General features: G+C 40.2%; 3 protein-coding genes across 4 annotated transcripts; 2 read left to right on the top strand and 1 right to left on the bottom strand.

The window, feature by feature from the left end:
• Nucleotides 1-63,641: 63,641 nt before the first annotated feature.
• AFDN (afadin, adherens junction formation factor) lies at nucleotides 63,642-175,555 on the top strand (the record flags this gene model as incomplete). 2 transcript variants are annotated; one of them, XM_079532742.1, is made up of 33 exons in its annotated part: nucleotides 63,642-63,749; nucleotides 97,631-97,826; nucleotides 99,572-99,687; nucleotides 101,235-101,398; nucleotides 102,682-102,842; nucleotides 103,824-103,981; nucleotides 109,671-109,782; nucleotides 110,190-110,357; nucleotides 117,463-117,557; nucleotides 117,761-118,023; nucleotides 119,818-119,887; nucleotides 122,012-122,130; nucleotides 123,346-123,407; nucleotides 124,259-124,464; nucleotides 128,287-128,307; nucleotides 129,050-129,195; nucleotides 130,587-130,681; nucleotides 133,180-133,445; nucleotides 133,951-134,094; nucleotides 136,571-136,769; nucleotides 137,250-137,353; nucleotides 138,443-138,529; nucleotides 155,094-155,159; nucleotides 155,317-155,390; nucleotides 156,352-156,470; nucleotides 157,452-157,646; nucleotides 157,947-158,038; nucleotides 158,450-158,638; nucleotides 161,311-162,333; nucleotides 168,098-168,232; nucleotides 169,706-169,994; nucleotides 174,201-174,285; nucleotides 175,411-175,555. In XM_079532742.1, 33 exons carry the CDS (start codon nucleotides 63,642-63,644, stop codon nucleotides 175,553-175,555), a joined length of 5,472 nt encoding a protein of 1,823 aa, XP_079388868.1. The 2 variants fall into 2 exon arrangements, with proteins under 2 accessions (XP_079388868.1, XP_079388869.1); XM_079532743.1 differs by lacking the exons at nucleotides 63,642-63,749; nucleotides 128,287-128,307 and adding an exon at nucleotides 112,114-112,158 and having other exon boundaries at nucleotides 97,652-97,826; nucleotides 168,104-168,232.
• Nucleotides 175,556-181,571: 6,016 nt separating this feature from the next.
• On the top strand, nucleotides 181,572-215,298 carry KIF25 (kinesin family member 25; the record flags this gene model as incomplete). Its single annotated transcript, XM_079550111.1, has 15 exons — nucleotides 181,572-181,646; nucleotides 182,569-182,634; nucleotides 185,674-185,787; nucleotides 187,883-188,021; nucleotides 189,708-189,811; nucleotides 191,095-191,186; nucleotides 192,786-192,828; nucleotides 197,036-197,103; nucleotides 200,677-200,751; nucleotides 204,274-204,423; nucleotides 205,383-205,559; nucleotides 209,456-209,607; nucleotides 211,677-211,871; nucleotides 213,854-214,009; nucleotides 215,141-215,298. 15 exons carry the CDS (start codon nucleotides 181,572-181,574, stop codon nucleotides 215,296-215,298), a joined length of 1,764 nt encoding a protein of 587 aa, XP_079406237.1.
• Nucleotides 215,299-226,945: 11,647 nt separating this feature from the next.
• Nucleotides 226,946-252,187, bottom strand: FRMD1 (FERM domain containing 1; the record flags this gene model as incomplete). Its single annotated transcript, XM_079550814.1, has 13 exons — nucleotides 226,946-227,233; nucleotides 229,149-229,228; nucleotides 229,966-230,094; nucleotides 230,227-230,562; nucleotides 231,319-231,493; nucleotides 231,670-231,738; nucleotides 231,946-232,011; nucleotides 234,180-234,335; nucleotides 236,616-236,802; nucleotides 238,414-238,490; nucleotides 239,514-239,593; nucleotides 247,142-247,232; nucleotides 252,092-252,187. 13 exons carry the CDS (start codon nucleotides 252,185-252,187, stop codon nucleotides 226,946-226,948), a joined length of 1,830 nt encoding a protein of 609 aa, XP_079406940.1.
• Nucleotides 252,188-288,358: the final 36,171 nt, after the last annotated feature.

Here is a 288,358-nt window from a genome sequence, read left to right as displayed (position 1 = left end):
TTCTAGCAGTTCAGGTGAAGTTGAAGTGAATCCAAGGCTGCTGCATGCTCTGCTGGTGGCTCCCATGCAAATCTGCTCACCAGCCTCTATTAAATTGTTACACTTGCCTCTGCCTTCTGTAGACATCCTTCCTTAGGGCATCACTGTAGGAAGAACATGGTCTTTCCTCAAACAAGCAAAGTTTCAGCCTTAAATCTCACATGTGTGTAGATATATATAGTGCTTTCTGTTGGGGAAGCATGTTGCTGGCCTCTGGCACCTGGGGGTGCTGAGGAGCTGATGGGCTGACTCAGCTTGTGAGATACTCAACTAGGAGGACCAGCTGGGCCCAGCACATTTGATAAAGTATGCAGGATTCCTGCCTGTCACAGTGGTATTTCTTTTGGATTGCTTTCTTTGCTCTCAGTCTGGGAAAAGCGCTAAAGAAATAGGCCTCAAGCAGAGTCCAGCTTGCACGAGGGCTGGCAGCTCTGGTAACCATGCTTATTGACACACAGAAAGACTGTCTCTGCATGTTGTGCATTTGTTTCCACTAAAGCCACAACAGAGTAAACTTTCTACCATGTTAGCCGGATGATGTTTGATAGGCACCTGGTGCTGAAGGAAATGTCCATGTGATGTGTGAAGGTGTTGATAAGCGATGGGACTGAGAAAGCTGGAAGGCATTCTGAGGAAACCCCGTGTCTATGACTCTTGATGGGATTGGACTTGCAAGGGTATGGTGGTGTTGCTACAGCTTCTGTGGTGGCTGCATTGCTCCCAGCATCCAGGCTGCTGTCTGCTCCTGCTCTTTGCACTCATATGCAGGCATGCTCTGGATGAGGTAAAATCAAGAAGACTCAGTCAGCTCTAACATCCTAAGAAGTCTCAGCTTATCATAATGAAAACAAAAAATGGTGCAGTGTTCACCTGTCCATCCTCTTATCTCTAGTGATAACAGCTCTTTCAAAACATGCATGAAATTTCAGGCTGATGGCTGTATTAGCCCCTTTCCTACGCTCCCACCTCCCTAGGTTTTAAATATGCTCATGACTGAGACTATTCTGTGTGAATATCTAGGCACCCTGGCAGCTTGCTAACAAGTGAAAGGCTGTAGCGTCCCACAGTATATTGGTGTTTGGAGAGGGGTGGAAGCGTGGCTGGCAAAATAAGTAAAAATTTGTTCTTCACCAATGAAATATTTTTGGAGTCTGTAGGATGCTCAGGAAAATCAAGAGGAGGTTCTGATTCATATGGTGCCTGTGTAAGGTTCTTAGTGCTCCCTAACATTGTAAGACTTTGTCATTCAGTATGTAAGTCCAAAATCAACTGGAAAGAAAACTGGGGGAAAAGATTAATGGAGGAACTCAAATTCATTGAAATTACTTTCTGGGAAGTCCAGAACCCACAGCTCTGCTTGAGAGAATATGCATGGAATATATCTCTGCTTGTCTTGTCCCTATCCAGGTATCTGCACTTGCTGAGTAAGATACAAGATGAATTGAGGTTTGGCTGTTCTAATGATGAATTTTTACATAAACAGAGCAGGCTGTCTTTCAGTGGCAAAATCCACAAGTAGAAGGTGACAGCTTTAATACACTGAGTTGTTCCTATTTTCCTGAGGTACTGAGAATCTATACCAGAGGAAAGAGAAAAGCTGACCTTCCTTTGTCTTACATCTTTGGTTGTTGGGTATAGTGACGTAATGAAAGGGTCAGGACTTTAAAAGGGTTGGAAATTTCAAATCTCACTTAGACTGAACCACAAAATGCTGAAAACTCTGCACAATCTCACCAGTACAGCATGTTTCTGGCTCTTCTGGAGGAAATCTCCTGACCTGTCTGAGAGCAAATCTTGGAAACTCTTTTGTGCTTAATAAACAGGTCTGTTCACAGCGTGCCATCCTGCTTGTTCAGAGGGTGTTGGAGATAGGGAGTGGTAGATACCAAAATTGTTAGGGTGAAATAATGCATCTGGTATTCACAGGGTCTGGTGCTGCAGCTGCTCTCCTTTGCTTAAGCTCCCAGGAGAGATGCAAGCTGCACTTCAGCCCTGTTTATCAGGGGCCTCCTCTGAGGGATTCCCAGATGCACCATGCAAGCTGTCTGGCATGCTGTGCTGGTGGACTTCTCTGTTCTTGACACAGCTGCCAGGCTCGCACCTAGGGCCCAGGAAAGTCACAGCTGCGTGGCTGAAGCAGTGATATAGTCATGGAATCGTTTGGGTTGGAAGGATCCTTTAAGATCATCTGGTTCCAACCCTTCTGCTAATGGCAGTGAAACCTCCCTTTAGACCAGGTTGCTCAAAGCCCCATCCAGCCTGGCCTAGAATGCCTCCAGGGAGGGGTTATCTACAACCTCTCTAAGCAGCCTATTCCAGTGTCTCACCACCCTCATAGTAAAGAATTTCTTCCTAGAAATTCTATGTCTAGTATAAATGTACCTTCTTCCAGTCTAAAACCATTTCCCCTCATCCTGTCACTACACACCCTTCTAAGAAGTCCCTTCCCATCTTTTCTGTAGGCCCCCTTCAGGTACAGAAATACTACTGTGAGGTCCCCTTGGAGCTTTCTCTTCTCTAAGCTTAAAAGCCCCATCTCTCTCAGCCTGTCCCCATAGGGGAGGTGCTCCAGCCCTCTGATCATCTTTGTGGCCCTCCTCTGGACCCGCTCCAACAGCTCCACGTTCTTCTTCTATAGGGGGTCACAGAACTGAGCACAGTACTCCAGGTGGAGTGTCATGAGAGCAGAGCAGAGGGGCAGAAGCACTCCCTCGACCTGCTGATCATGTTTCTCGTGATACAACCCAGGATACAATTGGCCTTCTGGGTTGTAAGTGCACATTGCTGGCTCATGTTGAATCTTTCATCAGTCAACATGGTTAGTGGGCATAGTGGTGATGGACTGATGATTGGACTAAATGATTTTAGAAGTCTTTTCCAACCCAAATGATTCTGTGACTCACCTCCGATAAACACCAAACCAGCAGCTATTTTCAATTAATACCAATGGCCTGATGCTTTCAAAGCTGTATCACACCTGAGTGGCTAGGTAACAAGTCTGAGATTTGCGAGTGCTCAGTCCTGAAGATATAAGGCTGTGCCTGTCACCTGCCTTCTGCTGCTCTGGGGGCTTTTGGCTGAGTTTACACATGGAGCTGGATCTGTCCTCTCTAATACTACACCTCCTGTCACTCATGCCATCCAAAACTCAAACAACAGGGAATGCCCACCTTGTTTGCTGCGTTTAGTGCTTTGTAGAGCCCTGCTGCAGTTGTAGTTAATTAGTTTCAGGGATGAACCATACCTGAAGATGCCCAGCTTTCTGGACCATGGGTTTGTGTTGGGCTGGGCACACATAAAACTGAGCTATCATGTAAGGCTGATTTATCCCTCCCTGTTTGTTGTAACTCTATTGCTTTTAAAGGATGGAGAAGTAGATTGGCGGAAGCCCTCCAGGTTGAAAGAAATAAGAGTTTAAAATGGAGTCATGGAAACAAGAAGTCACTTTATCTGTACTGTGCTTGTAATCTCCAGGTAATCCCATCACTGCCTACACAAAAGCAGCAGGCTGACATGCTCTCTTACCACCACAGAGGTGTGGGAGCTGCAGTATCAGCTGTCATAGCAGAATTATTCTGTGGTTTCTCTGAGACCACAGGCTCTTATGTGCTCCCTCTGGTTGTTTCTGGAGTCTGAATAACAAGCCCCAGTACAGCCTCAGGTGAAGTGAGGAGATGGAGGATGGGGAACAAGATGATGAGAAAAGCAAAGATGAAAACCAGCTCTGAAACTTGCCCCCTGCTGCAAAGAGAAGACCAATTATCCAGCTGAGCAGTGCATGTCCTCGGGAGGCTGGAGAAGAGGTCACAGCCCCTCACAGCTGGAGCCTGGGTCATCTTAGAAGCAAGTCCTTCATCTGTTAGTTGCATTATCTGTAAATGAGGTATCTCGAGTGAGGCTTGTACAACACGCCTGGGTCTGTGGTATTCAGCTTGGGGCATATCTCTTGCTGCATAGAAAGACTAATTTTAAGAATAATGTGACTCATTAAAGCATTTGGCATATTCTGTGATTTGTGGGACATGTTTGCTGCAGTAATTATACAGTCATAATATATTTATCAGAAGAAAACATACTGCGTGTGTATTATCTTGTCTTATACACTAAAGTACTACTCCTGACACTTAGTGCCGATCATGAATACATCAAAATTTTCAGTGAATATTTTCTCTGCAGCTCCTAAAGGATCTGAGACATAAAGCACCGTCTGTGGAGGCTGCTGAAACAGCTGCTCGAGAAGAGCTCCTGCAGCAGTGTTCCTTCAGGGTTTTTCCTTGGACTTCAGACTGGAGGAAGAGGAGTTGAACGCTTTGCTTATTCTCTCCTGACTACATACTGTGAAGTCAAGCCCTTTCTCATAGGGCTGTTTGAAGACCAGTTTTTAATCTTTAGAAAAAGCTGTATGATGTCTTTTGACTAAATGTACTAGAGGTATAAAGTATTATTATGATGCTATGTAGTCATAGAGAAGATATTTAACAGCAGAGGTTGTAAAACAATTTGGATTATGCTTGACCTTCTCTTTTGAATAATACTTTTAGACAGATTAATAAGATAGGTAATTCTTAAATTATTTGTGCCTTTCCTCAGTGTTTCTCCAATACATTTAATGGGTTTTTCACAATGTAACCAGATTGGCAAGTATAAGGAATTCTAGTAATTATGTCCCTTATATTCCTTGTGTTTCTGTCCAACTGAGTATCTCTAGGATAAAAGTAAACTTGATAAAAACTATCTGAATATGGTCATCTCTGATCTAGTATTAAATGTGGAGGTTGGCAGCCCTGCCTGCAGCAGAAGGGTTGGAGCTTGATGATCCTTGAGGTCCCTTCCAACACAAGCCTTTCTATGACTCTGTTATTCTATGGTTCTATGAATGAAGTGCAGAAAAATTGACCTGAAAAAAAAAAAAAAAAACAAGCAAAAAAACAACAACAACAACAACAACAAAAAACCAACAGTGAAGAATAAATGGTTTTCCTAGTAAATCAGGGCTGGACAGAGTCCCAGTAAACTCTTACTGGCAAAATCCTGTGTGTGTCTGCTTACATGCTGCTTACTCAGTTACGCTTATAGAAATTGATGTGGTCTCACAACTTAAGAATTAATAACAGGCCAACCAAAGAGGCTTGTTAACTTAGTCTAGATGCTAATCTGAACTTCACTTGAACCTGCTTGCTGAAGTAATCTACTCAGCAATCTCTAGGAGAAGAGATTTTTTTCATGTGGAGCCAGCCTAACAAAATTGTAAGCTAACCTCTAACTGAGATTGTTATGAAGTTTTCCCTATGGGCAATTTATGTGGGCACTTGAGGAGGAGCAAGCAGACACCTAAACAGTCCTGTTTTGTTATGGGAGCTCTTTCTTCAGTCACCTGTGTCATGAGATGGACACTTCCCTGGCGGAGAACAAATTACACTGATAATGGAGGTGCCGGGTGGCCCAGGTCAATAACTAGTGTGTATGCACCAGCCCTTCCTTTCCTGCTGGTCACAGTGCTCTCCTCGAGTAGGAGGTGAGAGCCTGGAAGAGTTTTCTGCAGCAATGTGGTGCAGGAAATGTGGGCACTGCCAGTGTCAAACCGGACTCCTAGCCCGTGTCTCCCATGAGTGCATTACTCCTTTGCTATATAGGTAACAAGCCATGTACTTGCAGTGTAGTCCTGCAGGTCACAGGTGAAACTCCCAGTGATAGCAGGGTAACATCTGCTTGACTTCTGAGGATTTTTCGCAGGCTGTATGACAGATATTACCCTTCCCCGGTGTTAAGGGTTGTAAAGCAACTTACTGACACATTCTTGGAATAGCTGTGATGAATTTCGGAAAAAAAAACCTATTTAAAAATATTAGACAAGTTTTTTTTTAGGTTTGGCAGAGGGGTTGTGATTATTTTTACTCTAAGATGTGTTTCTAAGAATAATCCCTTACTCTGTCATCCTCTGCAGGAAGGGAAGCAATAGACTGAGTTCAGAGGCTGGAAAGTTACCTGTTTATTTTGAAATAAATGTTTATCTGTGCTATTCCTGATGGAGAATCAGCTTTCCTGTTCCACCCTTGCCATTTAATATAGGAGGGCCATGCACTTTTGTCCTAGTTAACTCAAGTCCTGCAACCATGTAAATGTGTGACATTTTATTTCATAGCTTTTTAGGTCAGACCAACCTGAAATTGTTTCTGTAAATACCAGTCAAGTAAAAGCCACTCATCTTCCCTTACAAGCAGGCAAGCAAGGGAGCCATTCATTTGTTTGCCCAATATTTCTCGTGAAGTCATCACTGTGTTTCTCAGCCATCTGTACCCTAGGCCAAACATTGCCTGGTTCCTGACTTGCAGAACCTGAGGAAAATGAGCACAATATGGGCAGGGAGTCTTTCCTCATTCCTGTGGCATGGAGCCACAGTACAGGCTTTTTGGATGCACCAGAAAGAAGATGGGAATCAGCTTTGTCCCATACCCTGCCACCTGTTTTGGGGAGATAACTCTGGCTGCATGGAAACCCTTAGGTTCACTGTCACTTTCCTCTAGTGGAAGCAGCAATGTTAACATCCCCAGGTGTCATTTCACTGTGTGCTCAATGTGACGGATGTCCCCATGAAATAAAGGCTCCATCCATTGCTGGCACATCACATTTGCAGCGCACAGCCTGTGGGCTGTGTGTCCAGTTAGAGCCCCTTGCATATTTCAGTGTCTGGCTCCACTGGTATCTTCTCGTATTCTCTGCTAGAGAGGACTCTAACAAAACTATGGATAGAATTTGTGCAAATTATACCTTAAATGTTCTTGAGCGGAGAGAAAACAGGCAGGAAAGGCTAAACTACTTAATGTCAACTTGGTGACTTGTAAATTTTGCTCCCCTTGAGAAGGTTAATTGGGACAGTCTAAGTGTTTCTTTCATCCTTAACTTTTTCTGCCTGAGGCTTTTTCTCTGCTCTGGCAACTCATTGCTGAGCCCCATGCACTTTCCAAGCAACTAGTGAGTGTTTCCCCAGCACGGCAGTGTTTCTGCTTCTGCCCTGCTTTGTGCGTGCTTTTGGCACCTCAGCATATAAGCTGCTGCACTCACACTCTCCTGTCTGCTGGGAAAACAAATGTAAGGTGCTCTGTGGGCTCTGCACAAGCGAGGGGCTTGCCCAGAGTCACTGCACAACTGTGCAAGAGCCAGGGAAGAAACACTTCACTTCAATAGAAGCGCAAGAGCTCAGAAGTGTGCTCTGCTTCTGCTGGGGATTAAGTGAAAAGCTCTGCAGATATCTTCCCTTGCCAGGATGAGGCAGGAGCCTGCTGGCTGGGGCATTAGCTGGGGACACGGGAGATGCTCGTGTGAGGCATCTGCTTACATGATTCAGTTCAGGGCTGGAGCTTGGCTTTCCCACATCTAAGGTAAGTGTCCTAAACATTGCACCTCTTCTGACATAGCCAGATTTTGTTTTGACCTTCTTTCATGTTACTTAACACAGCCTTAGTGGAGTTCTCTTGCTTTGATGCAGTTTGAATTTCCTGCTTGAGGCTTTGTACTCTCTCAGCTTTGCTCCAGGTATGTTTGTTCAGGTGGGCAGTTTCATCCCATCACCAGCATACATGAGGTTACTTAGAGCACTAGTATTTGCTAGGCTCTTTACAGCATTTTGTGCTAGCTTAGAGTATCACACCGAGGAGTTTAAACATTTGATCTTCCCTTCTGCTGGTAATGGCCAGAAGGCCCACTCTCTTCATCCTTTGTCTCTTTCAACATATCACACTGCGCAATGACTTAGACACTCAGGTGACACTCAAGCATTTGAGTTTTATGTCTCTAATCTTTGCAATAGGCTTCCATAGCTGCCCCTTCTGCTCAGCGCACCGAAGTCTGCTATTGGTTAGCTCACAAGAAATAGGGATCGATGGTCCTATCACAGACTGTCACCTACCACATTTTTGCTTGTTCCTTTTCAGCCCTTTAAAATAAAAGGCAGCAAGACATAGCCTCTTTCCCAAAGGTATAAAACAATAATAAGGGCCAAACCTGTTCGTATTTGACAAACTGGGGAATGCAATGAGAAATCTTCCTTCCTTCCTTCCTTCCTTCCTTCCTTCCTTCCTTCCTTCCTTCCTTCCTTCCTTCCTTCCTTCCTTCCTTCCTTCCTTCCTTCCTTCCTTCCTTCCTTCCTTCCTTCCTTCCTTCCTTCCTTCCTTCCTTCCTTCCTTCCTTCCTTCCTTCCTTCCTTCCTTCCTTCCTTTTTTTTTTAATAAAAAGAACTTAAATCTCTCCTACACCTGTGACTGAACTTCAAATGTATGTACCAGGTCAGCAGCTTTCCTGGAAACTATTACCCAAAACAGTGTTTGTGCTAGCTTTAGCTGAATTGCCTGGAATAGCCCTTCCATCATCTAAATTTAGACTTCAAAATGGAGCTAGAGAGTGTTTGGAGGCCTAATGAATAGCTAGCTAGTCTTCCTACAGGATTCTCTCTTTGGAAAGTAAATTGTGGACAAGCAGTAATAGGGCACCTCAAATACTCATTCAGCTTCAAACATAGACACCTTTAATCTGGTTTAAATTGACGTTAGCTATTTTGTTGCTTCAGACTACTTGTCTCTTAGATCTTTTTAATGCAGTAAAAGATAACAAAATATTTTGTTACAAGGTGATTTTTAGGGTAAGCTTATGTAATGATAGCTATACATTCTGATGGATGATAGTATTATGTGAGAGTGAGCATATGAATTATTTGGCAAGGAAAAAATATATATATATTTAACCATCTTTCTGTCTCTTCCTTCACAATTTAAATTCTAATATGTGTCCTCCACATAAGTTTCATTACAACAGTAAAGATCTAGATACAGAAAAGGGAGGCATATGTTAACATATACAGTAAGATTTATTTCTTTCCCTGATGACTGTGGGAATACACTTAAGCACAGAACGGAAATCAGAGGTGTATATTGGAAGCAATGTGACACTTGCCTCTGCAAAAATTCAACAGCCAAAAGCAAAATGAAAGAGAATAGACCCACCAGCTGCTTACATTCAGTTTCTTTGTTCCTTACGTGCTCTACAGTAAGCTTCCAAAGAATTGTGAGCTTGGATTTCTGTGAAATTTATCTTGCTAAGATTGTGCAGGAAGTCGGAAAAAAAAGGACGGATGAAAATCAGAGTTTGCCCAGAACATAACTCTCTTCCCCCCCCCCCCCCCCCCCCCCCCCCACAAACCACACAGCAACATGAGATATCAGTGGCAGAAGGTCATACAGATAATTGCAATAATATTATCTGCTGTGCCTCAGGAACTTGGCTCCTCTCAGAGCAAGAGTGATAAATTAGAACTTGTGAAAATTCTGTTCAAGGAAAACTCCAACATTTCTAAATCTGGATGCAGGGCAGTAAACTCCACAGTTTCCCACAGAAAGTAAGCTCTGGAATTTCAGATTTTCCAGCATGAAATAAATGTTTATCCTGGACTGAATTTTGCATGTTGTCTTTTTTTTTTTTTTTTAATTCAAAAACCTGAACAACCACTTTTGCCCAGTTCCTGCATGCCTGGGAACTTGAAACTCTGAAACCTCTGACCTGAGCTGGCTCTGCAAGTTTACAGGCTCCCTAAAATGCAGCTGTGAGCCTGGCAATCCTGAGTCAGTCATTTCTGTGGTGGGTTCACTGGGCAAACAGGTACTCCAGAAGCACAGCTTCTCCATTAACCTGCCGGATGAACTAGCAGGCAGCCTATCTAAGCTTGGTTTTGCTAATGGGACTTCCACAATTCTGAGCAACTATTACAAAACCATCTTAGTTTTCATTGGTCAGAATGGATAATTCCAGACCAGGTGTCATTTAGAACTTTTTATGACATTTGCTCAGTCCATCAGGGTCAGGCTCAATTCACGTGAGCAGAACTTACGTGTCTTTTGGGTTCTTGATTTTGTTCTTAGTGGATATTGCTTCTTTCATGAATTAGATCCTACTTCACGCATTCTACCATGCTAAAAATGTGGACTAACAGCTTAAATCCATTCTTTTTAGCAGGCTTTGGTTGCCATTATCTAAGTAACAATGATAGAACCGTAAGCTAATAGAACCCTAATAGTTCTTTGTGTCTACATTCACAACTTTCTCTGAGACAAATGGACCTCTTCATTCTTCTGAGTATTTGCAGATTCCTGGAGTCCGGGTTGCGTTGTTCCTGCTGCATCACTTTGGAAAGTTTAATTTGCAGTCAAAGTACAGCTGCTAAGGTATCATGAACCTGGGAGTAAAAGTTCATGCCTCACTCAAGCCTCTCTGAAGACATTCCCTGTCAGTAACAGCTAGTGGTTCTGATCTTTGCAGTCAAAGGCAGACAGACACAGTACCAGAAGCCTCGGTCTTCTGGGTGACTGGCTATAGGAACTTGCATGCTTTAGCCAAGCCAAAAAGTTAGACAGGTCCCTCCAGCCTCAGTGGGTTAGCAACTGTGGCATAGTTTGCAACAAAGTACATTTGTTTTGAATTAAAGATCTTGGTTTAATTAAGCGTGGACACTAGTCCAGGCATATCTAGAGGAACTAGTGTTTTGGAGGTTTGTCTATTAGTTTGAGGAATATAAACTGTGTCCTATTCCCCAGACAAATGAGTGCTGGTTTTCATTGGTGAAAAGACTGATAAACACATTTATCATAAAAACATGAAGCTGGGAATGCAGTGACATTCCTCGCTGGGGTATAGCTTCTCCTGTTTGGCATTATCTGAGAAAATGAGACTTGTGATGCCTGAGAGGGATAATGTGCCTATTTCGGTTGGGTGTTGTACAGGCTTAAGATCAACAGTGCCTTAGATTAGGTGAAGCACAAATGTCAGTACCATTGACAATTCTTGCTTGTTCCAGAAAGTCAGCTATTCCTTCTCCATTTATTTTCAAGGTCTATACCAAGCACTGCCCAACATTGTGACTGCTCCAAAGCACTGTGCCTTGATGTATCCTTCTTGAAATGCCAATAAACAAGAGAATACTATTTGTGCTAAATAACTTTCGTTTTCTCAATCAACTGGCAAGGTAGTACCATAGAAGAAAAATGATACTGCATGTCTTGGACTAGAGTCCAAATACTTTTTGTGATGGTAAATCATTTCAAATGGTGAAATTACAGTGGAAAACATCTCTAAATTCTTTGTGTCACACCAATTCGTAATTTCATAGATGAATGCTGTTAATAGCCATTTCCCAATTTGGTTTTAAAGATCAGAATCAGATGTTGCACTAGGTGGTGATATTTGAAAAACAGGATCCATGGAAGCAGATATTTTAGACATATTCAACAAATAAGCGAGCAATGGTTTCTAGATGCATATGAACACAGAGGGGCCTTTTCTCACAAAAAAGCTTTCCTGTTTAAACGTGGCACAGTGGCATGGAAAGTAGTGTGACATTGGCTGCCCCAGAAAGAGAGAGGGAATTGCAGCCTTCCCCTCAGAACCCCTAAAGAAATGCAGGGATGTTGTCCAGCCTCATGGTGCAGAGGGGTGGTGCTGGGCCTCATGGCACCAGGGGTGGCAGGGACTTAGCTGTTGCTCCCCATGCTTCAACAGAAGATGGAGGACTCACGTGCTGCCTCCTCACAGAGCGTATGAGCGGTTCATCCCCAGGCAGGTCTCTCTAGGACCCACCTGCATCTGCCCTGTCAAGGCCAAATCCCCAGGAGCACTCACAGTCTCCTCCTGGTCACTGCAGCTTTGCATGCTCAGCCCTCACTCTCTCTCTCAACAAAAGGCAGTATTTACCCCTACTGCTCCCATCTGGCCATCAGCAATTAATCTCTGTGCACTGAACTGCAGAGCATTGTGTGATAACTCTTCATGTTAATCCAATGTGTCAGGGAGCCACTTAAAGGCTTCCTTGGATACAATTCCCTGCTTCTCTTTTGAATAAAACCCAGGTTTTCCAGTGATGCATTTTAAGAAGCAACCAAATTCTCTAGCTTTCATATTTAAACCTTAGTTGCTTCTGTGCCTGTATCTCTGTGTTCTTACCTAATTTCATATTTAGAATAATAAATTAAGGGGAACCTGACTACATGTTTGAATCCACAAGCTCCCCTTCCTCTTTTAAATGCAAATCTCTAGGGCAGAGGCACTAAGGAATTAAACACATTTACACTATTTCAAGCCATTCTGTAACCAGCAGAACCAACAGAGCTTTGTTTTGTCCCATCTCTTCCCAGCTGCTTATCCTTATGATTGTTTTAGGAACACCTTTGAGATCATTACTGCCTTCAGTGGTGTTTAAAATGATCCAGTAAGCTAAAATGTTGTTGGGGATGGGATAGATGATAGAAAGACAGACAGAAGAGGAAGCAGTGAAATCAATTATGCATCCTTTTTGCCTGGAACCAAGGTTGCTAGGTGAAAATTCAGTCCCCTTGTATTAACCAACTTGGATTAATCTCCTGTTCCCCCTTTTTTTTGCTACTTAATGGGATTGTAGCAAGGATAAAGGCAGTTTATGAGATGGTGTGTTGTGGGGGTCAGAGAGAGACAAGATGTGTAAACCAGTATGGTCTGAAATATGGCTGTGTTCTTCTGGCACTGATGGAGAGATCTCGAAAAGCTTGTTGCTGCTCTTGGCACACTTCCCAAGCAGGCAATACCTCAGCCTCCTGCTGAGTCACAGCAGGTGAGGAGAGCATGCAGGTGCTGACCCACCTTGTAAGCATGCATTCTGGATTTAAGGAAGAAGGGAAGGGGCCCTGAAAACAGAGAATTGCTTATGCTCTATCCCTGAATCTAGTCTTTCCAGGCTGGAGATATGTGGCCCAAGGGGGAAGTAGCTTGAGGTGCCACTGACTTTGTTGTTCTACAGCCACTGGGATCTGCTGTAGGTCCTTGGATAACTCTAAGCACTCAGTCCCTTGGATGTGCTCAGATAGGCTTCAACAACTCTTATTTGACTGAGTAGCGCTGGGGGGGTGGAGTGAAAAACACAAAGCACCTCTCCTAGAGATAAAACATGCTCTCCAGAGGCCTGCACCAAGTCACAGATGTTACTTCATTGGATTGTAGTGGCTGCAGGTCACATCTAACAGTGATTTTCTTTGCTTCCTAGGTAGCTGAATACCATAGCCCTTGGGTTCAGAACTGAATGAAAAAAAAAAATAGAGGAAGTTGAAGCTAATCTCTTTGCTTTCAAAAATTCAACTTAGCTACAATTCAGGTTAAAATAAATGGGGAGCTTTTGAGTGCCAAAATGACAGCTCAATTATTCTCTTTTTCTTTTGACTAGATTAGCTGGGACAATTCTATCTGCAGTGACAAATGTTTTCTAGTGCCCCAGACTTGCTCTTTTTCTTCTTTTTAACTGAATGTAACATTTTTTTGGTGTAGTGTTATCTGAGTGTAGCTCAGCAATGCAGCACTTCATTTCACTTGCTTCAGTTAGCCATCGGCAGAAAGACACAGTTAAAGATCTCTGTGAAACTACCTCTGTGTTTTTGTTTTTTAAATTAAGGTTTTCTCCTTAGGGCTATTGCAACATTGATATTCCACAGACAGAGAGTTGCATGCAAGACTAGAAAAAACAGAAATTATGGGAGGAGCCATGGGCTGAATAATATGCTCCACATATACTCAATAATATCATGAGAATAGCATGTTTCTGACCTAAAATGAGGAATAGGTTTTCCAAAAGCTCTAAGCTCCGAACTAAGAATTGAACTCCAGACAAAATTAAACTAATGAGGTTCTAAGCAATCCTGCAATCAGCCAGCAGCTTTAACTCTTTGTTGCTTTTAGCTTTATGTCAGGCTTCCCCACCAACTGTTCACCTGTGACTGTGCTAATCAGAAAAGCACAGAGCCTGCAAATGAAAGAGATGCATCCTTGTTATCGGTGCCTAGCACAGCAGATCAGGTTTGTCCACTCCACGTTGTTCTAGGTCTGCTTTTCCAGCCTTTCTACCTGCCTCATTCCTCCTACTTCTCAGCCTTAATGCAAAAGCAATAACGGCCTATTACTTAATGCATGCTTCCTTAGGATATCATCCCTCCTAACTAAAACACCACTTCCCTGGCTTTGTTTTTTAAACCAACAATAGATGAGAGAACACATGGACTCTTTAACCCCAGGGAGAGGCTGCATGCCCAGCAGGGACACACAGTGAGCTTGGTGGCTCCCCAGCCATCCTTGCCAATAGGCATCAAAGATCAAGAGTCTACCGGCACAAGCTGGGGGCCTTCTACTCCCTGGAGTCAGAAGGAGACAATGCTTGAAGGCCTTGACAGCTCACAGGGCTCAGCTGCCTGCAACAGCTGAGGGAAAGAAGTTGAAAGAGAAGCTTGCTTGGGGCTACTGAAGCACAAGGTGCAAGCAGGCTTCATGAAACACTGTGCTCCCTCTGAGTTCTTTCATGTTAAATGAAGGTTGATAAAGCTAAAGTGGAAGACAAGGGGACATGAGAGCACTTACCCATGCCTCTCTGAGCATGTCTAAATGCTTGGGTAAGCACAGGTTTGAGTCCTATCCTGGCTGAGACTCTTCCTACCTCTTTGTGGATTAGCACTGGTGCCAACACAGGGCCTTCCAGACAGAACCAGAAGAGATGAGGCTCATCTTGCTGCCTTCTAGGCTCTGAAAACCCATCTATCCTTAGCCAATTTTTGTGTGTCTATTTGGAAAGGCTGTGGTGCTGTGCACCTTGTTGTGAGAGCAGTGCTCGTTTCTGCTCACAGGGAAGCAGTGCCCAAAGGGTGGATGAAGACTCTGCTCTGTCCTCAGGTCTGGGTTTGATCCATGTGACAGGGATGGGCATAGGCACTGACTAGTTAGGTCTGATAATCATTAATGAAAGCCATGGATGTGATGATGGGCTGGAAAGAGAGGAGTTTTGGTTGATTGGTTGGTTGATTGGGTTTTCGTTGCTTTTTTTTCTTTTTCTTTTTTTTTTTTTTTTTTTTTTTTTGGCAAGAAGCAGACATCACCAAGGCACTTTAGCATGTGTTTTTAGAGGAGCAACACAAGTCCCTTGTGGGTTTCTTGATGTACATCATTTGTAAATACTACAGACCATCCATCATCTGGTTTATGAAAGGAAGCCAAAATCATATGTTTTGGGCATTCTAAATGCTATCTAGTTTTCTGATTTTCCTGCATGAGAAATTGGTATCTTGAATGAAAACTCCAAGAAGTCAGCAAAAAGCCATGAATCTATACATATCAAATGGTGGCAATTAAGTCATAACTTGCAATGATGCAAAGTATTGCAGGATCTGCCATTCAACAGCTAGAGGAATGTGTTGAAAGAAGGAAAGTTACAGGGAAGAGTCTCGTGATGGGAACATATATAGAAACCTGACTTTTAAAAGCATGAAAATGTTTTTCTACTGAGGACTGGCCTTCTAGGTTTGCTTTTTCTCCCACCTCACGATTTTATTGTTTTTAGAGCAGATTTCAGAGAAGTCTGTCACTCTCTCATTGAGAAAGCAGGAAGATTTATGCTGAGCTTATTGCTAGTGGCATGATTTCATTACAGAAAACTAAGATTGTAATTTTGTATGCTTACACAGAATGTTTAATGTACACATTAAGCTAGACGTGCTTTATTTCAGTTTGTATAACAGCCTAAATGGCAAAACAGTATGATACACTTGTTTATTTGGCACTGAAGCTCAGATTTGGTGCTTAAGCATTTACTGAACTGGGGGCTGTGCTGTGATTTAATGGTTCAAATAAGAGTCTAGTTTAGTGATCAGAACTCCTGTATCTGTAAGCTCAGAAGATTTTCGAACCAGTGGAAAATAATCAAGTTCCAACATGGAAAGCTTACTGGCTTTTCCTATCCAATGGACAGTAATTGTAATGCAGCCTGTATTATAAGTATCAGCCTGTTCACATGTCAAGTCACTCTGAGACCTGACAATATGAAGGTTATAGAGTAAATTGTACCATTTTTAGGGTGGAGTTTACTGTTGTAAACAAAACGACATCAGAAAACTTAGTTCTCCTACTAATCAACTCTTTCTTAACATTTTTTAACTTCATATTACTAGAAGATGCATTCCTCACTTTTAAAATCTCATTTACTGCAAAAAGTAGATAAGTAACCTGTGTTATTTCATTCCAAAGCTTACTAGTGTATCTGAGCTGATGTGGGTTTGGCAATGTTTGGACTGTATTGCTCTACTTATTAATAACATAGCTACTATTTGGGCTCAGGAAATGTAGCTGTTTAAGCACCCAGAAAACATTCAGCTGTTGATGGTTTCTATTTTTATAAGCTGCTAGATTAAGATGCGATGTGACATGATTCGTAATGTTGAGTTTATATCTAAAAAAACAGCTGGTATTTGAAAGATCTCAGTTTTAAGAAAATGAGTTCATTTAGTGTTATGGGAAAAAGTGCATTACAGGCAAAGCAGACACTTGCTGTGCATTGTCTATGTGTTTAAACACCAAGGTTACTGAAATCCCCCAGCTGAAAGCTCATCTCTCTTCCCTTCCCCCCAGCTATGCAGTAGTGAAGGACAGTACTGAGTATAATAAATTCAAATTAGCAAAGGTTGGACAAGGCATCCTTCTACCCTTTTAGATTTGGTGCCCTGAAGGACCAGTAGAAAATTCAGCATCCAAGGGCTACAGAAATGTGGCTGTGTAAAGGACAGTACTGTTTCAACCTAGTCACCCTAGCAGGATCAGACTGATCTAGCAGGAAGAAAATATGAAGAGTTTTGGCAACAGCTAAGGTTTCTTTTTTCACTTTGTCAGTTGTATGGCAAATAATTGTTGACATCTGCTTTCCCCTGAGGAAGGTACTTCAGAATATAATGAAGGTGCCTCTTCTAGCTTTGAGGCCTATGGTTTACGTACAGCATAACTGTTCTTCCAGCTGCTTCAGAATGGAGCATTTCCTTTTTTAAAGAAGGTTGGTTCAACTTTAATATCTTGCTTGTATATCTTTTCCTTGCTTACCTTGAGGCTGATTTCTCCATCACTAAAAATCCTTCCGTGACTAACGCTCAAAAGTGAATGCTAGATGCAGAGAATTACCCACATAGAGACATTCTGATTTTGTTTAAAGCCTAAGCACTGCTTGTTTAGGCTGTGGAACACTTTCAGACCCATCAAACATTTACTGGCAGCTACCTGCAGCCTGCCAACTGTTCTCATCCAGGCTACACTCACCTCATACAGTGGCTTTGAGTCTGCAGAGGGCTCTTTGGACAGATGCTTCTGCTTGGCTGCACTGGTGTGATCCTTGGGGGTCCTGATGGACAAAATTCTGGACATGAGCCAGCAGTGTGCTCTTGTAGCCCAGAAGGCCAACAGTATCCTGGGCTGCATCACAAGAAAGGTGGCCAGCAGGGAAAGGCAGGTGACTGTACCCCTCTGCTCTGCCCTTGTGAGGCTCCATCTGGAGTACTGCACCCAGGCCTGGGGCCTCCAATACAAGAAGGATGTGGAACTGTTGGAGTGGGTCCAGAGGAGGGCTACGATCAGAGGGCTGGAGCATCTCTCTTATGATGAAAGGCTGAAGGGGTTGGGATTGTTCAGTTTGAAGAACAGAAGGCTCCAGGGAGCCCTTGCTGTGATCTTCCAATACTTGAAATGAGCTTACAAGCAGAGGGGGACCAACTTTTTATGCAGGTAGGGAATGATTGGACAAGGGCAAAGGGATTAAACTGAAAGAAAGGATGTTTTGGATAGATGTTAAGAAGAAATTCTTCACTTCGAGTATGGTGAGGCACAGAAATAGGTTGCACAGAAAGGTTGAGGATGCCCCATCCCTGGAGGTGTTCAAGGCCAGGCTTGATGGGATCCTGGGCAGCCTGATCTAGTGGGTAGCAACCTTGCCCACATCAGGGAGGCTGGAACTACATGATTTTAAAGGTCCCTTCCAATCTGGGCCATTCTATGACTGTATGACCCTCAGTGCTCTCATCTAGCTCTATTTTTTTTTTTTTTGTGTCACTAGGTCTGAAACTTAAAGACATGATTGCTTATTGCCTTCAGAAGCAGTAGGGCTGCTGGGAAAATACTTGGGATGCCCAAAGAGTTCTTCTTTACTTGACCCTGCTCTTCATGGGAAGGAAGAAGAGGTGCAACTTGTTCTGCAGGACCTTCGCACTCAGCTGTCAAGAGATGCCTGCCAGCTTTTCCCCTCTGGAGGAGATCAAGACAGGATGATTTAGATGACATTACTGAATTGACAGTGAGTATTCCTACTTCCCCACCACCTCCTTTTTCTTTTGTGTGTGAAGAGTGACATTCAGCATTCTGGTTCCTGAGGCAAACAGCTTTACTTATAGCAGAGTGGTTGTTGCAGGACAGACTTCCAGCCTCTTGTCCCACTGTTTCACCTGCCCCCTATGCCTCAGGTCACTGCCTTATGATGTCAGATGGCACCCAAGGAACATCATGCTCAGATGATACCTATATTACAAAGATAGACTGAAGGAACTGGGCTTGTTCAGCCTGGAAAATAGAAGGCATCAGGGAGACAACATTGCAGCCTCCCAGTATTTAAAGGGAGTTTATAAACATGAGGGAAATCAACTTTTTACAGGGGTAGATAGGGAAAAGGGTGAATAGTTTTAACCTAAAGGGGGGAAGATTTAGATTAGATGTCAAGGAGAAGTTTTTTACTGAGAGAGTGGTGAGGTGCAGGAACAGGTTTTCCAGAGAGACTGCCGATGCCCCGTCCCTGGAGGTGTTTAAGGCCAGGTTGCAGGGGGCCCTGGGCAATTTCATTTAGTGCTTGATCTAGTGACTGGCAATCCTGCCTGTGGCAAGAGGGGTGGAACTTGATGATCCTTGAAGTCCCTTCCAACCCAAGCCATTCTATGATTCGATGGTTCAATGCAAGTTAAGGAGGATGTCAGGATGTCACCTGTGGCTGCAACTCAGCTCCCTCACTGCTCCAGAGCTAGACCACAGCAATATGGATTTTCTCCTGGATTCTAATACTGACTTATGGTTTCTCAGTGGCTTCAGCTCCCTCAGCTGCTGTTATATGATGTAACATATAGGGTTCTTACCTTAATGCAGTGTCATTACTGGTTAACTATTTATTTTTGTGATTAACTTTTACACTAATTCACAAGCTTTTAATTACTGAATTCCCCACACAGTTCTTTAATTCAATTTGTTTTGACCTTCCAGTTACCAGGGAAATAAAAGGATAGTGAAATCTGTGCTATGTCACTGTATTCAGGCATTTGCAGCTGGGAGTGAGGCCCTAGGGCGGTGAGATGGGGCAGAGACTGGGCTGGGAGAGTGTGATAGGTATTTAGAAGCATTTATCTCCTCTGTGCCAGTGGAAGAGAAGCTTGACACTTGTGTGGCTTCCCCCTAAGGACAGCCCATGTGCTTACCCAAAAGTGCCTGCACAGGCAAATCTTTGGGATTCCACTAGCAATATTTGATCCCTGTCCAGCCAACCCCAATGGCTAGGCTTTGCTTGGAGTATATAGGCATTGCAAGGTGACAGATGAATGAAGGATCAGAGTAAAAGTCTGCTGGTGCATGCTGGATTGTCCCAGTGAAATGTCCACCTGACATTGCCAGTAGACTTGAACATGAGTCCAAAGGGCTGCTGAACATGAGTCTAACTAGCCTGCAAGTTGTTCAGAGCTTGGTTTCTCTGTGCAGATTATCAACAGTATACAACTAGGCCTTTGTTGGATGGCTGGCCTTGGACTCCGTCTTAGACCAAACTGGTAATGCCAGCTTAACTTTCATAGACTATTGATGCCAAAAAAGCCTTGGGGAAGCAACTGATAGTCAAGAGAGAAAGTTTGGCTTTTTGTGCAGATCCTTCATGTGAAAAAAACAAACAAACAAACAAACAATGACAACAAAAAAACAAAAAACCCAGCTAAACAATTTTATTATTCTTGCTTTTATGAAACTTTTCCTATCTTTGCCAAAAAGCTGATAGGTAGCAGATAGACCAAGAGTAATTGGCCCCTAAGGGTAAGCTAGGGGACACAGGTTGACCATTGTCACAACAACTGGAGTTTGCCATGGGGAGCTAGTTGTATGGTCAGTCACAACTGCTCAATGAGGTGCAGATCATTTTTAGACTGGTTCTGCTGGGATCTTGTTTGCTTTTCACTGATGATTCACCAGAAAGCAATTGCAATGATCTTGATAATGAGGCCAACAAGTGCTGATAGGAGTGGAAGATGTATTATGTTGATTGCTGAGGAGATTTTCTGAAATTAATTGTTTAAACAGGAATAAGCAGCACACATGTGGGTATGCTTCATTTCATGACAATAAGGGTTGACGTGAATTCCTCCCCTGTCATACAAGGAACTCCTATTATTAACTCCTATCATTTCTTTCCTAAGAAATTCAAACCCAATAAGTTGCTTTAAGTAGATACAGATCAGGTGATACCAGCTATATTTTAAATGAATCAGTCTAGACCATAACATTTCAGTCCAAATCTGGCTATAAACATGAACCATTCTGTTTTCCAGGTTGTACCATCTGAGTCCAGACTCATTTTGGTTCTTCCTTAGTATTCTGAACATCTGAAATAATTTCAAAATGCACTATAAATTAATTCTATTTTTATACAGACATACAGTGTTTGAATAATGAATTGAAACAGTTTGAAAGAAAGGTTCTTAAAATTAACTCTGGTTTCTCAAATATTGTCCTAAGTCTTCCCCTAAGGAACAGAGAAAATATTCCAACTCTGCATGATGAAAAAGCTTTAATGCAAAGAGCTCTCCACAGGACTGTTTTCATTTTGCAGTGTATTTTAAACATATGGACAGGGCAGACTGTTAATTATTTCTTCTCCTTTTGGCTCAGTTCCATATAAAACTCAGCAAAAGCGGAGCTCTACAAACTATTCAATGGACAATAAATGGCTCTCCATTTGCTGAGTGCTGAATAAAAATGATGGTAGGGTGTTGTGACTTAGCCCTTGAGGCTCTTGTTTGCCCACAAAAAAAAAACATCCTTGCCCTTTCCTCCCCCAGCTGCTGTATGCTGACGTGACCAGAAGGGTGTGTGGCTTTTGAGGGACACATGCAGGAAGATCTAGTCTCAAAAGCCAAAGACATTACAGGCCATGGCTATGTGCAGGGCCCTTTGCTGTCTTCTCGTGGCTCTGTAGTGAATGGGTGGTAATGTTAAATAATGATGATATCTGTAACGGAAGGGTTATATCTAATAGACCACAGGTGAACTTCTCTAGCCCTGAAATTGCCCTTGCCCATGGGTCAGTGGCCTCTCACAGAAGTGCAGAGCTTGTGCTGGTCTCTCACAGCTTGCTCTCCCTTGCAACCACTTTAACACCTTCTTCTCCCAGCAGTGCATGCCAAGTTGCACAGCCGGCTGATGCTTATCTTTTTCTCTGGAGACCAACTAATGTATCTACGCTCTATCTACACTGAATCCTGAAATTCAGCGAATACTTAATTACTACAGTGTTTGTTCTGTAAGAACGCTCTTATTCTGTTAGAAACATTTTTCAAATATAATGAGGATGAGGCCCCTGTCTCTTGTCATTTGTAGTCTGAATGTGTAGCTATAGCCTGGAGAAAAAAAGAATGAACTGAAATGAAGTGTTAGTGTGATAGTTTTAGATGACATAGAGGAAAACCTGGGTTTTTTTTTTTTTCTTTTTTTTTAATCTTTTTTTTTTTTTAATGCTTATTACTAAAATGAAAACACATGGGGAAGAGGATTATGGAGACATTTTTCATTATTAATTGTCTATTTTGCACTATTACAACTGCTGTGAAATCTGAACATACCTCATATCCAGTAACAAATGCAGCTGCACAGCAGCCCTTGAACATTCATCTTGGAGGACAGCTCTGACCAGGATAGTAGGCTTTGTTTTGCATTCAAAGAAATGCAGAGAAGGTTTGCACCAAGTCTAAATTTATTGTCCAAATTAGCTGCGTCCTTGGATGGTGATAAGCATGAGTTGCAGCACTTAGACCTGCATCTCAGATACTTCCCTTCTCTCACTTGTGTTCCAAGACAGAAAGAGGTGGTAGACATATCAACTTCAAATCTTCGAGGAAAAGATGGGACTCCAAAAATATTCCTCTTCTCTGTGGGTTTCCTTGCCAAGAAGTTAAATGCAACCTTATATTAAGCAGATGGAGGCTTCTGCCTGTCCTCTCTTCAGCTGCACTTGTCATATTTTCTTCTGCACAAAGCCCTGTCTTTGGCACTGCAGGTAGGTTTCCAGGGACATGCCCAGCAAGGCAGGATCATGTCTGAGAGCAGTGATCTCCTCAAATCCTTTGTGCCACCCCATACTGCACTGTTCATGGTAAATGTGCACGGTGACCCTCTGGGAATAAAGGGCTGTACGCCCAACACGGTTCCAAGCTTGCCAAGAGGGAAAGGGCAACTTTGCTGGAGTGGTGCCTGGAGACATTTCCTGTTGCAACTTACTGACAGCTGACAGAATGGCATGAAAAAGAAAGTGAAAAGAAGTATTCAGAATGCAAAGACCTCAGTTCTGCAGTTGTGTCCAGGGATTTTCTGCATCACATCTCAGCAGCACTCTGTCCACCTCAGTGTAACGGATGTGCAGCTCAGACATACGTGTAAACGCACACTCGTTGCATGCCTAACTAGATTTTACAAAGCTTTCCAGGCTTTAAAGAAAGGTTAATATGTTTGTTCTGCTTGGCATCTGAGTCAGACATAACTGCTGAGCATACAGAAGGATGGCTCCACTCAGTCCCCTGAGGTGTGCTTGCTGGGATGTTCCCCTGCCACCAGGCAGAACAAGCAGATTGCTTCTAGCCATGGTGATTTACCACTCTTTCCTTTAGAAATGAATCCCCCCAGAGAGCACACAGGGTATTTCCCAACTGGGATTATGGTGACTCTGGTCAGATTTACTGAATATGTTCATCCTGTCTCCTGCTCATCTTCCTGCAGGATTTCAATGCACATGAGTAGGGATTAGGCCTTTGCCTCTCTTTTCTTCCTTGGCAGGACTAGCTGCAAGGTAACTGTGCCCTCCTTGCTCCAGAGGCAGGCCCACACACTCTGCAGCATGGCTCAGCATGGCAAAGCTTGGCTTGGCATGGCACAGCACAGCATAGCTGGGTTGCCCACTGGAGGTGGATGCAGATGGAGGAGAACTTGCAGCATCATGCCCTCAATCATTACAGCCAGGCAGGCTGGTGTTTGCAGGCCAGTTTTTCACTGTACTTTAGCTGCTCGCCCCTTGTGAGATTACAGAAGGAAATGAAAACACAAAGTTGGAGCACTGGCAAGTGAAGCTGGCAGCAATGAGCAGCTCCCCAGCAGTCTGCAGTGCCATCCTGTCCCCAGCCTCTCCCTGCCTGTGTGTCATTCTAATATGGCCTACGTTCTGGTTTTGTGTTTATTTTCCCCCAGTTTTCTACCCAGAGGCAAAATTCAGCTCTGACACCAGCACGTTGCTTTGCTCTCCCCCAGCCCAGAGCTCTCTGTTGCTGATGTGCAGCAACCCTGGGACGACTGTTACAATCCTACCACAGGACAATCAGAATGCCTTCCAGATATGTAGTGCAAGATACTTGGAACAGCTACAAAAATGTGGAAATGCAAGATGGTGTGCATATTAGATTGGAATACTGATTAGATCCAGAAATAAAGGGCTAGATTAGCTAAAGTAGTTGGGAAGCCAGCATTTTGTGTCATTTATTATTCCTTGGCTAGCTTGAATTGGAAGAGGAACTGACTGAATGTTTAAGTGACATGTTGTGACATACCAGTGCTGTTTGTGTCAGAGGTTTTGGCAGAGGACTTACACAGAACAGGGAGCAGGCATGCCTGGTGCGGTGTGTGAGAGCCAGGCAGCAGAGGCACTGGGAGTTTGGGGACAGAGGTTGGTGGTGACAACCTGCATAGGGAGGTGCCTCGAGCCACCCACCAGGAAGGACTACAGCCCCTGCAGGGCTCTGAGCACCAAACATCTGCTGCTAATACAGCCTTGCATCAGGGAAAGTGGTCAAGGCCTACGGAGGAAGCTCTGCGTGGAAAGACTTCTCTGCTGGAAAAGTGGGACATGTTGAGACAAAGCCCGAAAGGTTGCGGAGGGGTGATCTCTCCCTGGGCTCTATCCTTCCATGCACAGCTCCTCTTGCTCACTCAGCCACTTGCAGGGTATTTCTGAACATTATAATTTAACCACCTGTCTGCCAGCTTCTGCTGAGCCCACCAGAGCAAGGCTGGCATGTTAGTCAGCATTATCGCCTGCTGGAAGCTGGGGATCAGAGGGACTTTGCTATTTTTATCTGGAGTTTCTCGCTCTGCAGACAGCTTTCTCACCTCTCCTGAAGTGTCACGGGATGAGGACCAGTGCCACTGTGACACCAGGCAATCTCAGCATGTCAGCCCCAAGGTCTCGGGAGTCCTGACCAGAGAAAAGGGTGTTTGTACACAGTGGGACCTGGTTTGCAGCAGTGCCGCAAACAGCCTCTTGTTTCTTTTTTAATTTCTTTCCTCTGAAAAGGGAAAGATGCTTGTGAACAGCAAAAGCAAACCGTTCACTGATTAAAGAAGGGGAGGGTCATGCCATCTGTATGGCGTGATCTGGGATGTAATCGTGTATGTGATTTTAACCTGAGTAGTTTCTGTCCTCTGTAAGACTCAATCTCCAGTTTGCTGGAAGTAAATCCATCAAAGTCCAGCCAAATAGATTGGTGGTTTGATGTGTTCTGATGTACACGCACTAAAGCGTGCCTGGGGGGGCAATGTCCCAGCCTGTATTTCATGAGACACTTGTAGTCAAACATCACCTTTACTTCAGGAAGTGTCAGACATCAAGCCCCAGTACTGCAAACACAAAGGTGGTCATTCTCCAGTCAAGACTACAAGGAGGGCAGTGAGACCTGTCAGACGTCCATCCTGAGCACAGTTGTTACACTGGGGCAGTTAAATGATATCCCCAGTAGCCCATCCCACTGCCTTCGTCTTTTCCAGATGAGAGAAATGGCTGCTGGATGCAGCAAGCTGAAGGAAACTTGAGTAAAGGGACACGATGGCAGAGAAAAGAAGCAGCAAAGCCCTTTCTGTGCATGAAGACAAGAAACAGACTCTGCAACTTCTTCTACGGTCATTGTAAAAACACACAAAGTTTGACATTTTACTTTGATCCAGTTGGCCCTACCAAGACAATACCGAGGCAAGTGGGATGCATGGATTTATCCTCTTTGTATTCCTTTTCCTGGCAGCTGGACCAGCCTAGAACATGAATTTCAAACTCTGTAATTATATCTACATCTTTCATTCCTACAGAATGCTGACAGATTAAGGATGCGATAAAGACTCTTTTGTCATAATAGAAAAGGGCTTGTATGGGTTTTGCAATGGAGGTATGATAAAGCTCTAAGAGGGCTGTACGATTTTATGCTAATCCCTGAGAAGCAGATCAATATCAAGGCAAAAGGCATAATGTTTTTACAAAGGGAGAGATCAGCACAGATGTACTCAGATGAGAGGCAAGGCTACAATCAAGTTGCCAGGTGATGTTTGTCGTACAAATCATATAAGAAAAGATTTCCTCTTGCAGGCACAGTAATCTTGTTTTTATTCTTCAGGAACCATAGATGTTATGTTCCACATAGATGTGGAACGAGCCTATCTGAACTGGTTTCTACATCAGGTCTCTGAACTGCTTATTGCTCTGTGTTGATGCATGGAGATTTATATTGCCTGGAGACCACTCACGTACACTTATGGACATCATTAAAAAATTAAATAACATTTAATCATGTGCCTCATGCAGAATTCATCAATGACAGTGGATATTTCAAACAAGAGTAGGTTTTCCCCTGCTGTAAATCAGTACAGAGCAGTAGGATAAAAAGTAATAAGATGAAAAAGTATGAATATCTAATTTGGAGCGAGCGTAGTAATCAAAAATGATGGTTCCTTGACTAAAAACAATTGGATTTTGCAGACATGCCTGGAATCTGTTATACATTTGTGTCTTTGAGAAACATATTGACTGAATTACCGCCTAGTCACAGCTCATAAATTAAGTATATTTCTGATCTATTTTACAAGAAAAAAAAGGGGAAGCAGAAAGGGAGCCTACAGATAGGACCTGGCTCTGTGAAAGCATTCCATGCATTGAGTGATTGCATATTCTCATTTGATGAGCACAATGGCAAGAACAATAGGATTAGATTTCAATATTAGTCTTGATACAACTGATTAATTCCATAGGCACTACAGAATATTTTCTTGTAGCCCTGGGCTATCTCTCTCCTTCCTTCCAAGATGTCCTCACTGGCTGATAAGCATCCCATTCTCCACTTTGCTTAAGATGGTGATGGAGAGGAGCATGGGGAAGAGAGCTGGCTGTCACCTCCAGCATCCTGGCCAAGCAGAGCTGAGGGGAACTGCTGAGCAGTGGAGTAGGAAGGAGAATGGCAGTGAGCGATTTGGGTGGGCAGGATGAGAGGCTTTGGGAGCGTGGCCTTGGGCTGGAGGGAAGGGAGCTGTAGCAATCTCTGCCCTGGGGACACAGCAGGGCTGTGTGCTCCCTGTCTATCAGGGATTCCCACATCAGATATGCTTGCTTGACAAGCTGAAAGGCATCTCTTAAAATCTCCCCCGACTGCCACAGCCCTGCAAACCCCAAAGGTTGCTGAATACACAGCAGGTAGGGCAGCTATCTCCATCACTGTCAAGGCTGAGACATGTCCCTAGTGCTGCTTTCCCAAGCTCGCCCTTCAGAGACAAGTCAGCTGCAAGTGGGCTGGGTGCTGCTCCTTTTGTTCCCAAACAAACACTTCATAGATCCCGCCAGATACACATCTGCACACACAATTACACATCCATCACCAGCAAGTTAATTTGAGGAGAGCAGCACAGGTGTGAGAGAAGCACTCGTAGCCTGCCCAATATTTTTTTATGAGCTTCAGCAAATGCAGTGCTCCATATTCCATGGGAGCAGCCGAGTCAAAACTAAAATGTCCCCCCCGTCATAGAAGCAGTTTCAGGAGAGTTAAATACTTTGAATTTAGGGACCCATAATTCTGGGTTTATATGAGCACATTCTCTTTTCAGCCAACTTTTATTCAAATGGAGGGGAATTGGAATTTGGTCTTCTTCCAAAATTTGCAGATGTCAGATACATTTTCTCTCATCAGACAACTTCACACTGACTCCAAAGTCATTATACACACGTGTACACATGCATGGCCTCTTACAGTGGCCATGCTCAAGGTAGACCCTCTGTGCCTGTGTTGCCCTGTTAACATGTTTCTCAGTAAGTCATACACGTTGCAGGCACTGATTTACTGCACTTATCTGTACAGCACACATTACAAGTGCAGTTTGTCTTGGACTCCACAGAGTTAACATACACTGGTGTGCACTAAGTCCTTTAGGTCCGAGAAATGTAATTGACTCTGAACATGTATTTTGTACCATTATTTCCATTGCAGGTTTTCTACCTGGAGAAATAGGTGCCACTGGTGAATAACCTGACTAAAATCATAGGCATGACTGGCATTCCACGCATTCTGCCCAACGCAGCCCCAATGTAGCTGGGGGCAGTTGGAAGCAGCTGTGCAATCCCTCAGCCTTTGCTGGCTCATGCAGTCATGCACTGCGGGGGATTCCTGGTAAATCAGCTATTGATGTTGCCAGTTATCACAGAGCTCTCATTTCCTGAGATCTGTAAAGTGAAGACATTAACTGCTAATAAACGGAATGTTTACTTAATTTCCTCCACCCTTTCAGTTAAAAAGAAAAGATAAAAGCAAAACAAACAGCGCTAAGTGTATTATGATGGGGTTAGCTAATTGAACTCTTCGGCAATTTCAGAGGTGCATAACTACACAGCCTCATTGGCAGAACATAATTGCACATTTGCACAACTGCATGAGGCAGCAGAAAGCTACATACATGGAGTTTAGTTAAAGGTTTCTTTGTCAGTGAGAAACATAATTGATCATAACTTTGGGAATTTGGATGTCGTCTTCCAAGCTCGTTCTTCTTTCCAGAGAAGTATTTCTCTGATGCCACCCCTGTGCATTTCAGTGAGGCTTTGCTTCTATAAGTCCTTGAACAGCATTCACAAGCAAAAGAATGGGGATGGCTTGTTCCTACTGCTCAGTAAGGGCTATGCCAAACCAGACCCTGCTTTGGTAACTGTTCCAGCACCCTAAGGTGATCCCTAAGGCTCCAGAAGGACCAAAGCACAGGCTTAGCCTTGCCAAATCATTGGCATGACTGGGGCTTCCAAATCCAAACCACACCAAACAACCTTACAAAAGACCCATGTCTCCTGATAGAAGTAAAATGTGCTTTGCACATTCCTTGTCCTAGTAACTCAGAAAGAAGTTTAATGACGTTCTTGCAGTATTATCTCCCAGACCTTCCTTACTCCTACAAATTTCCATACTCAGCTTTTAGGGGGGGACTGTATTTTCCCCAGTGAGCGACGGGTGAGCAAAAATGAGATAGTTATGAGGCATGTTGCCATTTTAATTATAAAGGCTACTGTGCTGAAAGCTCTAGGTTAAATTTATAACAGAAACAAAACTTGTACAGGCAGGAGATGATAAATACCAGTACTTGACAATGACATAGTTTTACAGTAGGGATAATTCGGCATTCCGCTTCAATGAAGCTGCATTCAAAATCCAAGCCATCACTTGATCTAATCTCTGAAAGCAGCCACTATTTGCATCACCTGCAGTAACAAGAATGTGGATGTGAACAGCATTGGAGAACCCGAATGACAGGATTAACCCCAAGATTTCTACTAGTCTGATGTCGTAGCAGGACTTCCTTTTTCTCAGAGGAGAGATCATCTTTCTGCTCTTGGGAAACTAAGTAAGATCTCATGTGAATTGAGCACATTTGCCCTCTGACTGCATGATAAAGTTGCAGACAACAAACCTCCTTCAAATGTCTTCAGAGAAGTCATCTATGTAAGCCTGAGTTCGAAGGTTTGGGCAGTCCTTCCAGGCCTTGCCATTCCTCAAAACCAATGGGAAACATGAAGCCAGCCTTGTGTCCAGCCATGTGAGGGACACAGAGGTGACTAGTGGTGAGGGATTTGCCCTTGCTTGGCCACAGGTGCCCAGAAGCACCAAGAGACACGAGGAATGGGACAGGGCTACACTGTGCTCCTTGAGCACCCGACACAATCTGGGACCAGACTTTGAAATGCTAAGGAGCAGGTTGCCCAGAGAAGCTGTGGATGCCCCATCCCTGGAGGCTTTCAGAGACAGGTTGGATGGGGCCCTGGGAAGTCTGAGGCATTGGAACTAGTTGATCTTCAAGGTCTCTTCCAACATATGCTGTTCTATGATTCTGTGAAGGAGCAGTTTTCCTTAGATCCAAGCTTCATTTATCACTGTTCTTGAGCAGCTTTAGCAACCTGAGAATTACCATTGCCTTGTTGATCTTCCTCTGGAGACTCTGTTTTGGAAAAACAACAGTAATAGCTGGGTTTCAGAACCACTGTTCCCATAAGCATACAGCCTGCTTTTGTCCTTCATGCAGGGTGTATAGGTCACAAGTTGTATTATTATTGTTATTTCTAAATCAGCTCTTCTAGGTGTGTCTCCTGCCTTTTATAAGTGAGAATGTTATGTCTTGCAACTGAGCAGCTATCTAGATACTAGGGGTTTGGGTTGTTTTTTTTTGTTTTGTTTTGTTTTTTCCTGGTTTCTCATGCCTATGGCATCTCTGCCTGAGCACAAATCTCAGACAGAGAAAACGTCTTCTCCTGCTTGCTCCTCTGCAAAGAATCCTGTGGGCTTGAAGCTAGTCCAGTAATGGTAAATGTAGAATGAATCTCTTGGAAATGGATAAAAATGGGACCAAGGAGCAGAAATTAAGCTGATAATATAGAAGATAACAGAGAAGAGTCTCAGCTTTCTTTTGGGCCTCTAAGACACTGGGTTTTTTTACTCTAGGGCTTCTCATTGGCATGAGCAGGATCCCCCACAAGAAGAGCTCTTCCCACTGCTTTCTGGGCAAGCTGTGGCTCCCAGGCCAGGAAGGCAGAGGCAGTTTCCCAGCACTCCTTGTGACTGCTTGCTGTCATCCTCTGGGTGCTCAGGGACCGGCTCAGCAAGTTTGTCAGCTCCTACTGCCTGCCAGAGGATACTGGTTAATTGCTGCTGGATTGCTGTGCGATGAGCAGGTTAGATAGCAGGAATACTAAGCACTGTTCCACAACCACCCCCAAACCAATATACCAGATACTTCCTCTAAAAGTACAGTTTCTTCCCAGTTCTAATGAATGTATCTATTTTAAACCTCATATGCTGCTACAGTGTAGTAATTAATCAATGGGAATAAATGGTCGGTGCTAGATTTTATTGCTCAAGTATAAGTTATCACGTAGTGGAATCTGGTAATTATCCAGAAAAAAAGGAAGAGTAAGCAATTTTTTTTTGTATTTTTCAGTCCGGTCAGATGCAATAATGATTTTTCCAAGCCTTTCAGCCAATTTCTTTAATGTTTTCCTCACAATGCATTAAGACTCCTGTTCAGCAAAAAAAACCCAAACATAAACACATGCATAACCCCAGCAAAACAATCGGCAGCTGCTTGTGTTAACTTTAAGATTAATACCTCACTGAAAAAGGGCTTCAGCAACCCAGGAGCAGTGATGCTCAGTGGACTAAGTGGAAGAACACTATCTCAGACTGCTGGTGGAATCCCACCTACTGAAGTGCAGAAGTTCACTGTTTCAAAGCTAATTTGCAGGAGGAAATTTAAGAGGAAGTTCTCTCAGAGGGTGGTGAGGCACTGGCACAGGCTGCATGGAGGAGCTGTGGTTGCCCCTTCCCTGGAGGTGTTCAAGGCCAGGCTGGATGGGATCCTGGGCCACCTGAGCTGCTGTATGGCAGCTCTGCCCATGGGAGAACTAGATGATCTTTAAGGTCCCTTCCAACCCAACCCGTTCAGTGATTCTACAATTCTGTGATTCAGCCATCACGATCTGATGGCTCAGGGCCATCAGATCCACGCCTCCCCTTACTCTGCCACCCCACAGCATTCAGGGCAGAATATATCAGCATTGATCCCCAGGGTGCCATTCCCACATTACCGATATCCAGGTGAGGATCATGTTTTGCAAGGCTGAAGAGGCTGCACTACTGCACAATACCTGCATTGCCACAGCAGACGCAGCCATGCCCAGCAGTTGGGAGGAGTGTTTTGACAGCAGAATCTGCCACTATCTGTTGTCTTTGAAATTGCTGGCAAAGTGATGAAGGGAGCGTTAAGGGCTTGGGTAGAATACATAGGTGGCCAAGTTTGCCATCTTTGATTATACCATACCCTCTGCCAAGCATATCCTTGCAGCACAGCTATCCGAAAGACTGGAAAGACATCATTTCACTTGGGAAATGTTAGGAATGTCTGGGCCTTGGTTCATTACTAGGTTTTGCCATCAGTGTGGGAAACCTACAGCAATAGCCACCGCAGCTCTGAAGCCCCACGGCACTTTGCTGAAGGCAGCTGAAGCCCCACGGCACTTTGGTGAGGGGAATGCTCATCTGTTGAAGTTGCTTGTTTCACTACTAGCCGTGCAAAAGGACTTCTTTGATACATGTTCCTAGGTTAGACTGTAAAAAAAAACCCAAAACCACAGCGCTCACTTTTCAAGGACAAAAATGGCTCCATGAGATATTCCAACCTCAGTGTAGGTCTGCTGGATTATTATCATTTATAATTAGTTTTCTAGATGCTGTGACATGCACTGATTTTTCATTTGTAAGAATACTGGAGAGTTGCAAGAACCAGGAGGGTTTGCCAAGACATCTGTATCAAGGTTTCCAGTGTAGACAAAGAATACGTCTTCTACCTGGGAGGTTGTTGTGTTTCAGCCAAAAATGTTTTGTCTGCCAGGGCTATGGCAGCCTTAGGAGTTCTTTTTCAGCATAGGCTTAAACTCTTTTTTTTTTAATAATAACATAAATTTTGTATATTAATGTATTTTCCAATGTGAGATGGTGACTAATTAATGGGGAAAAAGCACTTAGAATTCACTCCTGCCAGTATTTTTCCTGTTTAATGGTTTGTCTCACTTTGTACTCATCTGAACACCTTACAGCCTGGAGAAGTTTGGTGCTTCCTGTGTCCCAACACCAGAACATCAGTTACACTGAGCGTTTTGTACCAGTGAGCGTATTAACTGAGGTCTACATCATGCTGAGCCAGCCGAATTTAAATGCTATGATTAACAAGCTGATGTCTAAATGCTGCCACTTACCAAACAGCCCACTAGCCTAGAGAAAAGCTTGTTGGGCTGCAAATGGAGAGCAGAGTCAGAGCTGCTTAAATTCCTGCACTTGCGTCATGAGCTTACGCCACATACCGCACCCAGACGAGAGCTTCAGAAGAACTGTACTCTTGGAAGAACAGTTTGTTTTGTTGCCCAAGATGGAAATTAAACTAATGTTAGCTACCTTTTTTCTTTTAGTTGAATTAGCAGCCCACCTCCTTGCAGTGCTAAAGGGACTTCTCTCCCTCTGCTGCTCCCTAACGGCAGTGGTGATGTCCCACCAACACGGTTCTGTTGTTTCTGGTTTGAGCATGGACCTGGTGAGGTATCTTTACGGGTTTCTAATGGCACATGCGTGCAATTTGGCACTTTTTAAATCAGACTATGCAGAAAAGCAGTGTTCACTTTTTAAGGGCAGAGCAAATTCTCCAAGGCGTTTTAATGTCAAGGCGGGTCAGCCAGACTAATATTAGCTCTAATTACCACTCTGACTCTTCTTATCTTCCTTACCTGCAGCCCCTTTCTTGCCTGAGACAGCATGCATAACAAAGTGTTTCCTATCTCACCACATCATCTCGTTGAGCAGCATAAGGAGGCATGCTCAGCAGCAGCCTCAATACATGGGTTTGGAGTGTGGAGTCTGACCTGGGTATTGTTCAATGAATCTGTGATTCAACATTCATTAATACCAGCTCTGTATCCACCAGACCATCTGGCAGTATAAGATTGATACAGCTCAGAAGCAAGCCCTCGAGAACATTTCTATCCTGTTGTTACCTATGTGCTTCAGGGAGTCTGTGCCAGCTTGCACCACAACTGTGTCTTGGCTGTCCTGGTGCAGCAGTTGCCCTCTCTTTTTGGTTGCTTTTGTGTGGCTGAGTAACATTGTCCCAGCTGCACTGCAGGGACCTTCAGAGGTGGCACCTCTAGGGATCAGCCTTCCAGTTTTAAGGCCAGCTCATGTGTTTCCATGGATGTCCTGCAAATATTATTTGGGAAAAGTTCAGCACTGTGTCTACCAAGGTATTTCCAAATCATGCCAATTGGCAGGATCAATCTACACCTTTCTGTGTCCCTACACCTGGTAGAGCTGATTCACACAGATCCTGCTGATTAACCCAAATTTCCCGATGCTTTGGCTGTTGAGGAATGGAATCAGCCAAAGTATTAAGGAAAGAGTCAACTACCTCTCACTGCTACTGACTGCTGCTTTGCTTTACTGTGAAAATTGGACAGCCAGTAAAACAGCTTCAGAGCTGCTTTATGCTATGCAGAAGTTTCTCCATATATGTTGCCCACAGGGAATGGGCATAAATGGGCAGTGTGCCAGGCCTTGCTCATGTGAGCATCTCCAAGATTGGGCCACTGAGGAAAGCCAGATGACTAACCCTTGCCTTTCTCTGTGGCAGCCAAGTGCATGGACAAAACTCTTGGCTTAGCGGAGGCTGGTAGCTATGCTTGAGACCATCAGGATTTAGTTAAGATGTGTGGAAGATGACTTTTTTCTCTGCAGGTGCAGACGGAGCAGTTGAGCCATGTTGTCAGTACTGTGCATGCATGAGTTCAGGCACAGCCATGGCTGGAAACTGAGGCAGCAGATGAGGATAAGTCTGATCTCAGTTTCAGTCTGGTGAGCACTCAAACAGAAGAGAGTCAAACCTGCTTACAGAGCAGTCATGGCAATATCCAGAGACCGTGACCTTGGGGTGTAGTTCAGAACAGACTGTGGGAGATCCTGTCAAAGGCCTACAGACAATAAGCACTTCAGATCTTCTGGGAAAATGTTGTCTGCCATTAGCACAACTGAATCAGCAGACTGACAAATGCACTAATGTTCCATGGCTCTCAGATTTTTGACGTGGTGACCAAATTTTCATTTCTGGACTCATGGAGCCGTGGCCCACAGAAAGCCAAAGTAACTGATTTTGGCCTTTTGCACCTAGGTAAACTTCTGTTTAACAAGAAGTGATTAAATAAACGGAAAAATAAACAAACAAACAAACAAAAAAACCCAAAGCAAAATATAGTAATAAAACTGTTTACTGTGAAATAGATGATCAATCTAAATGCTAAGAGTAGAGGATTTAATATCAATAGGGGAACTTAGGAAAGGCTGGAAGATAAAAATCAGCTACAGCTGATTAGTAGGAAGAGACGAGTGCCTTCTCACCATCCTTTTTATTTTGGGTATGGTTCAGAAATAACTCATCAGCTCATGTATTTAAATGTCAGGAAAAGGCTTCACATCATTCCTCCCACCTCATAACCAGAAAGACGGACAAGGAGGGGAGGTGCTGGTAGGATTTGCAGGTTTGGCCCTGAGCTGCCCCTGTACAGTGTCACTATTGTGCTGATTACTGAAGGCTGAATCACCGATAAGTGAATGGTCCCTGCCAAGAATTGCAAACATTGAGCCGCTGCGAGCACAAAAGTATGCAACAAAAGTTCACTTCCAACTCTTTGGGTAATAGCATGCTTTGAAAGGGGGAAGGGGGCTTAAGAAGTGATTTTTCTTCCATGGATTTTCCACAGAGGGCTATTAAATGCAAACACACCTCATCTTTCTCACAGAAACCCTAAGCCAGAAATTGCTGGAAGCTGGAAAATTGTTCCAGGGAAATACCACTACATGCAGGCCCTCCTCTTGCATTCTCCCTGGGCACCTGCCCCTGATTCCTGTCTAAGGCAATGCATTGGGCTGTAGACACTGGTTTGATCCAGTGTGTGGCTTCTCTTGCCTTCTTGAAGAAAGATAATCTAATTAATTTCAATTTGAGGCCTTCTTCATGACCTTTATCCTATTAAAGGGCTGGGGTCTCATTTATCAACTCTGAAACAAGGGAAACACTTTGCACTTCAGCCTTGCAGGTAGCCCAAAGTGTGGCAGAAATCAGGAACGGTTGTGCTTGGCGCTGTTACTGAATTTCAATTTGACATTCAACCATGTATTACTGAATATTCTTTCCTGACTTGATTATTCTAAAAAAAAATTAAGGGAGCTGTACTGTAATTGCTATTCACTTTTTGTTGATCACCACCCTTCTGTTTCATTCCTCTCCTTAATCCATGAGTACAAAAGGTGGAGGCAGGCTGTTGCCATGAGGCTGCGACCCTCCCAGCTTCAGAAAGCATCAGGAAATCAGTGGGCACACCTGCCATAAACTCAATGGGAATGAATGCAGTTTAAAATAAAATGGAAGGACTAGATGTGCGCCCTTATAAAAATAAAAGGAAAATAGACTATCTGGTATTGAATAGGCATCCTCCTGAAAAAGAAATGTTTAGAAGTCTATTTTTGTTCCATGTGGACGTCTGAATCAATGGAGCCAGCTAACTTTCAAGCTAATAAAACAGAGGTAGGAAGGAATTCAAAAAACAAACCAAAATAGAAAGGGAGGAGAGGGTCAGTTTGCTAGCATCCAGCTAGGCTAGCCTGCATTGCTAGTCATCTGAGAAAATCCAACTGGAGTAAAAGGTAGTACTTGCATTTTTTGAGTGCTGGGGATTGGCACTCTTATTCTACGTACATCAAATGGGCTTTGTTGAATATATAGATATGTAAATACACCTCTCCTTACAGTTTTCTCAGAAGTAGCTTCACTATGTATCCTCATCATCACTCAACACATAGATAGATAATACTTTCCTTGCCTTCCTTAGGATGTGTAAATGGGAAAGATGTTAGCACACCAAGTCTTCGTGATGATCTCCATTCACTCTGACAGTTGTTAAAGCTATCTTATCCAAAATAACAACAAAACAGCACTCCATGGATCAAATCATAAGCAAGATGCAGTATACCAGGAACCCATTTGGGTTTTAACATCTGGAAAAGAGACATTCTAGAGCCAACTGCCTCTCTGTAAAATGCTGAAGGATGGTTGGTTCTACCTGGCATTCTTTCATGGTCACACCTTGGGATGGAGTGTGCCTGTTGGGAGTTTTACTGGAAACAACTTTATTTTTGGACAAGGTGTAAGAGAAAATTGGCCGAAAAATTAACTGCCAAGCAACTTCTGCTGCTCTAGAACTTTGCAGTCATTTATCCCAGAGCAAGCAATAAAGCAGCTGCTGGAAGCAAACAACAAAACAAATCAATTAAATTAGTTATAGTCACTTTCTTTTGCAGAATGTTTCTTCCTCTTTTCTTCCATATCCAGCTGTCTGAGAATTAATTCAGAAATCCCCAAATTTGTTCTAGAAAAGATTCCCATATCTGCATAAGAAATACTTTTCAGAAGAAATATTTTTTTCAGTGACCACCTCAAACTGCACCACAATGTCCCCTGCAGTGTCATTCATCTTTCCATACAAAGCTTGGTTCTGAAGTCACTTTTACGTGTGCTCATATGTGTGTATGTATGTGTACATGTACATATTCCCAAAAGATTTTCTATTTTAGAACTTCTGGTCCGCCTTAAGCATTTCACCACCAGCACATTTCGCAGCATGGCCATGCCTTCTGGTCCTGCCAAGCATGTGCTTCTCCAGGGAGGGCAGGGGATGTGATTGCTAAGAAATGCTGAATGTCCCCGGGGTCTGGCTTCCATCCATAATTCATGCAGTTTGCTGCAAGCAGAGATGTGACTAACACTTCCCATCTTGGCTCCACCCCAGAGAATAATGACTTTCAGTTTTCATTCTGTCCTGACCTGTGTTTCAGACACTGGGAGAGCTCAAGAGGCTTTCATTTAACTTGTTCCCAGCTCATCTGATGGTTTTGGAAAACAAACTCTTCACTTTTTTCTTTTTTCCCCTGAGGTGACTAGGCCAAATTCAGAATACAACCCAAAATTTGGATAATGTCAAATTCTTTCTTAGTGCATAGAGTCATAGAATCCTTAGGGTTGGACAGGACCTTTAAAGGTTGTCTAGTTCAACTGCCCTGCAATGAATACCACAGCAAGATCATTTTGACCACGGCCTTGAAATTCTCCAGGGACATTCGCCACACCTCTGGGCAACCTGTTCCAGTGCCTCACCACCCTCACTGTAAAAGGCTTTTTCCTTATATCTAACCAAAAAAGGATTTTCTGTGATAATTTAAGAATTTTCTAAGTCAATACATTGAGAAAGAGTAGATGACCCTTCTATATCCAGTTCATTAACTGGATATACACATGTACATACATGTGCACCATATATATACATATAAAGCTAAGACTACATATAAAACTAAAACTAAGTAGGACAGTGTACAAGAAACCACATAAAATCCCAACTTTCACATCAGAAACATGAAGTTAATGCACCACATTTGCACATAAATCCATATCAGAGTGCAATTAAAAATTACGTTTGTTTGTTTCCCATTTCTTATAAAAGACTTTTGACTTTTGTTTGTGAAAGGGCTTTAAAAAGTACTACTTCACTGGACTGACCTGAATATTTGCCTATTTGTTAGCCATAAAGCAGTATCAACCAAAAAACAAACAAACAAACAAACAAAAAAAAACCACAAAAATTGAGTATCTTCTGAAGACTTAAAGATGGACAAAATTCTGCAGTCAAGCAAAATTGTCTGTGCAAAATTCTCCTTTGTTCCCAAAATAAGCGAGGTGTCAGTTAAAATCCAGTTCACACAAGGTCATAATGATCTCTCCTTCCACAAATTACACTGCAACTTTAAAGGAAGAAAAATAATCCAAGCCCTCCTCTTGGCTGTGCTGGCAGTAATAACGCAGCAGTGTGGAGGATGGTCATTCAGAAGACAGATAATCAAAATCAGTAAGCGGGTTTTCACTGGCTCAGTGCGACAGACAGAGTTCATAGCACAGAGAGTCGAATGGAGGATTATGTGGAGACCCAAGGAAAATCACCAGCTCGCTGCTCTGAACTTGATCCTTGCAGCTTGGATAATTTAGCGTTATAAAAAAGTAGGTTGCTTCATTTTCTCATCCGGACTTTGCATCCGTTGCAAGCTTTGTTGGGCTTTCCATCATCACAAACTTCAGATTCAAAAATCAGTGCCTGTATTTCACTTTGAGATCTCATATCCCACTGGCCCCCATTTGCTTTGTCCCTTTGTATGAGCAGTCTCTGCAGCAAACTGCTGGTAAAAATATTAATAAACTGACTGTGGAAAGCATGCAATAAGCAAATAGCTGCAGGTGAGAAAATCCTGATAATTGCTTAGCATTGTAAATACCCAACGTATTTCAATTTAATGTTATAAGTACAGAAGTCTCAATATTCCTGACAATTGCTTATCCACTGCTTCCTTTTTTCTTTTCTTCTTTTATTATTCTTACAGGTTAAAAAGTTTTTTTTCTATCAGACCCACAGTGAGTGGATGAGATCCATAAAATATGCATACCATTCACAAAAGTTCCAGGCTTTCCTCTTATTGAAAAATGTAGTAGAGATGAGTAATAGAAGGATTCCTCCCTTTGTGGAGGTGGAGAACAGCTCGTAACATTCCAGGCTTTTTTTTCAGTACCACTCCTGTATTTTAAGACATCATATTTATTCTTGCTTGCTTTTCTCTTTTGATTGAAGCCAACAGACACAGGCAAGAATTCAAACCTGCATAAATCTCTTTCTGCAAGGTTTTGTAGGTCCTCAGCTTCTCACTGAGACATGGGAGCTTGACCTGAATAAGAATTTGGTCTTCTAAGTAGTCAGTGTCAACATAGCTGCTTTGCAAGTGTTCATTGCATTTTATTTACTAGACGCTCTTTACTATTTGTTCGTTTTGTAATACTATAAAATATGTTAGTCATATAGCATTGGCACACAAGAAATCCTGAAATGATCTTACCATTTGGAAGTTCTTAATGTTACAGTACCGGCCGCATTACTTTAGCACTCATCTCTTCACCATTTCTTTCCATTTTTTCTGAACCATCAGCTGCCCCCTTTCCCTGAAGTCTCTGCATCCCTGGCAAGCAGATTTTCATGCCTATTAGCCAAGCTGCAGCTAAATATGAATCTCCTTCATGTGCTTTGAGTATTGGGGTGAGTGATGCTCTGATGTTTGACCCACAGTGCATCCCTTCCAGCTGCACCCCCACCAGGCTGCAGCTTCCACAGACTGTGCATCTGCAGGTTTCAAGCAATTGCTCCAGCCCAAATCTCACCCATTAGGCAGATTCCTTAAAGACACATTAGATATAAGCCAGGAAGCACTGATGAAGTAAGGAAATTAAGAAGAAAGCAGAGTGAAATGCATGGCCTGTCAGTGTGGCCGCTCTTGGCTCTTGCCCTTCCTTAGCTCAACTCAGGCGAAGCCTCTTCATTTTATTTGTGCGACGATGAAAAGTGCGCCTGTGCCAAGGGTCAGCACAAGGCCTGTAGATCATTTCAGACCTTGGACTGGCCTTCTGAGCAGGGGTGAATTTTGCTGATCCAACATCTTTATTATCTTGAAGCAATTTCCCACCTCTTGTGTTCGGTACCATGTGGAAAAATACCTCTGCATAAAAAATAATAATAATAATAAAGCCACAAAATATCTCCCTGTTTACTTGAAAGGTCCAGACAGGATGGAATTTTCCTTTTCCCTAAAATTACCCACATGATCTATGTAGCATTGTAATTGTGATCTATGTCTGTTAAGGATATACTCCTGCTCCCACCAGCCTCTGTGCCTAACAGTCCCTTGACTGCAATGAAAGAAAAGCCCTTGAGCCAGAGGGAGCAAGACCTCCATGGAAAGAAAAGCGTTTAGAAGAAAATTCTAGCTTCGTATTTGTGGTAATAAAAGAGAACAGCTCAGGTAAAAATGAATCAAGGAAACATGAAAGTTTGAGGTCTCCAGGCAGAGTTTATGGTGAGGAATTAAGTTGTTTCTTTAACGTTCTCTTGCTTAAATATTAGACTAAGAAGTCAAGATTTGATTCAGTAATAAATTAGCTGGCTTGCATAAAATCTGATGCATTTAAAATCTAGAATTATAAACGTCGTTCACTGATGCTGAATGGAGGAATTGCAGAGTCTATCAAACACCTTCAAGTAGGTCATCTTTTACGGATTAGTCTAAGTTGTTATCTGTTGACATTTCACATGTGACATCATAAGCTTCTTAAAATGAATGAAATTCCATTTCTTTCTTTTTCTGTTCTTTTTTTTTCCTTTTTTTTTTTTTTTTTTTTTTTTTTTTTTTTTTTTGGTTTGATTTGGTTTTTGGCTAAGGGCAAATGATAGCTAAAATCTTGCAAAATCTTGCAAGGCAGAAAGATTTGCTAAACTGGCCACTGATATGAGCCGTCTCCTGTTTTGGGTTCCTACTTCTACAGAGCCTGTTGGTCCCAAGTTCTTCTTGGTTTTTGTTTTGTTTTGTTTTCTGAGAATTGGATATTTTCTCTCAAAACATGAGACATGATAAGATTGAGCAGAATACTCTTAAAATCCTTATCTGTCATCTTCCAATTGATTATATATCGATCTATTATTTGTCAGAAGTTGTCCAGTTAGGAACACAGATGTGAGCTTGATCCTGCAACTTTCAATATCAGTCCTACTACTGATTTCACATGTGATCTTGAGCAAGCCACCTGTGCTTGATGCTTACAGGTGCTCATATAGCTGGCCTCATCCTCTGGACACCATAGTCCCCATTGAAATGATCCCTGAAGTGTTCTGTGCCTTGGTGCTACTGCCTGCACACTGGATTCTCCTAAGGCAGAGGAGCACTGTCAGTGCAGCGGTCATGAGTATGGTATCATCTACATGCAGACTAGACCAGTGAGACCTGCTCAGGGCACTATAGCAAACAGATGTTTGCCTTCCAGTTTGTAGTTCATTATCAGCCAACATGACTCTCTGAGCAGGTTGTTGTAATGGGGCAGCATAGAGGGGCTGCAGCTTCTCCTTCCTTTCTCCTTCACCCTACACGACAAGTGCAGGCTCTGGTGTTCAGGACAGCAAGAGACACATGGCTACACTTCAACCTGATATGGCTCTCTGCTACTAGTCAGGGGAAAACAGGATTAAAAAAATCACTGGATTATCATGAATGAGACTAATAACTCAACTGAGCATAGTAAATTAAAAAGAGAGATATTATACAATAATATTTACTGTGATGAAGCAGCAGCATTTTATTGTGTTCTGAATACTTAAGAGCCAATGCACTGGCCATCTTCAGCTGCATTCAAGCAGTTTAGGAAAACACCCTCATGAAACAGTTTTCTTTTAAACCTTAACTGGAGAAAAAAGAGCTAGTATGAGTAAGAGTATGCCAAGTCTACTATTTATAAATTTATTTATGCATCCTTTGTATATTTGTGTATTCATTGAGACCTTAATTTCTCAAGAAATTTATCTCTGTATATTATTTACTTGTCTGTAGTGGCTTCCCCTTTTGGACCAGTAAACTAAACATGTAATTGTTTAGAAACTCTGTGAACTTGCCAAAATATGAACTCATGCGCATGGAAGGGGCAGGAGTTCAGATTTCAATCTGGCCACTGAGGGCGGCACGTGCTGTCCTAAGCCGCTCTAGTCAAGTTGTTCATCTAAGTTGCTCTCCAGAGGCTGTTTTATTGGGAGAGAAAAGGGATCTGACTGCCAAGAGGGGGAATACTGTCTGTTGAGATGTATCAAGGCTTTAATAGGGAAAACAGACTATTCTTTTTTTTTTATTTTTCCTCCCCCTGTTTTGAGGGCCCCTAGAAGAGATTATAATCTGAGAAGTGGTAAGTCCCTGTGGGGCCAAACTTTCCCCCTCTGGGTCATGCTCTGCTGGTCTTACAACCCACTGTGCTGGACCACCAGCACTCCTTTTTATTTTCTGTCTTTGATATGGTAAACCATTTGCTAATTCCTGGGCCTTTTCCTTGTCTTCTGTCCTCCTGCTGTCCGCCATGCCAGGCAGCCCAATGCAGTCCCTTTCCACCTCCATTCTTCATGCAGTCCCTTTTGCAGCACGTAATTTGTTTAACCAGAGCCTCTGGTTTTCCTCCATCTCTAGCAGCAACGTGTTACATCCTACAATGCATGCAGCTAATGCTTTGCCTCAATCCACTCCTTTCTTACTGAGGTCTGCCAGCACCAAGAAGCTTGTGGCCACGACTTCAGCCTGCCCATGTTTCACAGGGGATAAGATATTTCAGTCTCCCCACATCTCTGGGCTCTTTCTGTTTTACTGCAAAGGGAAGAGAAAAGAAAGTGCCCAACACAAAATATTGTTTGACTTCAAAAGAAAAAAAAAAACAACAAAACAGCGTATTTAAATGACAGGCCAGATACATTGAGATATTTACCATAATACTTATTACTTGTTGTAATACAATTGTATACATTTTTAAAGTGTATTTAGTTCAGATGAAGTTAGAAAAAGTGCAGTTATAGCTCCTTACCTGGTTTGCCAAAGGAAATCTTCAGTATGGTGCACAATAAATACCTGGGTTTTCACTCTTTAGGGTGCCCAGAGAATAAAAGGAACAGTTTTCCAGGGAGGAGAAAGAGGAGAAGCAGAGGGAGGAACTGAAGTCCTTGTCCTAGACTTGCACTACCCCTCCCAACTTTGTGTGACACAACCTGAAAAGAGGCATCCACTGGGCAGCTGTAACCAGAATCTCAGTCTGTTTAACTGACACCAGAGGTGGAGACCACTTTTTCTCCCAGGATTTCTCTCTTAGTGTGATGAATCTGGTAAGTCTTGGCTCTGCCTTCTAACATAGGCCTGATGTCCCTTCAAATGAACTTACACCTGTGGCACAGTGGCAAATAAAATGTGGCTTCATTGTCCTACCAGGTAAGCCTTGCACCATCCCAGCTGTAGCTCATGGCTACCAGCAGCTATGTGGTGTCAGGATTTCTGTTTCGATCAAGTTTCTGGCTGCAAAATGCTGAAGTATGATGCTGACTTGGAGTTAGTCAGAGCAGGCAGTGAAGCAGAAACTGTGACATTTTTGAGCTGGGACCTGGAGAAGCTATATTTTTTGGCTTTTTTTGACGTTTCAAGGGCAGGCCATAATACAGAGCATTACAGCATCTTAGAGCCTGACAGTGCAGCTTCTTTGCCATAGACAATCCGGCACTCAGACAGTATTTCTCAGCATTCCCAAAGTCAGCAAACAAAACAAAAGCTGTTCTGTGAGCATGCAGAAGATGCGAGGGAGAAACGCAATGTGAACAGCACAGAAGAAAAGCTAAAGCTTTCCTCCACTCACCACATAATTTGGATAAGCAGGCGCAGTTACTGCAAGGAAACCACACTGTGAGGAGACCACTGCAGCTCCCTTCTGAAGGACACAGCAAGTTGTTCATCAGGTTGTTTTCTTCTTGTTTCTTGGATAATTACCAAAGGAAGCTGCACCCTATCTCCAACACTGCACAAACCTCTGTCACAGCTCAGTGCATGGTGTGGGTAAAGGCTGGTAGGCTGGCAAGCTTCATACAACAAGAGGGCTGGCTGGGGGAGGACAGTATGGCACAGGATGCTAGGGTGTCATTGCCATGTTCTTTGAAATGCCTTTTTGACACATTCTGGGAGGTAGCACAGCAGACACATATGGCACCTAGCACACTTCTGGTAGTGTGGCAGGAATCCAGAGGAGTTACGAACTACAGCTGAAGTGGGAGAGGTTGCCATTGCTTGTCTCAGAGACATGCATTAATGCGCTCAGGTCAAACCCTCTGGGTAAAATCTATGAGTAAAAAGAATCTCTGCAGGTGATTTTGTAATTCTTATATTAGTGATGTGCTATGTTTCATCTTGAACAACAGGTATTTCTTCTCAGACTAATTATGTCCTTCCCATGTGTCATAAGTCAGTCTTAGATTCAAACCCAGAAGGAGTCCTGGAGAATGCATGGCAGCACTTTTAGGGAAGCAGTAGGGAAATGATTCAATGGCACTTTCTTGGCTGGTGTCAGTTCCATTGATTTCATATGAAATATCTGAACATATTCTGCTCACAAGAGTAGCAAAAAAGGTAGTTGCTATTCCCTGCAGATGTACTGGGATGGTGGTGGAGGGCAGTCTAAATTGGAACCACAACCCAACCGTTTATCGAGCTACCAGTCTGTTACAAAGCACTCCAGCCTCTCCCCTGACAATATCTTCTGAAAGGAGACAGCTTTATGGGCACCTCTATCTTCCTCCTTAAGGTGTGGCATGAATTCAAAGAGCATCTGAAATCTGATACAGGACTTCTACTGGGACTCTGACAACCAGCCTGCTTTTACACCTCTTTGATGTACAGAAGTGCCCTGTTGGCACACTTCCTCTCCTTCTGCATCCCTGGCTTACAAACATATACAGGTCTGTGGTCTTCCAAGGAGCATCCTACCAAGATGTCAGTGCATGTGTTATCTGCCTGCTATTAGTATTAATTCCCATCTTCCAATTCTGCATTGCTGTTGATTGATTGTGTGCTGGCTGGCTGACTCTAACAGATAGCTTGTTCACTGTCTTTAATTGATTGCATCATGATTTGCCCAGTATCCTAAGCTACTAGCAGGTTGCTGTTAATTGCCATTTGCTTATTTCACATCACTATTTATTGCCATCTTTCAGGTTTTAACAACTTCAAGTCTTGTACTCCTGTGTATCTTAGAAGGAGTCAACTGCTCTTCAATCTAAGCCCTCAAAAACAGTCGGTGTTTTGAAATTATCACAGTACAGACAATCCTTTACAGGAGCACAGATAGCAAGGTGTGAAAAAATGATGATCTGGAATCAAAGGCAGGGAAGCTCTTTGAGATGTGTCGATAAGAAGTGTGATATAGATGCTGCGTTAAAACGATTGGCAGATTTCTATCTAAGCTGTTCCTCCTCCTGGATGTATTCCTCTTTCAGTGTGAGTATTTCCTCATCCACACAGTCCCTGCGACTGTGATGGAGCATTCCCAGGCCACGTTTTGACCAGAGGTACGCAGGTATGGTTGACTTCCTGTTCACATTCCCTTCTCTGAAGCGAGAAAGGTCCAGGCGGTAGTCCCTGCCTTGTGTAGCATGGCAGCTGGGCAGACCCCACACACAGTGTCAGTGAGACAGGTTCAAACACATTTTGCTCCTCCTTTAGATCTGAGATGAAAACAGAGCAGATCGAGATCTACTTCCACTGATCCAAATGTTGATGCTGATGTGGGTGGCTACTGGCCCTGCAGAGTCAACCCAGCTGGCAGGCTGGCACATTGCTGGTGAATCTGGCGGTCATCTCTCTGTGAGCAGCAGGCAAAGAGTAATGAGGGAACCAAAAGCCTGTCTTTAAAGCTGAGCTCAGAAGACACTAAGACTCAAATTTTGGTTTTGGACTCTTCATTCTGACACAGCTTGATCAAAACACAAGTCTTCACTCTTATTATTTGACATTAGGGAGGAGACACAAAGTTCTGCAGCAAGGACAGGTGCAATAGAAAGGTGCTTTAAAGTAAGTTTCCTTTGTCTCCATTTTTATATTCATTTAACTGAAGATCTTCCCTTCCCTTCCCTTCCCTTCCCTTCCCTTCCCTTCCCTTCCCTTCCCTTCCCTTCCCTTCCCTTCCCTTCCCTTCCCTTCCCTTCCCTTCCCTTCCCTTCCCTTCCCTTCCCTTCCCTTCCCTTCCCTTCCCTTCCCTTCCCTTCCCTTCCCTTCCCTTCCCTTCCCTTCCCTTCCCTTCCCTTCCCTTCCCTTCCCTTCCCTTCCCTTCCCTTCCCTTCCCTTCCCTTCCCTTCCCTTCCCTTCCCTTCCCTTCCCTTCCCTTCCCTTTCATTTGCAAGCAAACAGTCAGAAATCAAGTTTTGATCAAAAGAGAAGACCTATCCACCTATAAACAAATAATAGTTTGTGGATGCTGATATTTGACAGTTGTCTTTCAGTAGGTGCTCAGATAAAGTAAGTGCCATGCCAGCTACCCGCTATAAAACAGTTGCACATAGGAAGATGTGACACAGTTGGTTTTGATGGTTTCCCCTGTGGTTTTCACTTCCCTTTCTGGTTTCTGGTGAAAGTGATGCAACTGTGATTTCTCTCATTTCCTCCCTCTTCAGAATTTGTGAAAGTATCCTGTCTGTCCTTCTTTTTATATCAGCATTTTCATTTTCCTGTCAATTCTGAAGCAAATCCAGTTGCTTGAAAGGATTAAGGCTAAAATGAAACATTCCTCTCAATCGGCATTTTACACATAAAATCACAGAGTTACAGAGCAGTTGAGGATAGAAGGGAACTCTGGGAACCTTCTGTTTCACCCCTCCTGCCCAAAGCAGCTAACATATGGGGGCAAAAAGTAGCAGTGTGCTCTGCCTGTCACTTCAGTGAAATGCATGCAGCGATCTCTGTAAAATGCTAACACATTTCCAGTAGATCTAATGAACAGTCCTTGCTTAGATATTTTGGAATGCAGATGGCATTTGGAATTCATAAAACAAGCCAGAAGCCCTCTCCTTGTGTTCATCCCAGAGATTCGCAATAAAGATATAAAATCAAATGAATGATCATATACTCACTCAAAATTACAAGCTATTGATATAATAGCATGCCAATGCTAAAATACTGAGCAATTTTTGTAAGCAGAGTGCAGTGAGTTACTTGTGTGCTCCCAAGCCCTTGGCTATGTGAAGAATTCCCTCTTTTCATAGTTTCCTGAACAGCTTATTTATTCTACACATAGGAGATGCACACACACTGTCAACTTTTTGACAGGAGTAAGCACAGTGACATTTTCTAGAAAATGTGCAAAGCTGCATCCAGTGTTTCTCTGTTGGGATACGTGGCAGAAGCACGCTGACATCGAGCACTGCCTTATTCAGCATGTGCTCTGTTTGCGTCCTAGTTTGAGTCACTCACCTTTTCCACGCTCTCTGTAGGCAACCAAGTCCATAAGCTTAGCATGCAGGGGAACAGGCATTGCAGCAGCCCAGTTTTAGGCACCTGAACTCTCTGTTGGATGCTGGACAGCTAAAAGCAAATCCTTACTAATTTTGGTTTTCTCAAGGCATCCCATTGTGAGTGGCAGCAGCAGAGGGACAGTTTCATGAGCAACTTGGGCATTGGCATGAGAACAGGACAGCAGAGGCAGTGAGGAAGAGACTCAACGAGGCACATCATGCTAAGCAGCACAGCTAAACCCATCCATCTCTGCCTGTCCCCAGTGATTTCAGTGCCACATCATAGAGCACATGGACAGGCAGCTGAGATCTTAGCTTCAGCCACTCGTGATGTTGGCACATCCTGACTCTCTGCAGCTTAGCTTCAGTTTCAGTCTGTTTCCAAGTGTTTTGTGCTAAACAAAACCAATCTTCAGCTTAATGTAGAACATTTTATGGGAGCATACTAAGTTAGAGCTTTTTGTTGCACTTGATCAGCTTTAAAACACTAACTAAACTCAACCAGCACAGTTCAGTAGGTGGTTAAGGCAGAAGAAATTGGACAGTGATCAGGAAGAAGCATTTGGGAAATGTGGTCAGGTGTTTAGGTTGACCAGTTGATAGTCTCATAGGGCTTGAGTGTTGCAAGATGTGAAATTCAGTATCTACTTCAGTAATTAATTCAAAAGCTTAAAAGATAAAAATAAAATACTTTTAATATCCAACTATTACTTATTTAGAATTAAACACAACTGTTATACCAAAGTCAGATGAGTCTCAGAATTATGTGGGAATTTAGTCAAATTACTTCAAAAATAATCAGCCCCTCTGCATTTTCAAAGAATCTAAGAGGAGAGATGTCCTTTGCTTAGAAAGCACAACTGAGGAATTTAACTAAAGTCTGTCAAATTGTTATTGAAAATGTTAACCTTCTTTGTTCTGTCATAAAACTGTCATCATCAATCTCACTGATTCAGGGATGATTATTAAGGTTTTCTTCTTAGAATTATGTTCTTAAACAGGTGAGCACTTAATCAGACAGCTTGCTATTGAAAATATTGGCAAACTCAAAAATCTATTTGTTACCTTTCCCTGCCTCTATCCTCAGCGATGTTTATTGATTTGATAAGTTTCAAAACTATATTTACCTTTACAATTTAGAATTGTAGATTATAACTTGGTTCTTGTCAGACTTATAAACACACAATATAGTCTGGAAAACAATCTTATAGAACAATGTTTGAACAGTAAAGACTTATCCAGATTGACTCTACATATGCATATGTGTTCATATGCATGCATTTGAGTGCGGGCTTTCATGCCTCAAATTAAGGAACATAAAAAGAATGAGTTGTTTCACAGCATTAAAGAATAGAAAAGAAAAAAAAAAAAAAAGAACAATAAATTTCTGAAGATAGTTGGAGTCTGAAAACACTGCAGCTCTTTTGGGCTTCTGGGTCCTAACACAAAGTGAGACGTAGGATTGCAGCCAATAAACCAGATGGAGATCTGCTGGACATCACATCTCTTGAACAGACTTTTTTTCAGTTCAAGATGACTGGTCACATGCTGCTGGGGTGTGCTTTTTAGTGCCGTGACTTTCCTCTGCCCAAGGTGGATGTTCACAGAGATTTTGGAACATCAGTTTTCCATGTCTTTTTTTAGGGCTGGTTATTTTTATCTTCCAGAACATCTCTTCAAAATCTTTGGACAAATCTTTCCATCTGAAAGTTAGGCAAGTTATCATAAACTTTCAGCCTTACTCCCTAACCAACATCAGCTTCTAAGAATCCTGCTTTGAAAAATACTTCAATATAGTCTGTGTTTTGCTTCTCACAGTGCCTCCCTACTCCAAATTTATACAAAATCCATAGAAAGAAAACCATTTTTGAGGAAACTGGCATGGTCTTATCCAGATGAATGGACTTGAGATAACATTGTGTCACCAATGTAGAGAAAGTTCAGCATAAAAATAAAAGTCACTACTTTAAAAGAAACCATTATAAATGTTAGTTACTAAACATTTACTGATCAGCACTATTTTGCATGGTTATTCTAGAAGACAAATTTCATTATGGTGAGTTTTTTTCTCAGAAACAGCTGATTCATAGTATTTCCCTAGCACACAAATGGGCTCCAAGTCAAGTTGTTTGTCAACTGGAAATATCATCTTGCAAGGGAAAAGCTGTTTTAAAATCAATCAGGAGTGAAATTCATATAAAGCAATAAATGGTATATCAAGTTTGCATTTCTTAAATTGCTCTTCCCTTGCAGGAAATCTGGGTTTTACAGATCCCTATTGTTGATGACCAGGAATTGCTGCCATATGTAGTGAATGCTGCCAAGAACTACAGTCCAGAGATGGTTTCAAAGCTGTAATACCAGTGTTTTGATGGAAGCATTCCCTTGTAATCACTTAGAAACTTGCTTCGTTATTTTTCTACATGTTTTACCCTGCATTTCTTTTCTGCACAAATTCTCATCCTTCTGTCTCTTTTAATTTTCTGTTCATTACATTCACATTTATTATTTCCCTGATCTTTTCCAGTTCCAGTTGCCCTTCCTACTCTGCTCTACACAGGAAGGCTTGGGGAGCATATATTTGGTACTGAGATTTCTGGTACCCCAGGGCCCGTGACCACAGTCACAATGGAGAGAAGTTTGGGCTGATGGGCCGCTGCTGTAGCTGGTCATCATAGCTCTGTGTGCGGCCACAGCTGGCTGCATTCCCATAACCGTATGGCTTGTTGCCATAACAGTACAGAGGGAACACGAGTATTGTACAAGGACCCACCTTGATTTATAGTTGCAGTGGCACTGTGACTGGCATTCATAAGGAATGAGCACACTTACGGTCATTCAGTTGCATCCACTTACATTAATCTCATGACAAACACTGGAGTGTGAAATGTGTACTCATGCATTTTAGTTATATAGCTACATGCATCTGAGCTATAGCTAGATGTCAAAATTCTTACGTATTCATGTTTTCACACTGGCTTTGCACTGTGGCTACAAAAGAGCCTTTAAAAGCTTACCAGAACTCCAGCTAGTGTAAATCAACCTAGCTCCACTGAAATATTTTGCCTTGACATTGGTGTGAATATATTTCAGACCTGAATGACATAAGCTACACTTACCTCTGAATGCAAAAACATCACAAAAAAAAACTAATGTATTTCTGTACCAAAACAAGCTTAGGTGAAAGCAAACCAATGGGTCTATCTTCCATGGGACTGCCAATTTTTTTGTTTAAGAGACATGAGTGACATCTGACATTTGCCATGGAAATCAAACATACAATTATTAAAATTGACACTCTCTTGCCAAAGATTTTTTTCCAGTTCTCATCCATACAACTTAGGTTTTGCTTGTCTGATTGCTAGAATCAGGGTATTATGTACTGGTAGAGTAATAATTTTTATTGAATTTAGTAACATAATAGGCTGATTTTTTCCAGTCTAGAGGATAGGGTAATTTGTATTGAATCTGCATGGTTTCTCTTTAAAGCCCTTTGAAGAATACACATGCTTTTTGTAGGGAACCATAAAGTAGATTTAAGCTGATACTGCCACTATGTAGAAGGCAAATTGCCAGCACTGCTGACATCCATGAGTACATAATCTCAGTAACCCTTAAAATTCCCTCAGAGTTCTGCAATCTATTCCTTCTGCATTCCTTGGCTGCTAACTCCTCTTCCAGACATCCTTCAGCACTTATCTATCAGGCACAGCCTGAACTTTCAGGATCTCATCTTTGCCTGGTGCCTAAATAGGAACTTTTTCCTTTAGCTTGAACACAACTTGTGCCAGGCTGTTACTGAGTAAGTCACAACAGAGAGGTGGAGTCCTGTCTGTAGGTGGTTGATCCAAGAATGGTGCAAATGGAGATGCTGCCATTCAGATCCAAGCTCTTCCTTGTCAACCTCCTGCTTTAACAGATCTGTCTATAATGAGACTCTTCACCTTGAGTACTATGCCTCAGAAACAGATTGTAAATGTGGAGACCCTCATGCACAGCGCTTTCAAGGAGAATCTGGCAGCAGACAAGCAGGTGGCATGCAGAGGCTGGTGCTGCTGCTGGGTGCAGAAGATGTACTTGCACCTTCCCTCCCTTCCACTTGTTCTAAAGTTCCTCAGACACGGTGAGCCATTTGGAGCAGCTCTTGCCTGAGTCTGTGGACAGATCTAGGGTACGTGACAGGGCTTCAGCCCAGGGTGGCAACCACAGGTTCTGCACAGTGACAGCTCAGAATAGCTGCGTTTACAAATACCTCTTACAAGTCAGAGTCAAAAGCTGCATGACAAGTACCTACCAGAGATGCAGTGGTGAGTAGGTAAGGAGGAGAATGAGGAACCAGCAGCCTGCTTTCTCTTCCTGCTTCATTGATTCACTCCATTTCTGCATCCTCCTGCGTCTGTACAATGGGAGTTCCTATGCTCACTCGCAGTTATGATTAATTTTCATGCCCTAATTTTCATAAGCAACTATTAGGTTTGTTCATGATTTTGAAAAGCTTTGGAAAGGAGAAAGACTGAAATCATGGTCTGACTTCTTCCTCGGCTCAGGAGAGACTCAACAGTCAGTGGATATTGAGTCTTCCCATCTGGCAGGCTTACACCTCACTCTTTGAGGTATAGTAGTTTCAAAAAACGAGGCAAACCCACAGGTTTGGCATGTCAGAGAAGAGGAGCATTCCCACAAGGGAACTTGTCTGCCCAAGTAGGATATTCAAATTTTGTCAGACAGGATCTCTCTGCAAGGTAGAGAAGTTTCCTTCTGTCCTGTCTTAGGAACAGTGCAGGCATTTAGTTTAGGAAAATCGCTTCATTAAATACTTACGCATAGGAATAAGCCAGGTGCCAAAGCTTGGTGGATTAAAACACCCCTGTAAAAACATCAAGTGATTGAGGAGGGACCGCAGCACGGCTCTTAGGACAAAGAGTTGTGTTCTCTCCCTTTTCTGACTTCATGTGTATGTTTCCTGGGTTGACTAAGAACAAGTTCATCAGAACCCCAAGCTGAAGTGCCCCTCTATAAGGGCCCTCTCTTTCTTTTTCAACAGAGAAACCACAGTGAGTGCAGTTTGTCTGTGCTAAAGGCAACCCTGGCAAACATCTCCTTATCAGCTGGAGAAATCCTTGAACAACCAAATTACAGCCTGACTTCACATAATAACATCAGGAAAGATATGTAAGCACATGTGTAACTTAGCATGAACTGTTTTACTTTCTTACTTAAGCAGGAGCTTAACAATAATTTAAGTGCTTTCCAGAATGAGAAGAGAGAAGAAAAAAAAAAAGAGAGAAAAAAAAAAAAAGGGCAAGGAAAGAAGAAGAAAAGAGAAAGAAACAGAAGGAGGAGAAAGGAAGACCAGAAAAATGGAAAAGGAAGAATGGGAAGAGAGATTTCTAAAACTGACAACCTTTTTTTTTGTTCTGCTCTTGTTCCTTCTCTGCATCTATCACATGTTCAATGCTGCTTTTGTTTTATCAGTATTCAGAAAGTATACCAAATCCCTTTGCAAAAAGTCTTGAAGCACAGATGTGTTCAGTTTTGCTCTTGTCATAGTCAATAAGAAATCCATTTACATCAGCGACTAAGGATCTTGGCTTTGCTTAGGAAACACCAAATCAGCAGCGAGAAGGTCATTTTAACATGTTAGCCTGGGCTCTTTGTTTCTTAATTCATTTTAGGTCTGGTATAATTTTGTTTTTTCTAGCACTGGTGTGAAACTTGGAATAACCCTTTTCAGTCTTCTGTGCTGTTAACCCAGAAGGTTGTTGAACAGGTAGCACAGCCAAGCTGGGCAGCTGCAGTCTCCCTAAGATGCTGTTTAAGGAAAATAATTATATTAAAAAGGAATAAGAGTTTCTTAAGACCCTTTTTTTTCTCTCTGCTTTGTCTAATGGAGCTCTCTGAGCTCATTTGCCTATGACAGTATTAAATTATTATTTTCTTTAAAGCTGTCTCAATGTATTATTCTTGCTGAAAGGATGAGGGCTACGACACTGGTGTTTCTGCTTTCCAGGGACAAATGCAAATAAGTAGGAGTTTGAAAGATCTTGTAAATATTTTTGAAAGCATCTTTTAATATCACTGGATGTTTTTTTACCTTTCATAAAGTGTACGTAATGTAATTTGTTCGGAGTCAGAAATCACAGATCTGACCAGTGAGCAAAGATACGTACTGCAGGAATTATTAACACTGACAGTATTCTCTGCCCTTCAGTAGCACTTGCATTGTTTTTAACAAGAACATATAATCCTTAACAAATGAAGAGTTATCATGTATGTATACAGTCTCAAGAGTCATTACAAGCAATTTATGATCCACTGAAAAACACCACCACTGCGTTCCTTAAGGATGTATTAGCACCTTCCCCAAAGCAATCCATCAGATTATTAGGACTGAGATTTATATCATCCTTAATGTGACATCACTTCTTGGCCTAAGAACATGACATAGAAAAAAAAGTAGTATTAAGTAGACATATTTATTTATGTATAGAGAGATTTGTGTTCAGAAGCTCCATTTGCTTCCAGACTTCAAAAAGCCCTGTTGTAAGGAACTAAATTAGCTGTACTACTGCAGATAGAATTAAAATAGTTCCTCCTTAAACTATTTTACCTTTGTTATCAAGATGTTTGTCTAGAAAGACAGCTACTGTGTGCATGAGAGAACGTTCCCTTAGTTATTTACTTTTTAATAAGTCCAATAATGCAGTGTACTCTGACTTGAAAAAACACAGTACAGCCAAGCATTTTACTGGATGCTAGAATCTCCTTTAGAAAACTTAGGATACATTTGCAAGTGCAGTAAAGGGCCTTGGTATTTCCTTCTAAGCCAGAAAAACCATGTTACACAGAGAGAAGGAGTTATCTGTTTAGCTAACTAAAACAAGGAAGATAAAGTGGCATCATCATAAAACAGCAGGTAAGCTACAAATGTATTAAAAAGGAGAAAATATTAAATTCCAAAGGGCTAGTGAATGGAACAGCAAAAAGCATGACAAGAGCTAGTGTCTGGAAGGTGAATTTAAACACATGCAACACGACACACATTTAGCAGCAAGGATGATGAACTGTCAGGATAACCCCTGCAAGGCCCTTTATCCTCGGTCTCATCACCTGCAGTTCAAGCCTTTTTGAAAGATGAGATTTCACCTAGTGCAGATCCCTGAATTAATTCAAAGAACAGCTGAATACTATGGTTTCTGTTAGACCAGCCAGTAGAGATCTCCTGTACATTTTGCCTCACAGTCTATTAGTGTATAGATGAGTCTCTCCATTACTCCTTCCATACCAGGGCCTTTGGATCACCGCTCATATCTGGAGTAGGGCGTTTTCTGTACTGTCTCCTTAGCAGGTGATATTTCTTTTGACTATTGCCAATTGAAAGCTATAATAGGAAGGAGCTGTAATCTCACCATGCCATTGTATCCTGTGATGATAACTGATAGTCAGATTAGTGTCAGTAACTGCAAAGAAATCCAGAGCAGGGTGAACATTTCAAAGCACTCTACTCAAGCAGAGATGCCTGGGCCTTGGGAAGCCCACCCTAGGTTTAAGGTGCTGCTGGTGATGTAACTGGAGGCCTAGAATGCTTACTTCTTGACTCTGTAATGTGCTTTGTAACACTTGCTCACTCAAAGCGTCTGCAAACAAACAGCATAAAGTGCATGCAGGTGGGCCCAGGGTGGCTGATCTCCATCATGACTTAGAAGCAGGGCTTAGAAAGTAGAATGCAAGAGCCATGAACGTACTGTAAAGAGTCCAATGGAGGACCACCAAGATTATAAAAGGACTGGAGTACCTATCCTATGAGAAGATGGAGCTGAGAGTTTTCAGTCTGAAGAAGAGGAGGCTCTGAGGGGATTGCATCAATGTGTATAAATATGAGGCAAGGGGTGCAAAGAGAATAGAGCCAGGCTCTTTATAGTGGTGCCCTTTGCCAGGACAAGAGCCAATGGCCACAAACTGGAATACAGGAGGCTCTGTCTAAACATCAGGAAGCACTTCTGTGCTGGTGCAAGCTGCCCGCAGAGGCTGTGGAGTCTCCTTCCTTGGATCTTCAGAAGCTGCCCCTGGACATGGTCCTGCACACCCTGCTCTGGGTGTCCTGCCTGGAGCAGAGCTGGACCCAATAGCCCCAGAAGCCCCTTCCAATCTCTGCCACTCTGTGCACCTATAATTCTGTGAGGCAGAGAGTACCTGCAGTCTCACAGCACCACTCAGTGTGGAAGCAGCACCCACCAACTCCGGGAATGTGTCACACAGAGTAGTTAATATCCACCCACTGTGATCCCTTCAGATAGGGTGATTTTTTTTTGCACAGCTTTCCTATTGAATTCTCATATTCAGAGAAGTACTGCTGGGAGACAAAGGACACACTTTCATGCCTTGTGGTCTACATTTGTAAGTGAGGACTTAAAGGTGCCTTTGATGACTGGGAGTTTACAGCACTTTGGAAAACAGGTCACTAATCTAGGTGCCTATTTCTGTGCATATGTTTCTAACTTTAGTCAGAAAAAGGGAAAGCGGTGATACTCCTGTTTTGGAATGTAGAAGTAATGTGATTCAGGATATCCTTTGCCCAGAGAGCTGTCCTCCATAATCTTCGTCTTAATGACTTCTAATTCTTCCCTTCTCATTTGCTTGACCTGCAAATGTGCTGGATCCAGTGCTGGATCTGGAAAATCTTCTGTATTTATATGCCTTGGAAACAGTACTTTGTTCAAGACAAATCTGCTTCTGGTTTGTTTGTTTTTTTGTTTGGCAACCACTAAGTACTATTCTACAATGTGAGCACAACAGTTTGTAAGCAGAAATTTTACATTTAGAAGAACTGCATACAGGAGTGTTTGTCTAAGAGGTGCTGACCCTGAAGGTGCTTATAAGGTAGAACACACCACGTTTGAGATTTGCTTAACTAGATCCCACAGTGCTTGTTGGGTAACAGTAAGGAAGAGCACATATTTCTTAAATTACCTGTGAGGCTGTATATTGTGCATGACAGGTTAATTAACAGGTTCTAGCTGCCATTGTGTCAACCTTCCTGTACTGCCACGAGATGGTCTGATTTTTCTATTCACTGTTGTACTAAATTGCTCTCCTGGGAGAAAATGATCCAGCCAAGGATACAAAATGCTGATGATTATTGTACCAGGTAGTCACATTTGCTTTCCAGTAGGTTTTAATATTTATCACGTGGTGATGGCCCGAGTGTTTCAAGAATGCTAAATGCTGCACACGCACACGATGAGAAGACAACCCCTGCCTCAAAGCAACACACATACTGCAACGTGATAAGGAGGAAAGACAATAATGACCAGACAGAAAGTGGAAAGGTATGAAAAACAAGGCTTCTGGTTAGAGCAACAAGCAGAGGCTGCAGAATGCAAGGTACCTTACCATAGGGCTAGTAGGTCACAAGCTTTATGACCAGTGAGTTTAGAAGGATCCAAAGGAATTACCTCTGTGATTTTGGCTTGGTCCCCTCCCGCAGTCAAGGAGTGGCACGGGATGAAAGGTGAGGGTGTTAGAGGAAAAAATGCACAGCTTCCTTTTAAAGGTTGGTCTCACAGAGAAGAGTCAGGGCTCAGTTATTTCAGAGTGTAATTACCCAATACTCCTGTGCTGGCAGATGCAGTGCTAAGAGCAGACACCCAAGCTAGGAGGTGAGACAGCAGAGAATTTGATATGTGCGAATTTAGCCAACTAAAAAGGAAGTGCTTTCAGATGTAGCCTGAGAATCTCTATGTCATGTTCTGGAATGTAAAATAAGCTTTCTAATGTGCTTCCCCCCCCCGCCCCCCAGCTACTCCCTTCTACACCCTGTTGGGCTGGGCTGAGCTGTGACGTCTCGGAAGTGAAGAGCAAGTGCTTCATTGAGCTTATTGCAGTGGGTTTAATGGAAATGGAGGGACTCCCTGTATAAATGTGATATATAACATCTTATACAAAATGCCATCATCGGCTAAAGCAAGGTATGGGCTTTGAAGTGAAGCCCATGACACAATCAGAACATGGAAGATTTGAAGAAGTTGGGGAATGGTGGCTGTGTTCTCAAGGAGGGATTGACTTCAGCTCTTCGCAGCCATCTGGAAAAGAGAAGGCTCCAGGGGGACCTTGCAGCGGCCTCCAATACCTGAAGGCGGCCTACAGGAAAGCTGGGAAGGGACCTTTTTTATACGAACAGGTAGCAACAGGATGAGGGAAAATGGCTTTAAACTGGAAGAAGGTAGGTTTAGACTAGATAATAGGAAGACATTCTTTACTGTGAGGGTGGTGAGACACTGGAACAGGTTGCCCAGAGAGACTGTGGATGCCACCTCCCTGGAGGCATTCAAAGCTAGCTGGATGGCACTTTGAATAACCTGGTCTCCCTATAGCAGGGAGGTTGGAACTAGATGATCTTAAAGGTCCCTTCCAACCCACATCAGTCTCTGATTCTGCAATCTAAAAGGTAGCATAAGGACATGAATTATAAGCTGATTAACCCTGTCACAAGGCAGCAATCTGAATCCTTCTGGAAATATTTGCTACTCTCCACTACCCTTAGAGGCAGTCTACACTAACACTCATTTTTTGATTTTTAAACAATTCAGGTTAGATAAAAGAAATCTCACTGCAGGTTTCTACAGAAGGCCTTCTGGATGCTTTCTGTTGCTTTTTACTCTTACGTACAAGCCTGTTCCTATCCCATGCTTGTTCCGGCCAAAGACCTCGAGAATGAGAAAGCATTACTAAGGAAAACTTGCTGAGAGAAGATTGCTGTGTTTTTGTTTGTTTGTTTGTTTGTTTTTTGTTTTGTTTTGTTGTTGTTTTTTTTTTGCTGAGCGGGCATTTTCTTTTCACAGGCTTACACCAAAGTTTTCACTCATAAGCTTCCTGAAGTATTTTCTTTTGAGGCTGCAGTTCTCTATGTACAGGACTTATGCATGCTCTGCAACCAAGAAGAACAGCAATTTGTTGGAGCCAATGATTATCCATTACATTCTTAGCTCAGTGGCAAGGTATATTTAAGTGAAAACCCACTCAGTACTTTTAGATTAGTTCCAAAAGAGTTAAATAAATATAAAAAGCCAATGACTCCATACATGCTAACTCAAATTGTTTCCAAATTAACCTTTCTGATTGAAAAAAAAAAAAAGCTTAGATTTGGCCAAATGACTTCTGCTCCTGAAATGTATGTTATAAACATACGTGAGTGTAAAAACATTACAATTTAAATGTTCTATGCAATGTATGCTTTGAATGGTGTTGTTTTTTAAGTCAAGTAATTACAGGGTGGAGAGAATGCATGGCCAGTGGTGGTGGGTTAATTACAAGACCAAACACCCACTATATCTTGCTGAAAGAGCCTTGCAACGATTATACATTGTTGTAACTAATAGCCTAGTTTGGGCTATTGATTGGAGAGCTATCCTCAATTTAAAAGAAATGTGCAACTTGTACCTCAGCGATTTACCATTTATATAAATAATGCTGTATATCACAGGGAGGGGAGCTTAGTTTCCGGAAATGGGGTTTATTTACGTGCTCCGCATTTACATGGTCCACTTGACAACTTTACATAGACTTTTCTATTTCTTTCCCCTCTTATAGTCAGACAGTTTCCAGTCCTTTTTCAGGACACAGCAGTTCGGTTGAAAATACTTCAAAATAGAGATCTCTTATTAAAACAAACAAAACAAGAAAACCCCACAAAACCAACAACAACAATAAAACCTAGTAAAAAAACTTCTGTTGTACCTACATCTTTTCCAAATGTTAACAGATTGCATTTCAAATTATATGAGACAAGGTCAGAAGAGATCACCTCCTAATCTAATGTGTACACCAGCCACTAAATTTGTCCTAATCACTTCTGTGTTGAGAACATCACTCTGTGGGTAAAAATCATTTTCCAGGAAAGTTTTCAGTATCAATCTGAAGGTACCAGGAGGATTCCAGTACTGGACGACACTGATAGCAAACATCTCACTGGGGCCTGATCCTCTGTGTGTGAGAGACTCGCATGTGCTTCTCATTTCCAAGACTGGTTCAGCTGAATACAGACAGACATCTTGCTGAAATCAGTGTGAATATTCACATGCTCCAAGGCAGTCTAACTCCTGTCCATCTTGTTGAACATGGATCAAAGAGCGTGCTTCAATACAGACAGACCTGAACCTAGTCTGTGCTCTGAACCTACATGCTCAGGTAGGCCTGAATATGATTGCTCTGAACCGAAGTCTTAAGTGTAGAAATGTTCACCACCAAATTACTTGGAAAGGTCTTGTTCATAATAAAAATTAAGCATCTTCCTTCCCAAGGAATTGTTTCAGCAGTCTTTTGCTATTCATCCACATATAAAACAAAGGATAAATTTACCAAGATAAGTGATTGGCTGCCATTTATACTGTCTAGTGCTTTCCTTTCCCTGAAAATAGAGCAAGGATAGTTGAACTGAAAACCCAAAGACTTCCAATTATATAACTTGCCCTGTTTTCCCCTCCACTCCCCTCCCCTTACTTAATTTGTTTTAAAGAGGCCAAGGTTATGAAAATCTTACACTCATACAATAAGAAAAATGGGATCTAAATGCAAAGATTTTTCATGCAGCATGAATTTGCCCACGTAGACTTTAAGTACTATGTTTGTTTACCAATTAAGCTATGAAACAGATACTTTGATGTATACAGTATGTGCAATTCACACAGGTGAGATAATGGTGCAACAAAAAATTCTTCCCTCCCTGACTCATGTGTGTTTATTGCGACCATAGCTGCAATCTTTATTCAGGCTCATTTATTTACCTCTGTGGGTGTGCCATCCACGTAAGGATTACAGTTTGATGACCCAGGTTTGCAGTGTTCCTGCTGCTCTCCTGTAAGCTTTTGCATTACGCTATGCAAAATTACAGCTCTGATACTTCTGCTCTAGAAACACATGCACGCTCAGGAAGCTACGGTAGGGGTTACTTTAACAATTTCCATCTTATCTGTGAATTTATAACTTCCAAGAGCGTGCTGATTTATATGGTGTGGCACTGTATTTCGGACACACGCTGCCTCAGAAAATTAATGCTGCATTCTGGCAACCATATGGGCAGTTGGCTGGCAGCCATCAGAGCACGACCCTACTTCCACGCAAACCTTCCCTACCCAAGAGAATCTTGGGCACCCACTGCACAGATTGCAATGGCCCAGGAACAGAAATACAGAGATTCTGTAAACTCCTGTTACTCACAACCACCAGCTCCCCCAAGGATAGATACACATCTATATGATTAATGAGTAAAGTTGCACAGCAGTGATCCCCTTGCAGCAGGTAACCACACAGGCACCGCGCTTCCTGGTGTCTCAGAGAATGGAGAGGATTGCAGAAGCCTACCCACATTTCTGCGTTTCTTATGTATTCTCTTTTCTAGTTGTTGCTCTCACTTCTGAGAACATAGTTTGCAAGCTCTATGGTAAAGGGCATTTATCTTATTTGTTCTGTGAAATACCTATTATTCTTTGAGGGCTGAACTAATAATCACAGTAATGGCTTACGGTAGCTCAGATGTCTTAAGTGCCTTAGAAGAGAATGGAACATTTACACTCTTCAGTAAGGAAAGAAGTAAAAAACATTTTTCCTTACCACTCACAAACAGAGCAGTTTTTGTCCTCTGTTTTCTTGATTCTCCCACACTATTATTTCTTACTGAATATATGATTATCAATAGAGCTAAATCTAACTCAGTGGGACTACCTAAAGGGAAACTGAGCTGGACTGGAAACTCCTCAAAGAGGATTTTGATTTTGTCATCTCACTATGCAGAAATCTCAGAAAGAATAGACAAGACAAATTTCACCTAATGGTTTCAAGTAACTTTATGCAATGCTTTGAAGATGCCTTAAAGGTAGCTCAAACATACAAACTGTTTACATTTTATTTGAATAATGCTTTCCATTCATAAATCTAAATTTTTTTTTCACAACTGTTCACAAGCATCACGTCTCTTGCATGGCTTTACAGCAGCTGTTCTACTTCCTTTTCCAATACCCCTGTGAAAAGAATAGAGATTGAAAGTGAAGCAGCACACATTCTCACAGTAAACTAGCTGGCACACGGTAATGTTATGCAGTTCTCTGCACACTAATTTTTTCCAAGAAGGCCAGGGCTTACACTCTGTTGCCAGCAGTTCACTCTCCATACACATAGCATCCTGCTGGTTCTCTCACACAGCTCATTTCATGGCTACGTTATGATTTTTCTTAAACCCTGATGTTGCATTAAAGCTGCTGCAGTTCCACTGTGGATGGCAACAACCTGTCTGGCAGGATAAGTGGGCCTGGTTTCTTTTAACACTGTTTCCACACTGTCCAGCACAGAAAAGCATTTATCAGCAGAGGGGTTGCTCCTACCATTTGATCATTAAGTAGCATTTCCAGTGCTCCTGCCACTACTGAAATATTTTATAGTGCTGTGCAATATCTGGGAACTGACACTGAAATGCCATCAGTGTGCTCAGTGTGCTCAGTCTGAGGGATTTGTGTGGATCCAGACCAGAGTCTCGCTACGGTCCAGAAATGCTGACTAGCTGCAGTTAAAATAGAAATAAATAATTCACAGCTGATTATACACATCACATGGGTACAGCACAGTGATAAGTTTATTTCTGGTGCTTCTCAGCATTTGAAAACCCAGGCACGCCAGTGCTGCTAATTGTACTACTCCAAGCAGCCAGTTTTCCCAGTGCAACCACCTCTTTTCCTTGGGAAAAACAATTCTACCTGTGTAGCGAGTAATAGCAAAATGACTATCTATGCACAGCCTATACCTAAAAGTCTCCTTCCTAATCCTGAAGTAATGCACCCAATGTAGTTTATCCTGTGCCACCAATACCAGGACACAGCCAAGCATCCACTTCCATGCACTGCTCTGCAAACATCCTTTGCCAAGAGAGTACACAGCTCTCCACCTGGGCTGCTGACTGTCGCATCACAAATTTTATTCTGCTCCTTCATCTTTGTGGGCATTGCCAGAACACCCAAAGTTATCTGGATATGCAGAAAAAGCCACTCAGTGCAATTTCTTTCCTTTGGTATAAAGGATCATGGCTTTTTGTTCCTGCAGAAAGAAATAAAGGCTACATTTAGGATTATGACATTACAAGGACTTGAAAGTGCCCTCCCCACCACCTCCAATTCTCCCAGGGCTCTCAAAAGGCTTTTGAATGTCTCCCAGGATTTGGGACCCAAGGAACAGGATCCCCTGCATACTCGGTGCTCTGACACGGCACAGTTACGGATATAGGGCAGAAATATAACTGACCTTCACTGTAAAACCTGAGCTGCCGGCGCTTGCACAGGAGCTGTACTGCTGGGTAAAAACAATAATGTGATTGCTTAGTGGAGACAAGGCCTCTGAGGAATCCCTTCTGCAAATAACCCAATCTATCGCAACTCCAGCAAAACCCACTCTGCTGAATTCTCTCGGCAAAGAGGAACTTGCAATACTGTGCTGGGAGCACCGAAAAGGAACAGCGGTTCCCCCTTTTTTAACCACCTGAAGAAACCAAACCAAACAAAGGCACGCGCTCGGGAAGCCCAGCCCAGAGCTGGCAGTTCAAGGACCACTCCTCACGCCCAGGGGACACCCGGCGCACACCAACAACAGCTGACTACGGATTGGGGCGCATCACTTACGTCGGCAGGGCAGAAAACAAAGCCGAGCCCCTACAGCCACGCTGCCCATCAAGCGATGCCCCTGACACCTCTTGCGAGAAACCGCAAGGAAATTCTCTTCCTACAAAACACTAAACCGCGTCTGATGCTTTATCTCACGCTGCGGAGATTTATGTCCGCACATTCTTTCCAGACAGCTCCTTCCCCGCAGCGCCCCGAAGGCCCCGCACGGCCGCGCCGGGCGGCACCGCGCTCAGGGCACAGCTCCGCGCTCCGCTCCGAGTCGCCTGGCGAGCCAAGGCCGGCGCTGAGCGGGCGGGAAGGCGGCTTCGCCAAAGCGCTGGAAAACAGGAAAATATACCGCGCCCCGGCGGATCTTTGTTCCCGCGGGCGAGCTCTCAGGAGCCCCTCGCTGCCGCCCTGCGCAGCTCCGAGGGGCCGCGGCCACCGCCACCGCACCTGGCCGCGCCACCGCTCCCACCCCGCGCCCCGGGGACGGCAGGGGAAAGGAAGAGAAGGGAGGGGGCGCGCCGCCATCCGCCGGGCGCGGGGAGGTGACGGCCACAGGAGCGCGCGTGCACCGCGGGAGGGCGGGCGGGAGTGCGGCCGGGCGGGGGCGCGCACGGGACGGTGTGCGAGGCGGCGAGCGAGGGGAGGGCGATAGTGGGGCGGAGAAAGGCGGCGGCGGTGGCTTCGCTGGGCTCGGGGCAGGCGAAGGGGACGGGCGCCGCCGAGCCAGGAGACACCGCGGCGGCTGCCGGCGCGGGGCATCCTTCCTCCTTCCCGCCCCCCGCCCTTCCCTCTTTTTCTTTCTCTCCTCCGTCGCCGTCCGCCGGGACCGAGAGCGAGCGGAGCGGCGATCCCGGGGCGTTTCCGCGGCTCCCGTGCCGGCCGCCACCGAGAGGAGCGCCGGCCCCTCCCCGGCGGGCTGCCTCCCCCCCACCGCTCCGCGCCCGGGGCTCGGCGGAGAGGGCCCGGCCGCGGCCCCGGCTCGGCTCCCGGCGGCGGCGGCGGGCTCGGCGAGGATGTCGGGCGGCGGCAGCCGGGAGGAGGAGCGGCGTAAACTCGCCGACATCATCAACCACTGGAACGCGAACCGGCTGGACCTGTTCGAGATCAGCGCCCCCACCGAGGTGAGCGACCCCGGCGCGGCCGCACGGCCCGGGCCGCCCGGAGGTGAGGCACCGCGCCCGGCGCAGGCCGCGGCCCCCGCTCCGCCACCGCGCGGCCGCCGGGCAGGGAGCCGGTGCGCGGCCCGTGCCCGGGGTTAGGTTGCGGCGGTGAGAGCACGGGGGAGAGAGAGAACGAGAGAGAAGGAAGGGGGGAGGCCCGGCGGTGGGCTTCGCTTTGTGTGAGCGCCTGGCAGCGCCCGGCTTTGTGCGGCACAAAGCAACCTGCCGGCCGCGGGCGGGAGACGGGGCTGCGCCGCCGGGGCGTGACGGGCGGCGCTCGGCCGGGAGTGCGCAGCAGGAGCAGGTTCCTGGTGCCTTGTTCACATGTTGTACCGGAAAAACACAGCGGGCAGTTTCTTCCTAACGAAATGGGTGTTGCTCGCGGCTGAGAGGCTGCGTTTACTTTTCAAAAAAAAAAAAGAGGCCACACCCTGCCCGTGCCCCTGGTCGCGCTGCCCGGGGCCGTGCCTCGTTCTGGAGCCCCCCCTCCCCCCTCCCCACGTCGTGGGCCTGGGGAGAACGGGAGGAAATTCATTCTTGCTCTTGGCCTGGCCCTGCTCCTGGCTGATCATTAACAGAGGGCTCAGAGAGCTGCGCTGTCCTGGCCGTGCAGCCGGGCACTGGCTGCTGGCATAGCCGCGAGAAGTTCCGAGTGCCATTCTCAGGTTTTCCCATTGTGCTTTGGGTATTTTCGGTGCTGCTTGTTGTAGGCTGCCGAGCAGAGGGCTCTGTGCTATTCTGTGCACCTTGCGGTATCTATCATAATGCTAGCTCCTTGCGTTGCATAGGTCTCGCCCATATCCCCACCGGCTGACAGTCACTTGCTTCATAACTGGGCTGATGCTGGCATAAAGTCTCTGTCGATCGTGTTTGAGAACTCAGCACCCTGGGACTGCAGAGTGACTGCTGTCTCATGAGTGCATCTGTCCATTCCCTGTGTGTTCTAACTCCAGCCCTTTTTCTGTGTGTCTGGGGGACGTTGGACTCCTGCTGTGTTGCAATAACTGGTTTAACAACTCCTATGTTTTTTGGGTCCGCCTTACGTGTTTGTCATACTGCGCTGGGCTTTGCACAAAGCTTCCTTACAGCTGCTATAGAAGGAAACATCGATTTCACTTGCATTAGCTCCATGCTTCTGCCATTCTATAGTCTTTGAACCAGTGTAGGAACATGCTCAGCACTGTCAGCAATGAGATTTATTCCAGTTGAACTGCTGGTGGTTAAAATGAAGCGTATGGATATCTCTGAACATCTAAGCTTCTTAAAGTACTGGTTCTAATGATGTTTGGTAAGACTGCAGCTGTGTCTGCAGCAAACTGACGATAGGTGAAGTGCATTTTCCTTCCATCTGGAAGGAAAATTGCAAACACAAAAGCTCACGTTCTTCCTAGGTCAGTGAGTACGGCCTCAAGCTGTTGGAGTTCAGGAAGTGTTTGGGCAATGCTTTCAGACTCAGGGTTTGGATTTGGGTGGTGCTGTGTGGAGCCAGAGCTTGGTCTCTGATCCTTGGGAGTTCCTTCCAGATTGGGATATTCTATGGTTACCCTGAGCTGATCCAAATGTGCATTATTTTCAACTCCAGTGGTGATGTGATTGTTGTGCGTGCTATTTGTCAGCACAAATGGGGCCTTTGCCAGACTATTTTAGCCCCAGCAATCCCAAGTGGTTTCCACGCTGTTCCTAGGTCAGAGGGAACATCAGGAACGTTGCACTCACAGTACAGGCTGCAGCGGGTGCAGCGTTTGTACAGGTGCAGTAAGGTGGATATATGGCTTTTTTTACAGGTGGGATTGCTATAAGCAATTGAGATGTGGCAGTTGGCTGGCTGCATTAGTGTTGCAGCAAGCACGTGCCAGCACTGTGAGCTGTCACCCAGAGCTCCCATTGTGTGTATGTTTGGGGTTTTGAGAGCTACTACCTTGCAGTGATTCTCCAGGCTTTGCTTCCATGTAAACAGTCTCTTAAGTGACTCATCTTCTGTGTGTCCTATGTAGCAAGAATAGGCATTTCCAGAGGAATGAAACCCTTGCTTAATAGTAGGGTTTAATTTATGCCTTAGAAGAAGGGGGGGGGGAAAGAAAAAAGAGAGAAATTAGTGGAAAATGACAGAAGCTTTGGCACTGTCAGTACCTAAACCCTACTGATACACCTCAGCATTAGCTTGGAAGGACCCACTCCCTGGTGTGCAGTTGCTCCTGATCCACCAGGTCCTTTACCACCTCAGTGCAAAGTGTCCCATGTGCTTTGGCCTTGGACGTACAGAGCGGGATTTTGAAGCAACTTTAAATGTGTGGTTATTTTTCAGGGAAGTGCCTCATGAAATGAATCGGTTTGAGTTCATGTTAATATTTCAGTGTCCTCAGGGATTAGGTATCCACTTCTCTGTGTGCCTCTCTTAAGTGCTAGGCACAAGTTGTTTCTAAAAGCACATTGCTGGTGAGATGGAGAGAAGCAACAGCCTTGGGTAGGGCACAGCACTGAGTCCTGTTCCTAATTTTCTCCTGTTATGTGATATGAGTGGCTACATCATTCAGTGCTGCTTTTCCTCAGCAAGACAGGGAGCGGGTCAGCTTCTGTGCCGACAGTGAAGTATTTCTCTCTGTGTATTCTATGTGAGGAAGACTGGGAACTTCTTTGCAGTAAGGATTTCCCATCTTTACCTGCTGATGCTGTCACTGAAGTCACATGTGGGGAGCAAGGTTTAACATTGTGATTTTTTTTTTTTTTTTTTTTTTTTTAAACCTATTTTGACGCTTGGTGTCTTGCGAAACCTGATAATAGTTTGCATTCTGTTTGCTCTGAACAAATTGTTTAAGAGCAGTTCTGTGACTTCAGGGGCTTATAATGAGCAAAATAAAAGTTCTGTTTTTCAAGTTTTAGCAGCGAATGCAAGCTAACCTCCAGTACCATCAGGAGCAGTGCTGGCTGCAGATCCTTCCTTGACAGCTCTGCAGCACTGAGGCGAATCTGAATTTGATTCATGTAAGCATCACTGTCTCTGTCTTAAGTGATGAGACAGCTATGCATTTTAGGAAGTCCAAGAAAGATAGAGCAGGTTTTTTGGGAAACGTGGGCTGAATCATAGTTTGTTTTGCAGATAAATCAACAATCAAATTGAAAATGAAACAGAATGTTTATGCTTTTTTTTTTTTTTAAATGTTTTTCTGTTCCACTTTCCTTTTCTCTGTTTCCCTGGTATTACCAGGGTTTTGAATGTTTCTCCTATCTGGCTGGCTTCTCCTCCACCCCTTTTTTCCTCTTAGTTTTTTTCTTTAGCTATGAGTGAAAACCCAGTAAGAAGCCTACAGACCTACAGTAGGAAACAAATTGAGCTTTTGACCTCGTTTTGAGTCTTAGGTCTTGTTTTGAGAGTTCTCAAATACGAGAAACTTTGCTAATAACTTGATAACAAGTGTGTTGTATTGAAGTTTGCAGATTAAAAACAAACGGAAAAGCAGAAGTGCGTAAGTGCAAATCACCTCTTTTCTTTTTAGGTTTTTTCCCCCTTTATTATATAAAATGTCTATGGAAACTTTGGAAAAGAGCAAGAAAAGCAAAAGCATTATGGACTGATGCATTTATCACTGTCAGATAAAATAAGTATCAGTCCTCCTGAAAGCATTTAATGTGTGGTTTAAGGCACCGTAGGTGAACTAGGCGTTATAATTATTGTTGATCTTGATGGCAAGGTACGGTTTCATCTTTAATGTATGCTTTGATAACTGTATGTGGGAGGAATGGAAGAGCTTTGTTGTTCTGAGCAGGATTTATGGATTAGGAAAGAGAGTAGCATTTAAATTTTACTTTTTTTGGGAAAAGCCCCACCTGTTCTAAAAAGTGGCTTTTTTGATAATTGCCCAAGGCCTTGGAGGTGGATATCACAAGTATTGTTCTGTTGTACTTTTGCTTTATGATGGAGATAGCTTTTCTGATCTAGTGAACAAAAGTAGAAGCTTGCTTAAAAAAAAAAAAAAAAAGCTCAGAGAAATAAAATGCTTTGTACTGAGAGTGTGTGTAACTTCTAACTGGCCATGGCTTGAAATAAAACAAGCCCCTGAATGGGGATTTTTATTTTTTTGGTCTGAAAGCACCTTGTGTAAGCTTAGCAGTGAGGTGCAGGACTAACTGCAGCCCTTCTGCACAAGCGTGTTTCTGAACTGGTTGGTGTGTTTGTGTGTTGTCATTTTTTGATACAGACTTCCCTCATATTCTGATACTGTTTGTGTGTTTGGCCAAGTCAGTATATTTTACATTGTTGGGTGTTTTGTTTTGTTTTGTTTTCAGACTTTAAATGCAAATAACCTATTTAGGGGAGATGTTGCACAGTGGGTTTTAAAGTTGATTCAATTTTTGTGTTTATTCTTTGGGTTCGGATCTGATTCTGCTTCACAAAGTGTTGTAAATAATTATTGTGGCCATGCCTGGTATAAGCCAGGAGTTTGTGATTCTTTTCAAAGAAACTGTACAAGTTTAAATCCAATGAAAGCAATAAGAGTTAGGAATCTTTTAAGTTTTAAAATCCCTGCAGATTCCTATCTGCATGGTTGCTCACCCATTTGCTTTGAAAAATTGCCTCTGTGACTCTGAAAAGACTCATCATTTAAGACTGGGACTACCTATGGCTGCCTATTGCATTATGGACAGTCTTGTCTGTAACAGTGGAAGTCTGCAGCTAGGCAGCTGTCTAAATGGTAGAAATGCTTGTGCTTTCTTCATGCACTACATTCATTGTGACAATATGGTAATTCCTAAGCAGTCTGGAAAGGTATATTGGAAACCTTGAGGACTGTTGCCTACACTTTTCAGTGGGTAGCTATCACTAAACAGGCACAGTTAAAGAGGGGGTTGCTAACCTATAACTTCAACAAGCTTCAGAGTTTTAATTTCTAATTGCAACTTACTGAGTGTTGACTTCTGCATCAGAATGTCTGGAGGAAAGAAATCATGAGCAGAGGTCTTCTCATTTGCATTAAAAGGACTGCTTGGAGATCAGTTCTGCTTTAACTGAGTAGAAGTGAGTTGTCTGCCTTCAGAAATGAAATATAATTGCTGCTATCTGGAGAGCGATAACAGGTTTGAATTAAAATCTTGATCACAATCTACAGGCAACATAATAGCACAAAGATATTCCTCTTCTAGGAGGAAGTTTTGTGCTATGCCTTCTGTATTCCTTAAGTTGTTCCTTGACTGGTGGCTAATTAGGTTCATACAACTGAGACATACTGGCTTTGAAAATTCCCTCCCAGTGTGTGAATCTGTTGCCTGACGAAAGTGCCATTGACAGGTATTATTTTTCAGTTGAAAAAAGCCTAGACCTCTGGAAATGTTACAGATTTACTTGGTTAGCCCGAATGTGCCCATATTTGAGATATATCAGAAATGTTAAAATAAATGGAACACACTTGAATGATGTTCATGGATAAACTTGCTTTGTAATTGATCTTATGGACAGAGTGTTGCCTTTGTCCATAAGAAATGTTCACCTAAATGGGATAAGGAGAACTGAAATTTAGCTGAAAGGTGTTATTAGCTGAAACGAGCTGGTGTTTGTGATAAGGTTGTAGATCATGAGAAGGCACTCTGAATTTATCTTTGTGTCAATATTTGAAAAGCTGCTTTGTTACAAATACAGGGAAATAGATTGTGGCTATCCGTAATTGAGAGCATTACATTAAAGAATAACTTCTGGCTTTGGCCAGCGCTTCTGGTGAAAGTGGAATTCAAAATCACCATGTGGAGTGATACACTGATAAACTTCTGTTATGATAAGTGAAGTCAAATGTAGCAGATGTTACAGATAAGTAACCAAAGTGCTTGATCTCTCAGACTGTAGAACTTCATGCTAACGGAAGCCTCTTCTGAGGTACGTTTGAGTAAAGTACTGCTTACATATTTTTGGATTTTTGGTGAATTTTGGCTAGGAAAAAGTATTTTTGTGTAAAATGCCTTTTGAGTGATGCTTATCTTAGTGCCTAGAGATTTATGAGATTATTACTTAGGCCTGTTTATTTCTGCTGTTCATATTGCCGCACTGATTTTGGAAATGTTCTTCTTGCTAAACAATTCTCAAATCAGTTACTAGCATCCTGATATCTTAACATTTTAGGAGGATGCTTTTCTGACTGGCTATAAAATACCAACATGAGAATTATTTCGGTAACTGATAAATGGCCTGGGTTGAAAAGGACCTCAAAGATCATTGAGTTTCAACTCCCCTGCTGTGAACAGTGTCACCAACCACCAGACCAGGCTGCCCAGAGCCACATCCAGCCTGGCCTTGAATGCCTCCAGGGATGGGGCATCCACAGCCTCCTGGGGCAACCTGTTCCAGTGCCTCACCATCCTCATTCTGATAATGTATTTTTTTAAGTAGTTGAGATGGAGACAGGTGAGCAAACGTCTTGTGCTTATGTATAGCTCAGAGTTAAGAAAAGCAAAATAACTGACCAGATGTTCCGTGCTCATTTTCTTTTCTCCTTCATTGTAACCTTTCCTGAGTTGCATCAAGATGCTCCTTTTATTATTTGCCAAACAAACCAGCGTTAGTAATTGAAGCTGAAATTTACAATACTGACACTAATTTTTAGTATTTTCTTGCAGTTCAGTGGCCTCTGTAAAGGAGGTGTTCTCATGCAAGTTGTTCCTCATTATTTTTTTTGTTGTTGGTGGTGGTTTTTTCTTTTTTTTTTTTAGGCTGCAGAGATTTTTGTCCCTTAATCTTTAATTGTGGATAAAAAACAGTACCTTTTTTTTTTTTTTTTTTTTTTTTTTTTTTTTTTTGTGACTGTGTCTGTCCAGAAATTCAGAAATCCAAGATGAAAACAGAATGCAAATGAGATTAAAAACTATTAATGAAAAATAGTTCCAATTCAGCAGAAGCAGTCGAGCCATCTTTGTGGAACGTACTGTGCCTGGTGAACTTCTGTATAATGAACAAATTTATGGGTACATAACATGAGTTTTTGCAGTGGGAGGGTTATTTTTCCATGTGATTGGTTGCCCTCAGTCACCAAGTTGCAACTGCCTTTTGTTGTTGTCTAGTTTGGTTCTCTAGGCGAGCTAAAAGATCTGCTTTGACATGAAGTCCGCGCTTGTTTCTGTATGCACCTGGATTATGTGCTTGTTTCAGTACGCAGCTGGATTGCTGACACCTCATGATGCTCGGTGATTTCTGTTCTTTGTTAGGGGTATATAACTTAGTAAAACCATTCCATGTAGTACTTAGGGATTGTGGTCGTCTGTGTCTGTTGCAGGTTTTAGCCTCAAGGTTCTCAAATTTGAAATGCTTGATCAGTATCATGTGATTATATCTTTAACTTCTACAGAGCTGCTTTCTTTCCTTTTGTGCTCGCCTGTAAGCTACGCCATCAGCTCAGCTCAGCTCCTCTTCAGATCATCTTCTAGCCTAGATATTCTTTCCAGGGAACTGTACCTCTGAGATTACCTCCATCCCACTCCCCTTATGAAGGTGCCACTCTGTCTAAATCTGCTTTCTTCTTTTCACTCCACACTGTCAAGGACAGAATTCCTCACTGTTGTGGTCTGTCTGGAACAGTGTTAGTATATAGATTAATGATTACTTCTCAAAATGCATTCACAATTGGTTCTGAGAGGCCTGGAAAAGAGTCCTAGGACCATGGATGCCATCTAGAAGACCAGCGTACCATGTTAGTTATAAATGCAAGTGTGACATTAGGAAATGTAATACTGCAGTATGTTTTTCTTACTGGGTTTTGAATCTCTACATATAAATGGAAAGAATCTAGTGATAGAATATATGATTGTGCTTATGAAGGTTGCATGTAGTCACAGAATCATAGAATGGTTTGGGTTGGAAGGGACCTCAAGGATCACCAAGCTCCAACCCCCCTGCTGCAGGCAGAGCCACCAACCTCCCCATTTAATACTCGACCAGGCTGCCCAGGGCCCCATCCAACCCGGCCTTGAACACCTCCAGGGACAGAGCGTCCACAACCTCTCTGGGCAGCCTGCTCCAGCACCTCACCACTCTCTCTGTAAAGAACTTCCTCCTGACATCCAATTTAAACCTTCCTTCCTTCTGCTTTAAGGCATTCCCCCTTGTCCTATCACTGTTGACCCCTTTAAAAAGTTGATTCCTCTCTTTTTTTTCTTTTCTTTTTTTTTTTTTTTTTTTTTTGTTTGTTTGTTTAAATTGTTTTTCTTAAGAGTAATCATCAATAGATTTCTGATTTTACTTATGTACTTCAAGGGTAGAAGATACAGTAGACTTCAAAAATAGGGAAGAGTTACTATAGTAATTCTTTTCAAGGATGTTAGAAAACAGCTTGTTTTGGAACGTATTTGGAAATTGAGTGCATGTTTGAATGTGTGATTCTTATTCACATACTGGGTAAATATTTTGTAATAGATTTTGTTGAATACAGCTTTGGTTGCTATACAGTGCTGGCAGACTCAGTCAAAAATGATGATATATGTTAATGGCTTCAAGGTTGGATTGTTTGTTTTAATTGTTCATTGTTTTTATTGTCAATGTGGTACATTGCAGTCTTTTGTAACTAGAACTGAGGAATATGGAAGGTCTTGCAACACCTTACTACTTAGTACAAAATGTACAGTTTTGTGGTAAACTCTCCTAAGACTTGCCCTCAGTCTGTTGTGTTTCAGGGCACAGATGAATTTCTGGGCTGCTCTGTACCAAAAGCACCTCTATGTATATTTCTCTGTAACAGGGAAATCTCTAAGTGAAGGAATGAGTTGTCTGTTGGACAAATAAATACTGTTGCCAAAGTATGTTGCCCGTAGCAGTAACTAGAAACTACAGTTTCAATGCCTATGTTTTTCAAGCCTCTTCTGAGCTGTTTAGCAATAGATTTCTCTTTGTCTGATTGTCAGTCCACCTTACAGGCAGAGACACAACTTAATTGGAGTGTCATGCTTTTCCATATATAATCACTGTACCGCTCACAAAGCCCAGAGGAAGATCATATCTCCCTTCCCAATGCATATTAGTGGCTGCTGCATGGCTTATGGTCGGGCAGGAGGGTTCAGACAGCAAAGAAACCCTCTCCTCCCCCAGTGCCTGCAGCAACAAAAGGTCTCCTTTTCCCTCTGCCCTCCTAGTAGCTCTTCTTTGAACAGTACAGTGGTTAGAAATAAATAAATAGGAGCCTTTGACCATCTTGTTGTGATTCTCAGTTTTAGAAAAAGCTGTTATTCTAGGATCTTAGGATCTTCACTTGGAAAGCATCAACAGAGTGCTGACTGTGACGCAGCATCCTCGTGGACAGGAAGATGTTTGTGGAAAGATGCCTAATCCTACCAGATTTTCTTCTGGAAAGCTTTGTATGATAAAATATTCTTTATAAAAACAATTTCTTTTATGTTGAGAAATATATCTGGAGAAATCTGGTTTATATCTACCTTTCGTATATATATATTGGTAGTATTTACCGCATTCGGATTATATTCATAGAATGCTGGGGCTTTTATTAGAAAACCTGAATTGTTTCTATTTAAAGTGATAGTCTTTCTGACCATGAATACAATTTATTTCCAATGTGAACAGATGGACATGTTAAGTTTTCTTTACACACTGAAACAGGTTGCCCCAGGAGGCTGTGGATGCCCCATCCCTGGAGGCATTCAAGGCCAGGCTGGATGTGGCTCTGGGCAGCCTGGTCTGGTGGTTGGCAATCCTTCACATAGTAGGGGAGTTGAAACTGGATCACTGTGGTCCTTTTCAACCCAGGCCATTCTATGGTTCTATGATTTAACACTTGCTGTATGTTTTCTGGCAATTGAAAGACTGAGATAAATTTTTCACATCTGGAAAAAGAAAGGAATTTAGAATTTTTGATGGAAAGACAATGCTAATAAAGGCATTGCTCGAATTAGCTAATTAAGTTGGGTGGATTGCCTATTGTATCTAGTATTTGCTGTCCAGTGAGGTATCTCAAATGCATTTACTTAAGGTTGTTGCTTTTTTTTTTTTGTGTAAATTTTGCTTTGTTGAATGCTTTAACTTAAAAACAAACACCTGTTTCCTTTTTTTTTTTTTTTTTTTTTTTTTTTTTTTTTTTTTTTTTTGCATTTTTTAAAATGTTCTAACAGAGCTATTCTCTATTTTGTAAAAGTTACGGGAATTCTTTTGATCAAGTTTCAAGAAATGCTGAAATTTAATCTAATATTAAAGTATGTTTTTGTTGTTATCATAGTGCAACAAGGGCTATTTCAATAAATTCAGCGGCAGTGCCTATCCCAAACTGTTTTGAAGCAGATAGGAACTGATGTGTAGGCAGTCTGTAGTTTTTATTAAAGTTAGAGCGTACAGTGGGATCTGTGGTGACTTTAGTGTTCACATTTTGTAGCACTCAGAATTCTGGTAGAACTTTGTGACTACTTCTTGATTACTTTCGTTTGCATGTTTTGCATTCTCACCTGCATTAAGGTTAAGTGTCAGCTCAGAAAATCAGTGCAGCAAATGTATGAGGTTAGCCAAACTTGAAAACTTTGGCTGCCTCCTCAAAGAAAGACTTCTTCATCGTGAGTGATGAATGTCAGGTGGAAGCACAAAAGTTGGACAGCATTGCACCAACATGGTTGAGTGCTGAAGCAAAGTATTGTTCAAGCACTCTGATGATGGAGGCTGAGATAATAACTTACTAAAACTCAGCACTTAGCTGAGCTCTTGGGTTCCAGTGTTTGTTTCCAGCTGTTTGAACATCCTTGCGTGCAGGGCTACTTGTAAATATCTGCTCATGTTGCTATGAATGCACTGATCATTCCTCAGTGTCCACTCCTTTCAGAACCCCTATCTTCCGTGCCACCCTCCTCAAAAATCCCACACCTAACCCAGATACTGCAGTCTTCTGCTTAGTGTGAAAAATACCAATTCTGGCAGCCCTCAGATGTGTGCCTCCTTGCAGTGTAGAAGCCTTGCCAAGAATGTGACCTAGGATTGTGCAGCTCTGGCATGGGTGAGCTGCACCTCCAGCACCTGCTGACTGCACTTTAGAGTCTGGAATGGCTCGGCTGATGCAACCAGGCCTCACACAGCCACAGCATTGGTCCCAATGCTGCTGGTGACACTGTGACAACACATTTTCTTCTAATGGAGGGGAAGAAGGAGTGCTTTTTTTCTTGCTTGTACTTTGATTCAAAAACCATAGACATGCTCTCATTATGTTTTGGAGAGCTCCTCCTCCTAATATACTTAGAAACCGACGTGTGTTCTCTGTCCTGAGTTCCTGCTGGGCTGTAACAGGATGAGTTTTTGGGATTAACCTCAGGTTACTGACACGTCTATCTTCTGCAGCTGTTAGAAAAGATGAGTAGTTTCTTATGTACACACACATCCTGTCCACAGCCCCTTCTTCACCCACCTCGTACTTTCTGAGGCACAGAAAGAAGGAAGCTGGTAGCACCGACCACCTTCTTACTGTTTCTGCTATCCGGGTTGTTTCCTGCAGCTTGGAATTGTCCATCCTTCCAGGTTGTGTTGGTGATGATGGTGGAAGGCACAGGAGTTGTTTTTCTGTTGCTGTCCAGCAGTGGCTTTGAACTGATTTTTACTGCTTTTATAACAATCAGAGTTACTGTTTAGTAGCAGTTGATATTTGCTGTGGCTTTTGGAAACTTGGCAAGACCTTTCGCTTCCTCATCTTCCACCTCCGATGTCCAGCTGGTTTAAATGATGGTATTTTAATTCGTGCTTAATGTGTTTCAAAAGTTTCTTTTTGTATTTACCTATGTGAGATCTGATTGAAATAAAGCATTTGGCATCCCGCTGAAATTTAACCCTTTTGTTGGGAAAAGATGCCTATTTGATATATACAAGCGGAAGCTTTTTTTTTTTTTTTTTTTTTTTTCTTTTTTTTTTTTTTGCTATTACTGAGTTTCCCTATTCATGCAGCACAAAGTAGCAAACTGGTCTTCTTTTTTTTACATGTTGACTAATGACTTAAAATATTGCTGGCTGTTTTGCCCAGAATGCTTTTGAAAGATGCTAGTACGTGAGATTGTTTAGATCATCCTTGACTTCTGTCTGTGTGTAGCTGTGGACTCCTAATCAGTTGTGTGTTCATTTAAGTCATCCAGTATTCTCACTTCATTTTAATGGCTACAGGACAGTGGGGTGGGAGAACAGCAATGCGTATACATGACATAACATGTTGAAAATTGTGTAGTAAATTTGGCACAGAAATAGAAGCCAGATTTTATGCATGTATGCAGTTGCTATTCAGTAGGTCGTGCTACTTTTAGATTTCACCTTATAAGATATGGCCAAAAAAGTTAGCATTGTCATTTGCCCTGCCATATTCCAGTTTGATGTTATGTTGACTTGAACAGTATAGCTGAGAATGATCATCTTCTCTGTTTGATACCTGCGTACAATGTAAAGTAGGTTAAGTATCTTATAGAAAACATGAATCATCTCAATCTTTGTTTTTATTTCTTTGTTTCTGAAGTACTTAAATATCAAATTTCCACAAAGCTGTCTTATTTTGTTAAATAGGTGGCTGTTAATTTTTGTACTTGACAGGTAATTTATTTTCTTCAGATATGTAACTTTCTAGTATTCAAATTGGTAGAAAGCCTATGAAATGTTCATTATGCCTATCATGTTCTTAAAGGGATAACCAAATTCAGAAGAAATGCAAAATCCCTGAATGTTTTGTGATTGAAAAGCAGACCAATAAGGCAGAAAAAACCTGGCCATCACACACCTTGCTGAGCTAGATACTCAAAGTACCTAATGTAAAGAAAACATGCTTCTCTCTGTGCATGATAGTTAAATGAAACATAACAGCTTACATGTTCTTAGTTAAAACAGTGTTATATGAATTTTTTATTTAATTTTTGCTTCTGTATACAGTATTAGTGCAAAACACAATATTCATATGACTCAGCCTGAAGAAGTTTACAGTCTACAGAAGCATGGAAAGAAAAGAGTAACTGTCACACTGTGAGTGATTATTTATTGCTAATTAAATTAGACAAAAAGAGCTCGGAGATGCCTCCTGTTTTAAATACCTTTCCTCTTCTGTGTGCTGCAATCTTTGCTTCTTGGCAGATTCTTTTTTACAGGTCAGCTTTTCATATTCTCATGACACACTCCGTCACTAATGAGAGGATAGACCTGTCTTTTGCACAGCTTTACAGCTGTATCAATTCTGATTTGCTGCTAGGATTCTTTGGGTAAATCATCAGTTAAATCCCAAATTGTTTCATGGTGAGTCAGAAGATACTTGAAATCTTACAAGGTAGTATCGCCTACATTAACTGTGTTTTATTATCTGAGTAAGCTGAAGCAAGTTACTGAATGCTTTTGTAATCTGAGCCTGTTTAAACTCGAAGTACTCCTGTACGCAGTTAATCATCTGCATTAATGTTTGTATTGTAACTTGTCCTTGGTTCATGTGCCACTGAAACGACAGCCCTTTGATAAGAATAAAATTAAGGTTATTTAATAGAACTGCACTTTACAGCAAGAAAATGCTTGAAAGTAATCGACCATTTGTTCTGTACTTTTCAGTGCAGGAGGAAGTTTCGTAGGTGGAGTTAACTTCTTGTAAGAGTACAGGTCACCTAACTGACTGCAAAAATACCAGCTGGGCAGGATTGCACTGCTGAGAACAGGAGGTCATGCATCGTGACATTGGCAAAAACTTTCTTCTGGTGACTCTTGTTTGACATGGCTGCAGAGTCTGGTTTTGGCTAACCCTGTGATAAAAACAATAATTTTTCATCGTTGAGAAGAAATCTTTAAAATAGAACTTTTTTTCTAGAACTAGAACTTTTTTTTACTAGAACTGGTAGTGCTTTTTTAATGTGGCTCCTTTGGGTAATGAAATGTGCCCTATGAAGAGAGAAATGCGAAGTGTGAATTTCCAGTAGAAAGTTATTTTCCTAACTGGGAAAGTGCTTTGTACTTAGTTGCACAATTTGGGTGGTTGTTTTTTTGTTTGTTTGTTTGGTTTTTGTTTTGTTCTGTTTTTTTTTAATGTAGATGATTTTTTCTGTGTATTTGGGACAGGGTATAGAGAACTTAAATAATGCACATTACAAATCAAAATTGAATACAATTTGTTGGAAGATATAAATTTCATTTTCAAATTTCTTTTCTTTCTAACATTGAAGTGTATTCTAGAGCATTTGAATTGTTTAATTAATCTTTTACATATATATGAGTTTTTACCTTGCTTTAATAGAGAGAAATGATTTGATCTGGACCTTTATTGTCAAAACCTGCCTTTTTGAGGTCATTTTATTCTTGAAGCAACCATGAAAATGTGCCTTGCTTTGTTGTGTAAGCCTTACTGATGATGTAGGATGAGCCCTCCGTGATATGGATAGAAGCTGTGTGTCCAAGCTCAATATTTCTTGATCACAGCTTAAATAAATAGATATTGGAATTACTATTTCTGACTCTGATGTTGTAAATTAATCTGACTTTTCACTTTGGCCCAATCCAAATGATAGAGCTTGCAAAATTGACAACTGTGCCCTCAGAGGGAAATTGAGCTTCCTCTTCTGCTGTTCAAGGGGGGGGGGGGGGGGGGGGGGGGGGGGGGGAACATCTGGACCATAACTTTTGGCAACTGAAACACGTGTTGACTCTTCAATATGAATTTGGAAGGCATGAATCAAAAAGACAAACAAAACACCTGCTCTCTTTTCTTGGCATCAATAACAATCCAAGCTAGTCTTCCTAGTTTTTCAGTGCTCTGTTAGTGTAATTATTTCACATCAAGAAAAACTTTAATTTTAACATTAAAAAACACTTGCAAAGAAACTGACACATTTCTTTATTTCTCTGGTTAGCCACCTGCCTTCTGAGTTTCCATACTTGTGTCAATCAAGACTGCATTTTTGTATTACTTGTGTACTTTAGCTATCTTTGAAACATATAGTGATTAGACAGTGACAACTACTGAAAGACGAGAAGGTGATCGCAATGTGAAAAGTAGTGTCAGTGATGTAATTTACCCTTGTCCTCTGTATGTGAGTGTCTTGTTGATTGCTCTGTTATCCACATTACTGTTTGGAAACAATTCATTACTGGCAGGTGGAGAAATACTGTACAGGTTTTACAATGAATTACTGGTCTACTGCTAAGTGTAAAGATGAGTAGTTACTAGAGAACTTTTTATCATGAAGTTGTTTACAGTGGCTGCAGAAATCTTCATTTTTAGTGTAGCTGTTTTCTAGAACTAGTGCTGTGACAGATTCACACGGTGCAGAACCTAGACCTACATCTTTTGAACACTGTCTACATTGCCATGCAGTTGTGATTTTACAGTGGCATGTAGAAAACAAGTGTGTGACACTTTTGATTATTACACACAACTTATTAGCTACTTACTGGTGTGCCAGCTAACTTCACTTTGAGAAAGAGAGATGAATATGATTTAAGGAGAAATTTAAAACTGAGTCGGGTACATACTGTTTTGAGATCAGTATGGTCAACCACAATTGTACTGTGTATTTTTCTCCATAGGGTAAGGCTGTTATCTTCTTCCTAATTATTTTTGCCTTTCTTCAATGTTTTCTTTTTTAAGAATATGTACTAGGAAGGCTACTCCTCTAGCCCATGTGAACCTGGGCTTTTTTGTTTCACTTTGCTTTTTTGTTTGTGAGAATCTTGACATAAATATCATTCTTTTAGCATCTGAAGTTCAGATACATTTTGGGCCTTTTTCCCTCCTCCCATCCCCAGTGTGTACTCGTGTGGATGACTGGGAAGTCTGCAACTGGACTGTTAGCATAAGCAGATTTGTTTCTTCTCATTGTGTCTTTTGTGTTGCTCTACTCCACTTTTTTTGTTCCCACTTTCTTAGTTTTTCTTGTGAAGATCTGTTGCTTTCTGTGATTCGGCCCCAGAAGTTGTATGACTGTGTTTAGCATGTGTTTTTGGTGGTTTTTGTGGTTTTTTTAATTTTTTTTTAATAAATTCTTTCCGTACCACTGATAGTTCGCTTATGCTATAGTAACTAGAGGAAAGAAGCAGACTGTAGTAATGGTGGTAAATCACTTTCTCAGATGCACTAGGACATCTGTTTGGAATTCTCTGGTAAACAACCATCAGAGTAACATATACAACATAAGGAAATCTCACTACTTTGAGGATATGGAGCAAAATACCTTGTCCTTTTTTGTTCGTTTTTGAGCACTTCTCCTCCTGAGCCTTTGCATTAAGTTTCTGGGTGTGTCTTGCTTTTTCTAATTTTTCATTGTTTTTTGGTTGTATAATCTTTCTTGAAGGATGAACCAGCCTGGCGTGTTGAGAAAATCATCCTGACATCCCCTGACAAGTTGCTTACAGTATAAAGTATGGCTTTATATTTTTAAAGGAAAAATGAATTAGGGGCTAGTTTTAGTATGTTGGACTGCTGAATAGAGTAAGCAAGCTTATCTTAGTCTTACCATGCAATAATTCTCATGATTATCTTTGAGAAATGTTTTCGGGCTTGTATTTCCCTTTATCTGTATTAAAATGAATTCATTACACAATTCATTACCTATAAATGTGTTTTACACAATAAAACTTTTCAGATTTTAGTAAACAGTCAACCAGTGAAACAGGTTGCACAGGGAGGTTGCATAGCTTTTGTCACGGAGGTTTTTGAGAGCAGACTGAATAAAGCTGCAAACAACTTGATCTGACCTCAGAGGTGACCTTTCTTTCAGCAGGAGATTGAACTGGAAACCTTCTGAGGTCCTTTTTTCCATTGGAATTATCCTGTGATCTTAGATACATGTCTGCCCATTCCAATTCACTTCCAACTGGGATGGGCTGCATTGCGTTAGTTGGATAAATGACTTGAGATGTGCAGTAGAACCACTTATCTAGGTTTTAGTGTCTCTATCTGTTGGACTCTTACCAGAAGAGAAATTGAAAAACATTATGCTGCTACTTAAACTACTGTATTTAGCTTTTTTCATCTCTTTTCATTTTATAGCCCTTCCTGGGACTTATGCGTTGGCATATCTTTGTATCAGCACTATCCAATTGGTCTTGTCATATATTATTTTGTGTTTTTAGCTCAGCTTGCAAAACAAATGATATCTGCCTGATTGGTGTAACGATCACTGTTTTCTGTGAAATAGTAGCTTTGGAAGATCAATTAACCTGTCCTCAGTGGATGTTTAAATAAAATCATAAGATACTTTGGGTTGGAAGATAATTTGGAACTATAGTTTGGACCTATATAGGCTTCCTAGGGCTTTATCCAGTAAGGACTTCAAAGTCCCTGAAGATCACGCTCTGTATGACTTCTCTGGGTAACCTTCTCCACTACTTGACAGACTTCATCGTGAAAAAACTACCTTATATTCAGTCTAGAATCCTCTTCTTTCATCTTAGTGCCCATTATCTTTTGTGCTTCCACCATGCACTACTGTGAAGATCCTTGTTGCATCTTTAAGATGGCTTCCCTGTAGATATTAGGATCTCTTTTGTGCGTTTCCCTAAAGCCATTGCTTTACCAGGTGAAACAAACCCTGTTCTGCCCATCCCTGCTCATAAGATAGTTTTCCAACCTTCTGACCATCCTGTGGTCTGCTGAACTTGCTCCAGTTTCTGTCTTTCCTGTATCGTGTGTCACAAAACTGGATTGATGAAGATAACCATTTTACTTGATCTACAGCCTGTACTTCTACTAACACAGCTTAGAATGCTGTTATCCAACTTTGTTGAAGGGCACTTCTGACTCATGTTCAGCTTGATGTCCTCCAGGATCACCAGGTCCTTCTTAGCAGAGCTGTTCTCCAGCCAGTCATTCCTGAGCCTATATTCTTGAGTGGCAGGATTTTTCATTTGTCCTTGTTGAATTTCATGGAATTGAAAAACAAACATTCAAAAGCCAAACACCAAACAAATAAAACAAAACAAACAAAATGTATTAAAAACATCCTTCCATAGCATCTTTTTGTGAAACATTTGGGTATGCTGGGGGCAGAGATTGAACAAGATTCTAATATTGCAGAAAAGACATGATTACAAGTTGTCTGGATTCCACTCTGTCCTGTTTCCATTTCCTACTCCTGTGCCTTTCCTCCTGCTCACGATTGGAAGCCTGCATCATCATTATTTGATGGAATAAATGCTTGCAGTGAATGAGTTACAACCAGCTGTGGGGAACCTGCTTTAGCAGAAGGCTGGACTTGATGTAGGTCCCTTCCAACCCCTATAATTCTGTGATCCTGAGAATTAGGTTAGATTTTTAATTTTTGTTGTTGCTAATATATCCCTACTGTAATGTTTATTTCTGAGTACTTTTAGATTTATAGTACTGTCTTCTGTGCAGTACAGTGTTAACAGTTTTTCGTATCAAATCTCCTATTTTGTTTTATTTTGAATTATGCTGTATCTGTGTTACAGATCTCTGCATGATGTCAAGAAGAATCTTTACAAAATGGTGCATATTGCTTGAGGCAAGCCATAGTTTCTGAACGTATCTTGCATTTGTGATCTTTAAAAACAGAAAGCTCTATCTATGAAACGTTAATTTTAGCCACAGACAGATCTTTTTTCATGGTATCAGAACTTCAAAACATCTGGTATAGTTGGTTAGACAGAGAAATTAGGTTAATTGCATGGAAATAGAGCCACGCTGATAGTGTAATATTTTCTAATTGAAACCAGTACTTTAGCATTTTTTCTAAGTAGACTGTAATCTCAACTGGGTAGGAATGTTTAATATTGCTAATTTTTGCTTCAATGGAGTATTTTTACCATTAAAATTTAAAATGCTACTTTAGAACTTGGATAGTGTGAATCTTTTAGTTCTATAAATGTTCCAGAGGCCAGAATTAACGTGCAAGGAACATAACATGAAATAAGCCAAGCATGCAAAATCCTCAGAACTCAATATTAAATTTTGTATGTTGATACTGAATTTAAATGAAGTTTTAAATTACCTTTTCCTGCATGTCATATTGGAACCTAAGTTAATACAAACTTGTTAATACTAAGTTAATACAAACTGCATTTCTACCTGTAAACATGGTTAGAAGGTTTGTAGGTTGTTTTTCTTTTTTTGGGGCACTTTAACAACTAAATCACATACTGATCCTTCAAATCTTCATTAGGACTAAAAGTAGAGACAGAGTCTTACCTTACATTGTGTCATAACAAAGTAATGATTCAAGATGCTTTATGTGTTAAAGAATTATCAGCGTTTGTAAGGGGAGAGGCACTACCTTTCTGCTGTTGAGAAATTGAAATTTTTCATAAAGAATAGCCTTGCACAGAACACTTACGGTAGTTAGAGGTTCCCCTCCCAGGTATGTTGGAATTAAGATCAACAATTCTAAAACAGTAACTGAAAAAATTTTTGTGAACTTGGATGTATATGTTTCAGCTATACTATTCAAATAGTTAAAGGTGATTTATGACCATGTTTCTTTTTGCAAAATGTCACTAAAATCAACCTTTTTGTACCATATTATATCATTTTCTTATTTATGCTATTATGAAGAGGACTGCACAGGAAGTGAGGAGCTTCCTATGTAATCAAGTGGTCAACTGTTGTTTCCTCTATCGGGAATGGAGTTGGCTATTGCTCACAATCACCAAACATTCATTATTGTCCTGAGCGTAGAGCAGAGACTCTAAAGCAATAGGAGTCAGAGAGGAAAATGCAGTGGCCATGATTGAATTACTGCAATTCTAGGAAGAGCAGTTTTTGACTTGTCTATCTTCAAGTTGCTTTCAAGTGGTTCTTCCTTTTAACGAATGACTTGGTGGCACAACTAAGGATTACTTTCAGCATCTTTAATTGATATATTTTTTTTAATTCATGTTTTTAAAATATGTTCAATCTATTGTATCTCTGCACTGTCTTTCTCATTTCTCATTTTCTATCAATTCTCATTCTGTCAGTGCACTGTCAATTCTCATTTTCTTCTCATAATTTTGATTACTTTCCTCTTCTGGCCTGTTTGGTTGTAAAGATGCTGCTGTCACATTTGCCAGAAATCAGAGACTCAGGACTGTAAAGTGAGTTTTTGTATGGACAGTATCTGATGCAGCGTTTTGTAGAAGGGCACTTGGTGTCGCGTAATTCCTCCACCATTTGTGATATTTCTGCATGGACTGAGTCCATGTCAGTATCCTCTTCTTACATCCAGGACATGAAAAATATTTCCGAAGCTAGTATTAGCAGTAGAGATTGTAACTCTAATGAATTCTGCACTTGGTGGTTTCTAAGATTCTGGGTGTAAGTTATTTCCAGTAGAATATACCAACTTGGTATTTGATAAATTTAGTTGAACTTGGAAATAATAGAAAGCTATCTTTATCTTATACAACTTACTCTTAGACATTAGATGCTATGTCTTTCACTATTACAATAGAAACGTTTCTATTCTGAAACTGTAAACTGTACTGAAAAGTTAAATGATTTACTAATTGAAATACGGTCAAATTATACTTCAGTAGCCTTTGTCAGGCCTCTTATACTGGGTTTCAAAAGCAGTGTTGTGTTTGCTGAGGTTTGGACTATTTAAATAGATGTTTCAGTGAGAGGGATGAAATGTCTTTAATTCCCATATATATTCAAGTTATTACCATTAGATATAGCTAACTTTTGATACGCTTCCCAATCTGCCAGGATCTGATTCTGCAGAGATGTTCCTTGCTTCTGTAAATTACTATTATTGACTTTATTTTGAATATCAGTTGCTGCACAGGGGAAAAATACAAGAATGTGATTTCATATTCATTTCTCCAGCTACTGATATGGCTTTCTAGCAATCAAAGATTTCTTCGCTCATTTCTAGTTCAGTTGGGGGTTGTGTAATCCCTCCTTTGTGCTGGCCTTGCATCCTCGATGGCTTCATGGGGGGGGGGGGTTCTTAAGGAAGCTGAGGGACAGATGTTGGTTGTTTCAGAGCTAGTCCAGAGAGAAACACCCATCAGAGTTCACAGAAGTGCTTGTGTTGGAAAAGATGGCAGTGACAAACATGGAGGTGGAGTCAGGTAGGTGGGGAAGGGGAAACAAAATTAGAAACAAAAGAAATATTTTTGTTGAATAGGTATGTAGGTTGCTCCAAAAGCAATGTCTCCTATTTATTTCCATGGAAAATGCAACAGATACAAAGAACACAATAGCACTACTTGATACAGGCAATTCACAGCTACAAAACACTATTTTTCAGCATACTCACTACCATTAGCTATGCGTTTTCACCAATGATGAACAGGAGCCTGTATGCCACACTCAAAAATCTACACAGTGGAGGTGACTCACTGTAACCACTACTGAAATGCACCACCCACCACCTCACTGTCATAACATCCACTGTTTGGTCTCCGTGAATGTTCAGCAAGCATCGGTGAATGTCATTGGGGGCCATTTTTTCCACCTGGAGGATATGAGTGACATAGCTTTGCTTCAAATGCATTCCCATGTCAGACTTCATTCTACCAGACTGCACCTCTGCTGCCATCTGTCACATGGCAGCAATATGTAATGGAATGTTATTGGAAAGGTTCAACCCCTACTGCCCTACCACCACTGTGTGCCTCTGATTCTGTTAGCCATCATAATAAAATAGGAGGCATTACTTTTGGAACAGCCCTGACATGTAAGTGTGAAGTACATTGAAATGTTTAGGACTATTTTGAACTAACTAGCTTTTGTGTTGGAATAGAGGAATTTATTTTTAGCATGAGAAGTCAAAGGGAAACAAAAGAGTGAATGCAGGATCAGTATCAGTCTGAAGATATTGTGGGTGGCATTACTGCAGAGAAAGCCCTTGTTTAACTTGTCAGCAAGTGGCATTGTATTCAAATGCAACTAACTGAAACTGAATGTCATTCACCAAGCACTGTATTTGGTAAATTTGTTGCCAAAGATTATATAACAGGATTAAGTAGGATCTGCAGGGGGAAAGCTATCAGCAGCTAAACTTTATCAAACTGTTAGAGCTATTGTAAAGATTTTTGAGGTTGTCTGTGTCCTTGGGTAGTCTTCTCATTCTCCATTAAGATAACCAATGACAGTGATGAGCTATTTTATAGGTTTTAAGAAATGGCATGATTCCTGTAATTAAAAAAGAAAAGAGAAGAAAACTGAATTCAAAGTGATAATACCTGCAGGGTTTTTTGAGCAACAGGATTAAAAAGAAAAGCAAACTTGTCTGGACTCTTTCTCTCATGTTTGGAAGTTTCAATATGGACCAAGTATTTCATTTAGATGTTCAGAAAGTTTGCTGTTAATGCTTCTACTCATGTCTAAAACTGAGGTGTTTTCGTTTTCACTCATGTCTGTTTTTATCTGTGATAAACGAATATCTCTTCTTTTGGATGTGTGGCAAAAGTGACTTAGAAAAACTGTCTTGGCTCTTGAGTTTGTGCTCAGACTGAAGGTGCTTACAAGCACTGTGGCTGTGCATCATGGAGTGAGATCAGTAAATGGTGTCATAGTCACTTTAATTCAACAGCGCTGATCTTGGGTTTTGTTTTCTTGTGCACGTGGGTTGTTTGGTTGAGTTGTTTTATTTTTGGGCTTGTTGTTTTTTTTATTTTTCCCAGAACTAATGTTGTCAATGATTTTCTTTTCTGAGAAACAGGAAGTGATGAAGTTAAGTATTTTGGTTAGAAAGGAACAACAGTATTTCTTCAAGGAGATTCCTCCATCTATTTCTATCCAGAGCATTAGTTAGGACAAAGATTGTGTTGTAGGTTACATTTTGAAATGGTATTCTTCTTTCTGTCCTGCTTGACTGAACTAATATACTTGGAAAATAACTTTTTGAAATCCAGTCAAGTTTTGGATTTGAACCAATCCTATCTGGAATGTATGAACTTAATGATTGCAGACCAAATTCCAAGACGGTGCAACAATAATTGTACAACTGGAACAAATTTAAATGTTGCACATTAATGTCTCTTGAGGTAGTTGAACTGGTAATAAGGTTAATGAAGCTGGCAACAGTCCTATGCAGTTCTGTGCTATCACATTGCTTTTTGGCAAGATCTTGACCTGCTATAAAACCTTCAGCAATGTCAATTTGGCAGTGAGCTCTTAACAGTGCTGTAAACAAGAGAATACAGATTGGGAGTTCTTTCTGCTTAGAACACATTTTTCCTCAAGTTTATGTACTCAGTAATCCCTTGTAGGTGTTGTGTATTGTCTTGCGTTTTGTTTGGTTGTTTGATTCTTCGCGTTCGTAGGTGTACTGAGATCCCTCAGAAAAAAATAAATAAATACGTAAATACTTTCATCTTTTTTACATTGCTTTTAAAGTGGGTCTGCCTAATCTTGGTAAGCTGGGAAATGTGGGTCTTGTTAAGAGTACGTTCTGTATTAGAGGTTTGAGTACCTTTTTGAGTTGCACCATGTCTTAGTTTTGTCTGTTTGCCTTCTGTTTTTTTTTTTTTTCTAGTAGATTCCTTACTGCCTTTTTTTTTTTTCTTTTTTGTTTTTTCTTTTTGTCTACTCTGGGAGAATCAGGTGCTTGTTTCCTATTAGGCTTGTTAGCATTCCTACCATAAACTCCTGACTAATTAGCCTGGTTGCCAGAGCACTTGCATGCAGAGTATCGGATAGCATCTGCGTTTTTCTAGTTCAGTCAGTGTAGCTGGATGTCTTAACCCTCTGCAGTACAGGTCCTAGCACATCTGATGGGAATGAGGAACTAATGAGACATGACCAAGTCTATCAGAGCGGGGAAGAAGTTGTGGCAATCTGTCTTCACTGGCTCTGTCAGCTGAATATGACACTGCCCTTGGTTGTATTATGCAAATGGGACCCAATTTTTATGTTTTCTCTTGCTCTGTTGCATCATACTGAAGTTTGATGCTAATATAGTAAAAATGCACTGCTGATTAAAAGAAATTAATTGAGGTGCCCATCTAAATGACTGTTAGTGCATTTTTTATAACGCAGTGCATGTTTTTCTCATATTTCCAGTAGCAAGTAAAAATGAATATTACCTGTCTGAGTGGTAAGTTAGAGACAAGATTTCATTTCGACGATGAAGAGAGAGACTGCAGTGTCTGTACTTCTGGACACTGGAGAATCCAGATAGGAATGAAACGTTGGGAATAATTTTATTGATGCTGTCTCTAATAGAACAACACAATCAGGTTTAGGGAGGATGGCCACAAGAAATGGCTGCACGATTGTGGTTGCTGGTGGAAATGCATATTTCAGGGGTGCAGATTTCTGTTTTAGCTAACAGAAGTGCTGATCTGCCTGTAACTATTGCTGTTTGGGTTGCTGTAACTGCAAGACTCAAGACTCAAAACTGCAAGACTCAAAACTTTACCTCAAAATTCTGTTTTCAGTTTCTGCTAGTTTCACTTAGTAACTTAAAAGGTAGCTTTACTGACATCTTGTTATGGTTTTAAGGTTGCTGTTAATGATGTTTCTCTACCAAAATTTATGTAGGAAACAATTGTATTTTTTAAAACTATATAGAAAATATGGCATAACTACCATCTAAGAGCTCCTTCAGTATTTCAATTCCAGAAGTGCTGTTAGTAGTAGACTTCTAAAATTTAGTTTATGTCTTTTTGAAAGTTGTTTATTTTCTTGAGTTTCATGCATTCAGAGAATGAGCCTGTATGAGAGAGCTGTGCCATTTCAGTAGCAGGCCACAAGTTCTACTCAGCTCATGAGGGATGTCAGTCTTTTCTGATACAGTTCTGCCATATCAGTGTCAGCGTGCATAGGAGAAGTTTTTATGTGCTGGTGCCACTGTATGTATATAAGCTAAGCCTACTTTCTCTTTAAAAACCTCCGTTCAAATCTTTACTTCTTATTTACAAGTTCAAAAGATTCCTTTTGAAAGCCAGTTTGCCTCTAGCTTTAGAAATAGCGCTTTGAGTTGAATTGCTACCCCACACAGTAACACCTTATTGCTGTGTTCTTAGCCTCTTCATTGCTGTATAAACGTGCATGAGGAAGCAGGAGGACAATGGAGGGTTGCCTGACTGCTGGCAAGGTGAGCAGATGACTAAGGTGATGCTGCACCTTTGAGCAGGTGTGAAATGCAGAGCAGATCGGGCTGGATGGATCATCTGTTGGCTGCTAGCTTCTCCCCCCTTCTTTGTTCTGGCGCTTATCTGACCTGCACACAGGCCTTAGGGCACACAGAGCCAGCAGAGCCCAAAACAAAGAAGTCCCTATTGGTTTACGGGACTGTAAAGGCTCTGTGCAGGGTCAGGAGTGTGCTGATGCTAGTGGAAAAGTAGAAAAGAATTTCTAGCTTGGCTGAGGTTGCTGCTCTGTGGTTCACAGAAGCAAAAGGAATAGTCTTTAACAAAATAAATAGGTGAGGCCATTGCTTTATTTTATTTTTTTAACATAAGCTGAAAGGTGCTACAAGGATAGTCTGCACTACTTGTTTTTCTTCTCATAAGTGTTGTAGAGTTACTGACAAGTGTTCTGTTTTTAGGTCTGCAACAATGACATGTTGCAGGCAGGGAGTGGAAAGGTAAGGGATGTATCCTCAAGACCTATTGCTGTTTGTTGTGGTTTTGTTGTGTTGGTTTTTTTTTTGTTTGTTTGTTTGTTTTGCTCCTGCTCTTAAATGTGTCATGATTAATTCAGCATAGACTTTGTCCAGGTTTTGACTTCGTAGCTCTTTTCAAATATGATGAGACTGCACATATCTATGATTTTTGGCAGAGATTGTTTCAGAGTATTTTGATATATCAAACATGTATGTCAATTACTTTTTTTTTTTTCTGTCACACTACCTTCTTCCAACAATTTTCCAAATAATGGGGGTGCTTTGGTTTGTTGTTTTTCTTTTTTAAAATTTTATTTATTTTGTATTTTCAAAGTATCTGTTCACAGAGACTGCCAGATCTTCATTATTATGTTATCAGGAGAGTCACAGAACAGCTCTTGTGTGAGCATTAATATAGTTTATAACAGTATATATGACTTAATCTGGGAGTGTGATTTAATCTCCTTTAGCTTTATTTGTTGTGTTCTTGTGTTTAAGTGGTCTAATGTAATGAATTATTGAAGTTTAAATAATTACATAACCATTAGCACTCCCTGTTAAAAATATTTTGGTATTTTTCAGTAAATTGACTCAAATTTTATTTTGTTGGAAGAGGGATCTGCGTTTCCTTCTGCTTAATTGTGAAAACGTAAATGATGCTGTACACGTAACAAAAAATATCCTGCAGGTGGCAGACAGTTGCTGTGTGTTGCACGTGCCAGTAAGATGTTTGTAATTGTTTTCTGTGGGTTTGAGAATTAGAGAGCAGAGCCTGTAGTTCTCTTGGGGAGCACCCTTGGTGTATTTTTGTTTTATTTCTCATGGTAACTGCTTTTGGAGCTGTAAGCCTTGCTTGAAGTCACTTCATGATGCTTACACAACAAAGCGCTTTCAGGGTGAAGTGTGGTTGGTTGCTGCGTGGGGTCTGGTGGCCTTGGCAAGATACAATTCTGGCATTAACTCTTTGCTTTGAAGGAGGTAGGAGTTACCCTGTTTACTTAGTGTTGATGAGTCAACTACAAAGTTGGATTTTGAAATGTGAGATTACATTTCAAAAAATAAAAAAAAAAAGATTACAACGTGCTTTTCTTTTAAGTCCAGTAGTCATTGGATTGATTGTTCTTGTTGTGAAGGCAGTTTGAGAACGAGGGAGGAATGTTTGCAAGATATATTAGAATATTTGCTTCAGCTACAATGTAAGGTTCACTTGGACATTCCAGCTGCATTTATGGTTAGCAAATTCTCTTTCACAGTGTGTTTTTATTTATATTTATAGAAGTGAGTTTTAATCTTTGTTTACGATTTTATTTCTGTAGCATTTGTCATACACTTCAGTGGGTTTTGCATTAACTTAATTGCATTACGTTTATACTACAAAAATGTTTGTAGTATTCGTGGTTTTTGATCTTGTCTTCTCATTTTATTTTGTAGTGAGGCTGATTCCTCAGGTGTAGTTTTCTTCAGGAAAATAAATTGATGATTTCTCCTAGTTATCCACCCCGTGCTGTGTGTTACTGATAATTCTCTGATAGAAGACTCTTGTTGGCCCTGCTTCTGTGAACAGAGCTGTGGCAGAACAAGTCAATCTGCAGTTGAATATATCATTGACCCGCATGACAAAAGTTTGGAAGAAGAAATAAAGCTGATGAAATTGTTGTTATTTCAATAGGAGCTGTTTATTTGTCTTCGTTCTTTCTTCTCTTGAAACCCTCTGCCATCACTTGTGAAACTGCACTTGTTGAGGCACTTGAAAAGCTGTAGGTCAGCAAAAGCTTTGCTTTCTCCAGTAGATGGAAAATGTTTTGAGATATTTAATAGGAGTTATGGCAGATTCTGCTTGTGTTGCTAGATGATTTTTTTAAAATCCTTTTTAATAGTTTATCATAGGGTTTGTGTGTGTTCCCGTTTGACATAACTAGGAATGCATGCTGCAAAGCTTCATGTAATTTTAATGCTTACTTTAATGCTTTTTGGTGATGTAACGTGTTTGGGTTTTTTTATTTTGTTTTTAATCTTGTAGGAATTCCTTAAGATATTTGTTAGTATTGCATAGATAATGTTGCATGTTATGGATGCAAAAGCAATTCCGTTTTTTACTCTGTAGATTGACCAGGGGTCAGGTACTAAGGAACTGCACAAATGTTTCAGACTATCATACAGCATGTGACCTATTGGATCTGTATTGTGACCTGAATTCATTTAAAAGCAACATGTATTTGCTTTAATTCTAGCTGTTGCCCTCTGCATTGGTTTTATTGTGATTTATATTCTTTTTGGAAAAACTCTTGAGCAACAAGTATGTGTATCTGAATAATAATAGCAGCTTAGTTAGAAGTTAGTCCTCTGCAGATTTTTGCCTGCAAAATGTGAATGTAGCAGAAAGATGTGATGTTCTCAATGCCAGCTTTTGGTATTTTCTAGAACCTGTCACAGTGAATGCAAGATAAAGAGTAGTATTAATACAGCTTAAAAAAAACCCCACAACCTTACTCAAAGATATACTCTTGGAGATGTTAGAGATAAGGATTTCTGACCTGAAGTTTAGATATTCTCTACTACTCAAGAGATTAAATAGTTTATCAAGTGCTACCCATGTAATATACTCACTTATGCTAAAATATTGAAGTACGTATTGATTTGTGGTTGATACTGGTGGGATGGGAGTGTAAAAGCTTGCCAGTGTTCTTCGCCTGTGGGAATAGCGTCCTGACCTTTGTTTGTTGCTTCGTCCCGCGTAGCTGAATAATAATCTCTCAGTACCTCCTCTGACACTATAGAGGAGGGGTTTCCTTTCTCATGCAGGAGCAGTGCTGCGGATTACTGTGGCTGGCTATTTACTGCTTTGTTTGCAGAAGCCTCTGTTTAATTCTTCAGGAAGTCCAGCTTTCCCTGCTACAAATCCCATTGTATCAGATTGAAGACTTTTCTGGAACTTCACTTGCTTTTAAGCAAGCACACTCTTTTCCACTATTTTTTTTCATATGCCTTCTTGTTGTGTTCTCCTTGTGTAAAAAGACAGGAACATTCGGGAAAAAGAAAAAAAGAATTGGTTTTTACAGAAATTTTTGAGAAACGGAAGTATTTATATTTCAGTCTTCCATTGCTTAATACTTTCAGTGTTCTTCAACCAGTTCTCGGTAATCACAGACCAAACCTCTTATTTATTTGCACTTCTGTGTCATTTAACATTGAATGAATGACCATCTTCATTATTCCTTAATATTGCTAAAAGCAGAAATGCCTGTGTGATAGTAAGTAACTGGGAGCTAGATGTAAAGAGTAAAAGAGCATTTCAAGAAACTGAAGTCGTTTTGCTGAAGCTTCCTGGAAGACTTAAGTGATAATGTTTGATTTAAAAACTTATATGCCTTGCTTTCAGTTTCAAATGTTACTTAAGTGGTTTGTTAGGTTGGTTTCCTGCATTTATAGTGCTCTTTTTCAACTGGTGATGATCTGAGGTCAATGAGACTTGTCAGAGGAGACCCATAGAATTGGGAATGCCAATGTTCTCAAATAACATTTTGTCAAAGATTTTTGCAAGATTTTGGGGAATTTCAAAGCCTTGTTGTTGAAATTGTTTCAAGTTTGCCACTCTGGGGCTTTTGTATGTGTAGCTGCTTTATCTGAAGACAGACTTTTGCCATACTTGGCCTCTTGAAGCTGTTCTTGCATGAAGTCAATGACAATCTTAACAAAGTAGTTGAAGCACTGTTAAGATGTATTGGTGGGCATTTTCATTGGCTGTTGTAGTACAGATCCACCATTTTATTTATTGCCATTTGCTGCATATTGTAGCTACATATCGTCTGTTTTGTGACTAATTAAGGTGTGGTACCACCTTGCTTTTTGTTGTTGTTGTTGTTGTTTGTTTGATTGCTTAAAAGCACACACACAAAAAAACAAATAACAATAAAAAAAAATACCAGTTAACTATCCAAGCCATCTGTTATTGTCTTTCTAGATGATATACTTACGGAAATTACTGCAAGTTCTGCTAGTGATGGAAAAAAGCGTAAGAAGGCTCTGTATTTAAGGGAAGTGTTCTTTATGATTTGAAAGGCTTAAAAGAAGCTGACTTGTCAGCTACATGCTTCAAAGATATTCATTTTGCAGTCTAGATTATGAGAATCTAACTCTTGTAAAAATTGACTCTGTTGGCATGGTAGAAGACTGTACATTCCTATGTAAGGAGAAGTGGACTTGAACAGCACACACATAAAATATTTAAAACATGTTTAGATGAGAAACAGAGATCGCATATGATGCGTGTAAATTCCTAAGAGAAACTTAAGAGCTTTTATAGCCTCATAATTGCTCACTTTTGAAATCCAGAGAACGATTTGATTTCTTTCTTTTTGGTAATTGGAAATTGGCAGTTTCTCATCTTTAGAGAAAGATTAATTTGAGATATGTAAACATTCGGGGGAGATTCGTCTACTTACAAGTTTATGCTAGTAATGCTTGGATATCTATGCATCTATTTACTTTTTCACAAGAGATTTTTATTTATTAGCCTCTCTCCTTGACACAAGTCCACATTATAAATCACAGTGAACCTAGCTTGCAGTCTTGCCAAAGAAATGCAGGACTGAGTGCGTTTAGAGGCTCAAGGCAGACTTTAGAGTGAAGAGTAGGAATTTAAGACTTTGTTTTCTTCTTGAGGTTGGGGGCACTTTGTGAGTCTGTGTGGATGTTTGTTACATGTTACTCAGAGCACCTGGCCAGTACGCTAAATGTGCCTTAAGCTAGAAATAAGTACATAAAGGATGTATAAATATAATAATGAAGACTGTTTTGTAGTCTCCTGCTTCCCTAATTTTTCAAAATGTGAAACCAGTGGCTTCTGTACTACTGAACATTTGTATTTAAATTCTCTAATACTCCAATAATGAAAGTTTGCAACTTACTGCAAATGAAACATTAAACTAAATGGAGCTTTATACTGGGAAAATATATTCATATTATGACGTTTTGTGATGCAGTTGTGCAGTTTATATTTTAAAGGAAAACTTTGGAGAAGTGTGTTGAGATGCATGGGCTGCAGGGGGACAGCACAACAAGCTGAGGTGGAAGAACATGGGGAAAATGGGCAGCCAGTGTCAGTGCATTTGGTTGTTTTCATGCCCTGATTGTCAAAGCAAGAAACTAAAACTCGGGTGACAGTTTTCCATTTGCTTCTTTTCTGAAATGAATAATGCTAACGTTGTATCTCAGTGGTCACGGTGCAGTTTTGTCACTTCTCTGTTCTGCTAATGCCCAGAAGTAGGAGCAAGTTTTAGAAACAAAATTTTAAAACATAATAATAGAGAAACCCATGAGATTGAAGAGATCCTTGAACTGCTCTCTAGATCCCTTCTGAATGTAAATTTGTTGCATTCCTTTGCATTGAATCTCTGCTAGTTACTGCTGTGTTATTGCAGAGAATGAATACAATCTATGGCATTAAAATGTGACTAATGCAGTGGACATTCTCAGAAAAATAATCTTCTTTCTTTTGCAAGGAAGGGGAAGTCAATGTACTTGTTGAGCATTAGGCAAAACCAGTTACTAGAAAGCTGAAGTAGTATACACAAGAAAGATTGTAAGGCTATAAAATCTGGCAAAGACAGTGTGGAAGTGTAAGATAGGAAAAAAATAATTTACTGAATAATATATCAGAAGTCTTTAATAATAACTTTATTTGAACACATTACCATGAACTTAGCACAAGCCGTATGGCTATGTCACGATCACTTTTATGAAAGAAAACTTATCAAGGAAAGGTAACAGCAGAGAAACTTTGCTTCTTATCGACTACTGAAAAATCTTAGAAAGGCTGTCACGATGAAGACCTTCTTATGGATAACTTATCAGAGGAGCTCTTCTTGCACTCTTGTTAAAAGTGCAAATAGACAACATAAAAGCAAGTTGCTAGAATCAGAGAATATTCATCACATAACTATAAAAAAAAAGAGAGATGAAGTAACTTTACTGCTATTTAATGATTCTTCTTGCTAGCCACCCCTAGGCGCTTGGGCATAAATGCAGTGTGAAGCCATAATTAAAAGGATGATTACTAAGAATTTCATCTGTGCTGATTAGAATCTGTAGTAACAAAAATGTCATGGATGCATTATAATTTTAATAGCTCCATAAGCTATGTGAAAAGGTGCTTCTCAAACTGTTTAGAGCTCACTGAGGGAATTATCAAGAATATTGAACAATGTGAAGAATTTATTCACAGAGAAGGTAGTCAAGAAAGAAGTGTTGTAGTGGGCTGCTCAGGGGAGTGATGAAGTCCCCACCCCCAGAGGTATTTAAAAGATATGTGGATGTTGTACTAACGGGCATGATTTAGTGATAGGATATTGTAGGTCAGGTTGGACTTGATCTTAAAGATCTTATCCAGTGTAGGTGACTCTATATATAAAGAAGATCCAATTGGCTCTGGTATGTAGGATTTCCAGAAATATTCTGCATGAGATCATCAAGGAGATTAAAAAAAAAAAAAAAAAGGCAGGATGTTTTTCAGAGGTGAGTGGCAGTAGCACTTCCATTATGAAAACGTGTGTGGTAGGAAAGTCAAGACCCAACTTTATCTAATTGCAGGAGGCCCTCTACGTTCAAAGTGGGTAAGAAGAAAGTGGTGGAGGCCATACGTTAGGGAGGCACACAGAATTTGTAACTTCTTGCAGGAAGGAACAATTGTTTGGGATTACAATAGACAGTTGTGTGAGAAAGCCAGTTTAGGATCAATTGATAGAATGAATCTATCAATTGTTGGGATAACACGGAACAAAAGAAAATGGGTAATTGTCTAGGTCTGTGGTGCATCTGCATTCAACTGCCATGTGCAGATCTTCCTTCTATAAGATGGAGCTTTGGAAGGTTCAGAAATGGGTTCACTGGTTCAGATTGTCAAAAGTACAGAATTAATTCCTTGGGAAGTTTAAGACAGGATGGATTGGCCTGAAGAAAATGTGCAGGGAGAAAAGTCCTGTGAAATCATGAGTGAAGTCATGAGTGACCTGGAGGAGAAGAGGATAAGAAATGGTTCTTCATCATCTTTATTAAAGCAAAAATGTCGCATCAGTTGCGGGTCGTTTTTTCAACGCAAACAAAAAAAAAAAAAAATGCTTTTTCACAGCATAGGAAAGTAGCTGCAGAAGTTCTTGTTGTGGGACACTGTGGGTGGTAAACATTTAGGGACTCGTAATACAGTGAAAGAAATCAGTTGAAGAAAAAAAGGCTGGTTCTAAAGCAATACTTCAGTGTACTTGCACGTTTTTCTCTTGACTTTTGTTGTAGTTGTTAATACCGCAGTGTCATGTCTTCACAAACTCAGGATACAATACAAATAAAAAGCCCGTTTGTTTCTTTGTTTGGTTTTAATTATGTGTATTTACATTATTCTTTAGGACTGTACAGTGCCAGTGAGAAGTGAAGTGTGGGCCTTGTCTGATTTCAAATAATTTGGATGGTTGGTGCAGAGTGGAGAGCACAATGATAAAAACACTGTTTACAGTTGTGAAATGTGTCTCTTCTGTGTATCTAGGTTTATCCTACTGTGCAGGTTATAATACTTTTTTCCTGGAGTGATAGAAAAGCTTCAGTAAATGTTTCTGGGTTTTGCTGCAAAAAGATGATGTTGGGATATCTTTTGTGTGAGCTGTTACAGCACTGGAAAGAACTGTGCTTAGCATGGAACCTGCCACTGCACCCAGCACCAGAGGATATTTCTACTAGAAAGCCTCTGGAAAGTGAAGGCATAAACAGTGTTTATTAAACAGTAAACTTTGCAACATCAGAGTGGTTAGGGAGCTATAGTGAAAGTAACCTATCTGAAAATATCAAATAAAACCCATTTTGGTTGATTTAGCTTCCTCATCAGGCTGTTTCTATGAATGCCAACCTAAGACAGAGGAGCATGAGGTAAGGTAAAGTAGAGAGAAAAGATGATGCTCAGGACTGCTGTGATAGAAAGTTGTTCTCTTTGAGACACATTGCACTCAATTATATTTAACTTCTGTTATTACATACGTATGATATGAGGGCAAGGTTTGGGCAACAAAATAGCTTGGGACTGATCTCAAGATATGTTTTAGTGTGAGGAGAGAAGTATGCATTTTTATTTTTTTTTCAGGTAAACCTGAAAGTAACTTGAAATTTGAAATCTCGAAGATCAAAGTTTCAAATATTTGCAGTAATGTGGGGTACTTGATTTCTTTAAATGGAAAATCCTGTTTTTTTCCATGTCCTTGTCAGTAATCCCTGGTGTCCTCAGACTTTGGAAAACCAATGCAATATTTGAATGTCTTAGGATTTCATAAAATGTTTCTAACAAACTGAGCTATGAACTGCTAGCCATTAACCAAACTTGTGGGTTTTTAAAAATTTTTTTATATTTTTTGCAGGATTTGGAATTTCATGGTGTGATGAGATTTTACTTTCAAGACAAAGCAGCTGGAAACTTTGCAACAAAATGTATCCGTGTCTCAAGTACTGCCACAACTCAAGATGTGATAGAGACTCTTGCAGAGAAGTTCCGGCCAGACATGCGCATGTTGTCATCCCCGAAATACTCGCTCTATGAGGTGCATGTCAGTGGAGGTTAGTACTTATTTGTCCTCTTTCCTGCATCCGTGCTACTTTTCTGCCCACCTTTAGCCAAAATACCTCTAAGTTTTGCTCTCTGTTGCTGAGCTGTATAACAGAGTTTGATTTCTTTTGTTGCTTTATGTATGTCACTACTAATTGTTACACCAGGAAGTGGTATTTCAGAATGTAAGCGTGTCTATTAGGCCTGCAGTTCATGTAAGTTTTAATTATGATTATTAAGTGCCATACTTGACATCCTCTCACTTGTTAACGTTTGTGAGAGTGTTGCTATTTTTAGGACCGGTCGATTAAGGCTGGATTTATAGTGGGAGGATGGAGGTGTTAAATTGGAGCACTTGAGAGTGCATCTCAGTTCTTTGATGTTGTGGGTCTTGTAGGTAGCCTTATGTTGTATATACCTTTACTGTTAAACTGGAGGAAGTTCAACATACTGTTGTCTGAAGCTGCTGTGTTTCCTAAGCAGAACCTTTAGTGTTATCCGGGAAGAGCTTAGATTTCTAAGCAGTCTTTTGTTGTTGCTAGTATTTGTCTTCCCCAGTAATGCCTCTCTTCAATAAAACGCTATAGGTTGGAAGCAGTGTAGGGTGCAGAGGGTCACTACCAAACTATGGGAAACTAGTGTCCTTAATTCTTCTTTTGAATGACTGAAACTAATATAATGTGAGATAAAGAATGGACGTTTACGAATGGAGTGTATGTCACTTTCCATGGTATATGAGTGATGACTCGATGCGAGTCATAAGGGATTAAAAAAAAGAGTTCATGTGTCATCACTGATTAAAGTGATGAATACTATATGGTTTCTCTGCTTCAAGTTGTTTGTTTTAAATCCCTTAGCACTGTATTTGTAGCCAAAATAGAATAGTTCCCTTTGCAGGGAAAGTTCCTGGTGTTTAAAGTGTGGCTCGTAAGAGGAGCACTTCACTCAATATGAGTTTTTCACATTAAGTAAAATGTAAATGCAAAGACATCAGTGCTGTGTGTATATACTATCTCCTGCTTTTAAATGGAGATAAAATAACAGAAGCTGCTTAATTTTCTTAAACACTCAGATTTTTTTCATGTAAAATGGATTCAGCACACTAAATGAAGTCTGTTGTAGTATATGTAATGAAGTTTGTGTAGTGTATGTACATAATGGATTTTTGTTTTATAGTCTGATTTATTTTTTACAGTCTTTACAGAGCAGTAGTTACTGGGCCAAGGTCACACTGGTTAAATTTTAAATGAGGAAGATAAGTATTTCAGAGCTTCATTAAATTATGAAGTTTCAAGGACTTTAGCTGCAGAAACAAGTTCTGATTGTTAATCTTATATTCTTGAGCTTTAGTTCTGATAAAGAAAATGCACAAATCTGTTGTGGACTTTTGTCTTACATAGATAAACTTGGGTTGGGTATTGGAAAGGAGCCATTTATCTCTGCATCCTTACACCACTAGGCTCTATACCTTTAGAAAGGCATCAACTGATTACTGGAGCAAGCTGCCTAGACAGATTGTGAAGTCATCTTCTCTGGTGATATTCAGAATCCACCTGGATTCTTTCCTGTACAGCCCACTCTAAGGAACCTGCTTTAGCTGGGGCATTGAACTGGACTGTCTCCAGAATTTCCTTCCCACTCCTACCATTTTGTGGTTGTGTTATTGTGTGCTGTTCAGTGAAAGTGCAGCTTTGTTTCTAGATCTCTTTGCTCTTGAGATGCCACGTAATTGTTAACGCTTTTCATTTTTTTGAAGAAGAAAGAAGATTAGATGTGGATGAGAAGCCTCTTGTTGTACAATTAAACTGGAACAAAGATGATCGAGAGGGAAGATTTGTTCTCAAGAATGAAAATGATACAGTTCCTCCAAAGGTGAGGCTTTAAACAGTATAACTAGTGGCAACAGCAGTCTTGCAATTTATGGGACTTGCTCCTATAGCAAAACTGTTTTTGAAATTTGTTTTTCTAATTCCTGAAAAAAACTGCTGGATGATGATCTTGGATATCTGCAGCAAGTCTGCTTAAATCCTTTAAGTGCATCTTCACCACCCTCATCATGCAGCATTATTATAATCTTTCTAATTAATTGTGAAACTTGGATCCGTGTAGCCGTCTGGTATTGTAGCATGCAATACCCAGAAAAGTTTGTTCTAGTAAGATGAAGTGAAAATATCTTCCATCAGTATATGATGCTAAATGCCTAAGAGATAATCCCAAGAGGGATCTTGCAAAGCCTTTAAAGGAGGATGCTGGAGAGGGTTATTTAACTAAAAAATTGTTACCTGCTTCAGTAACATTGGGTTTCTTAAAGAAACTGGTGGAAGACTTTCTTTGTGAGAAATTAGTTTCCATCTCACAGCAAGGGAAGGATGGGAAGTTTTAGTGTACTTGATGTTCTTTTCTTTTTCCTTCTCATTTCTTTTGTATTAGTTATGAAACATTTAATTAGTAACATGAACTTAAATCAGGCTTTGGCTCCTGAAGTCAACTAATTGTATACATTATATATTATATCTAACTTTTTTTTCTTATTCTAAGTTTATAGATATGGTAAATGTGCTGTTTAGAATGGACTGTAATCAGACAAACTCGTCTTGGGCTGAGCACTAAATTCTATTTACTGTTGGATTTAGAGCTTTTTAATTTCAAAGATGCTTCAGGTATAAGTTCATGAGCTTTTTGGTGTTTATGCTACTTTTGACTACAGGATACACCCCTATTGGACACAAGGAAAGAAAATTAATGATGCCTTGTTCTACTTTTACCAGTCATGCTATTCGTTTTTCATTGAATTAACAGAGAAGAAGGATTGAAGATTGACTTTTTTTGCTTCCTGGTAGAAGCAAAAGACTCTGCATCATTTTTCTCTCGTCTTTCATGATTTTTTCCACAGAAGGCAAATGACCAGAGTATTATAGGTATCTTGAGTATACAAGGAGCAGGAATTGGAGAAGAGAGCAATGGAAGGGCATTTCAAAAAAATGCATTTTAGGAGAATTGTCCTCGCTCATGTTTGTCATTTTACAGTTTGTTCTTATTTGATGTTCTAATACAGTGGTATTGGAAAACAAAAGTATAACATTGTCTGGTGAAATAGATTTTACTGGTAGGTGGAAATTTGTTTCGGTTATCTTTGAGGCCAAGTAGACAGTAGGTAGTATTCAAGTAAAATTCTGTTGCTTGGGTATGCTTCCTTTGTACAAGGTGTTTAATCAGTTCATACTTGCTTTGGAATGTGAGATTATTTTGGCCTTCTATGTTATCCCTATGGGTATTAGTCCCAGCATACTTGCCTGGGGTATTTTTTTCCGTATTAGTAATACTATATCTTAATCAGACTTACTTGGGAAATTAAAATCAATAATAACACTTAATTAGACTAAAAATGATGGAAGTTGTTTTAAACTGATGTATTTCAGAAGGCTCAGAGTAATGGCCCTGAAAAACAAGAAAAAGAAGGAGTAATACAGAATTTCAAACGAACTCTCTCAAAAAAAGAAAAGAAAGAAAAGAAGAGGCGTGAAAAAGAGGCATTGCGGCAAGCATCAGATAAAGATGATCGACTTCTTCATGGGGATGATATGTAAGTGTTGTAAACTTTACATATGTCAGTTCATACAACCCGCATAATTCTTTAAAGGATTTATTATCTCTACCAAATAAATCCATTTTATTCATTTAGCAGTGGTTGACATAGGTATTTTACTATCATAAACAAATAAACGATGGCAATTTTTGTGGCTTGTATGTTCATTTTTGGCATAAAGCTTACTTTTTTATAGGAACCTTAATGCTTGTGCAAAAATTGACACATACTTGTTGACTTGGACTTTTTTTTTGGTTTTGAGTATTTACTCTAGTTTGCTTCTGTTCCCTTCTCTGTTCTGTCTTTTGACAGGAAAGTAGTTCTTGTAGGTACTGCATTTGACTTATCACCTGGCTACAAGCCGGTTTGTTTTGGCTTTTTTGTTTGTTTGTTTTTGAGGTCAGGATTGTTTTTCTTTTGTGTAGTACTGCTCTGTATGGACATGTTTGCACCGTTCTTCATGTGTCAGCATTGGGCTTTCCAATTCTGTGCAGTTACTTAGCTTAATCTTATTTTTAAAAAATTAATGTACTATTGTATTTAAGTACACGAGCAGAAGTAAAAATCATGAGCTACAAGCATGTACTAATTCTTCTTCAACATGACTTGCAAGATTTGTAACTCACAATTAAGTTAAGGGTGTTACGTAAAGTTCCTTTTCTTCATCTTTTTTTTTTTTTTTTTTTTTTTTGGTAAGAGGTAGAAGACCCCTTTTCTTTCTTGAAAGGTAGCATTCATCAATACTTACATTGGTTACTGATTATCTCATGTTCTTAAACAGTCCTAGTCCTAGAAGAAGTGCTGTTAGAATAGAAACCACCTAATAACTCAAATAATCTCTTATACGTATGGATTCCACTTGCCTTTTATGAAGTGATGGGGTTATCTATATACATAGATTGCTCTGAAAGTAATGCTTCCTACTTGCTTCCAGAGAAACTAGAATAGATACAAAGAGAACAGTAGCACTATTTGATAGTGTTTTGTAGCTGAGAATGTGTTCCATTTTCTAATGTGACCCACCTTCTCTTCATACATCCTTCCATGTCAGACACCTTTTTGTCGGACTGCCCTTCTGCTGCCATCTGTTGCACGGCAACAAAATGTAACAGAATATTGGTGAGAAGGTTCAACCTCTACTATGATACCAGCAACCATCCACCTCTGATGTAATGGGACAACATAATGAAATAGGAGACATTATTTCAGAGCAACCCTCATGTATATATTTTCAGGTACTAATGACAATTTTTCTCTCTTCATTTCAATTAATTTGGCAGTGAGAATTCTCGCCTTGCAGCTGAGGTTTACAAAGATATGCCTGAGACCAGCTTCACCCGCACAATATCTAATCCTGAGGTGGTTATGAAACGACGGCGGCAACAAAAACTAGAGAAGAGAATGCAGGAATTTCGCAGTTCTGATGGCAGACCAGACTCAGGTGTGTAGACTACTTTTAGTTAAATTTGTGTTAATCTGTTAATTGAGTGAATATTTTTAAGGCCAGCAGCTCCTGTGAGTTTGACTTTAATTAACCTTAAAGTACAAATAGATACTGGAGATAGTAATAGTTAAGTATGGTGTAATGGAACAGATGATTCATAGAGGTAAAACTCCATAGGAGTGTACTCTATGACTAGTGTGAGTTAGGGGCAAGTTGTTGGGAGAAAGTATGCTTATTGATCTTTCTAACAGTACTGAACAAGGACAGAATTAGATTTATGAATGTTACAAATCAGAGAAGCATTCTGAAATGAATATGATTCATTTTGCTATGAACAATTTCAGTAATCAGCAGTGCAATCAGTGGCACAAATACAAGATGACAAGGAATATTTGTTCGGCTCTGCCCAAAGGGTTCTCTGTAAGATCTTTTGGATCACAGTGATCAAATATTTCCTGTTGTTAATGTGAATATAAAGAAAACAGTAGTTGTATAGATACCATCATTACGTGCAAGACAAATGGAGCAATTTTAGTAGTATTCTATCCACAGAAGAGTAGTGAAGAGTGAGTAGAGGTATAGAAAACACCAGTTACAAGAGGAGTCTGAAATCGGCTTTTCAAAGAGAGGCGAGAGTCTCAGAGATCAGTGCAATCTGGCTGTTAAGGCGGGAGAGGTTAGTTTGTCATCCAGTTGTTTTCACTATTTCATTTTGACGTAGCTAAGAGTGGTAACGATGGTGAAGTGTAGGGTGAAAAGCTTTCTTGGAGAATACAACATCACTGGAGGCTTTTACCTGTGGTCAAAATACATTTTGAGGATTTTGTGTAACCTGCCTTGTATTAGTGTGTTGCCTGAATGATTTCTGAAGAAGTTCTTTTTTAGATTCTGTTAGAAATACAGTAAATTACCATCTTTTATTTTTGTTCTTATTTTTCTATTCTGTGGTAGCAATGTTAATTGAATTTTGTTTCCAAGGTGGGACGCTGAGAATTTATGCGGACAGTTTAAAACCAAATATACCATACAAGACAATCCTGTTGTCAACTACCGATACTGCAGACTTTGCAGTTATTGAAGCACTGGAGAAATATGGCTTGGAGAAGGAAAATCCCAAGGATTATTGTATTGCTCGTGTAAGTAAAGTTACTATGTCGTAATTCTTCTCATGTTTCATATTTTACGGTTGTCTTTATAAGTGGCTTAAAATTGAATGGAAAGACCTTGGTAGTTCAACAGCTATCTTAAAAAAAAAAAAAAAGTTTAACAGCACTAAGAGTTCTTTTTTAAAGATTTTTTCAGATAAAATCTCATTTTAAAATATTGCTTGATACACAGGTAAACATTAATAATGAAAGTAACATGTTTTTGTATTTGATACTGTGGCCTGGTGCCACAAAATGTACTTATACTTCACAGTTGTATAAAATAATAGTTGATCCTGCAAAGACCGAAATTCATGCTGTTTGTGCATAAGCTATCTTGGAATAATAGAATGGCTTGGGACCTCAAGGATTGTTCCAACCTCCCTGCCACAGGCAAGGCTGCCAGCCACTGGATCAAGCACTAAACTAAATTGCCCAGGGCCCCCTGCAACCTGGCCTTAAACACCTCCAGGGACGGGGCATCCATAGCCCCTCTGGACAACTTGTTCCTGCACCTCACCTCTCTCAATAAAAAACTTCTCCCTGACATCTAATCTAAATCTTCCCTCCTTTAGTTTAAAACCATTCCACTTGTGTCCTATCACTATCTACCCCTGTAAAAAATTAATTCCCCTCATATTTATAAACTTTCTACGAGGTCTTCCTACATCCTTCTGTTTATCCTTCAGGCTGAACAAGCCCTATTCCCTTGAATAAGTAAGTCTGCTTAGAGTCAGAACTGCTTAGTCCAAACTCCATTATTAAAGGTTCTTTATGCCTTTCATTGTTGGCTTACCCTCATTATATATCAGAAAAGATGAAACGTTTAACTAAAATTTGCACTTACTTTCAGAATGTAATTATTTTAGGAGTTCTAAATGGATTTTATAGAATCACTCTTTCTGATAGGTACAGCTGTATAAAAAGGGCTCATGGACAGTACAGATTAAAAATCATAAACTTCTGTCCACATTAACTTCTGAAAGAGAATGGCATGATATGAAAATGTTCATTAACCTGTAACTGTGATCTCAACTATTAGAGTTAATTTACATTAAGATTTTAAATACTCATTTTATTATTGTAAGGGTTTTTTTTTAAGTAATAGTTACAGCACTTTTTTTAATGACACATCACATTTTAAAAGCGATTCTCAGTTTTGTCTCTGAAGTATTTTCTATGTGTAGTCCTACGTATGCTTATTATCTTAATACTGTCTATCTATTAATAAATTAATGATTCTCAGTCATCAGTGCTGTAAAATAGGCTTCTGAATTGACATACTAGTTTTTCTGGTGTTTTGAGAGGATTGTAGCTTGCAGCAGAAACATTTTAACTTTCTTCAGAATTTGAAAAATGTTTTGCATTGAACTGTTTTGTTCAGAACCAGAGGATGTTATGATGTATTATGAAATATTTATGATTCACAAAATTTATTGAGGTGATTACATGCTTCTATACCAGGGAAATATTTGCAGGTTACTGCTGTAATAATGACGTTCCCCTCTTATACCTCCCCTTGTTCTTCAGTCTTGTGTGTGGTTGTTCAATGTAGAAAATAGTCCATGCAATGTTGCACTGATGCTGAGAAACATTAACCAAGTATTTGCTCTGAAGCAAGTTGCTTTAACTTAATTTTCAGGAAAGCACATTTGTAGAATACTTCTGCCTTTTGAGGGATGCCTCTTCTTTATACTGTAAATTTCTATAATTAAATAACTTCTCTGTTCACATTTTAAATATGAGTGGTATTCATTGACTAACAGCCAGTCTTTTTAAATGCCTTTCAAGTGCAGAAAGCCTTACTGTTTTGCTCATCAGAAGTCATTAGCTAAAACCTGTTCAGCCTTTCTGAGTGCCTCTGTTGATTAAGGTTTTTCAAATACGATTCTTGCTTTTTACTGAAGTTGAGTATTTTTAGATTAACTTAACTTAAAAACCTATCTTTTTTTTCCTCCCACATACTCTATGAATTTGCTTTCCTTGCTGGAAATATAAAAACATCCTACATCCAGCCTGATAATTCTTTCAACATTGCTTCTTTTTTTGGAAACCTACAATACATCAGTAAATAGGTTTCATGGCAGCTTAGCATAACTTCACTGAAGAACCAGTGGCAGGGCTTTTTCCCTTACTTAGTATTTCAAATACTTCATTGTATTTTGTGGAAAACAGATCTCTCTTGTACATGGTACTTTTTTTAACTTTATAAGTTTAAAGCAGTGTGCAGTAGAACTGGATAACTTCATTTTCCTATTGGGAAATGTTGGGATTGTAAATGCTTTGTTTGGGCGGCAGGTGACAAGTCTTACAAGAAGATTGAAGCAGTTCACATTTATTTAACTATTAAAATAGATGTTAAATTGCATCACAAGATCTTTGTAAGGCTGCATAATTACATGTAATCAAGTGCACTCACTTGTGAAGTTTCAGTTGAAACATGAAAATTGTAAGGTTTGTTTCTGTTAGTGCCTACCATTGACAACTTCTGTTGTAAACAGTTATTTCCTGTTAGTTGCTTTCTTTCATATTCCACTTTGTTGTATTTCATGCTGGATCTCTATGCCCAATTCTGAAGTTTTTCCATGTAATCAAGTAAATGCAAGTCTGTTCTGGTATATATTGTTTGTTTCAGTACACTTGGTTTGTGCTTCCCTGCATAATATGAGGTTCACCGCACATGTCTCAAGATGTCAAATTAATTAGACAGTCTTCCATGCTACCTGTGTATATTCACTTAGGGCATAAGACATGAGGCATGCAGCAAACCAGTTAACTCCTGGAATCTTGATTAGACCTTTGTCTTAGCATGCTGCGATTCATAATTACTTGAGGATAAGATGTAAACTTCTTGTAATGTCAAACAAAAACATGCAGTTTATGGTAAATAGGACTTTCGTTTGTTTTTGTTTTTTTCTTTTTACAGAAACAGACATGAAATACTTGAGGTTTTTTGTTTTGTTTCTAACAAGCTCCGTTGTGTTTTTGGTTTTGTTTTTTTTTGAGGGACACAGGCAGAGCCTCTTCCTAACTTGCAAGGAAAATTTTAAATGAATTAAAATTCACAGTAGATATAAGGGGTTTGTTTGCTTAAGTATTTATTCACTTAAAGCAGAAATGGTGGAGGAACTTATAGAAGAGCTGTCCTAGTACTGTTTGGTTGGTTTGTTTTATTTGATACTTTTGATAAGGCTAGATTTAATAACTTTTTCTGTAGCTAAATTTGACCCTTACTTATCACAGGGATTTAAGTGTTCAAGTTTTACCTTCTGTTATTGGTTGATCACAGAAAGCGCCTTGCAAGGATAAGTTTTAAGATGCTGTATTTAGAATTTTTAGCCTGAATCTTCTGTGTGGTTCATTGCTTTTTTGAATCAATAAATGTAGGTTGGAATGAATTTCTGATATGCATGCCTATGAATGCCATTATAAGGAAACAGAGTATATTCTTCCTGATCTACTATGTTGTTTTTTGTTGTTGTTGTTTCAGTTTGTGGTTTGTTAGTTGCTAAGACATGATCTCAGCTAGTTTTTACCCATCTCGAGTTCCTACTATATTACAGAAAGCAGGGGAATGTGCAAACCTGATTCATTAAAGGGTGTTTAACAGCACCTTCTGTTTTTCAGGATGAAAGCAAAGGCAAAAAAAACCAAAATCATAGTGTAAATCTATTCTATGTGTTTCCATTATTCAAAAATGTGGGAAAATCAGCCCTGTGGGAGATGGAGGCAGTATTCAAATAAAGCATGGGTGAGATGGTTTCTAAAATTGCTTTGTGATTAGGAGCTTCCTGTCCTGTTAAGGTCAGTTGTAGTGTTGTGTGTCTTTGCTGTAGGTTAGGTCACACACCTTTTTTTAGCTAGGAATCTTTTAGCAAGGAATGTCTGAGTTTATCAGCTCACGCTTCTCATGAGATGGAAGTAATAGTAACTGACTGGAAAGACGAGGAGATTGCTGCCTTTGTGACCATTTCTCTTCAACTTCTCCGTTTTACTATTGCTGCTGTTAGTTAAGCCAGGAATGCCAGAGTATATGTTAATACAAGTTCCAAGGCAGAATATACATCAGGGTCATGTTGTAGCCCTTGTGTTTTTATCTCTCACCTTTCCTCTAATTTCAGAGCATTTGGATTTTCTTTGGTTTCCTCTCCAATCTGTAATGTTCAGCCCTTGAGTAAGCAAAATTTTGGTGTGTGGTTTCTATTTAATGCTTGATCTGGAGGGGTTTGTGCTTTTAAAATAGTTGTTGTACAAAGCTTGAAATAGAGTCTTTCTTGAATAGCTAATTCAAATTATCCTGTAAGCATAATCAGTTTTGAAATCTGGGATGTGAAGTAGAAGAGAGTGGTTTGGCAAGATAAGATTTGAGTTTAGATGTATTTCTGTTTCCCTTTGGTTTATAAATTATAATATTTTCCTGAATTCATAGTATCTTGTCTATTTGAAAATGTAATTAAAGATAATGTAATTAGATCTATGTTTAGCCAGGTTTTGCATAGAAAAGCTTTTAGGGAAAAACCAATGACTCAATTAAATACTTGTGATCTTAAACATACTGATTTCCTGCTTGGAAGAAGATGAAAGGAAGTTTGAGGTGTGTCTGTGGGAACTTTGTTAACACTGCAGTGGGTGTGGAGAGGAGGTGACAAATAAGAGTTAGAAACCTATGGAGGGCTGCAGTATGGTTGTGTGCACCAGTCAGTATGTGCCTTAATTTTGGAAGGCGTTGCCTAGGTCATAGTTCAGAGATAGAAACAATGTGGAGTAGTTCATTTGAAATAAACTTCCTATGGATTTAAATAACGTTAGGATCACAAATGAGGTAGTAAAAGCTTTGTGACTTTTAAAATGTTATTATTTATTATTTAAATTCAGACATGAGTGATTTATATTGGATTTAGAGGCTAGTCACGCTGTAATCCTGGCTGTTGCTGTTTTTATGCTTTACTGCTTTGGGAAGCAGTAATGTGAATGTGTATGAAATAGTAATATCTCCTTTCGAGTCAAAACAAATGAATCAAGGTTTTCCCCTTTCTCAGCCTCATAAGAGTATAGCTATAAAAAGTGTGAGTGCTTTGAGGTTGGTTCCCAAAGTATGCTTATTTTAGGTTCCTCCTCAAAGCTAGACAGCATGAAGCCTCAGCCAGATGCTCTAGTTTTGCACTTACTCTCCTGGTATAGACAAGGTGGAGGTTAAGTGTGACAGGGATGCAAATGGTATTACAGTGTTTTCTTTGCCAACTTGTCTTGCTGTTTCTAAAGATACTTACATATTGCTTTAACAGAATGGCTTTAGCAAAATGAAAGGCTGATTCCAGTGTGTAAGATGGTGAAAGAAACTGCAGTTCTCTTTTTCAACTATCCTTTCACTGATGTTTCACTTTCACTTTATTGATTGTTGGAAATTGAAATAATTTTGTTTGCTGGAGGTTGACCTTATCTAGTTTAAGTGTAACTAGCTTTCCCTTGTTTTTAAATTTGTCTGGTATTCTGGGAAGTGTGGTTAACCACAAGTTAGAAGAAACCTTGGAAAGCAGAATGCATTTCAAGTTTCTTAATTCACTTGTTTTATCTGTTGTTTTATAGAGAGAGAGAGAGAGAGAGAGAGAGAGAGAGAGAGAGAGAGAGAGAGAGAGGTGTCCAATAACACCTCTGAAAACTTGCATTTGTTCTTTTCTAGGTCATTCTGCCTCCTGGTGCTCAGCACTCTGATGATAAAGGTGCTAAAGAAACTATTCTGGATGATGATGAGTGTCCACTTCAGATATTCAGGGAGTGGCCTAGTGATAAAGGTATGTTGGAAAAGCTTTAGGAGGTTTTTTGTGCATTGAGTATTGTAAGCTATGTTTGTGAATGCCTGTAAAGCAGGAAATTGGAACATCTGTTTTTGAAGTGTTTTGTTTTCAGGCACTTTTAAAACTAGGTGCCTTTAGTTATTTACCACTTCATTCAGTACTGATTATAATACTGCATCCTTAGGCAGTAGAAGTATTATACATTTCATCCTGAAGTTTTCAAATTATCCACCATGGAGAGGTATTAATCTTTGGAACAGTCTTAACTTACAAGTAACTACATAAATGTCAGGAACATAGTAACCTGAAAGTAATCCTATAGAAAACTTATAAAGTGATATGTATTAGAAGTGTGCTTTTTCACTGATAGTGAGACTCAATGGATGTATAATGCTGTGTTTTAGGAATACTAGTCTTTCAGTTGAAAAGGCGGCCTCCTGATTATGTCCCAAAGAAATCCAAGAAAATAGCTGATGGAAAGCCATTAAAGGGGAAGGAGAGAGTTGACGGGTCTGGCTACGGCTCTTGCCTTCCTCCTGAGAAACTACCATACCTGGTAGAACTAAGTCCAGGTAAGAATTCTGCTTATCTAGTAATTTAGATTATATTTAGATGATATTTAGCCATATAAATTTTTTTTCTACAAATAAGACTTCCATTGAAAACACAAGTCTGATGTTGAGAGTATAAGCGAGCATCACTTCAGTTGTCTTCTCCTGTCAGATTCTGAATTTAAAATATCTAGAGGTAGCTGCTTCATGTTGCTATTATATTGGGATAAAAGAATACAATAAGAGAGAAATGTTTGACTAAAACTTCATTAGCTTGGTTTCAAATGCATATCCCCATTCCTTCAGTTGTCACCTTCCTTTGGATTTGGGGGTTTAAAACTTGGTAATTAGTAGAACAGTTTAATACAATGCCCTTTGATTTTAAAATGAGTAGGGCTCTTTACCTCATGATGTACTGTATTCACTGGTTCTTCTGGAGGACTAAGTACACTGAGGCCTTTCAAACTAAGTGTAGATATTCTTGGTAGATTAAAAATATACATATGTATACCATTTTCAAAACACTTAATATCTATCTGAATCCTACTTCTTATTGCGAAATATGGCTGTTTGGAGGAAGGAGGAAAAGAAAAAACAGGAAAGCTTTCTTAACTCTGTTTTATCTTCAGAAGTATATTGCAGCATACCTTAGAAGTTGTATTTGACAGTGCCATATATTAAATTTTGATTTAAAACATCATGTTCTTGTCCTAAAACTCATTCAGTGAATGTTTTTCAGGCTGTGTGTAAACTTCAGATCACTAGCAAGGCTGTGCTTTAGTTTAGACTTCATTGCAACTCTTTTGGCTTCTTTGTCATTGACAATTTCATGACATACGAATATCTGAGGGAGCTTGTTTGTTTATAACACACCAAATTTTAAAACACATGCAATTTCTTATTCTCATTTCTGTCATTTTCATGTTTAAAGATCAGGATGTAGAATTTAAATATTTACGTGGTGTAGCTATCTGCCACTCCTTTTATTAACACCTCTAACTAGGATGTATTCTGATGTCTAAACCAGGTGATGTACAGATTGAGGTCTGGTTGCTTACCTTTCAAGTAGCAAGGTTGAAATCCTTTCTTTAAAAAGAGATACTCTAACACTTTGTATGTGTTCTGATTATAGTCAAACAGTGTTGGTTCTTTTGTTTGTTTTATAGAAAGGTGAATTTAACAGTATGCAGTTAAATATGTTGAATATATTTTGTCTTGCGTTCTATGGGCTGAAGTTAGATTAACCTATGTTTTGGTGGTGTTTTTTTTTTTTTTTTAACACACCTTTTGTGTTTTATTTTTTTAATAGTACTTCTATTGTTATTGTTCTCTAAACTGTTACTCTTCATCGAGCCTAGTTGCTTTTGTATTAAAATGCTGCCTTGGCAGTGGAGTGAAACATCTGTTTACTGAGAAAGGAAAAGCAATCTGAAATGACACAGGTGGCAAGGCTACCCACTGAGCCTTTGCACAGTGCCTGTGGGACTGACCTATTGTTCATGTTTTTCTTCTAACAGCTTGTTGTTGCTTTCCTAAACAATAATAGGAGTTGTTTTATTCAGTAGCTTTGTAGAACTGATGTCTTTATATACTATGCAGTTTCTAAAGTTGAATGAGTTAAATGCACTTCATCCTTATAAAGTGGTAAGCGTTGTCTGGCTACAGTTTTCATCCTTTCCTGTCTTTTCTTTTCCTGCCCTCTTCCGCATGTTCTGCATGGTATCTGTCTGCTGCTGCTGCCTTCACCTGGGTCCTCTGCATGTGTTTCTAACCCCAGGGAGAAGGAATCACTTTGCCTACTACAACTATCACGCTTATGAAGGTAACGCTATATTTAATACTGTTCTCTCATTAGTCACTAAAAACATCGTTCGCTGTGAAACTTTTGTTTCTTTTGGACATATGAAAGGCTGTCTTGATTCTTACTATTTTTTTTTTTTTCCCCAAGGGACCACTTCTGTGAAGTAGCTATCTTGCTTGTCAGCTACAATTTAATTGTTCTTGTTGAATAGATATCAAATAGGTCATGAATGTGCTGCTATCTGAAGAGCTCAACCTTCTAGCTAAGATTAACAAGTTTTGTAGGATGATCTACAAACAGTATTGTGGTAGGAAGAAATCATTCTTTGATTCATCTGCTTGCAGAATTCAGTTAATTGTGTTTGGTAAATGTCAAGAAACTTAACTGTGCTACTCAATGTTTGATGCATTGAAGATGTCATCACAAATGATTTTTGTTATAGGAAATAGCATTTGGCCACTAGAAAATGATCTCAGTTTCTGCTTTGTAGTGTTCCGTAACATCCCTTTGTATTTGTAATTGCAATCTTACATTGTTGTCTAACAGTAACAGCGTACATCAAAGAGATTTGGGCATACTTAGCAGAAATCTTAAGTTTTATCTTTAGTATTTGGTAATCTAATCTACCAATCATTATGGCGTTTGATTCTACTTTGATTCTCTCTCCATTTAAGTGTAATGTGCGGATGTGTTCTTGTCTATTTGGCAAAAACAGGATATAAAACCACTTGCTTCTTACATTAGGAGTCAAGGTACTGAAATTTCTAGCAAAGTGTGATTTCCTTTAATATCATTTTTTAACATCCATTTCCTCATTTTATTTTATAGACTCCTACAAAACTAGTATATAGGTTGTGAAAAAGAGTTCTTAGTATTCTAGAGCCTCTCTCTGCAGAACAATGTATTTCACAATATATGTATATATGATATACTTGTGTATATTACAGAAGTAACTCGATGAAGCTATGATGGAAATGTACTTCCACCAGAGCATTGGTTCCGTTCTTACAGAACAATCCGGTAGACTTCAGTTCCACATCCTGTGCAATTACACTAATTTGTTATGTTTGCTACTGGAAGCATATCTTATTTTTCCATTTCTGCACAGCTGCTTATGTTGCGGATTGGTTTCTATGACTTTCATAGGCTGAAGATCAGATTCAGCACCATGAGATAGATGCAGTTCAGTAGCTTGTGACTGTAAATATGGTAGTCAGCAGTTGTCTCCGTATTCTCAGTCTTGCAAGTGAACCAGTAAGCTGAGATGAGTCTGATAGTAACAGAAATAGACTGAAGTGAGACATGACAGTATTGCAAATAGGTGTTACTCTCCAGGTGATCGTATAATCATGAAATAGTTTTAGTTGGAAAGGGCATTAAGATCATCAGTGATTATGACTGCTGATAAGTTCAAAGTTATTATCTTCAGTTGTTCAAACAATCCTTAAAGTTTGAGGAGAAATGACAAAAATACATCTTTGTGATAGTCTGTAAGATTTATCCTGCTAGTCTAAAATAAAAATCATAAAGGGTTAAAAATAAAAATAAAAACCAGACATCTGAAACCTTTCTTCCTGCCTCATTACATAAAAGCAACCATGAATTGTAGAGTTGAGAGTAATGGGAGAGTAATGGGAGATATAACAATTAAGAAAGATGATTTACTAAAAGTTGGTGAAGATTAAAAGCCTTGGCCAAAGCAATTTCCCCAGCCAAACTTCTTTCCAAGAACAGAACTGCAGTATCATGGTAACACTTTTCCACATTAGTTTGAAGAAGCTTATTTGTCTGCCACATTCCTCGCTGAATCTTTCTTTACCACAGATGTCTGCTATTGGCTCTTTCTGTTAGCAGTGCATATCTTGTCTGAAATTCAGTAGGAGACTTTATCTTTTGACTTTGATATTTCAAATCTGTCAATCACATTTTTTTTTATTTTTCAATTGTCTTAAGTGCTAACTTAGACTTCTATAGTAACCCAAGAAGGAAATATCCTACTATCTAAACTATAAACTATATGGGTTACTATAGAAATGCAAGCTTAAACTGCATTTTAAGTAAATAGGCACAATGCCTGTGGAGTTGTTTTTGTTCAACTTGGGACTCATTTAAATATTTCCTATTTTCTGATTTACATTGTTTTGTTTAGTCAGATTTCAAGTAGATACTTTTTATTTCACTGAATAATTTTAACTGCTGGATTAGCAAAATCAAATTGAAACCATCTCCAAAGTTGTGTAAAATTCACCCTCTAGTTGTGAATTACTGCAGTATAAAGCAATATCTATGAAGGGAGGCCTTTACTGTCTTTCTATTGCATAAAAGTGTATATTTATGTTAAGAATTCCTGAGTTAATTTACAAGTGATTGTTCAGTTCTGCTCACTGCACATTTTTATGGCGCTATTTGAAGTGCAGTATTGAATATTAACTGCATAAAGCAAACCATGAAAACTGTATTAGAGAGTGATAGCACCACAGTTTGAGCAGATTTTGTATAAACAATTTCACTAGTGAGTATAAGTGAAGAGTAGTTCATGATGCATCTTATTGTACAGTGTACTTTGAAGTATTTTTTAATAACCCTTTTCTGTAAATCACTGATTTGTGCATTGTCTTTGGAATTGAGATCTCCTTTCCAATTGAGGATTAACTTCTGAAATAAAAGTTTTCAACTTGTGATAGGCAATATAAACAGATGTGTATATTTCTATGCGTATGTACTTCCATAGGGGGGAGAAAACAACTTCTGAAACTCACTTCAAATGCCAACTGCACTAAATGGATTTGAAGCCTAGTAGTGTTACTGGGTAAAACTTTGTTAGGCAGATAAGTTTAACGTATGGTTAAGTCAGTGCGTCATTTCTCATCCTCTTCAGCTTGTGTCTGGGAGGCAGATGTTACTATTTAATTTTTTAAACTTAAAACCAAAATAATAAAAAACAACCAACTAAAACCACTAGATGTTTCCTGCACCTATTTAGCTTTGCTTGTGTTGTTTAGTCATGGATGTCATAAGTAGGATATACTGGCCATCCAGGCCACGTGTTTCCTTATGCATACATATAACACGAACAGGTTTTGGATAGGATTCATACATTTTCTTTATACCTTTTGTTTCTTTTCTAGTATTGTTTATTAATGCCCATCTTCCTGAGAACTTTGACCTTTCGAATTTCTGTATTAAAAGGAAATAATTATTCTGTTAGATACAAAACCTTGTACTATTATTTTTACTGCACAACTTCTGTATCTTAAGACATATGACTTAAATCATGTGCATCTCCTTTTCAAATGAGCAGAAGTGTTGAAGTTTGAACCTTAGAGGCTAACAACAGCCTTCTTGGACTTTGGTCATTTGGGCTTTGCCACAGATAGGGCAGAAATGCAGCCTGCTGTATTGTGTTCTGAGGAATGCATTCCGCTCAACATTTAGATGAGCATCTAGCTGTCAAAAATCAGGAAATACAGGACTTTGCATGACTGCATACAGCAATTTTCCTTCCTTCTACATGCCTCCCCTGCCCCAGAGCAAAATGGTCTTTTTTTTTTTTTTTTAAGAGACATTTCTTCCTTTATAGAACTTAGATAATTCTCTTCAAAGTTTATTCTAAGCTGAGTTTTCTGGATGACAGTTCTTTAAAACTGGAATGTGGGTAGAGGGAGAAAATGTGAGTTTTGGATTATGTAATAAATAAATGAAAGAGACTCTAGGTTTTGATATGTGGGTTTTGGGGAGACACAGTAACAAGACTTGGGGCTAAGCAACCAAATGAATTCAGTTGTGTATTATAAGACTGCATTTGGTGATGTTGAAGGTGCAGATGTATAATCTCTGAGTAGCATTGTTAAGTAATTTTAAAATGCCCACCATTTGAATTGCTGAAGATAGTGTTAGTATTACCATGTTTAGTGTACAGTCTTACTGGATGCATGTTTGTAGATTTAAATATTGGATATAAAAAGAGTTTTATCCCTGTACCTTTTTTTAAAAAAAGAAAGTTTAGAGGGCTGACCGCTCTCAGTGTTCAATATTATTTTCTTGATGGATGATGACATGCTACTATTTTATGGCAGTGATTCTAAATTTGTTCAGTAATGGGAGGCTACTGTTGTGTCAGCATGTAATTTTGATATTTAGAATGCTACTTTGTGAACTGCCTGTTGTCTTGATGTCCCACTAACATCACAACACCCCAGAAGTATAATGCTAGGAGCACCTATTACACTTTCACCTGTATCCATACAATTTAAAGCCATATTGATGACTCATTCCCCTCCATTCACTTCAGGTGTTCTGTTTCTGTTTTGTATTTTCATCCTGCTGCTTTACTTTCTTTGTATCTTCTGCTTTTATCAATGTTCTTAACTGTTACGTTTTAACTGTTGTTGACTGTTACTGGTTTAAATGTTTTTTGTTGAAGGATGATTCAGTTGCTTCATAGAATAAGTGAAATCTTACGGTTAAATTGCATATGTTCTTTTTGTAATAAATAATGCTGGGAGCTAAAAATCAGATTTATGGAGGTTCTGTTTATATTGATTTTCATTTAAAATGTGAAAATGGCTAGCATCCTTCAGAAAGCAGTATTGCTGTGTGAGCCATAGCTTTCATAATACCCTCTGATATTTCAGAGATATTACTGTAAACCATTCTTTATGTCCACGGTTAAGTAAGTCTTTTCTGCGGCCTTCTTTTTGCATCCTCCGCTTGGAGGAAAACAGTATGACTGAAGTCAGAAGTAACAGTATTGGTTTAGTATCTGAAGTATTTTCTGAGAAGTGGGGAGGATTTACTTATATGCCAAAATTTTAATATTTTGTGAATAGGAAACAATTCAGCATGTCACTTCTTGGTAGTAGATGTTGCTGATAGTCTGTGCTCTTACTGAAAACTGTAAATATTCTTACTACAGTAATATACAGATTTTTTTCCAGTTATTTTCAAAGTAGTTTTAAACCATATTTGTATACATGAAATCTTAAGAGGTTAACAAAAATTGTATTACTTCAACTATCAAGGAAATATACAAGGCTTTTCAAAGTATGTTCAGAACAGTAATTTCTGATTACTTTGCTCTTTGTACTTGCAGATAACAGCACTTTGTTGCCAGTGCCCTGTTTACTTTTCCTGTTTTTAGGCTCTGATGAACAACTTAAAATTACACAACGAATCTTGAATGAATATCACTCATATTTTTGTTGTCCTTTTTTTTTTTATTATTATTTATTCATGAATACTGTTACTCTTAAGTTTCTGGAAGACAATTATTGTGCATTCGAGCTTAAATAACTTGCAAATTAATATTTGTCATTTGTTCCACAGATGGTTCTGACTCCAGAGATAAACCAAAGCTTTATCGTCTACAATTAAGTGTCACTGAAGTTGGAACTGAAAAATTTGATGACAATTCCATTCAGGTATGGAGAATAAGCAGACACAGATGTCAGACTGAGAGTTGGAGCAACTCTCCTATGAGGAAAAGCTGAGGGTGTTGGGTTTATTTAGCAATCAAAGTTATGTTGCTAGTCTACAAATAGGCTGCGCTGTAGCTCCTTCCTACTATTTTAATTTCTGCAGCTGTATATGTACTTTATTTCATGTTAATGGTTTCTGTTTGTAGTTATTTGGTCCAGGAATTCAGCCTCATCATTGTGATCTCACTAATATGGATGGAGTTGTTACTGTAACCCCAAGAAACATTGATGCGGAAACATACGTAGAAGGTCAGCGTATTTCAGAAACCACTATGCTGCAAAGTGGAATGAAGGTTCAGTTTGGGTCATCTCACGTGTTTAAGTTTGTGGATCCCACTCAGGACCATATTATCCCTAAAAGACCTATTGATGCAAGCCTTATGGTCAAAGGTCCAAGGCACAAAGCTGGGTGAGTACAGTAATGAGCCCTGGAAAAACAAAGGATGAGAGTGTTATAAATGGCAGTTGATTAGAGCATGAGTTTAAATGAGTTCCAAGTAACTGCTTTTAAATATTAACCATGTAACTGCTATTTCAATACTTGAGCTCCACCTTGTGATTTCTTTTAGGATTAGCAGGCATCTGTCTCAATATGAAAATGATTAAGTGAAGAGGCAAATGTTTCAAAATGCCAACCATTTTTACAGCGTGATTACTTGTCTCCCAGTTTCTGTGTTGCAAGGACTAACAGTACAGAAGGGCATCTTACTGTTTCTCTACATTCATCTTTTTAATAAGTGCATAATGAAAATATTGGTTATGATTTTAGTGACTTGCGTTCACTTCAGTGGCTATAGAAATGGTTAGTAGAAACAATATCAAACTATATGGCATGAAATAAACATGTCGTATTCTTCATCCTGTCAAGATCAAAATGAAACTACTATGATAGTGTGCAGTCATTTAGAAATGAAAAAAAAACAAAAAAACAAAAAACGTTGGAGGTATTTTTCCTGTTCTTCATAAGGAGTGAAACATAAGCCATTCATCCATTCTGAAGTCCAAGAAAATTACAGTGAGAAAATTACAGAATTACAGGAAGTTAATGCATGGAATGGAATGCATGGAACATTACGTGGAATATACATAGCATTCTGAAATTTGGAAATAAAATCGATTTCCTTAAAAAGAGAGTGCCAGGATGTCCAGTGATTTGCTTCCTCCTGGCTATGGGAAGGCAGTCCTTTGCCTTAAATGTTCTAAAATTTTCCTGATTGTAAATGAAAGAAGTCTATATATATCTTCAGTCATGCCATTCGTTAGAACAGGTTGGACTGCAAGGGGCCCTCAGGCACACCCAAATCTTAGCTCCTTCTGTGGGCAGGGTTGCTCTCCCATTAGATCTGGCTGCACAGGGCCCCATCCAATCTGGCCTTGAACACCTCCAGGGATGGTGTATGGACAACTTCTCTGGGCAGCCTCACCTTCCTCTGAATAAAGAATTTCCTCCTAATGTTTAATTTAAATTTCTTCTCTTCTTGTTTAAAACCATTCCCGTTTGTGCTGTCACTGTCTGCTCGTGTAAAAAGCCAGTCTTCCTCTTTTTTAAATGCTTCCAGTAAGTACTGAAAGCTTGTGAAATAAAGCTCAGTTCAGGACAGGATATAGGAGATGACTCCAGACAGACTTCCAGGCATTTAACAGTAATGTGATACTTCTGCTAAAATCTTAAATTTCCTCTGCATCTAGCCTGCAGATCAATAAACAAAGCACTGTATTACTCCAGTCTACTTTGTGTGGACTGTGAAATCTCTGTCTAAGGGATAATGCAGCTTGAACAATCAAATATTTTTACAATCTTTGTTCTTTAGCTTAAGCAGGTAATAAAATGTACTACTGTGGTTTTATGAATGGCGTACAGTAATAGTTTTTAATAGATATGATGCTGAGCATCCAGGTAAAAACGTGCAGCAAATCTACTGCAGTGAATGTATAACACGCAGAAAATACTTCAGTGGCTTTTCTTTTTCTTACTTAATCAGGAAGAAATATAACTAAAAATCTGTTTTGTCAGATAAAATGATCTGTGTAAGTTCTTGTAATGTTCTTACATAAAGAATTGATACAGTGTTTTTAAAAGTGATGTGAACAAGTACCACAGTATACCTCTTTGAATTCTAATTTATCAATTTTAGCTACTCTATCTCTTGCTATTTCCTTACTCATATGATTTCTAAGAAGTGCTTCAAATGTTGTCTTTTAGAGCTGTTCAGGAAACTACCTTTGATCTGGAGGGAGATGTTCACAGCGGAACGGCATTACCAGCAAGCAAGGTATCATATTATAAATCAATAATAATGAAACTTCATGTTAGGTCAAAATTATATTATCAGTAGTATTTGAGAAAGTGCTGCCTGTCATTCTCCCTCAGCCATTTACTCTTTTGATTGGATTAATTATCATGCACACTTATTTATTTATTTCTTCTCCACAGTACCATTTTGTTTTTCAAATAGGGATTTGGCATGCATTCTGTGCCAAGAATAGTAACTTTTTTTCTCTTAGAAAGGGAAACTGCTCAAGCCTGGAATAATCTGATTAACCAGAGGACATGTGGGTAGAGATAAATCCATGTTAGAAATGTTTTATTAACATCTCATATATGTAACCTGTGACTTTAGCATTTGTTACAGGGCAAATAAGTGTTCTGTATGAAACGTGAAAGTGTTCAATGTTACGTTTAACTGGGCTTTTAAAATTTAATGGATATGACTGTTGATTTCAATAGAGCTCTTATACACACTGATCAAAGAAACAGTCTCTGCAGTCATAGTTATAAACATTTTATGAGGTGATCATCTCTTTTTTCTTTCTTTTTACGTTGTCTTTCTGTTAATACATGCTGTGCCAAAGTTGCGTTTTCCAAGAGTAAACAAACCGAGTAAAATGACACAATAGTTTATGTCTGCTCCAATTGCATTGACACAGATGAAAGGAAAGATTATTTCAGCAGTATGGAATATAGCAGTCCTCACAGAAAGGACTTTTTTTGTTTGTTTTATTACTGCCATTATCAGATTGAAATACTTGTAAAGAAACTTAGTGGTATGACAGTGACAGTGCAAGTATTAATAATACTCTGATAGCTTTTACATATACTTGTTTGTCACAGATTTTTTTTTTCCTGTCACAGCTTTCCGATTCAGTTTTTTTTCCTTTGTAGCTTTGACTGCAGTGGTACTTTCTTGCATCTCAGATGCTTTTTTTAACTGATAGGAATTTGCTCCATGACATTTTGAGGAAAGAAGGGGGGAAAAAAAAAAAAAAAAAAAAAAAAAAAAAAAAAAAAAAAAAGAAACAATGTGAAATACTAAAATATCTCAAAATTGCTCAGAATTGGAGTTTCTGACATGCACAATACTAAATAACAGGTCTCATTCTTTTTTAGTTCACAGGAGAAATACCTTAGCGGACCTATGGAGCTTGGGGAGATTGAATGGTTTTGAACTGTCAGGCAGATTTACAAACTGTATCTCTTTTAAATTGCTGGAGTATCACTGGTTTTCCAACAGTTGCGCTTAAGACTGTTTTTATTTGGAATTGGAGCAGTAATCAATGTCGTAGTTCTTTGAGACTTAGTTATGAAAAGTCATTTACAGTTTGACATGGCAGTACTGAAAAAAATAATGTTCAAATTCTTGTTTAAATCCTCACGGTTTTGATCAGTTTTCTTGATTCCAATTATGTAGTTGTGGGAATTCCTTAGAAAATGCAGAAGCCCTTCATATTTTGTTGATACTTGTTTTCAATTGTTTATACTGAAAGATAATTGCTAAAACTTTCACTGCTTGAAGCAGTGTTTTTATTCCACTTCCTGATAGGATTTGACATGTAATTGGAAAGCATAAATTAAAATCTTTCTCAGCACTGAATAAAATGAACTTATATGTAAAACTCACATGATTTGAGTTGTCCCTTCTTATCCTGGAAAATTATATGCTGTTTGCCAGATCAGATTTTTCTGTAAGGAAAGGAGAATCTATGTCATGGATCAGTAGTGTAAATACCTGGAGCTATAGTCAAAACAGAGATAGGGGAATATAACTAGTTTTAAATCTGTAAATACGTTTAATTTTGTTGATGAGAACTATCTTTGTATTGATAGTTGTGAAACTTTTAATTAAAGATATTCAAAGTTTATTTATATTATGACAGTACATTAACAAAAAGCTGCTTCTAGCTGGCCATCAGGATCTTTCGATTTGCAGGTGTGCTTATCTGTGTTTTTGACAAAAATACCTTACTGAGTGACTGTATTGTGTGCTGCATTCTGCTTCTCTGTTTTGCCATCACTTCTCAAAGCCTCGTAATGGCACTTTGTTTCAATAGTGCCAAGCATGAATACTGACTAATCCTATGTCTACATGTTAAACACCTGTCCCACTGTTCTGAATTAGAGCACCAGCAGGCTTGATGGTGACAGAACATCATCAGCATCCAGCACAGCTGAGCGAGGAATGGTGAAGCCCATGATAAGAATAGAGCAGCAGCAAGATTATCGCAGACAGGAAAGCAGGTAGGAAATGTATAATGTGTTACTTCTCATAATGGGTAATACTGCATCAGCAGTGTTAAAGAGTAATATTACCTCATACCATGCTTATTAGAGGAAGCAGACCCTAAGTAATATTCTGTACTCTTCTGAGGCATACCCTAACTAGACTTTCAGGCCATTTTAGCTCAGTGAAATTCATTTCCATACAGTCTGTAGAGTGTTCTATAAAAGAAGTAGGTACCTCAAGGGTACCTCAAATGTATCTGGTAGCAAAGTAGTGAAGCAAGTTGGTTTACATTGTGTCACAGAGTTGATGTAACTTAAATTTCTTATTGCAAAACTTGGTGTTTCTCTTGTATGTGTTTAGGAAACACAGAAAATGATAGCTTAATTGAAGGAAAACCTTAATGGAGCTAAAGTAAATAGATTATTATATCTATTTCTAGTAGAAAGCTGCCTATGGTGTTATATGTGGTTAAAATGATTATTACATGCCAAAATTCTTAAGCTTCTGTGTTCTTTCCTAAAAATATGCCTAACTTCAGAAAATAGCTCAATTTTTTTTTTTTTTTTTTTTTTTTTTGTGAGGAATGAATCATATACTTAACCTTCCTAGACACCAGAAAGACAGATTTTGTTTGTTTGTTTATCCTCAACAAATTCTTTAACAGATATTGGTTAGAAAGAAAACTTCAGTCATCTTAATTGAAGAAATAGTTCTGGGGCTGTCAGAAGGACTTTTGTGTCTTTGTTGCATAGCAACAGCTGTATGCGGTTAGAGGTTCAATTTTTACTTGTTACCTTGCCAGAAGAAAGAGGACAAATAAGTTGACTAAGTTCATGTCCGTGTTGGATGGTATTAAAGGTAGCAAAGTACATTATTTTTGTAACAGGGCTGGTTCTCCAGGTGAAGCCTCATTCACTTTCTTTCATGTGTCAGTGAATAATCTGTTATTTGAATCCTGTCAACAGCAGATAGCAAACTGATCCTATCAGTCGGCCATATAGTGCAAAACAGGACATTCATCAATAATGCAAACTCCACAGTTCAGTTCTGTATTGTGATCTGTTGTGGGCAGAAATAGCTGCAATGATTCTAGAGGATAGGTAAAGAAAAGGAATGCTTTGGGGAAAGACGTTGTATCAGCATCAGTACCATTGTTGGGGAAATCTATTGCAGTGGATTTAATATCACCCATGTGGATTGTTATATCAGTTTTTGTCTTCCTTCTGTAGATCTCAGGATACCCATGGACCAGAACTGATCCTACCTGCCAGTATTGAATTCAGGGAAAGCTGTGAGTAAACTGTGATACTATAAACACCTAGTTGTTGACGCTTTTTTTTTTTTTTGTAGTGTAATATTTCAGGCAGTTTGAAAACTCAAATGTCATTTAAAAAAACTTAAATAAATAAATTAAAAACTATTGAACAAATGATGGTTTATCCACTAATGAAATTGATTTATTCGGGGAGGGTGAGGAGGTATTGATATTGAGGTGAGTTTGATACAACCGTAATTTCTAGTTGCATTTGCTATCTTTATATATTCACATTTCTTTGGGGTGTGATGAGGGGAAATTCTACCTCCTAAACTGTACATTGAGTTAATTCATTAATATGGAGTGCTCCATGTCATGGATACTCAATTACATCATGGTCAAAATCCATGTTATATAAAATGTGGTGAAAGATCAAATTTTCATTTAGTACTGACACTTGTGTTGTCTTAATCTGCTCCCATTTCTGAGGTTTCAGATTTGGTAAAAAAAAAAAAACAACACTGCATCAGAGACTGTCCAGACTTCACATATTTGAAACTAAGTAGACTTGTAAACAAAAAAGGAGAAATTTTAAGTGGAACCTTGAGTTTTCTTGCTTCCTTGAAGATACACATTTTCAACAAAGTAGAAAATAGTATTAAAATGTTTCCCAATAATCAGGCTTTCTAGCTTTGTGTCTATTATTGTGCTTAAGTAACTGCAGCATATAGTAGATGGTTAATTTAGAATTTCTATATTTTGTTCCCCTCTCCTTATTTTTTTCCTCAGAAACAAGAATATGCTCCAATACGAGTTATGATATTATTTAATTTTATCCCTGTCATTTGCCTTTATTAGCATGTTGTTCTTTTCCTCCTTCTCCACAGCTGAAGATGCCTTCTTATCTGCCATTATAAATTATACAAATAGCTCGACAGTTCATTTCAAACTGTCACCCACGTATGTTTTGTATATGACATGTCGGTATGTATTGTCAAGCCAGTACAGACCTGACATCACTCCCACTGAGCGTACTCACAAAGTTATTGCAATAGTCAACAAGATGGTGAATATGATGGAAGGAGTCATACAGGTGAGTTTCTTTGCAAAAATGTGTCAAGGGATTTAAATATGTTACAGATTATTTGCTAACCTTAGTCTTTTTCTTAGGGTTTAACTGATCAGTGCAGTCAGACTGTACTGATTTCCCATGTGAACACTTGTTTTGTGTCAATGACTAATGTGAGTTGTAAGAAACTCCTGGGCAGTGTGGGAGGCTAGGGAGGGACTGTTACTCTGAAGATATGTTCTGTGGCAAGAAGTTGTTCTTCTGTTCTTTAGAAGATAAAAACTCTCGCTGTGAGCTCTTTTGAAATAAGTTGGATATACTTAGTGAAGAGTTGCGGGGTGTTTGCAGTGGTTGATGTGTGAAATTAATGTATTAAAAAGAAGTGTAACTATTGAATTTTGATCTTGCTTTTACAACTTCTGTAACCACAAAAATGGTAATAAAGCTGGACTTCCTGAACCAATTGCCCTATAAAGAGAAATATAAGTTCTCAAATGTTCCAGTATCTTATTCATGGTATGTTGTTATTGCTATTCTATAGGAGAGTTCTATAAGGTACAGAGGAAGTTCTGTTTTGTGTAGGAATACAGGATAAGATCCACTGGCTTGTAATGAAATTAGATGATAACCTGCACCATTGAAATATTGATAAAGTGTAGTAGTCATTTCCCAAAACAGCAATGTTATTTTCAAGTATCCTTTCTAATTAATTATTTGAATGTCTTTTTCTTCAGGCTTTCCTCATAGGAAAAATTGAAATACATTTTTGTATTACTAAAACACATGTATTTGTGGCAAAAACCAAAAACAAAACTGCCATAGTCACCAATAGAAAACAAGAACTCTACTGTGCTAGCCCCTGTACAAGCATGACAAATGCATTAATCCTGCCATAAGGAATTCACGAGGCAAATGTTAGACAAGAAGTTGATTTAAGGGAGAAGAGGAAAGTAAACATCAAAATAGTGGCCTGAAGGTCATAACAAAGCAGAACTGTTCAGCTTTTGTTCAGATTTTGGAAAGATTTAGTGGAGTTCTCAGGAGGGACAATGTTGTAATTAGATAGTTTTGTAAACAGTTGCAACTGGCACTCGCATTTCACAAGTAAGGGTGGGAGAAAATGCCAGTGCTAAAGACAATTTATAGTAAGGAAAAAAAATAGCCTTTCATATACATTTTGAAGTTGATAAGAGGTTGAAAGGTGGTTAGAATATGAAATGAAGAACTAGTTGACTGCTTTGAGTTTTGATGCAATCATAAAATGATATTGTATAAAATTGAGATGGAATCAAGAGTTAATATCAGAATCACTCTCTGCTGTTGAAATTATCTAGTTATGGAAGAGTGAATGTGTTATGTCAGAGGGTAGATTGTGGCTGTAGTTGAGAACATGAAATGCAAAGAGCTTGAACATAAGCAGTTTACTTGGAAGGATGGAAGGAAAACACTGAGGAGGTAGGCTTCAAATATAATCTGGAAGTTACAGGACTGAATCAAAGAAAATGACTCAGTTTATGCAACTGGTATAAACTAGTAGCAATGGCTCAAAAGATACAGAGTGAAAGGGATATGGGGGTAGTGGGAAAATAAAGATGAAGTTCTTTGTTTTCTTTGTCTTCAACTAAAAATGGACAACTGCATAGCTGCTAGAAGATACTAGAGAGGCAAGCTCAAACATCGGTTTTCAAAAAAGAAAATAAAGCTAGAAAATGGAATAACTGTGAAAACAGTAATTTACAGTATTGAAAATGACTTCCCAAATCAAGTTGAGCCTTGTTGTTGCAAATGTTTTCTGTGTAATCCTGCTGATAGCATCCTGAAATTATTAAATGCAAGTGCCTGTCTGGTCTATCCATTCTGAAAAGCCATTTCTTCAGCCTTTCATCTCTGTAGCTGTAGTCTAATCTCCAACATGAAGTTTAGGGAAGACATCAATAAGGAAGGTGGCAGTGGAATTTGTGTTTTGTGAAAGTGGCTCTCTAGTTTAGAGAAATAAACTAAAGAGAGTTCTAGTTTGAAATGGAAGAAAATAGGATAAGCTCCTTCCAAATCCCACACTGAAGAAGCTGGTGACAGAGTGGGGGTGGGAAATGGGAAAGGACAGATGCACTGAAAGAGCAGAACATGAGTTCCTTAGCCTTCGTATTCACTGGAGACAATAAAATAAAATAAAAAGTTTAATTGATTCTGATGCTTGAGCTGGGTGATCTTGAAGGTCTTTTCTGACCTAGATGATTTTATCCTGTGACTGTAAAATTGACTAGGAAGAAGTTAGCATTTTGGACCTACCTTGTAGGATTATAAACATCACTAGCTAAGTTCTGTCATATTACTTCATCCAGGCTGTGGAATAAGTGTTTACATTGACTGGTTGTCACAGTTTAATAACTGTGTGATAACTTTCTATACCACAAATGTTTTTTTAATTTATCTTTGCTGTAAAGCATGCCTACACTGAAAGAGATCTGAGGGTGTAAAATATGGAGAAGACAGATATGGGGCAAGGGTACAGAGGCGCCCAAAACAAAGCAGAAATAAAGGAAGAGTGCATAAAACCTTGTACTGTACTAGAAATATAAAAGTTTTGATGTTTAATTTTGTCAACCTTAGATCATAAGGAGACTTGGCAGCTTTCTGAAATAACTCAAGAAATCATCTGCAAACAAACTGATTTTGTGGCTTTCTGTAGTCTTGCATTAGCATATGTAAATAATATAGAAGACTTCACATGGCATAGGGTTAAAATTGGAAAGAGCTATGAAAAGACTCAGTGTTTCCAATAAAAATCATGGAATCGAAAATTCATAGAAGCAGTCCAATGCTGTGTATTCTGATTTTCAGATCATTCTGTAGCATTTCTGATCCTCTGCAAATTTTAACATCTGTTTTCAGAAGGAGCACATGCTTTCTTTTGTTCTGAACCAGCCCATATTCAGTCAGTTGAGAGCTCCTTGGTTTTATTGGAAAGAGGGAAGAAATAGAAAGGCAGTGGCTTTGTATTTATTTACTTAACTTAACTCACACTAAACTTTGAAACAGTAACAGCAAATGACAACCTTAGATATTTTACATCTAAGTTTGCGGTGATGCAGGTGGAGGAAGAGTGATAAAAGAAAGACAAAAGAATGAAGAGCTTAGTTTTAAATGATCAGATGGACGTATCTGTTGTGGGTGTGTGGAGGGTTTTTTAAAAATTGTTTTTGTTTACACTCAGCTGAATGTAGCTTTCATACAAGTATTTAAGCAGCTTAGTGTGGTATTTAATTTGATTCTTTCTTTTGTTATTTAAAACACTGTTTTTGTTCCTTAATTGACAAGCCATGTTTTAATCTGTGTTTAGATGTTTTATGTTAAATGTGTTTTGTGTTTTTGTTTTTTATTTGTTCGTAGGTTTTTTTGTATTTTCTGTTGTGTTTTTTTTTTTTTCTAGCGGGGATGTTCTGTCCCCATTTGTGTGTGTACGTTGCCTTCATTGTGGCAGTGTGGGCAAGTAGCTCCCTGGCTCGCTCACTTTTATAGCTAGTTACCCTGCTGCCTGTGGTGCTCTGAGTGTGGAATAGCCAACCAACTGGTCTGGGATGTCCACTAGTACAGGGCATTCCTTAAGTTAATTATGATGTACAGGCACTGCAGCTCTTAGCTGTTGTGCTACTAGTCCCATTGAAGTAATTTATTTTTTCAAAAGGGGCTCAGTTGCATCATAGCTATTGATTAATGCGTCTGTGTGTAACTGTGAGCATAAGTGTTGTACCTTCATATTTAGTGTTTGATTTCTAAAGCTATCATGATTGTTCACAAGTTTCTTTCTTCTATTCTGTTTGATTTCCTTCGTCCGTTTTTCTCCAGGAGGTAGACCAGGTTGATCAGGTAGGATATATTGCTGGGAACTGATCCTAGCTATGTTGGCTTAGCTCAGTTTCTCATGCTGCTTCCATATCAAAATACAATACTCAAACAGCTGGACTTGAACGGTTCATAACACTCATTCAGCAACTGGAACATGCAGTACTAAAATCCTTTTTTGACTTTGCAACTTTTACGGCATTCCATAATTTCTGCTTAATGCACTTCAATGTGGATATGAAATGACCAAAGTTCTTTTTCTTCCCTTTATTTTCCTTTTTTGTTGTTTGTGGTTCCTATTCTTTGGATTTCATCTGAGGTTGCCTGGCCTGGCATTTGTGGTCGGGAGATGGTGAGATAGATCAGTACTTGATACTGTACCATCTGGTATCAAAACCAGTGAGTGCAGCATCAGGGTGGCAGGGGGCAATAGGGAATACGTGCTTCAAAGCACACAGATTACCAGATACTGCACTGACTTAAGCTCTTCAGCACAATGTAACTAGATGCTTATTTCATGGCTTCATTGATACTGCTATTGGCAACTTAACAGAGTTCTGTGTGTTCAGAGAACATGTTAAAATTAAACTTAACGCTTACAACAATTGCAGTTCTGTATATAAACATTTTGCAAATATCTGGTATCTGGGGTATGTTTGGTGAAATGGGAAAAGGTACTGGTCTATCTTTTGGAGCCTTCTTAAATTGCTGTGTTTCAGAAAAAAGCTATTTCTCTGTATTATTGCTTGCTTCTTTCTCCTTACAGAAACAGAAGAATATTGCTGGGGCACTTGCCTTTTGGATGGCAAATGCATCTGAATTACTGAATTTTGTAAAGCAAGACCGTGATCTTAGTCGAATCACTGTGGATGCTCAAGATGTTTTGGCACACTTGGTTCAAATGGCATTCAAGTAAGGCTGTTGTACTTCTATTTCACTTAACAGTCTATGTGTTAACATGACAGCTTTATTCCTTTGTTTTTTAGAAGAACATCACATTTTTCTCAAATTTTAGTTGTAGCAATAGCGTATTTTCTGTACTGTTAAAATATCTGAGAACTTAGAGACCAGGCTTCAGTGTACAGTTATATTATCTTGTCGATCACTGGACTGTGCAAGGAGTTCCATCTGCATTACTTTCATGTGTTTCTTCATTAAAAGAATAAAAATCTGTTCGGATTTCCCGTTTTGGAAGGGGAAGTTTGATGGGTTTTCATTCTCATAACTGGCCCAAATAAGATGTTGAGAGGACAATCAGTTTTAGTGCTAGGTTTCTGCAGATTCATATAGTACATGCTTTGTTTTTTTGTTAACATAACTTTAATCTCAGGGCATTTAGAGAACTGCTTAGTAATTTGTAGCTTTCTTTTTTTTTTGTTTTTGTGCTAGTTAAAGAAATGTTGTTTAAATTTTTTTCATTTTTGCATAATGTAAGGTTTTTAGAGAGGTACAGGGAAAGATTAGTTATGCTGATTATAGCTAACCTATATAGACCAAAATATGGGCCTGTAATATAATGAACCTTATGCTCTTCAGAGCTTCTAATTATATTAAAAATCTACTCCCTTCATAATTTTCATAAATACCAATTTGGACAGTGTTTTTCATAAAAACAGCATAGAGAGAGGTGTAGGCTTGGGATAAAATCAGCCTAGGCTAGTCAGCTTAAGTAATTACAGTGCTGAAATTAATGTTTAGAGAATTGTGGAATCACAGAGTTGGACAAGGACCTGTGGAGGTGATCTGGTTCAACTCCCTGCTCAAGCAGAGCCAACTGGAGCTCTGGACAAAATCCAGAAGGCTTAGTGTACCATGGATGGCTTATACACATCCTTTTGCTCTTATAGGATGTCTGTTTTAGATGCAGTCTTTTAATGAAAGTGATGCAATTGCTGCAAGCTCCAGATTGTTGAGCAGTCTGTTTCATTTGTGATGTTTTATGCTGTTTCTTAGTACCTTTTGGAAGGATAAGTAGAAGTTGTCAGTGTGTTTTACAATGGATTATGTATTGTTAGTAATATTGCAATCTGAATATGTATGTTTTCTTGGAAAAACAGAATTCTTATTAATTAGTACCTTGTTTAATTCCTATTGTTTATTGTTACTCTTAGAAATATATCTAAACACTTCAGATATTTTGACTGGTCTTTCTATGTCCTTTTATCATTGCTTGGATCATTATTGTCACATAAGACTGATCTCAGAAATCTTGTAATTTTCCTGAGCTCTCTTGAGAAGCACTCATAATAAAAATGTAGAAGATTTTAATTTTTTTTCTTTTTTTGTTTTCCCCTCCCTTCCAGGTACCTAGTTCACTGTCTGCAGTCAGAGCTTAATAACTACATGCCAGCATTTCTTGATGATCCAGAGGAAAATAATCCACAGAGGCCTAAAATAGGTTAGACCACTTAATCTCTTATGTATTCTAAACCATAAAATCAATGAGTAATAAATAGAATGCTTCTTGCTATGATAAGATATATACATGTTGCCCTAACCCTTGAGAGTTACTTGAATTAATTTGTTATGGATGTGGATGATAAGAAAGGACAGTAGTGGCATATGAATGGTCTGTACTTGTTTTTAAAATCACAGAGTAATTTAGGTTATAGGGAAACTTCTGGATGTCATTTAATCCTCATTTAATCCAACCTCTCTTGCTCAAGACAGATTCGACTGGATCATGTTTTTCATAGTATTGTGCAGTTTAGTTTTTTTAATCTACACTTGAGGATAGAGATTTCACAGCATTTCCGAGCAACCTCTTCTGACATTTGTCCTCCTTCGTAGTGAAAATACTTTTCCCTCATGTAGTTGGCATTTCTAGTGTTCCAATTTTTGTTTGTCACATGTCGTTCTGTGTTATCACTGTGCGTCTTTAAAAGGTACCTGTTTCTGAACCCTCCCATTAGACAAATGAAGACAGCAGTAAGCTCTGTTCTTTACCTGCTCTTTCCTCAGAATGAACCAAATCTAATTCTTTCTTCCTCATATATGCCTATTCCTCCAGCCCCGTAATTATCTTGGTGTCTCTGCTGAGTTTGCTCCATTAAATCAGTATAGAGAGTCTTAAACTGGATGCTCTCCTCCAGTGCAGATGCTGAATGGATAGAAAGGATCACTTCCCTCTCTTCTGATGGCTGTGCTGCTAACTTAACAGATTAGTATGTAACTGGTCACCTTTTAGGTGGTTTCATGCAGTTCTCATTTCTATACAGGTACACCCAGCCTATATTATTGCACGGTTGTACTTTTGCAGAAACACAACTTGGAGTTGCCCTTGAGTTCCATGAAGTTCCTGTCAGCCCATTACTCCAGGCTGTTGAGGTTCTTCTGAAAAATAACCTTCATTAATGACTTGGGGATTCTAATACACTGAAGTCATTAAAAAGTATCAGTCCATGAGGGAAGTTACTTAATATTTGGTTACGAATTGTACTTTATATCCACAAATCCACCATGTCATCTGCTGCTTATCTGGTCTTATCTCAATGATTGTACTATTAGGATGATGTGGAAGAATCTGGCAAATGGCTGGCTGAGGTACAAGAAAGCATACACTGCTTTCTACTTTCTACTTCTGCTTTCTACCTTTCTACTACTCTTACTGTAGAAGGCAGTTAGGCTGGTTACACACAAATTGCCTTTGGTAAATCAGTGCTACCTCTTCCCAAACCTTATATGTTTTGAAAATGGCTTGTGAAAAAATTTACCCTATAACCTTCCCAGGGAGGGTTAAGCTGATTGGCCTTGTAGATCCCCAATCTTATTCTTGCCCTTCTTGAAAATGGCAAGTCAGCGCCTCTTTCTTGTGATCAGAATCCTCCACCCTTGTAACAGTACTTTGAAAATTATAGTTTTGTGATAATATCAGCCAGATTCCCTAACCATTTAAGATGTGACTTGTAGATTACTGTTAAGTCCAGCAGGTAAAGATGTCCCTTGTTTGGTCATCTTCTACTATTATGTCCACTGCCTCTGCTGCAAAGCACAGGGACCTTACTAGTGAGAACTAAACAGCAACAACAAAATAAATCGAGTGCTCAGCATTTTTTTGTTGTTTTAGAATAAAAAAAAAGAAATCCTCTGTACTAGATACTTGGCTCCACTTAGCAGTAAACTCATGTTTTTCTTAACTTTCCATAGCTAGTGGACTAAATAGCAGCATCCTTTGCTGTTAGTTTCAATATTGGCAGGTATTTGGCTTTTTAAATGCCATACTTGCAGTGCCTCTATACTCCTGTCAAGCAGCCCATCCCCATTTCCACCTTTCTATACCTTTCAGTTGGGAATTCCTTGTTTTCTGATGTGTTTGTTTGACCTCTCCACACCAAAATTGACTGTTCTCGTGCTTTGTATCTAAAATGTCAGCCAGCTATCTTGGGCACTTTTGCCCTCTAGGGCAGACTCTCATACCCGAACAAGCCAGGCTGAATAAATGAATCAAAGTATGCTTCCTGAGGTCCAGGACTGTAATTCTAACAGTTATATTGCTTCTCTCAAGATGTGCATCTTAGGGACACTGCTTCAAAGTCAAAGCTGTCTTCACCTTTCACATTTCCAGCCTCTTTCCACTTTGTGATTAAGAGGTCCAGCAGAGCACTTTGTAGCTAGTGTATTGTTCACTTGCCTTACTTATTTTTGTTCCAGAAGTATATAATCTATATAATAGATGTATTTCAACTTTCAGTTGAATGTTGCTCTATCTTGTAAAATGTTTAAGATATATTTGAAGCAATAAATTCATTTCTGAAAGTGCATATGACTTAAATTCATGCAGATTCTACTTAGCATTCACTGACCTGAACAGAGTATCCATATGTGTTAGTATTTACGGCCTAGATAGCATTTACCTCGCAGTATGTGAATGTGATTTGCTTTGTTCTGTCTCTGTAGATGATGTGCTGCACACATTGACTGGAGCTATGTCCTTGTTGCGACGATGTAGAGTGAATGCTGCACTGACTATACAGCTCTTCTCCCAGTTGTTTCATTTTATCAACATGTGGCTTTTTAACAGACTAGTTACGGCCCCAGATTCAGGGTTATGTTCCCATTATTGGGGAGCTATTGTTCGCCAGCAGTTGGGTCATATTGAGGCCTGGGCAGAAAAGCAGGGTTTAGAATTGGCTGCTGATTGCCACTTAAGCAGAATAGTGCAGGTAAGTGTATTTTTTTTATTAATACTTCCTACTTAATTCTATTTTTGGAGAGCATGTTTATATTCCTGGTGAAGAGCATGTGGGCGAATGTAGTTTGTAGGAATTTATTCTCTATATCTGTAAAGATATAAAACATGTTTTCAGTACCATTGGTATTAAAATGTTAAAGTGAACTTTATATAGTTCTTATTTAAATGAAAGTCATTATTTTAGCCAACATGCTGTTCAATTTCTGTATATAACACTGAGCTTATGACCGTGCTAAAAAGAGATAAGAATAGTACCAGAATAATAACCTAATTTGTGATAGGTTTAGTGTTCATATGTCTCACAGATGCAGGTGCTTTGTTTTTGTTATTGATTTATTGTTTGGTACGGGTATATTTATACTGCTTTTGTAGCATATCTGTCTTCTCACTTTGTTTTCTCACTTTAGTAAAGAAATTTCACAAGCAAGACTTAAGGTTTCATTCTAATTTAAATTTGGCTTTATTTTTCCTCTCAGGCAACCACATTGCTCACCATGGACAAGTACTCACATGCTGATGTTCCAAATATTAACAGCACTTGCTTTAAGTTGAATTCTCTACAGCTACAAGCTTTGTTGCAGAATTACCACTGTGCTCCAGATGAACCACTTATACCAACAGTAAGTCTTGTCTGTCAGTTGCTGTGCTGTTTGACATAGCTCAGGAACATAGACTTAAAATGAAAACTGCGGCTAAAAATAAGTATCTTATTGTAGATTGATTTGCAGTAGTTACCTGAAGAACCAGAGTAGTTTTCTCTTCATACAATAAGCAGTATTGGTGGTAGCAGCTCCTTGTTGACACCAATGTTGTATGTACTTCACTTAAATCTAAGTAGGATATTACCAAAACTTCTCATACACCAAATTGGAAGGTAAGGTAACATGGTACATCTTGAGCAAATTCAGAAAGGTATCACTGTACTTTACAGAAGGTAAGGTAGTAGAAGAGTGGTGCATTGAAGCTCTAAGCTGAATTCTTTCTCTACGTACATTATTTTTCCATAACTATGAATACATCTATTTATTAAATCAAAGGTACTAAAAGGTACTCTAAAGGTCTTAAGTTTACTTACAACCTGAGTGCAGTTTTTTTTTTTTTTTTTTTTTTTCTTTTTTTTGAAAATATTGACTATCAGTCAAGAAAATCTTTAGCTGAAGAGTACAGTTTACAGATAGGTAGAATTCCACATTTTATTATTATTTTTCTGTGGGAACCTCCAAAGAATTATAGTGCTAAATATTACAGATTTTCTTTGTGTCAGAAGGAGGATTTACAGTATGGCTAGTTTTTCCTGTTGTGATCAAGTGCTATGTGGAACTCCTTGCTATGAAAGAGACATGTACATTCGAACTCTAACTTGCTTCTGTCAAATCTGAAAAGTTTCAAGACTTTGAATTTTTCAATTCAATTTTTCAGAGGAATACAAATGTATTTACATTTACATGGTTTTCAGTTTGATGTAATTATTTTAGAAGTTAGTACCTTTTATGCTTCTTAAAAAGCACTTCCTAAAGACCTACTGGATTTATTTGACTTACTCCTTGAAGCTTGCTGAAACTGAACTTTTGAATGAGAATGCTTGCATGAGTTTGTCTTGAGTGTGTGCTACATTGTGCCCAAGTCATAAAATTGTTATACTGGACTTACAGGTTCAGAGTGGCACTTCTGTGTAACTGGGTTGAGGTTAAGACCATATTATTCAGATGGTCTTGGGAGCCAAACAAGCTGAAGAAAGAAACTGAAAGTCACACCTGAGTCTTTGATAAAGCTATTAGTTTGGTAATTTATATGTTCTACCTGTAGCGGATTTCAGATAAATGAATTGTAGTAATTACATCTTGGTGCTAGGAAAATCACACATCTGTGGGAGTTCTGTTCCAGAAGGAATGCTGCTAGTTAGAGGTTAAGATGCTTTTAGGTACTGATTCTTCCAGCTCAGTCAGCTATGGGTAATTTCTTGGTTCCTAAGGCAGATTGTGCAACTTTGAAGACACTGAATGTTGAGAATAATGAGTAAGATCTTTTCTACAGTTTCCCATAATATTTTTTTTTTATTTCACAAACTCGTAGCACAAATTTAACGAGTGAAAACTTTCACATTAAAACTTTTCTTTACCAGCATATGATGGTTAAAGTAGCAGGAAAAAAAATGGAGGAGCTGCTTAGAGAGAGAGATGAAAAGGCTTCTAGCTCTCATGCACTGTTCTGGATGAATAGAAGAATACAGAAACACAGCATGTTGCTTAGACTTCTGCTTCTTGGGAACTTGTTAGGAGTTTGATTTTTGTTAACCTGTGAATTAATTTTATCTGTGCGTGCAATCTAGTAATAGATACCCTGTTGAAATCTTATGGACCTTTTGAAAATGTGGAAGGGAGCACACTGCACTACATGCTGCCATAGTAGCTACATTTTGAAATGCATACCAGTTGCACAGACATTTCTGTGATAGTAAGCAGAATAGCTGAGCATGAAATGTAAAGCCTGCAGTTCTTTGCTGCACCGTGAGTGATTCTGCTTTGTTTGTGATAGTTTAAAACCAGGTAACTGTCTTACAGGGTCCTTTATGTTGCACTGAGCGCACAGTAAATATAAAATTAAAGACTTTTTTTTATAAGTTTTCCAAACTAGGGAACTTTACATGCCATTGGTCCTTTGTGTGTATCTGTGTCCTAATGGAGCTGTAAATCTTGGTATACAAGAGTTGTATGTTTTTTATTTAGTTTTACAGTGCATACTCAAAAAATTCTCAAAAATTTAAGGTTGCCTGTGATTTCAGCTTACCATCTGCACATGCATATTCTGTACTACATGCTTTTCAAATGCACTTCTCATATCAAGTAAAAACATCTATCACGTGATATGAAAGAGTTGGAGTAAAAACAGACGCTGTTGAGTTTTACTCTCTAACTGCACTTAACAAATAATGCAATGCAGCATCCATTGTGTACAAAATGGAACCAAAGAACTTTTATATCTCAATCAATTTCTCAAAATATCTTCTTGAAATCCCAGTATTTTTTACCTGTTAATTTTTTTCCTTAATGAAAATTATTGTTTTATAGTAACAGTGTCTTTCTGCCTCCTATCTAGGAACTGATAGAGAATGTAGTAACTGTTGCAGAAAATACGGCTGATGAACTCGCTCGCAGTGATGGCAGAGAAGTCCAATTGGAAGAGGATCCTGACTTACAACTCCCTTTTCTTTTACCAGAAGATGGCTATTCCTGCGATGTTGTCAGAAATGTTCCAAGTGGTTTACAAGAATTTTTGGATCCCCTCTGTCAGAGAGGTTAGTTCTGTTGCTTTACAGTAAGTTCTAGAAATTGTTCAGTAAACAAACCCCCACTTTTAATGACAGATGAGGCTAAGTTTAATCTTTGCCAAATGTAGCCTGGCACAAGTTAGCTAGACTCCACAAAGCGGATTTCCATGGTGCTGTCATATTCTAAGTGCTGGTTGCTTGTATTCTGAAATATGACTTGATGTTTCACATCTCTTGAGTTTGGATGGTACATGCAGCTCTTTCTGGGAGCTCTTAGTGTTTTCAGATAAGTTCACGTTCCTAAGAAGCAGCAGCTATGGAAGTATAGGATTTTGTAGATATAGTAAAATTGCAGTGGAGCACATAATTGTATTTAAGTTGCAAGATTAAACATACTTAGAAAAAGATAAATACTTCCATTAATTATTTCCTGGTGTCAGGCTATTTGATCTGAATTAATCTGTTGACCAAATACCATGGCTATGCTGACGTTACTTTCTCCTTTAGGTTTTTGTAGGTTAATACCTCATACACGGTCACCAGGCACGTGGACAATATACTTTGAAGGTGCAGACTATGAAAGTCACCTGTCACATGAGAATGCTGAGCTAGTAAGTATTAATTAAGGGAATAATGATGAAAACTGAATAGTGATTTCTTGGCACACCATTGTGCTATGCATAAAGAGTTTTAATCCTTATTAGGAGGATCAGGCTTCATTATTAACATGTAGTTCATGAGTGATCTGGTGAATTTAAGGAACTATTTGCAGCTGTTTGTAGCTCAGTGTTTTCCTAGGCTTTTGCATTATGAAATTCTCATATAATAATCTGTTTGTAATGTCCCCTCACCCTGGCAGTAAACAGTGAAGAAAATCCTTTTAAACAATGGCAAAAGTGTATATGGACATGTATGCGTAAATAATTGTTAATATAAGCGAAGTTGCAGGCTGCTTTATTTTATGCAGACAGTTAGCAAATAAATTCTTAATAATCGGCAATCTAGAACTTTCTTCTCCTATGTTTTCAGTGGAAAAAAGAATTCCTTAGTTTTCCTTTTTATTATAGTTGCTAAAAAAAAAAAAGACTTTAAAGCTTCATTACCTCTGTCCAGAACACATTTGTTAGATGACTATGCAATATTGAGTTTTATTTCACTTTGAGCTTTCAGAAATGAAAATTTTTGAAACCTGCAAGTCTCTACCTCTACCTTTTGAAATTAATACTCTCTACCTTTTGAAATTAATACTCTCTACCTTTTGAAATTAACCATTTAATGTATTTGTAAAATTATCTTCCAGATGTAGTATTAAAAACTGACCATCCTTCTCTGCTGAGTCTGAACTTCAGTTTTCATTAGAAGTTGCTATGGTTTCATAGCTGTTACATTTTTATGTGTTAACATATAAAATTGTGAATTGCAATGCGCAGATTGTGTAACTGTGGCAGTATTCGTAACACAGGTCTAATATTTGATAAGAACACAGGTGTAATGTTTGGATACTTTATGGTGTGAATTTGTATTAAACATTATGAGACTTTACCTCGAAAGTGAAATTGTAGGAATATTTATCTCTGGTGAGATTTAGAGATCTTCTGTTGCTCTAACAGCTTCAATTTTGATGGCAGATTAGCTGTTTTGCAAAATAATTTACTTAGCCTGACATGAACTCTCTTGTTTCATCTTTTCTTGTTTGATAGGCTCAGCCTTTGAGGAAAGAACCTGAGATTATAACTGTAACACTAAAAAAACAAAATGGAATGGGCCTCAGCATTGTTGCTGCCAAGGTATGGAAGTTGGTTTGCTTAAGTGCTATGGAAAGAACACTTTTTAATAAACCCAAATATTAATGGAAAATATTAATGGAAAAATCTGTTTTCCTTGAGTTTGTCATGTACATCATATCGATCGTAATTTTATTCTGGCTGGGGAATGTTTCTGTAAATCAAACAGACATAATGATAGAAGAGAAAACATTATGTGGATGCAGTTATTATAACATTTAAAGCTCTACTACAAGTTTTTTGCAGCGTTTTTCAGAGCTAGAAATTGGCAGAGATATTGAAGGGAATGAATAAGTAAGCTTATCAAGCACTTCTGCTGAATATAGCTGAAGTATCAAGGAAAGAAAACAAGTAAATAGTGTGTGGCAGTTTTTGTATTAGATAAATGGATAAAAATGTTTATATACATTAAGGTTCACGTACTTTCTGCTTATCTTTTGCACAGTATGCGGCTGCGTGTATGACATAAGTTTTGCTCCTTTGTAGTAGTGTCTGCTGCTCCTGCTGTTGGTGATATATGGAATGTACGTGCAACTCTAGCCACCAGGTGGAGGACTCCACCAGTTGGCTGACTTTTCTTTATTAAGTGGGACATACAGCAAGCATAATCATACAGTTTTGAATTTGTTATGAATTATGTAACTGATATCCAAAAGTCCCTGTTGTAATTATGTGTTGCACAACAGATAGAACAAGTTTTTCATAACGTCTCTCTGCAATCTAGTACAAGAAACTTTTCAGAATGATCTGTTCTTCCTTGTCATAGAGTGTATGGGTTGAATATATAATTGTTTACTGCTTTGAAGTTATTTCACATAGTTATTCACTTGTACGCAGCGCTTTTTTTTTTTCTTTTTTGAGTAACTTTGCTCATTTCATAGTCTGTTCTTGAGACTGTAATCTTGTGTGGTATCAGCTTTTAAAGACTTACTCCTGACATCTGTGAAGAACTGCCATGTGCTGTTGGTATATTCTGCAAACTATTGGCAGTTATTGAGGAAGCTACTCAAGACCTGATGAATGCAATTCAGTAGTCTGCTCCTGTTTTTGTGGTGTGGGTTAATAATACATGAAGAAGATTCTGGATCTCAAGATATATGAACTTAATCTCCATCAGACTTGTGTCTGGTATTTGCATTGCTGTTAAATGGTATAAAATATGCAGTGGAATTTTTTTTTTTTTTCCTTTTACATTGTGGTACGTATCTTCTGATACAGAGAGAAGCAGGATGTAAAAGGTGTGGAAAATTTTCCATTTTCTCTGGCACTGTCTGTCTTATCCCATACATTGCTTTAACAACTGACGCCTCCATTAACAGTATGTAATGGTGCTACTGGTCAGTATTTAAGCTGTTTTGAAATGTAGGTGGTGAATTTTTTTTGTTTGTTTGTTTTCTTTGTTTTTTTTACAAGTTATTTAACAGATTTCACATTACTCCATGTCGTCATGGGTGATGAAAGCAATACTTTCCATCTTCACCACGTACAGCTGCAGAAGCATCTGGTGGTTCAGTCAGTGATTGCATGTCATCTTGCTGCAGTATGCATGCCACACTAATGGAATATTGATTTTAGAAAGGTCTAAAATAAATAAGCAGGAGGCAGATCTTGAATAGAACAGAAATTTTCATTTAATTTTAAGACATCAGGACATTGGTAGAAAAAATTGTTTTGCACTGTGTTTGAAATAAGTTGCACTGGTAATTAAATAATTTTCAAGAGGGTGTACAGTACTTATTATTATAAGTAACAGAATGTTTTTCCTGTAGTAGACTTAATACAGCACACTAGAGAAGAATAAACAGGCATCAGTTATTTTCAACCTTGAATGAATGATGCTGAGAAGATGGTAATAATGAGGGGATATTTTTTTTCTAGCGTTATGTTGTTGACATTTACTAATAATTATTCTGACACATCTCCAGTGATGTGTCTCTTACCAGCATAAAACTGAAAATTTTCATTTTCTCCTTTGCTGAGGCAAGAAGTCCAATGTATTATTTGTTGAAATGTTCTAAACTTCAAAAGAGTGCAATACATGAAAAGGGAGGGAGAGGGAAATGAGGATAGAGATGGGTTTATGTAATAGTAAAAGGTTGGCTGTCAGGTATTCATACGAAGAAATGAAAACTCGTACTCAGTTTTAGAAATACTCAGTTACTGCTGCCATGCACAGGATCCCAGTTTGTCTGTGGACCCAATTACACTTGTTTAAATCCCGGTTTCCTGACTGCTTCAGAACTGCTGTAATAAAAGAGAATGCAGTGGTTGGTCAATAGGTGGCACTGCCCCAAAGAGTGAAGTGCAACTCTGAAGCTTGCTTAAGAAAACAGTTGTTTTTCTCCTGGGATGTGACAAAATAGTTGCTGTCAGTAGCACGCTGTGAGAAAGCTTTATGTGTCGTTGCTGACCTGCGTGTGGTGCCTTAATGGACTCCTGGTACATGTCTCTGGCTTTGTACAGAGCTGGTTGAAATGTGGGTGGCTGGTATTATAGAAATGGATGAAAAATTCTCAGGTATAAAGGAAAATAATTTCTACCAGCTGTTGTCCCTGTGGACAACAGGACCTTGTGTGGTAATCTGCTCATCTTTGCGGAAACATCTGATTCATGATTTGATATTTTTGGGGGATTTTTTTATTAGTTTGCAGAGGTTACTGAGTCTGTACTAATTCAGTTTCTAAAAGAGGAAGTTGCATGCTATACCTTATATATTCCATATAATATACCCCTATACCCCTCTCACACTGAATGTTTTTAATTACCAAGTGACCGTCACTGCTTTTTGGCAGCAATCTGAAAAGGTCATTTACATGTAAGCAGAGAAGGGACACAAGGTGCACTGGAATGCATATTCTTAGGATAGAAGGTTTCAGTTTGTGATACCAGCAGATTGCAAACACGTTAGTGTTAATGTGAATACAAGAACAAGGAAGGTGAGTCAAGGAATACAGAGTGTTTGGAACCCTGTTTTTGATCCTTCTTCTGCCTAGTGACTGGTAGAACAGTGAGGTGCTTTACTTCTCCTTCACAGCTGTCTTTATTTTATTCAATGGGAAGTTTCACAGCCTGCCAGGAATGCCAGAAAGAGCATGATTGCTGTGCATCAGCTTGTTCACTGTGCTGTAAGGGTGTTTTCTGAGGCAGGACAGCCCTTTTGAGCAACCACACAGCAAGCATATATGCTGTATGCATACATACCAGATAAAACAAGTCTAGTTATGAAACAAATGTTAAGTGCCAGAGCACTGTAAACAGCGTTGTGTGTGGTTGCCTTTTTGTTTAAGTTGGAAAAATACTTTACAACATTTCTTACACTGAATGCTTTATACACCATTTTTTGGTGTGTGTGTGAAGTTGTATAACCTCACATGTTAAGCGACCTGAAATGTTAACTTCTCTTTCTGCCCTTTGGTAGGTGTTGCATGTTTTCTTATAGTAATACTCCTGTAGGATTATTAACAGTAGCTTTCGTAATCAGAATATGGAAATCTAGTTGGTAGGAGGGGTCGGGCATGGGGAAAAGTACTGCTTTTTGAGGTTGTGTGCACAATTCGGTTGCTCTAACTCTGAAAGATGTTTTGATGTTAAAAGCTGCCTGACTCCCGACCACACTGCGGTTAACCTTTTATGAAATCCAGATGATTTGGAAGCAGAGTGTGCATGCAGTTTACTTTAAAAATATATCGCTTTTTGGAGGCTTTTGCATGTGACTTCTTAGCCATCTGTGGGCCAGCACATTACTTCCTGTTTAATTTGGAGATTTTTTTTTGTCTTTTCTACAAAAGGGCTGCCTTTTTGTTTTTCTAGCAGTTTTCAAAGTTTAATAAAGCTTCTAAAGTAAATGAAAGTCAGAACAGCATAACTGATTACGTAAGAGTCTGAATATTGTATTGGTTATAGCTGGTGTTGATAAATGCTGTACTGTGTCATAGCATCCAGCGCGGAGTTATCTTGATGGGTATCTTGGAAAATCCAGCAGACTAGAGCGGTGTTTGCTGTAGAGGGCTGAAAGAGAAGTGGAGAATTGTTTTTCTTTTCTTTCAAGGATCTGTAGTCCCCGAGATCAAAATGTGGTTTTCTGTTGTTGGAAGAACAGAATCCGTGGTAAGTCTGTACAGGTTTCTGTTGGGACTGTCTTTCTCTTAAGTTTTAAATGCTGTCCTTGTACTTCTTCCTGCTCTCTTGCTTGTTTAAACCTGCCAGTAGTTATTTGCTCGTGTAGCAACAATGTAATGTAGCATGCCGTTAAATAGTCAGATGTTAATACCTAATTTTCCAAAATGTAGAAGAAAAAGGCTTAACTAATCTTAAGCTTTTTCTTGATATACACTTCTCGAATGTGTGGACGTGACTATTAATATTTAAAGTTTCAGGTGTGTTAATTACTGTTTTACTGTAGAGGAGCATGAATAGCATGACTTTTGTGATATGTTTACTTGTCATATTAGTTGGCTTTAATCCAGATTCCTCTAAAAGCCTCTTTTCCACTTAAAAGTCCTACCTGGAAAAACTGAAATTGACATCCTAAACGGTACATGTAAGATTTGAATACTTTGTAGACCCTTTGGAAAAGACCAGAATATGCAAAGGCATTCACAGAGTAGAGGCATGTAGATTCTGTTCAGACTGCGACTGTGTAAGAGGATTCCAGCATTCTGCAAGTGATACAGCAGATTTTGGTGATGAATCTTCTCATGCTGGTTATATTCATTAATAGTTTTTAAAAATATACAGCATATTACTACCTCTTAGTCTCATAATTCATTAGTAGAGTAGAAAAAGTTACCTTAAAAATGTGTATGCACCTTAAGGTATGTATGCATGTGTATGTCCTTAGGGATACAGATCAGGGTGTATTTTCTAGATATTTTTAAAAGATAGTAAGATAAGATATTTTAATAGCGCCTACTGAAATAGGATAAGAGAGAGCTTCTTTTTATTAGAAGCATTTTGAACACTGAATGGAACAGTTCATCAATAGACTGGGGAAGGAGTTTACTTTTTTTTTTTTTCCTAAGCAGTTGTGTGGCCTCCTAATTGTAAATAATTGGTATTATTTGGCAATCTTTGTTCATCAGAGTTAATAAAGTCACTGTAAGGAGTTAATAAAATCACTGTAAGTTGCCTTATTTTCTAAAGAGCTGCTCATCATTTTAGATTTAGCAATCTGAAGCATTAATTTTAAGGAGGGTTTCAAACTACCAGGAATATCAACGTCCGTATGAAATTGTCCTGAAAGTTTGTTCTACATATGTTTAGGAAGTGATATATGTAGGAATAACAGAAGTTTAAAATCTTATTTTAGCTATATATAATAGTGATAACATAGTACATACATTTGATTCCCTTCACTGAGTTTGCGAGTACAGGCAGCTGACTTTTTTTTTTTCCCCCAGCTGTTTCTTAGCTCTTTACTTTTGTTTCAGATCTTAAGACACAATTTCAGACACTTCAGTATTTCCTTGTAATAGCCTTCTCATGTCTGTACATTCTAAATACTTTAGGAAAATCTTCAACTTCTTCTTCCAATGTGAATTAATTGAAATGCTTGAGTAGGAAGTTTTTTTTTTTTAATGTTAGTTACTAATTCACACCAGCAGTCTGAATGATTGATGTTGCCTTAACAGACTATTTAAGAGGATCTTAAAGTAAAAAGATATTATTTAATTGACATTCCCACCACAGATTTCTTGGTCCCATGGGAGTAAGAAAGTATATTAGCTGCCAATTTAGTCTTTATAATGAACGAATAAGCAGCTAGGTATTAGTAAGTTGCATCTTTCTTCTCGATTCATATCTTCAAGAGGGATTTTTTGGTTCAATTTTTGATATATTATAGGAGTCCCATAAAATATTGCTGATGTTTTCATATGCTGTGTACAAACTAAAGCTTTTGCCAGCACTACAGGACTTTTCTTCTCACTAGCTAAGGCCACAGCTCAGCTCAAGTACTTTTGTTTACTTGCATATATTTATATTAATATTGCAAATAGATAATCTAGCTATTTACACTTCATGTCTTTTGGAACAAGGTGTTTGTGTGTGTTGGTGTTTTTATTCTGTTCTTGCTGTTTTCTTCTGTTTTTAATTTAAATGGATGTGCCAATTTCTCCTTGTATTAATACCTTCTATATATAGACACTTGATAGCAAAATGTGGAAGTTACAGTGTACATAGTCTTTACTCAGAATTACTCTAGCAGACTGCGTTCAATTATGGCTTTCTAATAACTTAGAAAATATACTTTAAATACATGTTATTACAGTATTTACTTTCAAATTTCATACTTCTGTCAGTGAAAAAGACTCTTAAGAAGCTAAATTCTATGCTGAAATTTTCCCATGCAAACAATGCTCTAACTTGGGGTAGAAATTTAGAACATTGACAATACTTGACAGTATATCTACTGATATTGAATTAAGCTTTATCCACCTGAAAATGCAGTACAAATTTATATGAAAGACTGTATGGTATTTTTCCTGTTGTAAATTTTCCTTTTCTGTAGACCTAAGAGCTATCATTTGGAAAAAGTGTACATATGCATACGTATCTCTGTGCACGTGTGTGTGTACATGTATACACCTTCATTTTTTTCCTCCCCAAAAAATGGATCACACATTATGTGCTGCCCTAATTTTATCCACAGACCTAATTAAGCTGAGGCATTTGTTCAGAGTTGCCTCAACAGGGAAGAGTGTCACGGAATGTGCAATACAACTTCTCAGTTGGCAGAAGACTCTAAACAGCCCTTAGTGTGTCACTGTTCAGTGTGTTTAGAGTGAGCATGCTGTAAAAAGTTAACCCTTATTTTGGGCACTGAAGCTCAAGCAAAATAAAAATGTTTTCATGAGTTTTAAGTTGCAGCATTCGTTAAAGAAAAAAACTGTTAAGATGGTCTATTTTGTAAAACTTTCATAGGCTGTTAGGAATGTAGTGTATAGAGCGTTTTCTGTTTACCTACTGCTTACTGTCTCTGTTTCATTTAGAGCTATGAGAAAAGAATAGTTAGGATTAACTGTTGCGTACTTTAATTCAGTCTCAGAACATGACTTTAGGCCAATTGCTTTTGCTTAGTTGCTTTGGTTTTTGGAAGCCCTCAATTTCCAGAGATGTCACGTGTTGAAAATTAATTATCTTCTGTGCTAGACAGAAATATATACAGCTGTTTGTGCCTGCGTGCCTTTATCTGTTTGCCTTATTAGGGATTCTGAGTGCTGTAATATGATTTAAAGAAAAAAAAAGTCTGCATCTATGCAAGGCTACAATCATATATATTCCAGTACTGCTGTCTCAGAAGTCTGTTACACAGCATCTGTGGTTCTTTGTCGTTTTGTATCCTAGAAGAAGCAAGCTTTAGGAAGATAAAAGGTATTTTCACTTACTGGCTTTGTACCTGAGTCAAACTTCATTGCAAATGTTCTTTAATGTAACAACAACAAAAATAAGCCCTTGACTAGAAACCCTTATTCCAGTAAAGAAAATAACAAAACTCTTCAGTCCTTTCTCTTTAATCCTTTGAGGCTATTTGTAAATGGAGCATGTAGGTATGTGGGATGTAAAGTTTCTAGGCTATGTTGGATGCCTCAGAGTCCAGTTTATACAGGTTGCAAGCTAGCTTTTCTCTGAATTACAAGTAATTTCTTTTGTCTGTTTTCCTTCCTTGTGCTTTTTAAAGCTGCAACTGGCTTGTTCTTAGACGTTAAATGCATGATATTTCTTTGCCTGCAAATAATGTTGATTGTCCCTGTCTGAATCTCTGCTGCCTGTTTTGTTTAATTGGAGATATTTTCTCTGCTTTTGACTGTACTTTGTCAAACACTGAAAATGTTTGGTATTTTCCCCCCACAGAGGAGAATTTAAGAGGAGAAAAGAGACGTTTACATATGTGGAGCATGGGTCAATTCTAAGATTCTTTTTAAGCCAGAGTACTCATAGCAGCTGTGGCCACAACTAGCTTTACATAGAGCAAGCTGTTTCACCTCATTTTTCTACAGCAGTCTATGAAGTGTTTTGCCTAATGATGACAGATATCCAAAGTCTCTAAATAGTTTGGGGCTTTTTTTTTTTTTCCAATCTTCATGTCCAAAGAAGCTTGCAAATGCTGCAGGCAAGCCAGTAGCTACAGAGCTTGATCTCTGGACTGACAGCAGTGAACTCTGGACTGACAGTTCAGTGAATCGTAGGCATGCTGCAGGTAAATATACTTGTTCTCATCCAGATGCAAATTACAAAATGCATACAGCTTTAGGGAAAATGAATGCTTGGGGTGGAGAAGCATTCAGAAACTTTTGCTTTTTGCCTCTTAGAGAGCACATTTGTTAATTTGCTGCATAGTTTAGTAAATTGATATTCTTCATTAATGCTTCTAAACTTGGATATTTCATTGCTTCTGGACTAGTTACTTGCCAGGGAGGTTAGACTGAACCTTGATTCTGTTGCATAAACTTAAATGCAAGTTTACATAGAAGATCTTCGTAAGTTTTTGTAAACATCCTTAGAGTCTGGGATCAGAAAATTAGCCCTGATAAAAATCAGTACAATCTGCTCTGGGTGTAGGCAGATAAAAGATTTTGGGGCCGATAGCTGATAGCAGGCCTGACAGGTAGATTACAGTCATGGGGCAGATCTTTATGGTTTTCTCTAAGATACACATTATCTACATTATTAAATAATTAAATTTAACGATCAGAGGGCTGAAGCACCTCTGCTATGGAGACAGGCTGAGAGGGTTGGTGCTCTTCAGCCTGGGGAAGGGAAGGCCCCAGGGAGACCTTACAGCAGCCTTCCAGGACCTGAAGGGGGACTACAGGAAAGCTGAGGGGACTGGAGTGGAGCTTTTTATAAGGGCAGGTAGCAGCAGGACAGGGGGAAATGGTTTTAAATTGGAAGAGGGTAGATTTAGACTAGATATTAGGAAGACATTTTTTACTGTGAGGGTGGTGAGACACTGGAACAGGTTGCCCAGAGAGACTGTGGATGCCGCCTCCCTGGAAGGATTCAAGGCCAGTTGGATGGGACTGTGAGCAACCTGGTCTAGAGGGAGGTGTCCCTGCCTATAGAAGGAGGGGTAGAGCTAGATGATCTTAAAAGATCCTTCCAGCCCAAAGCATTCTATGATTCTATGAAATAAGGTCTTTTAATATTTGCATATTTATGCAAAATTCAGTCAGGTCTCAGGAAGTATTTTAAAAATAAGAAAAAAAAATGTTTCCGTGAGCAGAAAGAAAATGTGTTTTTATGTAGTCTTGATATTTGAAGCCACTTGCTTTGATTCTTTCTTTAAAAATGGTCAAACTTTATTATTTTTTTTTTAATGGAGTCAGTCAAACTATAATTGGAGAGTAAAGATTCTTCCACTTCCGGATTCCTATTCATATTACAAACTATGTGAAGTTTGCAACTATTTAAATATTCATGTATTTAAGACAAATCAGTATTGAAAGGAAGACTTCATTGCAATTCTTGTAAAGAAAGTTATATTCTAATACACATAACATTAAAAAAAAAAAAAAAAACCTGTTGTTGAAATGTATTTTTGTCTTTAATGAAATGCACCTCTGTCATTTTTTATGGGAAACAGTTCATAACATTGGAGTGTGATAAACAAGGCACGTGAAGCTAAACAGATCAGGGCAAACGGTAGTTTAGAACAAGTAATGACAAGACCCTACTGTCAACTGTTTGAAGAATTACCGGTTTGGTTAGGCATAGTACCTGTAAGTGTGCTTTACAGATGCATAATTTTTCCTTAGTTATTTAATATTGCAATTTTCCTGTCCTTTTAACAACTGAATAAGTATTTTTGTCATAGATTTCATGTTTTTACTGTAATTGCATGTATTAAAATAACTGAGTTACCGACAAATCTACAGCATGAACATGCCTAACTTACTGGAATGTGCAGCTCATTGTGGTGTTCCACCGTGTTCCATAGTGCTTCCTTGTGGAGCACTGTGAAGATGGCAGCAGCTTAACTGTTGAGGGGTTATCGCCTGTCAGCAGACAGGCCTTCATTCCCACTCTAGTACCTTTAGCCTGGGGTATCAGTGGGACAGCTTAGTGACTATGGGCCCTAGGTCCCTGCATGGCATGGGTGCTTGGCTTTGGACCTAGCCATGTGTTGATGCTCACTAGAAGGAGCTGTCTGTTGTCTCCACTGTCAAATTGCAGCTGCTTATCCTGGCAAATGCAACATGAGGAGGAGGTGGGGGTGGAAAATTTTGTCTGCTTTCAATGCTTCCACGGTGACTGAATAACCAGTTTGGGGACTGGGTACGGTGTTGCCATTAGGAAGGCCTTATCTGATCTTATTGTTCTTTCAGCTCCTACTTCATATGCTAGTTGTGCTGTCTGGCATGTTCCAGTTGTACGGCTGTCGATGTGGCCAGTTAAATGAATTTAAATGTTGCAGGAGTTGTTTAGGGATTACTCTTCTTCTACATTAATATAGAAGAAAAACCAATAAACATACATTTGTTGTATATGTAACAACATGCAAATTACATACCTTTGTAATTAATCAGAAATAGATGTTTCTCAAATAAGATTTTTTTTTACTGACCTGGTCCCACTCAGCAGAAATTCTCTCTGAATTCACAGGACCCAGATGCTGGGATGTCTGAATTTTAATATTTGCTGAGATAGTTCAAGTTGCAGCTGGTTAACTCTGCTCTGGTTGTATGATAGCTATTACTATTTTTTTTCTCATACTAGTAAGCAAAATAACCTGTAGGTACTGGCTCATCACGTGCTTTTCTGATCTAATTTAATGCTTTGGTGTTGAATTACAGTATTTATGTATTTTATACTGTTCAGAAATTAAATTATCATATTTGTCTATTTCATGTGTCAATTTGTATGTAGGATCTACCTAGTGATTTAAGAATGTCCTTTGTCAAGTCAACTAAAAATCAGTAGAAAGAAAAGTCTCTCTTGTTAGAAGTAACTTTTTCTTCTGTACATTTTATACTTCTGAATGTGGTTGAGCATTCAGAGAGCATTAACCATTCTTACACTAAAGTAAGCCTCATTAGTACTACTTCCATAATTTGAAGTTTTCACTTAATTTCATATGAAGAGCTAGATTTGCATAAACTGTGCAACCTATGACCAGTTCTGATATGAAATGCCCAGCAATCTGTTGGCCAGTTTGGTGCTAAACATAAAACTTTGTTTTATTTCCTTGCTCTTATTTAACTCTGTATCTTCAGGTTGTAATTTCTAGGTCTATATTGTAGAATGTTTCTAAATGTGCTTTTGTTCTGTGATAAGAACTTTTTGAAACTGCACAGCTACAGCAAGTTAGTCTCTTTTAGAAGCTTGTCTGTCTTTTTTTCTTCTGTCCCACCATATAGATGCAATATGAACAGCCATTAGGGAAACAGAACTTCTGGTGACTTTTAATTGCAGAATTTACTGATAGCATTTAATACCTCGGCTTCTTTCTTGTTCTCTTGATTTGTACTTCTTGTATTCTTGCTCTGTTTTTTGGAGGAGGATGTGTTATTTATTTACTTTTTACATTTTAGTCTGGTCACTTAAACAAATATTTTCCCATACATTCTTTTCTTCATTTATATTTAGGATTAAGACCTCTACCATTCTGAGCAGACTTCTGCTTGCAGATGTATCCTGTGTTTGCCTTTACCTCCCAAGCAGGATTAGAAGATCTATTAAAATGCTTTCTAAATGCAAGAGGATGTTCATTATTGTCATGGAATTCCCGCAGCAATACTCTTAGTAAATTTAAGCACATGCCAAACTTGCAAGTGCAGTATGTTAACATCCTTCAACTCATGCTGCTTTAAAGCATTACACTGCTTCTTAAGATAATGTAAGATGATTTAAAAACAAACACATGAAGCACCTAAATACAGGTGATAAGTCTATTGCAAATACATTGGCTTCAGGTTGCTGGACCTAATTGTTTTTCTGTTTCTGACTTCAGCTGGCTGTGCATACCTGGCTTAATGATGTGTAAACCCAGGCATGGATAAGATTATCTCCCAGGAGTCTTCTGAGGTTTTTGTCCAGAGCTAATTAAGCTTCATGAAATAAATAAAATGGGGACATTTTTATCCCATTGTGTAATTACATCAGTGAGGGTGTATTGATTATTTTTTTAACATGATACATTTTCTTCCATTCTAGGTACTTTGTTCATCTCCATCACTTGCTAAAATCAGGATAGTTTGTTTGGATTATTTGTTTGTTTGGTTATTTTTGTTTGTTGTTGTTGTTGAGGAGCAGAATCTATGTGCTGTGGCAAAATTGGGAAGTGTCTTTTGTACGCACTTGCCATGTGGGCTTTGAAAACTTAAAATTAGGATGATTTCAAACATTTGAAACGTGTTTTTTCTTCTGTTTAGTTTGCTTCTCTCTGTGGGAACCTGCATAACTACATGCATATGTGTTGGGTTTTTTTCTTGGTGTAACCCCCTTTGTTTTGGAAGTCCGTTTTCACTTTTGCTTCTAGAATTTACTGAATTAGTAAAACCATGAGGAAAAAACTTTTTTATGCTTACTATGTTTGTACTTTCCACAATCATTTAACTTCTCTAACATTGTGTTCTACTGTTCAAGCTTACAGTTCTGTAGGTACACATGAATTTGATATTCAGGATAGGAGAAAATAAATAGAGCTGGAAATGACGCATACTCTATCACTGTTATTGGTATCTATCATAGTTTTGTTTGTGGGGGCATAATTTTAATTGTGCTGACCTTCATGTTCCTTTAAAAGAAAAACAGATTTATAAGCAGTCTACAAAGAAACCTGTTCTGTTGTAAAGTCAGTAAGTGATAGGAGAGAAATTCATATGGTGCAGGTGAAAATTTCACTTTGGCATTCATGTCTAACTACATCTTAACATCATTTTTGTGTCCTACAGTAACTGTACATTTCCTTCTAACAGTCTCCTGAAAGGAGCACAAATAAGTCTATCTCAACAAAAATGAAAAATGTTTACTTAAGTTGCTTCAAAGCGTAGGGTAAAAGGCACAGGAAGGTAGGTTAAATTTAATGATACTCAGTAAGAGGTGCAAGGGAAGATCATGAGCATCATGTTAGAAACATGCTAAATGTGTGTAATGTACACAGGAAAGAGAGTTATCCTAGTATGTGAATAGATGTGGTAGTTGATAAAAGATGTTTTATATAATCTGAATTGAGATGTATGATCATGTTGTATGCTTTTAAATTTCATTAGCTTTGTGTTAAGAAAAATGACTTGGAGCTAACACATCTGCACATAACTTCTCTTAAAAGAACACGAAAAAGATTGACAAACTGTGTAGGGTCTATAAAACTACCTCCAAAAAGAAAGAATATTGAACAAAATGTCAGCTCTTCTGGATTGTCATGAAGAATCGCTGCAAAGTTTAGAGTGCAAGAACAGTTAGAGCAGAAATCCATCTAATCTGGTATGTTCCAGCAGTGGCTAATGGGAATTTAGCCAAAATGCATAACAGAACATGTAAGACAGTTCCTCCTATTTTCTAGCTTTCTGTAATTCCAGAATTTCTCTAGTATGTCTTACATCTGTATCACTTTTCTGATAGCTCCTGGAAGACCTTACCCTGAATCCTTGGTGTCTACAGCAGTCTATTTCTTTGTGGTTTCCCAACTGAATTATGAAATTCTGTGGCAAAAAGTCAATGGCATGAATAAGGAAGCTTTGTATTTTGTCTGAACAGAGAAATGATATCCCATCTGTGCCATTCATAATTCCATAGACCTTCCCTTCCTCTCACGTTTGTTCCTCGAGAGGAGGAGTCCGTGTCTATTGTTTGGTTCTCTCAAGGAAGTTGCTCCGTGTTTCTGATCACCCCTGTTTTCCTCTAAGCCTCAGTTCTGTTGCCTTTTTGTAAGAGATTATATGGACTTCCAAATGTAAGCCCTCTAGCTTTGAGGTGACCATGGTATTTTCTGGTTTGTTCTTTTCTGATAGTTCTGTTGGCTCCCAGGCGTTTGAACTGGCAAATGAAGAACACTGTGAAAACAGTAATTAAGGAGATTGATCTTGAGCAGCAGTTGAAGCCTGTGTAAAAACTACAATATGGGTATTTGTTCAATTGTAAAAAAAAAATGTTTATTACTGTTTGCAATCCAGTACAGATATCATGGGTTTAAACAAGTTTCTACTTCATTTAAGGTGCGCACTCATAATTGAGGATAAGAAGGGTGGCAAATACAGATACAGTACGTCTGATATAATTAATTATTAGCAAAGTCACAATCCCAACTTGTTTGGATTAACCTGTATGCTGCTTCAAGTAGCAAATGCTTACTTTTCTCACTTAATTTGACTGCATTATGCAGTTTTTTGTCTGATTCATTAAACCTTATGAGGTGAGATTCTTGCTAACAGCTTTTGAAGTTAGAGCTGAATAAAGCAGTACCACTCCCGGGTCCCAAGACTTCTGATTAGTCTTGGTTATTCTGGCCTCCAAGGAAATGTTGCTTCATCTCTGAAATTACACACAGTGCATGGGAGTAAAGGAGCAGGCGGGTGACTCTTGCTGGTGACTCCTTAACCTGTTTGGATCTAAGGGAGCTTACCTTTAGATATCTTAGTGGTTGGTGGCATAGGAAGGAGACAGTCATCTTAATCTGCAATTCCCAACTAAGAGAAGTGGTTACTCTTCTGGGCTGCTTCTGACAAAGATCAAAGCATTACTTCACATTTTGACTAGTAAAAGTATGTTTTTCCCTATTCCTGCTCCAGTTCTTAATCACTTCACTGTTCTCCAACTCTTAGCTTTACTTACCTGGTTTCTGTTTCTATATGACAAATTTAGTTACATTATTCGTTGCCCCAGTGAGCAGTATATTCATTTAGGTCTTCCCTAATTATTTCCATGTAAAAAGCAAAAGCGTCCTATCCTTTGTTAAACTAGCTATTAATATACCAGGACAACTTTTTTCTTATCTCATGAAAATTTAAGAATTCCTAGTAAGAGATCTTGTTGCATACTTTTTGGAAGTCTAGGTGTACCATCACCTGAATCATCCTCCCTCATCTGCTTCACGGTTGGCTTGGGGAAGAAGATTTTTGGTTTTCATTGTATTTATCTATCTTCTGACTCATACATCTGATTCTTTGGGTATAAGTTAAATATATATATATATTCTGCTGTTATTTAGATGTTTCTATAGTGTCCTTTTTTAGTAAGTAAATTTCTTAAAAAAGATTACCTTCATATTCCTCCCAGACTCAGAAAGTATCCTTTTTTTTAGTTATTTACTACAGGTTTATTCTTTTTTCTTTTCTTTTCTTTTTTTCTTTTAAAGCAATTGTTATGAGAAATGAGGACATGCTGAATGCCAGTCTTTAATCATAGGGCTCAGAGTAATTCCTATTCTGTGGCTGTTGAGTAAATATTTGGAGTTAACTCAAGGTTTAATAAAAAAATTAGATCATTCATCTCTCAGACAACTTTAATATTTGTTTCTCAAAAATCTGCACTTTTTGTTCTACTTGATCATAATGATGATGGAAGTGATGAATCCTTTTGCTCATGAAAGAGAAGAAGTTGGAAAAGTAGGAGAGCGGGGAAGTTGCATTTTCAGTATGAAAACAGTTTGGGGTGTTATTCCAGAAAACAGTGTTACATTAGAAATTGTTAAATTGAAAACCTCATGATTAGTTCTAGTGTGTCTTGAGTGATGTGCAAATGAATTTAATTGGCATGCTTTGCTATCGTATGTAATGAAATGATTGTGGTACATTGTAAGTGACAGTTTAAGGGTTTGTGATACTAATGTAGACTTCTCTGTGGTGTCTCATAAATTTGAGTACGTGGTGATGCAACAGCATGGTTTGAATAGATGCTTGTGTTCTCATGCCTCAGACCCATTGGTTGTCTAGCAAAATGTTTAGAGTTAACAGTCCTTTTAAAATTTAGTGGCATACTTCTAGGCAGCTGTTTTATGAACAAAATTGCATGGTTCTGCAGTGGGCTTAAATGTTGACTTGGATAGTTCTAAAATTCTTACTAGTTACAATGTCTACTTGTTTATCCTAAAAGCAAAAGCTCTGTTTGCTCTTTTTCCTGGGTCATTTACAGTCCTAATAAATGTAAGAAGTGTTTCTGTTCCTTTTTGTCACATATGCTCGAAGCAGAATAGGCAATCTGCACTTAAACTTGTGTGGTTTGGGCATCAGCAAGGGTAACAGGGCAGTCTTTTGGAACAGAGTATACAGGTATACTTAAAAAATTGTGTTGAGAAGTGTGTCTCATCAGAAGATGATTAAAACAAACTCCTAAGATAAAAGGTTTAGTTGATACACTTTGTTTTTTATTTTTAAAGCTTGTATTAAGATCAAATACTGTTTACTTCATGCAGTGTTTTCAGGTTCAAGAAGCCTAATTTTAAAGCTTACTTTTGATTTTAAGTGAGCTTAACTTTCTTCCATGTTACTGTTTTTTGTTTGTTTGTTTGTTTTTTTCCAGGCTGGGGAAATAAAAAATGAGAATTCAGAGGTTTATTTAGAGATGTAAAATTTTGAATAAAATTGGAGGAATGCAAAACTGAAATAAATTGATATTTCTTTCTCTGTAGGGTGCTGGTCAAGACAAACTTGGAATATATGTCAAGTCTGTTGTGAAAGGAGGTGCTGCAGATGTGGTTAGTAATATTTTTAAATATAAGAAGTTCAAGAATGGAAAGGTCATTTGGAAATACTTTTAAATCCTTTGTTTACTGATTTGCATGAGTAATTGTTAGCATTTACATTAAGTTAGCATTGGTGAATGAATTTTTTTTTTTCTGGATATGTAATTAGGATGGTCGCCTGGCAGCAGGGGATCAGCTGCTCAGTGTGGATGGTCGAAGCTTGGTGGGGCTGTCCCAGGAAAGGTATGGAATGCTCTCTCTTGGTGTCTTCATGTGGAAAAAAAAAAAAAAAACTAGACTAATATGAGGGGTGCTCCAAAAGTAATGCTTCTTATTTTATTGCATTGGCCCAGAGCATCCAACAGTTGGATGTTGGTAGTATGACAGTAGAGACTCACCAATATTCCATTATGTGTTGTTGCTGTGCAACAGATAGCAGCTGAAAAGAAGTCTGACCAAATGACATCTGAAGTGTGTATGAAGCAAAGGGGTGTCATTAAGTTTCTCTGTGCAGAAAAATATTTCTTCCGTTGACATTCATTAATGCTTGCTGAATGTTTCTGGAGATTGAAAAGTGGATGTGAGCACAGTGAGGCATCACAGCAGCTGCGAAACAGTAGATCACCTCTGCTGGTGCAGATTTTTACAAGTACATCGTGCAGGCTCTTCATCACTGGCAAACATTCATAGTTAATGGTGGTGACTATGTTGAAAAATAGTGTTTTATAGCTGTGAATGTGCTCTGTCTAATGGTGATGTTGTGATCTTTGTGTCTGTTGTAATTTCCATGGAAATAAATAGGAGGCATTACTTTCAGAGCAATCTACTGCACAAAGTCTTAGACTCATTTTTTTGCACACTGGGTTTTTACTTTCTCTGTAGGAGATACGGTGCTGCATACTGGGACTCCCATTTTTAGCAAACTGTTCTTACTCTAATTCTTAAATATTTTGGCTTCCAACTTATACTTGCAGAAACCCTTGCATGCATTTGTCTATTCAGTAAATTTATCATCTGTTTTTTTTTTTAATATTTTTTTCATAACTATTTTAAGTATTAGTCAGAAACAGTGTTTTGTCATACAAAAGGTTACTAGAAAAATATGAGAAAGGTTACTAGAAAATGAGTCATACAAAATTATAATAAGGAGAACTAAGAAGTATTGGGCTTGATTTTATTTAATTTGCTTTGATATCTGTTGCAGGGCAGCAGAACTTATGACAAGGACAGGATCTGTAGTAACACTGGAAGTAGCAAAACAAGGAGCAATATACCATGGTCTGGCAACCCTGCTAAATCAGCCATCTCCAATGATGCAAAGAGGTAAAAAAAAAAAAAAAAAAAGCTAGCATTGATGACAGTAACATTTTTGTAGGATTTAGTATACAGAAAATACAACAATTAATAGTAATTTGCCAAATTTTACCAAAACATTAAATCAAAAAATAAAACTAATTGCATAGAAAGGAAAATTTCTTTTATTGTGAAAAGACAAACTGACTTTTAAATAGTACTTAAAATTATATTTGTCTAATGTATAATAAATGTTTTGCATTTGTTCTTTAAAAAAAAAAAAGTATTGAAGTACAGTCGTGGTTTTGAAATAATTTTTAATTATGAAATATGATGAATACAAACACTATTACAATTTCAATAGCTTTTCCATCCCTTTCATAAAGGCTTCTGTCTTCATGGGGTTTGTAAGCAGAGAGCATAATGTAATTACTAAGAGAGAAAAATAAAACCAGAAACCCCTGGAACATGTTTTGCAATACGTTTTTATTGTGCTTTTAAACTAGAAATAGCAGAATGCTTATCTCGTAATTTCTAGTCAGATCTTAAGAAGTTCTTCAATACTTTTATCGTTGAACTTCACAGAGCCAAAATACAAGTCTTACACAGAATAATTTTATAAAGGAAGCCCTTTTCTATATATAGGATATAGAAAAGAAGGGGTTAAAAGAATAAATCCCTATTATCACGATTTACAACACCATTCCAGATGCCATATGCCTCTGAGTCTCCAAGAGACTTTTTAGTAAGGCACATTTGGCTTTTCCAAATATCGTATCTTTTCAAAAGCTATTTTGAAGCAAGGATTCTTTTTTGAATTAAATGAATCCTCTGCAGTTGATAAGAAAGAGGAAGTGTGTTTCCAAAGAAGTAACAGTTTTAAAATTTATCAGTTGCTATGCCAGAAACTCAATTTTTGTTCTAAATGCAAACTAACTCCTGTTCAAAAAAGAATACTCTAGACAGCAGTTAATATAAGTGAAGGGGGAAAATATATATCGACTGTTACAGTTTCTGACCGCCGTGGCTCAGGTAAACCCCGACCAAAGAGTGAAGGTTTTGAGCTGTATAACAACTCCACGCAAAATGGGTCACCCGAGAGCCCCCAGCTGCCATGGACGGAGTACAGTGAACCAAAGAAGCTGCCAGGAGATGACAGATTAATGAAGAACAGAGCCGATCATCGCTCCAGCCCCAACGTAGCAAGTAAGTCAGATTATTCTTCTCGTAGAGGTAGATGTCTCTTTCACTGACTTTAAGGGCTGTTCAATTCCAAACAGGAGGGGAAGGGCTATTTGATTAAAAAGAAAACAGAATTAAAAAGAAAAAAAAAAGCAGGATTAAGTTTAAGTTTGAATAATGATGTAGTTGTAACGTTTGGAGCAAGCCTCTTGTTAGAATTATTCAAAGCAAAAATCATACTTATGTTGTGAATACTATTATTATATTAAGTTATGTAAATTAATATTAACAGGCATGTAAACGCTTCCTTTAACTTTCCAACAGATCAGCCTCCAAGCCCTGGGGGAAAGAATGCTTATGCATCTGGAACTACCACCAAAATAACCTCAGTCTCGACTGGAAATCTTTGTACAGAGGTCAGAAGTGGCAAAAAAATGCTGGCTAGTAAATTTTCCTTAGCTATCAATGGATCAGTGTGCTTGAATCAAAGCAGTATCTCAAGTATTTGTACATAATGCTGGTGCTAGTGACTGAGTGGTGTTTTTACTTCCAATGGTTTAATGAAAGATTAAGACAACTTTGTGTGATTTTATTACTTTTTGTTCATAAGCTGCAATTTCTTTGGCTTGTACAATATTGCATACTTGTTTTCAGACCGTAAAGATATTAGTCCTAACCACAGCTTATATTTGAAAACCTCTATTCCAGACAAATAATATTCTCACAAGGCAAAACAAAACATTTAAGAAACACATGGTTGGAAAAACGTTCTTTACAGATTTGTGTGATTAGAAAATTCTATCTTACGTTCATTCTATTTTTTTCAGGAACAAACTCTGCCTCCACGACCTGAAGCTTATCCTATACCAACTCAGACCTATACCAGAGAATATTTCACATTCCCAGCTTCAAAATCCCAGGATCGAATGGGTCCAACTCAGAGTCAGTGGCCAAATTATGAAGAGAAACCACAGATCCAGGCAGAGAGTAATCATTCAATCAATACTACAATGCAGGTCAAAAGCTTTCTTTTTTTTTTTTTTTTTTTTTTTTTTTTTTTTTTTTTTTTCCTAAGTAGAAGAGGGAGATGGGGGGGAAAGTAGATGAAACTTTCACTCACAGTTTGCTGGAGGTGTTTTTGTGGAACAGTCAGTCCTCTATGATCTCTGAACTGCTGAATATTGGTTAAACCATAGCACAGATGAAGGGGATAACTGTACTTCTGGCTTGCAGTCAGGAACCCTTCTTTTTTTGTTTTGTTTTGTTTTTGGCTATAGAATTTTTGTTAGCAAGTTATGCAGACCTGGGATGTTTTATGTCCTCTTTACTCAGAACAATGGGGAATAGATGGTAATAGGGTTTATCTTGTAAAATGTTTTGTAGTTTTCTGTAAGTAAACTAAATGATTCACTCCTCTAAGAGGGTTTATGTGGAAAAAATCTCTTTGCCTGCAGGGTGCATCATTTAAGTGACAGTGAAGTATTAAAAATGAAATAACACAGTATTTTGAAAACTATCCAAGGCCTTTGAAGAAACACATTCCTTTCTCTCATTTAAAAAAAAAAAATAAAAAAGGAAAAGAAAAGAAAAAAAAAAAAACAAAAACTCACACCCTTAAGACTGCTTTTTTTTTTTTTTTTTTTTTTTTTACTTCCATTGGTAACTTCCCTGCTGTCAGAATGCAAATGCTTCTTGATCTGAAATGAATTTACCTTCATAAAGTAGAAAGATAGTGTTGTTCCACTAAATGAGGACTTTCCATTTCCTATGTGGATTTTAGTAATCTTGGGAGTCGAAATCCAGTCAGTGCATCTTTTTTTTTTTCTATTTTTTTCTCTAATCCACCAGAGACAGCTTCATCACTCAAAAACTAAGAGAGGAAAAAATTATTTCTTTTGTTGTTTGGTTGGGGTCTTTTTTGTTAGTTTCATTAATCATTCAGTATGCTTTACTTTCTGAAAAGCATTGTCATCTAAGTTACTTTATACCATGTCATAGAAAATAACTAGGGATTGATACATTGAGTAATCCCACATATATTAGCGAATAGGGAGAAAAGTTACTTGAATAACAGCTTAGTTCACTGAGTGTATGTATTTATTTCACTACCAGAGGCATCAGATTATAATTATTCCTCCAGTAAAGAAAATAGATGCTATACCCAAAGTAGGATTTTGAAAGGTAATTTTGAAGGAGCAGATTATGAGTTAATGTAACTTTGTCATGTAACTATGGAAATATTTTGCTGAATTCCTTTGCTTAACTTCTTCATATTTCATTAATTCATCTCACCTAATCTGAGCTGTGTAGTTAATTTTTGGCTGTCTGTGTAGCTGCTGTGGTAGGGGGAGGCTAGTATTTCCGTTTCTCCTAATGGGATGAACTGCCATCTGGATGTGCACCTCTCCCCTGCTTAGGGCAAGCTTAAGTGAGTAGCTTAGACAGGGCAGTTAAAACTGGTAAGATGAACCCCATCTGTTAAAGTTGTTGACGATACAGAATTTGAGTTACAGTCTTAAGGATTAAAATGTTGGAGCATTTTCATAAAACCAACTACTAGAAGCTTTAGCACCCTACAAGCACTGAGAGTGTAGACATACTTTTCCCCACTATGCAGTACTTCACGTTGAAAAGGGAGGAAAACAGAGTTCAATAAGTAAAAATATAAATAAGTCTTTACAGCTTTTCACTTATGTGAAATGCCTGTTTTCTGCTCCAAATGTATTAGCAAACTGTTTGGTTAGGTGCATCTTTACAGCAAATCTAACACAAATAACTGTGTGTTCAGATCTGCTGGACTAATAGAGCATAAAAAATACACTTGTTCATCTCAAAGAAGGCATTCTTTTGAGGTTACAGCTAAGGTCATTGATGGAGAAAGAAGAAAAGGAGTTTGCTTTGTTAGTCTTTCAGTTGTTGATAATTGGTACATTATGTGTTCAGTGCTTACTATTTCCTATCATTCAAAGCATGAATTTTTGCTGCTAGAAAACAATTAACAGATTAGATAACCCTAATTTAGGGCTTAGTATTCCTTTCCTGAAGATTGTATAGCACAGTGGTACCTCACGCTTGAGTACAAAGTGACCTGGTGTTTGACACATTAAGTCCGTGCTCCAAAAAGAGGTGGAACTAGATAGGACTTTCCATATTCCATACCCATGAATGACTGTCATAATGAGAGCTTCCAGCTGAGTCATCTCTCTTATTAACAGGGGAGGATGGGCAGAGGCTCCCGCATCTTTTCCTCAGCAGTCTTTCTGTTTGCCCTCCTAATAGGAAAACCCTTTGTCAAGCCAGCTGAAGCCTGAATGGCAGAGCTGGTGTGCTTGTGCTGCTGGTCCAAGCTACCGGCCGGGGCTCTTGTGCTCCTATGGTAGGAGCTCTGTGAGCTGGGGAGGCTCAGCTTAAGCTCTATTTCATCGTCTTCCTTTCTCCCAGTCCAGGTTTCCAGGCATTTCAGAGGTTGTAAAATCTCCTATTGCTTGAATGATTTAAAATGACTGGGAAGAATGTTTTATTGTTGATTTTAAGAAACTTGCTTGTCATGGAAATGCTGAACTTCTCTAAAAGTGATTACCTTCAGTAATAAGAATGTGGTCTGTGAGCCATTTAGGCTTTTAATATTTCAAATATGTTTTAATGGAGATGGACTATGAAATAGATGCTTTGTTTTATTTTTTTCCAGCGTGTGGCTCGATCCCAGGAAGAACTCCGAGATAAAGTTTTCCAGCCAGAGAGGAATCGCTTGGAGGTTGTTATCCGGAAGGATATAGAGTTCATTGATCGGAAGTCAGACAGCGATCAGTGGATGAATTCATCTGTGGATTCTAGCACATCTAGCCAAGAGCACCTGAACCATACATCCAAACCAGTTTCACCTGGTTCTTGCTTAACTAAAAGTGGACCTGGCCGTTGGAAGACTCCAGCTACAAGCCAGCCGACTCCAGTGGCGATTTCCCAGCCCATCAGAACAGATCTTCCTCCTCCGCCGCCACCTCCTCCAGTTCATTATGCAGCTGAATTTGATGAACCACAAATGGATTTGCCTCTGCCTCCCCCTCCTCCACCAAACCAAGTAGGAGCACAAGCATCTTCTCAGGTGGCTGCTGCTGAGCGTAAAAAACGAGAAGAGCATCAGAGGTGGTATGAAAAGGAAAAGGCACGTTTGGAAGAAGAACGAGAAAGGAAACGCCGTGAGCAAGAGAGAAAACTGGGCCAAATGCGTTCGCAGCCACTAATTCCTCCCCAGCCTGTGGTTCCTCCTGTTTCCCTTCAACAGGTGAAATCAGAAAAAACTGCAACTTTCCAGAGGTCTCAAGAAACAGTCATTCGAGAGTTGCAGCCACAACAGCAGCCTCGGACTATTGAGCGGAGAGATCTGCAGTACATTACTATCAGCAAGGAAGAATTGTCCTCTAGTGACAGCCTCTCTCCAGACCCCTGGAAACGAGATGCCAAGGAGAAACTGGAGAAGCAGCAGCAGATGCACATTGTGGACATGCTGAGTAAAGAGATTCAGGATCTTCAGAACAAGCCTGATCGTACAGCTGAAGAGAATGACCGCCTCCGCAAACTCATGCTAGAGTGGCAGTTCCAAAAACGACTTCAGGAATCAAAGCAAAAGGATGAAGATGATGATGAAGAAGAGGATGATGATGTGGATACTATGCTAATCATGCAGCGACTGGAGGCAGAAAGAAGAGCAAGGGTAAAATGGGATAATCCTTTCTAGACAAAAGCGTAGTTATTGTGTGTCTTGGATTTGTCTGAGTATTTTGATCTCCTAATAGGGTAAAGAAGAATGGAGCTGTCTTGACTGTCTTTAATTTTTAAAATTACTGTAGGAGCTTTTGCTTGCTTACAGTGGCTTCAGCAGTTAAACAATGAATTATGAAGGTGTTGTAGCTACCTATTAAAGAATGTAAGTTGGCAGTCAAATTCACTTTTCTTGTTGCGGCTGCAGAAATTCCCTGTATACAAAGGGATTTAGCCACATAGCTGGACCAGGATTAGAAAGTTAAACACTGGAGAGAATTTGCTTACAGGAACTCAAGCAAAAATGTTTGAAATCATGAAAATTTGTAGCAGAATTAGAAACAAAAAAATGTTTTTTCCTTTTTTTCAAATATTTTTACCTATAAGAGTTCTCACTTACAGTCTTGGAACTGAAATGGACACTGAATACGTGATGTTACCAGGGAACAGAGTTTCCACCATGTTGGTCCACTCCAATCAGAGTCTGGGGCGTGAGGCAGATGTTACCTCTGCATTTACCACCACCTCTATGATGACACTAACAGTGCTGGGTGGAAGCATTAGGCTGAGCCATGTCATTTCGTGTGTTTTAGTAACTCAAGTATCCCGCCCAGGGCTTCCGCTTGCAGATTTTGCATGGTGTACAGTTATATCAGCATTGGACGGAGTTTGCTTACCTTAGCTTCACTACTGTAAAAGATCATAATATATGTACTAAGATAATGTAGCTGGATAGTCTGATAAAGGTTTTATCACTCCACTGCTAGTTGCTGTCTCTCAGAGTCTCTTGAATCTCTTGTTGCTGGGAAACAATTCACGTAGGAGAATTTTTCTTCTCTGAATAGCACTGATACCAAAGTTACATACCAATAACTATGCTTTCACAGGCTTAAAAACTATCTCTGTAATTCACTGTCTTCTGTTTATCTTGAAAAGCTGACTTAATTCTGTGATAAGCAGTTTCTACTTGTTGATAAATGTTTGCATGTGTATTTTGGCATTCAGAAATAGCTATTAGCTTGCCTAATATTTGAGTTCAGGATTGTTTTGGCTGCTTGATTCTCTAAACTTGCTCTCCTCGTGTTTGCTGCAGTGTGCATTGCTTTCCTTTTTTCTTGTGGCTAACTTTATTACTGTTTAAAACAATAGATACCTCAAGCTTGGAAACTGAAGAAAGGAAAGGATAAATATATCTTTGGCGGAATGGTTGTGTTAAAGCTCAGCACAGCTAACATGTAATTTGTAGCACTAAGGCAGTTACCTCTAGGCATAAAAATCCATATAAAACTGCCATTTTCACAGAAGTCTTTAACATTTTACTGTAGCAAAACTAAAAAAGCCATGTGTCATTAATGAAAAGCCAATTGCATTGCATAGTGTTTTATCAGTCTTCTTTGCAAGTGCTGGATTTCTAATACTGTTTGTGCATGAAGTTCTTCCGGCATAACAGCTGTTTTGAGCAGAATTGATGTTTGCATTTGAGTTACATTTCACTGTCTGTACTATAAGAGATGCAATAAACAGCATCTGTAGAGAAAAACTGAGCTTTTGAATGAGTTTAAACAGCACTGATAAAAAAAAAAAAAAAAAAAAAAAGATGATCTGCTTGTTTCCTTGTCTGTATTTCAGGAGTTTGTGGAGTTCAGTTTGTCTTTCTAAAACATCTGACTTAACAAATAAAAGAAAATGCTTTTGAAATAGAACAAGTCTAACCTATCTTTGTTTTCACTGTGCATCTTTCTTTTTTTCCCCTTTCTTACTACCTGCAGCAGACTGCTGTGCCAGCAATCTCTGTTCTAGACTTGGTATGTTTGTTTCTTTCTCCTTAATATCTTTCACGTTTCAATTTCTGATGTTAATAATAATTGTCTCCTGTGCTTTGGATGATGATTTGCCATCTTTGGGTGTTCAAAAATCATTTTGATACAATAAACAGTAAGTTAACTATAAGCATGTATTTGAATGTTTCCAGATGTGGTGACTCCTTCCCCCGTGTTTCTCTCCTTTTAGATGTTGTGTTCTGCCTGCAGGCTTGATTTGTTTGTTGTAGCAGCAGTCTGATATAAAATAGTGTACTTGGTGTTTTGTCACTGTGTTTATGACGTCTTACAAAGCAGTTTGAGTGATCAAACTGTGATGTAAGATTTCTTCCTTTCTCCCCCCCTTCCTCCCTTCTTGTTTTAGAAGAGTTCTAGCAGTGCCATTCCCTTCTGACTTGAAGTAAATTGTTCTGAGAGCCTAATAATACAGAATATTTAAATTCTGTTGATAACTAACTTGCATAGCTTTCTAGGATTTAACACAGTATTTAGCCACATGCTGAAATCTGCTCTTACACATGTAGAGTTTTCCCACTGAAATAAAAACGGACTGTAAACTCAGGAAATAATTCTGAAGTAATGTTTCCAAGTAGGTCACATAAATTTGTGATTACTAAGTTACTATATTTTATTTTCCTAAATTTCGAGTTTCAGATGGTTAATGCTATTGTCTGTTGTCTAAAACATGGCAGGCTTTCAACATGAGGCATTAACTGCTAAGACTTCAGTTAATTCTGTATTTTATTGCTCTCATTGGGAATGGGTACATGGGGTGGGGGGAGAAATAGTTTTCTCTCACCTTCAAAGTATTCTGTGTCATTAGTATGCTAGTTTGAAAGAAGGTTAATGCGTGCAAGTCCTGTGAGTACCATGAATTTGTGTTGCTGGAAAAGAACTGTAAGCTTCGCTGTTCAAAATATGGATTTGGATATTTCTTCACTTCCTGATTTAAAAAACAAAACACAGGCTTTTGAAATTCATATTCAAGTAACGTATACTTATAAGTGCATCTGAAATACTCAGTTATGTGTTTGTGTGGTCCATCGGGTCTGAGCAGTTGACAGCAGAGAAAGAAGTGAAGTGTGTAAGCTTATTGAAGTAATTGACAAGTGGAGTTTTCAGATGCAGCATCTAGCAATATTTTTACTTACTACTACTTCTGTTTATTTAGTTGTTTTGCCAGTGCCTTAGTCTGTGGAGCTGTGATTAGGTAGATAAGGTTCTTGAGCAGGCAGGCTATAAGCTCCTGGACCGTTCTGCTATAGAAGGCTGTGAATTCAGACAGTATCAGCAACCTTAAAAATGAGTTAGGCAGATTCACGGATCTTGCATCTGTGAGTAGCTAATGAAAGGATTACACAAAAAGATGCATCCCTCGTGCGGTGCTGAATGCTGGGGAAATACTGGAGGAATGGCCCACAGAAATGGCAGCCCTCCTTGCCATTGTCAGGCACAGAACACTGCACCGGATGGGTTGATGGCCTGAACCAACAGAGGGTTTATTTGTCAGAAGTAAGTAGGTATAAATGTAAGGCTCGTCAGGAACTTTATTTAAAGCATTCTAAGCAGTGCTTGGAGGAATGAGTTTTATCTGGGATCTGAGGCTTCCTTCAAGCATGCCAATCCCACGCCTATCTTTGCATTTCTGATACTGCAGAATTCTCTCTACTTCTCTCTCCCTATTATCTTCCTCTGACTGTTAGCTGAGGGCCGTGTAAGGATCTTGAAAATCTAGTAGTTCCATGTGAATTGCATAATGTTGTATGCAACCACAAACACACGTCTTCACGTGCTCTGGCATGCCTTGCCATCCTGGTGCTCCCTGCCATCCTCTGGAAGCCCCAGAGTAGAAACTAGTTTCTACTGCATTCAAGAAATGAGGTATCCCTCGGTAATAGCTACTGTATTCCTGCTTGTGCTTCCTTTATTATTTCTAGCCTTTGTCCTAGGTGTTATGTTTGAATAGGCTTTGATTTGAATGGGTTGTCTTCCATAGTTACTATGGTTTGTACGTTGACATAAATCCCCATATGGCACCTACTTTTCCCTTAGTTATGATCTCAAACAAATATAACAAAACAATACTAGCTTCCCTTTGTTACTGAGCACAAAGGTATTCATGCAGTCATCTGGAATCACTAATTACTGTGTTTAGACCTTTACCCTAAATGTGACTGGGACAAAGTCAAAGAATTCCATTTTTTTTTCTTTGCAGTTTTTTGCCTTTTTTTTTTTTTTTTAAGAGGAAATTACTTCCCTTCCATTAACTCTTCTGAATTAGTAGTTGTCTTTCATTTTGACAACTATCTCCTCTGCTAAAACAATGTCTTATTAATAAACAAGACAGACAAGGTCTTAATGGAAGTAGGTGGTAGATTAATTACTTTCTTCCTTACTCTACAGTGTGTACCGAGCTTCATCTTTTTGTAACAGTGAGTTAGGAATTACAGAGCTTACAAATAAGGCAAATTTACTCAGAGGTAGCATTGCCAAGTACACGTTTGCCAAACTCCTCCCCAGATGAAACTAATTACTCTGCTCTCTAGCTTTTGTGTTTAAATACAGAGATTTGTAATGCTTCAGATTAGAGGTGGTTTTGCTGCAGTCATTTCCGTAGCTGTTATATGATGTATAAGGTGAGTGTTCATGAAGTGCTGTTGCATAAGGGCATAAGAGAGAAATGTTACATGAACCATGGAGGGAAGTAAATATTAGAAAATTTGTAAAATAAGAAAGAACAGAGTTTTGTAGAGTTGATCAAAAAGCTGGTTAGAAAACCTTGGGCCAGTATCTGATAGACTGCATATATATACAGTCTGTATAAAACACATTTCCTCTAAAATAGCAGAGACTGCAGGAGACAAACTACACACATTTATGTGGAAGTTGTTCTTGAAAAATCTTGTTAGAACTAAATTTTGCTTACTTTCATCATTGCTTTGCTCTTTAAGAGCCATTCTATACAAGTGAAGCTGGGTTGAGGAACAAATCCAGAAGTAGAGAAACACCAGTGTTAAGTACAGCTTGTAGTGAAGTATGCCAGTCAGAGACAGGATCTTATGGAAAAGCATCGCTTTCAAACATGTCACAGTAAAAAGCAAAGCAGGATGTAAGTCTAAGTACTTTCTATTTATGAATGTTGTTATGTCAATGAATACTCCTATCCAACAAGAGCACATCATCCTCTTAGCTTCAGAAAACTGGGCAAAGTTTGGGATTTTGCTCATTTTTCTTACCTGTTCAGTGTTTATCACAAACACGTATGAAGCAGTGTTGTCTCTTGGACGTTAGTTGTTCTTGTGAGCAAAGATTTCTTTGCCTCGCTCTTTTTTTTTTTTCAAAACACATCTGTTGCAGATACAGTGGGAGATTTTAATTATCTCCTGAGACTATTTGCAGACTTGCTGAATGAGCCTGTTACTTTAAATGGATTGACCCTTTGACTAATGAGTCGTGATTTTACGGTGCTTAAATACTAATCCCAAATGAAAAACCCATTGGCTGCTAGGGCTGTGGACTGTTGGTTCCAAGTATTTAATTTCACTTTGTTTGGCCTGTGAGACTTCAGATATCGCTGAAGCAGTCTGGAGCATGTGTCACCTCAGCCTTCTGCTAGGGGTTCGTTATGACTGCTAAAAATGTCTCTCTGCCTGTTTATAAGTGTGTAGTTCTGTGTATCTCTTGTTTTTCCAGCTTTTATTCTTAACAGGGACTGTAGGGAGAGCAACATCAGAGTGCACTCTTCACTGGTGAAAGCAGTGTTGTTAATCTGTACAGCACTTTCTAAGGAATTGTTTTTAGATACAAATGCTCAGTTTATAGTTTTGTTTTGTTGTTGTTTTTTTTTCAACCCCTACCTATGTGAGTGATGAAAAATTAAAGGTGTGTCTCTGTTAGTTACAGGATGAAGAACGCAGACGGCAGCAACAGTTGGAAGAAATGCGCAAGCGAGAAGCAGAAGACAGGGCCAGGCAGGAGGAGGAACGCCGACAGCAAGAGGAGGAGCGGACCAGAAGAGAGGCAGAAGAAAAGGTTATGGTCTTCTGAGGGCAGGAGGAGTTCTTAGTTCTTACAGGCCTCTCCTCTTTAGTAGCAGCTCAGTTTTAGGTCATCAAGGGTTAAATGCACCAAATTTGAGATAAAGGTCATGGCCTATGGCTTAATTTTACCAATATTTAAAAAAAGAAAAAGAAAAGCAAATTTGCCATTTGTGATGGCTAGAAGCCGGTGGTATTGCTGAAGTAACAGAGTAGGCATTCCAGCTGAGGGTTTTTAGCAGTGACAAGGGCTTGTTTGCAGAGCCTTTTAGAATAGTTAAGGCTAAAACCCATTGCATCTCCTGGTTTTCTCAAAAATAGGTTATTCTGGTTTCTGACAGTGATGTGGTGCTACCAAATTATGTGTATCATGCACGTGAAAGATTTTCACTGACAGAACTGGACAGACGGGCTTTTGCATCTACCAACTAGGAGGTCGTTACCATCTGACCAGCACGATAGCTTTAGAGACAAGTATAAGGAAATGAATATCTTGTCTTTGTTCTAGATAAATAAGATCAGATTTATTTGTTTATTTAGAGTATCAGACTCGGTGCTGAGCAGCTTAAGTGGATATTTTTAAACATAAATGAAGAACAAAAGGAATGTTCAAAATGTCACACAGTCCCAGCACAAGTTGCAGTGTGTTTAGACAAAATATTTTTTTGTAATGTGTAGTTTCCAAATACACATCTTCATGTGTTACCAAGCTGCAGAGTAAATTATGAAAAAAAGAAATGCATTAATTTACAGTGTGGCTTAGACAAGAGCTGAACAAAATTAAATGCTATGAAGTTTAAAAACAATACAAACCTTTAAAACTGGAAAATACAGGCATGTTTCATGTTTTTTTCATTGGTAAATAGCCTTGTGTGTCATAGGCACAATTTTTTAGAAAGGTGCTTTTTATAAATGCTTTTATAAAAAGCATCATTTGATGTTAGTTTTTAAAAGGTTCTTTGTAATTGGATTTTTATGTGAAAGTAGTTTTCCTGCTGTTCATACTTGAAGCTTTGTTAGGAGTCGTGTATTCCAAGGCTCTGTTGTTCAATAAGCCTGCAGTAGGATTATAAAGTTCCATTTTTAAGACGGTAGTTAATTTTAGTTATTTTCTCTCCCACAGATTCTTTACAGCTTTAGTGAATATACCCATTATTAACTGTAGTTACATTTTCAGCAATAAATACAGGAGTTGCCCTTACTTCACATAGGAAGTTAGTTGCTTTGTGATTTACACTGCCTCTAGTAAACATGGAAATAACAGCAATGCTGTGTTACAGGGAGAAGGCCTTTTTTTCACAGTCGTAAATAATCTTAGTATGAGTTCATGTAGAAGCATTGCTTGTTGCCAAAAAAGGAGACAAAAAAAAAAAAAAAAGACGTTTGTAGCTCTGATGGAAACTCAAAGCTCCTAGATTGAAATGTCTGTCATACTGACCACTGCGTTTTTTTTCCTCTGGACTTGCAGAGGCGACAGGAAGAGGAGTATTATAATCGCTTAGAGGCTGAAAGGCGCAGGCAGCACGATGAAGCAGAACGAAGATTGCTGGAACCAGACGAGCCTGGTCTGTACAGACCTCCACTTCCACGGGAATATGAACTCCCATCCCCAACCCCTTCATCTAACGCTCCTCCTCCCCCACCTCAGCGAAACACCTCTTACCTCAAAACACAGGTCCTCTCCCCTGACACGATTTATACTGCCAAGTTTGTTGCATACAATGATGATGAGGAGGAGGAGGATTCCAATCTAGCAGGTCAGGATAAGTACTCCAGCACAAGAAAATCTTATGGTGACTTTCCTCCTGCCACCCTTAAACCACAGCAGCCCTCCCGCCAACCTCGCCCAGTTTCAGATGGCCTCTTTCTTTCCAACTCATTCCAGTCATCTCCAGTCAATGCCAACAGTACTGCTGCCAAAAAAAGCCAGCCCCCGCCCCCACCAAACAAACCGAGTTTCATCCATGCCAGCAGCTCTAAAGGTAGACACCGTGAAATCGATCTTCTCCACGGATCTGTCCTCGTGTTTTCAACTCTGATGCTGTAGATCAAATCACTTCCTTTGTGATTTTTTTTCACTTAATCACTATTTTCGCTATGGTGATCTAACTTAAATCCTAATATTAATGTGAATCTTCCCATTTTTAATTGTTTTGATCTCTCAAATTTCTTTATTCCTTACCCCAACTCTTCAAAAGTAAAAATTCATCTTTCACACAATGAATTCAAATTTATTTTAACTGTTACTCAACCAATTCAAAGTACTGTTGGTTTTGGCTCTCACTCTGTATCTTTCAGTGATTTTTTTTGTATGACCATTAGTTATTCAGGGCATCTGGAAGTGTGTCTTTCTTGAACACAGGAATCTTCTCTTATTGGGTTCATGAAAAGAGCTATTGTCTGCTTTTGGTTTTGGTACCAGGGTTCTCTCTCTTAATAACATGTGCAAATGGCTTTAAAATGACTTTTCTAGGTATAGCTCTTAAATTTAAGAGCACCAAGAGCTATACAGAGCGTGTAGTAAGTTGAATTCATTCAGCACCATTTTTGTACTTCTGCTTTGTACGGTGCAGTTTTCTTGTAAACAGGGACAAAATATCTAAATTTCATCTGTGCACCATGTGCCTTGCTCTTCCCCTGCTCCTTTCCACACCCTTCTATTTTTGTGCCTCCTCATCTTGTTTCTCTTATAAGTCCAAGTGGACAACCATAATGGAGTTAAATTTCAAGTAGAGTTCTAGTTGCTAGTAACTTCAGAACCATATTTTATCTGCAAAGTACTAGTTTAGTTACACTCATGAATTTAACAGTGATTCAGTATGAAGTTTCATGCTGATTTTTTTGAACCTGCTTCAAAGGAAAAATCTTACTTTACTCTTTGAATATGCAAGTATGCATGAATCCTACTCTGTGTGCAGTTTATGAATGTGGGAGTTTCATCTTTAAATAGCAGCATCTGACAGCATCTCCCCTACATTTGTACTCTTGTGTATTCTTCTGAATGGAGTGGTAGCCATGATGTTCTCCTAGTTTGATCTTTTTCCTACTGTTAGAATTCAGTGGATGTCTTGATAACCAATTCAGCATATGAAATCATACTTCCAGAATGGAAAGCAATAAGTCACCAGAGAAAACAAGGGAAGGTGTCTATGCTGGCTTCTACCTGAGCAGACAGCTTGTTGACTAGATTGAAGTCTCAGTCTCAGTGAAATGTGAAAGTCTGGCATATCTTTGTTCCCCTTCCTGGTCACCTAATCACTATGGAAAAATACTAAATTTCTTTAAACAGAGGTATGATGTTTTCTGGTCATAATCAGCGTAGTAGCCACAGATCAGGTACCATTTATCAGAAGCACTTCTATCTCAGTTACAGTCATGTAGTAATACAATTTAGAGAATGTAGGAAACTGTACAGATGCACAATACTCAGTGCTTCTTGCCTGTATCCTTTTCAGCTGAGGCTCAAATAGTTTTCCAGCAAAAAATCCTGTTCTTTGCAGAGCATACTTGCTTCTCATGCAGACAGCTTCCAGGATCACAGAGAAGCTCTGCACAACATTGTGTAGTTTTGATCTTCCTGAAGGGTCAGAGTTTAGTTCCATTACAATTACTGCTCAACTAATACTGTTGCTGCTTAGCAGTTTCACTGTTGGGGGTCAGTACAGCATCCTACTTGCATAAAAGATGTCCTCACAATTAATCGTTTTAAAGAGAGAAAAATAAGTTTATTTAACCAAGCATTGCCTATGAGACCTCTTGATGTATCAGCCTCTGTGGATTCTGCATCATCGGTCACTCCTCTCTTGCTCTACCATTGGTTCCAGATCTTAAAAGAAAGTGAGAAAAGGCTTTTGCTTTTCACTGCTCAGTCATTAGATGGGAGTATAAGTAGGCACACTGTGGTATCTACATGCTACATTATAAAGGCAGATATTTCAGTTACATGCCTATCATACAATACAAGCAGGTCCACTGATAAACCCGCCAAAACTGTTCTCAAATCTCAGTTTTCTATCAGAACTAGTCTAGTTTTCAAACTCATTATACTGCAAAGAATTAAAGAATGACAAGAACTACACATAAAAGGTTTTCTTTGAACACTTAGACTACATCGCCATCTGCCCCATACTACTGACATGGAACTTTTGTGCTGCATGTATGCACTAAATTTTTGTTCTTTCAAAGTACTTTCTAGAAATTCTTATTTGACATCGACTCTAGTATAAATATGCCCTCCATCACAGCATATACAATTCCAATAACTCTAGAACTATCCATTACTAGTTGTCACCACCACTCTTGCTGCCTCCCATCATCCAAAACCCAGAATGCCATTTCATATTTAACTGCATCTCCCAATCCTCCTGCTTTCTGTTAACTTCTGTGGAAATATGAATCTCAGGAAAATGAAATGTTCAGTGATACTTGGTGTGTGTATGTGTCCGTTTTCCGGAAAACATTCAGAAGGACAACCTACAAAGACTTGGTTAGGTTTTTGGTAACAGTTAAGGATGTACAGGAGTATGATGCTTCGCCTTTAATAACCTAATTCATAAACCATACAACTAATTCTGAATACTCTTATTTCATGATTTTTAAATTAGCCATGAGAACAGGTTAACCTCACCTGATTGCTCAAGCTTCTATGAAGACTGCCTGCGTAACGTACAAAGCCGTTTGCACAAAATGCAGAATTCACTGTGCAGTTTACCATCTCCCATCTCGCTGACTCTTGTTACATTACTGTCCTTTACAGTTCCTTTCTGTTCTGAATGCTAACTCTAGTAAACCACGCTTCTGCAAATTTTGCTCTCGTAACCTTCTTCCACTGGGTTGCTTAAAACCATTGGCTCCATCAACTAGCCAAGAAAAAAGCCAACACTGATATCAAAACTTCTGTTAGAAAGTAGGTGGAACACATGGAAACCATATGTTCCAAGTAAGGAAGGGTGGTACCAAATGCATGTAAGACTCATGTCTGAAAGGAAAAAAATTCTTAATTCAGCTGGCACATTAGTATGATTTGACCTGCTACAAATTTGGGGTGAACAATATTTAGCCAATAATGTGCTTGCTAATGTGTCTTCCAGCCTTGTACCATCTCTTTTATTGAGTAATTGTGAGAAGATTATGTATACCAGTGGAAGAAGCAAACATTTCCTTCTGTACAGAATAAGGTTCACAAGACATAACGTGCAATATTTGAGACTAGAACTGTCTGGAGACAAATCTGACCCTTTATTTTTCACTTGTCCAGACAGTCATTAGGAGAAATATGGTCTTGAATGGAGTATAAATTTAGTAAACTTTTCGATTGGAAAGAAGAGGTTTTGTCTTGTGGCCTTTAGAAAGAATTAATGTGATTTGTAAAACTTGTGTGTTATATCAACTTAAACTAAAGGTGCAGTGCTGCAAGATGCTTGCTTGAAATTTAAAACAAAGGCCAGGGGTGGGAGGCATCTTCTAATGCATACATCTTGTGTGATCAGACAAAATAGTGAAAAAAGCTCTGATTGCTGAATTAAAAAGATGTTGCATAGTAATCATAGATTACTTCTAGCTCTCTAAAGAGAGCAGTTGCAGCTAACTAATTTCCTGTAGAGTTTGTTATGGGATAGTGAAGCATGTTGCTCTTTCCATCAGTCTTCTCAAACTTTTAATGTCTGTCTTGCAGTATAGCATAATAAGATAAAGACCACGATTTACTGTATGCAGAGTAATCTAAAAAAATGTGTTTCAACTTATAATTAGGAATAAAAAAATTACAGCTGTTTTGAGAGGGGATGAAATTCAGTAGTATTGTTCTTAAATATTGCACAAGTCAGATGACCCTCTACATTTAATTTCCGATTCTGGTTTGAGGTGATTTCTTGAAAGGAGCACTGCACCTTTTTGAAGAAATACAATATAAAACTTCTGCCTTGCAACTGCTGTCCTTCAACTTACTTTTTCTTTTGCACAAGGAATAAATTCATACACTGGATCTTCGGGAGCAACGGTTGGGGCCCATGAAGTTTATCGGGATCCGAGAGACAAACGATCTAAAAGGTGACACGCAGGAGTCCCTTAAGCGTTAACTTTGAGTCATGTGATGTAGCTAACTTCTGCAGCACTTTCTGCTGCAACATCTCTGGGGGCCACTGAAGAGTTCTGCAGTTGTCTGTGACATATCTTGGGTTATGACGAAGTGCAAATTCCACACAAGTCTTTAGGTGATCTAAAGTACTACTTTACAGCAGCAGATTTCAGTGCTGCAACAAAACAAACAGAATATTCTAAATGAAAAGATTGAACTCCTTTAGGTGTATTTAAAAATCTGACCAGCACCTCTCAAGCGGAACTCTTCCCAGATTTATAGTAAGCATAAATAATATCGACTGTATCTTGTAAGTTGCAAGGGTAACTGTGCCACCTACTGAAGGCGCAGCTGGGCTTTGGATAGGATTCTGTAGAAGCTGCTAGCCCTCTTTTCTTGCATTTTAAAACAGTGTTACTGTTTCCGTAGAGTGTGAAGAGCAGAGAGCTCCTGGAGCTTTCTGATCATGAAATAGAAATACGTGTTAGTTTTATTATATGAGAGGTAATCACATACATAAAGTGTTGTTACAGCTATGACTAAGAGTGATGTGAGATCTTCATTGTGGTGGCCAGAAACACTTCAATTTTTCGTTTGCTTCAAGGGTAAAGAACTGTTTAATACCTTGGGCAACAATTGCACTTAAACTTGGCCAGTATAGAATAAAATACAGGGGTGCTGGATTGCAGCCCCTACTACGCACTTCAGTACTAGTAGCTTCGTTTACCAAGTCATGTGTCCCAGCTTTGTATTCAGTGCTTTTCCTAGGCACTTGCTGCTGTAGGAAGCTGTAACAGCAGCGTGCTGTGGTGTTGTAGATACAGCCTTAGTTACATCTGTGCTTCACTTTGAAAGGCAAAGTAATATAATTTGTATTTACATGCCAGAGATGGTTGTGATCTGCTTCCGCTAATCTAACTGACAGCACAATATCAGAATTGAAGGTACGTGTGGGGAACAGAACCGTGCAGAAGACTAAACCAAGACTTTTGCTGTAGTAAAAACTCTGCCAGTTAATGCACTTCACTAAGAATTTGATTATATTTAAGAATATTGTAGATGAGAGTGTTAACAAAGACTTTCTTTTCCCTTTCCAGTCAAGATACAGATTTACCTGGAGCACCAGAAAATTTGACGTTCAGGGAACGCCAGCGACTTTTTTCACAGGGTCAAGATGTATCCAATAAAGTAAAAGCTTCTAGGAAACTAATGGAACTGGAAAATGAGTTGAACACAAAATAAGATTAAAGCACCTTATCAGATGTAACTGAAGACCTCTAAATTGAGGGATTGAGATGAGGGGCACTACTAGTGAACAGAAAATGAATATTTTCCAAAATGAGTGACTTTGATTCCTCTATATCTAAGACTGTTAATTAAGATTTAGAGATGTTGCAATAGCAAGAAAACTGATTACTTTGCCAGGAGCTTGTGGTTTATACAATGAAAGCACTGTAAAATTTTAAAGATATGAATCACGTGAAGGTAACTCTTTTCTTTCTGTTTCGGGGGTTAAGTTCTTGTGCACCAGACCAAGTAGCACTTGTCAAAGATAAGTTCTGTTTCCTGGTGTTTCACAGACACGCTTTTTTTTTTTTTTTTTTTTTTTTTTTTTTTTTTTTTTTTTTTAGCTGCTGAGCAGAGAGAGTGAGAATAGCTTGAACTGCCTAAACTAAACTGTGCACTAGAAATTAGTACTTTAGGTTGTTTAGGTAAGATGATGATATCTGGGCCACTATCTTGAGTAGACTGTATATGCAAGTCTGCCGTACTTTGTGGTGTTCATGATCAATGATCAACCTATCAATACCATGATTTAGTATTGGGACAACTCCCATTCTGTAGGTAAAACCTGGGATAAAACACTTCTATTCCTACATACTTGTTGGGTCTAAAAGTGGAATTTATTTGTAATGATGGAAAAGTCTGTGTTGATGCACTACTGTTATTTGTGCATCAGGCTTTCAGAAATGTGAAGATGAAAAGCCTAGGGCTGTTTGTTTCATTAAAAATTACATAAGCAATAGATAGGAGGCTACGCTAGTTGCCATTTATCAGCTAGGACCAAAATGTTTGTCATGTGTTAAAGACAAAGATTTCCATTTCCGAAGTTAGTAGAAAAGATAGGTAAGTTTTCCCGGAGCAGTAGATGAGAAGTTACTAGGCAAATAGACACGGAATGGTATTGATAAGTCTGCTATTAGCAGTCCAGCAATATCTTTGTTTTGGGGTTGTTTTTTTTGTTGTTGTTGTCCTGTTTTGTTGTTGTTTTTTCCTATGGAGAAGTGAACTGGCATATTAAAGTGTGGTGTGAAGCATTGAATACACTACTGCTGGCTGGGAGTGGGAATGTTAGTAAGACCTGGTCTGCTGGCAGCAATCCATTTCTACTCATGCTGAAGAAGCAGTGCTAGTAAGCTCTTCTTTAGTCTAGCTAGCTTTACTAACATTCTGTCACTGTTGTACTGAAAATATTTTTGGCAGTTCAAGCTATTTTTTCACACTGTAATAGCCTTATTTAATTTTAAATTGTTAATCTTTTTCCTCCCACCGTTTCCTCAGCTACGCTTATGTAGCTGATGATGGTGGGAATAAGGACCTCATCAGAGTTTTTCTCATTGTGTGATGTTAAGACAATATATATTGTGATTCCAAACAAATTTTCTATTTGACAAAGCCCTTTGCTGGCTTTAGATGATTTTTTCCTGTATCATATTGTTCTCTTATAAATATATATTTAGGGAATTGTGCACACTTCCAAATACAAAGGGGTAGACTTTCACTGCCTTAGGAAAGAAATCACTTTTAATAAGAGTTGTATGATAAATAAATGCAAGTTGATGAAAATTGGAGTGTAAATATTTTTTACGTACTTCAGGTTTCTTATTTGAAAGTGTGCTTTTACCGTTTCACCTGTTAAATATGAAGTAGAAGATTAAACTGGTTCAAAGTGTTAATGAAGGATCTGCATGCTTGCTATGTCTGTTAATCAGGAAAAGCAAGCCTCTCCCAACTTATCTTGAGAACACTAGCAGCCTTACAGTGACACATTTTTCTTAAGGAAAAAAAAACTTATGCTGTGGCTGAATTACTGTTGCTGCTAGAATCTGAAAAAGGCTTAGCAAAAAAAAAAAAAAGTATCCATAACCTTCAGTTGAGTGGATTTGGCCGCTATTGGGCATTCGGGTCAAGTGTGAATATGTGTAAAAGTGCTTTTCATATTTGTCTGTGCATTATTATGAAAAACATCAAAACTGCTGTAGTTTCCCATTTCTACTGTATTTCACTTGCAACCTATTTTTAATAAAGTTTGTATTGTATTTAACTTTGCATTAAATGTTTTTTTGTACTCTTTGTTTTTTGACTCTGCGTTCACAGCAGTGTTACTATAAACACAAGTGGCTATTTTTAATGTTTCCCTTACTTTTTAAAACACAAGCCAAGTCGATGCATCTCATAATGATGGGAACCTGAAATGAATTTCACGTAGGGAACCAACCAAAGAGGCTCATCCTCACGGATCAGCGGGGAGAATTTAATGTTCAGTACGTGAACAAGTGATTTTTACAGTTATCCAGCCACTTACGAAATAGTAAGTATTGATGGGATCAAATATGCAGGCTAGCTCATGGATTCTGGTGAATGTGCTGTATTTGTATTCTCCTCCAGTGCAAAGTGTGTTCCTGAGAATGAAAGTGAACCTGGAATACAACTTCTTTTTGGAAAAGGCAATTGTGAGTAATACTGGAACCAAAGACTCCATTGTGATTGCCATGGTTAAGAAGGCATTTGAACGATGTTTCTCCTGTTGCTGCATTAATAACACCACGTGACTTGCAGTTGAAGTTCTGTTTGAGGAGAGCAGAGGTGGGAATTTTGTCACAGTGAAGTGCTGTAGATTCCAGCTGCTGTAGCTGAGTGTCTGCTGCAGATGGGATCGAGAGCCGTGTGCACCTCTTTCCAGGCAAGTACCTTCATCACACCCAGAGGGTGGTGACACACCAGAACAGGTTGCCCAAAGAGGCTGTGGATGCCCCATCCCTGGAGGCATTCCAGTCCAGGCTGGATGTGGCTCTGGGCAGCTTGGTCTGGTGGTTGGTGACCCTGCACATAGCAGGGGGGTTGAAACTAGATGATCATTGTGGTTCTTTTCAACCCAGGCCATTCTATGACTCTATGATCTCTCCAGTTGCAAGGTCTACTCTCCAGAATTTTCAAAATCACTAGTGAGGACGTTCTGAAGGTGTGGGCGAGTGGGACCTTGTGTCAGTGCTTTTGAGTCTGTGGACTGTGAACATAATAAAGCTGAAGGAAAAAAGGTGTTTTAATATCGAATGCATAGTCTAGAAGAAAAAGGAAACAACCCATTGTCAGCATCCCCTTTTCTTTATGGGTATGAACAAGCATCCTTAGCAACTTTGGGTAAATGATATTTGCATGTGCAGCCAGGTCTGCCACCTCCAAAAAGACTCTGATTCTTAAATTTCTGCCACATTCTCCCTTTTGCACCTATCATTCCCATACCACACTTCTTCACTGCTTTTACATGCCACTTGTGCTATGGCCTTGTTGGTAGCTGAGAAAAGGAGAGAGGAACTAAGAATCTGAGAAAGTCCATAAGATAGATCCTGTTTACTGAAATAATATTTTCTTGATCGTAACGATTGTTTGTAGATCAAGCAGTGAGTTCAGCAGCAGAATAAACAAATGAGACCTTTCTCCTTTACCTCCCAATTCAAAGTTAATTGAGTTATGAGATATTACAACAAAAACATTAATAGCAATAACCTTCACTAAGAACAGTCTGGAAAAAAAAAATACAGTAAAGCACAAGAGTTTGCTAATGAGAACAGGAAAATATGTGGCTCTTCCTCCTGTTATGTCAGATAGTTCTGTCACAGTCACCTGGGGGCTGTGTGGCTGAGAAGGCAAAGCCTGACAGCTTAAGCAGTCTGTCAATTTGTTTCCTAGCTGTAATGACAGATAAACTGCTTAGGAAGACCAGCAATATGCAATTAACCTGCTTGGACAATACTCGTGTATTCTTAGTAACAGATGAACATTCAGGATTGCCTTACAGTTGTTGATGCAAATGTTTTGCTTGAGTAATTAAATATTTATAGCTTCACTGAATATCATGTTTGCATGGATGGGTTAATTTCGCTCGTGCTTTGATTGTAAACATGTTAATGTGTGAGGAATGTTAAATCCTCTAAAGGTACACTTTTTGCTGTGGATGTCTACCAGAGCTGCTTCTTTCAGAACAAAGCAAACTCATTCTTTTGCAAAAATCTCTTTGGTAGGCAGACGGTATCAAGTGGCTTTTCCTCTCAGGAGGTCAGGCTTGTAGTTATCTTCCAGTAGGCAAGATGATGCCAGGGAAGATTCAGGCTGGATGTTAGGAAATACTATTTCTCCAAGAGTGGACAAGCGCTGGAATTGGCTGTCCAGGGAGATGGTGGAATCACTTTCCTGGGAGGTGTTGAAGGAACATTTGGATTTTGTGGTGAGGGACATGGTGTAGTGAGAACTATTGGTGATACGTGGAAAGTTGGACTGAACGGTCTTGTAAGTCTTTTCCAACCTTCGTGATTCTATGATAGCAGGGGGAGACTCTGTGTACTATTCTTCTACAGCAGATAACATTAGCAGGCGTGGTTAACTATCAAAGCTCAGGGAAAATCTGTTCAGGCAACCACTGTGAGTTCCCTTCACCTCATGGCTGCAAGTTTATCTGCTTGGGAGAATGAAAGGCATTTAAATAAAATTAGGTTGAGAAATGAAGTGGAGAATGTTTTAGGGAGCTTAAAAGACCACGTGCAAAACATCAGTCTTAAATTTCTGTCTGCTTGACATGACATATGTGCTGTCACCTGGGGAGCAGAAAATTGGAAGGCATGCAGCAGTGAGCCTCTTGGTGTTTGGCATAATGGACAATTCCTATCAGAATACCGAAGCTGAGACCTCAGTCTTTTGTTTTCACTATGAGGGTCAGCATGAAATGCATCAACAGTAGCTGACGCAACATTTACATTTAGTAAATTTACAACATCTACATTTAGTAATGTTTAGTACCTCCAGCTTTCATAATTCACCATCATGTTTCACTGATGTTAATGGAGTAAAATGTGCAGTAGATTTAGTCATTGTCATGAAACTTCCAGCCTTCTTGTTTCCCTGGAATTATGTGTAACAAGGCCGGATTCTTCTTTTGCAGACAGGAGGCAGACAGGATCAGGTTGGTAGATGTTTGGGGAAAAGAGGAGATTCTTCAGAGCAGAGGATCCCATTAGAAAAGCATGCTGGAATACAGCCTTGCAGCATTTCTAGATGACAGATTTTTGGTTCCTTGCCTAGACCTCACTGATACTGCGTATAAAAATCAGAGCTCAGTGTCAAAAACTGTAAGCTACACCCCTGAGCTACTAAAATACTTCCCCAGACTGGCTGACGGTGATAAAATCCGACTCGATCAGTGCCAACATCCTTTAAGGTCAGCAGGAGAACAGTGCATTGGAACTTTCTTTTCTTTCTTTCTTTTCTGTTTTTGTTTTTTTTTTTATTATTATTATTTATTTATTTTTTTGGCCTGAATCCATTCTCAGTTTTCATTTATCCCATCAATACAGAGCGGGGGATGAACGGCTGAGAGGCTTCCGGCCAGCATGATTTTGTGCTGTTTCTTTTAAGAAACAAAAATAAAAGCTGTGGCTGCAGGGCGTCGTTGATGTGGAAGGAGGCTGCAGTACCATAGGAGCCAGTGGGCCGAGGGGGCTGCGCAGAGACGTTTGGTGTGGTCTGAGCCAGACGACGGGCAGCAGCACGAGTGGGTTCCCCCGTAATTACCCTGTAAGTACGGTTGGGCACTAAGCTCAATTACAAACAGCACGAGCCGTCCAGCCCGAGCAGGAACAAACAGCTGAGAGGAGAAGCCCGTCTGGGGCAGCCTCTTCATCCTCCCCGCCGAGCCCAGCGCCCTCCCCCAGCAGCAGCGCACACCCGAGTGCACGACCTCCCGCACCCTGCCCTTCTCCAGGCCCGGCAGGCGCTGTGCGGGTGCCCATCCCGACCCCTGCCAGCCCCGGCCGGAGGCGGCCGCTATCACGGTCGCCGCCCAGGCTGTCGGGAGGCGGTGCCGTCAGAACGGCAGCACCGCCGGGGCCGCGCCCTCCTTCCCAGCCGCGCCTCGTAAGCCCTGAGGGATTTAACCCCCAGCTCGGCGCCGCGCGGGGAGCCGAGCTCCGATCCGAGCGGCGCGATGCGGCCGCGGGGAGGGATCGGCCCGGGCCCGGTGTGGGCGCAGAGGGTGCGGCAGCTGGAGCAGAGAGCGCGAGTGAGCCCGGCACGGGGCGAGGCGGAGGGGGGACGGACAGAGGGCGGGGCCGGAGGGAGGGGCAGGGCGGCCAGTTGGGGCTGCCGGGGGCTGACGGCAGCAGAGCCGCTGTCTGTTAGAAGTGGGGTCTGAGGCTTAGCGGTGTCGCGGTACGGTTCCTAAATGCCGTTCCTACCTGATGAACCTGCTCTCTTTTATGACGAGGTTACCCATCTGGTAGACCAGTTGATGAAATCCTTTTGGATTTCAGCAAAGCTTTTGGCACTAGTTCAAAGCAAAGCTGGATCAGACCCTAGGCGACCCAGCGTAGCTGTGGTGTCCTTGTTCACTGCAGGGTAGTTGGACAGAATGACTTCAGAGATCCCTTCCAACTCTAAGGATTCTATGATTCCATTTCTCACAGCATCCTTCTGAACAAGATGCCCGGCACAGAGCTGGACAAAAATGCAGTGCAATGAGTGAACCCTTGGCTTGATGTTGGGCTCAGAGGGTAACACCGATGGGGTGATGTCAGGCTGATGCCCAGTCACTGCTGGGGTGCCACAGGGCTCCGTTTTGAGCACAGCTCACTTCAGTGCTCCTGTGGCACACCTCCCCTTCCAGCACAGACTGAGAGCTGAGGGTGGGCAGCCATGAGCAGAGAAGGCTGCTGGGTGAAGTGGGAGAGGCCTGTCAGTATTTAAAGGGAGGCTGTAAGAAAGAAGGGGACAGAGTCTTTAGCAGGGTCTGCTGTGATAGAATAAGACAGAATGGTTTCAAATGGAAAGATTTAGGTTTGAGGCTGGTAGTCCTTTGATTCTGGGAGACCGAGAAACAATGGTGCGCAGCAATGAAAAGTATTAATGAAGAGATGTTCATCAGACTCATGTCGTTTTTACTTCTGTGGGTTTGCATACGTTTTTATTGTTTTCTTTTTTCTTAGGCCCAAGAAGAAAGAATAATTGCCTTGGAAACTGAAAATGCTGCCCTTCATCTGAAACTTGCAGCGGTAATTATTGTTTGCTTTTCCAATTAGGACTATCATAGACTGCAGGAACCACATTTAGTTGTGCATAGACAAAGATGCTCAGCTATGTGCCTTAATAGTGCAAGTACAAAGCTTATCCAGAAAAGGCAGCACTGTGGCAGAAATCAGCTACAGAGCGCACAGCAGTGATGGATGCCCTCATTTCCTTATATCCTTTTTCAGAGGGGTCTCTTACTTCTAGAGCATTATTGAAACGAGCAGCAGGCTGCGATAACATTTGGTGTCTTCAAAGGTAAGGCTTCAAACGTTTAGAGAACTGTGATATTTATCCACGCCTCTAGACCAGAGCCAGCTGTGACAACTGGTTGCAACAGTCTGCTGGCCAAGAGTTTCTAATCTGCTCTGCAGTGTTAAATGGATGGGTGACCTCAGGAAAGCCACTTGCCCTCTCTTAGGGTCTGTTAATACCTGTGGATAAAAGTAGGTTTAACATTTTCCAAAGCCTGACTGTGAGCCAGATGGTACATCTGAAGTGAGTTTTGCCAGGTATGCGGGAGAATGCTGTAATTATTCTGAAGAAAATGTTTGTTGTTTTTTTCTGTTTCATCATATTTACCAAAAATCTTAAATATTTCACCTTTTTTTTCTCACTCTCTCAAACACAAGGAACAATTATTCTAGTCACTACAGTGCATCAGATGTAAGACATAGTTATCTGCGCATTAGATGATAAAAGCTTGTTTTCTGTGGATTTGGGGATTGTGGTTACTTATTTTTTAACTGCATTGTCAAGAGTCCCTGTTATACACAAGGAAATATGCTCAAAATACCTGACAGAGAGGGGAAAGGTTTTGTGTAGGTATTGAAATGCATCTGGGATTTACCATCTGGCCTACGAACAAGCTTTGAAAATCATTTAATCCACTTTACCCTCAAGAGTTTTCTATTGGCTGTCTATTATCGCAGCATCTGCAACTCTAGTTTGTGCCACCTCTCCCTTTGCTACCTGCACCCTCATAGCCACCCTCTGCACCCACTGAGTTGATCCTGTGTCTCTCAGTAGTTCGTATGTTGCCCACCTCAGTGCCACCCACCTCTGTCGCTTCCCTTTGTTCTGCCAGGCCAGAAGCAGTGGATGGTGCCTCTAACAAGGTCTGGAGCCACATGTTTTAGTTGCCTGGTGAACCAGTTCCATTTACCTGCCAGCTGGTGAAACACAGCTTTGGAGGGACATGTTTCTTGGGGACGTGTTTCAGTAATGCAGCATTTTGAGACCTCTGTTTATTCTGATGAATGCAAAAACTATTCTAATGGAGAAAACCTCAAACCCAGGGCAGCATTTGCAATGAAGTAGTGGACGTGATGAGAAGTGGACTCAATGAAGGAAGATCTGACCATTTGCATCTTCCATGTTGAGAAAAAGAAAAAAGGAGGTCTGGGGGAACTTATGCAGATGGTAGAGAATGCATTAGATGTTAAAAAAAAAAAAAAAAAATGGTTTTAGCTAGCTTGAACTTATAACAAGGCTTCAGTACTTCAGCTGCTTATATTAACTTTTTACACGTGATTGGAGCTATTAATTCTGGTGCACTTCTGTGCATTTCTGTCAAGCATGTTTATAAATACAAATGTTTTCATGAATATCTCCAGGGTAAAACACACAAATGCCCATATAGGAGCTGTCTCAATTACTAAAGCTTCTAATAAAAGAGTTATTTTAAAATAATCTCCTCCTGCTATTCATTTTTCTATGTAAGCACTTTATATATTAGCACTGAGGTGTTTTACAGCTATGCAGGACCTCTGGTTCCATTTGTAAAGAAAAAGACCAAACTTTGTTTAAAAAGACTAAACTTCGTTTAGACAGGTGAAATATTTCTCTTGGACAACATATATTTTCTTTATTCTGACATCTCCCAAATATCTTACTGTTGTTTTTGAAGATGTCATCTGTAATTAACTGCAATTAAGTCCATTTGGTTTTTACCTATTGTTATCAGAGGATTGGAATTAAGCTCCATTATGTGAGGAGTGAATGCCACTGCATTTTTCTATCTTCTGCTAAGTGAAATAGCAGGGAACTGCAGTCACCAAATTTCTGATCTGAATAAACTAGGAAATAATTACGTGCTAGAGACAGCTACATTCCCAAAATAAGGGGAGAGGCTGTAAGTATTGGTTAAAGAATGGTGGATGTCAGTGTGCTGCTGAGAAGAGCAGGTGAAAAAGTTACAGCTAACTTAAGTACCAGGATTGTCAGTAAATGGCAAACGTGCAGCTTCTAACATAGCACAAATTCTGTCAAATTACAGAATTTCACAAGTACTCTGTGTAGATTTAATTCCTGTGTTCTTGCCTGTAAATACGTAAAGTTACACTATTCCTATTCTTCTTTTGACTTCAGCATCTCAAAAAGTTTGTCTGTAACATTACTAGAAAGCATTCTTCTCCACATCCCTTAGGAAATTGCTTTTCTTGCTTTGATCTCTGAAGACCCAGCTTAGTGCTTGACTGGTACAGTTTTGCACTGTTGCAACTTTACTGAATGCAATGGAGTCAATATTGGCCGAAAGCTAAAGCAATGAACACAACGCTGTGAGCTGTGTATAACCACTCCTTCAGCACTTCAGCCATTAGCTGGTGTGCCCTCTTGTTCTGCTAAATCTTTTGTGAGAGCTTACCAATTAAATATAGTCACTAGAAGATGCTGATCTGATGCCAGTTGTGTAACTGGCCCTGTGCAAAGGCACAGTTTTAACTTAGATCCACCTCAAGCACAGGTATGGGGCTATAGGCACTGCAGGCACATTTTTGTGTTCTGATGTTGAGGTTTGCGACCCAAAGGAAGTAGAATATTGTGGTGTTAGTCAGCTTAATTAGAAGCAATCCTTCACATGACTCAGAAAAATATGAAAAGAAAGAAATCGTATGTTTGCAACATCACGTATAGCCAGTTGATTCACTTCCAGAAATGCTTTCAGGGACAGAGGAGATAGAATGCATCAAAAATCAGGAACAATTTGAAGTGATTTTTAGGTGATCTTTTCTTTTTTCAAACAGTATCAAGGGTGGGCTGGAAGAAGTGTTAATGAGATATTACAGCTCTACTCCGCTCATGGCCAGCAGCAGAAATTGCAGAGTTCTGTTGTAACTCACCTACATGAAGCAATGAAGGTAAAGATATTTAGTAGTAATGTTGGCATAACCTATGACGTAGACATATGCATGCTTATGAAATACAGTAAAATCCAGAAATGGCCAGATTTGAACCTGATCTATAGCTTTTCTTTTATTTACAGCAGTACTTGCAGTAAAGTGTAGCCATGGCTGAGTTAGCTTAAAACTGCTTTACAAGGGTAGATAATGGCAGAACAAGGAGAAATGGTTTTAAGTTGAAGGAGGGGAGATTTAGGTTGGATATCAGAGGGAAATTCTTCACAGTGAGAGTGGTGAGGTGCTGGAACAGGCTGTCCAGAGAGGTTGTGGATGCCCCATCCCTGGAGGTGTTCAAGGCCAGGTTGGATGGGGCCCTGGGCAGCCTGGTCTAGTATTAAATGGGGAGGTTGTCGGTCCTACCTGCAGCAGGGTGACTGGAGCTTGGTGATCCTTGAGGTCCCTTCTAACCCTGGCCATTCTGTGATTCTAACACCTGTGGTGGTTATGCTGCAATAGGCTGCAAAAGTTACCTGGGAAGCTGGGCAAGTGGCTGCTTTTGTGCTCCAGTATCTCCTGTATAGGCTGCTATCAGAGCCTGGAATAGGAATGTATGTAGACAAAACCTTGAATCCTTGACAGGACAAGGTAGATGTCTACCAGGTAGACGTCTCCTAAGACACAATACTTGTTAGATACCCTAAGACACAATACTTGTTAGATACTTTAACTAGATAGCCACATGCTAACAAGATCACTGGTGAGCTACATTGATTTCACTGGGAGCTCTCTGTTTTGGAAGACCTCAGAAGCAGGAGTAGTAATCTGTATGCTCAGTCATATTGTCTGAATTTGTAACAAAGATACCAGACTGTTCTCTCAGTAATAGTACAGTAGTATTTCCTTTTGTTGATGTACTTGTTTCTTCAGTTATGTTGTAGAATAAGGAATTCCTTTAAGCAGTAGCACTGAATAGCTTCAGGTGGCAAAAATATCTTAAAAAAAATCAGTTGCTTTTGGTCAAAAAGATTTAGCTTAATTACAGTGATTCTTCTTGGTAAATCTTGCAGTGGCATTTTATATTTTAGGTTAGCTAGAATGGCAGAACTGCTCATGATGAGTTATCAGTGGACTGAGATGTTTTCCTATCACAGTTCAATCAGGACTAGGACAGGAAAAAACTCTCCAAATGAAAGTCTAAATTAACGCTAATCCTATACGTGTAATTTAAAAAATAACAATAATAATAATTTTAAAAAATAATCCTTCATACTTATGTTCTGAGAGTGAAAGCTACAGCGATTTTCTCACCTTAGTTTATATTGTTGTATCATTGAAATGAGTTAATTAATTCAAGGTTACTAGCACAACTGAAAAAATAAAATGTTGCAGAATAATTTGACTGTCTAAAGAAGCATCGTGATGTTTCTATGAGAAGAAGTTTCATTAAGTTCATCTTATAGATGGCTTTACATATCCTTTCCAAAACTTAGATGCCAAGAAGTCTCCTAGTCCAAAAGTCAAGTGACTTTATTTTTAATTTACTTGGACTTCTAAATGAATGTAAGCTGATCTTGTAAACATTTAAAAGTCACATCATGTATGTTATGCTGTGTTACATTAACAAGAGAAATATTCTTATGGGTTGTAAAGGTTCCTCACCTTTTCAAAATACATCATTCTCATAGGAAAGCATAGAACTGGCTTACCTGAGAAATGACCTTAACAAATACCTTCTGATCAGATTGGGCATGGATACATGGATCACAGTTTTATATTGCTAATTCTGGATATGCCTTATAATGTACAGAACACACACACTTATTTTTGTTTGATGGAACAACCTGAGGCTGTGTTATGGTCCAAATCCATAGAGTAAGGTGATAATGATCCTTAAAGTCTTGGTGAAATCTTTAATTGTCATCGGTGAATATCTTGATAATCCTTCTTTAAACATGCTGAAAGATGCGCTCTTAAAGTCTTCCTTTCATCAAGTAGAGGGTTCTTCCTGACTGTGATATCTCACCATAATTATTTGCACTGTGGTTATATTAATTCTCTTCCTTGACTGCTGGTTTTGTGTTTTTATAACATATTTTTTCTTCTTGCTGACAAGAGGCTTAAGCAAGACATGAAGAGCCTCCATTCATTTGCTCTCGAGCTTTCAAAAGACTTTCAGCGTCAATACAAGGCTTGTCTTTACCAAGTTTTGACAGCAGTCCAAGGGATACAGCTGCAAAATGAAGCAATGCAAAGTAAGGCTCTTACACATACATTCCTGTCAATTAATACCAACAATTGTTAAATATTAGTAACACTGATAGATTGAGTTCAGTTCCAAGATACAAGCACTTCTTTCTGTTGGGTGTTAGATCATCTAGGAGTCCTGAGGTGTCAGAAGGAGTCAACCTGGATTTTCTCAGGGCTGATAATTTGATTTTAGCTCTTGTGTTGATTGTGGCTGATGCCAGACTGCTGAGCTGGCTTAGCTGTAACATCTTCATTCTGTAAGTCTCAGGCTTTTTGTTGTGACAATTTTAGAACAGCCCAATAAAGAACGTGTCACCTTAGCTGAAATTTGCCTAATTTGGGATATACCAGAAGAGGACTCAGGTGATTTCAGAGATTTCTGAAGCACAAGGAATGCTACTCGAGAATCCAGATCCTCATTCATGTGTATGTATAAACACACCCTGCAGGGCAGTGATTCTCACTGCTGTTGTCACTGAGGACCAAGTGCATTGGTCCTATATCTGGGTCTTTTGGTATGTACCTTTGCTCTGCCTTGCAATGTTATTGATTCTGATGGTGCTCCTACCAGATGTGAGAAGAACATGACAAGTACCAACCTGATTGTGAAATAGGGCTTAAGTTGATGTTTGTGAGGCTGAAGAACTACAGGCAAGTACACAAATTTATAATCAGAGTCCCTGCATGACTGATACCTATATATTGCCACATAAAGATAGGTTATACAGCTGCTGTACTTTTTGTTTGAAATGATTTTGAGACAGGTTTGATTCTGTTGGGGCTACTCTTGTCAGTAACAATAAATAGCATGATCAGTGACGGATGTCTGCAGAACTTGTCTTTGTATATTATGCATAAACTTATGATTAAAATGGTAATTTATTACTGTGTTATCTGTGTAGAGAAAATACTTCAGAAAGTTTAAAATTGGGAAAAAAAAAAAAGTAGAAAGTTAACTGAGGGTGAATGTTCCAATGTTCCCCTTATAAAAACTGGGGCCTAAAGGAGCAGATAAGAAGTCAGATTTGGCACTTGTGCTGATGTGGTGTACATAATTACTAAATATTTCTTATGAGGCCTTGCAAATTCCTGTTGGCTGAACCAACTTCATACCTTGTGAGGTATTTTTCTGTGAATTCAGAACCAAGAGAAGCTTCATTGCATGTAGCAAAAGTGTGTGTTGGTACTTAGGTGGGTGATGTTTTAAATGTGGCCGTTGTTCTGTTGTTTCTCAGTTGTTTTAGATGAAGATTCCATTGCTAAGATTAAATACTGTGGTCAGAATTGCCAATCTGAAATTACATGTAATATTTCCTAAGCAGAAAGCCCAAAGTGTTTAATTCAGAGACAGCATCTGTTACCAGTTTAATCCTAAAATAGAGATTGAAAGTGAGAGAATTATAGAAGAAACACTCAAGCAGGCTAATTTTGAAGTTGTAATGGGCATGCAGCAAACTGTAAATCTTCTATGTAATAGCTGAGTAGTGCCCTGCTTAGAAATATTTAGTCACATCTGAAAATAAGGCTATTGCCATCTTTCCCTGTGAAATACATATAGAAGTAATTTGAAAAAGAGAGAAATGTCCTTTATTCTTTTGTTGTATGTAGGCCTTTTGCATGAGCTGCAATTGTAAAGCTTTTTTTGAAAAGTCACAGTTTTCAGTTAGTTCTGTAAAACAACTTCCTTCCAGTGTTTCAGATGAAGGCTTTTGATCTTGAGCAGTCCCTGCAAGAAGTGACAGAGAGATATGAGAGAGAAAAGCAGAAGAGGAGAGCTCTACATAACAGCTTAGTTGTAAGTACCTTGAAAGACAAAGCATCTTCTTATTTTGATTAAATTATATCCACAACTTCTTCACCAATGAAACTAATTAACATACTTCTCCCGGACGTATCACTCCCAGCCAGCATCTGTCTACATGTGGTACATTTCTACACGTGTACATTACAATAACCCCAGACCATTCTATATACGTAAGCATCCACGTGCATTCCTGGAGTATTTTGTCCTAAGGAGTGTCATCCATCTTGAATAGTGTGCAAAATTTGAGTTTCTTCATCCCATCTCTAATTGGAAAAAAACATTTCTCGTCTGGCAATTCCTCTGCAATATGAAATTCCAGGTAAATCAATTCATGTTTGATTGAGTACAAATGCTCCTTTGAAGCTGTTTTGGAATTCTTAAAATGATCAACATGAAACTGCAGGATTATCTTCATTTTATTTTTCCAAGCGTAACTTGCTGTACCCACTCAGGCATTAGTGATGGTTCATTTGGGATTGATTGTTTTGTTTTTTGTTCTTCAACTTCACTGCCTCCTCATCTCCCCAAAGAACTAATTAGGGGTTCAGGACCTCACTTTTAGAAAGACAGGCAACAATTCAAACAAAGTTCTTCTGATTTTTTTTTTCTGCCTGGGAAGAAGCAGCTCTTCATTGGAAAGCACTTACCTCCCAAAATCTTTCTTGTGCTGCAGTTTGCTGAGAGGATATTCCCCAAGGCAGTGTGGGGAGTGTTCACTGCTCATCACAGGCTACTTGCTTTCAGCAATACAAAATGAGAAGAAATGATCATGAACGAAAAGGAAAGAAAAGCACCAGGTTAGATGAGGAAAAGTCTAAAGCAGCCTGGAGAGAAAAATCGGTACTGGCTTTTCAGTCATATGTGAACACAGAGTGAAGAGAAAAAAGAACAAAATGTTTTATATCCTATATCTCCCTTAGGGCTGCTGGAGGAAACGTGCAGTGTTTAATCTTGGCTGCTGTGTTAATGTAAGTTAAGAAGATCATGTGAAGAGGAAGGAGGCTGAAGAGGAGAAAATGGCTTTAACTGAAAGCATCTTTTGTTTTTTGTACAGACTGAAGAGGGCTACGCCATCTCAGAGTTCTGAACAGATTATGCTTCCTCAAATAAAGTTATGAAAAAGCAAATGATACTATTTTATCTCCGCAGAATCTAAGGCTGTGATGTTGCATGCAGTTGACTGCTTTCTTAAAAATACATAAGTTTTGGTATATGAGTGTGTTTGTCCCCTCCAGTATTTGATATTTTAAATCACATTAATGTTCTAATTCTAGGAGCTGAGAGGGAATATCAGAGTCCATTGCAGGATCCGACCAGCGCTGCCTTTTGATCATGCTGCTGCTGGACATTCAATATCACAAGACAGGTAATTTGTTATGGCTGCATTGTGTCTGCTCTGACTCACAGTAAACGTGAAGAGAAAACAATAGCCAAACATATATGAGAACAATGATGTCCTGTTTTGTTGTGTGCTTTTTTTTTTTTTTTCTTTTCTGTTTTCATATGTGTGGGGATACTGTGACAGAATCATTTAAAAAAAATACATATTCTTTCTTCTTTCTCCTGCTAACTTGGGATTAGCCAATCTTATCCCTTCGTCTAAAACTATCTCCACCTGAATAGGAAGACGTAACAGTTGAACAATCCACGATTATCTGTGGTTTGGCAGAAGTAACACAGCTGTAGTCAATGTGGAGTACATTCACCATGCTGTACAAAGACTGGGATACAGTGATGTAATAGCAACTGTCAGAAATTGTCGGTAGAGAAATGCTCTCAGCATTGCTGGGTTTTCTTGTTTGTTTGTTTGTTTTTTGTAATGCTACAGAATGGATTTGCTGTCAGCACAAACAGTGGTGGTTCTATTTCAGTATAATTTGGCTCTGCATCCCTAATTTATAATACACTTAGTGTAACTGAATTGTCAACACCACTCAAGATCCAAAGGGAAAAGAGGGATTAAGTGCAAGTATGTGTCATAACAAGCTGAATTCTCCATAGATGACTAACACGAAAGAAGGTAGGGACTGAAACATACACAAACAGAGAAAGAAGGGGAAAACTAGGTGGGTGGCTAAAAAACAGAAATATTATCATCTGACCTATCAGAACATGACTAATTTGGGAGTTTATTTTGCTTTTTACTGACTTCTTTTTCTAAAAGAGTACGTACAGGGTTTTAATGTTTGTTCATATTTGGCAAATGTTTAGAAAAAATATTCAATTATTTTAATTAAAATAATGTAAAAATACCCGACAAGAAATTTCAAGGAGCCTAAAGGAGAAACCTGCATTAACCTGTACTCGATACACATGGGGAAGAACAAATGGTCTGTTTTTATTGCCGTGTGGAATAGAGTAGTTAGGTGCCAGCTCACAATGTAAAGCAGGGACAAACAGAATTGTTAAGATGAACTTTTCTTAATATATAAAAAAAGATATTTAATTAACACTTACTTGTAAAACTAGGGACTGATTCTGAAAACACGTGCATGCACGAGTGCATCTACACACCTCACATTCCCAGCCATTAGTTTTTGACTAGTAATGGATACAGAATTGCTTCTGACTGCATTTGCAGGGTCAGGACCAATTACCTACAAAGAAGCTGTTCTTCAGTTTAATGGACTAAAAAGGGAAAACCACTTCCTACTATCTCACATTACCATCGCAAAACAATACAATGGTTTGCATGTGAAATATTCTTAATTGCTTTTTTTAAGGAGATTATTTTGGTTGATTGAACTATCATGATTTACAATTAAGCATAGTTCTAGCCTGTTCATGGGTTACAGTAGTAATGGAATTATGAAAGGTGCTCTTTAGATAGATAACATGCCATTCATAGACATTTTGAGCCTTGACTTTCCTGAGCTAAATGGAACATTTAGGTTTGCAAGGTTTTTGTTGTTGTTGTTGTTGTTGTTGTTTTTACCCCTATTGATTATTTTTTTTTTCCTTGCAGGCACAGAAACTCTCTAGAAAATGTGGCATATGCCATTGATGATGTGAGTATATTTCATGGTGAAATTCAAGAATGCCCTTACTGATGCTTGTAAAGAGATACAAAAAGGATATGTAAACCAGAGGTATAAAAATTAGTAGGGCAGGGTGGCTTTTGTTTCCCAGTTGGTGCCCAGCTTTGTTCTCACATGGTGCAAAAGCAGGTGATCTGTGTTGTTTTCATCCTGACTCTTTGTAGTAATAATAGCTTGGAGTTTCTGCTGCTGCAAGAACCTGGGGCTTTGGTGTTTGCAGCAGTCAAACTGTTGCAGAATCCCCACAGTCAGTCCCTTTGAGCCACTTGCATTTATTGTAATCATTTCTAAATTATGGTAGGCCTTTCTCATTTTACTATGAGAGAACAACTAATGCATTAGCATGGAAATACGATATCTCAGCAACCACAGCAGCCTATGTGGTTCTGCAGTCAGGCATATGAAAGTCTTGGCTCGGATCCATCAGAGGAAGGAGAATGAGCATTGAGGTTGCAAATCCAGATGGTGTTACAGCATTAATTGTGGTCATTACCAAGATATAAAATTGGAGAAGACACAGTAGCATGAGCGAAGGTCAAAGTATTAAATCAGGTTTTAATTTTCATAGGCACCACAGTTCTTACACTGTTGCTATATGGTGATTAGCCAAATTCTCTTAGTAGAGAGCTTAAAATATTGCTGAAGTGACCTAAGGTGTGTTATGCATTTAAATCTCCCAAATTAGAGCTTCATTAAGCAGATCTTGGTTGTATAAAGTGAACAATTAGAGAGATATATATGCAATTAGGGACTAATGGAGCATATGAAAAGTCAGCTAAGAATGAATAAATATGTCAGGAGATAACCAACAGGGATCTGCAATATCAGATGTAGTATTTCTGGATGCCACGATTCATTTATTGCACTATAAAATTACTCACCCATTTCTGACCTGTTACTGTATGAAGATGAAATTAAGTTATATTTGGATTGTTTTTATATAGATATAGATATCTCATATTTACTGCATTTGTATTTTGATAGGCAAAGCAGTGTGTGTTTGCCTATGCCAACAGGCATACAATTTCAGTTTGTATGAAACAGTGATCAGGTACCCTTCAGTATGCTAACCTGTTATCATGTTTGAAAGTCTGTGTGAGATATTCTAGGAAAATAAGCATATGCATGGATGTAACTGTGAAATGAAATTTCCAAAATTATAGAATCTTTTAGGTTGAAAAAACCCTCTTTAAGATTTTCAAGTGTAAAGATACCATCTTCCTGACTTTGGAAAATGTAATACTGACTTGCAGTGCTTTATTGCTTTGCCTTGACATTGATTTATTTATATTATTGAGATGCTTTCTAGTTCTGACTGAGCACCTTATGTATTTGTATTAATTTCTTCATATATATATACGTATATATATATATACGTATATATATGTACATATATTAGAACTTTTTTAGTGTAAACTTGTGTGTGAGAATGAAGTACAATGGATTTTTTACAAAAAAAACCCCAACCAACCAACCAAAAAAACCCAGCCACTTTAGGCTAATCTAACGGCAGTAAAGGAAAACAACATGTATTGCCAATTTAATTTGCTTTTAACTGCTCTAGGTGTTGTGCTTGTGGCTTAAAGATGCAATTTTCAGATAAAATCATGAGGTTTCGTTCATTCTAAATCTTCCAGCTGCAAAACACTCAAAGCTCGCATTTGTGGAAATGAGTTACCCATTTTCCAGAAGACTATTTCTGATGTAGAGGAAGTTTTAGATGTATGTGAAGGAAGAGCCTTTGTAACAAAGGTGCTGAGTTTATTCATTTTTCTATTTAAATTATGGCTGTTTTCCCCTCCACCTTTTTGGGGGCAATGTTGTAATAGATCAGGTAGATACAGCATTAGTAGTTGGTTATATTATCACTCCCCAAGTGCTTATCACCATCCTTATCTACAGGTTTCTTCCCCGTTACTTTCCCTGTACAGGAAGCCCTTTAGGCTGTCCTTGTCTACCTCAGTGCTGTGTCTGCCTTGCCGTGGCTCTGCTGTAGAGTGATGTCCTTCGGAAGGAGGGCAATAGCCTCCAAAAGATATGCAATAACAAGTGATGGGCAGTGATAATTATCACAGCTTGGTTTTGTGGCCATATGTCTATATCCGCTCATTTAGATTTGCCTCATTTAAAATTATTTCTGTGCCTTACTAGTTTTCACTTACTGAAGAGCTCCCCAGGCTTGGGTGTCAGGACAGCCTGTGAATGTTAATGAAATATTCATCTGTCATTTCAGTGATTCATGTTGCCGTTAAAAAACTCGGGGCAGGAGTATTCTGTGGCTCTAAGATGGAAAGAATTGTTCTTCAGTGTTTGTGTGATAGAGCTGTGGATTTCATGCTCTACTGACAGGGAAAGCTGATGAGGTTCCACAGCAGCTGCAGTGGATATGTTAGTCTGCAGTGATCTCCTGAGAAAGGAAGGGAATCACAAATGCTTATGTGAAACTTCTGCCACTTAACAATGCTTTTGTTTCTGTATAATGCAAAAAAAAAAAAAAAAAAAAAAAAAATTCTATCCCATTTCTAACATTTGTAGCAAAACCTTGTACTCATACCTGCCCTGTTGCTAAATTTGCCTACTGGAATGGATACATTAGTTCATGCTATAGCAAGTGTTGCCATCATTAGATTGATAATGATACACTTCTGCACAGAGAAGGAAACACTTGTAACTTAGAAGAGAAGCAAATTGATTTTTGTTAGCCCCCTGCATGCAGGAGGTACTGTTATTCAGTCATTATTGGCTCAGTTCTTTACTACTTCACTCAGTGCCAATACTATGTAGGTCACTCCAAAAGTAATGCCTGCTATTAATTTCCACCAAAAATGCAACAGATACAAAGAGCACAATAACACTAGTTGCTAGAGCAAATTCTCTACGAAGCTACAAAGATTGTTGTTCAACATAGTCACCCCCATTAACTGTGCGTTTTTGTTAGTGATGAACAAGAGCCTCCATAAAAATCTGCACCAGTGGAGATGACCCACTATTTCTATGACCCACTGTTGTTCTGATGGCATTGTTGCTGAAATGCACCCCCCCTCCACCTCACTGTGCTCACATCCACTGGTCTCCAGAAACACTCGGCAAGCGTCAATGAATGTCAATGGGTGCCATTTTTTCTGCATGGAGGAATTCAGTGCCACACCTTTGCTTCATACGTGCTTCCATGTCAGACACCATTTTGTCAGACTGCCCCTCTTCTGCCATCTGTCACAGAGCAACAACATGTAATGGAGTATTGATGGGAAGCTTCAACCTCTACTGCCATACCACCAACATCCACCTCCGATGTCATGGACTGACAAAATAAAATAGGAGACTTTACTTTCAGAGCATCCATCCTGGTTTGAGGGATGAAAGTTTAACAGCCTGCTTGTTGGAAGAACAGTAAAAATTTCAGCACTTCCATCAAATGCTGTAATATAAGCACAAGTTAGTAAGCTAGGAAACCTCACTGAAAGAGATGAAGTATTTTATGTGCTGAAGAGATTCCAACTGAACTGTTGTAAGCACTCACACTTAATTCTTTACTTTTATCTACAGTTAAGCAAGATATGCCATGAGGAATTTGAAGGTCACACAACTTACTACTTAGGGCATTCCAGACTTCTGTAATTTCTTTGCTAATCATTCAAAGAGCTGCTGACACATTTGTCCAGCTTACAAAACTGGTATGTAATCCATTTGGAAAGTGGATTCTACTAAAAAAAACATGGAAATCTGGCAATTGTGTGACTTCAGTTCTTTCTCACAGTTGCGGAATAACATGATATGCCAAGAAATTTGCATCTTCTGCCTCAATTCTAGGCACAAATATTTATGAAGACAATCTGAAAAGACAGCATGAAAACATGTCCTTACAATGGAAAAAAAAAAAAAAAAAAAAAAAAGAAGAAGAAGAAGAAGAAATCTTTTTGCTGTTTATTTACCTGTAGTGGTGATTAGAGAGGTTGGATTTCTAGGTGTCTGAGTTTTCTGGCACGTAAGAAGCTTATGTAATTGTTTGGATCTTTCTTATGAAACATGCTTCTTTCGTGTTGGTTGTTCGTTAATAATCTGAATGTGTTCTAAGATCCTTACTTGTGGTCTTGCTCATTGACCGCAGTGCAGCAAATGTTTCTGTTTTATACACACGTTTGTGACATTAACTGTAAGTATTTCGTTCTTCTTGTAGGAAACTGTCCTTGTAAAGTGTAGCCGTCCCGGTCATGCACCAATAAACAAGACTTTTCAGTTTGAAAGGTGAGTAGACCCACGTAGCTGGAACATTTGTGTAGTGAAGGACAATTTTTGTAGTCACTAGTTGAAAGGAAATGTTCTTTAAAAAATAAAAATAAAAATAAAGTATAGGGAGAGAAAGAGAGAGAATAGTGGCATATGAAAAAAAGCTCCTCTGAGAGAATATCTGTGATGTGAGCACTTTCCTTGCAAGATGGCTGAAAACCCACATAAACAAACATGAGAGATTTTGAATGCAGGAATAGGAGAGAAGGGTTTTAGTTGGTCTTTGTGCCTTATTAGACTTATTAAACTTGATTGAAAGTCAAATGCATCCAACATGTATTGTATGGTCTAAATTAATGCTCAGAGCCAGTTTCAGCTCAAACTGCTGTAGGTTGGCCTAACGTTGCCAGTAACTTGCTTTCTTTGAGGTGTCCTTCTAAGAAGCTGCCTTTTTTCTGCTCATGAAGCCTGAGGACTGCTGTTGTGTAGACTACCAAATGACTGAAAATTCTTGAGATAATGCAAATCTTGGGGAAGCTTTACTCACCTCAAAGGTTACAGGACTTCCTTGCCACAAGGCACATGCAACCTCTCACATGTTTGCGAAGTAATTCCTTTCACCCTCTCGCTGTGCCTAATGCAGACATACCAGTTGAAGTAAATGCAGAATAATGCTGGAATTCAGTTCCACGGAGCAACACAGTTAATGGTGTTGACACTGGACTCCAGAGCCGCTGTGACTCCGTACATGTGGTGCAGATCCTGATCATCAGGAAGCGAGTTAAAAAAAAAAAAAAATGTAAATCCCCTAAAGAATGCCGTTCTTGGGGAATGTTTTTTCAGTGTCCCAGAACAGCTCTTTTTTATAAACAGAAGAGCATATGGTTCTTATGAACTCAAAAATGTTTATTTTTTTAGCAACATTTTATGGAACTAATAAATGTCAAAATATTTGATTTCAGCTCAGGAAGAAAATTCCAGCTTTCAGCATGTTATGCTTTTATAATTTTATTGGTGAATCAGTTAGCAAAATAAAAAGAAGCCTGGAATTTTCAAGGTGAAATTAACATCAATCATTACACAGGGGCAAATCTGTCATCATTCTGATAAAAATAAATGGGCTTATGGAAATAGATTCTCTGGATTTGCTGCATCTTTCATGGTCTCAGATAGCTAATTGTCTTCCATGCCTTTAGCCACTCTGATTACAGTGTAGCATAAACCAGTTGAAGCCAAACTGAAAATACTTCATTTCAGCGTTGGTAGAATTTGAAGCACGGGAGTTAAGGAGAGGCAGTAAAAAAACCTTTAGGAAGTTGAGTAAATATTTGGAGTAATTATTGTAACATTGAACCCCATGCCTTTCCTCTGAACCGCTACACCTACCTGAACCTGGCATAGTGAGCTGTAGCTATGCTGATTTGTGGTGAAAGCACAGCCCTCTAAAACTGGCTGAGTTTAGCTTTAGCTGTGGCTGGTGACAGCATTTGCAAAGAGCCAAAGCCCTAAGTTGCAACTGAAGACAAATTTTTAATGTTCTTATCTCATAAATACCTTTTAAGTTTGGCGGCTTGCTTTGTTGTTGTTTTTGTTTTTTAATGCAGTAGCTCTGAGGGAGATGTTTTGCTGTGTTAAGAAAAAGGTATCATTCCAACACAAATTGAATTATAGCCTGGGTTGGTTAAAATACAGGATTTGTGCTAATGAATATTTCATTGATTGCAGATGATAAATGAAGCAGAGAAAAGTGTCTGGAAGTGCTTTTGCTCTTGTACTGACCTTGAAGATGTTATGTGCAAAGCTTATAGGAGCATGTCCTTGTATGCATGCAAAGCAAGGATGGAGTATTGCTATTCGGTGTCTGTGTCCTCCCAGTAAGAACTGTGCCACATCTCTGCACATTTGTTGGTTTTTCAGTTTAGCATGACAGCATGTCAGTGGAATGGCAAAACAAGCAGCATTTGTCCATCAAGCCAGAAAAGTGCTCATATCCTGATTAAAGAGAGTACATTTTCATACAGCTTACAATTAGACTGTGGAACACATTGCCACAGGATGTTACTCCAGGCCAAGAATTCAGAAACATGAAAAAGAAACTGAATGCTAATGCTAATCATATTTTTTTTTTTTAAGCAAAGATTCAACTCATGTTTCAGCTTTGAGATCAGTTTGCAGCTCTATTATTAGGCAGAGACGAATTACTCTGTCTCCCACCACCATAGCGTTTTTTACTTCTTCTTGCCATTGTCAGAAGCAAAATATTGAAGTGATTTATGTCTAATTCTGCATCTGTTCATCAGCGATCCCTCTGTACAGTCATATTTATGGAGAACACAAATACAAAATCTATGTTTGTGCAGTCTACGGGCTGTGGTGATCAGATCCTGGTCTACATACAAACAGCACTTTGAATAAATGCTAAAGAGCCAACCATGTTCACCATTCAGTTAAACTTCTAGCATCATGTATTAAAGCCAAGGGTACCAGTATACTATATACACAGGAAAGTAACTATACTTTGTAATCTTTGCTGCTACCAAAATTCCTGTTATTTATTTGGCTGTAAAAAATAAAAAGCACACACACACCACTGACTGGAAAACAGAGCTTAACAGAAAACAACAAGAAAAGCATTGCAACAGAAAGACAGCAGAAGAGGAAGTTTTTTCCAAAGAAAAAGATTCATACCTCAAAATTTGTAAGTGTTGGCTATGATACTCATGTTGCAGATTAGCACCATAAGCCACATTTGTTGGTGACTGTATTCTTGTGGAGGATACTTTTTTTGTATGCTAGAGAAGCAATGAATGAATTAGGATGCCTACGTTTTATAATCATAATTTCTTCCTTTTAATGATTTCTTATCTTCGGGTATTGAGGTCTATGTCTGAGAAAGTCGGAGGAAAAATTTCTTTGAAGAGCCCTGTGTTGCCTTCTTTGTTTTATGAATGTGAAAAAATTTTTGCAGTGGTTTTACACGTAATTGTTTTGGCCCACAACTTATATTGGCATTGCTCTTTTTCTAATAACTTAATCCATTTAATTGTCTTTCTTTCACTTTAAAACTTACTTGGAAGTATACATCATGACCAAAAAAGCAGGAGAGATCCTTGGAGTTCTAATTTACAGTCTGCTGGACTGCAACACAAAAGGAAAACAACCAAAAACTTCTTTGGTGAATTCTGACCTCTCTCCTGCTTCAAGATTCTCTTCTGTAACGTGCCAGAGGTACATCACACATTCCTAATCAACCTCTGGGACATGTTAATGCATCACTTTTTTTTCCCTCTAGCCAATTGAACAAAGTGGTGGCTCCCAAGGATGCTCAACTCTTCCTCATCACCTTTTGATTTCCTGCTGTAGGAAGTCAGGTTTAGAGCAGCAGTGAGTAGTGCTGGTCTGCCAGCTTCATATTGCCAAGCTAAATAGTTTTTTGTTTTTTTTTTAACTCAATCTGTAAGTGCTACTGTCATAGAAATGTCAGCAGGGCACAAGCTTTATATCATAGGCCTACATTTTCCTTTGTTTGTGCTCCTCAATTATGCCAACGTACGTACCTACATCTTTTCTTCACTGCACTTTGCTCCTCAGGGTTTACAGTGTTACTGAGACTCAAGACACAGTGTTTGCAGACGTGGCCCCTTTGCTAACATCTCTCCTGGACGGGTAAGTTAAAAGGTGGGAGTAAAAAAGCTAAATGGCAATTCTCTACTGAAATTCACCCCTCAAGAAGGATTACTTAATAGAGGCTGTCCTGCTGTGTTCTAAAGCTTTTCAGCTCAGTTTTCTTGTTTTCTTTCTAATGAACACTGAGTGAAAATTTTTTCCCCATATAAAAAAAGGAAAAAAGTGTTTACAAAAACTAGCATGTCAGACAAATTTTGGGGAAAAAAAAAAAAAAAAAAAAAAAAAAAAAAAAAAAAAGTAGTTTTTTTTTCCTCTCCTTTCTGGCAAATTGAAGCATTGCTTCTGATGGAGGATGCCATCTTTTTTTCTTTGCTGTGATTTGGTAGAACACTGAAGTTTCCAAGTCACTTTTTCTTCCTGGTAGTTAAAAGCAGCCCAGAAGAGGCATATCAGGGTGCTTTAAATATTGTGAAACCCCAGACAACCATTCACACATGCCACGATAGGACCTATAAGGGCTGTTTGGGGGCAAGAAGACGCCTATATGGCCCATAAGGCACTATTCTATTTTATCTGTTTTATTCATATATATTTTATAGTGTGGATGACCACAGTTGAGCAACCTTGGGATCACTAGGTTGGAGGAGTTTGGAAAAGTCCATATAACCACTGTTTTATCTCTCTGACTTTTCCTTTTGCAGTGAATGTAAGTTTGTTTTGGCTCAGTGCATTGCCTACATGTATTTGGACATATCTAAAAAATACCTTGATCTGCTCTACTTGCCACTTTCTAATTTGCACAATGAAAGGATTCCATCCTAAAGTTGGGAATTTTATATTCACTTAGGAAATGTTCTGTTATTGAGAACAAAAAACTATCTTGTTCTTCTAGAAGTGGCATTTAAACAGAAGCAGATTTTCAGAGGACAGACTGCATACTAGCCATGTTTCTGAGCAGCATTCCCATTGTAAATGTGAAACAGACTCACTTGGTTGGAACCTTGAACCTTTTTTGCTGTTCCTGATTGTTTTGATCAGATCTCCAAAGTGGACTGAAACAACTTTAAGCTTAAATAGGAAGGAGCACTCCACTCCTTTTCTTTATTTTTCTTTTCTTTTTATTTTTTTAATGGCTTGTTTCTTTTTCTTTTTCTTTTTTTTTAGTATAAATATCCAGGGAGAAGAGATCATTCCATATGCAAAGCAGATAAAGTACATCAAGCTTCTGAGTTTTCAGTTAGCAATACAGGGCCAGCAAGGAACTAAGATAACATTTTCTCTTTCTTCATAACATTGAAGATTCAACCTTATTTATTTTAAGGAAGGATAAATTTCTCCTTTAATTTCCATTAATAGTGATAACTTTCCTCCTAGGGATTCTTCCCTATGCCTCTTCCAGTTTTGAACAGCCCTACTCTTTTCAGGAGAGCAATATTGTGAAAGTGTTGGTAATCTAATTTGACAAGATCTTTTCTAAACAATAATATAACTAATGAAGTAGTGTGGAAAAAGGGAAATGTTGGGGGTACATAGGAGAATCAGAAACAGAAAATCTCAAATTAGAAGCCTGAGGTTAGAAGTGGCTTCATGCTCTGTTTGAAATGGTTATGTTGGGAACAGAACATCAACAAAGTGAACTAAATAAATGTAAATTAGTCTTCTTTTGCTGCTTGTCCTCATGTTGAATCACCCAACAATTCATTCTCTCTTGTGTCTTCTTCAGATATAATACAGGTCTGGATAGTTTCAGTTCCTTTGGACTTACCAAAATACCATTTTGACTTTGGCAGAGAGATTGTCACTGGCTTTATTAATTATTTGTATCTTTACAATTACTAGCACCTGACTACTTAGCTTTTGATCATATCACCTGTATTTCGTCAGAAGTATTTTGACTAACAGAAACTGTGAGGGGAAATTTAAGTATCTGCACTATATGGAAGTTGAAAGACTTCCGAGAAGACTTCCATTTTCTTTTTCCTATGGACAAAAGCCACTTGCAGACTTCTGGCTCCCTTTTTGGTTTCAGAGATCTCTCTTTGATTTTGAAGAGGCACTGGAAGGCTCAGGGAGCTAAGACTTGGCCAGGCAGTGTGCACTACGGAGCTGAACTATGAAAATCACTCATTCTTAGCCTAGCTGAAGACTATCAAAATTATTGGAAGCTTTTCCATTGTCATAAATGCAAGCAGAATTATGTCTAAAGTGAGTACTTAGGGATATCCGTTCTTTCAAATTTACAGTTCCAATTTGTAACACATTTTGCTCTTTATTTTCAGTTACAATTCTCTCCTTTACTTTGTCATATCTATGTCTAGACTTCCAGTTTATACTCTTCGCATCCTAAAGATTAGGGGAAACTTTATCATAGGTTCACTGACTGCAGCTTTGTCTCCACATTCCCAGCAGGGATATGAAGGAATTTGTTGCGTTGCCTACATTGCTTTCTAACAAAATAAAGCTTTATTAGTAATCCTCTAAAAGAATTGCTTCTAGATATGTTTTATATGCAAAAAAAAAAAAAAAAAGAAAAAAAAGAAAACACCACAGCCAAACAAAAAAAAAACCCCTGCAAATATATTTCTCTGCAGTGGTAATATAAGGATTTGATGACCAAAAACCATACATCTAAAACAATTAGATGAGGGGTATTCATTGAAATTTGCTGGCATGTACTTGAAACAATATTTTTTGATACGAGGAAAAGCATCAGATAACCAAAAGCAGCTGTTAAGGTCTGCCACAGAGGAGCTAGAGCTTAAGCAGTAAAATTTTGTTCTTTTCCAAGGAAGGAGCAAGCCTATTTTTGCAGCTCTGGCAGAGGAGAAAATCCAGCATACTGCAGAGCACTTCCAGTGCATGGAGTCTTCTGAAGTTATGTCTCTGAACAAATAAGAAAGATAAATAGATGTCCATTTTCACCTTCTATAGGTCCATAATGTAGCAGTTCCTCTCACCATTACTCCAGAGTAGCCTCCACATTTATGCTTCTATGGAAACTTATCCAGTGCCTTTGGCTTAAGATTTGTGTCTTTTATTGCTAGAGCTGTCTAACCTTTTCCAGTGACTGAGGGCTCTGACTGAGGACTTCATCTGAAAAGACTGTGAGAGCTGAAGAGTTTACTGCTCCCAGCTGTTAAGATGTTTGTGCTGCAGTCTGCAGCATAGCACTGTCAGACAAATCAAATGCAGCAGTGGTTTACTTTAAAATGCTGTACTGTAAACAGGAGTGGTTCAGGAGCTGATTAACAAGCAGCTCAGCAGTGCATGAACTGGAAGTTGGACAGACAGGAGGTTTAACCTCATCAATCACTCCCAGCTAAGCATCCCTGTTTTTGTCAGTTACTTGCCCTTCAAATTTGGTTAAAAAATAAAACCTGTTTAAGAGTTGTTATGAGCAGTACTTTAATTTGTCAGATTCTGAGAGCTCCAGAAAGAAAGCTACAGGTGTGGCATATATTTATCCTTTCAATTAGTGTTCCCAAGTTGTTAGACTCTAAACTTGGTACCTTTCCCAGTTTTGATAATGGTAAAATTAATGAAGGCCCTTTTGAATTTCAGGTACAATGTGTGTATAATGGCTTATGGGCAGACTGGAAGTGGGAAAACATACACAATGTTGGGACCACAGTTAGAAAAGAACCTTACGTTTGTGGATGAAGATGAATCAGAGCTTGGAATTATTCCTCGTGCTACCCAGGAACTGTTCAGGTAATACTGATCTGATAATATCAACCTAAGCAATGGATGCTTACAGACTTTTCACCTTAAACTTTACAGAAAGGATGAAATGTTTGTAATGCATTTATTGTTACAGCTTTTAGCCTCACAGTTACTGTTTCTAGCATTTCTGGCTGCCATTTTGTATTTGAGATCTGACACTGATTTGTAACCTCTAGCCTAGCCTGTTTTAAGATTATGTAATTTCACTGTGTACATATGTCCAGCTTTCAGATTCCTATGACTTTTCAATATATTTCAGTTACAGTAGCACAAACTGAAAATAAATTAAAAGAAGTCCTCACCAGTTTTGTGAAATGGACAGTTGAAATAGGTGAAAAGGATCCAGACTAGAGCTCAGTCCTGAACAAATGATAATTACATTTTAAACCATGATCTGTTTTCACTTTGAGAATGCTTCTCATCTAGACTTTTTTAGATGAACCTCATGTGTGATATGAACTGATGTTGTAATAGAAGAGCCCTTTGGTTTTTATTCAGCTAAGCTGATTTATTTTGGAAAAAGGTGTAAGCTAAATTGAAAGAGCCACTTTTGCATCAGAATAATGATGTTTAGCTGGTAGTATGGAATCTCTTATCTGTTAATTGCTTGCACTCTGGCAGAGTTATCATATCTTGAGCTCTGAATGCAGTCACCTTCAGCAGAGAAATAGCATGAAAAAACCTTGAGGAGGGAGTGGGATTAGAGGAGAAAAAAAGTTGAAGCTGGCAATGCTGTTTGGAAAATGAATGTTTTGATTCTTCAGCTTAACATTAGCATCTGGGTGAGGCAAAGTTCTGATTGTTGATAATTAATAAGCAGTTTTATCAGAATGTTGATTAGATTACAATTGAAGAACAATTCTATTTTTATAGATTGTTCACTTGAGGTTTGATTTCAGCCTTTTCTGGTTTCATTCAATTCACTTTATTCTACTTTTATTCTCCAGACTTATTTCAGAAAAGCCACCAGAAAGTTACTGGGTTGAGGTTTCTGTTGTAGAAGTGTATAATAATGAAATTTTTGATCTTCTGGCCAAAGACAGTTGTGGAAAAGTATTTGGCATCAAACGTGACGTTGTCACAACCAGAGAAGGAAAGAGTGATGTTCCATTGCTTACATATGAGTGAGTACACAGTTTCGTCCTTATCATCCTACCATGATTGAATGTTAACGTGATGCCTAGCTGTCCATAATGCCACTATAGACGTCGGAATTTGCTTCTAAACTGTGAGTCCTTAGCATATGCAAAAGAAAATATTGGATGCTTCCTTCTGCTTCCATTACCTCAGTCAATTAGACTGCAAATGTCAAAATACTTTCAGCATTAACAATACTATTATTTTTGGTTAAAATTCTGCATTAGCAACTTTGATTCTTATTTACTCATTGCGATGGCAAAGGGAGACCTAAAGAAATTAAGGCTGAAGTTGTACTTACTTTGATTTTTTCTTGCATGTATGTCCTGAGTATTATAAAACTTTGTTCTGGTGCACACGGGAATAATTTTGGATGTTACATACATGTAGTGTTCAAAGTAAATTCTTCTTAAACATAAAACCCCTTGGCTAATTAGATGACAAAAATATTGTGCTTATATCAATTTCTGCATTAACAAGAGTGAGTCTGTTTCAGATATTTTAGTAACAGATGTTTTGCTTATGTTGGCATTAATTCAACATTAATGCTGCAGCATTAATTAATGCATTAATTAAGTCAGCACTTGTGACACTTGAGGGGAGAGGCTGCCCAGTGGAATTAAGCTATTGGCCCGCTCGCTGTGAGTACCTAGAATGTGAACAGATCCCAAAAGTGCACATTTCTGCTTGTGCACAACAGGGAGACATAGAAACTTAGAAAAAAATATTCTATTCTTTGGATAAATAAATAAATTTGTGAAAAGAAAAAAACTCACCCTAGTGACATGTTAAGTGCACTATGAGAGTGTTTTGTGTTTCCGGGGGAAGAATGATGTTTTTCTGCACTTCTCTATCAAGATGCTTGTCACAATCTAAACTACACTTTTCTAGGAGGAATTGGAAGTCAGTTATGAAAAACATTTTCCTTGCCTCTGTGTTAAAACAAGATGCACCTTCAGTAGGAAGGCAGCACTTTTATCTTGTGGGACACAATCACGTAAGCAGTGATTGTTCACGTGAGTTCACACTGTTCTCTAAAAGCCTTGATAAAAATACAACAATGTTCTGGTGGGTCACGCAGACATACTTCTGTCCTACCTAGTGATATGCACTGTATTTTCTGGCCATTGAGCTGCTCATAGAAAATGGAATGCCAGGGAAGTCAAAATGCCTTTCTTCACCGTGGGAACTATATAAATCTCCTTTCTTTCTATGAAATAATAATCACTGTAATACTGTTGGAGAGTTTAACATTTTTCTCTGGGGTATGTCTGCTCTTCTTGAGGTTAAATATGATTTCCAGACAAATTCTGCACCCTTGATTACACTCTGTACGCTTCGTAAGAGCATGGTATGAATTAAAAATGAACGGAGCTTGAAGTGATGAATCCTCTTGCCATCTCTGTTTGTATTATGCTACATGGTGGGTTTCTCTCAGTTTGTGTTCTTGGATTTCCCCAGCTGTGGCTCTCCTCCAACTCTTAGCATCTGGTTAAGTCTCTGTCAGTAAAAAGAAAAACTCCTTCAGAAATGAGTGGTATGGAGCCTAACCTGTTTGTGCTGAATCTTTCTTGAAGAAGCTGATCTCCTTCTTTTGTCTAGAGAAGGAAAGAACAGTGTGACTCAGAAAAAAAAAAAACAACAAGTTAACATACTGTGGTATTGTAGAAATTAACTTTTTAATAATTCTTAGTTATTGTATTTCAGTAATTAAGATGAAGTTCTGGATTAATTCCTAAAGAAAGCCTACGCGCTTTCCCCATGGAGATTTTTATAGTGTGCAAGTGACCCTTCTCTTTTCCTGGGCTTTGGGGAAGGGAGAGGTGAGGCATAGCTGGACTTGTGCCACAGAGAAAGAAATTAGAATCTGCAGTAAGATTTCGTTTGTATTTCTAGTTCATAAAATTGATGCAGTATTTATCTCTCTCCATTTTAATTTTTGGTAACGGAACCAGATGCCTGTAGCTAACCACCTCTTAAAAACATAATCAATAAATACTCTGTTAGAAAGCAAATATAAATTAGAATATGGGCTTGCATCTCAATTACAATGCAAGCAGCAAAGAAGTCCAATTCATAAACAAGCTATATTAATAATTACACAGAAAGGTTAATAAGAAAGAGCAAATCCAAACAAAAGGAACCACTGTATGAAGCCACCCAGCTGCCTGAAATCTAAAATAAACAGCTGATGCTTTGAATAAAAACACATCCTCATTTGTGACATTTCATCTAGAATATAGTGGCCTGCTGGATCTCACTGACTTACCATTAAAAAACAGTAGTTTCTTTCCTGCTAACATGTACATCCCCCTGCATCACAAAAACCTCAGTCTTTTTCTTCATTTATGACTTAGTTGACTTTGGAGAATGCTCAGCATCAAATTTTTAACCTAACCATACTGGGGTTTCTCTTTGTAGAACGTGGTTCTGGCACGCATGGTACATACAGCCCAGTAAGGCAGGAGAGGCTATTACCCTCAGTCCTGCTGAGAAGCTACCACCACTGCAAGCATGCAGCACTGTGCTGGGAATGTTCTTTACCTCCAAAGTCAACTGCAGCTGCCTAGTGGGTGACCAGCACTAACTGCATGCCCTGAGGTTTATCTTTTGCAAACTCCAGTTAAAGCACAGCAGTCCATTGCCTGAAGTCTGTTGCAGTCATTTAGCTCCCACAGCCATGTTTTGGAGTGTAAGTGAGCTACACAGGGAACTGCTTTTAAGTGGCTGCTTCTCTTTAAGCGTGTATAGGTACGGTGAAGCCAGGTGTTTTTCTCTTCTTCAGATGCCTTTGGTATAGCTCTTTGCTTTCTCTGTACTCTTCCAGTATGGCTCTTCATAGCATGAACTGTATTTGTGCCTAGTATGTTTTTTGCTGAAATCAGACAAATCTAAGGCAAGATGGCCTTGTCTTTTATCATATGCTTGCTTTTGCTGACTACAGTGATATGGAACCAAGGCTGTAGTGGGCAGTCTGTCACAAAGGGATTTAGGGATTCTGCTTTATTACAAGACTTTCAGTAACCAGGCTGGTATATGCAGCCATAATAATTTATATCCCCATTAAGAAACTAATGCTTAGGTGACGAAACTGGAGTGATTATTAAAGAAGGCAGTGACATGAAAGGAGAATAAAGGCAAATCTTGCATCATTTGTTTTTAACACTGCAAGCCTAGGAAAAATAATGGTGTTTTACTTAACCAGTTGATTTCTTTGTCAGATTTTCTCCCCTCCAATAGGTTATATAAGCAGTATATCTTTCAACTGGAAAAGAAAACTGATAGCATAAGATAAAATTTTCTATAAAAACTTACACTTGACCGTTCTGACACTACTGAGTTCTACTGTTTAGCAAATAGCAACTCCAGCATTTTATCAAGGATTCCGGATTTAATTCCAAGCATGAGCTGCAGTTTCCAAAGGTTCATAATTATTTTTTTCCGACTTAATACTCTGCCTCCAGGCAGAAGGTAGCAGAAGCTACCTTAACATCAACTGGACAATTCCCCATCTGTAAAACCAGAGGTGCCAGAAATATGTAAATCTGTCTTTCCTTTTTTTTTTCCCCCCCCCCCCAGAGTGTGAAGAAGTAGAAATTTCAGTCACCCCCTAAAGCTGAGATACTGTATTTAAAGACCTACAAGGTTGGCAGGATGCTTCCTTCTTCCTCAGCACTTCCGTTGCTACATAACTCCTTATGAAAAAAGCCTATACAACAGCTCAAAACTGAGATTAGTTTTCAGAGGTAGAGTTAAGAATAGCACAGGGAGTTAGAAGACCAAGGAAGTGTAAAAGCTGAAATTCACACCTGAGCTGCCTGCTTTCTCATGTAATTTTTACTGTGAATCAGTTAAACTTTCTGCTTGTTTGTTTACTTCCTAGGACTGTTGCAAATGCATCTGAATTTTTGCATGTAGTTCTCAAAGGCCTACAGCTAAGAGTCAGGCACCCAACACTGGTGCATGCTCATTCCTCTCGTTCCCATCTGGTGGTTACGTTGACCATAACCACAATTGTCTCTGGAGATAATTTTGGTAAGTAATACTAAAATACACCAGTTGTTTCTGAAAAACATTCTCTGGCCTGTGAGGCTTTCATATTGCTCTTTCTTCCTTTTCTCAGTGCTTAATACTTTCCCTCAGTTATTTTTCTTTACTTTCTAAATGCTGTCTTAAAAAACTGACTGGTTTGATTTCTCACTGCTAAGGATTTTCTTAGAGGCTTTCATAGGAAGCTCTCACTTCACATCTCTTGACTTACAGAGTCTTTGACATTTTATAGCATGAAATGGCTAATAAAGTAAATTTTATCAGTAAGATAAATACTCAAATAGAGTAGTTAAATCAGTTTGTATGATGTATAATTTAATTATTCATCATAAGTTTAAGGTAAATCTAACCATATCTTTCAGGAGTCAGCGTAAACTGTCAGTGGGAAATTTTATTTATTTATTTTTTTTACCTGCTGCCTTGCAAAAAAGTCCCTTCCATTCAGAATGTCTTAAACTGTTAACAATAGGCCACTGTAGGAATAGACAACATAGTCATCTTAGCATGGCTAATCCTGTACTTCTACTTTTCATTACCACACCAAGACTTACCAGTTTGTTGCTTTAGGAATAACTTTGGCTTTTGAGGGTTAACTTTGTTTTCTTTTGCTTATGTTGTAATTAGACTCTCTGTTTCCAGTGCCGTGGTCTGTCTCCTTCGTACTCTCAAACAACAGTATGGTTCAAGAAAGTGGAAAATATTTAACATTTTTTTCCCCTAGATTGCTATCGGAAATTAAACCGACAATATTAGCAAAACAGAACAAACAGTGCCCTCACTTACCTGCTGCCCTTGCCAAAAGACACAGTTGCTTCACATGTTGCAGTTTTAACATTCCAGATGTTAGCTCTAGCCAGTTCCAGATTCTTGTCAATCAGGCAGATGTTACTTCTCAAAGCACAGTGTTTGCACTGTAGCACAACAGCCGTCTTGTCTAGTCCAGGCTTCCCTTTGCCATTTCTACATCCAACACTATGACCCCATATTGTCTGGCAACAGAAGACTACAGATATGTCTTAATTTATGGTGAATGCAGATGGAGGTGAGAAACAGAGAAAAAAGCAGCACTGCAAATGGGATCTCACTTGTAGCAGTGTGTAATATTTACAGTGACCAATTCTGGATCTAGGTGTAACTGTCATATCTCAAAAGTGGAGATCTAAAATCACTAAATATAATGTTTTAAAGCCTGTGACTAGTTGTGCACAGAAAACTACAGAAGATTAATAGTTTTGTTGCAAATCTTCTAGCACTATGTTTCAGAAATGTCTGTTGTTTGAGGAGAACAGTTACTTTGCTTCTTCATCTCAGACTGAGAAGGATAAAGAACATCTATTTTTTAATTACACTGTCTGTCCTAAAGCCATTTAGCTAGCTTTTTAGTTTATTAACAGCCTAGCTGGAGAGGTATGAAGCTCTGCAACCCAGTTGAGTCTGCTCTTTACTGAAGTTTTGCAGCTGTAAACTTTGTATTATTGCAACTAGACTCTTAAGTCCTCTGAATAGATTCTCCTGTCTCTGTTACTTTTAACAGACTGTGTGCCAGAAGGCCCTAAGCCCTGTCTTTACAACCTGCTAAGGTCAGAACCGAAGAGGCAGGATGAACCTTTTCCCTTTTTCTTCTTTTACTTCAGAACACCATCAGAGAGTGTATCAAATGCTTAGAAACAAGGCTTTAGAGCTTATTGCTCCCAAATATCAAATAAGACATGAAAAAGTACCTCTTAATGTCTTTAGGGTATTCCTGTGTCTCGTCTCCCACACTGAAGTGTGAGTGATGGGGATGTTACATACAGTACAATCTATAACAAGCCTTCTTACCAAAAGGCGTGATGGTTTTGATAAGGAAAGCCTTAAACTGAAAAAGTCATGCAGCCAGCCCATGCCATTGATTCTGGCTCATACAACAGTTCAGTTAGAACAGCCTGAAAAAGCAAATACTGTACTCCCCATTGATAACCAATTTCCAGTGCCAGTGAGAAGCTGGAGATTCGGTGTTTTCTTTTAGTTTTTTTAGATTTGTTTTTATTTTTTTTTGTCCTCCAATCAAACAGGTACTTCATGTGAAGATGAACAAATCAATCAAAGACTGAATAAAGAGGTTTCCTGCACCTATCCACAAAAAAGAGACAGTAAATCTACCTCTTCTTCCAGAGCCTCTTCACCAGCACAACTAGAAGCAGCTGAGAAACTGAAGCAAGCCAAAACTAGGCTGCAGCTGGTAGATCTGGCTGGCAGTGAATGTGTAGGTAAGCAAACATGTCTGTTTATGACAAAGCTGTTAGAAATGGTGGGCATGGATCCTCCCAGATTTTATGTATGTAGGGATACGTGCTACCCTGCTTTCACACAACAGATCCTGGCATAAAAGAAACACTGATGGCTGATTGTTCCAGTTTTAGGCTGGTATGGTTTTAACTGAAAAAGCCAATTGTATGCCTGAAAGAAACCCAGGGCATTTACCCCATCATGGGTGTATTATTGGTTCACACTAGTTTTATTAGGCCCACTTTTCTATGCTGAAAATTACCAGGCCTTTGTACAGAAATGTTTAAAGTGCATAAATTATTTAAATACTACATTTCCGTAATAATTGATATCACTATTTCTCTGACTTGTTGTGGAGAAAGTCTTGAAGGAAGTTAGTACTGAAAAGAAAATATTGTTTTTGTTGTTTCTTTAAAACGTTTTCTTCCTCCTCCCCTCTTCTACACACACAGTAATTTCAGAAACTTGATTATTTCCTAAAGGGCAAGATTGCTTACCAAGAAAAGCCATGCAGCCAAATGTACCATTCCAGAAATAATGTTTTGATAACTGAACCAGTATTATGAAAGAGTCCTTTACATTACTGCCAAGAATTCTTGCTGTTCTTCACTGTTAAACTTTTGTTCTACAGAAAAGCCTAATATAATACAATATTTTTTTCATCTGCTCTGAGCACTGGAAATTGTTTGGTAAACATGTAATTGAGCAATACTGAGTGGGTTTGCTCTCTCAGTTCAACCAGGACAAACATTTACTTGGTTTAGGGCTCTGCAGGCTCACTTACACATCAGTATTAGATGTGGCCCAGCACATGTGGTAGACTAACCTCTGCCATTTGTCTGCATTGGTGGAGACATGAAAATGCTGGACTTACTCTGATGAAAGGGAGGGACAGCTAACAACTCATAATTGTTTCAAAATGTAGACAAATAAGTGAGCAGAAGTACAGCAAACATCACACACACTGAAGCAACTGACCTTGCTAGCTCTATAGCCATCCTGGGTCATTTACCTGAGTTACAAGACAAATGATCCATTTTTTAGCAAGCTCAGGTTTAGTTTGAGAACAGATACATACTTTATGGATGTTCAGCTGACCAAACACAGATCTTAGTAGTTTAAACTCTAGCCTCTTAGCAGTTTCCTATTTCAGAGTGATATCTACTGATTTAAGAGTCCCTCTTTAGCTTAGGAATTGCTGTAGAAACAGACCCAGTTAAAGCAGGTCTGAAACATTCTTTCTTTCATTGCCTACCCATGGCAGGGTTTTCCAAGCTGTTTTACTCTGTTGAGGTTGCAGCACTTTCTAAAATTAATGCAACATGGTGTGTAGACAGCCTCCTTGCTTGAGGTCCATATAGTTAGTTACATACCAGCATGGTATAAGAGCATCAACCTGCTACAACAAATCTTACCATAAAGAATAGCATCTTACAGACCTACATAACCTCTCGAGCTACTACTCAACTCTGTTTCTGCAGCTCATGCTATCTGTGTCACTCTTGTTCCTCACAAGCAATACAGGCTGGGCAGCTGTTACAAAAATGGTGGAACACAAAAGTCTTCTCTCCCAAGACACCGTGGACTGGTGTTTTGAAAGCCGGTGTTGTCTCATCTGATCTTTTGTTCTTCCTACTTCCTCAGTTTCCTATTCATGAAATATGTGGAGCCAAGGTGCATTGTACAACCAAAGATACCAACTTCAACAGGAGATGCTATGAAGGTTCAGGCATTAAATCTTCTTTGACCATTCTCCAAAAGAATACAAATGCTGACCAATTTGTTGGCAGTCTGGGGTAAACAACCACTGCATCTTGCTTTTGGCATAGGTGGACTGAAAGGCAGAGTTTGCATTTTGAAAGCATTGTGTCAGAAGCAGACGTTACGACAACAGAATTTCTCACACGTTACATTTGAAGCATGTTTACTTACTTTTACCATTGCCTTTTCTGCACTGTATTAGGTATGTCTGGAGTGACAGGTGCAGCATTGAGAGAAACATCCTTCATCAACCGCAGCTTGTCTGCCCTAGCAGATGTCCTCGCAGCAATAGCAGAACAGCGATCTCACGTACCGTACCGAAACAGCAAACTTACGCATCTCCTCCAGGATTCTGTAGGTGAGGGACTATTCTGACTTTTGTTTAATAATGGAGATTTCATCTCCCAGTATTTTCCCCTTCTTTGCTGTGGAGAACTGGAGGATGATCCCATGCTGACACTCCTTTGTACCCCTGATTTACAAGCTCTGGCTTCAGAGCAGCTTGAGTGCACTGCTGCTTTCCAGGGTTAAGAAGTATATTTGGAATAGTCACATCTCTAATAGGATAGCAAAGGGTAATGATTGTATCTCACTGGCATTTCATGCCACATACACTCTCAAGATAACTAATCTTCTACAGCATTATCATGTAATTGCACATTCTGCACTGTAGCAGAAAGACCAAAGAGGAAGACTCCAGAACATATGCCTGGTGCTATACTACAACTTCTTTTATACTTAACTCACCTCTTCTTTTCTAGCTTCTCATCTGTGCAGAAATGGTTTTAGGGCAAATGTGATTTCTGCAGTACAGTCAGAATAGTATCAATCCACACAGTAGTCCATTTTTCTTCAGCCAGAAAGCATCAGCCCATATGCTTTCAGTCTCCAGCTTACGGTGACTGAAGTAACAGTTTTTTGGAGCTGCTGAAAGACTATCTACTTTTGCATGAACCTCTGTTTTTCCCTTATTGCTGTGGTCTATGCTGTGAAAGGGGAAAGCCAAAGAAACAAGTCTAGGAGCTAAGCTGTATGGGCACTGAGCCTGGTTTTAACTATGTCTTGCGTATGGCCTGGTGACACTGTTTAAATGAAATCCTGAAAGTGGGGCTTTCCTTGTTTGTTTACTCAGTCTCTGAACTTTTAATAAATGTGTTTTGCATTACTGTCATGAATGAGGCAAGCAAATGTCACACAAAGGAGACTGAATTTTCTAGAATTTGACAAAGTGTCGAGATCCATAACTACATGCAGGCTAACTGGTGAGGTTATAAGGGAGAAGAAATATACATTACAAATTAGGAAATGTTTATTCTACAGGAACAAACATCATATCGTTAGATACAGGCTTCCTTTTAAGGACTTGCCTGTTGTACTTGCAAGTGCAGTACATGCCAGTTGCTGTGTAGATTAGTACATAGCAGTGCTTAATTTACTGAAAGAAAATAATGAAACAAATGACCATATTCTGTCTTTTTCTTGCTTCTAGGAGGTGATGCTAAACTGCTGGTGATGCTGTGCATCTCTCCCAGTCAGAAGTACTTAACAGAATCAATGCAGTCTTTGGGATTTGGAACTCGTGCTCGGCAAGTTCAGAGAGGACAAATCAAGAAAAGAAATCTCCCTGTGCTGAGTAAAACAAAATAAAACTTAAGATTCCTGTGGATTAAAGTGTTATTAATGAGTTCCTCAGACTGAAATATATATTGTTATCCTAAAGCCATTCTCTTAGATATCACCTGCCAGATAAAATAAACAATCCTTGACATAGCATTAGTAAGCCATAAACCTGCTGATAATGTTCTTGCTCCAAAGATAATAACAAGTATTGACAACAGCTACCAGCTGCGGTGGAATCGCATAGAAATAGATCAGGCTTTTTAAGAAAAGCTACTTCAGGGCGTAGTTTTGGTGATGCATTTCCTTTAGACAAGTAGAAGTCAGTCAACAGACCCCCCCATTTAAGATGGCTCACTTCTGAAAGGCCAAAACTGCCCTCTGTTTTCTCAGTAGAAGACAGGAATCTGAATTGCATTCCAGCGCTTCAAAGCAGCAAATGAAATACTTCCTCACAGCTTAGATTAAAATGAGACACACCATCATGGCTTTACATAACATCTGACTTGGTTGGGGCATACCTGTCAATGGGTGGGAATGTAAAGGAGTCCATCAGCTATACTGAACACAGTGCTGCTGTCAGATTTTAGGTAATGAAAAAATGGCACTAGTGAGATGGAGAAAAAGCATTAAGGCTCCAGCTGGTATCCCTCTGGAATGTATCTTAGGAAGCAAATGAGGGGTTACATAGCTCTTTGAAAACACACTTATGTCAAATGGTTAGAGAAAATACCAGCTCTGTTGACTTCACTGATGGGTACAAAATAAAAACAAAATAACATTAAGAAAAACCCCACAACTCTGACTGCTGAAGGACCCTGAGCTGCAGATCTTAATGGCTCATAAGAATCAACTTGTACAACCATTTTAGTAGCAGCCTTCCTTGTTGTTTCATTTTCATTTCTGAAGTTAACCACATCACAACATTGAAGTTATTTGCATATTATAAATGCTTCCCATCCATCAAATGAATAAAACACCAAAAACTCAGTGCATGATAACTGTCATCCTCAAGAGGCTTTTACATTCATTCGCCAATACTGAAACAACAGGGTCTGTGAATGAATTTACACTGACAGAAGTTTCAAGGAAATTTAAGCAAGATGAGAAGTGGTTCTGAGATGAAAGCTGGGTTCACATAACATCTGATGTGTTTTACACACTGCTTTGTTGCTCAGTAGAGGTCTCAGGATTCACTCTGAATTTTTACCTCCAGCCAGGACTCTCCTCTAGACTGAGAGAGGTCAGTGGTAGGTCACCACCAGAAAGCTTGAATTGCAGTGGCCTGCCCAAAAGGCTGAAGTTTATAGTACTCCTAGTCATTTAACCTTCATAAGCACAAATATTTACCCAGAGATTATATAGCATACTATTATTGGAATTTCACCCTTGAATATATAACAGCTGCTGCTGTGTTGCATGCAGTACTCTACTGCTCACAGCATTGGCATTACAGCTTGCAGAGCTGTAACACATTTTCCTAAAAAAATACCATGATGGTAAACATCTCAACTTTAGCCAATTCCAGCAGTACAGAAGGACACAGGACCACATAAAGTTCAATAGTCAATAAAGGAATCTCAGATAAGAAGGTGTCAGACTGAGGAATGTTGGCCTGTTAAATGAAATTTGGGAGCAGACAGCATCAAGCTTGCCTTAGTTTCATGACAACAACTACTAAATCAACCAGGATTAGAGCTCTATAAGAGGTTATGTGATGAGAGGAGGTTTGCTGAATCCATCACCACCCTGAAGTTCCTCAAATATTTTTGGGAATTTGGCACTAAAAGTTACTTGCAGTGAACTGTACTGTGTATTCTGGAGCTGCTCTTCAAAACTTGGCATCTATTTACCATCTTGGTGATGGGGAAAGAAGAAAAAAAAAACACAGCCATCAATCCTTGTTGTTAAAGCTGAGAACGAAAACCTTCAAATATCAGCAAATAACAAAAGTTTAAGTTTCTATACTAACACAAGCTCTGCCAAGCTGTGCATAGGCAGCATTCCCTATTCCTGTGTCCCTTGTCAGTGTAGTGTAGTACTCTGAGCTACACAATGAAGCATACAGGATATACAGGGCAGTGATGCTAATATTTTGATATAACAACTTGCAGTTTGGGAATTTTATAGGTTACAGAGAGTTGATCTCTCAATCCCACTATCAGCTTCAAGGCACTGAAGGAAAGAAGGGTAGAAGGTGCAAGGCTTCACCCCAGCACCTGGAGTTTTGTTCTCTCACACCTCAGGCTGTCCCCTTGCTCACTGCAGCACACAGTGAGACAAGGCACTGCACAGCCCACCTATCTGTCCAACTGGGCTTCAGATGCTCCTCTAGAATTCCTTCTGCCAGACCAAGCTCCAAGTCCTAATATCAACAAGTGTTTGTCTAGGTAGAGCATACAAATATGCATATGCACAGACCTATACAGAGTCAGCAGAAGCCTAGGCACAGAATCAGACAAAAGCCTTTAGGATACAAGTCCAAAATAGGGCCCCAGAGTACATTTTCAGTAAGTTTACCATCACAGATGGGACTTACTTCCTCAGTTGTCACCCCCCTTGCAGTCAGAGGAAACGGAGCGTTAGGACAGAGCCACTTCTGACAGTCTCCCCAGTGCAGCCAGGGAGTCCAAGCAATGTGTTCCAAGCCCTGACTCCCAGCTCACCACATCCGGCTACTCAAGGACCTGATTTCGAAAGGTATGCAACCACTGGGACATCTCGTTTATGTCAACCTCAGTTCCTACCTCCGTATCCAGTTCTGACATTACACTCTGCAGCTCTGGTCCAACACTCTTTCCCTCACCCCTTGCCCTGTCCCCAGTCACCTGCAAGGCCCAGCTCCATGCACAGCATGTCACATGGCAGCTGCTCCCCATTCATCCCACACAAGGATATTGTGTGGTGCCTACAGGGAATGCAGGGCAGCTTAAAAGATTCTGTGTCTGCAGACAAGCCACTGAACTGCCTTGTGGCCTAGGAGTGCATTTGGACAAGTCTGAAACAAAACCTCAACCTATGCTGAAGTCAGAATATGATTAATTGATTTCATTTCCACTCGTAGCTTCATGCCTTGGCAGCAGCCACGCCACAAAGAAAGGCTGCTCTTGGTTATAGCCAGGCTAGAGAAGCCATGACTAGCATTGGAAGGCTCACAAAAACGTTTAATTTGTTATTAAAGAGTCATCACTGCCAAGTCCATTTGATGAAGCAGTTTTCCAAACCTCTGCAGAAGGCACAGGCAGGACAAAGTGGTAATCAGAAAAGGCTCCCAGCTCCTGCTGAGGACAACTAAGGCCTTGTAGCTCCTTTTCCCCCTGTGGGAAGCAGCAATGTCTGCTGACAAAGAACATTCAGAGCTCAGGGCTGTCTGCATCACAGCCTGTCCCAAACTCAGTTCAGCTTTTGGGCAGTCTATAAAGACAGCCCTGGCCAGCCAAAAACACAAGCCACGTACTACAGACAGGAGGGCAGAGGATGAGCTAATTGAAGGGCACGACCGAGGGAAATCATTGCACAGAAACTTATTATTTTCTTACTTTTTATAAAGTGAGGTTTTGTCTTGCAATACATTTACCTTTTTGTTTGGTTTATATAAGAGATACAATAAAATTTGAGCTGATAACTCATCTTTGAGCTTCACTGCAAATCCCTCCTTGAGCTCTTGGATGGTGAGTTTCTGACAGGTTGTTGGAACAGCCTCCTTGCTTCATGGTACAACTCCTTTTTGCCTGTTTTTACCAAGATTCTGTGAGAAGGGATGATCCCTTTTCCCCCACAACCAAGAGTTTGAGATGGATCAGACACAGCATTTGGAAGAGCAATCCCAAACTCAACACTTGACTAACTTGATGTGATGCTCCAAACCCACACTGTGGATTTAGCAGGACATTTCTAAAATGCTTATACGATGAAGTGACCAAAGGCATTCAAACATCAGCACTAACAGCTCAAAAACCACAACCTACATTTGGCAACAAAAAGAGAACTGCAAAACTATACAGGCAAGTATTTAGCATCAGCCTCAATAGAAACAAGAGAAGAAAACCCAGGCCACTGTTAGGTACCAGACCCCAGACACAGGAGTTCTGCCCATCCACAGATGTAGGCTTAAGACACCACCTTGTCATTTCCCTGGGGATCCATGCTGAGCTGCCAGCCCCACGCTCTTCCAGCTCCTCCAGCCTCTTGCTTACAGGCTCCTCCTCCAACACTCTCACCCTTTTTCTGTAACACGGAATTACTGTCCTGGTAGGGCTGAGTCGGTACCAAACTTCACTTAAAGGCAGACCCCAGAAGGAGAACTATTCCCTCTCATTTTCCTCTGGTCTTCACCAATCTTGTTCCCTCTTCTAAACAGTGACCAAAAGCAAAACAAAAAAGCCAAACCGCTGCTATAAAAAGCTTTGGAAACCACAACAGAGGCTTTGAAGATCTAAAAGATAGAAGATGGTGCTTCCTCCCTCACTTCAGGGGGTAGGAAGAGATTGCAATGCCTGACCACAGCAGGCTATATCCACACCTGCACCAGCTTGGCCTCCTGAACAAGGAGAGAAGATTTGGGGCAGATACCCTTAGAACTCAAAAAAGCAGGTACAAGCAGCATGCAGGATGCCCACAGCCAGTCATGCCCTGGCTCACGCATGGTGCCACTGTCACAAGACAAAGAAAGGCCTCACTGCAGGCCTGCCATCCATGTCCCAAGCTTCACCTTCACCTGGCTGCCGGCCCACAGCTCTCCCATAGAAGCCCCATGCACAGCAAGACAAGAGCCACAAAGAAATGATAAAACGAGGACATTAAGAGGTACAATAAACTGCAGTCTAACAGCACAGCTCCTCCTGATGAGGCACAGACTATCATCAAGGCATTACCACATTACTGCCACTCTCATCCACACCACTACTATCTGCACATTACTTCTTCAGCAGCATGTCTGAATTCCAGGAAGGAGCCAGTAGCTCTATCAGTAGGCCACTCCAGGCAAGGCAAAAGAAAGAAACAGCTTCCATGCCCCACCACAGTAACTGCTCTCTATAGAAAAGAGCACTTCAGAGAAACTGAAACACAAACAAATCCCCTTCCACCACCCCCAGGTGGCCTCTCTGTACCTCTTTTCCAAGCAGCTCACACCAGAACCTACTGGTAACTCCTCTCCCTGCAAACCTGCAGAAAACTTCTCCTCTCTTCAAAGAGTAACTGATTTCCTCTGTCTTAATTGCACTGATTGCACTCTCCACCTGGCCCTGCAGCCATCTGCATCAAAGAGCTCACCTGGGCTTTGGGCTGCAAGGATCCTGATCTGTGAGTGGAGGAGAACTGCTCAGGGATGACACCAGGAAACCTACTGGCTTGGGATCATAGAATCATAGTATGCCTTGTTTTGGAAGGGACTTCAAGGATTATGAAGTTCCAGCCCCATTGCCGCAGGCAGGGCTGGATGTGACCTGGGTGCTAGACCTGTCTTAAAGATTCTTAGCCTTAAAGGCACTGAGTTGTCCAAATGCTCAGACAGTACCTTGACAATGCCCTTGGAAAGTCACCAACATGAGCTCCAGTCCTGCTCTGTTGTGCTGCAGGAAAAGACGATGGGATAAAACCAGTAAAATGGCTCTAGGGCTCTCCTTTCACATGTTAGCCCTCACCCTGTATTTTTCAGCAGTAATTCAGCTTTGGCTCTCAAAGTGGTTTGCACTGAAGCAAACTGAAAAGGAAAGTTTTGTGCCCTCTCTATTATTTGCAAACATTAAGCAAAATTGCATCCAGCTGTTCCCAAGCAAATCCTCCTGCTCATCTACTGCCGCAGGACATGGCCAACTGAATGCGTGTGCTTGTAGACAGCCAGGCTGACTGCAGCTCTGCTGAGGTCCTACTGTTCCTGAGGAAGACCAAGCATCTGCACACTTGTCCTTGAAGTATTCATTCCTTAAGTGTGAATTTGGTTCTACATGTTCAAATGTTGGAACAGGCTGCTCAGGGAGGTGGTGGATTCACCTGGAGTCCCTGGAAGTTCAAGAAAAGGGTAGATGTGGCACTGAGTGACATGGTCTAAGAGGCATGGGTTACTGCTTGGACTATAGGGTCTTAGTGGTCTTTCCAACCTGAAAGATTCTATGAAAAATATGCCCATATTTGGGGTTCTGCCTGTCTGGATAGCCTTACTCTACTTTTTCTTTCAGCCAGGTAGGCTGGAAAAGGATTTTTGTTTTCCTGATTGCAAGCAAGAGAGTCTTATGCAAGAATATGAGCTGGGGACCTGGAGCTTTAAAGAAAAAACATCATGTACTACAACGCCCATGGTAAATGTGGTCAAAGCTGACAATGTTAATATTGTCTGTACAGCCCCAGGTGCTTCAGCTGCCTTAACATATGAAGTCCCTCTGATCATGTCTGGCTGGAAAGAACACAAGCAGAAAGTTTGTTTTCAGAAAGGATGAGAATGGCAGCTGTGGGAGTCCACTGCTGTTGCCACAATCATCAAAGAATTCAAGGTGTCTGAGCTGGTCGTAGCAGTGGGGCTGAGTGCTTTCTGTGGCCCACACCGAAGTGATTTCTCCTTTGCCAAATGGTTTGCTGCCTCTGAACAGGCCAATGTGGCTCTGGGCAGGCTGGTCTAGTGGCTGGCAACCCTGCCTGTGGCAGCGGGGTTGAATGTAGGTGATCTTTGAGGTTCTTTCCAGCCCAGGCTATTCTATGATTCTATGAAACATTCAGTGGTATTTTCTGTGCGGTGGGTTGAGACTTAGACATCTAGCACATGCCGTGTCCAATTATCTCGTGGCATATCTAGTGCAGCAATGGTTGGAGGAAGAAAAACAAGGATTGGTATAACTGTATTCCTGAGATTTAAAATAAAAAAAAAGCCAGGCAGATATTTCCAGGAATAAAAATAAAGCAGAATTTTTAAATACCACAGCTATGCTCTTCAATAGCCCGCATTCAGCTGCCCCTGCAGTCTACCAGAAAGGATAAATATCGTTATTTGGTCATTACGCCTCCGTGATAGAACAAGAAGCTTCCAGTAAAAGGTTTCTATGGGGACCTTACTCTGAGCCGCGGGGCGGAGCGGCGGGGCCCGGCTCGGAGAGCAGCGGCCACCGCGCTCCTCGGGCGCCTCCCCGCGGCCCGGCCCGGCACTGCCGCCACTCGCCTCGCCTGGCCCCGCGCTGGCCGGGAGGGGGCGGCCCGGCCTCGTGCTCAGGTCGCCGCGGGTGGGAGTCGCGAAGGGGGCCGCTCGCCTTCCTCTCCTCACGGCTCCAGCAGTACGAGTAGGGCCTCAGAACGCCAACAGTGAGAGCACAGGGACAGGGGCAAGAAAGAATAGCTGCCAGGAAGAACCTGGTTAAAGGGAGCAAGACACCATCACACCTGCCCCAGGGGAGCAACGCTGCTGGGAGGCAATCAGCTGCAGCAGATCTTGTGCACCTACATGAGACTTTACGGCCAATTCTTGCTTGAAAGTGTTCAGGCTCCTGAAATGCCTCACCAACTTTTAGTTTCTCAGACCTCACCGCTCTTACTCCACCCGCAATACGCAGACTTTTATAAACTGTCTCCTCAGCCAGCTTTAGCAAAACACACTTTGCTTAAACACCATCACACTGCAGAGCCCCATGGCGTTCCTGCACTTGGCATGCCTCTCCGCCAAGCAGGTGCCACAGCAACACTTCCTCCATCCTGCCCTCGGTCACTTTGTTGAACCTGCACGGAACTCAGTGCTACCACAAGAAAGCATCCTCAGAATCAGGCCCATCCTATAACATCCACCTAAGTAGTCAAGAAAGTGCTATGGCTTGCTATGATTTGTCAAGCAAAGCAAAAGAGAGATGTCAAAGACAGCCTAAGTTAGATTATTGAATATTTGCCTTATCTAATTATTTAATTTGACCTCCATACACAGCTCCATCTGTAACCAAACCTGAGAAAAGAATCATAGCTCGCCATGGTTGGAAAAGACTTCTAAGACCATCCAGTCCAACCACCCACCCATTGCCAATATTTCCCACTAAACCATGTCCCTCAGTACCGCATCTAAACATTTCTTGAACACCTCCAGTACAGCAACTCCACCACTTCCCTGGGCAGCCTGTTCCAGTGCCTGACCACTCTCCTTCCTGCATCCCCCACCCAAAGCCGTATGAGCCTCTGCTTCTTGAGAACATAAGAAGCAGATGCTCAGCAGTTGCTGGACCGAAGAGTGAAGCACAAAGAGAAAAAATTATAAGCACAATGGTAATTCTATACTATCAAAATACATTAAAAAATAAGTTTCTGTTGCTTGGGTTTTTTTTTTCTTCTTTTTTTTAGGATTTCTTTGAACACTAGCATTAGTAGCCCTTAACATAACCACAGAAAAGGAGTAGAAAAAAGGATTTACACAGAACTGCAGCCAGCAAGCTCCTTTGAAAAGAAATGTGAAGTTATGCTATTACATTCCTTCAGAGATTTTTACATCCCAAGAAAAGCATAACTTTCCTCTCTCCATGCCAGACACCAGGCCAGCAGGTTAGGTGACTTAGGGCAGAGAGCTCTTCAGCAGCACATCCCTGTGTGCTGTCCTCAGAAGCGGCCCCAGGGCTCGCTGACAGGATCTCTCTACACCCCTGGGAGTTGTCCACACGCTCTGTTTTCACAACTAACCACCACGAGCAGCTTAATATGTCTTTTGTCTGGTTACTTACATTCAGCTCCCATTACTGCTCCTGCTGACTCCAGCTGGCTGGGCTGGGTCCCCAGCATGTGAGCGGCCCCTTTGGCAGCCTGCTGCTGGGACTGGCAGGGAAGAAAAGGAATTATTCTAGCGCCTGCAGTGTTAATGGTTTTCCAGATGAAGCTGAGCTCACATGGGTTAAAATCTAGCAGCAAATTTGCTTCCACAACCTAACCAGCTCAAATGGAAGATGTCGCTGACATGCATCTATAAGGGGAAGTAAAATTACACAATGACTTTTTTTCTGTCCATACTTTATTGCAGGTATACATATAATTACTTATATTTTATTTTGAACAAAAAATTCCTTTCATGGAAAGGAGAAACTTTTACCATTAAAATAGAGTGATTATACCATGAGTATATTACAAATATATACAAATATTGGCAGCCAGTTTCTAACATCAGCTGATAAATGCTTACATGTTACCCTCTACCAAACTAATCAAACCAAAATAATAAAAGACATTCTAAATACAAAGACAAAAAAGATCTATTACTACCAGGAACATTTTTTCATATGAATACAAAAACTTGCATAATAGATATTCACAGTGCTCGTAAGGTATTATTTCATTCTCAATCTACACATTAAAAAAAAAAAAAAAAGTCCACTCTCCCCTTCACACATATATTTAACTTACAGTACTGGAGGGAGTTGTGTAGACCACTGAACAATGGTCAGACTTGGAGATCTTGCCTTCCCCACCAGCTGTGAATAAATACAAGGAACATGTACATACAAGGCAAAAAATACTCATTTAAGATCCAATTGCACTGCTGTCAGGCACTGGTTCACTTTGGGAATCAGCAATGCCTGGGCTGTAGCATTTCACTAGTACTGAAAAACACCAAGAACATACTGAGCTGCTTAATGGTAGCACATGCTTCAGTAAGCTTGTAAGGTTGAGGCAGCTACTACTGCCATCATCTTTGAGACACGTGCATGGATGTGAGCACATGGCACACGTGTGTGCTTCATGACACCAAACAATGATATCTTTTGAATTTTGAACTTTTTTCCAGTTAAGCCTTGCCAGAACCACATGCTGTTGTATGTCAGTATGTGTGGAAGAGCCATCACTCTAGACCTCTCCACTTTTCTCATTGGAAGAGCTGTCCCTCCAGCTCTGTGGTAGGTGCAGGAACAAGGCTGCCGCCAGCCTTCTGGACTTTTGGGGTGCCCATCTCCCACAGCTTATGGCCAGACAGGCCCCAGGTATCGGGGAAGGCAGCCAGATAAACTCATCTAAATGGTGAAAGGACCTTTTGAATATAATAAATATACCTCAAGTACTCAAGTACAAAGCATTCTGGCTTTGCTTAGAAGGATGGAAAAAAGGCCATGGTGAACATACAGACTAGAATTGCTCATTACAGGAAGAAAGTAGTGTGATGGAAGAGGGCACAGTCAGCCAACTTGTGGTTACAGAGAGCTTGTGTCCATCACTCATTCATCAAACATAGGTAGGGTTTGTGCTGGATTCATCTATGAGAATGTACTGCCACTGCTGTCTCTTCAGTAATGCAGACACATTTGATGGCCCGATGTTACATCTCTACACCAAATACACTTACACAGAAACAGTGAGATTAAAGATGTCATGGATTTGCAATTTTAACAGTATGCAGGAATGTAATGTCGCCAAGCCAGCAAGATCACTGTGAAAGCAGCTTGAACTCTCCTCATGTTCTAGCTTTCCTTTCCTAACTGCAGCCATCTTCCTCTTTTGATTGATTAACACCATACAACGCTCACTTCCTAAATCAGCACAACAGCATCATTCTGGTTCTGAATTTTGCCATAAAAAATAATTAGTTTTTGCCTGCAAGGTTGTAAAAGGTTGGGCACAGGTTACGCGTGGCCTGGCTCTAAGTACAAGCTTCCTAAACATTGGGAATCCATGGAGAAGAGGTACTAAACAGTGGGGAAAGACAGAGAAGAAAAACAAACAAATATACATTTATTTGGATTCAAAAAGGTAGCAAGGTGTTTCCCACACCAGACAATGCCTTAGTCAAACAGCATAGCTGTAACTACTTTTCTGGTAAATGCCAGCACAGCCAGCTCCATGGGACTGAAGATCACTAAACATGTACCCTTGGTTCCACCCCACCATGCTTCTGTTATCACAGGCCCTACACTCACTAACATGACTTATCCAGCACTAGGGACTTCATCCATTCAAAGCAACTTTCTTCAGTCTACAGCTGCCGCTAAAGCAGAGTAAAAATTTCTAAGGAAGAAATGTATTAAAAATAAAGAAAAGAACAACATAAAAGTATGATTCAATATAGGGGGCCATCATGCCTTGTGAAATTTTCCAGTCACAACTCCTGACTTCAAGAACTAGTTATTTACTGCTCTTAAGTTGTCCTCTATATGCTCAAAAGTGGCCAGATCACTTATCCCATCTTTTCCCCCTAATCTCCCTCAAGGATATAACTATTCATTTACAATCACATTTATCATACACAGAACTCCAAATATGCTCAGAGTATATCCCGGCCTGACAGCTGTTGGCAGTGTTGCAGCAGCACAAGCTCTAAACAACCCAACTATTTGCATACTAGCATCAACATACAGACCAGAAGAGAAAGGCAGTAAACTAAACTGACATGGACCTTTTATATTTATTTTTGATAAATCATTTATACACAGTGTTTGTTTCGCCAGCTAAGTATCAATTTTGGCCTGCTGTTTTGTGGGGCTTTTCTGGTCACTGCTAATGGTGCAGGCCACTTCCACTTTCTGCTCAACAGATACTTCAATGCCAACACTAAGTGCTACACTCCAGTTGATTTGCCCTGTAGACAGGTCTGCAGAAGCGATGCCACTTACTGATTAGGGAGTTGAGCAACAAAGCTGCTCAATCTCCTGCAAGAACCAGTGACATCACATGTGTTAATGAGGTATATATTTCCACAATGAGCTGTTTCCCTGGGTATGGAAGAGCTCCAGTCTCCTTACACCACAAACTCCTCTGGCAGCTGGTCCTCTCCCAGAAGATCCAAGGAGAGGCAGTTCATGGATCGCTTCCCATAAAGGGCAGACTTGGTTTTGCAGTCTGCTGTGGAATAAACACAGCCATAGACAGCCAGTTTATCTTCCAGACTGCAGCCAAACGTGTAGCTGTGGGACGTGTCCGACGACAGCGTGGCACTTAGTGGTGGATGCCGGTGTTTGTAGAGGCGAATGTCATCCAAACTCTGGCTGTGCTGGTCTGTGCAGCTCCTGCCCTTGGGTGACTTGACCTGCCAGTTCAGTGAGAGGGACATGAATAAAAAAGATTAGCTCAGACTGCTCAAGGATGCATGCTTCAGATTTTCCAAATTGTTCTTCCATTCCGTCAAAGAGCCCCATCAGCCTTCTGATGAAGCTGTGAAGCACTAAGAAATTAAAAGAACATTCAGCTGCCTTGCCACATTGCACCAGATCCTGATCTCTTTGCATTGTGTCCTCAGTGTCCCGTACATTGGACAAAAAACTGGCCAGGTATTAGCATCTGAACAATCTGACACTTCTTAGCACAACTGTGCAGTTAGCCTGGCCAATATATACACTGAAAAATTATCCTAACTGCTTGAATGCACCAATATGGAATTAAGGAAAGTCTCATGATCTGAAAGGAAATTCAGACAGCAGTCATGCAAACTAAGGGGTTATGGCATCCAAAATTTGCTAAATGCAATGTATACTTTCTTCTACATAATGTTTTTCAGAAATGAAAACAGAAGCAACAAAATAGCAGTAACTTCCAGAGACAGCTGTCAAACTGAGCAGTAGTGATGTGGCCTCTACGGAGGAAATACCAATCATCTAAGACATTTCCAACTTTTCCACAGGATTTTTCTTGCTCTATCTTTAAAACCAGCTTCTAAATGCTAAGTTGAATACTTAATTTTAAACGAAGACACTTCTGTTACCAACCCAGAAAAAAGTGCCTCCCAGTAGCACTTCTCTCACCTATTGGATGGAAACCAAAAAACCACTCTCTCAGAAGTATCCACTCACTAAAGAAATCCAGAATTTGATATGTAAAAGTAGCAGCCAGGAGGACGAGATGCATCCTCAATTGCTTAAACAGTCCTTATGAACTCTTATAAAACAGATGCCTCCCAATCAATTAGCACCACAAGTGTACGTTGGTAAAAGCATTAATGTAAAAATGTTACTTAAATAAGATACATGCTCCTCCTTGCCTTGCTCTTAAGTCATTCAACGCAAATAAGCTCATTATGATTTGTACTGTAGCATTCAGCTTTGGAAAAATAACTAAGATTTTAACTTAACCTCCTATAGCACTTAACAGAGTACTTCCCTGATAAGTGGAAATTCCTTATCACTTCTGACTGGGTATAGTTAGAAGCATGAAAAAGAAAATAAATCTTAAGTGACTGGAGTCATAGTTCAGAGAGAAGCTGAGAGCAAAAGGGAAAAGGAAGCACAGATTTTTAAAATTCTTTTAGCAGATAAAAGGCTAATTTGGACACAGAAAGAAAAGGCAAAGCCTTCTTTTTTTTTTTTTTTTTTTTTAAAAAAAAAAAAGTAAAATACAGCTGTGCTTCAAAAAGAGATATTGCTTCGCCTTACAAAGACATCTTAAGATTTTTGCTTTTTCCACAGTGCAACTTCTGATACAACATATTTTACCATATATAGTTGCCTTTTCTCAAGAGCTTGATGAAAAGAAAATGTTGACAACAAAGACTTTAGCACACACATACTATAATCACACAAATGATAATCACACAAATTAGAGCTTGAACATCTGGTTTTGCTCTGATGTGAGCTCCTCCTGGCTTCAGGAGGAGGAAGATGATCAAGTTTGCAACCCACATCCAATCTGCATGGATGGTCTTGGCTCTAACATTACACTGAAAATTTGCAAGTGGCTTTTTTCCATTTCCCGTCCGGAAGCCTAAGGCAGATAATGGCTGACTTGCAAGATTCCCATGTTGGTCACTCCAAACCTCTCTATACTTTCCTGGATTCAAACATTGTTCTCATCCTATTCATGACAGCGGCTGCCATCCAACAGCTGTTCTTGGTTACACCATTTAAATCAGTCAAATACAGACTTATCAATTTCACCTGATTTACAGCTGTATTCATTACCCTAGACTTTGGTTCAAGGCCCACACACACCTTTTCGTGCCACACACCCACCTGCTGAAGGGACTCCACACTCTGACCTCTCATTTTTATTAGCGTGACTTGCACCACAGGCAGTGATTCTTGATTTATAGCTGCAAAGGAAAAGGAGGAAATAAGAAGCATTACAGGTTTGATTTTTACTGGCTGAAGAAAGTGGAAATAGTTCTCACAGGCCACATTTAAAAAGGGCTACCCAATAATATAAGCATACATCACTAAGCACCCTCAGTGCTCCGTGAGTTTTGCTCCCAAGAACATCTTTTTTGCCCTTAAATGTTCAAAAACAAGAAAATATCTTTTCACCATGTCCCACATTCACCAGCCTTGCTTTGCTATGAAGGCTATATGTCTTAAAGCCAGACTGCTCCTGCATTAACCTACTGTCTATCCTTCTGCTGTAGCAGGTAAAGTTTTGTGGCTTACATTAATTCCTGTGACTAGCTCACTAATCTACTCTTGAATCCCTTGATTGTCTTGTTCATACAATCTTTTAAAATAAATTCCTTCACCACAAAAGGTTTACATCAGTTATCTTTTCGTTATTAATGGAATAAAAATACAGTAACTTGTTAAATTTGGAAAGGGGAGATCTTGAGGAGCACAGAGGAGAGCAACAATGCACTGTTAGCCTTCAATCTCTAGAGGAGCGGACTTCAAATACAGTTGAAGTAGGACAGTAATTAGCGCTGGTACTTCGTATGGAGGAAGACACAGCTTTCTTACATCTATCTGATTACATTTGGATTCTCAAACATTTGGATTCTCAAAAAATTTCCCTGATGCTACAGCCTAAAGAAAAGCACTGTGCAGTAGCAGAAAGCCATCTCACCTTGGCAGCTAGCAGCATCTAGAGGAAGAGATTCAACAGATTCTCCCACAGTGGCCTCCTCTAACTGGTCTCCCTCTAAAGGCTCATCTACAGGCACCTCCTCTGGCTCATCTACTGCCAGCTCAATATCTAGGAGGAAAAGAGTAGCAGGAGAAGTGTTAGCTTTACACTTCTGCTCCAAGCTGCTTCACATTTTCTCCCTATTCTGCTGCAGAAAGCAGACGCAGGCTTAGAAGTCATTCCAAATCTCTAATTCTTTACCATCATCCTGAGAGTCATCTTCAGCCCTTCCTTTGCTGCCACTGTCAATGCCAGAGCTACCGTAGCTGATAGTTGAGCTGCAGGATTTCTCTTTCCTGTGCACCCGGTCAATACCAAAGGGCTCATCCACTGACATTTCTACTGACACACGGTGCCTTGAGTCAGCCTCAATGCCTGATGTGTGAGAGCTGCCATGACTCCCCGTAGACTGGCGCGAGAGACGATTATCTCTCCTGCTGCCTCCACTGCTCCCACTGCCACGTGAGTTCTTATCACATGGGTCCAGGTCCATGTCCAGAGTGTCACTGATATAGGACTCCCGGTAGCGCTTCTTCTCTAAGGAAGACAGGAAGAAAGGTGGCAAAAATATCAGTAAGTTCTGGGACTGGCACAACCTGATGGTGAGACAACAATTACTGCAGCTACTGAACAAATAAAGGCACAGCTTTGTATTCTGCTTGCTCAACATACAGTGGGATGCCCAGCCAGTTGTAATAGAATTACAGTCATACTTACAGTAAAACTAGCGTCTCCTGAGTTAGGAAGCAGCTAGAGCCAGTTACAATGCAGAAAATACTGGCTTCCAGAATGAAGAAAATGTGAGAAATCAGGAATTGCTTACCTAACCTAAGTGCTCAGTCTTTAAAACAGAGTACATTGGTGACTGTTTTGAGGAACAATATCATAGAATCGGGGAATAGTCCAGGTTGGAAGGAACCTGTTAAAGACCATTTACTTCTAATTCTCTGCCATGGGCAGTGACACCTTCCATTAGATCAAGTTGCCCAAAGCCACATCCTGTCTGGCCTTGAAGGCTTCCAGAGAGAAAGGCCTTCTTTCTTAAAACAAAGACATTCTCCCTTTGCTGTTCTCACACTCGTGCTTTCTGATCAGAGTCTAGCAAGGCAGAGACCATAAACATTTTCCATTAACAGACTTGAAACAAATCCAACATGTCTACTTCCTCACTGTCTACCCAATAAAACAGAAACACCATTAATTAGACAGGGAGCAGCCACTATGAAGCAACAGCAGAGTCTAACATACTGTACTCTTGCCTTACCAAAGCCACCTGCTCTTTTTCTCACATACCTTCAGCCTCCTCCAGCTTTTGGATTTGCTTCAACACTGGCTGGATATTTAGAAAGAGCCGATGGCTGTTGCTGAGGAGCTGCAGCAGGTGCCGTGACCTGAAGGGGCAGCCTGTGTAGTAAACCAGTTTCCGTGCAGAGGGCAAACCATCAGGCTGGATCTCAAATTTTTTCCCCTGCATAAAGAGATGTCAGTGAGCAAGAACATGTTTTCAGCCACATGGCTGAGGTAATTACAGCCCTGTGTGTATGAGTAAGGAGACCTGATATGGCAATTTGGGCAGGACAGTGGCTTTGCCAGGTCCCAGGTTGACAGCCCACTGCCAGATGGACGCTGTTCTGTCATACTCACCAAAAATGCTAGCTTCCCGATGTGTGACCAGGGAAAGTCATAGAGTAGCTGACGAACATGGTTCACCTCCTGCAACACATCAAACTCTCAGTCACGCAGGGACTGGCAGGTACTGGGTGGAGTCAGTGATGTGCAAAGAATTTGCAAACAAGCAAGAACGCCAGATATGCGGAGCCTGGCTCTCACAGGGGAGGCAGAGGAGCTGGGGTGGGGGGAGGACAGAGGAGCTGGACAGAGTTAATGCTACACCAGAAGTCTTTCATAGCAGTCTGTTACCTGATAGATGTGCATTCCTCTAAGGGTCAGGCCCAGGATAACCGTTGGGCGATCCTCCTTCTTATCCTGAAAGAACAGAAGAGCCTGGAGTCAAAGGTTAATCTACAAAGACCATGCTCTTGTTCTGGCACCTAGTGCGAGAGAGGTAGCAGGACTGCTCAACAGGCAGATGCCATCAGCTCATTTGCTTTTTATTGTTTCTAAAAAACACCTTGTCTTGTTGATCCCTGAAAAATTCTGAGATCAGAAACACCTACAAATCCTCTCGTGCTGAGGCTTCCAGGTTTTCAACAGCAACAGATACCCTAAACTGCTCTGGAGAGGGAATCCTACAGCTTAAGTGATTTGAGAGCATGGACAATTACTGTTCTCAGAAGCAATTGGTAAAAGACTCTCTTACTACCATACTCTGTCTGCTGTATGCATGAACATTTCAGACTGGATATTAGGAGGTATTTCTTCTCAGAAAGAACAGTTAGATATTAGCAGTTAGGAACAGGCTGCCCAGGGGAGTAATGGAGTCACCATCCCAGGAGGTGTTTTAGGAAAGGGTAGAATGTAGTCCTAGGGATATGGTTTAGTGGGAAATATTGGTGGTAACTGGACAGCTGGACTACGTGATCTTAGAGGTCCTATCCAACCCTAATGACTCTATGATTCTCTGTGATTCTATGCACAGCTCACACTCTCCAGGTGACAGAGAGCCCGAACCAGAAGTGACACCTGTCTCCTCTCTTTGTCACTACACAGTTATTCCCACCTGGGACTTACCAGACTTCAGGCATACATTTGCCAGAAGGGAACTAATTATTTCCCAAAGTTACAGGGACTTTCTCTCCCAACCTTTTTAATCTCAACAGCAGATGCTGGAAAACTGCCTTGTTTTTCCACATGCCGTACTTTCATACAAATGCTTTCTTGGTAATTAGGTGATTCCTTTGCTTATTTGCTTAAGGACCAAAACAAAAAAAAATTATCCAGAAGCAGTTAACTCAGTCTCTCTCTTGGCATGGCAGATTTAAATAGAAACACCTATATTTCTTACTAGCAGGAAAGAGAGGAATAAAACTATCAGGTAAAAATTTCTGGTGTCACAGAGCTCAAACTTTACACCAATACTTCCTCGCCTGGCTTGTCAAGATAAAAATTTCACACCAACAGATTTACCTCACCCTCTACCCCTCTGCTACTACATGTGTCCAGCAGAATCAGAACTCCAGTTTAAAGTCAGTAAGAAACGCTTTCTGCCTCCTAAGGACAAAGAGCTTTAATAAATCACTGTTGGTCTAGAGATGGATATGGGGCTCAGCACTGCCTTTGCTTTCTTTCAGAGTCTCCAACCTCTATAGCAGCCACAAGGAGATGGTAAGACAGAAGTGACTGCTTCTGAAATCCCAGGGTAGCCAGTGCACCAACACCTTCACCCAGCACCCTTGCGTGTTCAGTCAGGAGCATCATGGCCTCTGGATTACAGATCAAACAGGAATTTATTTCCTGCAGAAAATAAGAACCTCTGTGTTTCTGCACCTTCCAGACAGAATTCTGAGCACAAACAACCAAGAAGTTTAATTATGAGTCTGGCAAAGTAGAGCAACTCCATTTGAAAAAAGAAATCCCTGCAATTCCAAACTGCATCACTCACTGAGGAGGAATACAAAACTGTTCTTCAGTCCTATTTCTAGACCTACATTCTTAGCATATCAAAATGAAGGAAATCCTGTTTAAGCAAAATGAAGCAAATCCTGTTCAAGCAGGCTTGGGTAGAAAGGCAAAGACTCAGGAACAAGCAACAGTAAAGGAATCCAAGAATTACATAGAGATGAAAAAATATCAGACACTCCAACAAGCTTGGAGTAAAGTAAGAAAGCTGGGATGATTCAGTGTCACCTCCAATTATTACTTGGCATTTGCATGAAAGCCAACTGTCATAATTTCAATGGACTACAACAAAATAAGTTACTCAGTGACTTCTTTGGCATTGACTTCATCCACTGACAGGAAGAGACTAAGCAAAAATTAAGCTTTGCCGTTCCTGTGGCCAGTTTCTTGGATTTGGAACAAAATATGGTTCCAAATACATTGGTTTGTTTGTGGGGATGGCCTTGCAGCCTGGAAATTTGTTTGGCCTCCCCAAATCAGAGGCAGCAGTCCCTCAATTAGACAGAAAGTAAAAAATGAAACAGTGCACCCAATTAAAGAGGGGAGAGATGTTTGAAATAAGCTCTTTGTTTAACCTTCTGCAGCCTGTAGAAGTGGACAGGCACATCTTCCAACAAGCAGGACTCCTTAATGAACTTCAGCACAGCTTCCTTTGCACTCAAGCCTTGCTGTTCTCGGTGCATCTCTGGGGCATGTTTCAAGATGTAATCACTCCCCCTCTTCGCAATTATCTGAAGGAAAACAAACAAGTCAGCAACTCTTCAGTGAAGCCCACAAGAAGCAGCTGTGATCAACAGGAAAGCCAAGACTGAAGGAGGAGAAGGTTTGTACATTCTCTCAAGAAGTTTGTTCGTGTTTACCTCTATCCTCCTAGAGGATATGTATTTAAAGCAGCCCAGATGTTACTGATGTCTCCAAACAGGTCCAAGATGGCAAAATCATAACAGTCTGAGACTACAGAGCTTGTGTCAGCCCTTTTCATTCTTAAGTGTTGGAATTAGTTTTCCTAACTGCTTTCCCTAAATGCTTATGGGCAGATAACAAATACAGCTCTGCATGCCAACATAATCAGCAGCAACATCTCCAAACACTGCAGAAATGCTTTATGGTCAGGGTGGGGTTTACTTTTTTTTGTTGTTGTTGATCTCTTTTTTTAAATTTAAAAAAAAAAAAAACAAAAAAAAAAAAACCAGAAACTACAGATTAGGCTTATTTAGCATTTCCATCCTCAAAGGGGAGGATAACACTATCTCAAGCTATTCTGTGTCTGGAGTGGTTTTCAGGCACACAGCTTTGCTAAGCAGTATAGAAATGTGTACTGGACCTTTTATTCTTGCCCTGCAAGTGCCCAGTTCTAGTGCTTAGACACATGCTCTCTCCATGGAAAGCAGGGCACAAAATCCCTCGCTACTCAGGGCATTTAAAACCAGATCCCACCAGTTACCTGTGAACATATTTCAGAAGCCAGCTGTCCGTACCTCAAACAATCAGACCCCATCACTCAATTCCCATTTCCATTTTAAATTAAGTCCCTTGTTTACTAACACCTCTTCTCTCTCTTTGCATGCCATGTCAGATCAGTCATCCTACCATAAAGAAGACTGGGCTCCACGAAGAACAACACTGATGCCATCACTGTGCAGCGTCAGCAGAAAGAAGTACCAGCTCCACAGTTCAAAGCTGGGCTGCTCACCCCAGGGGCATCTGCCTTTTCTCAACAGTATGAGAGCAAAGGCAGCTATCGACCAAATCATCTTCCACAGTGATCTCCAGCACGTGTTGGAAGAGAACACACTGGAGGAGTACCTCCCCATAGCAGCCCAGGGGCAGGGAGAGAAGCGTCCCCATGACTGCCAGATTTTGCTCTTTGTAATGATAAATCACCCACATACTTGCTTGGGGCTGTAGCTCAGCATAGGCGAACCAAGCTTTGACTTGGCCTTTGCAATGTTTGCCGAATGAAAAATAGTCTGTGATAAGACTTAAATGCCCCATAAACTGGGTGCACCGGACTCGATTTTTCCAGCCCTTTGTCAACTGCCCTGTGCCAGGTGCCCTGCTGCAAGATGAAGGCTGCTGTTGAGAAGAAAAGAGCACACCAAGGCAGGCTAGGACTCATGCATAAAGGAGATTCTACTAGCTTGCCTCCCTCCCACAACCCCTCCTCCAAATCTCCCTGAAGCAGGGGACAAATCTAAATCAAGTTGCAGAGGTGGGGATGTGCAAGTCCTTGGAAATATCCTGCTTGTGCGGATACCAACAACAGAGGTGTCCACAACAAAGCTAACTTCTTCTTCTATTTTGACAAAAGCCTGCATGACCATTTCATCACAAGAGCAGAACTTCCTGCAGGAAATCAACTCTGACAGATCTTTTTTTTTTTTTTTTCAAATCTTTCATTCTCAACTCATTTGCCTTTGCTCAACAATTAAACCAAGTCTGGGTCTTTTAAGCTTTTAGTAGATCTTGTAAGGCATAAGCCAAGGTACACTTGCTTACCAATCAACATGTAAAACCATTTCCAGGCCCTTTCCTTTTCTCTTAATGCAATTCAGACCCAAATGAACAACAAAGTAGGCACCAGAGGCAATGCACAGCAGTACTACCCCTAGGGTCTGGGTCTATACATCTCAGAGGTAAGCATTACAGAGTAGTTTTCTGCAGGGCTTTGCTTGTGCAGATTATTCTGACATAATATTGGAGGCACACTAGCCTCTAAGCCATAGAAGACTTGAAAAAAGGGCACACTGCTGGAGTCATTCATTTGACACCAACACATTCCCTCACTAAGGAAGAGTACAACTGCCACCTCACATAGCCCAAGAGGAGCTGTCACCTACAGCCAGCAGAGACACAGAGGACAATTAACTCCTGAGGGAAATTCAGGGTGACATTGTCACTCTGCCTGATCATCATGGTGTGAGCTGGGGAAGCTGTATGGCTGCAATTAGGTACCAGCGTAACATGGCTCCTGCTGCACGCACAGTATTGAAAGATTCCCTCAGACTTACCCATTGTGGAAAATATGCTTGAGGTTCAAAATATTTCCCAGTATGGACCTCTTCCCTGTAGTTTCCCAAGTCTGCCTGTAAACTGTAGGCAGCCAGCAGGAAGTAGATTTCTTCTTTGTGGTTGCACCGAGATATAAGTACTTGCTCTTTGAGATGGCAATAGTAGAGCTGCCTTGCCACCTTATCACTGAAAGACACAAAGGCAGGTTTGTGTGAGGAAGAAATGTTAGGCTCATATAGGGCCTCTCAAATGCATCTTCCTTGTGAGAAGAGGGATCCCTGATCATGTGTGATGCCACCATGATACAGTTAAGTGCATGTGGGAAACCCCAAGCCAAGATGAAGGTCTTCTCTCACAAGTACTGTATAAACTTGGAAAAGAATGGCCTCTGTCTTGAGGAGCATGAGATCTAAGAAGACAGGGCAGAAGGTAGATGAAAGAAAAATCGTATCACACCTGTTTGGAGACTGACAACATCAAGCATTTCTCTTACTCTGGAAAGCCTATAGCAGTCAAGAGAATCAACTTCGTTGAATTCCAGTCTTGTTTCTTGCACACCTGTCCTCCTTTCCCCTCTAAACCTGGCACTGCTTTTTCATTTCACCTTGCCTTAAGCTCAAGGTGCTTTTCAACAGCTAATTCCCTGCAAAGCAGATCAAAAGATGGAAGAGCCTTGGGCTTGTTTTGGTCTTCTTCCTGAGACTGCTGAACAGGAATAGTCTGATAAGGCATGTAGACCACTGATAATGTATACACATTTTGTAAGAGCTCAAGCGAAGCATGCTGCTGACATGTATGTATAGATAAAGTGCTGGACACTATAGTCTGCATGTAAAAGCATTTGTGTATAAGTACCTCTGCACTGTTCCACAAATTCTTCCAATTAAATGACTAGTACAAGAGAAATTAGCTTGTGATACTAAGGGATGCATACACAGGGTGGGAAAGTGCTACTGAATCCCTTTAGTTTAGTAAAACTAAACAAAGAACACCTAACAGCCAAACAGACTCCAGAAGAAAGACTCTCCTGCATCCAAAAAAAGAGAACCGGGGGGGGCGGGGGGAGGACGACGGCAGAAGAAAAAAAAAGTCTTTGTTCAAGATGAGAACAAATGCCAAAAATTAAGTAAAGATTTTAATCTACTGGAATGATCCCAGCTCTTGGCTTGCCCTGGGGTCACAGCCACGCCAGCAGTGCTGATGCAAATCAATTCTGTCAGTTGTTCATTTCCAACTACCTCATCCTTTGTTCTGTACCATGCAGAGAGGGTGGCTGTGTTTTGAGGGCAGCCCATATTCCACGTGAATGGATCGAACTCAAATGCAAAACTCTCTAACTTATGAAGTCATTTCTTTTGTCTATTTATGAAAGTCCACTTCCAGGAGTAAACTGCACAGAGCACTGCACAGATACAAAAACCTGAACTAAAATTATTAGCATGCACTTTGGAATCTAAATAGCTTTTAGGTTTTGGTATATTCATCTGATGCCTTTCATGTAACCAAAAGATGCAAGCAAAAGACTGTTAAACATATTTCAATACTGTCGTAATTCAACCTGCTCTCTAAACACAGATGGGAAAGCAGTCACCATCTTCCTAGGAGCCTAAGGATAAGAAGTGTGAGACCGGGAAAATATTCACGGTTGCGTGAGGAAATCTGCTAAGTTCTTTTTAAAAAAATATAACAAAAAAAAAGACATCAAGAGAAAAACCTCCACAAGATGATTTTTTAAAGAATTGTTAATAAAGAATCACAAAACACACAAAAAAAAAAATACCACAGAAAAGAACTTACCTTATTACCCTTCCATTTTCCACATAGTATTGTACTCTAAAGAATGCAACAAAAGGAGGGATGAATTTCTCTGTTCCCTAGAGCGGAGACAGAAGACATGTTAAATAACATTCAGCATCCAAAATTTCTCTTACCAGCTTTTAATATTCCCTCCTCCTCAAGCTTGCACCCCATACTGCTTTCCATTTGCCAAACTTAGCCCTTTAGCAATTTTGGGGAGGATTTGACTATCACCAAGGCTCACACAGATGAGGCATAATAAAAAATTTAGACAGGCAGAATGGCAAAATACTCTATGGACTGTAGAAGAGTTTGGCTGAGAGGGGATGAGCTTGGTAGAATAGCCACAGTACAGTTTGGGGATGCCCAGCCTGGCTGAAAGTTACCTAGCTCAGCACCTGGCAGCATCCTGTACACAATAGTGCTGAACACAGCAAGTCTAACAAAACCTTCCCAACACATCAGGCACGCAGCAGGCAGCATGCCATGCTTGCAGTGCTGCAGTCTTTCCAGCTTGCACCTAGAATTAACCATTTATCTCTGCTCCACGCCACATCATACAGCAGGGACACAGGCACTGATGCAGGAGCTGCTCAGCCAGGCTATAGTGCCTGAGGCTGAGGTGCACCAGCCTGATATTAACTCCTTGCCTCCTGTTTGGCAGGGCTAATGGTTAGTTATTCACCGCTCCCTACAGCCACAGACCAAAGGGAGACATCGATGTCTGCTTCACATTTGAGATGTCTGTTAGAAGTAAGCCAGCAAGATATCTGTTGTTTTCACTACAGCTTTCCCTTCAGACTAACAGTCTTGTTTAAACAGGAGGGGGAGGAAAAGAACATCTTGTCTTATTAGCTCATTCTCTCATCTTTCCTTCTTTGGCACTCGCTTCTAATGTTTATACAGGTAATTTTTTTCACACGGGGAGCTCAAACTCTTTGCTGGTTCATCTCATTGTGCATGGCATTCCATGCACATCTGATGTTTACTTTTTTTTTTTTTTTTTTTTTAAACTGGAACTCATCCATAGTCACCCTATTTTAATCAACAGGACCAGGTTTTCCAGAACAGTAGTCTCCAAAATTAAACACCTGTCTTACTTTGCTGGTTTCTTTCTTCCATTCCTTTGAGAAGTATTTGCTAAGCTTCTGCTCCAGGTCTATGAAAACATATTCATTATCTGGAAGGCAAGACAGAAAAGCATTCAATGTTAAAGAAGTAGAAATTCTTGTTCATGAAGTACTAAGATGACCCTACCGGCTGTTTCCAACAATACACTTGAAAACAAAAGCTGACCAGGGAATAGACAGAGGCAGGGAAAAGAAAGGGCAGTGGGACTCAATGCACGTGGTGCTTCTGACAGTATGAAGGAAGCTTGGGTATGCCTCAGATGCTGAGCTGGAATTTCCTAAACTGTCACAAACGCTGAATCCTTCCGTTATGAGTCATGGAGTCACTTACAGAAAGAAAATATCACCTTACCAAGATGACCGTGCTATCAGTGTAATGGGGTAATTTTATTAATAAAGTAGGCACATAATAAAAGGGCACATAAGCCCTATCCAAACTTCCACTTTTCTGTCATGTTGCACCATGATCCAGAATGATAAAAACAAGTAGACAGGGTCAGGTATTTGACAGGTTTAATCTTCTACATACGAATGGGATCCTGTGGAATGGCGGAGGATCAAATCCAAATGTTCTCTTCAGAAAGTTTGGTGTCTCTAACCTCTTTCATAGAGCAAAAAGATGGATGAAAGGAAGGAAAACCTACTTCGAAGAACTGAAGTTTGTTCTCCATCTGCATGAGAGGGAGCAAGAAGAGCCAGTCTGAGCAGCGCATCATCTTGAAAGAGCTTTGTGCTGCTTTCAAAGCCAGTATTTTGTAGGGCTACTTACCAGTTATCAAATATAAACAACTCAGCCAGTGATTTTTTTCTTAAGCCTTCTCAAGTCTCATAAAAAGAGATGTGATGGGTCCTTCAGTGGCAACGCCAGCTGAGCACATTCACCTGATTAGTCAATCTACTCTACATTCTTGCCCAGAAAAGTGTTACTACAAGTGACATAAGTCTCAAATTGAAGACTTTGTTCATACGAAACATGAAAGTTGGGGGAAAAAAATGGAAGAAAAAACTTCACGACCACTCCTCTGACCCAAAGACCCACCCAGACTTCCAGGCTTTGGCTTTTTCTTTCTGATGTCAAACAAAAAAGGACAAAGAAAAGAGGAGAACTGTTTCCAATAGAAGTTTACAGCCAAATGAAAACCTGCACTACCATCAATACTGCTGATGAAGAAATGACACAGGCTGGCATTATAGCAGGTATTCAAAGAGCAATGAGCTACTCCACAGCCATCTGTAGAGCACTGGTGACAGGGAGCTGGGAGAGGTATGTTGACCCAAACCACCCATGCTTCTAAGTCCATAAAGATAAGTAACATTGCCTTAGAAAGACTGACAGAAGTCCTAGCCAGCTTCACTATAGTACAGCTATTTGTTACCCATACCCCACAGTCCCTGCTTATCTATCTTATTAATTAGATTAGAGACAGAACCCCAGGAGGCTCCAGACACTAAGCATGCGAACTTCAGGTCACTAGTATGGTTTACACGCAAACCCCAAGAAGAGACCAGGCTGAAGGAGGAAGACACCCTAAGCTCTCCCTGGTGGTCCTGCTCCTCCTCAACCCAGCATCCTCCTGCTTCTCCCTCCCTGCAAGAATGCTGCACTGCATTCCTGCTTTAATGAAGTTAATATTGCTGGAATGTCAACCTGTGGTGTAAGCCTCCCTCTACAAAAACAAAGAGGCATTTCCCTCCCCAGCACTACATGGACTGTGGGCTGTTTCCTTAAACTGGATTAGTGGTGAAACTTAAGAGATCTCTGTCTGATGCTGAAACTGTTTCTGGCTTGAAAACAAGCCTCTCTCTAACAGAAATGAGGACGTGGCACTGCGGTGCCTCACAGCAGTGCTGTAAGGTACCATACAGAAATGCACAGATGGTCACCTTTCCGGGAAAGAGCTTGTCTGACCCATGGATCCAACCAGGGCTGGATAATCAGCATGTATGAAGTGTCCTTGGTTTGCTGGCCTCACATGAAGTGGAACAACCAAAGAAGCTGGCTTGGAAGCATGCATGCATGCCAACACACAAATATCCACTAGCAGTCACTGACACTGCATTCATATTCTCTCAGTACTGGTGGTGAGCTTGAAGATACATCACATTAGCTTCCCTTAAAAGCTTCTGTTCAGTCAATGAATTTGCAGCAGTGCAACTTACATCTTTCCCTCAGCTACAGCTTTCAAGAACCCTCAAATTAAAGGAAAAATCTGTGCTGTAACAATCTCACTTCAAATTAATAGTCACCAGAAATGCAAACATGCAAGTGCACCGACTGCAAAATTAGCTTAGCCCATTTAATGTACTTCAGCAAATACAAGACTTGAACTGTTGCAAGCAAAAAATATGGGCCAACCAAAAAAAATTACAATTCTAATGAGTTATGTGGATGTACAACATGCATTATTCACACTACATAAAAAATAGGAGTGAACAATTCTGACTGTAATGTACAGTCACATGAACTGTGATTCACTGTTACTCTAAAAGCCTTTGCTTCATGTTGACTAGTGCCTCTCCATTTTGATTTTTGTTTTTAGGGGAAGGCTGTGTTCCTTGCAGTATAACTAAGTAATGATGAATGCCAATAACCTGTTCTCCTCATGGGCCCATTTTGGCCTGAGAGCACTGACAAATGCCAAAGGCAGGTCATATACTAATCATACAAAGAAAGAGGGAAAGCTGAGACCCACTTGGCAGACAAGAATGTCCTGCTAAGTTCCTTGGTTGAGTCAAGTATATTTTAGTACTATAACTATTTAGACAGTCCAGGAGATTAGGATTGAAATTAAAGCACAAAGCCAAATTTCCCCATAGCAGGCATTTTCTGCTGTAAAAGAAGGGAAAACACTATTGTCCTTGGATATAGAAGCCTCACTGCAACACCACTGCTCTCTTGAGAGTCAACAGAAAAGAGACCAGGAGCAGAACAGAGGAATGGCAGGGAGATCTGGTATTAGGAGAGATAGTCAGGAAAGTTGAAAGACAAAGACAGAGAGAAAGAAAGAAAAAACAAAGCAGAGACCTCACAACAAACATGTGCTACAGATCTCATATAACCTGTTTAAACTCCCCAAACACCAGCAGTTTTTGTTTGTTTTTTGAAGAGGGCTGCACGCTCCTTTTGTGAGTTCCTCTGGCTTCCAATGGTGGTTGCCTGGGAACATCAATGCCTGTATGGCATCTGCTGCAATCAGCCCCACAGAACATCTGGATGCTCCTGGTGTTATCTTTCAAGCCAACATGAAGAAACCTTCTCAATCCCTGGTTGATTAGTAGAAGAACTTAGTTCAGGATAACCTTACATTTTCAGCTTTAGCTGTTAAGTATATGCATGCAAAGCGCAGAAAGGAGAAGCTGTAACAGAGGCTGGGAATACAGCAGGGGTGGCAGCGGTCCCTTAGCTGAGATGGACAGGAAAATAAAAGGAGGCAACATTAAGAAGCACAAAATAGTTTGGCTGTCAGGAACTGCTGAGATAATGGCCCAACCATTCCTGAAAATGAGCACATAGTACTGCAGGTATTTTGTGTTAGCATCTTAAAGCTAGCAACAAGACATGCCCAGACAAAACTCTCTAGACTTTTGGCAGAGGATTCTTCTGCACAAGAAGAGCTGCAGAACCATTCCCAGCATTCCTCATCCAGGAGAAAACATACTGTTTGCAGTCATCAGACAGGAGAGCACCTTACTGGATAGCACACTGATGGTGAAGTGGAAAAACTGACAACAGGTGTAGGCCAAAGAATGCTGTCCTGGGTAAAGACCATGCAAGTACTTCCAGAAAGCATTACATAAATTTATGAAGACCCGACCACCTGCAAGTTTGCCTAGGCGGCATGTTTCTGCGCGTATTTTCCCTGCTTTGTAAGCAACTCCTGATCGAGGTACTGAAGTCACTATAATGAACTGTGTCTCCTTTGTTTAGGACATGGGAGCAACTCACAAATGGAATACAATTGGAATACAAATGGAATACAACTTCCCTGCAGATATCTGAGGGAAAAGCGGTAGAAGCAGGGGGTAGCAGGGAAGGACCAGGGTGTAGAAATCACCTGAGAGTATTTTGGAAAAATTCTGTTATCACTTGCCTTCTTAAGAGACAGTTTGGTATAACAGATACCTACATAATACAATGTACAATGCTGTGGATTCTTCTGCCTATGAACTTCAGTTCTGAAGGATACACAGGTGCAGAAGAGTTACTTGTAGTCACAGAAGTCCTGACAGAATTAACCACCAAGCTCCCTGCTAAGCACACAAGGAGGACTGGGAGCTATTCTTCCCTGGGTCTGTCAAAGTAAGCAGCTAGAGCTGTAATAACTGAAGGATGACCCTCGAGGCAAGGGAGCTGAAGCAGAGGGATTTGGTTTTGTAAGAAAGCCAACTTGACAAACTGGTATGAGCACACCAGTGGCAGAGTCCAAGAGCTGAACACTTGCTTCTTCCCAGTCAGAGGTTTCTATCTGCTTGGGTTGAGCAAGGTTTGATCCTAGGAGAAGCCCAAGACTTAATACTGCGGGGATTTGGGTTACAACAACAAAGGAGACCTGGCTGCTCTTTGTCTGCTGACAAACAGTTTTGCTTTAGAAGATTGAACTGTGTTGCTGCATACACATTCTGATAACAGTAGGGAAAACTCTTGCAGGGCACCAGATAAGACTGACCCTGCATGAGGAGCTGCAATATAAGACCCAGCTGCTGAAACCTATGGAGCCAGCATGAACCTGAAAGGACTACAGGGTCATCACAGAGCAAATTACAGGAAAAAAAATGCACTTAAGGAGCAGCTGAACACAAGGTATAGCCTGCTTGATGACCTGTGACAAAACTTGAAGAGCAACATATCCCAAGCTCCACGGTGGTGTTGCTTTGCATTAACATACTTTCCTGAATATAATTTTCAAAGGGATAAAATTCTTCCTACACATACAAAGGTCTTTCCTTCCCTTTATAGTTGTCTGAAGTGCTTTCAATATTGAAGGGAAAAAAAAAAAGGCAAAAGAGGAACAGCAGTGAAAAATCATGTCCTCTCATCATTACTGTTGCCTTAAATGCTGAAGCTTGTCCTCAGGATTTCTAACAGTTGGAAATTAAGGAGAGCCCCAAATTCTCTTATCCTTTAAGCAAGGAACACTGGAAGACATGCTCCAAGACCTAGAGCTTAGATCTCACAGCAATTATTGTTTGCACAATGCTTAATGGTGCTATTTTCATTTTTGCCACACATGGGGATTAAATTTCTGTTCATGATTAAGGAGCCCAATTTCTCTCCCTCACACACATACTTACTATGAACCAACTGAGCATTAGCGTATCTGTTCAATGTCTGCAGGTCAAACGGGCTCCTAATCCAGATAATCCATCCAGTGTGATTGGTTACAGTTCTGCAGAAATGCCATGATTTTCATTTTCTTGCCCCTGCTGACAGTCAGGGTTTTGTTGGCAAATTAACAGCAAGGTAATGGATGCAGGTGGATTAGAATATCACGTTTTGCATGTGGCAGTATCAGATTGTCAAAAATAAATACACACTAAATCTGTGAAACATGTCCTTATTGGAATACGGTGGTTCTTTCTTAAAGATGACATTTTGGAGCTGCAGCGCCAGGAGGTGAAAATGTAATATAGAAGAGGAACATGCTCTGCTATGAAACACAAAGGCTTCCTCTCTAGTTTTTGGATACCCTGTCCACCTAGACCAGCACCAAACCTTCCACACAATTGCAGTAAGCACACTGAATCCCTGCCTGGCAAAGGCACTGGACTTTACTCACATGACAACCCTGGACAATGCAAAATTTACCCAGGCTTCCCACAACCAAGACAGGCTACTTCCCTTTCTGGAGATGAAACCAAAACTCCCTGGAAAACTGACCAAGGGTGACTCAAAGGTTACTTCCCAAAGCCCAAAGATGGAGAGCACTACATCTGCAATAGAAGCAAGATCTTAGTTACCACCGTCAGCAAGAGATTTATTTGTTAGCCAGGACAGGTAAGGAGTTAGAAATCAAGTCTGGGAACAGAAAATGAAAGACTTATTTTGCTACAGCTTCAAGTAAGGACAGAAAGCAGGGAACAGAAGAGAGCAGCAGCACACAGGGCAAAGTTTGCCCCCTGTCTCAAGAGTCAGCTGCAGCTTTCCTGGTGGCTGTGGACATTCATGCTAAGAAAATGACACCTGATGCTTCCCTCCCTCCTGTTGTCTGGCACCCAAAATCCAGACAATTTCTTAAGCAAAGTAACGAAAAAAATTCTCTTCCTCATCCAGAATCTCTATATTTGCCAGAGGTGCCAAGATGAGCACACAGACAGCCTTCATCCAAGCAGCTTTAGAAACTGAGCTACAGCAAGCAAGAGTGAAGAACAGTGAGGAAACAAAACAAAAGGAGAGGTCCCATTCAGGCTACTTGTCATTTTTCTAAGAGCATTGCAAAGAATTAGCTTATCTAAAAAGGATGAGCATTTCGTGAAGCGAGCAAAGACTGTTTATGTTTAAAGCTATAGGCAATATACTTTTGAGCTGTAAGTAGCACTGCTTTATTAACCTAGTTGAATTGGGATATTCAGGTCTTCCTCGCTGGAAGGGGAATAAAGAACGGTGCTGGTTTAAATCCACAGATATATGTTTGTCAGCTACTGGTTTAGTTATGCCGATGGAACCTCCTGGAGACTCTCCAAACGTTAGGGTGATAAACAGCTTACTCCCATCTTAGCTTCAATGCTCAGAAAAATGAAAAAGTTTTTAGAGAAAGAACAGAAAGGAAAATGAGATGAGAAAACTTAAACAACTTTCTCCCACATACTCATAAGCAGGCAAAATAAACCACACTTACAATTCATAAAGTTATTTTTATTTCACTGATAACATCCAGAGATACTGCAGTAAATAGTGAAACATTTGAGAAAAATTTTAGAGGGAGAAGTCAACAGATTCATTACTGTTTTCTAAGAGGCTGGGAGGTGTTGATGCACACTGTCCTAGATATGTAATATCTCCTATCGGTTTGCTCCTTTAAGTTTAATGCATCATCTTACACTGTCTCCTGGTCAGCACCAAGATAAAGGACCAGCAGTTCAATTCACGTACTAAGACACTTTAAATTTCCCAGATGATATTTCAAAACACAGTTTTCCTACTCCTCATGTATTCAGTCCCCTCAAACCATTTAAGTTTCCTCTCCCCATTCTTCAGCATTCTTTGCATGTGACTTCAGAACATAAATAACATTTCCAGCCCCAAATTCCTTTTAAAATTCATCTCCTGCCAACTACTGACAGTTCTGAACTCATACAGTGACAAATATGTTAGCTAGCAAGTTAGCTATAGGGGAGAAAGAAAATTCCACAAAGAGGTAGAACATAAGAACAAAGAAAGAGAAGAAAAGGGCCCCCTTCTCCCAATTTGTCTGCCCACATACCAAAGATCAAAAGAGCTCTGAGAGGCCTGTGCATAATCTACATACTTTGTGACCTTATTACAATTGAATTCCCCCACAGGCATGGCCAGTGTGTATATATGCACACACTGTAAATACACACAAGCAGATCTGTGGAAGTTTGCCAAGTCATTTGTTCTTTGCATTGAGTTTGCTTACTTTTAACAATGCTGAGGCCAAAGAAGTGAGGCTCTTTAATCTTCACTAAATCACAAACTTGCTGGAAGAGCTCCTGTCCTGTGGCTTTGACCTGAAAGAAACAACCAATCCAACATTACAGATGGCTCACACACCTGAATAGGCCAATTCTCCTTCCTTACACTGGCCAATATGTTTTTGGATACCAAAACTGAAGAACTCCCAAAGAACAAGATTTGTTTTCAGTATTATCATCATAGAAAAATTATCAAGGCGTTCCTTTTGTACCTTTACACTGCAAAAGTGGCTCATCTCAGTAAGATATGAATTCAGATCTCCTATTTATTGGCATTGTTGCATAAGGAGAATTCTGGAGTGCTAGTTTTGTGCAGTGCTACTGACAGGTGCTCTCACAGAAAAAGTTTGTAAACAAAAATCAAAACACTGGTCTCTTGCATAAATGTTTTTTCAGAGATTATGAGAAACAACAAAACTTTCATTCAAGAGAACTAAGAACAAAAGTACACAAAGAAAGCCAAGACTGCATTCCTTCATTTACCTGAAATGCCTGGTGGGGGGGTACAAACTAGGTTGCTCTCCACTCCACACAGAACAGCTTATTCTGTCTGCCACTGATTTCTGGTCACACAACAATTAAACATCTGCATTTTCAGAAGCTGTCACCAATTGCCTATGAGCTTTTTCCTGTTTTCTTGCCAAATGGAGACTGGTCCAGCACAAGCTCCTCAGCAAAGTGGTGTTATGGGCTACTCACATGTGGCAAGGATGTGTACATCTTGACATGTGACTGGAAAGCTTCTCTATTACGTGTCCTCTCAGTTATAGCCTTGTTTCCCTCCACTCTATCACACTACCTCAGGAGTACAACTCATCAGACTAGCAAAATCCCACAAAATCCCCAACCCTCAAGAGACATGGGAAGAGTTCTGAGCCAGAACAGCTGCAGAGAGCCAAACAATACTGAGACAGACAACCAAAGCGCTGCCTGGGGTGCAGCCAGCTGCTGTGAAACCAGCCACAATCTCTCAGCTGTTCTGTGCCACTGCTGGGCAATGCCAAGCAGCAGCACCAGAAGCTGCCATCCCAAGGTAGGAAGCAAAGAAAACAGAGCAGAAGTCTATCTCTGAACTTGCCTGCAGTGTAATCATCACCAAAATAACTGCCACCATAATTCCTCAAGCCCTTTTAGAGTTGGCATGCCATGCTGCCCAGAAGCAGGTTCCACTCTCCTCCCTGCCCCGGGATGTACCATGTCACTAGATACGGACAATGGGAAATGAGGTCACTGACGTCTTTTGTTTGCTTGCTTTGTTTTTTCTTGACAATACACCACCAACCAGCCACTCACTAATGTTTCACCCAAAGCTTTGAAAGCTGCACTACACCAACATGTGTGCAACACAAACTTTAGGAGGAGAAGTGATAACATTCTGTAAGACCCCCAAACAGCACGCAGTTGTAGCTGGTCTCTGTGCGTGTTCTCCTTTCTGGGAAGGACTGGGTGACCTACCTGTAGCTGGAATGATTATGCACATGCATCAGTCACTAGGAGCAAATGACTATGTAAAAGCTATAAAAATAGGTATATTTTGTGACATGCTTTCACACCTAAGGGAAGAAAAACTTGCTGGAAGATACTTAGTTCTATAAACTAAACAACATTTTGCAACGCTCATCTCAAAAGCAGAAATTCAATAAGTCTTCTTCCACAGCAGGTATGTGATCTACTACCTTGTCCATTCTCCTGTTGGTATTTTCCTACTGTATCCAGTTTTACTCCCAGACTTCACAGCTATGCGATACTGATAACACCTGTAATCTCTGTTTCCTCCTCTTACATTCCCCGTTAGAACAATCAATATTTCCTTTTGAATTTTCCATTTTTTGTGGTTCTGTTTGGCCTTTCCTCCCTTTGCACATGGTTTGTATGCCAGATTCCATTCCAAACACACTATGCATCATTCCTTCCTCTGATGAGGCCTGATACTCAGCTTTGTTCCACATCAGACTGGACTAAATTTCATAGTGTGAAGAAACCCAAAAATAAAATCATGTGCCAGATCATAAATCATATGCTACTCCAGAGTCATTCTACATGCAAGTATTCATACATGCTGGTCAGCCATCTCTATTTCAGCAATCTGTATGCTTCAAAGCACCAGCTCTGCTGCTCACAGAATAACTGGAAGACTTCAGATCTATGCCTGCTGCTTCTAAACACACAGGACCTACACCAGACTTTCTCCCCAAGTTTGGAGTAGCTGGCTGTTCTGCTTCTCTCAGGAAGCAGTCCGACCCTCACTAGTCTAGGTCTCTGTCATTTTTTTTCAGCTGCTATCACCAAAGAAACTTCTCAGAAATTTTATTGAGACAGTCACAAAATCTAGTTGGCACTGACCAGTGGGTTCAAAATGAGGTAAGCCAGCACACTGGGAGGTAAAGAAAACTGAACGAACTGGATGCTGCTCCAGATCTTTGATGTAAGTGATAGACAAGACATAGAGAAGTGTTCTTTCTCACCACTCTCTCAAATCAGCCAATACAACCCCGATGGTGGGCACCTAAATTAATACAGATCTGACGAGGTCTGAAGAAACTTTAAAATGGCTCCAACTTTTTTCCCTTCAATGTCAATATCTAAGAAGGGCACAAAATGAAACCATCTTAAAGAACAGGCTTCCATCTACATGCAACCACACAAAACACATATAGGAAAACTCTTATCTGGAAGGATGGAATTTGTATGAGAGGAGGAGAAAGGAATTATGTGCATAAACCCTTTTCTTATCGGGGAAAGGATCTATAATTTATTCTGCTGGAAGGATAATGATTCCTACCTACCTCACTGAGCTCCAACCTTATTTAGTATTTGCATTCCACACTGAGGAGGTTAAAAGGCTTTGGAAACATTAAGTAGTGGCATTATTATTCTAATAAATGCACAAGCTATCATCTGTGGTTGTGCTAATTAAATTTGTGTTCTACTAATATTACTGGAAAATTGCCTTGATGTTCCTTTTAGAAGATGTCTCCAGCTGCAAAATACTGATTTTTGTTGTTGTTTTGAAGGGGTGTTGTGGTAAAGAATGAAGCCAAATGAAAAGCTGGGTTTGGTGACTTGCCCAGTTGTAAGAGGTTATATTTCACTCTCTATGCAATTAGGACACAACTGTGTTTTGAGAACTCGTGTTTTGACCCAAGCAGATATTCTCTTTCACAACCAGGTATCTCCGCATATGTATTTTTGCAACTTTATGGCCACTGAAGCATGAAGCAGCAGAAGTGAGGAGGGAAAATGTCTTAAAAGGTCTACAGATGGATATGGTGCCACAGATCCTGCCAGCGAAAGGGATATTCAAAGACCCTTAGCTCTTTGCAGGAGCTGCAGGAAGGCAGGTGCGAAAAGGGACATGCTGCCTTCCCTCCATCCCCACAGCACTAAATATGAACGGACATTCACTACGCTTTATTAAGCTGCTGCAGCACAGGGCAATTCACAGTCACATTTTAAATACAGACTATAGCTCTTGCTGCCTGCCCAAGACTGGGTATGGAACATCCTTCTGCAGTGGGACACTGCCTGAAGACCCTGGAGCTTGGGCAGCCCCACAGCTGTCATATGCTCTTAGGAACAACACTACTCAGCCAGATGTGTGATACCACAGTTAAAATGCCAGACAGGGAGCAGAGGTGGAGCAATGAGACGAGAAAGGGCTTTGGGCATCTCTGGTTGACCCTCTGCCCATTTAATGCTGAGCCAAACCAAATGGCAATGCCTTCTGCACGCGAGTCTGCACCTCAAGAGATTTAGGGCAGGCTCACATCTCACATCTTTAGCCTTGCTGATAAAAGCTATAAAAAGGTGAGATTTAGGGTCAGTCTCAACAGACCATTATCACTGGCCTTTGCACCTGCCTCTAGGAGCTTAATTAAATTCTCATGTTGTGGCTTGCACAAAACCAATAGACTGCAGAAGGTCGGGAGGTAGCTGGGCTGAATTTGAACAGATGACCTGCAAGCAGAGAGCCCCATATTTTGCTACTGAAGTCTCGTTCTGACCAGCCCTTGTGGAACTTTCCGTTAGCGATGCCACATTTAGGCATAACAGACAGGAGAATTCCTATGTGGATTTTGAAGATTAGCACACGTGCCATGTTTTCAGCTTTGTGCTTAGAATAGCTCACCTCACCTCACCTCCCCATCTGAGGGGAAAGCAAATAAATTCAAAAGGAAAAATCTCACCAGCACACATGCGAACCGCACACAGTCATAGGAGAGCGTTCAGCTTTGTCACCCAAGCTGAAGTGGTGCTGCCAGTTTGGTTTCTTGCAAGCTGAGGAGCGAGCAGCATTATGCAAGGAGCCCATGTGCACTGCAGTGGGCATGGGGTTGCGCCAAGCAGGCAGCCAGCAGGGTTCTGCCAGCACTCCTGCACAAGCACTCCACTATTTGAAGAGCTGATCAAAGAAATGAAGCGACTTAGCTGCGGTCAGTGTGTGTATAAATACTCAAAGGAGAGGAAAAAAAGCCTTAGATGTTGTTTGCTCTGCCTTGGAGTCTTTGAAAGACACTGACAAGCTCTCAAAGGTGAAATAGCTGAAACACCAGTGTAAATGGTCATTATTAGTAATAATGCTAATAATGCATCAGGGCATTTCAGGTTCAATATGAAAAAATCTCTGGTTTATTAACTGTGGAAAAAACACTGTGGGCGCTTAAAATAACCCCAAGAAAATAACAGCAAAAAAGAACAGAGGTTACTTATACCCCAGAAGTTTTGAGTAACTCCACCAATGTTTTGAAACCACCCAATTAGAAAATAGAGTGCCAATTACACTAAGGCTAATAGCCTTTGGGTCAGCAGACCAGGCTTTGAGAGAAAAACAGCAGCTAACAAAGCCAGCCTTGGCCCGGAGCGAGGCCTCCCGGCATCCCTCGAGAGCCACTCACCCCCACTGTCAGGCTGAGCTGCTCCCGGTCAGGCAGGAAGACGCAGACGCTGCGGCCCTCGGGGTGCATCCTGCTGGACAGCAGTGCCCGGCTCATGGCAGGCAGCTCCGTGTGGTCCCGCCAGCAGCACCCGGTGTATCCTCTCCGGTGTGGATGGGCGTCAGGTTCCCTTCATCCCATGCACCTGCTGGGAAGGGGAGAGTGTCAGTGAGGCTGTGGTGAGGCCCTGCAGTTGCAGCTCTGCCCCTCTGCTGGCTGAGGTTGGCTGCGCTGCGCTGAGAGGGCAAGTCTCAGTGGCACCTGACTCACCCATTTTACAAGGTCACTGTCAATGTTTCTGATGGCATTGTGGCACAAACTGGGCAAAGATAACCTCTACATAGCCTGAAAGGCAGAGCAGAGTGCCACAAAGCAATCAGATCTATGAACCCAAAACAAGACTGAGATGTATATAAGAAATGAGACACATGATGCCACAGGCCACTGCCTGAAAAAGCCCACGAGCATGAGGGAGTGCCACCTTCTTCATCTGGGACATCTTCTTCATGCCACCTGAAGTGCAGGATTTTAACAAGCTGTCAGCACAGAGCACTTCATCTGAACCAGGTTCCCTTCTGCCCAGCCCTGATATCTGGGAAATCTCTGCCTTCATACCCAAGTGAACTCATCAGCTCCCAAGGCTGAGCCACCATTCCACATTTTTTGCCTCCTCTCAAGGGCTGAACCCATGCAGCACAGCTGGGAGGTCTTCACTTTTGGGAAAAGCTGCTGGAACAGCATCAAAAACGCAGCTGCCTGGGAGCTGCACAAGCAACTCAGAGCTGAAGCTACAATAACCACAGAAACACCAGAGGGAAACTGAATTCATGCACAGAAGCACAACGGCACATATCTTCTTCCCATTGCTATGGGAGGTTACACAGCACTCCCCACAGCTACCTGTTGCCACCTTTTTGGTGTTGATCACTGCACAGCCTGCATCGGAATGCTACATGCTTTCTGCTTTGTTTTTGAATCAAGTAGCAGTAAGTATCCTCCTACAACTGCAAAAGCTGCTCCATGCACCTCCTCCCTTGCTTGAGCTGGCATATAAAACATTGCTTTATTAAGAAGCGTTGTATATGTTTTCTATAGAAATCCTCCTATGAGAGCAAAGCATACAAAACTTATTAATAAAGGAGGGAGTGCCATTAAAGGACCAAGTTATTATTAATTCAGACTTTGAAGAAAAGTAATAAAGAGGAACTAGGATCTTTAAAATGAAGTTTGCTCTAAATTATAAGCACACAGGAAAGACACATTTGACTTCCTGGATGAGAAGAGGTCAAAGCTTCCAGGCAATGAAATACTTGGAGAAAATCTCTCATTCATCCTCCTCCATCAATATAATTATACCAATGAGCTCTCCTGGGTTCCAGGCTACACACTGTGAACAGCTGTATATAAATACCAGACGTCTATAGAATGACTTGAAGGTGATAGGTCACTTTTTATTGTCATCTGATGTCATACGCTCCATAAACTTTATGGATAGTATAAGGACCTCAGAGTTATGAGCTCAAGCATTCCACTGTAAGTAGGTTTGTTCTGATTGTTAAACTACTTCACTATGGCCCATGTCCTCACTCACAAGGGGACAAACATTCACACAGCCTGTAATACAAGTCAGAAAAGGCAAAGAAGTAACAATAAGGATAAACTGACTTTTTTCCCCATGGATAATTCAAGAAACTGAACCCTATTTCCTCATACCCTCTGTTAATCAAGGCTCACAGAAGGCTCATCCTATTCACTCTTGCTTTGTTCTCTTAAAATTTCAAATGGACAACTGTAGACTGTGGGAGATGGCAAGAAAAGGTACCTGCAGGGTGCATTAGGAGGAGGTTAGGCTAGATGGTCTCCAGAGTTCCCTTTCAACCCCTGCAATTCTGTGATGCTGTGAATGGACAGGGAGATATTTTTTTCAATGTTTTACAACAAATGAGCTCTTCAACACTGCAGCAGGTAAGAGGTTAAAGAAGCGATGTCCTTAATCTGAAGGGGGAGGTCAAACACAAGCCCAGATCAGCTTTCTCTTCTTCAGAAGTATGCTAGAATGTGATAAAACTTAATGAATCATTAACTTGCTAGCAGTGCACGCTTATACTGGGAAAAAAAAAAAAAAAAAAAGCACCAAGAATAACTGCCCAACCAAAACAAGTAGCCAGAAGGAATGCTCTTACTTAAACATACACAATTTCAGACTGCCCATATGCCATTCTTTTGTTTACCACAGATTCCAACCTCTTAACCTCAATTAAACCCTAAAAGCTCTGGCAAATGCACTGCAGATGAATTAATAAAAGCTGAAGTCAATCATCGGCCTCTCGGACACTCTACAGTTTGTTTGGGTTGGCTTTTTTTTGTTTGTTTGGGTTTGTTTTTTTGTTTGTTTGTTTGTTTTAAATAACATCATTCCATCATTTTGCTCCCAGAGAAGTCCATTTTGAGATGTAATTGCTTAGTCAAAGGCCTGTCAGTAAAACAGTCAAAGATGCTTCAGATTCCTACTCATCTGGTATCAGTCAGGCATCTTTTTAGTGCCTAGAGTTTATTTAGCACTGTTTATTTTATTCTACCTAAATACACGTGCACCAGAGCTTTGGACAATAAGCCTGCCATTAATTTCAACACTACTCCGATTAAACAGGTCAAACACGGCTGTAAAAACTAATTAGTAAGAACCCTAATCTTCTGCTCCTCTACCCACAGCCCCACAAGCTGCCTCGCAGCAGCAGAGCAGGGCTACAGTGTTTAGTAAAAACAGGAATTGGTGGAGTTAGCAACAGCACTAGGAGAGCAGCAAGAGAGTCCTTTGGAGATGAGATTGGTTGTTGCATTTCCATAGGCAAGTTTGAAATTCACCTTTCTCTCTGGTCTAAGGTGGCAAGGGAAAAAAAAAGTTAATAGTAGTTCCTGCTTCTTTCTGCACTTTGTAACTTCAGATCCCCAAATGGCACCTACACAAACCAGCCCATGCACTAAAACTGGGCTTCAACATGAACTGCACAACCCTATGTTATATACCACAGCACTCTTGGAATTAGGCCCTAATCCTGATTTCAGTCTCCCCGGACTGCCACAGGCACACCTCAAGGGGATAAAAACAAATGCGTGAAAGAATTGCCCGCCAACTCTGAGCAGCAAAGCAGAACAAAATTCAATCATCAAGAAGAAAGAGCGCAGATAATTATGTGCTTCTCTCAAAAACATCCAGGAATACAACCTGAAAGCACACTTTTGAAGGCTTATTATAGTAAAGTATCTTGGGAAAGCTTGTTTTGCTGCCACTGACAGAGATGAACACTAAGCACATTCCCAATGAAACCACAGCAGACTGGCCCTACAGAGTTCTGTCAAGGACTGCTCAGAAATGCTAAGACTCTTCTTAATGTTTTCCACAGATGTCTTATGCTTCTAAGACAACCAGACTCCTGGACTGCCGTTCCACAATCAGCTTAGGTAGCACTAATCAAGCCAGCTGTGCAGCAGGGCAGAGAGGCAGCTGCCTGGAAAGAAGCCTACCTTTGTGCAGCAACCCATGCTCATGTTGCCTCAACCTGATGATAAAATACAGCCTTAAAACTGAGAACCTCCCTCACCTATGCCTTTTTTCCCTTCAAATATGCACTGTAAGACAGAGTAATAAAAACAGAATTAAAAAAAAACCTGAACAAGTAAAGAATCATAGAATTGGTTGGAAGGGACCTCAAGGTCATCACGCTCCAACCTCCCTGCTGCAGGCAGGGCTGCCAACCTCCAGGTTTAATACTAGACCAGGCTGCCCAGGACCCCTCCAACCTGGCCTTGAACATCTCCAGGGATGTGGCACCCACAGCCTCTCTGGGTAGCCTGCTCAAGCACTTCACCACTCTCGGTGAAGAACTTCCCTCTGATAACCAACCTAAATCTCCCCTCTTTCAACTTAAAACCATTTCTCCTTGTCCTGCCATTACCTATCCTTGTAAAGAGTTGACTCCCCTCCTGTTTGTAGGCTCCCCTTAGGTACTGGAAGGCTGCATTGAGGTCACCCTGCAGCCCTCTCTTTTCCAGGCTGAACAAGGATGTAACAATAGCATGTATTAGCCCTTCTCAACAATCTGAGTCCCCACACAACTTCCTTGACTAGTCCATGAGACGACAGAATTTTCCCTAGGTGCTCCAAAAGACAAGATCCCAGAACAGATGCAGTGTGGCCACAAGAAAGATGCAGCATTGTCAGCAGAAATGATTGGCATTCGGTTCATAGACTAGGGAGATGCAACTGCAGCAGGTCTTTTGCCTCTGCTACATCTGAGCACAGCACCCTTGCATGGATGGGATGCAGGCCCAGCTCTCACTTCTGGGATTTTCAAAAGGAGCAATAGGAAATGCCCTCAAGAATTCCAGGGCAGTGGAGCCCTGGTAGAGTTCATTCTCACCACATATCTTTGGGGACAGATGGGGAAGTTGCTGAATACTGGTCTTAGATGCCAACTAACATCCTTTTTCTTCCCCTTCTTGTACAAACAGCACTCTCCAATGACATTGAGCTTTAACAATAGAGAGGAAAACACTTTGTTTGTAGACCTATTGCAGGATTAGACACAGCTCTTAGTCAGGCATGACTGCCCACAGTCCACCTGCATGCTGTGATGTTTTCCCACCTCACGTCAAGCATCAAAAGTGAGCACTACAGCAAGAAGTGCTCTCTTGGGTTTGTAACTCTTCTGCTTTGCTCTGCCTCTCCCAGAACATGGCCAGTGTGCTCAGGAAGAAGGGTTCCCTCAGAATTCCCATGACACCTATTCCTAACCTGCGATTGTGGTTGTATGCCACTTTATGGGCAGCCCTACTCCTGCACAGAGGCAGGGGACAACTCTCCTCAGTGGTGATGCAGCACTCTTTGGAAGCCAAGAGACATATGTTTTTGTACACATATTGAGACCTTCAAAACAGCCTTCAAGGAAGGGAAAAAGTGAAGTTGAAGGCAAAGCAGCAAAGGACACGCATGCTCCTGTAGTATGGAGGTGAGGAGGCTGTGAGGGCAGGACCATGTGGGTGGCTGCCATGTTTCTATCTAGCTGCTCCTGGGATGAGAAAAGCACTTCAGCACTTTACTTCCCATGAAGAGAGCTCAGCATGAATCACCTGGGCTTAATCTTTCCCCAAAAACAGAACTGAATTCAGAAGCCCTTGAGAGAAACAATGAGCATTACAGCCTCAAGCAAAAGGGACAAATTAAGATCTCATGAGGGAGTAAGCTTTTCCATCACTTTCAAGTCCGTGTGTGCCTCTGAATTTCTGTGCACAAAGGTACACAGCCTTTTAAAGTGCATTAATAGAAACGTGAAAAACTTTGAACATTAAATGTCTGCAGTGAGCGCACACATCTCCTTTTCAGCATGCCATGTTCCTGGGAAGACTTTCTGCTGTCAACATCAGAAACAGCAATGGTTGAACTGACCCTGCCTGCTCATTGATTGGTAATGCAAATACAGCATTTCCTCATCATGTCTGACTACCAGTGTGAAGTTTCTCATTACAATGAATTTGTTTATTTCCTCACTATCTACAACTGGGATCCTTTTACTGATTAACAGTCACAGGACTTCCTCAGGCTTCAAAAAATTACATATGTGAATTAGTGTTTATGATTACATACTGTGTGAAGGAATCAAACTGGCTTAGGCAAATGCAGAAGCGTAAGAACAAACCAGTGAAATACGGCACAGCATGTGAAACACTTCAGTGTCTGGGACACAACACGTGAAGCTGCTGCAAAGAAAGCTTACATGGAAGTACAGAGCTCTGTTCTTTCAGCTGAGTGACCAAGGCAGCATCACATGAATCCTTCCAAGATTAAGCAAAGCAAATTGCTTCAGCAACTGTTCAGTCTCACCAAAAGCTTACCCACACCCAAACACAAGTACATATCCCTTTGGAAAAAGATCAGTACAGAAAACTAACTCACAGGTACGCATACACAGGCAGTACAGAGTGCAGTACAGACAGTACCAGGCAGAGTCTGCTGCCTCAGAGTGAAGAGGAGCAACAGAAAGTACTTCTCTTTGGTGCTCTTGCTATGCACCTCTGCCAAGTAATGCAACCTTTATTTATGAAAGACTGCTCACCTTTTGTATGTAGGTGAAACAGGAGAAGCAAAGCACAGGTGGAGAGCTGCAGCAAGGTCTTTATAATAAGGGAGAGCGAGGCTTGTTCCCTGCTCCTGCAGCTGTTGGGATGTTTAGGTAGCTCAGTGAGAGCACAGAAAAGCAAGACCTGATCTCTCTTCCAGAGACTCAAGAGGAAAGTGTGTTTCTCTGTCATGCTAATTGAAAACAGTTGAGGTCTCATAACCGAAAAGCCTATCAGCTAATTATCTGACTGGGAACATATTTCTCCTTCGAGTCTATCAAGGCTAATAAACAGTGATTCTCACAAGTCAGTTTATTAAATACTTTCTTAATCTATTGTTTGAACTCTCATGTAATCAAACTCAAACAGCAGAGAAGAGTCTTCTGCAAAACTGTCTTTGCAGAAATAGTTCCACTGTGGTGGAATTTCTATATTTCAGCTGGGCTGGGCTGACCTGGAACCAGGCCACCCAAAATATTCTGTAGAGCTGTCAAAAACAAACCAACCAAGATCTTATGTCAGTTTTACAAGTAAACACACTATGAGCTATTTAAGAGAAATAAGGGCATTGTTATAACTTCAGAGGTAATACCCAGAACTGCAAGAAGGATAAGAACAGACATGCTTTTACCACTATATTACATAAGTAACCCTTTGAGCCAGTAAGAACTGAGTCAAAAAACTGGTTTACTTCTCTGAAGGAGGGAGAAACTCCAGTGCTTATCTCATGGCACTCGAATCCAAATCTGAACACCCACACCAACCACTCAGCTTCTGCATCCACCTGCTTCTAACTTTTTCCCTCCCCAAAAAGTGCAGCTTATCTTAAACCAATACTCCTCTCTGCTCTGAGTATGTAAAACAGTGGAAATTCCAGAATAGAGAGAGAAAGCTCTGACTAGAACACAGCCTGCTTCTGTTACAAATGTGAAATCACTTATCTGCCCATACTTTGACAGAACTAACGCCAGCATCACAAACAGAGCCCGTCGGAGCAAATGCAGCTTCAGGGATGACACATGCTGCTGCCAGCAGCTACCTTCAGCAAAAAGATGGGGAAACGGGAAGGCACAGCCCAAAAAAAGAAACAGAATGAGGACAAACAGCCTTACAAAAAATGGTTCCTTTTTGCGGCGATGCTGAGTTTTGCAAAAAGAGGAAAAAGACAGCAAAAAAAGAAAAGAAGAAAAGCAAGCATAAGGAGTTCCTTAAAGAAAAGCTCTCCCTCCTAAAGTTCTCCAAGAAGCAGCTCCCCCTAAGGACTTCAGGGTCTAGCCCACACCTTCTCCATGCTCAGTTTCTAAGAATTAAGGTATCACTCCTAAACACCCTCAAGAGCACTGAGGAGCAGCAAGAGAATTCCTGTAGGAAAAGAAGCAGCGTAACCCCAGAGCGCGGCAGGCACGCAAGTAATTTACATTGTCTTGAACCGGACTAACAGTAGGGCAACCGTAGAACTCCATCACATGGTGTCTGATGGAGACCTGTTCTGCATTTGCTCATCTTCGCTTTTAAAAGGAAAGGGAAGGGGGTATGAGTAAAACACCTTTTCCCTCTGCTGGGTTCCCCCGATCTGATGTCCATGGACCCAGGCAAAGCCCCGGCATCACGGGTACAGCAGGCAGCATGCCTGAGAGCATATTGCAGTTAGAGCAAAAAATAACCAGCACAATGAGGCCAATGCATTCTGCAGCCACTCCGAGCTTCCCAGGAACTAGACAGAAAATATTTTAAAACACCTGAACAAACGAACAGAGGCACCAGCATTTAAAAGCCGTGTTTTGGACATCATAGCAAAAGTGACCACTGGCAGAGATAAACACGTGTTACTTTCTCTCATAGTAAGTAACCCCTGTGATTTTTAGACGCTCACTGTCAGGGCCCGGCACCTCTGCAGCTCAGCATGGACAACGCGGGACAGCCGGAGCCGAGCAGCTCGAGCCAAGCCGGGTGCACCCCGAACTCCCGCCGCGCAGTCACCGGGACGGGCTGACACCAGCAGCGCCGGATCCGCTCTCGGGGCAGCCTGCGGGACTCCCTGCCTGCCCTCAACACGCACCGAGGCCGCCCCGCTCCAGGGCTCCGTCCTTTGTCCCTTGTGTCGCGAGAAGAATCCCAAGCGGTGGGGGCGCGGGACCCCCACACTCACCGCGGGACGCCCCCGGGACTCCGCCGTTCCGTCTGGGGCTGCATCCGACGCGTGCCAAGCCGAGAGCGACAGCACCCCGACCGGCAGCGCTCAGCGCCGGGCTCCCCCCGTACCCCGCCGGTTGGAGCAGAGGTAGGGGCGGAGCCCTGCGGAGGGGCAGGGCCATGGGTCCCGTCCCGTCCCGTCCCGCCCCGCCCCGCCCCGCCCAGCCCAGCCCGTCCCCGGCGGGGGCGCCCACGTGGAGTGGCGGCACGCGAGCACCTCGCGCGGCGCTCCCGTATCTTCACTCACGTCCGCCGCTCCGCCGCGTGAGCAGATTGGCGGAGCCGGGCAAGCAGTGGGCGGGACTTGCTCGCGGAGCGGTCTCTGATTGATTAGCGACGCCGTCGATCCGCACCCTGCCACTAAGGGAGGTGTTGGGGGGCGGCTCGGTCGGTAACGCCCGGTAACGCCCGCTGGGGCGTGGTGGGATGGAGAAACAGCGCTCTGCCCGCCTGCAGCCGGGGATGGCCTGCGGCCGTGTCGGTGGCTTTTGGTCGCCTCGCCTCGGGCTGTCCGGTGTTTGCCGGGGGGTGTTTTGTCTGCGTGCGGCCGTGGTTTTATTCCTAGGTGTGGCGGTGCAGTCTGTGGGCGTTATCGGCTGTCATAGAGCACGTGGAGATAGGATTTAAACGGAGAGAGAACCCAGTATGGCATGAGAAGCAGTTCCGGGCCGCTCTCCCATGGCCAGGGCGGCAGTGCGTTGGCTGCGGGGTTATAATAAAATGGTTTTAAAAGTGCAAAAGTCAATGTCAGATCTGGAAACACTTCATGTTGTGCACAGCCCCTGCACCTGACTGGGTAAGAAACAACCCAGGAGGTTGGGAAGAAGGTGCTCTGCTACATCTGTGTTAAAAACCCCATCCTTCTTGTGTGTTTGCTTTTTAGCGCAGTTTCTGAAAGAGGGCCAATGTCATCTCTGGTTCTTTCATATTGATTCATACAGCTGCCCATAGAAAGATGCCTGGCTGTCCTTTTCTTTTACTCCTTCCCACCTCCAGTCCTCTGTCTCCTTTGCTCCCTTTGCCACAGCACAGCTGTGAGGCACTTGAGAGTACTAAGCCGATGCAGCTCATCCAAAGGACAGAAAGCTCAAGCTTTTTTTACTGGAAGAGCTGTCTGTTTTGTTGCTGATTAGATGGTCTCAGGGCACGATCCATTGTTAGAGTCAGCACTGTGTAATATCATCACCTAGGTCTCCTCCCTTTCCAGAATGGACTGAGAATCCAGTGCCTGCATTTAAGCTCTGTTGTTGAACTTCTTACTTATCTTGCCCAACACTATGCATGCAGTCTGCAGCAAAGCTAGTAAAGTGCTCGTGGTGGGACTTTCTGTCATGCCCTGACAGCTAGCATAGAACTAGAAATGGGAATAAACAATTCTGGATGGTTGTTGCATGCTTCTGGGCTTTAGTCTGTTGAAAAAGAAAACATTACACTTGCTTACAAAATCATAGCATGGCTTTCTGTGACAGAATCCTTCAGCTATGGCAGGAGCAAAGAGCTTTGTGTGGGCTGTTGAGGCAGTTATGTATGTCCTGGCACATCACCTTGTCCTGCTGTCCTCCTTGTTCCCATCAGCGACCTTAATGCTCTCACACCTGAGTTTCCTTCCTGTGGAATCTAAGTGGAAGGGCTTGTAGCGTGGGTCACCTGCAGCTCCCAGGCTAGCTATGACCATAATGGAAGATAGTACAGTATGTCAGGTATGGTATTGTAATTGCAAATCTAGTAATTATCCTGCGTATCTGGTCTCCTATGATCAGCAGCCCACGTGTCACCCCAGAGAAAACAAGCTGCATTTTGAGAAACAGCAGAACTGCAGGAAAATGCAGATAGCATTAGCTTGTTTGTTTTTAAAGGGGACATCAAAGCATTGGAGTCTGAAGATATCTATGATCCAAGGAAACACTGCTTTGCCTGTTGAACATGTCAACTCCAGCTCTCCTACCTGCAGTGCAGATAAGCAAGTTTGTCCAGCTTTCTCTGTAAAGGAGAAGCTGGGAGGGGGGCAGGATTTCTGGAAGAGTTCTTATAAAGCAGAGTCTTGATTGAGAAAATAGAGCTCCTTTTGTAAGCATGTGTCTCATGCAGAGTTCTGCTAAAGTCAGAGGGACTTCAAGCAAAAGTTTGCATAAACAGATGTCTTTGCTCATGGTGTTGTCTGCACTGCATGTAGATGAAAGGATTTCACAGTGTGAAAAGGAAAGCTGGAGTTTGCCTTCACAATCGTGGAAAAGAATCCATTTCCTTTTCTTATGATAATCTAAAAAATGCATGTAGGAAATAGTTTTGTTAGTACGATTTATTTTCTAGTTCACGAGCAGCGCTGAAGCTCTGAAGCTGGGGAGAAGCATGTTTGTAGTGTCTGGAAACAAAAGGAGTTTTCACTAATGATCTTGGGGAGCTGAAGCTGGCTTCAAGCTGTTCAAGTCATGAGAGGATGACTCAGAAGTCAGAAATTTGAGGCATTCTTATGTCTAGCATTTAATCAACAGGCAAAGCATTGGCAAGTAAGGAGAAGAAATCAATGGCAAATCAAAGGATAATAGGTCGGCTATTCATTAGAGAAAGGGTTGATCGCCAGGATATTAACAGAAAAGGGGGCATGAAATTAATCTTAAAATTTGAACTAGCGGTGGCTGCAATGAGCTGACGGTCAGAGAGCTTTTTAAAAAATTACACAACTTTCCTGTGTGAAAGGCTATTCTCAGTGCTCTGCATTCTGCATTTACATCAGTCAGATCCCCTCTGTATATGTTATTCAGAGTTTCCAAACACAGTGCAACTCTTGCAGGGGTTTGTTTGTAATATTTGTCATTGTATATACAGTCATCTTAGGCATTACACACGAGATGATAATAATCTGCTCTCTATTAGCATTCACGCTGAAGCAAAATCTTATTTTGTTGTGTTTTCAGTGCATGCTGGAGCTTGATTTTGCTGGCGTTCCCTATTCCTAGAAAATTATCAATGGCTTCATTGTGAGTATTCATCAAACCAAGGCTTTCATGATTAACGTTGCAAAATCAGGTTTAATTTTGAGCTCTGGGACAGAGAATGCATTTTTTCCAACTTTAAAATACCACGTTTATCTGTAACAGTATGCAAACAACAAACACCAAGAAAATTGCATGCAGGGTAGCTTATGTGCTAATAACAGTATTTGTTATTAATTATAAGCAGTCATTATACCAAAAGCTGTGTAGAATCTGTAGTTATAATTAGTGAATTTTGAGACATCAGTTTACATTAAATGAAAAACAAATGCTTTGTGTAGTGAGCACCAACCACATGATGCTGCAGGCAAGGCCAAGGGTTGGCACTGGAGCAAAAAAATGGTTGCAGGCAGTTCAGGTATGGCTCATGTGCCATGTGACTGGAAGGAAATATGAAACATTGCTTTTGTACCCTATTGTGTCTTGTGTTTTACAAGCAGTATGTATTGTATTGTATGTTTAATCTTCAAGAGTCCTGGTATCCTTCCTTCAGAGAGTGTTTCTTTCGTTTGCTGTTGAAACAGATACATCCTCATGTATTTGAGAACAGCTGCTTAATGGTTGCTCCATAGTGCTGCAAAGCTTTGGAAAGCATATAAGGAATCTGGATAGGAGGATGGGCTCGTAAGTCAAATCTGGCTTAGCTCATAGCCTAGACAGTGTCTCTGTGGGACTGCATTTACTGAAGTGATCATACGCTTCATATGAGTTCTAAAACAGAACAGAGAAGCTGAGTCTTTCAGTAACCCTAAGTCATTAATATCATTATAAGCTCATGATTTTATTTGAACTCTGACCACATTCCCAGAGCCCTTTCTCGCTACCTTTTGTGCTTCAAGATTTCCTAACCCCAGCTCTGTGCACGCCCAAACCTGTATTCATTACACAGCCTTCTGAGATCACAGCTGGTGGTGACATGGCTGCTGGCCACGGGGAGTTTAAATTGCCTACTCTCTGATGGGACCTGTTCAATAGATATTTGTCTGTACAGGTGCTCTGGCAAGATATTATCTGTAGTTAAATACACACAAAGTGCATAAGGTGTTGATATGAGTTCGCTTTAGGGGTCACATTAATGCCACTTCGATGACCTTACATAAAATGTAATAATCTCTAACAGTTCTTCCTCAGTGGTCATAGTTAATTTTTGCTACAGTAATGACACAGAAGGAGTTGACTTATCCAACCATGCTCTATGGTTTGAACTGTGAATTTTGATTATGTTAACTTTGAAACCTTATCAGTGCTGTTAATTCCCCGCCTGGGGTTTCTTAGTGCTCACTGTGTTTGTGTTTCAGTCACAACATTAATAATCTGCATGGCAAACATATGCTTCACACTGTCCATTCACTGCTTAAGGAAAAAATATTTCCTGCTGTCAATTCCATGCAAGTTTTCTTCTCTTGGTCCCTAGGGGCAACAATCCTGCCAAAGCACTACTCCCCAACAGTCATGGCCTCTGCTGTATCTGATGTGTTTTCACACAGATGGTGCATTTCACACAGGCTTTGCTCTCCATTTTGTTTTCTGCTAGCTGGGTACTTCTTTTTGCTGTTTTTTTGGAATTACTGTCTGTAGTATTCTTTCCCTTTTTTTTTTTTTTTTTTTTTTTTTTTTTTTCCTCTCTGGCTTAAGTATTTCTAATGGAAAAGTAAAAAATAACACCACTGTCTAATAGGAACAACTAGGTTTGGATTATAAAAACTAAATGACTTTTAAAATACTTTGGAAATATATTCCCTTGTTAAGTTTTTTCTTTTTCTTTTTAATGCCAATTATAGGCTTTATTTTTCATCTGATTTTCTGTTTTCCATTTTTGTATTTTTCATTTGCGTTTCTGTGTTCTTTCCTGGATCAAATGATGGAGCTGCCAGAAGTTACAAAGTGTTAGAGTATTGTTAAAGAGGCAGCTGAACCAGGAGATTCTTCTGCAAAATCACTGGGGCCTTCCATGGCAAAAGCATTATCCTTTCCTGGTTTTTTTTTTTTTTTTTTTTTAATATGTGTTTATGTGCTCCCTCGGATTCACCCCTCAGCAAATTGGGATGTGAAAGAAGTTCAATCTTGGCTGATGCAATCTTGTGTCCTCATGCGAAGGAGAGCTGGTGTTTCTGGTGGGGGGATTAAGGGAGGAGCCTGCTATACATCAGGAGGTAAACGTGCCTGGTAGCAGCTCCACCAGCTCCAGAATCCTACGTGCAGGAAACAATTGTCTGAACAGAGGCCACCACCTGCAAATGTGCTGGCCTTTCTCTACCTTGTGCCACCAGGCAGAATTTCAGATTCCCCAACCTTGGGAAATCTTGAGCCTGGATGAGAAAATTCTGGCAAAAGCAGAGAGAAAGACACAGAAATTAAAATACACTGCTGTAAGCTTAAGGGACAAGAATAAATAACCTTATGTGCTGTGTCATCCTGCTTCTTACATAAGAAATTGTCTACAGAAGAGGGGGGAAAAAATGGGCTACATTTGCATTGAATATTTCCATGAAGTAATGGCACAAGGATAATTTGAATTGCCCACAGGATGAATTTAGCCTGACGTGTAAAATCTATTTCTGCCATTATCGCTGCTAACCTAAGCCTATTCAGAGGTAATTATAGTCAAGTGCTTACTCTGTTCTTGCTCATCTGTTTTTCCCTCCTGCCCATTTAGTAAATGCATGAGTTATGCATTAACACTGGTATGCTGTGTCAAAGCAGCAAGAGCTTTGAAATTAGACAGCAGGAGTGGAATATAATAAGGCAGGAAATAACCAGTGAAATCTGTAAACAAAGGGTTGTAAAAATAATAATTAGAAGTCAGCTATGTTCTAGACAATGAATATTTTGGAGTGAAATAATTTGAATTTACAGCAGTGTCAGTGCAAATGTAGGTCAACTTTAGTAATTTTGACTAAATGTGTTTCTAATTTTTGCATTACTCAAGGCAAAACAGTTCCAAACATGAAGAAAAGGTATTGCCTCTACCTGACTTAAAACGCTATTGGATTTCACAAGAAACTGTCTTCTGCTGTACAGATACATTCCTTAAATGTTCTTGTTCTTCCCAGCACGTTCAGGATAAAATTACTAAGGTGTATATGTCCCACTGCCTTCCTCATCACATTACCTGTGTGGTGAACAAGGGATTTGGGTGAAATCCCAGCTCCTGTGCAAAGCCAGGAAGGACCACAGGGAAGAGTTGTGACAGAGCAAGCGATGTTAGGAAAAGTGCCCTAGATTTGGGGTTTATTCCACCCAGAGTTCATATTTTGAAGTAAATGAACGAAAGATGCAATTATGCCTCACCTCATCGCATTTCATCATGTTATAAAAACAACTGAGGTATCTTATGAAAGGTCTCGAGCACTGAAAACTCCTTGTAAATAAAGAATGTGGCTGTGAAATACAATCCTTGGTGGAGTTCATTTCTGTCCTTTAGGAAAGACAGCAGTTCAAGAAAAGGTAGAAACTGGAGATGAAGGGAGGGAAGTGAAGAAAAGCCTAAGGTAATAAAAAATATGCACATAGGAGTTCCTAATCTGCAGAAGTTGCAAACATGTCTTACTCTTTTAATAAATCATGCCATTTATACCAACGTTATCTCCTTTTGTCATCATACATCAAGTAAAGATGAGAAACAGAAGTCAGCCTGGTACGCTTACAGTTGTTTCCAAAATGTATTTAGAATCTTGCATTTTTAGGGTTTTTTCTTTCACTGGGCTCTGGATGGTGCCTTGGACGTTGCGCTGGGTCAAAGCAGACACGAGCAGGAAAGAAAACTGCTGGAAGAAGTTGGTTGAGCAACTACCAAAGCATGTTCTGACAGGTGTCTTAGTCTGTGGGCTCCCCTTTTCTAAGACATTGAGAAATGCCATAGTAAGGTCCTTAGCATATTATGATGCCCACCACATGGTTTGTTGTTTTGGTTGGATTTTTTTTTCAGTTGTTTGACTGGCTTTTAGGTGAGAAATACTTTTTCCCATCACTTTTGTTGTTGTAGAGAGTTACAAGAAAAGTAGAAATATGCAACAGGATTAATCTTGTGGTAAAATTAACCAGTTTCCTCACTATGTACCAGCTGAATTCAAGCACCTTGCTTGAATAGCTCCTGGTACCTAGCAGGATACCAGGAGGGGTGGTAGGGACTCCAGAGATGGAAATATTGTGGGCAGGCAACCTTTCAGCAGAAGCCACCGTTAATTAAGTTTAGTAACATGTTTTAGTGATGCCTAATGCACAGAAATAAAAGGCTGAAATCTCTGGCAATTGTATGTTTTCTGGATCTGGTGTGAAGCAAGACACAGGAGTAAATAACCAGGGTAACTGCAGATAGAGATCAGTCTGTCTGTGTTTCTAATGCAGCCAACACAGATGCTGCTGAGGAGGGAGAGTGCCGAATCTTAAGTGCCACATCATTTCTCTTTTGGAAGAGTTTTGGGGCTCCATCTACAGCCTCCTTTCCTCAGCTTACATTCTCTTTTCCTTCCTCTGGATGGGACAAAGCAGCCAGTTTTACTAGGAAACTGAAAATACCACTCTGACTGGCCTTTCTCCCTTCTGTGACCCTACAGGTTGCCTCACCTAAAATCAAGCAGCATAAATAGATCTCAATAATCCAGGTATGCATTACTGTGTAGACACTGGACCTCAGTGATTTAAAAGAGTTTAGGTATGTAAATAAGACTTCACTGTTGTGGATCTGTACCATAGCTATTTGGTCTGCATTGCTAGCAATTAAACTTTGGAATTTCTTGGTTAATTGTAGGTCACATGAGAGAAGGGCTTGGATTTGATACCCTGGACATGATGCCTTCAGATTCCTAACTGGAATCTAGGGGCCAGGAAGAAGCTTGCTCAAATGCAAGTAGATATGATAAGACTCGTGTGCATTTGGATAAGACTTGGGGCTGTAGATAGCACTTGTTGTCTGAATACTTTTGGTTTATATAGTTTCAGTGGCACAGGACACAAGTCTTAATGAGGACAGGCAGATTCCTTAGTAAAATTGTCAGTATCTGTGTGTTGATGCTAATGTACCAAAGGTAAATATTGCACAGTCACTGTAGGTGCTCAAGCAAATTGTAATCCCTTCTTTGTTGGGACATAAGTTAAATGACGTCAGCCATCCTTTATTAACTTATGTGAGGATAAACTGATGAATTAAGCCAAATACGGTCAGATACTGAACAAAAACATGGTGTCAAGATTTATTTGCATTTACTTGGTAGCTGGGAAAAAGAGCTGTGATGGCTGCAGTGATGAGCCTGAGGAATGTTGCTAGCATTGAGAGCTCTCCGCTGTGTCACACATTCCTAATGTTTTGCAGTCACATTAGGATCTGAAGGAATTAGCCCCAGGAAAGCTCGGAGTTTATTTCAGGTGGATAAACTCTGTTTTCTGGTTTTTCGGTCAGCGGTGGGAAACATTCATAGCAATTTAAGAAAAGATCAATGGGCTAGATAAGAATTTGTTATCTTCCAGATGGCAGGTTCCAAAAGCAGAGAGCAGCTTCTGTCAGGTGTGGACCAGAAGTGACAAAGAAATTTAACTCCGTTCCAAAAATGTTAACCATATTGTTCACGCTCAGGAGCGAGGGGGGCTGTAGCTGCTGCAAGATTAACCTTGTGACCCCAACAAGAGTTTAGACCAGCCTGTCAAAAGCATTATGCTTGAAGGCAGTAATCATTCTTTATTAGAACAACAGTGGCTTTGCCTCGGTTTCTGCTGCCTACCTATGGATCGCATTTCAGTTGCAGGTCCACCTTTAGGAAATGGCATCTAGTTTAATTATTAACAACTGTGGATTCCTAAAGGCTATGCACAGACACTGCTCCAGGCTGATCTAATTCACTCTTAAAAAGCAGCCCATTGTGAAAATGTACTGATCTGGTCTAATAGTGATTTTCCCTAAGGTTGCTGAGGAGATGATAGTAACCTATTTCAGAGCAGGTAAATATTTTCAATAATGGATTTGGGAAAAGTTTTGGTTTATATTTTCAAGCAAACTTAACAACTGAGGTTTTAGAATGGCTGCACATCTCTACATGGCCATTGCTTTTGGATCAGGCTATTGATGTGAAAGTTGCTGCTCTTAGGAAAGCAGCACTGAAATTATTGCAGCCTTGGTGGTCCAGAGAAGTGCTTTAAGAGAACAGTAACAGCCCGTACAGCTGTAAAATGGGAGTAAACTTTTAGGCCTGTGGACACTTCAATAGGATTGCACAGAGCCATCAACTGATCCCAGGACTCAGCTTCCACAGCTTGGTTGATCTCTTCTTTTTTTTTTTTTTTTTTTTCCATCTTTGTTGACAAATTTGTTGACAAGTAAGATAAAGCAACTTAGCGTCTCATTCAGTAGGCTGATTCAGTACATCAGGCTCTGTAGTGGTTCAGATATTCCCTCATGATGGTATCACAGCATGTATTTGTTATAAACAAACTGAACGCTTGGGAACAATAAAATAACAAATATAGGCAATAGGATTGTAGTCTTAAAAGCTGATATCAAAATAGATGAAAGGCATTTTTAAAACAAACAAAAAACCCCACTCATTTAATAATATCATTTTATAGTGAACCCCCTGCAGAAACTTTATAGCCATAGCAGACTACTTACATAGATTCTGCAAACTTCTGGATCCTTCCTGCATCCACTTGCTGTTCCTGCATCCACTTGCCCAACTTATTTTTCTTTTCCCACATGATGCCTGGGTGCTGAGAGTTACATTTGAGAATGCTGTGGTTGAACCCACCCACCTCATATTTCTTTTTTTCACTTTTACAACGTGAAGGAGGAAGACGAGGTGTCATTTCTACTTCTCAGGAGCTCTGTGGCTGTTCATATTAGTAAAGCAATCTGAAAAGAGTTTGCTGACTACTCACACCTTAGGAGAAGCTAAGCTGAGGTATTCCTCTACATTCCCCTCATCCTGGTGTTTATTTTGGTGAGGATGCTATCACTTGCTTTTTGCAATCAGTATGCGCTGCCAGCATGGTCATAATAGGCCACGTTCAGCTGCAGCCTCCCTTGGGGCTGGTGAGCATCTCTGTTCTAGGCTTTCAGGACAATAAGCTGTAGCGAAGCCATTCATCTCAGGCGCAGGCATTACACCACAGGGGGAGGTGCCGAGTTTTTAATGCATGAAGTCACTGCCATTCACAGTGAACTAATGAAAACACTGTCTTTAGCTATGTTTAAAATCCCTTGGATGCCTCTGTGTGTGTGTGTGTGTGCACAGTGAGGGACAGATGAATGATACTGTGAGGTCTTTGATACCTTTTTCAATGAGGCTAATTGTCTCTGCATAATTTTTGGACAAGCCTGCAATAATGATGTTTGGTTGCTGCACAGGATTAGCATGTTTAGCAATAGGAGAAGGAGAAAAAGGGAGAGATGGCATCCAGTACCTAGGTGATGAGCCCAGCTTGGTGACATGCATCTGAATGAGATATGCCTATTTAGCCCTAATATCACTTTTCTAGCTAATCATGGAATGTGCATGACGTTTGTTATTACTGTCATTATAACCCATCCATTCATGCTACTAGATCTGCTAAGCTCTTCCCACAGAAAGTGATGGGAGCTTTGTGTAACCTCAAGGGAAGCAGGACTGAGTCTCACTAGAGCAGGTTAGAAAATTTCTCAACGTCTTCATTTTTGGAGCTGGATAACTGAAGCAGAAGTCTTCCTGTTTGCATTTTGACACATGGGCATACTTAAGGTTATATGCCTTATATTCACTTTCTATTTTCACATCATAAGGTTGTGTGAAAAGTATATTTGAATTTCTTGGCTTTCCAGCTTGTATGAGTTGTTTCATTTGATTCCTTTTTACAAAGAACACTAAGTAATTCAGTTTTCATTCCCATCAGAAGAACTGTGTGATCATGAAATCACCTTCCTTAAGGCAGGTGAACTAGGAGACTGAGGGGGGCCCTTGGCCTGAAATTAAAACGAGTTCTTCCTGTCTGCATGCACTGGATTATTGTTCCAGTTCTGTCACTGACAGTGATGTATGACCAAAATACTTGTCCTTTTATGTATTTACTTTGCCCTGGTTAAAAACATCATAATTATACTTGACTTGTGTGCCTCAAGATGTGCTAGAGGAAATGTCCAAGATCATTTGACAAAGTCCTGGTACCAGAAACTGTGTATACTAAGGAACATGAAACAAAACATTAGACACTTAACTCAGTGATGTCTATATACATGTTCCATCACCCTATATATCTGCGAACAACGGGGCCAAAATGTACTAGAACAGGATGTCACTACTGAAGTACTGTGCAGTCTGAAAATAGATATGAAATTAGGATGGTTTTGTTTCTCAGTCAGAACTTCTCCATCCTAATTGGAGTTATATATTGGTTTGCTATTGCACAACAGAAGTGCATTGTAAATAATGTTTTGAACATAGCAAATTTTCCTTTGTTTTGTTTTGTATCCTTCAAAATGCTTCTATCAATCCCTTGTTCAGAACAGAAAATACGGTTGCAGACCAGGCATATTTCCATTGTTTCTCAATCAATCTGGGATGCTGTTGTGAGTTGTCTGATGCTGAGATTTTCCATAAACCCAAGGTGTTGGCAAGGATTTGGTTAGTCCCTGCAGTCCCTGATATGCTCTGATATTTTATGTAACTGAATTTAGACAGCCATTTAGACAGTAATAAATGGAATTTAGATGTAACAGCAGCATTGCTTTGTTTTTGAAGCTAGTGGCAAACCTCCAGTTACCCACCCATTATTCAATCCCTGCAGAACTCAGCAAAGCCTCAGGGATGGAAAAAATGTATTTTTATTATTTACGCAGCATTAGGTCTACATCAAGTCATGGTTCTTGGGAACTGAAGCCTCTAAATCAATATGAAAGCCAAATCTCTTGAGGGCACAGTGCTCAGAGGCACAGAGGCCCTAGTGGGAACATATGGGTGAACAAGGCAGGTGCAGCTTTTGCCAGGGCCATCGCAGGGCAATAATGGCAGGTGGGACTGCGCTGGAAATATGGCTGGGATGGTGCAGGCTGGAATCAGCCATAGTGGGAGTCATGCAGTCCATCCTTTGAAGTCAGGGAACAGTTTCCAAGTGCCATTTGTGCCCCTGGCTTAGTTTGCATACATGGCATTACATCACCCAACAAAGCGGCCTTCAGTCAGGCCCCGCACAATGGCGAGGGGTTGGCGGTGCTCCATGGGGGGTTAATAGTTGCCCTGGGAACGCCACATTCCAGCATCAGCTGCTAATGTGCAAAGCATGCTGTTCAGGGCTGGCCAGGAGCAGAGCATGGGAAAATTCTTGCATACTTTATGAGACAGAAACAAACCTACTTTCAACAGAACAACAGCAACGCGTAATCCCCCCCACCTCGCCCACCCCTCTGCTACCAAAATGCTGCGGACCTTTGTGTGAGTGCTTGGAGGTTTGTGCTTCAGGGTGTTTTGCCAATAAAAACACAACCAAACAACAACAACAAAAAAACAGGTTCCAATCCAAGGCTGAATTTTCCATGTCCTGGGAGAGGAATGAGCTTAGTGTGGAGTGCCTTAAGCGTAATTTCACAGTGTATTCATACAGCCTTGGTCAGGCCAATGTATGGGAGGTTAACACCTGAACAAGAGGAACACCAGCTGACCTGGCATCATGAAGCAACTATATCTCTCTTTCAGTCCTTCTTTCTCTCTTCTGCACTGCCAGCTTACTGCTCTGAAAAGCAGCACTACAACATCGTATAGTTGCCCCCAGAACCCCTGTTCATGCCAGAGATGCCTTGCTTATTGATAGCAAAGTGCTATCTCTGGATGCAACCACAAGTCTTTTGTGGGAAAAAAGCAAGACCAAAGAAGGCAAAATGGCATTGAAGACAGCTTCTGACCGCAAAGTTTAGTAAGTGTGCATGCATCTGTGTGTACATGCATAGGATTCTCTGTCTGTCCCCTCATACGGGGCAGAGCTGGCTTCAGCGCAGGCAAATCTGGAGCAGTGAAGTACTACAACCCTCTCTATTTTGTCTCAGATAGCATCTTTAGGAAAAGATAATGGGCAGAGTTTGTGCACCTGGTTTGCAGTTGGGGCTGCAAATGGAGCCTGATGCTGGCAGTGATGCATCTCCATGCCCCTGGATGCAACTGCTGGAAATGAATTTGGTGACAGGCCATTGCCTGCTGGTAATCCAGTGGATACTGTTTGTTCCTACAATTGGCGCCCATGGCAAACTCTTAAAAGGAACATTGGTTTCAAATCTCACAATCCCATCTGTGCAACGCTGGTGCTACAGCTGCATGCTATAAAAGCTGCATGTTGTAAAAAAGACACTTTTAACTAAAGACTTGAGAGAAGATTTGCTTTTGTCTCCCCAGCTTGTTTACTCTGTAAACTTGATGTTATGCATTGTCAGTTTAGCTATTTCCCCCCCTGCAGTCTTGTTCTGGAGATGCTTTATATCTTGCTTTCACACAGCATCTGAGGAGAGAAACTGCTGTGCCATATGCCTGTGAAACTCCTACAGTAAATTAACAGGCTGGTTAGTAGATAGAGCACTCAGTGCTACTTTAAACTTACTTTTTTAATTCCTGTAGCATAAGGATGTATTACAAGAGCTCTGAAGCTGGATTTACAACATTACCAAACTGTGGCCTGGATTCTTCCTGGGTCCCTGGATAACCTGAGACACAACTCTCGTAAATCCCTTTAACCTGTAGTTTGGTGCCTTTAGACCACACTGGCTGTGACTGAGTACCGCTGCTGTTCCTCTCCTGACTACTCTCTTCATCCAGTTGCTCCTCAGTTTAGTGGTATTCGCAGGCTGCCTTCCCCAGGAAGCGTTCCTGAGCTGCAAGAGCACAATCCTGGCCATATGCACACAGATGTTCTACAACATGTCTGGAAGCATTACAGCAATGTTTGCACATCACTGGATTTAACAGTTTCAGATGTCTCCACATCATGTTCTCCATCATGTCTGAATCCTTTCCCATGAGAAGGCAGACATCCCAGACGAAAAGGCCAGGCAGGATGGAAGGACAGCCTGTCTTCTGGATCCTTCCTCCCCCAAGCACCTGCAGTGCTCAAGGACAAGGTCTCGAGGACTATTCCTGTTCAAGCATAGGCAGACAGCAGTCTCTAGCTGCCAGTCCTGCTCTCCATCTTGTTCAGGTATCTCCACACCACCAGCTAAGCCACAGTCAGCAAAAATATGGTGTCTGTCAAACAATCAACATATGTGTATGCGAAGCAAATGGATTGTCTGGGGATATCTGTGTGAATGTGACAAAATCTGCTCCTAAACTAAGAAAGAGGGAAACATACTGAAGAACATGTTTTCTTCACAAAAGAGCTTCCTGATGAGCACTGTTCCCCAGTGACTGTGATAGCACACAAGGATTCTCAGCTGGTGGTCCTTCAGGACACCATGGGCTTTATGTCTGTTTGTGGCTGCGAGAACAGCTCTTGCTATTCGGAACTGACCAACCTGTACAGCCTACGCCAGGGCTGAGCTGCTGGCTGCAGCAGAGGTTGGGTTTGTGCTGCAAGGTGCAGTGCTCAACGTAAACCCATCTGGTGCAAGGTTTTCAAGCTGTTTTGCTCAGCCACTTGACTGCGCCACTCCATTCCCAGCACTTCTCTGCATGGAGAGACTGAGCTTGGCATTGTGGAGATGTTTTCTTCATGAGAAGGACTTTGCTGAGGGACTCTGCAGCTGGTGGAAGGGTGGAAGGTAAAGGTGGCAGTGCCACTAGTTCTGGGAGACATATTGCTTCGCTCTGTCAGTGAGTGCTGTGAACATTGCACAAGCACATCCCTTCTTGGAAAATAAAAGTCTGTTTTTATCTGTCTCAGGAATTTTTTAGTATTTAAATCTCCAGTTTGCATACCAGGCTCTCTGATACCCCTGTACCACTCACTAAAGTAAATCCAAAGCAGATTTTGTTTGGTTTTCCCATGCCTCAGTAGTCCCCAAAAAGTGTTTTTATATTATTATAAGTATTAGGCATGTGCATGGGAAAGAATTTTGTTAGTTCAGCTCAACCACTCCCTAGGAGCTTTCTTGGCTCTCGCAGAGTCTTTTCTCCCTCCGGCTGCTCATGTCTTTCAGCAGGTCACACTGCTGGACTCAGCAGCTCTCTACTGCCAGTATGTGCCCTGAAGTGCCCCGAAGTGGCTGGGAGCACCTGCAAAGTCTGCAGGAGTAGGTGGAGGCCTGGAAACCCTTGGCTCTGTGTAAGGTTTGTACCTTGTACCGCGAGGTTTGTGCACTGCGTAGATCCCCAGCAGACCTCAAACTAGATTTATGTAGTATGTGGTTAACAGATAGGACTTGGTGTGGTCTTCTGAATACGAGCAAAATCCATCACTTGCCCTTTTTTTCAAATGCACTATGCTTGCTAGTGAATAGCAGCAGCACAGAGTAATGCATCTCTCTGGCTGAACAGTTATAAGACCACTGTGCATTTTGCACCATATTGTTTTTTTCAGCTCCTGAATACTAAGGGGCAAACAAATACATTCAAATGGGAAATAAAGAACAGGTTTGAAAAAGCAAATTCAAGGTAAAGCTACCAAGTAATTTTTGGAACAGGAGGACCAAGAGATTGTTCAGTAGTTTCTTAAGGTCTGTATGAGTCTACTGTACTTGTTTATGATTCATGCAAGGAAAGATACTGTAAGTGAACAGAATATTGCCAACCACTTCCTTTCTATTTGTACTTAATACCATTCTTCCTTCTTCAGTGATGTGAACTGAGTTCAGCAAGAAGCGTCATGCAGAGATTTCTCCTGGACTCCATTAGCTCATTTGCCACAAAGCAGGAAGCCACAACCTACCCTCAGTCATGGCTACATTTTGTCCCAGCCAGCCAGGTTCACAATCCAGGTGCAAAGATCCTTTGCTCACCTGTCATGATGACTGCTTTTCCTTGCTCCTTGGTTTGTATGATGGCACAGTCCCTCAGGGTAATCCCTGCCCCAGCACTGATCACCCACAGCCTTAGTCCCACAGAAATGTCCCTGATCCATGTGGGTCACCCCAGGCCACAGGGTGTCTCATTTGGCATGGAGGTTTTCTTTCCAAGAATGCTTCTCCAGCTCCATGTCTCCACAGCTGCATCTCTCTCTACATATCTTCTTTAGAGTGTCATCTGTGCAGGAATGGCTGCTGCTGCCTTTGAGATACATCTGTGCTGGGGTGCAGTGGGATCCATTGCTTGGCTGCAGCTCTGGTGTGTGATGGTCACCCACATTGATTTCAGAGGTGGTGAGGCCTGGCTGTGACCCTCATGGGGCAGCTCATGGCCCTTCTCCACATACAGCCCCTGCTGCTGAGTCCCTGCTGTGTATGCCCCACACTTGGGACAAGTATTTCAAGTGAGACTAAGAGATAAGGAAGATATTTATTTCAGGGAGTGGGCAGACAGTCAAAAGTGATGCAGCATGCAAAGAACAGATGCAAGTGAGTGAAAGGTATGGCTGAAATTCATCTGTGTGTATAGAGATAAACTTTTCCTTGTGTAATACAAGAACATTCATTGAAACAGAATAGTAGCAACAATGCAAAAGCATGGAAAAGTAGCACTTGAAAACTTTGCTATAAAGTAAAAGGCTTTTCTGGTATTAGGGAACAGTGAAAACCAGTGATGGTCCCTCTTCTCCTCCCAACTTTTATTTCCTTGTATTTACTGTAACAATCAGAGCACCAGTGAACCTACTTCAAATGAGCCTCAGCTACTGCCATATCCTGGTTATGTTTGCCTCCTCTAAGGGACGAAAAGTTAACAAGCATTCCAGCCCTTTGCCCTGCAAAGTTGCAACTCATAGACCCAAGCTACTGTTGTGTGGAAGCAAAGAATGAAGAGCAGCAGAGTGCCTGGAAGAAATCTGGGGATAAGCTTTCAACCAACTCTGCGCTCTGATGTAAAGATCAGAACTCTCCCAGGAGGCTGGGTGCTTAGCTTGGTCTAGAAATTACACTGAAAGCTGAGCCTTTAGCAAATGTACCCATGAAAGCCTAGGCTGCTCTTTCTTCATTCTCATATCAGAAAGGACATCATCTCAAAAATCTTTTTTTTGTAACTGTCTCTCTTCATAGAATTCTTCTCAGCTTTTTCCATCAAGTAAACAAATATCTGATCAGGAGCTTCTGGCTATGGTAGCACTTTAAACAGATTATGTAATCTAATATAAAATATTTCCTTCATGTTTTATGTTTAGTATTCATCCAAACTATTTCAGCTTGTGAAGTTTAAGAAGCCAATGTTACTCAGTTCATTTTTAAAGACTTTTGTCTAGAAGTTTAGATTTTGCAAAGCTGGAAGAAAATGTTTATTTTTGTAGTCTCAGGCCTCAAAGACAGCCAAGGAGGCTCCTCTTGCAGCTTCACTGTGAGTCACCTTTTATCAGTGGTGCTGAGGAGACACCCAGCTGCTTGAAGCCTGAAGTATGAGCTGTATATTGTTTATATGTAGTTGTATGTTTATACAGACTTCAGTAGAGTTGTAGCTAAACTCTAATGACTTGAAGAAATACCTATGGTGTGACTACAGCGTACACATGCAATGTCCACACACAGCGCTTCTCACCCTTCCTCACTGCACATTCAACTTAAAAGTTAGTCAACCTCTTCTTGTCTCACACTCAGAGATAAGTATTAAGCTACGGATCCTGCTTAATTGAGAAATTTCAAGGCTTCCTTTTTTTCTTGTCTTTTCTTCTTCAAAGGCTGAGATGAAAGCCTCCAGCACCAGCTGCTTGCTGTGCTTGGTCCCAGTACCTATGTGGTGATGACAGGACTATTGAGACCCAGAGCTGTAGTGCTCATGCTGACATCCTACCAGCAGAAATGGCGAAGTGAGATGAGAGCTGGCACCTTCAGCACAGCTGTGGAACTACTTTTGGGTGAAATCCTGGCTCGTTTGGGCTGGAAAAAGTCTCTCTGTTGTCGGAGAGGCCACCATGATATGAAAATCAGTGAAGAGGTGAGGGCCGTAGCTGTGTGAGCAAGTTACAGATCAGGTCTACCTTCTGCACCCACACTGCTCAACTCTTTTCCTCCAAAACACTGGTGCTGATGGAGCTTGGATGAGGAACTGTGCTTTTAAGATGACAACAAAGCAGGGAAGGCAACGTGAAAGCACCACAGCAGCCTTCAAGTTTTCTTCTAGTCTGGGAGACTAACATGGGATTCCAAAACACTGCCCAGAACTGAGTTCTGTTGTTACCTGTGATGCTTCAAAATAGTGTATGCAGTTTGTCAATTCCTCTGATTTCAAGCCTACAAGTATTTAAATACTAAGTCCTTGGAACAGTCCTGACTTTATGCATTTGTTAGAACTAAGGTTATTTGGGGGAGACTTGCCTGTGCTGTTTGTTACCTGGGATGTATGAAAGCTTAACCTCCTGTTATCCACAATGGAGTAGTTTTTCAGATCCCAAGAAGCATAAAAACTGGAGTCTGAACAGTTGCTACATTTGGCTTACCATCATACACTCAGTATTCCTGCATATTACCAAAACGTGGGAAAAAAGCAGAAAATCTTATATTCATTTTGGGTCACCCATCATTTGCAGTGGGCCTGCAGCCCACTGAAAGAACAGAAAGTCTGTCGTTTGCTTTCTGACAACACATGAGACCCAGGAGCCTCTCACTCCTTGTCCCATTTGTCAGGCAAACTCAGATGTTTCTTACGTTTGAGGTGGATATAGCACTCAGGTTACCCAACCTGATTTTCCAGAAGATAGCAAGCATGTCTGTCTGATACACAGTTTGTAGCAGGTATTTAACCCAGCTCACTAATATAACTGGCATTCTCATTTCCATAGAAACAAATTTCTGAGCAAGTTATGTTCAAGCGGTTGTGCATAATGTGCTGTGGATCCAATTTGGAGATGCTTTAGCTGTTCAATCAGAAGCAGGAGGATGATAACCCAGTCTCAGTTTTCTTATCAGGAGGAGCCAAATGGGATGCACAGCTCAGCTCTGAGTTTTAAATTGTCTTGTTACATGGTTTAGAGATTAAGATGGTCTATTTCTCTTGGGAGGACCTGTCAGGGTACTGCAGGGACTGGGGTCTCCCCCTGGGCAGCCAAGGCCAGAAACTCTCCCTGTATATTCAGACCATGCCTAATGTATGCCCAGTTTTGTCAAGAACTCTGAGATTAAAGTTTGAGGGAGAAAGTGAGGGATTGGTGGTATACCTATGCTAATGTAGGAGTGATCGGCTATCATGGATGTATCTGCCAAACTGTTCTTCACACCTTTGGCAGATATCTCCGTGCCAGGAGAAGTCTGTTCTGCAGACCTGGCCCTGCTCCTTCCTCCATGTTTGAAATGTACTTTGAGAACCACAGATATTTTTCACACAAGATAAGAAAGCAGAGGAGGAGGCTGCAACAATGGCCAGTTGTTTTTGGCTCCGGATGGTATTGTTCAGCTGGTTTATCTTATTTGTATTTTTATCATATCAGTTCTCAAATGTATCTGTAGCACTTGCAATATCTCAGGGAAAAAGAGAACAGGAGTAACTTACTTAACCCATTCAAGTATGGATCCAGACAGACCAGCTCCTGAGCTAGCAGCCCTGTTCTCACCGAGACACTTCTAATCTTTAGAAACATTTTTTGAGGAGTAGGCAGACAAGCCTTGCTGCAGTGCTGTTGTAGGCAGAGCACATCATGCAGCTCTGCTGTCGTCTTTGCAGTGGGCAATGCACAAGTGGTGTTTGCTAGGATGAGTGCTGAAACACACACCTCTCAGTGGCACACTGAGTGCTGCTCCATGTTTAAATAGCTGGCAAACCTGCAAGAGGAGATAGAAATCCCAAATGCTGTGCCCTGCCTTTTCTCTCAGTAATACATCCCTGATATCCATTTCGGCAATTAGAGGTGAAAGAAGAAAGAAGATGATAGCAAGGAAGAAAGAAGTGTGGTAAAACTCCAAACAGGCTCTTTACTGGAAGAGAACAGGTAAAGCATAGCCATCTTGGATACAATACATCTTTGAATACTTTCAGCAGCTTTCTCACAATTATTGAAGCCCTTGGAGAGACAAACTAGAATAGCTAGTTAGGGGAGCTAAAGTCCTCATTTGAAGTCAGCTTTCATAAACACATCTAAATCTCTAAGTTTCTGTCTATATTAAAATTCAAACTGAACCTGGCTTAGCAATAACATGCATTTCCAGGGTGATCTTGTGGCCATCTATTCTTAACAGTACTACATAGAGAAGAAGGTCTGGAATGAAGAGCCACTGACAATGTTAGAATGCTGACACAGATGGAATTATAGGCAATCGGGCCAACATTTGGCAGCCTTTGAGAATAAAACATTTGTATTTACTTTTAAGGACAAAAAAAAGGGCAGGAGAAGGAACATTTAATAGTCACAACCTCATACCTACCTGATTTGAATTCTGACATAGAATATTTTCCCTAACTTATATACACAGTTGCAAACTTAAAGAACAGTAGAGAAAGTTAAGACGATGGATCCAGCACACCTCCATGCCAGGAGGAGCACTTCTCCACTGCAATCACATACAGCCAATAGTTCCATTTGTGGGGTTTGGGCTGAGTCTAACCTCTTGAGCCTGAATTCTTGACTCCCATCAATACAGCAATGGCATGTGATGAAGATATTCCTAGTTCCAGCTGTCTGCCTCTACTCTCATCAGGGAGAATCCCTCTTTCCAGGTGGGATGGATGCTATAATTTCTCCTCATCTGGCATGGCTTAGTCTGTTTTAATAATGATTGTTTGAATTAATGTGTTAAAATAATGCTTTGAGTGATGATCTAGGGCAGTTCAGCAGAGCATGGGCTTCCTATTCTGCCATCTATTCTTCTATGGGATCATTAATATCTACAAGACTAGGACAAGAATCTAGGTGCAAAAAGGTTATATCTTCGTACCTGAGAGGGATTCTCTGAATCAAAGCACTGAGATCAAGCTGCTAGGGACAGTGTCAGTGTTTACACGTGAACATGGCAGTGTTCAGGGAAGCAGCTACAGGTGGTTACATCCTGAACTATAGCACATAATCTGATATGGCAGATACCTGCAAGTTCCACTACAGTCAACGCATAAAACCAGTACTTCAAATGGAAGATGGAGAAGAGACACAGCTTTTAAATGTTTCAGAAGACTTTCTTAAAATATCTTAAAAAAATAAGGAAAACTATGTCTGCTTAATAACTTTTTTTCCAAGAGTGAATCTCTCTGTAGACATCTGTTTCAGGCATCTAGTTCTTTTTTGCATGGGGCCTTTAGTTGATTTCCAGGTCCAAGAAAAATAGTACTTTTTTTACAACCACTGTAAGTCTGTGAAATTTATGTCTGGGACTCAGGATAAGCTATTACCACAGTATGGAATTTCGTGAAAACATGATATGGTTACTTTCTGGTTATTTTCCTACTATTCTTCCCCTCACACCTTCCTAAGCATTGCCAATACAACTGTTCTATGCAAGGAATATCACTCAATACCACTCAAATTCAGTGGGTTCAGAATTTAATGAACTACAGCAGCACATAATCTGAGGCACAAAACACTTGCTTAAGTGATATTTGTGCTTTTATGTCTAAGGCAAGAGTCTGGTAATCATGATCATCACAGGACAACTGGTTTTTTCAAGACAAAACAGGCATCTTTTCTAGTTTTTGTACATCCTGTCTATGTGGCACATATATTTCCAGTTACTGTATGAGCAGGTTATGAAAATGATGTCTGGCTTGGTGAAACATAGAATCTCTTTTCTGTGTTTTAGTATAGTAATATTTTACTATCACTTTGTATGGCTTAATATAGATGTGTCTGATTAAGGCATGGAGTTGGATAAGAGGAACCTTAAAACATCACCTTCCAGCCCCACAGAACAAGCTGCTGAATTTAGGTGTGCCGAATGTTTTGTAGGAGGCAGAGAGAGTTGATATTAACCTCAATAAATGGAAAGCAAGCACTCTGCATTTTGCTGCAAACGTGACGTCTGTGTGGTTGTGCTGCCTGGCTACCACTCAGAGGGCTCTGCTCACAGTTCTAGCTGCTTGGTGTGAAAGTAGTTCACCCAGACTTAAAAGCAGCAGATTTGAGATTTGTCCTAAGATTGCGTATTTGCACGTAGAGTGGTGTGAAGTTTTTTTTCCCAAGGAGAGGTGGAACTCAAAGGGTTGGAGCAATAACATGTAAGGGCGGTATGGTTCAAGTGTGTTTGATCTGTTTTTTGCCCTTCCTTAGGCAAGATGAGTTATTTCAATAACAAACTTCATTATCATCACAAGTTGGCAGCCAAATGCGCTAGAGGTGTACTTATTTGTTAAATAAATACAGGGAGTATGCTTCACTGATTTACCACACCCACACCAACCTGAATAATTACAGGTTTGCTGCCAGGTAAGCAAGCATTTTTTTTTTTATTTTGGCAAACAGAGGTCTTATTCATAAATCATAAATAACTGGCTTTGGTGAACGTGATAAGTTCTCACACAGATGCTAAATCATTGTTCTGAGTGGCCTTTTGCAAGCAGAAGGTGAGTTTGTACAGAATTTTTGCCAATATTAATTCACTGCTAAACCTGAAAAAAGAAGTTTTCAAACAGATATGAACAAAACTGAGAAAGCAGAACATTCTTTAGTGTGTGGGTGCTCTCTCTAACCACCACCACATATTTAGAAAATTTGGCTTCAATCATTTAAAAATGCCTCCTGCAGTTATGGTCCCTTCCAACTTAAGCCATTCTGCAACACCAAGCACTTCAGTGTGTCTCATGAAACACTCAGAATTGTGTTGTGGGAAGAACATCTTGGCATCTAGCAATGTATCAGTCCAAAATGGTGATGTCTTGGTTCTGAGCCTCTTCATGTTCTGGGGGCTCTCAATAGGCAGTGAAATTGCAATGTGAATGCAGCACTTCCCCACTGACTGTATCTATTTCTTAGAAAAATCTCAGTGGATAAGTGCAAGTCACTGCTTTTTAGACCTGGTCACTTCCTGGCATGGAGAGGGAAGAGTTTGAGTAGTCAAATCTCCACAGCTGACATATTTCACCAAATTTACACAAACATAAGGAAGAATTGCTTGCTCCGAGTGTCTTTTGCCAGCGAATGTTTTCAGTCATGTCTTAAACTGTTGGTATTGGCTAATCAGCAGAAAGAGCCTGAACTGCCAACAGATTGCCAAACATCACATGGCCACACTGTTATCAACATTCCAACATGACTAGTGGCCAGCAAAGTGATTAAAGGATATCACATACACGCAGGCTGTACCTTAGTAGCCATCTTTAGCTTGCTTACCTCTTGTTTCTAATCTGCAGTATTTAGGCTGTTGTGGCCAATGACAAGAGAAAAAACGTTTTACACTGCTTGGGAGGACGCACAGTGGGAATCCATGGCTGATCACATACCCTCTATGCTGTAGGATGGCAATTTGGAACCATAGCAATATCTAACCAGTTTTGCTGTCTCTTTTACTGTTTTTTACCTCTTCATTACTCTTGTTTAGAAGACTCCGGCCTAATTACAGAATTCTGTCATTACCGTATCATCTGTGTAGCTCTGCTAAGGCTAACAGGCCCTGATTCTAAAAGCAGCTAATTAGCAGAGTGATGCACAATATTCCCCTCTCAGCTTTTGGAATCAAAGGGGATCATTCACTATTTCTTTTTCTTCTTCCATACCATTTTACTTATTTTCCTATTCTTTTTCTTTTTCCTTTTTAATTAAAAAGGCACTTGAAATTCATCATATTTTAATATCTTAATACTTTTTTGACACAAATTGTTGTGTTTTCCTACAACTCTGTCAAGGATGAAAAGACAGTGCAATCAGTCAGAATCTTTTACACATTATCTTTTGCTTCTGTGTCTGGATTCCCTTTTGTTAGAAGCTCTCTGGGTTTCCAACTTCCCATAATTCTTGGTCTATTCTCACTGACATTTCATTATTATAAGAAAAGGCTATAACTACTGTACAGCAACTATTGTTTCATGCACTCTTTATCTCTAACTGATTTATATTTCTAAAACTCAAGACAAGGAAGAATGATTGCAACACTGGGTGGGGAACAATGGCATTCTATGTGTTACAGTGAGTCTAGATCACAGTCAAGTGACTTGGAGGTAAGCCACTCACTAGATTAGAGTTAGATTAGTCTACAGTAAGTTGAATGGGAGAGGTGGAGGGGGAGTTGTGAAGAAATCTTTTTCAAAACCTTTAATGCATGGCATTTCTGTGCATTCTGTCTCCAGGAGCTGATATTGCTAATCCCTTTGTAAATGATGTTTGAACACCACTTCCTCAGGGGTCCACTCATCTCTCATCTCCATCTCCTTATTCCCTGCTACTTTGTTTGTGCATCCCAGTCTAAATCCTTATAGGAATTATAATAAGAATAACTGGCTTGGCACTGCACACTGTGGCACCAGAACAGCTGCCAAAGTTGATTAACTCTGGTCAAAAAGTATTTTATACTGCCTATACTGCCTATCTGCCAAGATCTGGAAGTTATGGAGAGGAAACTTGCATTAGAAAAGTAGGTGAAATTTGAATGAAACTGATCCCAAGAAGATTTTTAGAGGGAGACACTGGAAAGGACTAGAAAGTATGGTGCTTTACAGAGCAATGTTGTTAACTATTCCCAGGATGGTGAGGGCCCTTCTTTTCAAAAGAATGGTGAAGGAAGGCTGTTCATAGCTCATGGTGATATCCATCTGCTGAAGATAAAAGAGGTTTGCATACTGCTGTATATTATTCTGTTGGCTGAAAGTAACCTTGAGTTGAAAGACCAGAGTTGAAAGACATTAACAAAATAGGCATTGTTCACCTTCAGTAGAGAATAAGCATGAAAAAACTAAATGGATTACCAATTATTTGCTTAATAATCAGCATTTTATTGCTCTTAACGAGTTTTGCTTACTAAACGGAAACATACAAAGCATGTGAAGATACTGCTGTGTTATGGAAATTAGAGGTCAGATAATAAATATGTTTGCTTTGTGATAGTCAGTGGAAGCATATTGTGTAGGTGAGAAGAGTGGTCTTCAAGACAGGAAATGGGGATCTGGGAGATTTCCTGAAGCAGTGGGCAGAGACTGAACCACTCTTAGCTGTAAACATGGTAAGACCTGCATTCCTCATAGTTTCTTTTTGTTTTATAACCTCACTCAACCAAGTGATAAGGCAGCAAACAGTGCAATGTGCATTCATCACACTGGCAAACAATGGTGGTAAGGTCAGTCAATAAAGCTAATTGTACTGAGACAGTCACATTAAAAGCACCATTATCCTGTTGTCAGGACTACTCCTACTTCAGTCAACAGGCACAACCACTAGATATACCCCACTTGGATGTTTCCAAGTTTGGGATGAAATCTGGCTCTTCAAACCAAAGCTGGGCCTCTCTTTCAAACATACGAAAGCAGGTAAGCTTATTGCTGGCGGTACACGCATGTTCTACAAGGACAGGCACCCTTGTCCAAGCTAATGACAGTAACACCACTAATGATGTTACTGGTAATAACATACTGAAATCTGAAATAACAGACTCTTAAGTAAACAGTTATTCCAAGCAGGTAAGTTTTTACTGGATGAGTGATGGTTTTCAATGGGTAGCCAGGTGCAAAACCACTGCTAGCCACTTTTGAAATAGTCCCCACTGAAGGTGCTATCTTTTTCTCTTTTTAAGGCCTGTGTGAAAATGGAAGGACTTATCATGGGTAAGGAGGCTAATTAGGGTTGTGTTGGTAAGAAGGGCAGAGACAATGACTGGTGCTTGAGGGGACACCAGTTCTTAAGGCAGAAGTCAGATGGGGAAGGGAGCATGCCAGCCTTCTCTGAGATCTCGCACAGACTCCTGTGGAAGGCTCTCTGGGGCAAGGTGCAGCATCTCCATCTAGGATGGCCTGACTCACTCAGCAGCTCCTACTTGCCTGGGCTTTATGTATAGTGCATTGCTGAAGATGTTCCTTTGGCTTTGACCCCATAATCTGAAGAACTGAAGAAAAGGGAGAAGAGGGAGACAAAAAGAGCAGCATTAATCTAGAGATGCCCTCAGGAGCATCAGAAAATGTCTCCTTCTGCAGTGGGAGGAGGAAAAATGGCTTTGTTTCAGCAGGGGAGTGTTTGTGAATTTGGGCCGGTCCAAGGACTGGTAGCTGTCTTCTTTCCCTCATGAAGAAGTCCTGTCCTCTTTTTCTTCTGAGATCTGCAGAAGTACACCAGAAAGGTGCAGCTGTGCTAGTGTACAGCCAGGGCTGTGCTCCTGCCTGTCACCTCCTGGGGCTGGGGACACAGCAGCAAGATGATGTGGGCTGGAGCTTGACCATGCAGCCGGGGTTGTGATGGGGCATGAAGCTGCCAGTGGATTTGCTTTGGAGGCTGGAGGAAATTTTAAATAAATATTGTGTTCAAGAGGCAAATGCTGATCTTGTAATTTAAAGGAAATATTGCTCCCAAGGGGGTAAGTGTGTCATGCAGGGCTCTCACAATGAGATTCAGATTCCTGAAGATGTTTTCTTAACAGCATTATTTATGTTTATTTTTCAGTGCTGTGGTAAGTCTCAGAAGCTATGAGCCAAGTGCCTCTTAACCCAGAGACTCTATAAAAACAGGCTGGGAGGAGGGATCCTGCTCTGGAAAGATTTCTCTCTTTGACAAGCTGACATTTGAGCTGATCTGTTTTACTTAAATCAGACTAGTAAAATATACAGCTTGTGCCTGTTTTTCTGGCTGTGTTTTTGCCTATCTCTGCTCGTACTTCACTTGGCCACATTTCTTTCACCTTTACGCACTGTTTCATTCCCTGTGCAACTTCATCATTTCCATTATCAAGTATGTTCTGTTTCAGTCATGCCTGAATCACTTGGGATAGCGTAAGTTATTTCTCCTTCTGGCTGGACACATCTTGCTTTATATGGTGGGCATCTGGCAGGTTCTGGTCTGTTTTCCACATTGCTTAGCGCTCATTTTCCTTGTTACACACAGTAAAATACATGAAGACTCTTAAGAGGCAACTTCTGCTCTGCTCAAAATTATAGCCAAGTGTAACTCAATATTCCTTTGGGACATGTTTTGATGCAATTAGGTTTCTTGTCTATATAATTTATGTCCAAACTACTTTTCAGAGTAGCTAGAAGTAACACTATCACTAATAAAAACAGCTGGTGGCACAAAGCTATGTACTTTCTTCCAAAGCTTGTTCTGTGCACAATTGCCATAGTCTTGAGCTGACTGAAGTTAACCTGGAATTAGTGCCTGATGTGCTGGGCTCTAAATTAGTGGCTTGGCAGCTGATCCACAAAAGCCTGAGCAGTGCTTGTGGCCAGGCTGATTCTTGTGGAAGCATGGCTGGGGCCGGGTGCTGAAAACAGGCGCTTTTCCAGCAGCCCCCTGGCGAGCAGCTCTGTGGGGAGCACTGCGGTCCTGTGTGCCATGGTGGAACTCAAATGTCTGGAGTCTCAGGGAGGTGCTTCGTGAACTACTCTGAACTGTTCAAGCCTGGAGGATACTCACTATTACGAAATGCTTCGTTAAATAAGTGATTTGATTTATTACATGTGTGGAAGAAAACATATGGCCTGGGGCAAAAACTATAGGAAAACTTGTATAGATCATTGCATACTTTAGCTTGGAGAGGGCTTTTGAGGTCATCTGGTCCAACCCTTACTCAAAGCAGGGTCAGTTGTGATGCTAGAGTAGATTCTTAAGTGATTAAGTAATTTTGGTATTCAAGTGATATGGACAAGGAGGCTGGTATAGGTGTGCACAGAATGCTTCAGTTCTTGTTCTTCCCAGCTTTTTAGTGCTTGGCTTGGCCAGTACTTGACTCCTTAAGTACTAACTTGTTGGAAACATTATTCCAATGCACTAGTGGATCATTTCCCAGTGCTAGCCTTGTAGAGATAGTTCGGTAGTTTGATGTGTAAGAGTTGCAACTTGTCCTAGCAATTATAAACCC

The sequence above is a fragment of the Tetrao urogallus genome (genome assembly GCF_951394365.1).
Source record: "Tetrao urogallus genome assembly, chromosome: 2".
In the NCBI taxonomy this organism is placed as follows: Eukaryota; Metazoa; Chordata; class Aves; order Galliformes; family Phasianidae; genus Tetrao; species Tetrao urogallus.
This window is presented reverse-complemented; position numbering and strand designations above follow the sequence as displayed.